The sequence below is a fragment of the Rhea pennata genome, chromosome 3 (assembly GCF_028389875.1).
Source record: "Rhea pennata isolate bPtePen1 chromosome 3, bPtePen1.pri, whole genome shotgun sequence".
Classification (NCBI taxonomy): domain Eukaryota; kingdom Metazoa; phylum Chordata; class Aves; order Rheiformes; family Rheidae; genus Rhea; species Rhea pennata.
This window is the reverse complement of record NC_084665.1, coordinates 46,819,577-47,023,648: the sequence shown is the minus strand read 5'-3', so window position 1 is coordinate 47,023,648 and position 204,072 is coordinate 46,819,577. Positions and strand designations below refer to the sequence as shown.

General features: G+C 41.5%; 3 protein-coding genes across 9 annotated transcripts; 2 read left to right on the top strand and 1 right to left on the bottom strand.

Moving 5' to 3' along the window:
* Positions 1-39,480: 39,480 nt before the first annotated feature.
* FAM120B (family with sequence similarity 120 member B) lies at positions 39,481-124,915 on the bottom strand. 5 transcript variants are annotated; one of them, XM_062572222.1, is made up of 11 exons: positions 124,500-124,915; positions 114,210-115,255; positions 111,106-111,286; positions 103,288-103,383; positions 96,354-96,526; positions 92,995-93,087; positions 74,175-74,381; positions 70,154-70,262; positions 68,285-68,398; positions 65,405-65,462; positions 39,481-39,670 (listed from the first exon to the last, which is right to left on the bottom strand). In XM_062572222.1, the coding sequence occupies exons 2-11, from the start codon at positions 115,227-115,229 to the stop codon at positions 39,640-39,642; spliced, it is 2,082 nt and encodes a 693-aa protein (XP_062428206.1). In that variant the 5' UTR covers positions 115,230-115,255; positions 124,500-124,915; the 3' UTR covers positions 39,481-39,639. The 5 variants fall into 5 exon arrangements, with proteins under 5 accessions (XP_062428206.1, XP_062428208.1, XP_062428205.1 ...); XM_062572224.1 differs by lacking the exon at positions 124,500-124,915 and adding an exon at positions 124,055-124,113; XM_062572221.1 differs by lacking the exon at positions 124,500-124,915 and adding an exon at positions 117,729-117,760.
* Positions 119,905-132,909, top strand: DLL1 (delta like canonical Notch ligand 1). Of its 3 annotated transcripts, none has more exons than XM_062572217.1 (12): positions 119,905-120,156; positions 124,828-125,115; positions 125,370-125,684; positions 125,803-125,863; positions 126,149-126,406; positions 128,953-129,013; positions 129,487-129,617; positions 129,758-129,927; positions 130,085-130,301; positions 131,050-131,842; positions 131,959-132,073; positions 132,479-132,909. In XM_062572217.1, the coding sequence occupies exons 2-12, from the start codon at positions 125,056-125,058 to the stop codon at positions 132,482-132,484; spliced, it is 2,187 nt and encodes a 728-aa protein (XP_062428201.1). In that variant the 5' UTR covers positions 119,905-120,156; positions 124,828-125,055; the 3' UTR covers positions 132,485-132,909. The 3 variants fall into 3 exon arrangements, with proteins under 3 accessions (XP_062428201.1, XP_062428204.1, XP_062428203.1); XM_062572220.1 differs by lacking the exon at positions 119,905-120,156 and adding an exon at positions 123,770-123,842; XM_062572219.1 differs by lacking the exon at positions 119,905-120,156 and adding an exon at positions 123,996-124,375.
* Positions 132,910-160,394: 27,485 nt separating this feature from the next.
* Positions 160,395-162,989, top strand: LOC134138847 (uncharacterized). The gene is made up of 3 exons (XM_062573047.1): positions 160,395-160,430; positions 161,070-162,052; positions 162,977-162,989. Exons 1-3 carry the CDS (start codon positions 160,395-160,397, stop codon positions 162,987-162,989), a joined length of 1,032 nt encoding a protein of 343 aa, XP_062429031.1.
* The last annotated feature ends 41,083 nt before the right edge of the window (positions 162,990-204,072 follow it).

Sequence of the window (204,072 nt, the reverse complement as noted above, 5' to 3'; positions counted from 1 at the left end):
ATATTTGATACCAAGTTTATATTGAAGTGTTCAAGTGTTTTCACAGTAGATCATTATAGCTTTGTGCAAAGTTAGTGAATACTAGTGAAACAGTAGTGTTAAAGTTCACAGGGAGAAAAAAAGAACAGTGGATAGTAACAAGCTGCTGTGCCTAGCTTTAGGATGGGCCTGTTTATAATACGCATGGTCTAAATATTGATCAAGGAAGGGCAACAGGAAAGGGGAACTGTCTAATTTGTACCTGAATGGATTTAGTGTTCTTAAAAGATACAAACAGTGTGGAAGAGTTGCAGGGATTTGATTGGAAAAAAAGTTCAGATGCCTATTTAAGGGTAAAGTTTATATCCAAAATAAATGCTTGTTCAGATTTGTTTTAGGTTCAAGTGTCCCGGGCTGTGTCTGTAAGTTTTTTTCAGAAGAAATATAAGATGATTAGAGTGTTTTTAGCTCTCATTATTGAGCTCCGAGGAGATAGATACTGCAGCAGCTAGTGGGAATACAAGTTTTTCAGCTACTGTGTATTGAGGCTGTCATGTTGGAGCACTTCTCGAATGAGATGGCCATTTTGTATCCTTTTCAGTCCTTAGTTTGCTTGCAGAGTACATCCTCTTACTTGCTAGCAAGCAGAAAAATGTTTACAGGCTGCTCAGCCAGAATTTGCTTGCTCATTAGTATTAAAACTCATTCAGAAGTCGCAGATGTCAAATGTTACTTAATCCACCCACCTAGGGCTGGAAGATAGGAATAATTTGACTTTCTGCAGCTCTACTTAATTCTTTGCCTGTAGTTCCTGTATATGAATCATGCCAGTACTCATCTCATAGCATGTCTGCAATGTGTATTATTTTTTATGAGCACTCTGAACAATATCTAGAGATACAGATCTGTCTAGATTGCTACAATATAGAGAAATAACTAGGTAAAGCAAATATAATAATATCACTCATGCTTGCTAGAAGCAAAGATCTGGGTTTGATAGCTCTATTTGGTCAGGGATTAGATATTTTTAATATAATTTTATGTAAGAAAAAGGAGGGAGAGGGAAAGTGCTTATCTTGCAAAACTCCTTTCTTATATTAAACAAGTTACAAACATGTGTTTTAACAGTGTACTGCAAATTTGCTTGCTCTTGTTGGCCACTGTGTTCAAGTACTTGCAGGTTACAAGGTGCAACTAGAGCAAGTGCATGCTACTGTAACAGCTCGCTCACCTTCATCCGGAGCAATACTAAAGGCCACCGTGAGATGGCAATAGTTAGTTGCTATCACAGGTTTCAGCATAGTTACACACTATGTGGGTAAAAATAGTCATACATACTTTACCAGTTTCCCACTATAACATGCTTTGCGGGACTGTTTATTGAGGAGATGGGAGGCTTATTTTGAGCTCATACAGCATACTGGTGCTTATAGAAGGGACTGTACAAGGTCAGAATCAGCCTTAGAGACTAGGTTTGTAATAAAGTAGACCTTGCTTTATTTTAGGCACATGTTTTCAGCAGTATAGTTCACATGGCAAATGCATTTTGTGTGCAGGGCGGTGGTGGGTGTTGATATCATGCGAAGTGGCAGTGCTTGGCAGTGCTTATATTCTGCAAATATGCTTCTAAAAATCAGATTCACTGTATCATCCTTGTAAGTACGTATCAAAATGAGTTTGATTTTGCTTCAACTAAGAACAAGATTTTCTTAAGGCTGAATCATAAAAATGTTGGTTTTATAAACCCAGTACTGAGCTCTCTCTCACTTCAGTATGACATATTTCCTTTTTACAGCAAGACAAGCCTGTAACACTATATGCCTCAGTGAGGTGGGAGACAGGATTGGGTTGCTTCTGTTTTCTTGAAATTTCCTAGGGAAAGTAGCTATAGGGGAATTAAAATACTATTTGAAGTATAGCAGTTTGAAATGATCCTGCTGTAATGCACTCCTTCACATTAAAGTTGTAATTCTCCGTATTTACAAAAGTTTTTCTTTCAGTATTGGATACCAAGAGAAAGGCATTGCAAATGATCTTAATTTAGGAGTTCAAGGTTTTACAAACCTGAAGCTTGGGGAGAAGTGGCAGGCACAAACAGGGAATGATTAAAGAAACATTCACAAGAATCTGAGGAAAATAAAATAGTCACATAGCAGAAAATAGTTTTAGAAGCTGAAATTAATTGCTTTCTTGTTTAGGATTCCTAATGCTGAGTGAGGAACCAACTTTAAAGTAAAAGGGGTTTTGGAGGTGACAACTTTCAAATTCCTCTTCCTTTTCCTTTCAGTTTTTGCTTTTGTCTAGTGCAAATGTCCTTTGCTTTTAGGCCATTTGGGGCAGTTGTAAACTTCAAGGCAATATGACACATGGGGCCTAAGTTAACTAAGATTTGTATCCAGAACTGCCTTCTCAAGCCAAAGTCCTCCTGAGTAGGGGTTTTGTCTGCATGAGGGCAGCAGGGTGAGACTGCTCTATACTCTTTCCACTGTTATATGTAGTTAGTTTAAGTGTATGAACCATTTTATGTGCACTTCCTTTTCTAAGCAACTTCAACAAAGTATTCATAATTACAAAAACATGGTTTAACAGAAAAACAAACAAAAAATCCTCAGTATCTTTCCTGTTAGACTGTTTTTGGCCCTTTTCCTAACAGTTGCTGGCAAAGTTCGACTTCACTGTTCTTCTCAGAGGATCAGGCTGGGGGTAGGGATGGACTCTGTCAAGCAGCTCAACCTCACTGTAGCCTACAATAATTACATTGCTTGGCACAGGACACAAAGGAGCACCAACCAGAGAATAATGATGGTACCAACAATAAGTTGAACCAGTGCTCAGCATTCTAGATCAAAGACATGTAAAAGAGAGGTTAAAACCAGGATTTGTATTTCCCTTTTGGCTGAGGAAGAAAAACAAAATGTGGAAGATGGGAAGTTTTACTGCAATGTTATAGATGCTTCACTACTGAGATAAAGAGCTTTTGGCTTACCCAAGCGCTGACTCCTTGGAAATGTAGATATTTCCGCTGCTTAACCTTCTCCAGCCATAGAAGTGCCTGTGGGCTACGCAGGGTAAGCACTGCTAGCCCACAGTGCTACAGGTGTGGGTAGTTGACATCTACAGTATCTGACCCACTAAGGTGGCCTAGCCTAACAATTCATCTGGATTGATGTTCTGTTTAATCAGGCTTTATTTTTTAAAAAACCCAGAAAACTAAAAACAACCTCCTCCACCCCAGCCTCAACGAGCTCAGCAGTCAGGAGTGGTAGATGATCAATCCACTTATTCTCTGCTCACTGCACTCTTGTATTTCAGGCCTGGGAAGTCTCACCTGGCTGCCACTTCTCTTGTTGTCCGCAATTTCCCAGGCCACCGGGAAGATGGGGATGCCGTGGTGCTTTGGAGTGGCTTGGGAGTGAGTCCCCTACCACGAGCCCACGCTCATTATCCCATTTCCATTGCAGTCTTCTTACACGGCCTTTGCAAAGAAGAACCTCCTGCACCAGGACAGGAGAAAGTTAAAAGGTCTGGTGGTGGGGGGGGGGGGAAGAGGAATGGATTTCGCTGAGTTTTTATAGAAGTAACCATTTCAGCAAAAGCTGCATACCAGTGTCACTGCCTTATATTTGATCTGAACTTCTCTTGACGTGTACCCTTGAATGCAGAATGGTTAACACAATCTCCATTAAGTCTCATGGCAAACAGACATTTTGGTGCGGCTGGTATTTGTTTGCTAGTTGCAGACAAGTCAATCTCATTAGAACTTTTTTTTTTTTTTTTTTTTTAATACACCTTTTGCCAAGAGTTTTGAAACTGGTTGACATTCTCAACAGCTGCCTGAGCTGAAATGACATTCCATTCCCCGCCTCCATCTTATTAGCAGAGGGGATGGCTCGATTAATGAGAATTAGATGGCATTTTTAAAAATGAAAGATAATTTGTTTTTGGAAGAGCTGCATGGTGTGTTTTCATTCTCCGATTTAAAATAAACCACAAGGTCTGGCTTTTTATGGCCTTTCACAAAAGCCAAGAGATGCACTCACCCTGAACTCACAAAATTTGAAGGAAAAACATTTTAAAGGGTGATGCAAAATGTTTTCAGCTGGTATTTAGTGGGGCTTTTACATTAAGCTGCTCTTCAAAAAGTACAACCAAACAAGAAGATTTCAATGGCAACACTTAGATTTTTCTCATACAACTCCAACCTCAGGAGCAGTGTGTGAGGATATGGATAGGAAAACCTTGCTATCCTCAAGCTAACCACTGCATTTGAAGTGAGGCTGGACAGCATTCACGTGAGTTTACATAAAAGCCCCGTGTGAAACGTGACTCAAGGTACCTAGCATTTGTTCGACTGGTGCATGATGTAGCTCACCTGTGCCCCTTAACTCTCAGGAGACGTCACCTGGGCAGCCCGTGTGTCCTGACCAGCAGTCCCGGTTCAGCCTGAGCACTTACTCGTGTCACAGCTGAAAGTGTCTCCCCAGGTGCGAGGACCTGTTTTCCCCTCCTCATTTCTCCAGACCCTCAGTGCAGAACCTTTGGGCTTATGGCTTTGAACAGACAGGCTATTGACTCAGAGTGGTTTGTTATATCTAAATTATCAAATATATTTTGTTTGGCTGTACAGCTTTTGAAGTCAGAGGCTATAGTACCCTCCACCTCTGTTAAGACCTTTCTCTGTCAAAAGGAAATTACTTACTAAACTTAGCTAAGCCCCAGAAAGCCAAGACACTATTCTCTGAGCAGCACAGAAATCACAGCAACTAAAGCAGCATCTATATGCAGGCATTTGCATGCCTAATTCAAACAATAAAAACTCCTGCACAAACATTTAAGAGAGGTTTCCAGTAGTTTAGTTTAAACTCCATGTTTAGTTTAAGCCCAAGGTTGGCAAGTAAATTGCCCAGTTTTGCTTTGTGCTCAGACATGGAGATCTGAGTTCTAATTCATGCTCCCAGTTTAACTGTGGTGCTAGAAGTTATCACTACAGCTAAAATGAGCCAAGGACAGTGAATCAGAGTCCTGGAATAAGTGAAGGAATGGCCTCTTGCAGCACTTGGCTGAAAATGAAAAGTTAGACTTCTCGTAAGAGAACGTGTTTGCAGTGATTTAACTAGTATTTTGCTCTGCACAGGTAGCGATTTATTTTTTGGATGGCAACAAAGCCAAAATGCAAGAATTTAGTTTCTATTAAATGAAACAGTTCTGCTCGTTTCTTGTAGCACTTCTTCCTCACTCATGCTACCAAATAAATAAATAAATAAATAAAAATAAAAATCCAGGCCAGGATATTCAACAGTGGTCTGGGGATAGTTTGTTCTTGAGTGTCCAGTGTGAGATCCCAGAAGGACCCCTGACTCCAAAATAGGGATTAAAACCTACCTATTTGTTTATTTTAACTGCATTGCTCCAGTTAGTCTCACTAGGGAGAAAGTGAAGTAAGAGATGTTTGGATACGTTCAACCTTCCTCTTGGAAGCAGAGGGGTGAGCATGTGGGCAAGCAGGGTCTTGTTGCCCGTGTGTACCCAAGGCACGTGTAGGCACCTGGTCAACCAGCATGGAGCTAGCTAGTGTTGGACTACAGGATTGCTGCCTTGGAAGTGTCTACTGTAAGTTTTAATGAAACACCCCAATTAGATGGTTTGACAGACCACCACAACAGTGACGCAGCTGAGCTCTCATCCCCCTTCCAGAAGAGGAAGAATTTCAAAGGACTGCTGTAAAAGAAAAGCCACAGAATAGCTCGCACACAGCCACCGAGCCGCCCTGCAAACAACATCACCCAGAGGCTGTACAGTGCAAGGAGAGGGGATATGAGAGAAAAGGCAGAAACAAAACAAGTCAAAGGAATTAATTCAAATAACAATTTCTTTTTCTGACACTCAGCATGGGTACACCTTAGGTTTCAGGCACTGTCTACAGCATAAAACTGCTTTATATAAAACCCACATGTGGTCTCATGGTGCTTCCAGAGAGTTAGAAATGGCCTTTGTAAAACAGGCGTGAACAAATTCACTGTCACCACACAGTGCGTTATTTCTTCTGACAGGTACCTCCTGGTACACAGGACTGTACTCACACGAACAAACCTACAACACATCTCCTGCCTGAAAGCCAGAGAAAATATCTATCATCCCCCCTGAATTGCAACTTTAGAAGATCAATAGATTTGGATTTGGGAATTTTCTCTCCTTTTCATCCTTCTGTTGGGACTGGTTCAGGCATCATCTGCTGTCCTTCCTGGCTTGGACTGAGTCCGGGCATCCCCACAGCTTGCTGCAGGTAACCCCCATGAATGCTTCATCCCAAACCGCTTGCTCTTGGCAGGTTAAACCCAGTATCTTAAACTTTACCCAACCTCCAAGTAGCTTGCAGCATTTGGGTGACAGTCCAAGGATGAAATTCGCTTTGCACAGTGCGCATCGAGCAGTTCACACCAGAGGGGAGGTCAAGTACAAGGTCCAGCAGGCTCAGCAAGGCCTCACTTGTCAAACCAGAGACCTGTTTACATAGCTCCTCTCCTTTCCAGATGAGCCTCTCTTGCTCATTTTTAAATCTATATGTCAAGGAGGATTCTAAACTACTGAAGAGATGAATGAAAGTTGCTGGCTACTGATACCGCAGAGGCTTGGTTCTGCGAGCAGCACGTGTTCACCTTGCCCGCAAAAGTGCGGAAGAGCCGTTCTGATACTTTCATACCTGGAGAAGTTCAGGAAGAGGCAGCTTGCAAGAACATCTGCTCCGATCTGCATATGCCATCCAAGTTTCTGCTCCTACCCTACTGCCAGAGGTTATTCAAGGTAGTGTTACGCCTTGGCATTTCCTTTGCCATCACCTCCTACACCATCAACTACAGCCACAGGCCCGGTGAGATGTCAGGGGAAGCATGCGCTGAGGCACCACGTCTCAGCTCCCGCAGCCCCGAGGCTCTGGAGCTGCAACACTGGGCACCTCGGGCTGCGGGCTCAGTTTCAACCTCTGCCTGCTGTTCTCCTCCATACAAATCTGTTCATGCCACTGGAGGTACTGCTGCCAGCTTGGGTGATCGCTCAGGAAAATAAGACTACTACCTGTCAACGGGAGTTTTGCTCTAACAAGTCTGAACTGAGTCAGCCCAACCCTTGCATCCCTGACAACTTCAGGAAGGGAACAGATGAACTCTATAGCACTGTAAACTTGTCTGCATTTGTTTCTACACGGTAAAATATCCTGTCAAGCAACAGGCCATTAGCACGTGGCTAGCTAAGTTTTCAATAAACTGGTGCTGAACTGCTGTAGTATTAGATGACAATTCAGTGCCTGACAGCATCAGTGAAATCAGAGGAAGCCCCTCTCCTTGCCACAGCGTCATCACCGCCCCGGGGGCACGGATACCTACACACTTCAGAGCCGAGATAAGGCAGGGGAAGACGACACGGAGCGGACCAGAGGCTGGCCCGCAGGCACGGATCTTGGGGGCTTGCTGTAGGTGGCAAGCGGGCTGAGGGCTTGGCGAGGTGGAAGAAGCGCACCCCGGAGCCGCACAGAAACGCTCCTCGCCTCTGCCGCTCGGGAACGGGGCAGCGGAGCGAGTAGGGCCGGGCGCGGTACGATCCTTACGCCAGGATGCCCCTCCGTACCTGGAGCGCGCGTGTGCCCCCTGAACGTGTACGTTAGGCACCAGTTACCTGTTACAGGTATCTAGGAAGGGTGGCAACCAGCAGCTGCTTCCTGGGTAGCCTGGGCTTGCCCAAGGGAAGCAGGCGAGCGCGGCACGGCAAACGCCGGGTTTTCCCCAGCTCGTCCAGAGCGCTGGGTCCAGCGGCAGCTCAGAGCCCTGCAGACACACGTCCGGGAAGGGCAGGCGAGCTGCCCTCCGCAGGAAAGCGAGCCTGCGGCTGCGTCCCCAGCGCGGCTCACAGCGCACCTTCACCCCTTCCCGGGGGCAGACTCCTTGTGCCGCCGCTCGGGGGGGGGAAGAGCAATCCGAAACAAGAAATGCCAGCGGAAGGAAAGCACCGTAAGCGGGTTGCAAGCAATTACGGTAAGAGACGAGTCGTCTCGCCCGTCGCGACTGTGTCACTGGACGGGTCAACGGTACTCAGAGGAGCAGAGAGAAACGCCGCCGGGGAGGAGCCGGGCAGGGAGAAGTGCTGCGGGTTACAAGGCTTTCCCTCGCTGCGGCGTCGGTCCTGGCAGCCGTCAGCCGGGCGCCCGAGACGTGAGCTCGAAATAACACGCAGGTACAGCGAGAAGCTCCGAGACCTTTACGCCTTCAGCCTTCGCCGTGCCGTTAACTCACGCGCCCGCAGCGCAGCCGGCGGCGACACGCCAGACGCAGCCCCCCGGGGAAAGCCGAGCAGGTTTTTTGGGGGGAAGGAGGGGGCGAAGGCTCGGCTTTGTCGAGGGGCTCGGGCCCCGGGGCCCTCGCATCTGCACGGGCCGGCGACGAGCAGCCCGGATACGCGGGAATCGATAAGCTGACGGATCACAGGGCCCGGCGGCTCGGCGGAGGAGCCGCTCTGCGCGCACGCACGGGGGCCGAACATCTGTCGGGCAAACAAAAAGCAACCCAAGCGGAACAAAAGAGAGGATTATTTTCACTCAAGTTCTTCTTCAGTCTCAGCAGGCAACGTTCAAGCCGTTCTAGCATTCAAACACCAAGGCCTTATGGAGGACGGGTTGTCCGGGAAATGCCAAACGCTGTTACCAGAAGACAAAAGAGGGGAAAAAGGAGGAGGGGGGAGCGGGAAAAAGAAGTAGATACGGAAAATTCAGAGCATCTTGTTGAGTCAGATGGAGCAGGGGGAAGGTAGCAGGGGGCATCGATAAGGAGCCGGAGGGCAAGGACAGAGGAGGGAGGAACGACGGCGCGGATGGCAAATCCCCGCAGCTCTCCTTGGACCCGACGCGGGCGATATCGGACGTGCTGCGGGAGCAAGAAAGACCGGAGCGCCGCTTCGGACACGCAGGCCCTGAGGTCCGGCCGGGGACACCCTGCCTTGCACCAAAGGGCAGGCCGGCCGCAAACCTCGGGCTCGCCCGAGCACACTTGGGATTATAACTTCAGACACCTTCATCCTTTCCAAAACAGAACGTTTTTGTACTCTGAAACATTGCACTGTTTAAGAGCTCCCTTTATACGCATCCCCACGCTGCTCTTCTAACACCTTTATATTGCTGGTGGCTAGACATGTTTTTGAGCCTAGCTTTATTCAGAAAGAAGAAACCTCTAGATTTTGGGTTTTGTTCAATATGGTGACAGTTTCACAGTGTGTAAGCTGCCTTCATTGCTGGAAATAGGAGTTTTTCTGACTAAAGGTGAACTTGTTTAATCAAAGATTCGCATTTTGATATTGTGGCTTTGTGCTCACGGATCAATTCACCCATCAAATACCAGCTCACAGCATCCCACCGAACAGATCCACGTCTCACCCTTGGGAGTGACTTGCCATATACAACACTGGGCCTAAATGGCATTTTGGGGAATATCATGTGGTTATTCCAAGCCCGGCTTCATTTTATTAAAAAGTCCGAGGGCAGGTGGGAGGAGGGCAGGATGTGCATGTGAAGTGGAAGAGGGGAGTGAAAGGTTTCCGCTTAGGAAAAAAGAGGCACCCAAACAGAAAACCAAAAATAGCAACTGAAAAAAAAAAAAGTCATGCTTAGCTGCTGCCTAAACTTAGAAGCTCCCAGGTTTCCTTTGCCTAATCTACAGGCCCAGACCAAGTGGGTCTGCTGCCTCAGTGAATGCACCAGACCGACCCTTAAGAAGAGTAAAGCCCTGGTTTTGTTCTGTTTGAGAAGTGAGGGAGAAGGAAGGACTGGCTTCCCTGCCCTTGGGAAGGGGCTGGACTCTGAATCCCAGCTGGCTACACGCAGCTTCTCAGACCTCTTAAACTCAGCCTCTACCTGCCAAGGAAAGGCACAGTTTCTCCCTCTTTCCTCACTTCTCCCCACCTCTCAGATTGCCCAACTGTGATTCAGCTAAACATTTTCACTGTGCCTTAGAGAAACACAAACTCCTCAACGCTGTTCTGAGTGGTGTCCCTGAACCCCAACGACTGGGTGTTAGACACCCAACACCCAAGTCCTCTGCTTGCCAACAGTCTACTCTAATGTACAACATCCATCACCCACTAGAGGCTCCTACCCTACATACAAACTTTCTGCCTGGGTTTTTGTTGCATATTGCTTTCTACTTCTTTTCACTCTTACTTTGTAGGACTTACTACAACCATACATTTTGCTCACACGAGAAATCAGAGGCAGCAGCTCTGTCAGCAGCCTGGGTCAGGCACAGCAGCCTGGAGCTAGCGGCACATTCCTCTGTCCCCAACAAACCAAGGGTTCTGTTGTAGACAGATCACCTCTTTTTCCCAGGGGCTTTGCTCAGGCAGGATGTGAGAGTTTCATACATTTGCTGGGATCTGCAGATGGTCAGCACTGTAACCTCTGCCAGGCAGCCACATACGCTGATGCATTCCCTCCATGTGCCACAGCAGACTCCCCAGTGCTCACGGGGAAGAAGCTTCGAGCAGCAACAGCCACATTGCTCACATGCTGCAAAGCTGGTCTGTGCCCATACAGCTTATCCAGCCTCTCTGCTCACGTCCTGCGCCAACTATGCATACATACCCAGTCTGTCTCACTCCTCTCTGGAGACTGAAAGGGCTCAAAAGAGGCCAGCAAGATCAAACCCTCTTCTTAAAGTAATCCATAAGCCAGCCTTAGTCTCTGCTTTATCTGAGCTTCACTGAGCCTTCACCTTTCCTATTCTTCAGGAATTGCCACCTCTTTCAGAGGCTACAAGGGATCTAATATAGCCTGCCTCTTGGGAAGAGACCCTTCACCAAGGTGCAGAGATCTGCTTCTTGCTGATGCTCTCAACTCACCTGGGTTGCTGCTAACTTTCTCTGATCAGCAGTTATTCAACTCATCTGCAGCGTTTTCTGGATGTTTCTGCCCTGCCGGAGCTGCAGTCTTTCCTAAGAACTGCTTCTGACTGACTGCTTGGTCACATTTCAGGAATTTCAGGACTTTCCTATTTACCTTTTCCAAGTACTTCTCATACTGGCAGTCAATAGCAAATCAATACCTTCTTATCTCATGATGGAATATTATTAATGTTTGTCCACAGTCAATATTTTTCCTTAAAACCAAAGCACTGAAGTTTCTTTCTCTCCTTTTGCTCATCCTTTGCAAGCCTTCAACCATGTGCAAGCGCTATTCTAAGCCATACAAGCAACACACATCTCTAGAGCTCTCATGGTTTTGATGATATTTTGATAAATATTAACAAAAAGAATAATTTGAAGTTGGTCATTTAAAGGAGAGAAAACTGTCTGCCATGAGGAACAGTATCATCATAACAAAAAGAAGTTCTGTGGTAAAGGAACAGTATAGTAAAATGTGCAACGAAACATGGGAGATTTTGTCCTTTACTTCCTACCACAGAAATCTGTTCTTGATGCTCCCTGCATAATGGCTCCTACAAAAGTTGGCTATGGACCAAAGGAACAGACATGAAAGGAACGTAGTAAAAGTAATGGATGTATGTGCAACTTTTGCATGACATTTTGCAACTTCCACTTTGGAGACCAAGCACGTTTGGTATGTTTAATTTTGTCCTTGTCTACCAGCAATGAAAGAAAAGGCATCTCATCAATAGCATCTTTTCTGAGGGGATTGTTTTGAATCAGTCTTGCTGGGAGAGGTTCTTTAATCAGGAATCTTTGGAGTTACTTTGGGTACAAAGTCTAACATGGATGGTTCCTTAGAAAAACAGTTTTCTGTGTTTCTTTGATGCCTGTGAAGTTGCTTCACAAAGAATGGATCTGTAAGACACAAGCCAAGGACCAGTAGCATGGTCAACAGGATGCATGAGCGCACCTGAGTTGAGTTTGGCAGAGATGCCCTCTGAGAGCAAATGTGACCTGGCAATTTGATAATCCCATTTTTTCTGCAGCTTCAAAACACCTTGGTGCTTCCTGTAGTCTATCACACTCCTTTCCAAAGCACTTTTAATCAAAACAGTATAAAGGCACTGCAAATGCTATAATGTTAATATGGCCCTGTAGACTATTGCCTCTTAGACTGCAACTAGGGAACTCCTGTTCCAACTGCCTAAAAGAGAGAAGGGACTAACCAGTGACAAACTCTCAAACAAACAGCTGTGACATGTGCTGTCACAGTAAATTCACAGTGGTCACAGTTTTGACAGTTTAAGTCAAAACAGAACTGAGCAATCAGAGCAAACTTGTGTCTTGTGGCTTCAATGAATTCCCTGGTGGCTGCATGCAGCCACAATTATTGTCTTTGAGAGTCACTGCCCTAACAGATGAGTTCTTTAACAAGTGAACAAATAACTCAATTAGAAATGAAAACAGTACATAACTGAGAGGCACTCGGCAGCCTCTTCTCCAGTTGGCAACAGAGGAAGTTCCCATAGTCTGCCTCACCTATCTGGCCTCAGGTCCCAAGTAATAGGTATTTTCTCTTCAGCCAACAACACTGCTGTATCTTTGAGAACGTGCAACTGGTTGCTTTACAGTATAATTTCAGTTTGCCTCTTTTGGGCACCATTCTTTGATATGTGGGAATGCATTTTTTTGTCAAGTTTCATCCAACAACAACAACAAAAAGTTACACAAAACAAAATGGAAAAGACAGGGAAGAAAAGACCAGATTTATGGGTTGATGAGTGAGCTTTTTGTTGAAAAATAATTATTGAGTATTCAACTTTGTGGGTGAGCTCAACCATCAAAGAGAGAAGAATATCAGAAGTCTTAAGCCCTATAAACAGACAAGAAATCAGACTCAGGCAGATGACAGATCAGCCAATCTGAATTATGTGATAAGGACAAATTCAATAACTTTCCTGCAAAGTAGAAAGGCAGAGAAGAGTACTTTTACTAAATATTCTTGATGGGCACAGGAAGCAGGGGCTTCCTGTAAGAAAGAAAATGTCCTCTGAATGTACGACATGGTAGTGGGATACTGAAAAACAGAAGGGGTGAAGGAATCGTGAACAGCTGGTAAGTGAGAGCCCCATGCCAAAAGAAGAATAAAGTGTGGAGGAGGGGAGAGGGCAGTTAAAAAAAAAGAGCTAAAATGGAAACTCCTAACTTTATCAGTAAAATAAGTACCAAAACAGAAAAGCAAAGCAGAAGTGTTGGGTACGTATTGTCAAACGCCAGCTTCCCATGGACTATAACAGCTACAGAAGCATCATCCTCTGTTGGGGATGGGAACCATAAAACCCAACAAGCTGGGCCAGGAACATAAACGCTGTGTGCTCTCACTCACATTTCTGCAGTGAAAACCGGCACAGCTCGCTCTCCACTGAACACGAGGGGTCATTCACAGAGAACGGGTGCACCCCCGTCTCGCTGCGGCTGCTGTTCTCGGGAAGGGGCCTGTGAGCACCTACCTTCTTCTAACACAGTCCCAACAGTTAGAACTTCATCACTTCACAAAGGCTCTCGGGTAAGGAATAAATATCAGCCATGTAGCAGCGTGGTGGGCTTGTGGGACAAGGACCCACAGCCAAACGTATGGTGCAGCCTGCTGCCAATTCTGATGCAGGTGTTTGGGCTGGGACTGTTGCAGTTTGCAGCATGCAGCATCCAGCCATGCAGCTGACACAGAGCTACACATCTGGGGACTTACAGTCTCTCAAAGCTGCACTTCTACCAGGAGGCTCATAAGAGATGTTTGCGCTCTGCCTCAGGCAAGGCGCGCTGGCTTTCCTGGAAAGCTGGCCATATGGCACACAGTTATACAAAGTTTGGCCCTGCCCTCCTTTTCCTGAAACGAAAATATTTTAGAAGTCTGGGCACTTGCGCATTAGTGGCTGAGACAAGCTACTGGCCAGCTCAGGATGGCAGTTTTGTGAACCGCTGACTACTAGGGACCTGCTCATGGGTGAAGCAAGTTTAGCACGTGCCAAAGGACGAAGGCACAGCACAGTGATTGCTCCACGCTTACTCCCTGAGCCATGGGGAAGTCAAGTGAAATACTGTGCACTCAGGAGAGCATGAGCCTCTTAGTCACTTGCTCAGGTGCTTTCAATTCCCTGGTGAAAATGTTTCTCTCACTGCTGATTACACAACAGCAGCTTTCCATCCTTCTCCGTATGCAGGTCCCAACAGCCTTCCAGTGAGGGTACCAGTGCTGGATACTGAACTGAAGACTACTGATGGCACACTTTTCTAAATTGCCTTTTGTAGACTTCTCATGAGTTATCTATGGCCTCTAGATACCCACAGGCCTCCACTTGAAGGCCACTTCTCTTCAATGAGCCTGCATAGGATCCTGAAAGCAATCCAACAGGCAGTAGCCAGCACACTGTAAATTTGGGCCCGGTTTACCAAACACCAGCTTTTCACTGCAGACCAGCTCCAGATCAAAAATGCCCAAGGACACCTCACTGAGCAGTCCAGCCCAGGCAGCAGGAGGGATCCTTTCCAGGCTCTCGTGTGGGTGACAGAGGACCTGGTGATGGCTTTGCCTCCTGCTCTGCCGCGTGCAGTCTCAGGCAGGGTAGAAGGCTGAGCGGGTGGCTCATAAGACCAAGCTGTGCTGCTGCAGACCAAGGTGCAGTACTCATTCTAGTTTGCATTGTCATTGCAGAAGGGATACACCAGAAAAACAAAGGATACACAGAAGAGAAAGAACATACTCAGAGGCACCTGTCTGAGCAAGTGGAGGAGGACTCAAGACCAGGACCATAACCAAGGAAAGTTAGAACATGATATGTTACATTCTGACTGATACAGAGAGGCGAAGAGGGAACAGTTACTCACCGTTTCTCACAACACAAATATTAACAGGCTTCAAATGAAACCATCCAACCATGATACTTACTGCAGAAGGATGTTGTGAATACCACATATTTGGATGGACTAAGGAAAAAAGACACAAATTTAGAGAAAAAAAGTCCATAAACATAATTCAAAATACAGATATGACTAAACTTTCTAGCTCAAAGTCCCCAAACCACAGACTGCCAGATACAAAGAGGATATACAAAGAGAATTGTCCCTGTTTGCTCACCTTATTCTTATACATCGCCATTGACCACATTTGCTGGATACCAAGCTAGAAAGAGCTTTATTGGACTCCTAAGTATATTATTGTTTTATTGTATTTTTTATTTGTCCTTTGAAACTCAGTATACTCAGTGATTAAAAACTAACTTGCTTTTGAAACAAATACATTAAAATCACAGGGATTCAAATCTCTATGCTAATTCAACTGCTACATATTTTGACATTCAGAATATTTAAACTTCTAAAACATCTAAAAAAATTCTGCTCATCGATGGCCTCATCATTCTCAGGGCATGACTGACAGTGGTCTATGTCAAAATACTTATCATGGGGAAAAAAAAGAAAGAAAAAAAAAAGAAAGAAAGAAAACTACCTTACTGGTGAAGTAGGGAATGACAGCAACAGACAGAGCGTTACTGTTTTGTTTCTCAGATCTGAAGAAAATACACAAAACTCCAATGTATGACTTTTCCGAGCACATTTTCTCTCCCAGTGCCATGCACATCTGCAGTCTGAAGTTCTCTGTTATCTGGATAGCAGCTGTTTCATCGCAGATTATTCTTCAGCTCCAGTTTAGTCTGCCTAAGGTGCTGTGAAAAGCCCCTGGGTTGCTTAGTTTACTAACATGAATTCAAGATAAAGCCTGAAGTTGTTGAAACAATAGGATAAATAATGGTCAAGTCCTATTTGATGTTTGCCTTAGTTATCTCTAGCAAACGTATCTTTACTTTGAAAGTATTGGAATTGCAGGATCTTTACATAATCTCACAGAATCCCCCAGTTCTCTCATCTGATTCCTTTATGTTTGTTATTTGGCTTTGGACAGCAAAACATGAGGGTAAGAAACATGCAGTCAACAGTGGAGAAATAAGTATGGCCTTCAGATATATGATGTGCATGAGCTGAATTTGCAGAACAGTTAATTAGCAAGGATTTCAAGTTAAAAGAAAGTGAATGAAGAAATGAGATATGTGCAAAATCCAACCTCTTTGAATGCAAACGCAGCTTGATCTCTGTTTGGGGCAGAGGAAGTCATTTCTCTTCTGTCTTCACACACTTGCTGTGGAGACCACAATTCAGTATGCACCTCCTCCCCAGGTAATTCATCTTTTGGGCTATCTTAATCCCCAACCCCCATTTTCCACCCCTGCTACTCCCTAGTTACCAATGCTCATATTCCCACATGGGTGCTAAATCCCATCAGTCTCTGTCAGGAGGATAAGGATGGAGGAGGATTTCTTTGATCTCCAAGCCTCTTTCATGGGTCGTTTGAGAGGTGAGGATGGAAGAAGGTGAAGATTTCCAGTTTATCAGCAAGGTGTTGATAGCCACCAGATTGCTGGCAGCATAATAGAGGACATTCCTGAAAAAAAAGGTGCTTTGCAGCCCAGCACTAAGTTGTTAATGAGCTCCTGGTGTAAATACATAGGGGGTGCAAGTGCTGTACCTAAACAGGTGGCTCTGCAGTGACAAGCAGGGCACTGGTTGTCTGTTCATGAGACAGTTGTACAACTCCTCTCTCTGGAATATCTGGATGCTCAGTATGTGAGTTTAGATTGGCATTAGAGTGCTCAATGTTCTAGGCATTTTCCAGAAATATGAGCCCACCTTACAGACCATAAAACAGAGAGAGCAGAGTTTCTGTAGGTGCAACGGAGGAGGCACAGACTCTTCTGCAGAGTAGCCCTGAGCCCTGGTACAGGAGGTTCATTTGCCTTGTGGCCATCCGTAAAACAGGCTGCTCAGAAGTAACTGCCCTTTGATCTCTCCAAATATAAAGGTGCTACACATGCGCAAATGCTGAAGCTAGCCGCAGTTTGCTTGTCATAGGAAAGAGTACTGTATCTCTAATACAGGATACGGATGTGTAAGTCTACTGAAATGATCACAGAGGGGCAGTTAAAGGTACATATTCAACCTTTGTTCTGTATTTCCTGATTTAGTTGCAAAATCGACTTTTTCTTCACGCTCACAACTCGTCTTTTATCTTTTCCTGTCTATCTATATCACACCCCCTTGCAATTATATCACACTCCCTTTGTCTGTCTGCCAAGAATTTGTCTAGAACTTGCAAAATCCTCCTGCTCGATTGTTTACCTGTTTTGTACAGCATTTCTGTCTTTCTTCAGAAAGCAATTCTATTAGCCTCCTTCTGTTAGACAAAATTATGCAAATTGCATAGATTAAATTGCTGTATAATGGTTGATCAGCTTTTCCTTATTGTTTGCCATTTGTTACACAGGATTTGCGTGCATTTAAGAGTTTTATGTGTTTAATAGTTATTTAAGAGGCTTAGCATAGCTAATACCTTCAAGCAGTTCTGTCCCTGCAGACTACAGAGGAGTAAAGGGTACCTCGGCTCCCACTGGTTTTGCTTGTGGGAGTTTAAAAGTTATTTTAAAAGCCTGTGTGACAAAGGATGTGGGGAGAAGAAGTAATGACTGCCCAAGTTTTTGCAGAACGTGCTGCTGTTTACTAAAGCAATACTTGTCTCTCTGCTGCTAAAAGGAGCTACAAAGCAGACCCTTGCTCCAACTGGAGGAATGGTCCCTGAAAAACTGCTTGCCATCCAGCCTGTCTCCAAATCCCAAGTTATTCAATTATACACAGCTTCCATTTGCATACATGCAAAAGCTTGGATTCACTTTCGCATGAGCATAGGCTCAAATTCCAGCTTGAGGCTCATTGTAAGCGAACACACAGGCATTTCCTCCAAGTTCCCAGATCCTGTTCTTGTTAACATGCTGCCAAAGCATTAATCATATCTCAAATCTTGTGTGCCCGTCCCCTCCCAGATGCCTCATCCCCATTCCTTGATAGACAGACTTTCCTCTCTCCCCCACTCCTTACGCATCCTTGATCTTTTCCCAAGTGCCGAGGCCCAGGCAGAGCGAGCAGGCCAGGAACAACGCGCAGCGCGCTGCAATCGAGCTGCCTTTCCTGCTCCCTCGCCGGCAGCCTCGCCGAGGCCACTCCAGTACGCTCAGCAAAGCACACAGACTACGTGCAATACCTACAGCTTTTCTAGAAGCAATTAACTGAAGAAGTCAGGTTTAGTTTTCTTAAACAAATTAGCCTTTTAGTATTGAGTTATACACACCGTTGAGAAAACAGAGAGTAAAGTAAATATGTTCTTGAAAAGCAACCCTTCTCCCATGCAGCCCCAGAGAGTAGCACTCACACATTTGCCCACTGCAAACAGATGGGCCATTTTCTTGTGTCTCTATTAGGTAATAGGCTCAAGCTGTGAACAAATAAAGCAGAAAACACCCAATATGCCAATGTGTTAATTTTGTCTTCCTGTAGGTGTCCCTGTCGATTGCAAAAACAAGTCAGGCCCAACTTTTTCATTTCTTATATTTTGTTAACAAAGAAAAAGGCAAGTTATAACCTTTTCCCTGAGCAAGATAAACTGTGATAATTTTTCAAAGTAATGTACTAGTATATAAGGTGTTGATTAAACCACAGGTAAGAAACAAAGAAACTAGCCCTAACTACTTGATATGGCAGTTTGCATAGGTATTATCTGTTAGATAGTTGGATGATCCTTTAAAACCTGCATTTGGGTTACTAACGATATGGCCAGAACCAGTCTCCCTAATGAACATATGGATATGCATGCTATAGATAATGAAGGGTGATTTGCATGGCCTCTATTGAATGTAGCATGAAATAATGACCCCACTGAAACCATTTTCTTTTTCTGACTGACTTCTGCAGGGCCAAAATTTCATGTGTGTTGTCAATTCCAACTTTCACTTCTGTAACTTCACATATTTCACTGGGATATAGCTCAGGACAGAATCTGGCTCAGGCTGCATCAACCTCGTGAACTAGTAACACATGCGAATTGTTCTTCAACACTTCCATACACAACGTTGCTTCCAACCTTGCACTGGAACTGTCGGGACATTTCCACAGAGAACAGAATGGAAGATAACCAATACCTAATTCAACACTTCTAAACGGGTCTAGAAGTCTACAGAAACTTTGTTGCCAGGAGAACAAAGATTCAGTATTATTTTGCCAAGCTATTTGGTCCAAATCTGCAGGAGAAAGTCTTTGTTCTTGCAAGGCTGAATTCTTCAATCCAAAGAGGAGCAAGTGCTGTCACACGGATTAGTGTACTTTCTAACACAAATCAAACAGTTCTTGACGTAGTCAGGCCACCAGACCTTTGAGAGAGAAATAAAGGTGCTTCTCTTTCTCCAAAGTCTAACCTGATTAGGGTCACTCCTATGACTCTCAATCTACCACTACCAAACTACCTCTCCTATTGTTATAATCTTTCTTTCTTTCAGGAAGGCTCTCTGGAAGCTTTTCACATACTTGTTAAATGCTTTCAGCCACAAAGCCTGCTCAAAGTTCCCTTGATCATGTCATTGCTCTGGTGTAAAATTGAATTACTTTTACAATGAATGCTGTACCCTGGCAAAGTGAAGCTTTTTCCCACAGTTAACAGAGGTGGAAGGCCTCAGAAACAAATGAATAAAAGAACAAGGAAAAAAAAGTGAATTTTCATTAAAGTGAGAAAAAAACCTTAGGATTTTGCTTACTTATTCTTGAAATGTGGGGAAGGCAAGCTCAAAGCATTCACTAGAGTACATCAGCTAGCCAAATTATCTCACTATTTCAAGACAGAAATGGACGGACTTTTTGAGGATGTGTTAAAAACAGTGAAAAATAAAGCATTTGCAGAAGAAACACAGAAATCTTGTCTCCCTCAGTGTATCCAGAACATGAGCAAACTCCTAGAACCTTTTCATTGTTGAAAATGGCTGTGGGATGTTGTAGGGCTGCAGATCACTACTTTTCATGCTTACTTGTGTCCTTTTCATAGAATTGGATATTGAACGACGGAGGTTATCTAAACTGGAAATAAGTAGCACAGAGTCAGAGTATGATCTGGGTCCAGCATGAAGCAATTAGCTCCTGAAAAATATACTCCTGAAAAACAAGTATATTGCTTAGATTATGTTATTTTCTATGGTTTTAACTGTGTGTAGACTTCCCCCAGACCTCCAAAGCATCCCACATCCCCCTGCCTGGAAGATAAGCTTTGTTCTCCTATTGTTTTACTGAAATGAAGGACCTTGATTAGCCCTGCTTCTTCCAGGTTTTCTTTATATACTTGTAACACAGCACAATAAAAAGCCTACATGCATTGGCAATCATTTGCTTCATGCTGCAGATAGCAGAACATCCCTTTGAAACCAGGGCCTCTCTTTGGGAGAGCTCAGTGGTGTTACAACTTCTGCAAAGCAAGAAACTCAAGCAGCAAAGTACATGGACATGTCTAACATCTTTCTCGAGTTCAGTACGCTCCTCCAGTGCATATCACACCAATGACCAACTATTCTACCTGGTGTCAAAAACTGACTAATATCTCTCTGGTCAGCCTCTGGTGCACAACCTGTTCATTGCTATTATGCTCTTCTGGGAAGCTCCTACTCCTTTGTAGAATCTCTACAATGGCTTCCTTCAGCTTCAGGTCTTCATCCCGTGCTTGACAGCATGCTCAGCCCTCAAGCCATTGAGCAGGGACCAGTGGGAGCTAAAGGCTGTGGGTGCAGGGGCCAGCCCCGAGGTCCTGGCTGGTGGAGGTGGAGCGTCTGGACAACTGAACAGCTTAGCTGCACAGTGAAACTGCACCGGTCTTGTCTTTGACAACTCAGGCCCAGTCTTAAGTGCCCATGATACCCTAGTACAGTTCAAGACAGACTCAAGTAGCTTCTGTCCTGTCTATTCTGTAAAAGGGGCCATGCTGCCATGGCACAAGGGCGTCATATTTGACTGTTGAGAGTTGTGTCAGCAGGTGTATATTCTACTAAAATCATGCTTTCATGGTGCGAGCTTGTTTCTTGCCTAGCAGGGTGATTTCACTGTACATTTACAAGGCATGAAAGGCAGTTGTGGGGAGCTGCTTCCACGGGGGCAGCGCTGCCCTGCTCTAGGACGCTGAGAGAGCACGCATGGGGAGACGTGACCTTTCTGCTGCTCAGAGGGATTTCTAGTTAACCAAGCAGCAGAGAGAACAACGGCAGTAGCAGCCTTTTGACTTGCACGGTTTTCATGTTTCTTTTTTTTTTCTTTTGGATTTTCTAAGGCAGGCTGTGAATATTGAAGTGTCACCACTTGCACTTAAAGACTTTGCAGGTGATAGTGCGATGCTTGTTCACACCAATACGACAGGAACCCCCAGCAGGAAATCAGCTTCTTTCAGCCCTCTTTAGAAATGTGTGATAATGTTATAATGCACCAACACTTTCTCCTTCCCTTCTCTCCCAACCTCTAATTTCACTTAACAAGGTCATGTTAGTCTCTATGTATGGATGATGGGGCTGCAGCAAGGCTGCCCTTATGATACTGGCATAGCTCTGCTTTCTCTAATTTGCTCTATTTCACACTTCACTATTCAATACCACTGCACTTTTCAGTGTTTTGAGGATAGTTTTATGTATCCACCCTGCACCCAGCCTGCTGTGTTGCACCCTTCACAGCACTTCTTGCCACATGCTTTGGAAAAGCAGTTTGGTGATAGATATGCATGCATTTTTATATTCTTCATTTTTCTTCTCTTCCTCCCTTTCCTGCTCTGCCTTCTCTATAAGGATCCATATTTAAATTTTGCAGTTATGCACTTAAATTTCTCCTGTTCTCACTACCTGTGTTCAGAGACGGCCCTTCCTCCTTTTTTATTTTTTTTTAAAATACAAACAGCTTTTTAGCCAAACACCTGAATTCTGACCACAGTTTTTCAGGAAAGGAAAGCCCCAGGTTCAAGTCTCTCTATGAAATGAGTTGATGAGAATCTGAATGCAAATCCACATCCTGTATTAGCATACTTACCATCAAAGTTATGTCTATTCTATGTATGTATTTGTTTCAATTACCAGTCTACCAAGCAACCTTTGAAAGATCATTTTATCTTGACATGCAATAAAGTTGAAGGATCTGAGAAAAGTTTCCTGCCCAGCTCTATTCATATCACTGTAGTATCTGAGTGCCATTCAGATGTTGATTAATTTGCTCATGCAATCCTGCAAGCAAGGCAGTAACATATCAGCCTGAGTTTAGAGTTAAGCAATCTGCCCAAGGCTGCACACAAAATATGATCACGCTCCCCCACAGGACAAGACTCCCTCGTGTCAGGCTGATCCTTCCCCCCCGCCAAGCATCCTTGTTAGTTAAGTGCCCAGCAATATTTATGCTAGGACCTGGTATCAGAGCACTGAGACTTACTGAACTTACTGAACAGTGCCTGTCTGTTGTAGCAGTCACTATTTTCTCTCCTCTGTTGGTTGTGACACTGAAGGATGGAAATACTTCTGTGTATCTTGTTAATCCTGGTGAAGAGAAGCATTTCCCTCTTTGATGCAACTGAGGTGCATTAAAACTCATCAGAATTTGCCCACCACATGTGGGCCTCTCCTAAGAAGCTCAGCTGTAAAAATAATTCTCATCACACATTACAAAGCTGACTGTGATGTTAAATGCAGCAGACATTTGGTGAACTGTGCTCCTGGACAGGACCAAGTAGTTGTAAAGCATGCTAAAAAACTTGTTCTCTCATTTGAATAGGAGCCACCAAAATGTTTTTTGAATAAGAACTCACTGGGTTTTCCTCACCCTTTCATCTTATCAGGAAATCTCTGTGAACTTCCCTCCTCTCCATTTGCTTTCCTTCCCCTTTCTCTGCTGTCATTTACCAGCTGGGCTATTTTCTTCAAAGTACCCTCTAAATGTCACAACCACCAAAGAACCACAGCAAGTAATGGAAATGCCCTAGTAACCCTTCCCAAAGCACTGATATACCAACACCAAATAATTTGACCTACTCTCATTCTTGGGAGTATATTTCACTATAGTGGCAGAGGAATGGGAACAGTTTTAAGATTTTGTTCCCTTTTCTCTTGGTTCTCTTTTCAGTGTAAGAGTGCTACAAACACGAACAAGGAAAACCCTGCAACCCAAACCAGATGCCCCTCGGAATGAGTGTGCCAGCTAATACAGAATGACGAATGTTCTCATTTCAAGTGCTGTTGCACATGTGTCAAAATGGGTCCCCTAGATTAGAAGAAAATTACTCAGACGTCCTCCGGGATCCCTAGAACAAGTAATTTGTAATAATAAAAGGTGAGGGTGTAGAGAAGGTGTGCGCATACTTATCTTTGAATATAGAGTTTCACCTGTGAAACAGTTCATAGTGCAGGATTTCCAGCAGAATTCCAACCTTTACTTTGGTTTTAAAAACCAGAAGTTTTGCAAAGAGCTGTGAGAACTTTTTTTTTTTTTTTTTTTTTTTCTGCCGATTCTTTCCAAGGTACCAAAAGACATTTAGTCTAAAGACCCACAATAATAGGCAATTAATGGTGTTAACATATGTTAAGACCCCTCCTGGACTAGTCCAGGATTTCTGCATAATTTTATTCAGTGTTGGTTAAAATTCTCATTTTCCAAACAATTCACTTCTACCTGTCTCCTGGATCACTGATAAATATGAATTTCACGCTATTTTGGATACAAGATGTGCTTGAAGTGTTATCCCCAAACAAGCTCATCTTCAAGATCAGAAAACAAATATTTAAGTCAGAAGTTAAGCTTTGAAGATGATCCTACCACAGTTCAAATAAGACCTCTGGATCTAATCTAGATCTGGGCTTTGGTCTCTTCCCCCTTTCTGTTTAAGACCCAGAAAATACTGAATGTGGTCTTTATCACAATAGTCTTCCCTCCTTCCCCGCAGGCCTTTCACTGTACTTAATTTGCCTCATCCTAAATAAGCAATACTGACCTTATCTACTGTCACTAAATGGATACTTCAAATCTAATCCAAGGTACTTTGTCTTGCTGGTCAGGAGCGAACAGAAGTGTTCAATTAAGCTTTAAGAGATGCGGATTTAGTGGTATACTCATCTGTTCACCTATAAGCTCCTTCTGACCTGCTTCGCATCTGTGAACAACAAAACAGTGGCACTGAGAGTCCAACCAAACCAAATTCCAGGAGCCTCCCCTGACGCTACTGGAACAGGCAAGTGAGGGAAATTCAAGTGAAAGAAACAAGCAGGAACCCCTCTGCAAATTAACCTACCTGGGCAATTAGGTAATGGCAGGAAAAACTGTTTCTGGATCTCAACCATGAAACTTGTGGATTAATACAGCCCTCCAGTCTGAGGTGGCTGTTTGACGTTAGTCTCCCACAAGGTCTGCTCTGGAAGCTCTTCTCAGAAGTCGGCGGCAGCCGACTCAAAGAATATGAGATTATTCTTTCCCTTACTGCCACAGTTTTGCCAGGTAAAACCCTTGTTGTACCCAGTTTGGGTACTACTGTACTAGCAACAGGATTCATAGCAATTTCTGCTCAGAGAACTTGCAGGATCAATACTGGACAGAGGACGCAATGGCTGGTTGCTGGAAGGTTTGTCAACACAATTTGGTGGATAACTACACGAACATCCCCTTTTAAGCACAGAAAAAGTCCTGATCTTCTAACTGTGCAGTCATTGCAATTATTTGTCTCCCGGATACCACACAGCACTAAGTTCCTCTGGTTAATGAGAAGAGACGTTTGCACCCCCAGTCAGCCTCTGTCTTTCACAACATACTAGGGAGACGAGTTGGTCTTGTGGTTGATGGTACTGGCCTGGCTTGCTGGAAATATGTTGCTGCAATACCCACGCTACTTATATGCTGTATCCCTCTGTCTCTTGTCTGTAAGTCTGTGGCAAGGACGATCTGGGCATGTGTGGTGCCCAGTACAACATGGCTCCCATATCAGCTGTGGTTTCTAAACTCTTACACAAACTAATGATAAGAGAGCCTTCTTTCTTAGGATAGAAAAATAAGCAAGCAGTTAAAAGTTTTAAGTGGTGAGCTCTGGCTTTCGCTGGCACAACAGCAAACGGTCAGTGGAGTTCAAAAGACGCAGGCCCAAGCCCTTTTCCAGTGCCTTGACCCATCTACCAGCTGCGTCTCCTCAGCTTCTACTCCAGCTTCTTTGGCTGTAGAGCTCTTCAGTCAACTGCTGATACACCGAAGGCCATAATTTCCTAACCTGCCCTGCCAGCTTCTCCATGGGATTTACAAGCTCTCTCCTTCTCCTTCTGATGATCTGATTTCCATGTGTATGAGATGAGGTGAGAGCATGAGCATTTCAAAGCCTCGGAAATGGACCTCCAGCACTGGGATGCTGAAGGAGGGCAGAGGAATCAGCATGAGAATGTTATCCTAACACCTCGGTAAGAATGGGCGCCCTCGGCACAAATGTTTTTTCAGAAACAGAGGGATGGCCTAGCTAGGCACCATTTTATTTTTCACTCCTAAGAGTGTGAAAAGAGGCCACGTAAAGATATTTACAGCTTGAAGTTCCTCTCCTGGGACCTAAAAGATCTCACAGACTAGTGGAAAAACAAAAGGCTTTTAAGATGAAGGCGGGCATTTGCTGCCCACAGTGAGCGTAAACCTGCAGTTTGTTCTTTTAGCCATGTTCAGACAAAATCTTAGATGATGTCAGTATCAGAAAAGAGCAATGGGGTTTTATCCAAGCTGCAGCTACCAAAATCAAATGGGATTCTTCATTTTTTTTATTATTTTCTTGTGACTGAGAACGCCCGGCAGCATGGCAGCAGAGCTGTGCAAGGGGTGAGATATCTAACAGCAGATCAGCAAATCCGGTCAAGTAATGAAAGTTACCATCTGCCTAGCAAAAGCTGCGAGTACGTCTCGTGCGCTCTTGGAAGAGCACACGCCATATTAATTAATGCCAGACAAAAATGAAAGGGCAGCACGGTGATTACTGCTGAAGCGAAGCACTGGCTGCCACGGCTCCTGTCCTGCGTGCGGTGCAGAAGAACGCAGGGACCTTTTGTTCGGGCCCAGCCTGAGCTGGCCTCGGCCACAACCCGGAGCGCTGGCCCCAGCTGGGTGCAGCCAGGCTGCTTTGCCTTCTACATCAGCCTCACTGCCTGCAGCTTCCGATAGCCCCTGTCTCTCATGGCTCCCCTCTGGCTGGAGCAGGGAACACTGTTTTTCACATTGATTTATCACAACTTTTTCCTGGGGGAATACGCACGTAGGATATTCCTAAATATTTTGCCCCACTTCAGGAGAATTTTGCAAACAGCAGGCCTCTCCTGCCCCCCAATATTTCTTAGGAGACCATCTCATTAGTGTAGAGACCTATGCAGAACCACAACAAATATAATTGGAACAAATTGTGTCTAGACAGACATATTTCAAAGTCAGAAAGCCCATTAGATTTTTCTGGCCTAAAACTTGTTTATCCTAGGACATGGGATTTTAGCCCATTTCTCTGTATTGAGCAGGGCCTCCACTTCGAAAGGTTGATAAATTGCCAGGCCCTGGTGGAGATTAAAAGCAGGTAAACAGACAGTATGGCCTTGACTAATTTTTCATACATTTCAAACAGGTGAGTTCACCCAGTTTCTAAAGTTTACCTGTCTGTCAATGATAAGCAGTTTACATTAGTTTCCTATTTGACCACAAGCCAGTGGCTACCCTGTGTTGCAGGGTCACACTTCTGTACTCCAGATCAGTGAGTCTGTTCCTTACTTATGGGTCTGATCAAAGACAGACCAGCTGAGGAAGAACTGAAGTAACAGGCTGTTTATCCTAGTACAGCACAAGCTGTTTATCCTAGTATAGCAGACCATGTTATTGCCCAATATTTTAGGAGACTAACACATTCATCTGTACATCAGAAAATTGCTTTTAGAGAGCAATATGTTGGGAAGTGACAATTTATTATGACTCATTTTTAGTTTTCAAAATACAAGCAGTCCACTTTGTTAATTGTATATGCATGTGTGTCCATGTTCAGATGTCACAGTAGACATCTTCCAGCAATATAGCATTTATTTTCTTAGCAGCGTGCTCTAGGTGACCTTGCTTGAGTAGAGGGGCTGGACTAGATGATCTCGAAAGGTCCCTCCCAACCTCAACCATTCTGTGATTTTGTGTGGTATCCTCACTCTATCAAGAAAATGACCTGACAAGTCAAAGGCTTCTGTGTCCTATAGATCGTAGAGCTTATAGACTTCCTACTAGACCTCCTACTTAGACTACTCAGAAGAACAACAGCTCCAAGAAAGAGATTTCCAGTGGACTGATAGCACCCTTGGGGGCAACAAGTTCTTTCTGCCTCTTCTCCAGAATAACATTGCAGGAAGATGATCTGGTTTCATACTAATATTAGCTCTCTGAGGTGCCTAAAATGAGAGTGAGTTTCCCTAAGCATTTGTAAGAAAGGAAAATAGGCACTTCCCAAAGGCAGATCAGATCTCAAGTGGACTGAATAACCCTCTGGAAGAGGTCTTTCTTCCGTCTCAACTAGAAGCAAAGAGTACTATGAGCCAAACTGGGGCAGGACTCAACCTCAGACAACCCAAGCTACCAAAAATCAAACTTCTAGGTTGTGCTAGCACTTTAGGCTCCCTTTACAGTCTGAAATGAGACAGGCATCTTTGGGAGACAATTTTCCCACCTATTTTAGGATAGGCTGAACTGCCATCTGAAAATTGGTCACTTCATCACTTGTCTTTCTACTGGCAAGACAAGGAATATAAATTATTAGCTTGGATCTGCAGCAGTCCAACTGTCAGACGGTTAATGCTGGGTGAGAGAGTGACCGCTCTCAGGTACCATAGAATAGATGCCTCCAGTTAGTTGAGGGTGATCTGGGCCAAAATACCTTTGTCAGCTTCATGGAGGAGTTTCACATTTTCAATATTTCAACCCTTCTAAAACTAATTAGAGCAAAATAGCAGGAGAAATTATATCATATTAGAGCCTATTTATTTGGGCAATTATATTTTTAAATTGAATCATCTTCAGCTATGTGAGAGCAAAACAAGAGCAATCAGAAACAGCTGCAATGATTTTGGTTGAAGGACTAAACCTTCCATTCTAGGCTAAGATCTTGCATATGCTGGTCACTCTAGCTAGTGCTATACTTCACCAACATTTTGGAAGACCAGATGCTAAGCTCGCACACCCACATGGAATTTTCCACAACAGCCACAGGCAAAGCCTATTTCAGTGACCCAACCTCAAACTTCCTATGAGGGCACTTCAATTCTCATACTACTGAAGACAGAGAACAATTGGCTACTGCAGTAAAATTGCACTAAAAAACTCAGGTTGCAGATTTAAAATACCCAAGTAAGTATAATTAGGAGCTCCCAAAGCCCTCAAAGCTTGATGTCTGAGTCAAAAGAATCACATGCATACAACTGATAGGATAACAGAACCTCAGAAGTTCATCTTCCCTCGTCATGCCATAGAGAAATATCCTTGATTTCTTCTGAAATTATCAGGCCAGCCCATGCCTGAAATCAGTGTCAGACGACATGAACGGATAGTCTGATCTGGTGTGGCAAATCCCACTTTCTTTTAATTTCACCCCCCTTTTTTCTACTACCAACAGTTAGCATTTGATATGCAGGGCACTGGGATAATTATCACTGCATCTGTTTTCTCTATTACAGATTGCGTTTTTAGCCACGTAATTATTTACAATTGGATGGAGGATTCTCAGAATGTGTTTACCAAAGAATTGTATTGAGAGGCATCTGTTTCATTTAGTTGGGAATTAAAAAAATAAAAAGTCAAAATGGAATACTTACCCTGGGGCAATGCTGAAATTATGCTACGTACTGAAGTCCAGGCTACTACTCTATTAGATCCATTTTTAATGCATCCTTGTTAAATCTGCAAACCTTTCCTGAACCAGACATACCAGATTTCATGAACATCCTTGTTAACACTAAGAAGCAACTGAGGCTAACGAAAAACAAAATGCAGCAAAATTTAATTCCCAGAGTAAAACCAGCTTGTATTTTGCGCTATTATAATGAACAAACTCTAATTAAGTGTCCTACGCAAAGCCCTGGCTTCCAGAAGCTCTGTATAGACTGCAAAAAACTCTGAAGGGCCGGAGATGCTTTATCTGACAGCTTCTGCTAAAGAAAATAAAAACAAATACTTATACAGAACATTCACATAACCCTTTGCTCATTTCAGAGTCTGTGGTTTGCAGATCACTGCAGAAGAACTAAAATTGCAATACTTGGCTAAGTGAATTCCCACATATCTGTCTCAAAGTCTTGTTGTTCTTTGAAGACGGAGAAAGTTTCAAGTATTAAAACCACCTTTAAAATCTTTATGAGACAGTATGACAAGGTACTTAATGTTTGTGAGGACATGGAAAACCAAAGATTTATCATTTTTTCCAGCTTCTCTTATGCTACCAGTAAAACACACTTGTACATGGAGATGTTGTCCTCTGACCCCCTTGCAGAGTAGGATTTTGGGCTGCAGAGCGGAGACATCCACTATTCGAGAGATGACACTTCACAAGCCTTGGGCATTTCTCAGCTGTGCTCCTTGCCACACCATTTAGCCTGCTCATAGAAGTACGGACAACTGGTGTGCCTGTGCATTCACAGTTACTAGGACCAAACAGACACCTGTCTGATGAAGTTTTGTGCAGCCAAGACCAGAGGTGGCTACAGCTCTGTCCTACCAGGGAACGGCATAGCTCTGCAGAGACACAGGGGCATGCACCACACCATCTGGTTCTAAGAAATCTCTGTCTTCATTCCCTAGTAAATCGCTGACTGCTGGTTATAGTCTCTGTTTCAACAGAGTTCTCTAGCAGCAAACATCGAGGTGTTATGGAGCTTGGGACAGGATTATATGGAGAGTAACTCCACTGGCTACAGCCCCTCAGGAGCTTGTGTCTAGTGCTGTACACAGACTAGGTAGCCTTTGGCATGAAGACTTGCAATGGAGTGAGGAGGACTCTCACATACTGCTTTTTTCTTTCATGGAGGTCTTTATGATCATTTGACTGGACAAGCCCCTGAAAAACGTGATTTAACTGGACCTGCTTTGAGCAGAAGTTTGCACTAGATGACCTTCAGAGGTCTCTACCAACTTGAATTATTCTACAGTTCTATGACCCTCCTTTGGTTCCTTGGACTTCCTTAATCTAAGAAAAAGTCCCTCAGGTTAAATGCTACTATTTTGCGCTCAGGAGGACAAATTTTGTAAGTGGCTCTAAGAGCAAAGATACTGCACCCCAGATCCAAGCCTCTAAAGACCAACCTGACTGCATTAAAAATATTTGTTCCACTGAGGACACTCAGCCCATATGCATATGTATGTCTGTTTGACACTGTGATAAACTACTTCCATAGCTGCCTCCCAAAAGCAACCTACCAAACTGGTTCCTGATCGATAATATTTAATTATCCAATCCAGAGGTTGGTTTAGATGGGTAACTTCCATTAAAGCTCTGGAATCTGTGGTCACTTCTGAGAGGATTTGAAAATATCCATATCTACCTAGGGCGAACAGTTAAAAAACCCCACTGTATAATATTTCAAGCACAGCTTCAGGCTCATTTAATACTATTTAAAAAACCTAACAGCATGAGGTGAGATTCAAATAAAAGCACGTTTCAAAGTCACAGAAATGACCATCAGAGATTGACTTCTTATTACTCTCTCAGCTGGCTGCTGTCAGTGCAAAGAAGTAAGCAATTCCATTTTTAATGCCATGTAAATTATGCTGCTGTGTTGTGATACATCAATTAAGTTCTTTGAATAAATTAATCAGAAAATTCTGTAAAGATGTTTCTTTGCTTTTTAAAGGGAAAAAGATAATAAGCCCAAACACAAACCCAGGCTTTGTGTTTATCTGGTGGTTTGTTTTCCTCTGGAGTTAATTCATGGGTTGAAATCTTCCATGCATATACATTCACACATGTAAATAAGGAATGAAAAGCTTCACATTCTGTGTGAAAAGCCTCAAAACACTTCTCATAATATAACTTAATAGATGTTAGCAACATGCCAACTAAATAAAGTGCCTCACACACATTTAGATGAAGCATCAGTTTTGCAGCTGACTGACTACTGCTCCATTATTTCTACTAATTACATATTTATCTGCCTTAAGGAGCAGTTTTACTACTGATTTAACTAGAAACTGCTTGCACAAAGCCAAAAATAAAGCAGCATTATCAAGCCAGACTTTTACATGCAAATACAGGACCTGGTTTAGCCATGGTGTAAAGCAGTTGAGTCATGTAGCTTCACTGAACTGTACCTCCTCACCACACAACCAAAATTGTCTCATCTCAAGTTTTAACATGAGAGCAGACAGGTTGGTTAAAATCAAATAAACTTATGAATAATATGGTACATGTGAACATCTTCTCATTAATGTAAACACATCAGCACTATACAAAAGAACAAGAGCCAAAAGCAGAACTGCAGCATATATCAGCAAAGCTCTCATGACAGCAATAACAGCTTGGCTCATTTGTATTGTCAGGGAGTAATGCAGAATTTTGAAAGGAAAAAAATTCACAAAAAATAATAGACTCCCTTCTCTGCTTTAGTATGTACATACTGAGCTGAAAGCAACTCTTGGCTTTGTCTGAATTCTGCAGTAGCATGGCTTAGGTTAAAATATAGTAAGAGCCAACATCCTTCTTATCTAATCCTCGATTGCTGCATCAGTCTTAAATCCTGCTGATTTTTAATGCTTACTTGTCCTCAGGAGCAGCTCTGGCTATTTGGGGAATTTGAGGTGCAGTTTTCATATGTTGCACTGAACTCTAAAATGCCAGTTTTGCAGAGCCATTTCCAGGTAAAATTTGCTTCCATTAACTACATGAAAAGTGTATCCTCCTCCTACTTTCCTGTATGTAAAAAAAAAAAAAAAAAAAAGAAAAAAAAAAGAGAGAGAGAAAGAAAAAAAAGAAAAAAAAAGAAAAAAAAGAAAAAACCCCACATCATCATATATTGTGGATCTAAATCTCATTTGGCATGGTCCAAAACACTGACGCTGAAAAGTCTATGATTTCTGCAAACAAAGAACCTAGATGTTGGACTACTGCAATGGTGTGTCTACTCTCAAAAAGTGGTCTCTAGAACACTCCCCAAAGCTCAGAGCCTACAAGGGAACATCACAGCCAGGTCAAGCTGAGGTCTTGCTGGTGACAAGATATTCCAGTGTCTCAGTGGGAGGCTACTTTATAGCGTGACTTCTTTGTTTTTTAATCTATGTGCATAGGGATTTTGACATCTAGCATATGAATGGTAAGCACATGATTGCTGTATGCAGAAAGGGTATATATATTGTATACATCTACTATGGCTGCTGAAAATATATATGTGTATGTGTGAGGAAGTGCACAATACATGTTATATATTTTCAAGGAGATAAATGCTCATTTCCTCTGGAATAATGAACAAACACCAGTTGCCAAAATAACATATAGGAAAAGTGCCCCCATTCCCATGCAAAACCAAGCATCGTCTGTACTGCGTTCTGGCAAATAATAAGCATTAATGTTCTTAAACAATGTGTGCTTGAAGAAAAAGGACGGATGGATTGAGGGAGGGGAGGTTTGTAAATATTGCCCACAAATCATTCAGGACTTCTTTCACAGCGCAGTATCAAAGTCAGACTAAATTAGCAGTCCACTTCCCCCGCTCTCCTTCCCACTCAAGTCATGTCTGTTTACCCTCAGCAATGACAAAACGTAGACAACTGTCTGCTAGGACTGTGGTGACATTGGCACACACATACCAGACAAGCAGAATGTTGTGGGAAACAGAGATTGAAGCATCTTGATATACGAGAAACAATTATCATGGGAATTGTTGTTTCTCAGTGCAACAGCTATAATAAATAGTTGCCATATGCTAAGCACAGATGCCTCCTTGAAAAGCAGCCTTGTGATGGCACAGCCCATGTTCTTCAGAGTCTGTGGCTTTGATGCAGCGATTGGCTTTTTGCAATCAGAACTGCTGCCCCAAGGAAAGGTATCTCAGGCCACTGAGGGGCTTAGAAAAGAGAAGGGGCTCAATAACAGCTTTGTGTTTTGTTGGTGGGTTTTAGAGGGGAATCTGAAACTGATCCCTGCAATCAGGTGAGAAAAACAGGGATGCCTCTTGGTAAAATGGATCTCAGCTCTGACTGCTTCTCAAAAACCACATAAATGGAGAGGCAGATAAAACTTTCCTGAGGAAGAAGTGCTGGATTGCCTGGTTTATGCACATATCGGGACTGCAAGATGATTTAGTGCATTGCAGGGGGTTCAGGCTTCATTTAATCTGAACACTTATGAGTGGAATGTTTTATATATATTTATGTGTACAAACGCGCATGCACACCCATGCACACCTGCACACACACCCACACCGCAACCTATATATCACAAGATTGTTTTGTTAATCTTGACAGGAAAAAATATGTTTGTAGGAGAGGATGGCAAAGAAGCAAATGGAAGTGTGTGAGGTTCTTCCACCTATTTTGCTAACATATCAGAGGACAGCTGCGGTGTTCAACAAAAAAAGCAAAACAAAACAGAAAGCTAACATGTCAAAACAAACCAGGCAGACCAGCTTACACTGTTTCCCACTCAGATTTGCAGGACTGATGCTACCTCACCAGCACTCCTGTTTTTGCATGCTGCTCATCTGCCTAGATCCTAAACTCTTTAAAACCATATCTTCCTTACATTTGCGTAACCCTACAGGCACATCTCCAACCCTGCCTCTTGCACAATATAAGAACCAGATTGTCATTTAAGTGCTGAAAAAGGCAGGGAGAACTCAGACCTGAATAATTAGGTGCTCAAATACTTTGAAAAAAAAGATGTCTCTGCACTCTCCAAGGCAGTGGCTGGGCTTTTACAGCACTCAGCCCACTGAAGCCCTGGGCTATGTGGGCTTCAGGCAACTGCTAATAACATGTACTTCTTCCCCTGTACTACAAGGGGACCACCGTCTCAGTCGGGGCACCTAGGTATTACTGCGGCACAAACAGCTGCTTGCCAGTCAAGATTTCACTGCCGGCACACGCACACAAACGGATATTCGAAGAGAGTATTGCCAAGTGAGAAAACCGTGGATGAAAATCTGAAGGGAAACAATCTGCACGTGTGTCACTTTAAGAACGCGGAAGGGCACATTTTTGGAAAGCCCGCTGTAAAACCCTTACATGGGAGATCGAAAAAGCCAGCCCACCGTGCACAGCAGATGCTGGCTTCATAAATGTCGCAGAAGGTTATGATGTAACCTGCTGTACCGTTTGGCTGACATAATTTGTGTGTGCTATCATACACAACACTAATAGTTTTTAAAGTACATTTTTAAAAAGTTGTTAACCATATTAATAAAACTTGCTAAAAAATCTTGGCTAACTTTTCATTTCTCATATGATTAACGCATGGCAGGGATTAAGAACTAAAAGAAATTTCCAATAACTTTACAAATCTTCCATTCATGCAGTCCCTTTTAACTAGAACTTTTATTTTATCTGAATTGTCGTATCCTTTGTCGAGAACTGTAAAATCCACAATACCAGGGACTTCCTTATGATTATCCTATTTATGCCAAAGATTCTGATTACTACCCCCACTCCCACCCCAAATTTAAAGGAAAATGGAAAACTGTTACGGAAAATGAAACCCTGCTGAGTGGTTGCCATACATTTTGAATAGCCTTTTTGTGCATGTATTATATGTATGTACATACTATATGATCTTTTTATTAGTTAAATTTGTATTTCATGTATGTTTACTAAACAACCAAGAAAAACCAGTCAAGAGGCTGCCTGTTTTCAGCTCTTGTTCCATTTGCAGCCACACTTACAAGACAACTGAATAAAAGACAAATGCTCAACTGCTAAACTTTCTTTTTTAGCATACAAAGACTTTACAGGCTTGATGCTTAAGAGCTCTCAGAAGTTTCACTCTTTCCAGGATCTTTTCGGACACTCATTGAGACCTTCGAAACATTTTTTTTTTACACCCAACTCATTGGTCATAAGTAATAAACAGGATTTTTTTCTCAGCAGCCTTGTTCTTAGCCTATTAAATATACTGGATGAGGATGACAGTACCAGTGTACAAGCTGTTTTGACTCCGTGAATTACACCGTCCATTTGATCTGAAAGACTTAGGGACTCAGACCCCACTGCTGCACCTGGCCCCACACAGAGAAGCCTCTTCGGTCTCGCAGAGCTGAGGAGAAGCCAAGGAGAAGGAATGAAATTCTATCCTGGCAGCAGTCCGCTTTAATTTGCTACAGGCCTGGAGCCGCTTTGCAGCCCTTACGCAAGCCTCCTTCACACAACACTTGCACTGAATTCAAGGGGAGCCCTGGCGTGCAGGAGGACTGAAGGATTCAGGCTGTACTTTCACTGTACGAACTAAACGCACCGCTGGCGTGGGGCTGCCCTTGGCTAGAGTGGCGCAAGGAAGCAGTTTAACCCAACAGGCACTACCCAGCAGTACAGGGCAACACATGAAGGAGAGCAATGAAACTACTTGAGGAATACAGAGAAGTAAAGTCCAGTCATTCAGAGCTGGCGCTTAGCTGCAAAGCACAGGCTGGCACCCTGACAGCTGTAAAAAGTACCAAGAGATATTTAATAAGAACAAGCAGTCAGGACCGTGGCATTACAGTTTATTTGAAGGAGAAGTCTGAAAGGCACATTGATGAACAGTATCTGTGATGGAGCCAACCTGTGTTCACAAAGAACAGGCAGTTTTCCTGCTCTTTTAGGAGAAGTTATTAAGGGCAGCAGTGTCTTTCTGCTTCCTCTGCATGAGCGGGCTTATTCTGGAGATGTTTGCAAGTGAAAATTCTGACACTCAGCTGAAGGGAAGGGGTAGAAAAGCAGCAGCTGATGGAGTTCATGGATAGAGGTGCACGTTCATGAATGTTAAAGCATGGTGTACATGAATCACTCTATGAAATACATCAGGTTGAACAGAATGGCATTTTATCTTGACTTACAAGTTTGGCTAACCCTTTCTATCGGGGACCTCACTCTAGCCTCCCGATATACAACCTGCTGGCTGAATACACTGCTGCACTATCAATAAAGTAGAATATGCTTCAGGGGATAAGAACTAACAATTAAAAAAAATGCAGCTCCAAATGAGTTCCTCATTTCCTCTCCCAGGCTATGATTGAGACACTTTGACAAGCTCTTTTATCATATATTGCCTGCAAGGATTTCTCCAGGAATGCCTTGAACTGGGACTCTAAATGTAAGACAGCATCTTCAGCATTCCTCAACATCAGCTACGACAAATGTGCTTGGAGCACACCCTGCTCCTTGATGGTGACTCCAAACATCCTCAGAGCTGCAGCAACAGTGAAGAAAGGTGGCCATCAAGCCCATGTATCACCAGCTTGTTGTTGCCACAAAAGGGACATACATGTGTGGCATCAATGTGTCTTCCTATGGCTCCAAATGCCACCATAATGGAAATACTGAGGAAGTACAGGTTCAGAAGATAGAATTTGGTTTGGCTATATAACATCACTGGGACTTTGCCCTCATCTTTGTTGCTCTCCGCTGTTACCATAGTGCTCTACAGTCAAATGATTTGGACGTTTATTTCCTCATTTGCAAGCAGCCTAGATAATTTGTTTCAGGTATTACATCTGTATTTCTCTCTGACAGACAAAATCTTAAGTGCTGTTGCACAATTTATTGGTAGTAGATATCCTACAGTATTTTTCTGGATGGGGGACATTGCAGCTATCCACAAGCAATACCTCCTGCTCACATCACTCACTGGGCTTGCTAGGTCTGAGGAAGAGGATGGTGGTTGTTTCTCACTCTCCCTTTCTTTCAACTCTGCTGTCTCCAGTAACTAATCTCTGGTAGACAGTGCAGTCTCCTGCGAACGCAACTCTGTCTGCTGCACCCAGCAGCTATTGTTAGCTCTGCTTTCTGACAAGTCTAATTCTGGACAGTCTCTTAAATTATGCCTGTAGTGTCAAGAGTTCCTGTATAGGGATCTTCATCTAATCTCTTCTGGGATATTCTTAAGTAAGCGTCTTGTTTTCCCTTTTCCTCCTGCTTGGGCTTTGTCTCGTCAAGTTTGCATGCCAGCTAAATTTTCAAGTTGACAGCAGTTACTAAGAATCTGGAGATAACTTCAGGTGTCTCATTCACAGGAAGAAATTTCTCCTATTTTCCTCAGCTCCACTCCACACAGACTGAGTAGTTGCCTTGGCTAATTACCTTAACTGTTTTGCTCAAAGACAAATATGCTGTCTGTGTTTGACTCTTAATTTTTTCAAGGCAATTGAAAAAAAAATGCAAGAATAACCGATGTTCAAGCACATAGTGGTTAAAATGGTTAAAACAGGATCAAAAGTCACATTTTGAGAGCTATGTCCATGTTCATAACAGCTTGTTATCCTCTGCTCTGGGTTTTCACTACTACTAGTAGGGATGGACACAGGTACGTTGTAGCTCACTAGATATTCAGAGGAGACAAGTTGTTACAAGAAGATTCCTGAGTGCACACAAAAGCAGATAAGAAACTGCCCAAAGCATCCATGACTCAGAACCGCGATGAAGTCACTAGGAGTTGATGGAAGATAGACCTCTCTGCTCAGAGATAAGAGCCTAATTTTAGACGACCATTTTAAGCCTAGTTTCCTAGGGAAAAAGGTTTATTCACTAACTTTCTGTATGTTTGCCTGTCTCCCTATATGCTTAGCTCTCTTAATGAACTTTGAATTAACTAGCCAGTTTCCACTGAATTTGATGGAAGCCAAAATTGCTCTCTTAAGAAATTTCTACAGCTCTCATGAAAATGGATATCTGGGCACAGGTGCCACTTGTTTGTGACATTATTGAGGAAAAGACTTTTGCAGAAAGCTGAAGCTTTTTAGCAGGTAATCCATATGGGAGACATAATGAATGTTTCAGTTATGGGGAAACTGTAGATCAGGGCCAATACTTCGTTAAACACCAGAGAACGCAAGCATGAAATGGAAGTCCTGCTGAGACCACGCTCCGTTATTTTCTCTGCTCGTGTCACAGAACTTTTTGTCTTAAATTTTAAACAATTTTTCTTATGTTGTTGATTTCTTGCTTAGATTCCCCCTTCCTAGTCGTTATGCATCACTTCAGAACATCCAAATCAAAGAAAAAATACAAAGTATGATACAGGCATTCAATTTACCTCGTCCATCAGATTAGGTGGTCTGTTACCACTTGTGTCTGATTACTTGCTTTCAGACAGTAAGGGAAAGGAGCAAAGAAAGATGAGTGGGAGAAGAGCTGTGCTAACAGTGCTGTGGATGGGCAATTGCTTTCTGAAGAAAATATCTATTTAATTTAAGGTATAGCAAATACTGCTGGTCAGGGCTGGTGGGGGCATTTGCAACTACATGAAATTTAGTCAAATATGCTGATTTGCTGAGAATGACATGCTTCCCAAAACATATATATTTTAACAGTCTTCTGGTCCAGATCCCTCTCTTACTAGAGAGAAAGTAGAGAACGAACAGAAAAGCTTGAGTTTTTAGTAGTAACAACAGAGTTATCCATCTGGGTCTGAAAGGAAGCCAGAAAAATACTAGTAAACTCAGAATTGTATATGTGTCTAATATATGTGCTAACAAATAAAGCGTTGACTGGGTTCAATTTGCTCTGAGAGCAATGCCTCTTTGCATTATTTTGCTAATTGCTGCACCTTAGTGAGTTGCTGAATTCTGCTCTTTCGCTAAAATTTCACACCCTCTACATGGCTAACGAAGGGCAGGGTTAGCATAAGGAACATTTGTCCTCCCATCGCTGTTTGAGTGCTCACAGAAGTGGAGATACTTTTCCTCTTAATCAATGATTCAGGGTAGTAACCCTATAATATAATTTGAAGGGGCAGATTTTGAGTTAGGAGGACTTCTGTATGAATCAGCAGTTTTTTCATTATCTGTATAGCTTGGCTGTTGTTACAGAATTTATCTACATGGTCTGATGATATATCACAGCTGTCAAGCTGATTAGCTTTTCCAAAGTGGTCACCAAACAATAACTGCATGCCACAGTATCAGTTTCTTTATACATATGCTGCTTCTGCTCATGTTTACATGACGATGAACTTTGCTGACGCTTCTAATACATGCATCTTTTTATTGTACATTTGAAATATTAGAGTCATATCAATGTAGGCAAGCAGTAAAAAGGGAGGAGCCAGTGAACACCTTTGAAAAGGCACAGAAAACACACACAGTCACACAACTTCAGAAGACCAAGCCCTAACCTAAAGCCACATCTGAGCATGCATTTGCAAATACTCTTCTGAGAGCTGCCTAGATCTGCAATCAGATACTATTTCAGGATGTTACCAAATGCTTGAACAAAAATGAAACATCACACATTCAATATTATGAGCAGTATAAATGTTCATGGCCAAAGAAAGGTCTTTTGGGATGTCATAAGGTCAAGGGAGTAATGCACAAATGGCTGAGAATGGAGAAATTTCTAGGAAAGCAGAGAAACAGGATCCACGGAAGAGGAATGTGTCTTCCATAATGAAAAGAAAATCAAAAAAATCCAAACCCTAAACAAAGTTCTACAAGTACTTGAAAAGACAAAGGACTAGAAACTGCTTGTTCAAAGTAAGACCCTATGTGCTGATGCATGGTTACGGAATATTGCAGCAAAGAACCAGGTTCCTTGTCATTTCCAACAGAGAAATGGAGTTCATTCATTACTACTGTTGTCAGCATTTGTACTTCAAATCAAAAGCAGTCAAAATAACACCACTGAAGACTATCTCGATGGATAATCCAAACCGAGTATTCTGCAGAAAAAAAAAAAAAAAAACTTGCTATGTATACCAAGTACTCTTTGCATTTATCATAAAATGTCTTTGCTAATCCAGATATGATAACAACCTTTATCTCAAAGCAAGAGTGGTTCTATCTGAAAAGAAAAATGTAAACCAATAAATAATGTTTCAACTGAGAAACAAATCCTTTGAAACCTGAAAGACCAGATTTGAGAGAGACACTAGGTACGTATCAGCCAGGGTGACAAAGGGAAACAGATCATGTAACCAGACAACTTGTTGATGGATATGCTTGCCAAAGATAATTTAGTGCTGAACACAGAGCTGAAAGCAACCAAGTAAAAATCAATAGGCATCCAAGTGGTGCTGTGTAGAGCAGTTTTACAGAGGACAGCAGACATCAAAGCGTGCAGTGAGAGTGAGTTGTGGCCTTGTCAGGCCACAGCGCCGAATTAAGTCAAACGCTTCAGGCACATGGTTTCTTCATACAATGTTAACAGGATAGAAGGAAGACTTAAGCCCATCAGCAAGAACAGAGCAATGGATAAACCTCTGTGGCTGAGACTTAGCTTATTCAGTCAGATGGGGGACAAAAAAGTCCACCAAATCCCCCCTGAAACCATCACTGTCCCATCTGTCTGTGTTATTAACAAAGACTTGTCCAAAGGCTGAGTGTTGTTAACAAGGCATCTCTGCTCAACGAAGGTGCACAAAGTCACAGAGTTAATACACTGTTAAACATTTACCAGACAATAACAACAAAAGGTGGCGGGTGAGAAATTCAACAGAAGACTGCAGACCAAAATATCCAAATAGTAGACGTATTTTTGTCTCATCTCCCTCAATAAGTTAAACTTCATTCAATTCCTATTTGAAAGATGGGAGGAGGATACATTACAAAGGCAAGGTACATGATGGAGTTCTCTATACAGCTGTGACGCTCTGTTTCTGACTAATCAAACACCACCTTCAGAAAACAGAACTTCTCAAAGCACCATAAAAGAAGCAAGGCGTACAATAAAGTGCACGCTCAAACGATGGGTGAAATCCAGCAGTAATATAGGTCTTGGCTAAGGCACGAGAAAGTTGGAAAACGGACACAAAACATCATTCACTGACAGTAATATAATAGCATGCTCCCTCGGGACTGATGCATGCAGAGCAATGACTGGCCTGCATGTCTTTTTGTTAGTGTGTTTTCAGACAAAGGAAAACTGGGAGTCCTAGAACTCAGGCAAAGAAAATACCATTATCAATGTAAGTTTTCAGCGTTTGGACAACTCTGGGAGCTCTCATCAGGTTTCTTTCAGAAATTACAAAAATTCACATGCCATCTGTTTGTCCCTAAAAGCGCAACAACTGATGCCATTATCGACTCTTCTCTGCCAAAAGGGATGAAATTGACTCCAGCCAGCTTCCCCCATGCAAAGACTACTTATTCCAGGGTGAACTGCATGCAAACTATTAAGCAGGAATTTGGAGATGATTCCTGCAACGCGAACCCACTCTGCTGGATCCAACAAGTTATGGCCGGACAACTGATGCCAAAGGGAATTTGGACATTCAGTGGATGCCTGAATCATCATCACCCAAAACTGTCTTGAAGCTTATGAATTACAGATGTGTAATGTCCACTCCTGCCAAACTGATGAATGCTTATGTATTAGTAATGGATTAAAATGCACAAAGACATGCAAGTTCCAAGCCATACCAACTAAGTGACTGATGGTAGAAAGAACAGAGTGTGCAGATCACGTCAGTGAAGATTTGGCAGAGAAACATGAAAGGAGGAATAATCACATTATCTGAAATGCCACGTTCAAACAGTGTGGTATTATACAAGACCTGTGCAATAAATATCTACAAAGCTTCCACAGCAGGGAAATAGTGTTGTTTATTGATGGTATATTTAAACATTTCAGATTCCTACTTGTATTCAGAATCTGTATTTTACCCACAAAATATGCAATAAGATAAAGGGAGGATCATTATCAAAAACATGCTTAGCAGCACCAAGATACCCAACTGCAAAAGTTACCACATCTAAACAAAGTCTACAGGTAGCAACATCTGCAAAGAGCATCGTCAGAATTTGCCACCACAGTACTTCCAACAACGGAAATGTCTGTCCTTGGCCCACTGGCTGCTGGCTGGGCAATGACGCTCACTTGTATTTCGTAAGCTCTGTCCAAGTGGCTTCTTGTAGTAAGTGATCCAGCTGTTCAAAATGGGCAAATTGTCCTTACTTAAATGGAATATGGACTGTAATGGATATAATAAGCTGGAGCTAACACAGGGAAAAAGTGGACCTCTCGCTGCCCTGGCTGCTCAATTCCATCCTTGTGGTACCGTGTATCATACACATACCCTCTCTCCGACACACACACACATAATTCTCCCTCACAAACTCAGAAGTAATCTGAAATCTTATTTCCAGCTGAATCTGCTCCAGTTCACCAACAGACTGCAAAAAGAACAGTATGGGGAAAAGCCGAGAATAGTACAGGAGAACAAGCAGTCAGTAGCAGAGGAAGTGTGGAACTACTTCTTTTATCAACACTTACAACTTATGCCAACTTAAAGTATTTGTCTGACCACAACCTTGAGATCTTCCAAAGAGCATCTCATTCCAGCTTATATATTACTACTCCATAATCCTTTCATCACTGCCTGGTCAAAACACTGTACGGGGAAAAAGAGAGTTTTTCTTTCCAAATCTAGACTCAAGCTTTTCTTCGGGTGCTGTTCGATATGAAAAGGATTGAGTACTTAAAGACTGTTCCTAAACATTTGGTCCCAACTTGATCCCTCACCCCCAAATATGGGATAAGATAATGTCAGCCTTCATTGCCTTGACAAGCGCTATTTCCCTATTACCATATGGGAGGATGACTGAAGAGACTCCAAAGGAAAATACAGAATGAACTTGGGAAAGCCAAAACTGAATAAATTGATCACACCTATTCACTGAGCATTTCACCCTCATGGCTTTTGGTGATTCAGCTTCAGCACTCTTCTCACAAGCGAGAGGAGCTGCAGCCGTTACCCAGGCCCCTCTTTTCTTGCACGTCACACAGAGTTTGTTGTCCAGGCCTGATAGTATCAAAACCCATGCAGCTGTCTCACTCACCTCCAGCTGGAAAGGTAAGTAGCATTCACACAGCTCTTGGTCCCTTATTTCTGCTCACCAGTAGTGTTAGCAAAAAGTGCCTGCTTGAAAGCGTTAGGCCAGGATTTTAAAATAAATGTTTTCTTGTCTATCAGTTCCCACCCCTTGAATGCTTCAATTTTCACACTGCTATGATAAAAAAAATTGAAACAGTTATCTTGACTTTTTCATTTTGTTTTGATAAAGGACCTTATTTTGGCTCAAATTTTTAACTTCAATTCACTTGTTTCTGACTTTTACATCATTTAAGTATTTTAAACACATTATATTAGAAATTTTATTTTAAAAATTTGCCATAATTTTCCCATATTTTACCACGATTTCATATGCATTTTAATGTACTTCAATATAAAAGGCAAAATCAAGCAGATTGACATCAATGAAACCTTACTGAAATAAAAATATTCAATCAATCTGAAGGAATAAAAAGCAGCATGCCTATTCTGTGACAAATATAAACATTTCTGCTTTCCACACTGATTCTGAAGATAAGCATCCGTAATATTTATTTTCTGTGAATACCCACGTCCTAAAAACATTGACTTTGGAGCAGCTCTGGGCAGTACCTCAGACCTGTGCTTGCTGAGTCAATGATAAAGTTGATAATTATTCTTTGGACCCACTAAGCAGGCCGCAAAGCTCCCCCTGAGCTACAGCACACAAGTTACAATTTTACTTTGCGCTTCTTTGTAAAATCTGTTGTTGGACCAAAACTTTTTCATTATCTCTTGTAAATCAGCACTAGTCCTCTGACATCCGTATACAGCTATTTACTTCACCTGAATCCAAAGTTTCTTTGAGATCAGGGGTATTTACATGTGAAGCAAACTCAAGCCAATTCAGATGTTGATTTTAAACTTCTCTGTTCAAGTGATGAGAGAAGTCTCATTTCAATGTAATGAGTCAAACTCACTTTTACTGTAAAAGTCTAGCCCCAGTGGCCTATAAGAATGGCTGAAAAACTTCTGGAGCACCAAGAATCGTTCTCTTCCCCTTGCACTCCTCTTTAAGCGCTTGCACCAACACTGACACTACCACCAGAAACAACAACAAATCCCTACTCAAGTCACATTCACAAGGAAAGCAGGTAAGGCAATTCCCCTTCTCTCCAGCAGAACCCTCCCTCAATGGGAGCACACACGAAACATTTTACTGAAGTGACATATGTCTAATTGGCTGAAAGGTAATATTCAGAGAGACACACAGGCCCGCTGCTCCTCTCTGAGCTCAGGGACTGCAGCTGGCAGAGTGTTAAATCAGTTAACAGTTGGGCCCATTACTGTGCTGCACCACTGCTGCTGCTGCTGCTGTTATCGGGGCTCTCGCCGAGTTTGGCTCATTGAGCTCCACAGTCAATGGAGAAGGCATCTCTATTGTGCACCTCAAAGCCTGCTCACAGCCCCTGAAAGAGAAACAGGCCCCAAACTACTGGGGCAGATCGTGTGACAGGATTACTTGCTTGTTGTTCCTCTTTCTCTCTTTTTTTTCTTCTTTAGAGGACTTCTATTGGACTACAGGAAGGAATTACGTGAGGGGGAGACCGTGTTACATAGTGACAGCTGGAAAACTGGGGATTGCAGACCAGTAACAGAGAGCTGGGTTCCTTCTGTGCCTGTTGGACACCTACCTAAGGCATCTTTTAATTAATTTGTGTGGAGAATGATCTCCAGAACTCAAATCCTCACACAACTGATGTTAGCGGCAGACAGCCCCCTGGCTGCACTGAGGCCAGGATTTTTCTACAAAAGCATACACAACAGCCCCACTTTGCAAACCTTGCAGCATTTATTGTTCTTCACAGGGTTCGACCATCCAAATTCAGCAAATCGTGTTTAAACAGAGCCCTGAATGGCTAACACACCAGCCACAGCAGAGATGGGATCCTTGCCTGGTAAAAGTCAGCATCTCTCCAATGAAGTCAATAGATGTCAACCAGCCGAGGAGCTTTCCTGGCAGCACAGCTGTGCCTTTGCAACCAGTTTTGATATCTGTCCAAGCAACATCAAACAGGCAATCTATATCCACTCCACTGGCTTTTCACAAGCATTAGCCGAGGCTATGTGTACCTCGGATGCCTGTACACAAGCTTTCAAAAGAATACCTAAAGTTTACTTTCCAGTGTTGCAGATAGGCTGCAGTACCACAGATCTTCACCGCTGTACAGTGAAGACAGTAACTGTTCCAAAGCTATCCACTAAAGCAGCAGTAATATTATCATAGGGAATTTCAACATGAGCCTTAGCGCTACACCTTCCTAGAAATGCCCAGTCATTACAAATTCTTGGTAAAGCACCAATATATGCCTCATCTCGACCTTCTTAGCAGTATCTCCAAGATTTGAAAGTCTTTATCACGCTTGCCATTCAAACACCGCTCATTAAGTCCACGCTGTAATTTATCTTCTCTGCCACATGTACAGATCAGTACAACTGTTGGAGTCCAATAACTCCACAGAACATACAGCCCTGTCCGGTGTAAAGCACTTTCTGTTCTAAACTACAAATCTTGCTACAGGTTGGATACATAGTGGCTTATACTACCAGTTTTGCTTCATGTTTTTTGATTAAGAGAAATTCAAGTTGTAAAATTTTAAAGCAAATTGTTAAATTCTGCATTGTTTTGATTCAAAAAGCATAGTAGCCTAGGTCTGTAAAACCAGCAAAAAACCCCAGGCTCTGAGAGGTTCTTAGAAGGGAAAAAATTTGGCCCAATTTTCATTTATGTATAGGCACATTTCTACCATTCTGGCAACAAAAAACGACACTGAAATGGATTTAAACAGAAAGTGCCACCGAACGAGTTGCCACAAGATAGTGTATAAATGTAGAGTGCTTAAGCGCCATTGTGGTAACTGATAAATTAAAGATAAAATGCTTTTATCATAACAACAATAAACGCAGGGCAAGAGCCTCAGCTTGCCACCCAACAAAAGTGGAGCACAGCTCACACTTGCAACGAACACCAACCAACACCACAGAGCAGACGATGCAATGTAAATCCCCACCTGTGCTGCCCTTCTGGTAATTTGTTCATTTGATTGTCCCCAGGGTGAATAAAACCAGTCTGCTGTGCCAGAACAACCTGAAATAGTAACATTTGCTGAAGATATACACTATTATTGCTATTAACGCTTAGGATTATGTCAGTATGTATAATATCTTACTCGGTTCTACCACACACGTCATGTAGTTTCTCAGCACAGAGAATTTTTGTTTCAGTCATTTAATTAAAGCCATAACTGATGCATACAGTGAAAAAAAGAATAACGCTCTTTCTGAAGAGTTTAGCATTTGAAAGCCACATGAAAAGAAGGCACTGGTATCTGACAGGATGACTTCAAAACCGAAAGAGGATTTTTGTGCTAGGAACAGAAGACAGGAGGATTTCAAAACCATGAGAAGAGAGAGGAGCTGGCAGAAAGGCTAGCCAGAGTGAAGGCCACGGCTTAAGACTACTGAGCATGCAGACGTCTTGCATCCTGAAGGCCATCAAGCTTCCCCCAGTTACCCCAGCACTGAGCCTAGCTATCACAGTCATTTTCACCCAAAAAGTTTATTTAGCAGATACTGCTCTTTTCCTTTCACATATAATACTAAAAGAACTAAAGGACATAGCTACTTGGCCCTCATGTCTGGTATGCAGCTCTGTTGGCATCACGGCTAAGCCGGGGCTCTCGGCGAATAATGAAGGTCAGCATGGTCTAGTGATCTCAGCAGGCAAGGGTTGGGATGTAGGCATGCCTTGGTTCTCGTGCCAGCTCTCACACTTTGCTTCTCTCTTTCCTTAAAACAGGAATACCACCTGCCAGCCCCATAGGCTTGTCAGAAGGATTGATTAATGTCTGCAGACATTTTTAAGAGAGAGAGAAGGCTCAGCAGACAGAGCTGCAAAAAGGGTGCATGGGGCGAACAGTTAAATTATCGTTACTATGGCTTAACATCTCTTTCACTGTACAAACTGAGGCCTACATGGTGAAGGAATGATTACATGTGGTAGTATTCAGTTGTGCCTGGAAGATTTGTGGTTGTCAGACACAAACATAAAACACAGTAATTATAGAGCTAATTACTTTCATCCATGGGAAAAGCTGCCCATCTCTAGCCCTTTGCCTGGCTCCCAAAACACCTCTGTAGCACATCTTCATAGCTACAAACGTTTGAGCCGTGAGCCCTGGATGCTCCCCCGACTGACAGCGGGCTCCCACTGGAAAGTGTGCCTGCCCTTAGATCTCAGCCTGTAATGCAAAGTTTATCACGAGCATCGTGTACGCACTAGCACGCAGCCTTTTACGTTTGCCCTAAAACTTGTAACCTGAATTCTGAGTGCAATCGCTTGGCCCCCGCAAGCCGAAGGAAAAGGCAGGCACGGGGTAACCCATCCGAACCCGGGGCTGCCATTCCAGAGCACAGATAACAGTGAAACCCGAGCGGAAAATGTTTGCGGTGCCAGTGACAATCAAGGGCTCCGTTGTCCCAGCAACGGGAACACTTCATCAGCTCAGCTAACAGATGGTCAGTGAGCAACAGGCAGCATATGTTCCAATAAGCACTGACATCAGCACAGATGGAGGGTGGGCAGGAGGCTGGCCCTGAAACATAACCTGACATTTCCTTCTCATTTGGTGCTGCATTGTTATAACTCACACAGGAAGATTAGCAGGGAAAAGTGAATAGCATTAGGGAATCTGCTCAGGAACCGATTACTAACACTTCACTGCAGTTTTAGATTTTTACTTAACCAGAGTGCAACACTGTTAACAACATTCAGCGGCAGAAAAGGAAAATGCAGTGGGTTTTAACGATGGGGCTTTATTTTCATCACAAGCAGGTTTTCCCAAGAACACTAATTAAAGAGTGCCACCTTCTAGGACTCTAGATCTCCAGTTCCACTGATTTCCACAGCTTTTTCTTTTTCTCTCTCCATCCCTCCCCCAATAGAATGCAACCAAACGCCCCACAGGATTAAATAAACCCTTACAACACATTGTCAGATAGGGTATAACTTTCCTCAGCCCCAAAGTAAACTTTAAAGATTGCTACAAAAGACAAAAAATCTTATAGCCACAGGGGAAAAAAAATCAGGCATGTATCCCTGCAGATGAGCATTCAGTAAAAAAATGGGACTGAAAGGGGACTACAGTCCTTGGAAATCAACAATAGATTGAGTTGGGACATAGGGAATCAGTATGCAAACAGGTTACAAGCAAGTTTTATATTCATAGTCTTGCACTGAAGATTATGGGAAAGCATGTTGGACGGCTTCAGAATGCCTCTTTGTGACAGATAGCAAGATGTCAAGTAGATATGTCTAAATGGTGGAAGCATAGAGCTTTATTACAGGCAAATAATGAAGAAAGGGAACATGTGCAGCAACAACCTTCTGTTACCTCCTAATACCTTTAGAAGTCTTTTCGTCGACTAATGCGTGGGAAAGTTTAGCAGGCACCTCCCTTTAACGCTAATGGGACTCACAACTCTTCTGTTAATGGAAGAATAGACCCTCCAGTGAAGCCAGTCTTTGCTCCTGGGGGACTGCCAAGCTGTTTTGGGCATGGCAAACTCTTGTGTCTCTGTTCCTTGTGTCTTTCTTTGGAGAGCATGAATTTGTTCAGAGGTTTGCAGTCTGGATGACCCCAGAATGCCCCCGCACCAATTCATACATTTTCTCCTCTTTTTCCTAAGATTTTAGGGAAAAAAAATTATATATACACATACACACATATTGTGGTTCTATAGCTCAATCACATAATCTTACAGATTAACTCCCACAGTACTTCTGAGAAGCAAACATTGTCAGACTTGTTTTAGCAATTAACAAACAGTAGTGTGGAGAGTCCAGTGCCTGTATTGTCAAGCAGCTTCTGGTTTTGTGCACCTCTGTATTTAGCCTCAGCACTACAGTTATTGTGAGCAATATTCCAGTGGCATTAGTGGCCATCCACTACCATGATCGGTGCCCAATGGATCTAAGCTTCATAGAGACTTTTAGAGAAAGACAGGCTCTACTCTAGCAGATGACAACAGGTGGCAAAAGAAGTTGAGGTGACTTGACCAAGGTCATTGAGTAAGTTGATGTTAGGCTTTCCTAACTCTGTCCCATATCCTAGTGATTAGACAATATCATCTTACAGCAGGCCAAATTAGGTACTCATCAACTCCAAAAACAAGCATTCAGTAATAACTCCCTAATAAATGATGTACCTAAATGGCTGGATATGTAATCACATTTAAAATGCAGATTTCTGCATGAGCAGTAAGGAATCCCAAGTACATGTTCTTGTTGCTGACTTCCAGCGACAAGCACTATTAAGTCTAGTAAAGTCTTTTAAGGACACTTTTAAGCTGAAAAGACCGAGTAGTTGAACCATTTGTGATTCATTTCAAGGATAAGGATGCCAGTTGCCTGAGGGGTGCCAATCTTATGTTCTAGGCTGCTTATGCCATCCATGGCTTTTAGCCATCAAAAAGGCAATCTGTAAGTCTGGGATTGTGTGGTCAGAAGCCCATCTCTTTCAGTGTTATTTGGGGGTTCTCTTCCAGTCATATGGAATGTTTTTTTCCTTTCTCCCATCATACACAAGCAAAGCCTGTACATACATACTAATTCAGTGCAGCCCCTCTGCCTCAAAGACTATTTATTTCAGACAGTACCATTTGGTGCTTTGGCGAATCTTCACTTAGGTTAAATCAGCACATCTCCTTTATAATCAACATGCTTCTTACATTGCAGCTGAGGATGGGCAAAGATAAATAAATTCAAAAAGGAAAATTCAAAGTATGTGTTTAAGTTGCAGGGATAATGCAGACCATTTACAAAACTGTTGCAAGGAGAGTACGTACAGACAGTATCTTCTAGTTCACGACATTTGTAATGACATTTAACATATGAAGCCTTTTATGACACAGGAAGATTGGTCTGATTCAGTATAACATGTTCTTTACTAGAGAAAACATCTTCTGAATTTGTACTATTTATGAACCTATGCAGGGTAAGTAGGGAATATATTTGCAAGGGATGAGTTATTCAGTAAGACAAGTACTAGGCATGCGGTTTCTCCTGTCTGCATTTGTGTGAGACAGAGAATCTCAACAGAGGTAACTTCTCTAGTAAAGCTGGCAGTCAGAGGCCACATGGCTAATTCTCCAGAAGATCCCTGCCTCCAGGCAGGACCATTAACGAATTGACTTGGCTGAAGTAACTGAGCACCCACTTCCAGTGATCCCTTCAGTTCTCTGAAGTGGTGCAGATAGTGGCTTGGGCAGATGGCTAGTCTGAGGGAGGAAGAGAAAGAAAGAAGAGATTGCTTCCACCTCTCCTCACTCTTCAGCTTCCTGATCCTCAGAACAACAAGCACATTCACATTTATCAAAATAAAAGATTATTTCTCTCTCTTGTTCACTGCCTTTGTTTTGCTTCGCTACAGTCACCACTTTCCAAAGGCAACCACTTTCCAAAGGTTAATCTCTATCTCCCACTCATTTCAGGAAACATTTCTCAGGAGACTGAGCAGGAAGGAAAAAAACATCTTTGTAAGATGCTGCTATTGTTTTTTTATCATTCTTTATCATTCTCTACAGCAAAGAGTAGCAAGAAGGTTTGTAGCTGGGCTGGTATATTTTTATGGCAATTTTGGAAGCTCTGTCTAGAGGTGATTTAGAAGGCTTTACAAAACATATAATTTTTCTGTTCAGCCAGATACCATCTTTTGGTAATCCTGTGCAGTTTTGTAGCATTCTCCTTTTCTCTTGCCTTCCATTTCTTGGTTTTGCAGGCTTTTTTACTCTGCAATACCAGACTCAGAGGTTCCCCTGAGGTTAGGTTAATTGTTACTGTTGATTAGAGATGCAGCCAGTAATGTAATCTCAACAGCTTTGAAATGTTTACCCCCACCATATGTTATCTTTGTAACATGCTATGGAACAGTCAGCAAAATTATAGTTTCTACATGTAATGGCTTATCATTGCTATAAATATATTCCAGGTGTGACCAAGACATGCAGCCAACTGACTGACTGAGACTCTCCCTAAAAAGCACTTGGTTGTTACAGCTTGTTCCCTGACATAGCAAATCACTTTGGTCAATCAGGTCTGGGATTAATGCCATAGTACTGATGAAACACATATTAACATCTTTGTGGACAAAAAAATACTTTAGACTCCAGATGGCTGACATTCTTCATGTGTTTGTAAAGACTAATCCAATGTTTCCAAATAATCTAATTAGATTATTAATGCTTTTATATCAAAACTGTAGGTATTGCAAAAGTTTCACGAGGATGTACATTACCTACTAACTGAACTCAAACTGAGACAGCAGAACCAATGCACCAGCCATACTAGTTCTGCAGGGTAGCCACAATCCATGCATTCCTGTGACTGCGGGTTGTGGCAGGTTAGCACAGAACTGCGGCACCCGGTCAACACTCTCTAACAAATACTGCTTCTCGGAGCGGACCCCACAGGAAACTCTTGGGCACAATGCATCGGGATAGTGAGCCAGTCTCTCTCTCAAGACTGTATGAACATCCCAGAACCTCCAAGGAATTTCTGCCAATTTATCACTGTGAATTACCCTTAACAAAGCAATTTCCTTCTCTATAAGACACACTATGTAAGAGCTAACTACTAATTATGCTTCTTTAGCATGGACACAAACATGATGCACAACCCACCAAATGAAGTATCTGACTGAATTTCTGGCTTTTGAGGAACGACTGGAAAGTGGCTGACAGTCCAGGGAAAGGAACCACATAGCTGGAATTGAACACACACGTTAATGTAGTACCTGCCCTAGGAAAAGACTGGAAAAGGCAGCATTGCCCTCACCTGCCTCAGTGGCCTGCTTCCACAGCCCTAATGATGGCAATCATCATAACTACCAGCCAAGGAACTAATTGAGGATTGAATATGCCTGAACCAAACTGGAGGAAGGAGAATGACCCAAAGAGAAACTGTTCTCTACATCACTGATTTTCAATGCATGGTCTCAGGGTCCTCAGGAATGACTTTTGGCCTTTGGGAAGAGACGGTGGGGTCACTTTAAAATGGAGCAAGTCCCCACTAAAGGTTAGGTCCTGTGTTCCCTCATCTTCCCCCAGCTACTTACTTTTGCTTCTCTTTTGTGCTGGCACTAGTGTTTGTGCAGTCGCACAGCAGACAGATCTGGTAACTGATCAGATCAAAAACTAATAATTATTTTTAGTTCCTTGATCAGGTTAGTTTTCAGTCAAGCTAACTCCCCGACTTTGCAAACAAAACATAAGCAAAGCAGGCCTGCTGTCTAAAAAGTGGCCCACTGGACATTTTTGTGAAGCCACAAATCAAAGGAGGTTCAAGATTTCTGTTCTGTTTATCCAGCACACTATACTGTGCACAAGCAGAGTAGGAAACATTTCTCAGGAGACTGAGCAGACCAACTAGGCAGAAAAGGGTGTGCAGTGGCTAACCCCTGGGAACCAGTGCAAATACTGATTTTTTTTTTTTTTTTAACTTGAAGGTAACTAATGTATCTAAATGACTGAGACTGGTGTCTACAAGGCAGGATAGCCTTGAACTACCCAAAGTGAAGAAAAAGCATTTTCATTTTACTATGAGGTAAATTCACTTAGGCATGCCTCCCCCCCACAAACACCTGGGACTGACCTTGGCCTGTTTACCTGGCAATAAAACTAGAGAGCCTTGTCCTAAGCCTCTTTCCACATCAGCTGCATATGGTGACTGCCCCAGGGATGAACACCTGGCTGCCAGGCCTGGAAATGCCAACTGAAGGAGTGTCACTAGCTGCCTATCAGTCAAACACGCATGGTGCAGACATACGTAGGTATCTCAGCCAGCAGGAGCTCACTTACACTGGCACTGTACTTCTGTCTTCAGCTACGAGATCCCAAACTTGCCCTTGCAAACAGACACTTGTGTCACCACAGAGCAAATCAGTTCAGTGCATTAAATCAGCAGAAAAATTAAACCAGCTTCAAAAAAATTCTATTGGCTTTGCATCTGGATTCAGCTTAGGATGTCAGAGGAATGACAGTGCCAGCACAAGAAAGCAGACAGAAGGAGGGACAGACATCAATAGTATCAGCTGACTTAAACCATTGTGGAAATATAGCCCCAGCTATGTAACTAAGAAGTGGCAGCTACTGGGCAATATGGGATTTGTCTTGAATTTTAACCTGTGAAGCTGCAGAGCCCTAGCACAGACGGTTAAAATCCCTGACAGGGCAGACAAAGCCTGTTACCAGAAATGAAGATCATGGCATTCAAAATCAGTTCACTGGGGGCTTCCTGAACATTTGCTTGTGGTGCACTGATGGCAGGAGGGCACAACATCCCAAAAATTCCTTAGTGAGAGCAGTTCCTGAAGTCTATGCCAGATCACAGCACCCGGTGTAGTTGCTTTGCCTAACGTCCCCATCAATTTGATAGTGATACATTAACGCACTGCAAATAGAGGGACCACAGCAAGATTTGCTCAGAGGAAGCATAAACAGAACAGTCCTGACGAGGCTCATGTAATGTTAGGAGCATATTTCTGCAGGGACTGGCAGCGTTTTACAAGCAATTGCAGGTGCCTAATCTTAATGCTAGCAACTGCTTCTTTTTGTCTGTTCTGTAGCCAGGACTTGTGAGAGAGAGAGAAATTGAATGCTTTGTAATGAAGGTATATTGTAACATTTCTCTCCAGGTGGCACTTTGTTAACAACAATTAGATCCTGATTGATCTTTGAAGGGCTAATTCTTATGTGGTTTGCAAGGGTCCTACATGGAGCAAGTGTTGAGTGGGGGCACTTTAAAAGTATTAGTGAGGAAAAAAAAGAAGAATAGTGCCATAAGAAATTTGCAATACAATGCCCAAGCCTCCTTTGCACCCCACAGTAATTTGTTCTTATTCCTGTTATTATCCCCTCGGGCACTAATGGTCACTTTATTAATTAGTTGAAAATTGCATTCTAGGTCAAATGGCAGCTTTTTTTCCCTCTCATTGTTGCAAATTGCTAGTGGTATGGCCCAGTAAATGGCAGTGTTACTGCAAAATGGGAAAGATCCTTTGCTTTTCAAGATAAAGTGCATGGACCAGCTGCACTTTCCAGGGCATTTCTAAGCACAGCATTTCCCCAGGCCTGCTTTTAAGCAGTTAGAAATTAAACTGAACTCACTGTCATTGTTAAGATTTCTAATCATAGGCTGTTACTGTATTTGTTCTCACTCTCCTCACCCTTCCCCCTACCCCATATTTTAATTCTAACCAAGCCTGTTTTGTAAGGTGCATCTCTGCAGCGCTAGCCTCATTTTTCAGGAGAGGAGGCAATGTGTTTAGGTACCTTCATTTCTGTTGCTCTAATGGAAAAACTTCAAGGACGTCTGCTTTAGCAAAAGACGGCACACACTCAGCAACTTCTGAGAAATAAGGCCCTGTCTGAGACATCTGAAGTTAAGAGACTCAAAAATCACAAATCACTCTTGAAAATATTTGTTGGCTAGTGAATGTAGAAATTAAGCAAACCACAGTCTCAGAAAACAAATCTGGAAACTAGAGATTTTGCGAAAGCTTTTAGTAAAGCAGACTCCTACAGAGGACAATAGGTGTTTAGCCTTTAAACCAGAGGAACAGCCCACCAGAACTGAACATCAAAGCAGTCTATTTTCCATTAACTACTTTCTGCATCCTACTGTGCTGGATGCAATCTGTCATACAAGTCTGTGTTCCAGCAGTCAGGAAACCGATCAGAAGTCAGAAGGTCTGGGCTAATTTCCCAGCACTGTCAGGCTAACACATCCAAAAGGAAGCAGTTAATATGAAGTCAGTTGTGCAAACTGTCCAAGAAAAAACAGCCCTTAATTTCTGTTTTTTTAAGCAATTCTGGCCTAACAGCCTCTCAATCCTCTACACTCAAACTGCCTTATCTCCTTGCTTGGTGGACTCAATTTAAAACCAAGAGAAATCAGAGAAGGCCCTCTGGCCTTTCAGAGCTTTGATTAAAAAAAAAAAAAAAAAAAAAAAAAGTAAGGAAACTTCAGTATGGGAGGAAAAAAGCTACAGAGTCTCTTACAGAAGTGCTTCATACCCTCTGCCCTCACATACCTAGAAGTACTTCCTTTTCATGGTTGAAATCTTTTCATCCCCTTTGGCAGACTCATATCCACCATGTGGAAGGGCAAATGCATTTCAGTCTGTAGCAGCCTGGACACTCATCCTCCCAACAACTAAATGCTGCAGGCTGGCTCCAGCTGTAGCCCCTAGTGAGCACTACTGGAGGCAATTAACTAGCTCTTGGATCACTGCACTTCTGGAGCACAAGCATCAGGAGGTGATCACTTTTTTCTCTCAGATCCTCATTTCTAAAACAAGCCATCAGCCTTGGTAGCTTGGGCCAATACACTAGGGAGAGGAGGGGATGTTCAATGGGGAGAGGGAGGGACTGTGGACTGATCAAGCAAAAAAATGTTAGTGTAAATAAATGCATAATCACAATTTTAGAATTTCTTTTCTACTCACAACAAGCAAGTGCTAGGACACAGAAGCTGGCTTCTATTAGCACTTAATATTTTTTTTCTTTGATGCTATTTTTTAACTTGCTTAGAGCAAGAGTTTCTTACAGCATTACTTGCTGCCAGGAATTAATGTAATACACACTGATGCAAAGGAGTAAAGCAAGTCTGTCCTCAGAGTAACAGGCTGATGAAGTTAGAGATTATTAATTGCTTCTTTTGTTCAGTGACTTCAGAAAATCATTCAAAATGTAATTTTCATGTAAAGCATAAACCAAAATACCTGACTAGACTCATGGAGGGGATCGCACTGAGTTGCAAAATCAGCCTGCATATGCAGAGACTCACAAAAAAATCTAACTGATAGCATATTGCAATCATGATGGAAGTCCAGTAAGTTTTAGAAAATTTTTGAGTTGTTTCTAATACATGGCACTTTCGTTCTGGATGCACAGCCCAACTTTTTAATACTCTGTGCTGTTTTTGTGCCTCACCTGTGCAGCTGCTCTCCTGCTTCTGAACCTTGGCTCTTTGTTCCTTTATGGGGTCTGTCCTCTGCATAGGAAAGGTGGAGAAGAAAGCCCTTCCCTTGTGGGTGTTGTTAGTAACACGGGAATAGCAAGGAAAAAGCTTTCTCAAAAAGTTTTCTAATTTGCCCTGAGATGGTTAAGATTCTGAGTCAGCCTCTACACCACATTTTGTAAGCAACACATTTAAACATGTGATCTTTCTTATGCACATTACAGAAGTCTAGCTTTATCACCAGAAAGCCTCAAACCTGAATAAATGTTACTCAAATTGAAAACCCTCCAGCAGAATGCAGACTGAAGGATCTTGTGGGTAATTAAACCAGAGGGCAAAGATGACTATCAAAAGGCAGTACATTATACATTTACATACTTTTAGATGAGCTGCATCTTCATTGCAAATGAAAATTAAAGTATTCTCAGAAAGTAAATACAGAGCCTGCTGTGCCTCCTATTATTATCAAACAAATGAACCATTGACTCAAATTAAGCTGGATCTGACAACTTCTGAATGGTTGAGTTCAAACTTCCAAATGTGAAAAACAATGTGCAAGTTGCGTATCACAGTTCTAAAAATTATGACTGCTTTCACTAAAAGTGACTTTTTGAGTAATCCATGGCATATTCAGAAACCACATTTGAGAACAGGGCTGTTCTTACAGTGTATTTTGCTCAGAGTCCAAAGCCCAGTTTCATAGTTGGCTAACTAAATACAGGGGACAACATCCTCTACCAAAAAACTTTCAGTTATCAAGCACTGTCAGATTGTTTATATCCAGAATTTTTTTTATATCTAGTATTTCTTATGTCTTCTAGCATAGAAAACATATACATACAATTAAAATGTTAGCTTTTATTACAGTTGCTTGGAAATGCAAAGCCAATGTATTTGTATTTCACCTCAAAAGTCATGCCTATATTAAGTATATTAACTTGATTACCTCCCTTTTTATACATTCAACCACTAACAATAGTAGGTCATTCAATATGTGATCTAATGACTAACTGTGGGAGAATAAAAAGAATCAAAACAAAAATAAAAGCCTAAATTCATTAAATCTCATATACATCCCTCCTACCTTATGTCTCTTCCTGGTTGCCCTAGATTGTCATTTTCAGGTTCAGAAATGTATCAGACAAGCGCATCAAGTTCTTCATCTTTGCAGGCCTAGTGAGCAGTAGGCGCAAGTATAATCAAAGAGAAGAGTCTTATGATGCTTACACCAGCAACATCTTGCCTACTAATGAAACACAACTTTGATATCCAATATGACTACTTAGTGCAGAAGGTAACACAGGGTGGCTGAAAATTTGCAGTCAAAGCAGTTCCCTGACCCCAATTAAACGTCTGTCTTCCTATTTGTAGTATACTAGAGATACATGAGAGAGAAAAGAGAAACTGAAATTACTACAGCTGAAATCCTGTGTGCACTCTGGTTTCAAGTGCATTACAGAGTTTTCAGCTGTGCGCTAGCCTAACTCCTACTCCACGCAAAAATTGGCGCTCGTTAAAAGATCAGGGCCAGTATTTGGTTTTGATTCCTAGGCTGAACAGACAAGTTCTTATGACTCTAGTTTTTTTTAAACAATAAAGATATATTTGCAAAGTTGACACAGGCAAAGACAAACATCGGTCCTCACCTCTGTAGTGAGCTTAAACGCCATGTTTAGGCTGATGAGTATTCAAACATAATACCCTTACAGCTCCCTTTATGCCTTTTACAGACAAAACTGCAACTCATCATGTGTTGTCTCAAGTATAGAACTCTAGGAGAAAGATGGACATCCAGGTAAGATGTTCTAGCCTTTGAAGGTGCTGTAGATTAAACCTAACATCTTATGTTACGACTAGGACTTCAAAGGCTACTGCCAGCAGAGCTGGCATCAGTTGCAAGAATGTACTCTGTAACAAATGAATTTCCAAGCTCTGAACCAATTTCACATTTGTGTTGTGTAACTTCCAAGCACAGTCTACTCAGTAGCCTAATTATGGGTGAGAAATTTCGAGATGTCACTCTCAAGATCTAGGAAAGCAAGCTCCTAACCATATAGAAAAATATACAGACACCTTGCTGGTTGCGGCTGTCTTCATTTTTTTTCGCAGTAGCAACTAGTCCCATAAGCCAAATTTGTTGTGCTTTCACTGTTCAATTACTATTGTACACAGAGCCAAACTCCCTGACCATCTGTGCTGCCTGGACTTTAAAATTCACATTCAGGGAGCAGCAAGGGTGAGCTGCTCCACGAGGGAAGACAAGCCAGGAGTGGATAGTGACAGTGCAGGCAGGGCAGTGACCTTGCTGACAACGGTGCAATCTCACGGTACCTGAACAAGAAAAATAGAGCAGGTCTGGTGATGGTAACCAGATTCAGAGAACAACCCAGTGACTCTCAGAGAAGTGGTGACAAGGCACATCCAAGGTCAAGCCAAGAAGTCAGCAAGGCATAGGCAGGATCAGCAAGGTACCAGGCTGGACACAAGCATATCTGCAAGATCAGGGAAGGACCAAGGGCAAGGACCTGGGCTTAAGTGAAGCCCTTGAGAGCAGCAGCCTCCCGTAAGACATCACAACTCTCTCACACAGCTATTTCTTACACACCAGTTGAATCCAAGGTCACCCAGCTGCAGAGTCAAACACCTGGGAGCTGGTGGCAGAGCCTGGTAACACTCTCAGTGTGAAGCCACCCACGTGGCTCTCAGGCATGTCTGTACCCAGAACACTACGACACACTGTGGCTTGTACACCCACCACAACCAAGCCCTGCCTCGAGTGGTCTCAGCAAGTCTGAATGACTAGATTCAGAAGTAACATTACCGGATCACTAAAATTTATCTAAAAGGGCACCCTCACCTGAGTCTCACACATTGTCATGGTACCCCTATATTCTCCAGTATGATATGCCTATGTGGCATATCCTCTTATTTACTAAGCTACCCATGCTCTTATACCACTAGAAGAGGCTTTCTCAGGAGGAGGGAGGCTCTCTGCAACACAATAAGATCTTCTATCAACCTTTCTATGGAAGGAGTATATACTAGTCTCCCTCCTTTCTTAACTGACAAAAAGGGAGTCAATGTTGAAATATGAGCAAGTAAACTTTTGATCTTATTCCTCAACATTTAACTTCTTCAGAATAATAGCATGTTTGCTTATCCTTACAGCTTTGCCCAGAAAACATGGTACAGAACAATTTGCAGAGCTTTAGCACTGCTGTTCCCTTCTGCTTGAGGGCAATGTTTATTAATGTAGCAAAGCAATTGAAACTGCAGTTCTCCATTTTATAAAACAGGCAAAATTCATACTTTTTGCTGCTTACAGTGTCACAGGCATCATAAGATTAACTCAGTGTTTTCTGTAGCCCTCAGATCCCCAAAACAATGGTGTCACAGATGAGCAAGGTAACGTAAGATATGAAGCATATAGATAAAGGAGGAGTCATCAAATGTCTTCCCATTCTCTTCTCTCACAATGATCAGGTCACTATTTCTGTTAGTCACAGTTGATTAAGTTATTGATGTTAAAGAAAGTTCTCTTAACTCCTTTCCTGAAGAACAGCTAACAAATCAACAGCAAAATTTCAGTGAACATCTGCTGAAAGGCAGCTACACATTGCACAGGCTAGAGGAGACAGTCAGTAGTAAAGACAAACAAGGAATAAGAATGCTTTTCTTGCATTTTTCCCCTTACCAAGGTAAGTTTCTTCACTTCAAATCCATGTGTGTCTTTTTTCTCCTTCCTGTACAGATTTAAAGTATCCCAGTAGCCCAAATACTAAGGAAATCCTATCAGATCAGTATCATTAAGGCCATTTTCTTGTATGTAATCTACTTCCATAAGTTATGTGGTACTTTAATTAACTTAAAGTCCATCAGGACAGTAAAGTAGCACCTCCATGTTTCAACTTCACGCTTCTGCATTGACCCTCTGATTCCTGGTGGTGGAAAAAAAACCACCCAAAACAAAAAACTTTGGCTTGGAAATCATAATAATAGCTGCTTCTGCTTATGGTCTAGCATAATTATTACTGATAATTCATAACACACCACAACTAGCACAGCAAAACTCCCACTCTAACTGTATTTAATTTTGGTTGTTCAAGCCAACAGAAATCTCTCCCCATATCAGAACCTACAGTGGGAATTACTAACAGACCTTGGCACACAATTACATTCTTTCTAAATGCACTATTATACATAATGAGATTCCTGAAACTAGAGAACTTTTCATAAAACTCAGGCCACATTTTTCCAAAAGAGCTTGAAGAAATAAGAGGCAGTACAATTACGATCAGTGACAAATCTGTAGAAAAAGGAAGCAGGAATGCCCCTATCATCAGAGAGTCCCTAGAATACAAGTCAGATTCTGTTACAGTTGTGTCTATTCAAATTTTTAATAGAATTAGAAATGCTACGCTGTTGCCAATTTATTTGTTTATCTGGACTATTGTTATAGGCAGGGTATGACAGAATATATTTACTGAGTTATAGGCAAAAAAATACATATGAGGGAATTATAGTATCATGTTATGTGTCTGACAATACTATTCACATTGAGACAACATGTATACTAAATAGGAAAAGTTCTACTGACAGTTGACTTAAAACAGTTACCTGCACAAGACCCCAAAACCAACATTAACTAAATGGACTAAATAACAAATGGACTAAATCCAACAATTTTTAAATTAGTAATCATTGTACCTTGAGGATTAATCTAAATTGTATAGTAGCTGTAGTATTCCTTTTGAAAACAGATTTCCAAATTAGATCTATACTTTCGAGACATAAAAATAACATGTATTTTCTTCATGCTAAACACTTTTAAAGACAGATTTATTTTTGAGTGTACATATGCACTATTCTAAAAATATACATCTCTCCAAAGCAGTGATTAAGATTGTGTGATAAGTAATAGACTAGTGAAAATTAACACAAGAGATACCTCACTGCCTTACCTGTACACTGCTCATTTACTTATATCCTTAAGACTATCTTATAAGTACAGAGCAACATTATTGCCCCACGAACATCTACAAATAATTCACCACTGATATCAATGGAGAAAAAAATTTACCCTCTGTGCTTCAAACAACTGCTATTAAAAAAAATGAATGCACTCAAAATGCCTGCTAGCTTCCCCTTGATTTACAACTTTCTCCAAAAACATACTGGTTAGAGACTCATGCTGAAGCCTTTAGTTTGAGGTTAAAGATTTAAGATCTGACATACGGAGGACAATTCTAGATGTTCAAATAGAGGACACTGCATTTGACCTAGCTTTGAATGGCCCCTAACTAATTAGACATTAAAGCTGTAGCAGTTTTGTACACACAAAAAAATTAATTCCAAACATTTCTTGAACGTTTTAGCTACACTTTTCTCATTTTCTGAGACTTATGATGGAGGAATTAGCAAGCCATAGGCCATAAGAAAAAAAGATTTTTAAATTCTGAAATGAATGTGAAAAACACTTTGCATTACAGAAAAGTATCCTTTTGTGTACAGGACGGAAGCACATACATTCTTTCATAGCACAGGAAGACCTTAAAGTTTATCAAAAGTGTTTTTTTTTTTTTTTTTTTTTTTTTTTTTTTTTTTTTTACTATCATTCAGTAATAGAACCAGATGAATTAATTAAATTCCTTCAGTCTTCTTTGACACATGATTACCCTTTACTTTTTGGTCCCTATTTCTATTATGTATTTCTACTACGACTGATTTTCCTAACTGCGTCAACAAGATTTCTGTAAAGGGCTCAAAACAAGATTTTAGATTATATAGTAACTGCTTCATAGAATTGTATATATTTATTTCTTAAGCAATAGGCTAGAAACAAAAAGGATACAAAATAAAATGTAACTGAAAATAAACAGTCAGGATAAATTTCTGATCAGAGTCTTCCCACCACTGCTTTTGAAATACTGATTACATTTTTATGATCTTCAGCATACTGTACTTCATAAAAATATATCTTGTTTTCTTATCCATTTTCATCCACTTTCAGTAATGAGTAGTCATCTGGGCCATCTAAAACACAAACAACTGTGAGCAGCCAAATATGATACATAAACATCAACACCAAAATAATTCTAGTAACAAAAAACCCTGTGAAAAGCTGAAGTACTCAAACTGCTCATGAAGCCAAAGAAAATGTAATGTGCTTGACAAGTACCAAGTATTTATGGTAAATTTTTTAGTCTAATTTCCAGAGTATTTTCAAAGGTGCGTCTTCAGATTTATAGGTATCTCTGAAAATCTGCTCTAATCACTGGACATTTCAGAGCCTATGTTTTTACTGTGGGCATAAGATTCCTGGCACCACACTTTTTCATGTCTTTGTATAGCTGAAGATGCAGCTGAAGAGGCAGCTACCAATGTTCTAAAAAATCTGGAGTATATAGTTCTTCTTATAGAAAGAAGAACATTGTAGGAAAAAAAAGATATAGATATACTTGATTTTTTTGTCTATTTTTCTGTTCGGATTTCTTTTCCGATTTCCTTGAATACATCAAGAGAATTCAGAGACAAAAATATGTGGATACCAAATTTAGACAAATTTAAGCTACATGTAAGGCACAGAATATCTTTTGTAGTAACAGAAATGTAATCCTCAGATACAAACATGATGAATTTTGCAATACCTGAAGTCTTGATATCATGACCAGGTACTCTTTTCTGGTGGAGTCTAACTTAATCAGAAGTTACGCCCTGATGCAAGGTGAGATATTGTGGTCTGTATTTTGCAGATGGTTAAACTACCATAATGATGCATACCAGGTTTCTTGATCTATGCATTAGTTTTGCAGATCAGCACTTGTGCTTTAGACCTTAAACAGGGAAAAATTCTATAAATCTTAATGCAAGCATAAATCCTTTAGCATCTGCTATTCTCTTTCGGTAAGGGTCATGAGATAGTTTTCATATAAGGATCTATATTTATTTTTATAAGCACTTGAAAATATCTATTTAATGCAATAAGAAACACAAGACTTATGTAGTTGTTTTATCAATAAAATCTAGTATGATTATCATGAGAACTATATGAACAAGATACTGATCAACATTATTCAGAACAAAAAGGAAAAATAATCCAAAACAGCTGACTTCCTAAGATAATAAACATTAAGGCCATGGTGCAGCTTCATTGATTTGGGTGAGAGTTCTAAAACCAAAGTGATTTCCAGGGCTAGAATACAAGATAACTCATAGAAGTATTCTTATTACTCTGACAAAAAGCTAAAATACCAAAACCAGAAAAAAAAATCTGTCACAATTCCAGATAAGTTATTTTCAGGTATTTCATAGAGTTGGGATGTAGCAGTATTAAATGATTTGTGAAAAGTACTTCTTTCCTGAATGCTAGATTGAGACTTTGGACAAGACAAAACTCTCAAATCTGTAGTCTCTGACTCAATGACTGTTAAGCAAGAATCTGGTCAAAAACATCCTTGTCACTCACTATATAGTAAAAAATTTGCTGATTCTTACTAAATATTGAAAATAAGAAAGTGAAAAACTTCTAAAAGCTATTTGGAATAGTTATTTTTTTCAATAATTAAAGATGCTTTTATGAAAATCCACAAACTTTATCAGACTTAAAAACTGCATCTTAACATTTTCCCCTTATTTTTGGATATCCACTCATTCTTCTCTTCACTTTTTTTTTTTAAATGAGTAGGAACAAGGATATCATGCTTTGATTTTTCTTCATCGCGTACTTCCCATATGAAGAAGAGGGTTTATTATATAATTTGATGTACCAAAAACATTCAAGTACAAAACTAAAGATAGGGTAATTCCAAAGCACATAAACAGAGAAAAACCCATCTGCTTTGTAAACATCCACTTGAGTCAATCCAATTCAAAGATTTCTAGAAAGCTAAGAAAAGCATGAAATGGCTTAAGACTACATAAATAGAAACAATTTTCAATTAGTCTGTTGAGATACAGACCAGTAACGAGATAAGCACAGCTCTAAGTGCGTCATCCATCTTCTAGGTGACCAAAGTGTTGTTACTTGATTTTTCTTCCCTAGATACAATTTATATACTACATAATTTAAAATGGGACTTTTACATAATTGTCTAATTTTCTGTCTGAATACAGCAATTAAGCAAAGTCCTCTGATTATTTTTAACTGAATGGATATGCAAACAAAAAACATTAAGAAAGATGTTATAACCTCTAAAACAAAAATTCTTACCCCCCCCAACAAGTATTGTCTTGAGGATGGGCTCTTTTTAGCACCACTTTACAAATACATGATCTTACGGTGCTGTTAAAAATTTTGTGTGTTCTGTTACTATGCATTTCTTTCGTGCTGCGTGTATTAATTCTGTCCCAAATTAATTTAAAATTAAAGAAACAAGACATGTATCACTGAAATTGAAACACAAAGTAAAATATATCCATATATATTAAAAGCCAATTCTAAAGATAATGCTCAAATTAGAGTTCTAGAGTTCTCATAATTATTATTCACTGCAGGAGTAACACATGATAAGACTCAGACGTAGCCTCAACGAGCAGAATTCATTCTCTCCTGAGCAGTGATGTGGTTCATCCCACTACATTCAACTGAGGTAGAAAAATTTGCTTAACTAGAAGGGCCAAAAACAATAGCAGTTTAAGGCTCCTGTAAGCAAGCACTGCACTTTACAGGATGTTTTGATGGCAAGTGATAGCTACATCAGTGATACAATGTTTTTATCTTTTCACCAGGTTTCAGTAACAGGAGGAGCAAGGTTTAACTCTTAAGATACCATCTGCTAACACAGTCCAGGATTCAGCATGGCTATTCCACATTACTCATGGTAGAAAAAAATTCTTGTTAATACACAAAACTACATGCAAAATGTATAATACTACAAACTGAAGACTACCTAATGATACGGTAAAAATACTTCAGACTTTCCAATATCAATGGGACAAAATAACTTTGTAGATAGATACTATGCCTCATCCGGTTCCCTTTAGTTTTAGTGATTTTGGTCTCATATCAAGCATAGTCCTAAAATGACAAGGGATTAACAGGTTAAATATGTGGCTCCATTACTCTGCAAGGTTCCTGAGAAGTGGATGCTATAGACAAAAAATTATCTACCCCATGAAGAACGGCTGTCAGAGCTGGGCCTGTTTAGCCTGGAGAAGAGAAGACTGAGGGGGGATCTTATCATGTACCTGAAGGGAGGGTGTCAAGGGGATGGGGACAAACTCTTTTCAGTTGTCCCATGTGACAGGACAAGAGGCAACAGGCACAAACTGAACCACAGGAAGTTCCGCCTGACCATGAGGGGGAATTTCTTCACTGTGAGAGTGACGAAGCACTTGCACAGGTTGCCCAGAGAGGCTGTGGAGTCTCCTTCCCTGGAGATATTAAAAGCCCACCTGGATGCAACCCTGTCTAATATGCCCTAGGTGACCCTGGTTGAGCAGGAGTTTGGACTAGATGTTCTCCAGAGGTCCCTTCCAACCTCAACCATTCTGTGATTCTATGAAAATGATGTCAACGGAAACTACCCCATCATTTCAGTTTGCTAGCTCTACAGATACACTCTTACCGAGCAGGAAGCTCGGATCTTCTTCTGCGGTCTGGACGTCCTGATCTATATTCTCTACCTGGAGGGGGCAGAATAGGAATTAAATATTTTCAATTAACATTAAAATGAAAACATGACCTTATTCATAATAATATACAAGAAAAAATCATTTATACAAAGTAGCACCCAAGCTGTAAAAAAGCTCTTATTTCAGTACTGAAATTCTACCAGGTCCCACCTACATTGCAGTTGTATCCAAAACCTATTAAATCAGAAGCATGCTCCAACACAGAGCATGCAACACTAGTGTAGTAGCCTTTCCTGAATACCTAGCAAGTGAAAACTTGCAAGAAACTCAGGTCCTTCGGTAAGGTTGTATTATGTTCTGCTATGTGGTTTAGGGTGTGCTACAGCTGCAGAAAATATACTCTTCTGATACAATTACACCCCATGAAGAAATGGGTTCTAGATAATCCTTTCTGTCTTGGACAGAATAGTTTCTCTTGAGTGAGAGATACATCTCCAACAATTTAGTTTCTTCTACATATTTCCTTGACACTCATCTTTCATTTTTTTCCCCTGAACAACTGGATTCAATTTTCCATAAATCTTTACTCCAAGACCTCTTTTAAAGAAAAACAAATCACTTTTGAGAAAGTAGTATTTTCTAAGATGAATTTTTCAAAAAAAACCCCAAAGCTGTCCATTTTCTTAATTCGCTCTGTTGTCTGATGGAGAGAAGGAAGAAAAACAAGGGAAAGGTGAACAGGCACAAAGAAAATAAAGACATTATTTTGGAGAGAACATAATTTTCTTAGATAGAATATAATTTTTAACACTCTTGACCCCAAATCCAACAGCTTTTACGTGAAAGTATAAAACTGTCAAACACTTTACTGCTTCCCCCATCTCACTGTTTAAGACCCTACTGGTAGATGACTGGTAGCTGAAGTACTTCTAGCTCTCTGATAGCTCTTATTCATTATGTCCGCACCCTTACCATCTCTCTATCTCCTTCCTTTATCTTCAGCTCACTTTGTGCTTTCAGACAGGTTTTCCAATGCCAGTTTAATAATTATTGCCCAAATTATTGAAATTTTTATATGAAGCTATAGAAGTAGGACAAGGAATAGGTTAGGTTAGAGTTAGATCTTTTTATTTTCATTTCAGCTATCTTTTGTACATTGATTTAGATATAGGTAGTTATTTATATGATAACAAAAATAGTCTCAAAGTTTATCAGTTATTCTTAGTGCTCTGTTTATTTTTTGCTATTTGTGGAATGAAGTAAGAATGTGATTCAAAACAATGTGTCTGTGGTGTTAACTGCTAATTAATGAAGTACTTTCTTCATTCATTTCTAGGTACTTTCTTGAGAGTAATGATACATGTCCTTTGGTTATTGTTCCATTTATTTGTAATGCATTTTATCTGATGATTTATATACAACATGCTACGCTTTTCACAGTCAAATCTATACCACAAGAAGATAAGGGATGGGATAGCTGGATATCAGTAATATTACTAGGAAGTTTTATGTCATAAGTTATTATGGAACACAATTTTTGTTCTTTTGTTTTTTTGTTCTTTTTTCTCTCTCTTTGGTGAGACATACATAGCTGAGACAGCAGCTACAAATGAAGCAAACTAAACAGTTGTCTTAATATTAGCAAACTTATAAAAAGAAACTTCATAAAAATGAGTCATCTTGGCAGATCAGTTTAAAGGGAGCTCTAAAACATTGTAGGACTCTTTTGTAAGGGTACACATACTTTTCTAGTACATCGATTTTATTTTACTTGTAACAGAAGCAATTTAATTGAACTTATGGGATCATGTTCGAAGAGTCTCCTGAGAGTGGTATAATAGGGCTTCATACTGCCTGTGTAGAAAAAGCTAAGCTCTATTTTAATAATGCTACTGAATCCTGTTTACAACTTGTTTCAATACAGTTACTGCAGAACATACTTTGTGAAATACATCTTGTCACAAGATCCCTGGAGGTGATCAGACAGCCTACGAAAGTGATCCCTGAAGAGCAGGCTACTTGAGATAATCACATGAACAATGATCAGTTTTGGTTCTGCACCCAGTCAGCATTAACACTCTATGTTTTAGCTTTAGCTACACAGGTGGTCGAACAATCTTACCTGTGAATCAAATGTCAGCTATCTCATTCTCAAGCACACAACAGAAGCTAAAACACATTCAAAATTATACTGCATATATTTATTAACATTCTTCCCCAATTATATCATCAATCTTCTTTCAAAACCTAACCTGGAAACATAAAAGAAATTTGAGCTCTGCAGACTTACGAAAATAATGTGTAAATTTATTTAACACAAATAAATCTGTGTTAAATGCTTTTTTTTTGTCAGCTCAAGTGTTATCCACAGTGACGTTTCACTGAAATGCCTATTCCGTTCAAGAAGTGAGGCTGCTGAATGACTTAACCCTTACTTCTATCAAGACAGAAGAGAACTTCTACTCTTATTACTTAGGCAAGGATCTGGAAGATGAGACTGATGTAGAAAGCCACTTAAAATACGTTTAACTTTATTCACATGCTTAAGTGTTTTGTTGAAGTACGAGTTAACATTTGCAGCTAAAGCTTTCAGACAGATATTTCTGTGTAGCTGTGACAATTCATTTTAGAACTACTACAATTTAAAAAAAAAACATTCAGCTGAGATCAAAGTTTCTGGTAATAGTAGCACACAACTGTATCTGATACAAACAAGTTTTGCTACTGACTGCTATTGCCATAGGATAACCTCATACGTCTCATACGTACAAATGCAAACTGCATAAAAAACAGTGTTGTTATAGTGTTGATGGAGACAATTCCAAATATACACATGCACATATTCTTCTCCTTTTTTTTTTTTTTTTTTTTACCTTGCAGTTGAGGGCCTCTCCATGGGAACTCCCTCATCTGATTATGATACGGAGGAATAAAAGAAGTTCTGTGTGTTTGCTGGAATCTGGGATTGAGTTCTCTTTGTCGTGCTCCTGAAAAACAGTATTTACCGACTCTGACTGCATATAAGAGTAAATGAAGAAAAAGAGAGAACATTCTTCCTCGGGACACAAAATTTCTTAGATTTATGCCAAAATACTTACGTGAAATTATGACTTTTCCAAACTACAGTTAGCCTAATAAGTATAGTTCTTGTACTCATTTCCACCCATGCTCATCACAATTACAAGTGTATTTAGAAACCAGAATGAAATTTTACCAGATTTAACACAGATTTGGAGACAGCAGTCATTTAAAAGAAACAGAAATCTTTGTCCAGATTGGAGCCACAAATTATAATGAAAAAGGTTAAGTATGACTCTAAAGCAACAGCAGATGCTAAGAAGGTTTGGTACCATAAATCACCATCAGATACTTCAAGTTCAGAATGTTCATCACCCGTACGGCCTAGTACCGCATCAGAAGTATTGCTGCCACATAATGCACAGCACTGAATCAGGAGAAAATCATTCTGTCTGTTGTAATTTGCTCAAGGAATTTTGAATGGGTACTTTTTATCCTTGAAGAGTTAATACCAGATCAAGTATTAAGCAGGTAATAAACATAAAGTCAGTGTGAACACTCTATCACATGACATTCAGCTAATTCAACCATAATGTAATCATCTGCCCATGCCTAAACCAGATCAAATTTGTAACGTTAGGTGATCCTGTTGTACATAGATCTGTAATTAATGAATGCAGAACCAGAGGTCTGCTAATGGTAGAGGATGAAACTATAGAACAACAATATAAATAAAAAGGCCTACAGACAGGCCATCTAATAGTCTTTCCTTTAAAAGTTATCAAAAACCCTCTCTACTCTTACATAAAAACAAACAACACTCAAGTTTAAAAAGGCAGCTTCTTACAGTTCTCTGCAAATATGAGCAAAAGCTGAGGGCATAATTAAACTTTTGCTTAATAAAGAAAGACTAGCAGACTACCCCTCCATGCTTTATAAATATTTCAATAATAAACAGGCAGGAAGCAGAAACAACCTTTTAAATAGTAATGATAGCATTTTAAAACCTGTCCTTGTAATTAAAATGATGCCAATTCACAGCCTTTGAACTGAGATTCGGTGTGAATGACTGAAGCTGCAAGAGCCTCCATATTCAGGCTGATCTGTAAACAATGCTGAAAATCTTTTCCATGTTTCTTCCCTCAAAATCAGGCAGAACACGTGGGAAAACTAGTTATCTTTAGTATACCAATTGATATAGTTGGAAAAAATAAGAAAGGTCTTGGGCAAGAAGCCCTTCCCCAAGTTACCCAAAAGCTTGCCTATATTTTCAGCTATATCAAACAGTCCTATAAAGAATATTCTCTCTTCAGTGCCTCACTCAGGCCTTAAACTATCATGGCTAAAATAGCTCCCCTGAGGGAAAGGAAGAAAAAAAACCTCTGAGTCATCTATATGTCTGAGTCTGCTATAAAAATAAATTCAGTCACTAAATAAATAACAGCAATGTTCCTGTCAGTGGACAATACTTCATTTATTACAAACATCTCAGTAGCTATGTAGCTAGATGAAAAAAACATTTTATCCAAACTTCGGTAATCAAATTCACAAAAATTCCTAAAAAATAGGAAATATTTTCTTAGATCTCTCCTTCGGTTTCTTGGAGAAAGATCTTATTATTTACTCAGCTTGACAAGCTGCCTGGGGAAATGCTGCTGCAGTTGAAGGATAATTGAACTCATCAATACACTGGCTTTACAGAGGAAAATTAACATGATGCCAACCTGTGATAATTCCATTCCCTCTCTGTCTGCTCTGGATTGTTCTGTTCTTCGCCATGCAAGCCTTGCAAATCAATGACTTCAGATTCTGGAAGGGTGTATACAATGACTCCTGCAGACAATAAAATTAGAATCAATGACTGTTTTGCCTTTCTCTCTTCAGGTGTAGCACAAATCAATCACATTTACAACAATTAAATGAATTTTCTTAGCCCAGACTCATATATGCTTAAAAATGCCAGATCTTCTGGTTTCCATTTTTTCAGAAAACAATGTTAAAACATTTCATATCAAAAGAGTATTCTTGAAGAGGTGAATAGGGGTGCAGAGGGAATGTATTTTGTGTCTCCCTCTCAGGAAAGTTTGCTTTTCTGCTCTGTTCACATCCCATAAATCACTTGCTTCCCTATTGTATCACCTTGGATTTGCAGATATACCTAACTAGACTTTTGTCAGTAATACCTCAGGCAAAGGTGATTACAGCCTCCAGACAAGAAGTGATGAACTGATGGAAAAAACAACAGTGAAAATCAAAGTATCTTAATCTCATATATCACAAATGAACCTTAACACACAGTGGTAATACATCAGCCATAATTCCAGATATTTGTTGAATGATAAAGCATAACCTAATTTAAAAATAGATAGAAGAATTAAATAAAAATGTTCCTCATGTGATCAGAAGTTCTACTGTCAAAAATGACAAGCTGAAGCCATTTAAAAACCCCACTATTAAGAGAGGTAATACATCCTCAACTTAGATGGATTTCAAGGAGCTTTGAAGATCTTGAAACTTTTTATTTATTGATTTGTATTGAGCATTTGCGCAGTAGTTCGTATTAAAAAGAATTAGCAAAAAGGGATTTTTTGAGCAATGCCATAACACGCGATTTTCATAAAGCTGAACTGACTATTACCAGGATGATAATACCTTTTTATAATCAAGATTTGGCAGAGAGGGTGAGAAGATTACATTGTAAGGTAAAAGACCAATAGGTGGCAAGATTGCAGTAAATAGAGAGGTTTCTTCAATAAAGGTTGAGTTTGAATCCCTGAAACGTTCATTATACTTTCTAGTACAATTTTTGAGTTAATGAACTTCCATCGAGATCAAACTTTATGTACAACACATGGATGATTTCTTCTTTTCACATAAACTAAGTACAGTCTGTGACAAACTCCCACAAACACTAATGGGAAAATCCTTTCATTATATTCTTGAGAGAATAAATTCAGAATGTGTTTATGAAGACTGGATGAAAAGCATGATCAAAAAAGGACAAAACATATCACCTATGCTTAGCCCATTAGGTAATTTGTTTTTAATTTAAAAAATGGATCATGAACATACTCCATTAGTGAGAAGCACAATAAAAGACTAATTAAGTGATAATATCATTGCCTCACTGCCTCGTGAGACTATTATATCCAATTTTCTGTTTGGATAAACAAACTAATGTGATTACTCTTATGGAAAACAGAGAACTAGCGTAATACGAGCTTAATATACTAAAAGAAAAAAAGGCGAGATGCCTCTATTTTTGATTCTTATCAAAGGCCTTCCATTTTTTATCTTTAGAAACTGCTAGGGCTACACAGAGCTGAGTCACACAAAAACTTGGTGACAAATACATCAACAGCATGTAATTCATATATTTTATTCTTTTAGAACAAAGATCTGTGTGAAACAAACCTTAAAATGTTCAAAAATTGTTGGAATACATGCAAATACCTAACCAGAACTATATCTCTACTGTACTTTTCATATAGCTATTTACTGTATCTATCCCAGAATCAGTATTGTTTTGATTATGAGAATGGTTTCTCTTGAACTCATTGAAACGATCCTATGCATATAGAGAAGGGACCATAGGAGACAGCAGGATACAGCAAAAGGAGTACCTTTTTCCTACTGCTTTTCAATAGCAAAACATCCCATGCAGAATAATCTTTTTCTGAATACAATACTGTAGCTATCAACAGATTAGATTTATGATGCTCAAGGGTAGATTGTTAACAAACAAGTGCTGAAAGATCTTGGCTTCCAGTGCTACATTTAAGCTCTGCCAGGAACTAAGTACTGACTGAATTTATTAAAGTTGAACTTATAAGAGCAGGAACAACAAATTGCATATGCCTGTTGCTTTGCCAGGGTCCCCAGCTAAACTGGCATCTCTTGGCAATTTTCCCAAGAACAGATTCTTGCCTTTCAAACTGATAAGCTGGAAAGCTGTTTTATTAGTCTGAGAGCTATCTCTGCCATATATGTACCATAAAACTGTAACTAAAAAAGAAAAAATATTCAAACTACTCTAAAAATTCACAAGACTAGACTGAATATTTTTTCTACAGCAGAACAGTTTGTCTTGGGTTTGTTTAGACTGGAATATCAGGCTTTTTAAAACCCTAACTTAGATATGTTAGCTGACCAAGTAAATCTTCAGTTGTGTTCTAGGGATCTAAGCATCTTCCTTCATCTCCCTTCTAAGACATGTTAAAATATAACTTTAACTTGACCACATCAGGATTTTCAATTGTTAGCTAAAAAATGCTAGCTAGCATTTAAGAATACCTCTCAGTCAATATCAATTTTATTCAGACTTAGATACATATTTTAAAGGTTATTCATTAACCTGAATTCTACCCAAATGGAAAAGAAGTAGCAGTTTCATGCAGACTTCTATAGTTTTCTGTATTTCTATTTATGCTTTACAATGTCCATTATTATGCATGAAAAACTAGATGAACCAATGGTCCAATCCAAAATCTAATGAAATCAACATCAATGATCAGTGAGAACCTGAGGATCTGGGTAGAAGCTACGGTCCTAATCACGTGGATTGATTCAATATGGAAAGGATTATTCTCTTCTTCTGTCTGGCAACACATACATTCCACCCACCCACATGCATTCCCCTCATCACTCTGATTCAGGGTGGAATCTAACTGGACACAAAATCAGAAAAGGAAATTAATTACAGGAAGACTGATATTAAATGCATGAGATCAAAATCATTCTAAAACAGAAACATTCTTCTCTGTAATGACTTTATTTGAATTTGAGGTGATACGTGTAACAAGTTAAAACATTTCTAAGGTAAAATTTTCAGTAACTAAGTGGTGCAGGATTTCAGTTCCACCTTCAAGAGGTGTATGAATCTAAGGACTCACATGCTTTCCACACAAATGAGTCTAGCACTTCCCAAGCTCCTGTCCACATGTTCTGTGCTGGTGGGGCAGAAGCCAGGTCTAGTCTGGGGGCTTCAGAGGTACATTAGTCCAGTCTTTGCACCCTGTCTCTGAGCCTGGACATGATGCTACCCTAACACAGCTGCCTGGCGTCCAGGCCAGACCTGGCTCATGTCTAGCAAGACTCTGCTGATATCTGCCTGCCTTTGCCTGTGCAGGCGTGCTTTAAGTCATATTGTTTTAAGATAGGATGCAAACTGTATAAATCACCAACTTCCGAAAACTTTGAGATAAGTAAGTATTTAAGGACAGGGGAAAGTTCTCAGTGAGATTCTAAAATATACCTAGATATACACTTTACTCTGATTTCTAGTTTCTCTTGGAATTCACCTCTCTCAAACTTTAGATTCCTTAATACTTTTAAAAATGTCACTCTTAAGCACTTCAAAATTTTGATCAATGTTTGTTTAAAGAAATTCTTAAGATTTTGCCTAAAATCTTGTGGCAAAGTATTTCATTAATATCTTAATATTAGAAATCTGTTACAGTCACTTTCATGTTTTGAAATGGACCACCAGTTTGGTACTTCCTTGTATTATTATTTTCTGAGTAGTGGAAACCAAAATAAAAGTAAAAATTTTACTTCCTTCATAGTCTCAAGACTCCTACTTTCTTGTGTTTCTTTGTCAGGAAAGATGAAGTAGGATAAGAAGGTGAGGAAAAACAGGAAGAAAGGACCAAGGTAAATACTAATCTTAAAATGAAACAAAGTCTGTAATGGACAGGTACATTTTTCCAAGAATACAAAAATATTTAAGGAGATGTGATTACTCACGTTGCCTTCCAAAAGCTCTTCCAAAGAGCACCCTCGGTGTGACTGCTGATATTTTTCTTGAAAAAGTTTCCCATCAAACACTTTCCATGGCATCAAATCATCCATTCTGAATGGAAAGCCACAGGCACTATTGGCCATAAGCAAAGTTGTAAGGCCACGAATAAAGACAGCGCCAAGATGCACAGCCCTGGAGTCCACTTGCGCAAGCTGTCAACACACAAAAAAAGAAATATACATCACAAATTAAGGAATGTAAGTGACCTTACCATGTCACAGAATCATGCAAATAGCAGAACAAATGCTAAACAGACCCAAAACAGTGAGAATGATGGTCATAGGGCATCTTGTATAATGTTCTCCATTCCATAGCACTAAAGGGCTTTGTAGAATTCAGTGATGGATTCTGTATCAAATTCTATTCATTAAAGTAAAGGAGGTAGAAGTTTATTTTAACAAATATAGCTTCACATTCAAATTTTTAAGACAGATACACTCAAAATGAAAACTCAAAAAAAAAAATGTATTCACTATAGTATTTCTCAGATGTTAGCAGTTCACCTCAAGGAATTCTGTTAGTGGAAGGTAAAACATTAACTGTGAGTATAAAGTGTGAGTATATATACATATATGTATATAAAGTTATCCATTGACCTTCCACAGTTTCATCAACCGGGAAATGCTACAGCACTTAAAAGACAAATTAAATTATAACAGAATAAATTTCATTGTGCCCAAGCTTCAGAAATACTTTAAACACTCTAAAATTTCCTCTGACTGCAACCTAAAGGCCAAATTATTTCTCTTCAACACGGATTTCTTCAGAAGAAATACTGAAATAGTATGACAACATCCAGAAAAAACAAAATGAGAAACTCAACAAGACAATTAAAACTCGCAGCCAAAATAAACTTGATGGGTGATTTTAAAATCATGCTGTGGCAGAAGATAGCCAACTATAAAAGCCTTGAATCCAATAAGGGAAAAACCCTGCAAGTAAGTGTAAACAGTACAAAGCTCCTCATGGGGGAATGCCTCTTCCACAGCCTGTATTGCTGCAGTCTGTCAGGACCAGGAGAACTCCTAATGGCACTAAATTTGCTGTATAGTTTTGCTTACAGTGTAAGTTATACTAGGAATGGAACAGCATCCAAAATAGTCCACAACAGAAAGGGCAAAAAAAGTGGCTCAAATCTGCTTTAGGCCTGTCTCCTGGAGAGCTGTGAACTATTTATGTGAAACGCAATAGAAAAGGTTGGCCTATTATTAGTAACAATAACAACATCTTACATTCTGAAAGGATCCCCTACAAAACCTTACAGGTATGCACACACAGCATCACTGCTCTATTTAAAGAATGACAGGCAAAAGCATACAACATGAAATGTTATACTAATGGATCAGAACTTCTTTCTTCCCTAAGGTCCACATAACAAAACTAAAAAAACTTTACTAGCAACATGGAGCTAGGAAACTTCCTGTGAAAGATACAAACAGAGTAAACCACATGGAAGAGAATATAGCTACCCTATGGTAGGGTATAGAATCCTATGGTCAAGGACTTTAGTTTTATTTTTTATTATACAGTGAGCTGCAGACCGTTGTATAATCCGATTATGTGAAACTGGTTCCTGTGATAGAGCTCCAAAACCACAGACAAGGGACAACAGGGTTCTATTAAACTGACTTGAAGGAATTAGGTATACATTTACTGTTTTTGTCTGCAGTGCAGAGGCAAAAAAAAGACCTAGAGATGCCATTGCTGGCAGAAGATACCAGGGAGAGTAGCCCAGAGCCCTGATGGAAGAACTTCTCTAGTGATTCCTGGAGAGGCACTGAGCTGACCACCAGGGCACTGAACCAAAATGACACTCAGTCAATGAAACTCTCCCAACACAGACAACTGAGACAACCATAGATATCCAAATAAAGATACAACTCCAGCTAATTTGAGTGATTACTTGAAAAATGGAAGTCCCATCCTTCACTGTCTGTGACACTTCATACTTGAGAAAGGGGAAAGCTTCTTGCCTCTCCACCATTTAAAATAACAGTATTTGCAGTATGGGATCAGGCTGTGAGTTTTAGGAAGTTACTGCTTCCTTTTGATGCAACTTAGCATTTTCCCAGCTGTGATTAGTAACTACATGCACATTCAAAAATCTATCGCTCTGGCAAGTCAAGCAGGTTTTGGCAAACTGCCACTGAATGACGCTGAAAGGTACTTAACCAAGGAATGCAGTTTATGTGAATCACTATTATTTGTACTAAGGAGAATATAAGAATGCACACAACCAGTTATAATGTTGCAGCCAAGAAATAATAGACTCTTACACCGTATTAACTAGATTGCTTCTGATCACCTGATCAAATCTCATGACCGGATAACAAAACTTGCTCATGTCATAACAAGCTTTAAAATGGAATCTGCTTGCTTTGTCATCTCAGAGTAAAGCTTTACAAGAGCAAGTAAAAACAGTAAGAATTGACAAGAATATTCAGAACTCCCACTTTTGTAAACTAATTCAACTAGGGATTTTTTTTTTTTTCAGAATTTATGCACTCCGGGTCTCCTTTTCAATCAACAACAAATTGAACTTTAAGTAACTTCAATAAAATACTTTCTTGCACTCTGACAAGTACTAAATCAAGCTAAAATTTTGCTCATAAGCTATAAGCAAAACAAATACTGAACTAAAATTAGCAGAAAAGCCCAAGAGTGGTAGTCACATACTAACCAGCTGAAGCAAGCTTGCCAAAATTTGTATCGAAATGACTTGTACTACCAATATTCTCTTACAGATCAGTCCATAACAAGACTGAAATTCCCTGAAGTACAAATTAGTATTTTCTCTCACTGAATTATCAGTTTGTACTGATATTGTACTGACGCAGTTATTTTAAGTTGCTGAAAACAAAACAGTAAACCCTGTTATGTGCAGCAAGCATTCTACCATCTTCTAATTTAACTAATCTGTTTGGTATGACTACTGATTCATATCTTTCTGTCATGTACTGATAAAAATATAGTTACCCCTTTTTGTTTGTTTGTTTGTTTTGTTTAATACCACCGGCACCAGTGATGTAAAACAGCTGTTAAAATAGATTACCAATACTAGATGTGGATGCTGGATGCCATTTGGGCTGTAAATCTTTAGAGTTCTATTCTGAAAACTCTGTGCCTATACCCAACATTGTGATTAATTCAATTTATTTCAATGATGTTACTTGAATTACTGCAAAACAAATGCATATATATTTGCAGAACAAGGTTGTAAATAATTCTGGTTTTAATGGTGATGAACAAAATAGGAAAACACACAAGATAACCTTGAGGTCACAATTTGAACGTTGTTCAAGCTGGAGATCAGTGTAGTACCTTCACTATTGATGCTAATTTCTACTGGCAACTACGTGAGATGAAGACTGAGTTACCAGCACAACTCAAGTGCTACTCTTTCAACTGTGGCTGAGACATACTAGTTTAAAAGGTAAAAGGATGTTTTACAGCTAGAAGGCTTCATTTTTCAGGAATATCAATCCAGAACTTTTGTTGAGCACTAAAGTAATGGGGTGGAAGGCATGTTTTTTTTTTTTTTTTTTTTTTTTTAAATGAGAATCAATAAAAGAGTGAGACAAGAGCTACTAACAGTGATTTCCTTATTTTAATAAGACAGGAAATACATTCACTAAAGAATAGTTTCTATTTTCCATGTCCGGCAATGATAAACAAGGAAAATGAAGGACTGAGTCTGTAACAATGAGCCAGTGCACACAGCAAACCACAGACTTGCTTTGCCATGGGAATGCTCACAACTGCTTGGTATCTGCAACACAAAGACGTCATGATGAGGATAAGTGGAAAATTCCAAAAGAAAAGCAGGCTTGCCTTCCAGGGCATTACACCCGAGAGATTACTCCTTGTTGGAAATTGTATCTGCTCTTTTTACTATTTTTATAAATTTGGGACCCAATGAATCATGTGAGATACACTTCTGTGATCCTGCTGCTGCTACTCCTATCACTAGCTGATGACATTTGTGTGAGAGCGCCAGGGAGTGCGTGAGAACTGTTTCTCCTGCACCAGCTGCTGGTACTGTGCTCCTGCTGCTGCTCCTACCAACAGCAGCTTCCCACCCTCTCAGAGTTTTGGGAAAAAGATTACTTTTCCTATTTGACAACATTAACTGAAGACTGAGAAGAGAACTCAAATTCACAGTCCAGTTCACCATTGCAAGGGAAGTTGCTGGTATGGTGCTTAGAAGGCCTGAGTTGAACTGGGTGACCATACACGAGACAGCACAGTTACAATATCCACACTGCTAACGTGGAACATTTTGTGAGAACAATTTGAGAAATAACTTTGCTAGAAGAGCCATCATCATAGGTTATCTCATATTACGTCTTTTTCTGTTCTACAAACACAGAGCTTTAGCTTGTAGACTACAAGTTCAGGTTGATCTTTGTGTTCATGTTCACTGATCTCAGAAAGAGGCTCTGCAAGACAGAAAGTGCCCCCAGGGAGCAGTTTGCAAATCTGAACCCACAGACTGTTCATCTTGCTGAAGAGCTCTTACTTACAGGAAAAAAATACATGCATCTTGAATATGAAATGCAAATCTCTAGTTCCAATTATGTCTAATAAAATACTTAAAAAAAAATCAGAATGAAAACACACTTTTATATTTTAAAGAAATATTTTTTAGTTCTCTGACTTCTCTTTATAGATTCACAACTTATTTTGTGATAGAAATGCACCCTCTATCCTATGCTCTTGGAAAGCAGTGCAAGTTATTTACTCTGTGGAGTTTTGATTGTTCAAATTCTGTTAAAATGCTTTACCATACTTAAAGTGTGCAGGCAAGCAGCTCACATTCTGCACTTCTACAAACCAAGAAGTACAGGTATGATGATAATTTTATATTCCTTTACCTAGACTGCTTTATACCTCATCTATATCTTGATGTACTAAACATTTAATTTAAGAACTTGTTCTTCTAGTAGGATTTATAATTATATTCTGGGAACATACTATAACAGCCATTAATATATTTTTTTACATTGCAACTTAGGCTAGAAATTGTTCTTGTACATCCATTTTTTCCTAGTCTGTTACCTTCTTCCTGTGGCTGAGTTGAATATAGAACATATGAGTATGGTTAACATTTTATAAAATACAAATTTAAAAATAAATAGCTTAAAAATGATAACAGGTTTTTTTCAAAAGTTTCTATTTCTTTCTATTATACAAAGGAAAACACAACGGTCAAGGGCAGGTTAGCACTTGCTAAATCCTGGTTAAGATTAATCAATTGAAGAACAATAATTAAAACCAATGAAATTTGATCTAAACAGTAAACTGCTGGAATTCAAATGATGGTAACCAAAATCTGAGTATTTTCCTAGTTAAACCGGTTCTTTTCAGACAGTATATTATTAGTATACTACTTCACATAACACCTCCCTCAAACCCACCTCTATCTTAAATGATCGAATATTTAACTATGGGCAATATATGCTTGAGCAATAAACGCAGTGGGTAGATCCTATCTTAGGAAACTGTCAATAAAGCAACAAATTTTAGCTTTGCCCTTAATGAAGATTGCTGGGACAGGTAAGGCATACTGTGTTTCAAATACAGACTGTTGAACTGTCAACTAACGAAAACTTCACTAAAGTTGAAGTCTCTACAGTTTACAGTGGAAAGAATCACAAAACAGGTTTTCTCAACCAAAAGACAGAGTCCCTTCCTGAATTCTAGATCTCCCTGCTTTCAGCCATTAGTATAAATTCCCAATGTAAGCTGTCAAAAGCTGCTATAAACCATGTGCACTAGAACTATATACTTTGTTCTCGCGTGAAGACAAGCTAAAATGATGCAGATATGTGTCTACACTAGAGATTTACACCACTGCAATCACTACAATGGATGACCATGTTTAGCCACTTCATCTCAAATAACTACTGCAAACTATAAATCACCCTGCCAATGAAAATAAAAGCTGCTCTAGAGAACTTACAATCTAAATATCTGTGAAAATTTGTCATCAGTGAACCTATTAGGAAAAAACAACAATTCAATACACACATGCTGAATTTTGTTAAAACTCCTAAGCAGAGGCACTCTTTCAGAAGTGAACTGACCTCAGGCTGCTAAGAGTACTTTTCATAACATCAAACTAATCCCAGAGTAGCCACACCAGTTCTTTAAGTTCACTTCATAATTGATCTACCTAAGCTGTCCTGACTGTCTCCCTAAATAAATGCAAGTTGTTTACATAATGGCTTGAGTTTGTCGGGATTTTTTGAGCTAAGGCTTCCTACATTTATCATCAAACGGAAGCACATAAGGACTGGAGACTCACATGCGTTTTAAACAACTAGTGATGCAAAACTAGTCCTTTACAACACCAGCTCCTCACTTGTTGAAAGCTAGTATTATGTATGGAATTATGCTATTCAACATCTTTTCCAACCCAGAGTATTTGAAACACCAATGGCTGTTTGGAATCCTGTCTGGTCGATGGCTGCATCAGGGGAATGGAAATTGTGGCAGCAACAGGAGCAAGTTTAAAAAATATTATCCTACAAAGATAGGCTGGTAAAACAGTAACTTTAGTCAGCATCAATCAGCTTTATGCAATAGCTTGCTGGATGTGCAGCACTTCAGCTGCTTCCTTGACCTGTCAGAGTGAGGGAGGAGAGAAAAGCCAGTATTTTGAAAACATGATTAAGGTTTATTCTGATAGAAGACTACAGCTTAAGTTAAGCTCTTCCTGCTTAAACAAGGTGAGTGTAAAGGAAATGAGGACTGAAAAAAGGAGGAGATCCTGTAAGGCCATCTGCAGCAACAGAAACTAGAAAAACCAGTTCTTAAACGTTTCTAATACTTTATAGTAAATATTTAACAATAAACAGCTCAACAGTTTGGTGTTTATATCTTGAGGAAGGTTTATTTACTGCATTTTATCAGAGTTTGATGTAAAATGATACTTCTGTGGAACAACACTGTTGTTTACATTAAACCATAAACTGCAATAAAGTGAACCTAAACAAAGCTTCAAACATCGCTTTCTCCTTTAAGCATCCTATAAAATAATAACAAAAAGTAGTACTGCTAATTAATCCACAAGGTAAACATTTTTCAGCTAAAAAAATTGCTTTTGGTTTCTTGTTTCATTCTCAAAAATATCTATCTTTATCAGAGCTCTTAATTATATCTAAACCAAAACTTAGCATGTATAGGATTTCTGTGATGATGAGTATCAGCAGATACAGAGTTCAGTTCTCAAAACTCAGGTGTCTGTGTACAGTTATGCAAGGGACAGCACAGTAGCACTTGCAGAAAAGATCAAACTATCATTATTTTTCTTATTTTAACTGTAATTGTACAATTGTTCAACTCTGATATAAAATGATTACTGGACTAATGACTATCCACAATACATTTGCATAAATCTGGAGTTGTATTAATCAGGCTAACCATCTGATTAACTGCGACCTACCCAATCCATATATTTCCTACAAAAGTGAATCAATACATTAAGTTTTTTATTTTTATTATCTTTATATGCACACTTGTGTTTTTTGGTGACACACTTACCTTTGAACCTTCTCACTCTTCTCTCATATGGATAATGTTGAATTTACTTGGTAGCAAAATATAATAGTTACTCATTTGGGACTATGAAAGCTCTCCTTTCTTTTTCCTATTTTCCATACATTAGTTAAAAGTAATGGAATTACTGAAGGGTATACAAGGCTTTCTAAGTCTCACTATATACTTCAATATTCTACTATATACTGACTAGGTCCTTAAACAAAACCATTAAAATCAGAGATTTCATTTGCCTTTATCTGCATGTTGACCAGAACTGAAATCCTTATCCACATCTTACCCTAGCCCTTTTCCCTGTGTTTAATCAGAGACCTGGTCTTCAGAAGGTTTTAGGAGTTAAAATTCTGTCACCAGTACAGTTGCTCAGCAGTGTCCTGGCCTATTTTTGCCAATGCAGCATGTTCATTTGTAGCAGAAGACTATACTGACAAATGATAACTGCTCAGGCATACAACTGTTCAGGGTGCTACTGTCTGGTGTCCCATCTTAGGGGCATTTCTTTGCGGTGTACTGTGAAACCTTTGCTATGCATTAAGATACCATCACAACTATCTGGAAATCTTGATTCAGTGTTAAAACTGCCTAGAGCTTAATTAACCAAGCTTAAAATTATGTTCCCCATCCCAGTCAGTCTAGATGTTTATGATCTAATTAACTGTCTCAATGTGTAACTATTCCTTCCCCAAGCTGTTTTAAGTACAACTTTCTAAAGGCCCGATCTACTTCTCAATGAAATCAACAGAAAGACCAGGAAACTTCAGCAGAATTTAGATTAGGCATAATTTGATTCGTCTGAAGCTCTGTAGCTTCACGAAACCTTATGACAACTGTTGCTACTGTTATGTCTGTTACACAAGGTCTTCAAATGAAACTGTCACTGAACCAGGAGAGTTACTGAAGGTCACTCCACAAGATCAAAAGCTGTTTGCCAGAGGAATCAAGGTTTTTCAGTGTTTCCTTTTTTTTTTTGTATTGCAAAACAGCAGCACAATAAGACTTTTTACTAAAGTTCATCTTTTAAGTCATATAGTCCAAGGTAAACAATTCTGGCTAAGGGATTTCCAAGTGTTAAGTTTAGGAGTTCAGGAAAAAAAGGGAAGCAGAGTGCTCTGCTTCTATTTCAGGACAATCCTGGGGTCCAACACAAGTAGAGCTATGAATCAACCGAACGGTATCTCAGATGATCTGTAAGAGAAACTGACTGCCTGCCACTCATGTTGATATGTTCAAGATACTAGGAATCACACACATTTTGTAATTAAGCTGCAATAAAGTATCCACTTCCAAACCATCAAATTCTTTCAGAATAGAATACTGCCACATACAGCTTGAAAATTGCTACCTTTTGATACAAGAACATCAACATAAACCCTATGCTAGAGTCAGATGAACACAAATAATTAAACTAGAGAATCTTCAGTACTTTGGTGTACACAGATGTTGAGCAAAGAGTCTTCTGCGCTATTCAAGAAACCACTACAAAATAAAAGATTTAAGGAAACCAATGCTATTTACCTGTGATATTCTACATTTCCTTGTATCAGCACTTCAATTTGTCAGAGCAAATTGAAAGGGAAACAGTTAAAGTGAGAGAAACTTGGTCATTTTAAAGGTACTCTCTACTTAACAAGGAGAAGAATGTCGTTTAAAAGCAAATGCATGCTCTGAAATTAGTAAAACCTTGAGATCTTAGTACTTCAGCCAGCATTGGACTCTGCAGGAGCTTTGCAGATGAAATAAATATTTCACTTATGTTCCAGCTTCAGGAACTGATCCACTGCCATTTTAAAACAAAAGGCACCTATTTCTTTGGCACAAGGGGCAGTACTAAAATAAACTTCTTGTAAAACCACTACACTTTCAGCTGTGTTATTGAAATATTGCTTGCTGTTGTTGGTAGTCTGAAGTATGCCTTTGTTGTACTGAAGTTTTATTGCACAAAGGCAGCATATATAATTTTGCTAAAAAGTAAAAAATACTGAGCAGATTGAAGAATGTTTTTTTCAAAAGTGTATTGGCGTAGTTCTGCTTTTATTAAACTGAGTAGTAAAGCTCTCACTGACTTCAATGGGAACTTATATTCCCATTCTATGCTAAGACTGAAGTCTTAGCATAGAAATGTTTTCTGCCAAGATGTATTTCTGTATCCTATATACATGAAATAAATAAAAACCTATTGCTAAATAGGAAAAGATGCTTAGGTATGCATTAATTGCTCTAGCAAAAACAGCTGTATCATTTGTCACTGAGTAAGGAATTGAATGATGCTTATGTTAAATATATCAGGTGAATGCATAACAACCTAGTGGAATTTAACATACCTTTTTACTTAATGTGCATATGTTTCTTATTAGCAGCCCTCTTCCTTGTTCAAGCACGGAGTTCTGGTGTCACTCTAGAGATGTTGTATAGATTCCTAAACAACTCAACAAATTTGCCAATAACTCATATTCAGGTTGCTCTTTCCAAGTATTTTTTTTTTCCTGAGGTAACACATAAATACCTTTACAGATCTGGCTTTTATTGTCCCTGGGGTTTTGTTTCCTCACTTATAAAACAGGGATGAACTGTCTTAAAGAGTGATGATGTCTTGGGTTGCTAGGATATAAAGCTGGTAAAGGCTATATAAAATAGTTACAGATATTATAATGTATATGTATCATTTTTCTCCGAATACAGCTCCATTTCATAAAAAGATGCTTTAATCATATCTCAACTATTGTTCTGTAAATGTCAAATAAAATCATCACAAAATAAAGGTGAAGGAGAAGAGAGAATATATGTACAATAAAACTTCTATTTTAATGCTAAGAATGTATTACAAAATCACATTTATAGAGCACTTTTGATTTAAGAACTTCCATTATTAATTAAAACTACTGGGTTGCAAGAGTACTACAAACGAGAATTAGAACAGAAGAAACAAGTGAACAATTTGCCCAGAGTAATAGAGGAAGTAACAGATAGGAACAAGTCACTCATTTGACTCTTAACTCCTGGACAGTGGTGATGCCCTTCAAGGATACACTTGAAGGGAAAGGGAACAAATCAGTTCCTAGTCAGCCTCACTGTTTCTGAAACCTCAAGACGAGCACTTTCACTGAAGTCAACTGAAAAATATCAGTGTATGTTGTACTATAACTATACAGCACCGTAACTATATGCCTACAAAGTTTATCTTCTTTCTCCATCCACCTACAAATGGCTCATTAGGTCATTTCAGAAAACATTTTTGCTTCTCCCAAGTTACACATAGCCATTTGCTTCTGCAGGGAAAGACAAGACAGATGTGCAGCGTGCATTCCTGCTCAGGTGTGACAGGCCCATGCGGGCAGGTGCAGGCAACCCTGAGCAGATGATAGGCAGGTGCTCGCGTGCTGCTGCTTCCTGATGGCACAGCAGCTCCCTTCTCTCCCCAGGCACCCGCCACTGTGCACCACCTGCCCATGGGGACACAGGTCAGCCCGTACAGGCAGCAGGGAGCAGCCCTACCCATGCCAGGCAAACACTACCTCCAGCCTCAGGTACTGCTTGCTCCTTTTAATACACAATGTAATGCAAGGAAATGACAGCTGTTTGTCTTATGAGTAAATGTATACTGTGATCAATGCAAAACCCGACAGGAAAATGTCAGTTGATGCCAGAAATTAATAATTTCCTTCCTGTAAAAAGCTGTCCCTGACTTTTCAAAGTTGTCAGTTTTGGGAGGAGTTTATTACTCTTGCTAGCAAGAGCTACATTTCCCCTTCTGCAATATTACTGAGCATGGATTAAAAAGTAACAGTAACTGTTATCTAAAATTTCAGAGTGTCTTTTACCCTAAACACCCTAAAAATTCTTTAAGCTATTTAACAGCTAAAAGCAGTTTACAACTGAAACACTGCCACTATTTGCTTGCTGTTGTACACCTGGCTAACAGTAAGCTACAGAGAAGTAAAGAGAAAAACTCCCAGGAAAGCAGAATAAACTCATACAGTTAAGAAAAAATGTAAGATCATCTTTCACAAAAAGGAAGATAAATCCCCCATTTTAACAAGCTTGCTCAAAAATATTTTCTCCATAAGCAAATTGCATACAACAAAATAAACATATTTTTCTCAGAAGGTAGATAGTTTTTACCTCAGGATGACTATGTGAATTCTCATACTCACGCTTCTGTCAAATGTAAAAAATGTCCAGGAAAATGGTCTCTATTAATACTAATAAACATACCCAAATAGATAAAGAAGAAAATAAGAGAGAAAAAAACAACAGTCTTGTCTGAAAGTTGGATATGCTGGCCTAAGGATATTTCACATGTTTATGAACCAACAGCAGAAAGGAAAATTAGAGTCAGTTGGCCATGTAACATGAAAAAGAGAACTTGAAATTCTTTAGAATTCCAAAAAATAATGCTGAAAATAGTAACAGATCTAGAGATCTGGACTGGACTTTTAACAAATACTGTAAACAGTAAGTAACTTAAGCTCCTGCGATACAATCATATTTGCACAGTTATTTGATCTGTGCAAGTGAGTGCAAGACAATTCTCAGTAACAGAATGGGAGACCCACATCCACTGCTTCAAAGTCACTAAAGAAAAATAAATAGACAGGTTCTGCAGTACAAAGGCAGCACACTGAAGTAGGCATGTAGGCCCAAGAGACCGAAACACAGTCATTAAAAGAAAAGTACAGCATGGAAAGCTGAATACATTCAATCTTAATATTTAATATAAGCAGGGTTCCTAAAGTGAAACTATCTATTCTCTGAATTTCTTTGGGGAATGTCAAAGGTTTTGAACTACTTTAGCAAGATAAATGGACTCTTGGTCTTACTGTCTTCATTTGATGCAACGTACCCTTCATTAATCATTTAATCTTTTTTTGAATGTTTAAAAACAAAGCTAATATAGCTACTTTAAAACTTAACTGCTTCTATTCGGACTAATTCACTTAAGGCTATCTTGAAGAGATGAAAAGAAAGCTTGATTTCTGAGGCTAAAGAGGGCCTGAACCAATCTCAGCTTGAAATCACAGCTCGTACTATTGCATTTCTGTTCCAGATTAGCCTAAAGCACCACAAAAATCTAAAGACCACGGATGAGAGAATGGGCTGGCAAGTAATGCCAAAATCAGTAAATCACTGCAACTCTCTCCCCACTTACAATCTCACCTATCATTTTAAAAATGCTTTTGACAGATCCAAAGTTTATGAGGATATAAAGCCCTGATTCAGGAAAGCATTTGGAAGTGCATTAAGATTCCACTTCAGTTAATACTGAATTGCATCACAGAAGCAGGTCCTAAATAAGTAAGAGGGGTTTATCCAGCAGATCTTTACAGTATTCGTACTTGTATTTTATGTTTTCCTCAATTCAGTTAGACTCTAGGCAAGTATTTCTGAGGAAGAAGGCACACAGACATAATAAAGAAACACAGAACTGGCTTGATTTTTCCTGGGTAGATTTTTTCTTTTTTTTTTTTTCTTTTTTTAACAATTACACTTTGAAAAATGTTTATCTCTATTTGGAGTTTGTCTGAAAAGTATCACATCTAATGGTGTTGACAAATGTGGTTTGGCTTGCCAAATAGGTCGAAAGACTGAAAATCTGGTATGTTCGGATCAGGGTGGGGTTTGTACTTTTCTGTTTGGGTGGCAATGGAAAAAATTTTGAGCTTAGAAGTACAAAATATACCTAGCAATACTCTTCTGAAATTTGAGGGACTCTAAGAGGGACTACAGACTACTGTAAAACATACTGCTTTTTTGCATGAATGAGGCTAAATATCCCTTAGAAAAATATTCACAGAAAAATATCTTATGTAATATTGATATAATAGCATTAGCAAGTTAACTTTGATTCCATGGCACTGCACAACAGAAAATATTAGGAGCTCACATAGCATTGCAATTCTTGCTAAAGCTATTTCTGCCTGTCAAAGCAGTTCGCTGGGTGTTTTTTAGTTATTTCAAAAGCTGATTAAGTAATATTTGCTAATATTTTCTGTGGAAGCTTATTTACAGTGGAGCTGTGAAGACTCTCTGGGACTTATCTTTTAAGATCTAAAATGACTGTAATAATTTCAAATCAGTCATCTTTTCTAAATAAATGATTTAATAATAGCATTTGAAGAACTAAAGGAGCACATTTTCAATGTCTGACATTCTTATACCTCATACACAGCCAAACTGATCCTTTTATAAGTAGCACAAAAGATGTAATTATCCCAAAGTAGATATTTTGGTATAACCAGCTATTTTATAGCAGAGCTTTAAAGAGCTTACAAATAGTTCCAGTGCCATAAATTCCAGTAGAAAGTACCATATATGTCCACCCATGCATCTGCTGCTTCTGTGAAATATCATTTTGACAGTAGTATGTTATCAAGGGAAATCATTCACTACAATAAAACAGAACTCTGAAAGCTAAAAGAATATACATAGAAAAAAAGGATTCAGATTTTAACAAGTTTTGATTCGTATTTTCTCACTGGCATTTCACTTTTAAAAGCACTTAAAATACACAGAAGAGGATGCAAATTTCACCTGACAATTTCCATGTGTATTTCTTTTTTAACCAAATTTTCTCAGCTCACTTTTGGCCACAACTTTCAGAAAATATGTGATTCACAGCTTTCTATCTCCAAAATAATTTTTTCATACATTCATGTATCTGGAAAAATCTTAAAAGAAATTTATTTCTTTTTATAATTCATTGCAACCCCTCTTGTTTGGACAGTATTTCATGTGCGTTACAGGTGGAAGATGACCTACAACTGCACTTGTAAACAACTACAGCCAGCACAATATAGAAACAACACAACAAGCATGACTGCTGGTGCCTCTTTTTCTCTACAATGGCTGCAAAGTTAGACTGATGGCGCTCTGGGCTTTTTGCCAAAACCACTCACCAGATTAAAATAGAAAGAAGGGAAATAGGCAACCTGGGGTCCAAAATTTAATTCTGACCTTATGTACAAGCTCGATGGGAGGCTTGTGCAAAGCAGAATGTTTATATACCATATAAGGGGGGCACAAAGACACTAGAAAAAAAACTTAAGAATAATGTATAAAAGCTCTTGCCTATCATGTGCACTTTTTGTATTCTGAAACCACTGATCTTGAAAAATAATCAAATCTGCATGTACAAACACTGTTATTCTCAGAAAATAAATATTTAATTTGCATTTTAGCTCTACATCCACAGCCTGCTTGCTTTCAGCCTGAGACAAACCATAGTTTTTATGGCTTTAACCCATTTTATTCAAACCATGGATATTTCCATTTCATGAATTTGTGGGTTTATGGATCTCACTGACTACAGAATATGGATCAGAAAGCAGATTTGGAAGTAAAGAACAGAACGATCTCTTCACCATATGAGAAGAACAAACTCTGTTTGCTTTTTCTCTCATACTTCACAGTAGAAGTTAAATTTTCTTCTGCTAAAGCACATTTGCTAATGGACTGTTCTGCAGAATTGGAGCCACATTATTTTGGTCAAATCACAGCACTCTTCACAGAATTGTTTATAAGAAGTAAAACTTTTTTCTACATTTAAAATAATACAGCGTTAAGTCCAAAACTGCAAATGATCTAACAGCTCCATAACATTTAGCAGATTCTAAATAGGTTTAATCTAACTTCCTTGAAAGCTTTGTTACTAAGCTGTTTCTAGGCATCACATTTAACTTCTTAGTGGAGAAGAAATATTACAGAAAACAGATTAAACTTTTTTTTCCTATTATAAAGCCCATAAATTAAACTTATCTCTGTATTAGTCTAATTCATTTGCACTTGGATCTACTATTGATTTTAAAAATAAATATCTAGAAAAGTAAGCTATTAAATACCTACTCATAATCTATTTAATATCTATTAAAATAACATGAGTTAGTAGGGTAACATTAAATTTTGTTAAAACTATTAAATAAGCATAGTAATGAGTAAAATCAGCTTTAGCTGTTCAGGGATGGAATCCTGAAAATGAAAGTTGCTTGAAATACAGTTCTCAGAATACTTACATTATTGATCAATGATTATTGTTAGAGTATTTGTATAAGATATTCTATCAGTTTAGTCTCCTGCCCTTCCTTGAAGAATCTCACAGGACAATGCTACACATCATAATTTCAGAAGCACAGATAGGAGAAACAATCCACCTTTTACCCTTCTTATTGTGAGACTAACCTCATACGGATCTTCTAATTGCCACTTCCACTACTGTAAAATTACAGGTGACTTACATACGAAGAAAAAAAAAGCAGCTGTATGGCAACTAATATACCTATCATCATCCTTTGATGTAGATTGCCAAGTCAGAGATATATACAAACCAGAGACAGTAACTGTTTTCCACTGGGAGATCCAAGGCATCAAAATATGTGATTTTAAGGTAATAAGGGAAGTTCTGAAATTGTTATTCACCTGTTCACAACCTCAGAAGGGAAAGAGGCCAAAATCCTTCTTCACTATTCTGTGCAGAGAATCAACTGATTCTGGCTCTAACTACTACTAAAGGTATTACTATGAGTTTTAATAGAAAAAGTCAAGAAAGTGCTCTGTTAAATGACAAGAAATACAGAAATTTCAACTGCATTATGTGAGCCTTTTCTTGGTATTTTGCACCGCAGAAGGGATTATACGTCAGTGCATGAAGTGCTTATACGAGCAGTGGGGTGATGTAACTTTGGAAAGTACCTGCCCAAATACCCATAACTGAACTCCAACATCCTACTCTCCACTTTGGCAGAGTGCGTGATAGTGTTAATATGAACCTCATGCTTCATGTTGTTCTGTGTCAGTTATGAAAGAGGAGACAATACCTGACCTACAATAGCTGGTCTGCAGGAAAAAGCTTCAAAATTCTGCAAATAACTCTGAATTAGCAGTGACTGCTGTTAAGACATTATGCATCAATCTCATGTGTTTTGATGCAATGTTAGGTATCCTAAACTCCGTTTTATAACCCCATAGAACCACAACCGAAATGAAGCACTCAAAGACATTTAATTCAAACAGAATTAACTTCTAAGCACTTTAGAAACCTACATAAAAGTACCTGTAAGCACACTTTTAAACAAAATATGTCAAAACTTCATGCTTATGCTTGGCTTTCTTTGTGCTTTTACTGAATGACTGCCACAGCAAACTTGATAAAATAATGATACTCTCCATGTTCTGCACACCATTATGTGCAATGTCCTCTACATATGAATAAATCTTATATTTTGGGGTTTTTTTTCATATTACCTTCATCTCATCACTTTCTTTTTGTTACAAACACCTAACATTTGATTGGCAATAGAACAAATCTGTGATGAATTCTGAAGAAATTAACATGCATTTGGATTTAATGTGTTAGAATAAGTCAAATAATGAAATTAGAACCACACCACCTTGGGAAATTTGGTCATTTTGGTCAAAACAATGAACAATGACAGATGTGGCTAATTTACCTTTCTATCAATAAAAAAGACTTTTAAAACTGTAACATGGCCTATTCAAAGTTACAGAGAATTCCCTGGAAATATAAACAAGATTTTCAGAATGAGGATAGAATAAAGTTCCACCCATTTCTCACCCCCCTCCCCTTACTTTTAAATAAGCTCAAATAGCCAAACACAAAAAACACCCTATTCACCACTAAATAGGAACTTGAATTTGGAGTGATTAGTCAGTAACTAAGACATGAAATCTATCTGTGCTGTTCACTGCCAACACTACAAATACTATCTGATGTTACTAGTTTGGAAGTACTTTTGCATATTAGATATGCAAGAGGAACCATTTAGGTGATCCCATTGCAATAATCATCTAAGAAACTTTTTTTTCCATGTGTGGTTTTAAGAAGAAAGGAAAGAGAAAAACACATATTTGCTTTAATAAAAAATGTAACCCCTGCCAAATAACTGGGAGTCAGGAAATCTGAATCTTAACAATTAAGTTAGAAGAGTCATCAAAATAATTTACTCGCAAAAAAGACCATAAAACAAAATGGAATAAAACTCCTATGTGCTATTTATGCAAGGAGTCCAAAGCAGTTTAAAAATATTTATTAAAAAAAAATCTCACAGGCCCCCTTGGTTACATGGTAAGAACTGTGACAGTCATTTTGCAAATGAAAATACTGAAAGTATTGAAATGATAATAATTTGCCCAAACCATACTGAAAGCCAATGGCACAACTATGTAAGCAGACTCAAGAATTCTTCCATCTTTCAGTCTCTTTAATACTCAGCATATTGAAGTGAATGTGATTTTCCTCTGCAATTATCAGTCCACAGTACAGAAGACCAATGGCACAATACACAATTCTTAATCACTGTCAGTATCTTTAAATATTTTTTTCAAAATCTACAATCTGGTCCCAGATCTAACTGAAGATTCTAGAAAACCATATAAATGTTAGATAATCTTTACTGATACACTACTGTAATTCGTATTTCACAAGATGATCTTTACTTAATTTAACTGATCGCTCATATAGGCAGTCTACCCCTTTACATGATTCCATGAACATCCGTGATTACATAATTCATAGAGCTTCTACTGTCTTAAGTTTTCACTCCCTCCTACTCCTCTATAATAAAAACAAATAAATATTATACCCTACTTGTAACACTGCTAGAAGTTTGATCCACAAATCACAAAATCCAAGTAAACTAGTTAACACCAACATGGAAAAAAATCAAAACAATTTTGTTATTCAATATCACAGGACAGAATGATCTAAAAGAAGGTCTTCACAATAGTGGGCAATATTAGGCAACAACCATTTTTTTTCATAAAGGGTTATATTTTCATACAAGTAATAATATCAAACTTTATTCATTGAAGTGATTTTCACGCAGCTTATGTTCTGAAACACTATCCCTCTTCAGGAAAAAAGAATGAAGAAATGTTGCAAGACAGGATTCAGCATCAAAATTTTCTATCAGCTAGAAGTCAGGAAGCTAAGTAAGGAAGAAAACTGAGACTGTAATTCCCTAACCCTAGGACTCCAACCATTAGAGAAAATGTCCTTTTCATTTTAATTTTTTACATAATTAACATATGTAAAATTCATACAAGGTGTAGCACATTAAGAGCCTATACATTTTACCCTCAGTTCCCGTATCTGAAAAAACTTAATGCAGAAGAATCCCCCAAAATAAAATTGTATTTCATTTATCCCAAAGTTATCATGAATATTTTATATTACTAAATTATTCCAGTCAATACCTGCAAACCTGCCAGCTGAGCAGCTACCTTCCCTTTGAGGCAGAGTACGAGTGCCACAAATGCATTTAAGTCCTCCAGAGAGAGGCTGTTGACCTAAAATTGAGATGAAAAAAATAAAACATTATCTGCAAGCTCTGAGAAGAAACTCTCTGAAAATTGGCCCCTCTTTAGGAATACCACACTTGATTTGACTGCCAGGATATGATGACAATTACGATTTCTTTCAAATGTTTACATGGATATCTTTTGAAAACCTAAAAAATAATCTGAAACATTTCAATTACTTATCTTTGTATTTCAAACTAAATTTCAGGATTAAAAAAACATATCTGGATTATTTTAGTTACTTTAGCTTACATACTGAATGTAACCTAATTCAAAACTACACAGAAAACAAAACCTAAAGTGCTCAAGTGAGAAAATACGGAGGAAAATTCTAAATCAATTTAATAAGATTCAAATACTGTCACAAAAGGGAGAACAGAGGTACTTACTCTTGTGAAATAGTATTCCAAGATCCTACATATCCAAATGGTTACCTCAGGAAAAAGATAATGTCTCTAGAACAGCTGGGCTGATTCCCCAACAGTATCAGTCCAGTTCTGATCATTTGCTTCTATAAGAGCACAATAACCATAAACTATACATGTGCCTCAAGACTGAATATCTGTTACAATTGTTGAGGCTGTACAGAGGACTCTAAGTGAAATCCATATTGGCATTATAATTCAGCATCACTTGAAAGTTGAGGGTAGGTAGTTGAGGGTATGGAAATGAGCACTGTGGGATTGCAGTACACTGTGATTAGAGTACAGTTAAACGGATACCTAAAACTCTGTACTGTCTTCCTTTCAACCGTTTGAGTTTCAGGAAATATTATGCATATCCCATTACAATCTCTTACATTTTTTTCCTGAAGCATATTATAAATTACAAAGTGACAGAAAAAAAGGAGAGTAAAAGTAATAAAAAAATCAATAAAAAATGAAGAAATGCCTACAACAGAGCAGAACAGCCAAAAATGTGAAAAAAGCAGCATGTCAAAAAACTTCTTTCAAATACTTTATTTAGTATCCTAACAAGGTGAATTATCACACTCCCATTGTCAGCTCTCTTCCAAAACTGTAACAGCTCAAAATAAATGTTTCAATTTCCCCTTCCTTTGGTGACTCCACAGTTTGCTCTCTGATCTCATTCACTCCTTCATCCCATTTTTAAAGACAGAACTATTATTTTATTATTTTCTCAATATTTTTATTTGAGCAGTACCCTCGCTGAAAAGATTACTTTTCAAATTGCCACTTTTTGTTTATGCGGCTAAGCATTGCTTGATGGGATTTTTTTTCTCTTTAAAAAATTTATCTGAATTTTTACATTAAATAAACAAACACAAATTTTGATGAAGCCAGACAGGTTGATCAATATGCTATAGTCCTTGCAAAAACTTATGTTTTAGGTTACATTAGATGATAAGTAACAGAACTGTTAATAGGTTTATTTTGCCATCAGATTATGATCTAAATGACTTTAGCCTGCTCAAGGAAATCTAAAATTGCTAAACTTCAATCACCTTTGGGGGCTACTATCCATCTTTACTCTCTAACACAAACGCAAGGTTAAAGTATAACATATGGACAAGAATTAAGCAACAGTTAGACAAGCATTGCTTTTTCAGCTATAGAATAGCTATAGGAAGCAGTACTGCCAGCTCACTGGCAGTTGCTGACACTTACTCTTGCTCTCATGTTTTCCTCTCAAGTGTACCAAGAAAACAAACGGACAAGATTAGAGACCTTATCAAATTTAAACACAATCCAGCAGTGAGAAACATTTTTAATCCAAATCAGTTACCTAGTCTGGTTCACAGGGTATATTGTATCAATGCAACTCAGACAGTAAAAGAGAATCAGAAAAATAAAATAGATGCTGCTGAAACTGGCTCTGTCATGGAAAAACTTCTAGCAAACTGAGTCTTTTGCATGATCTCTCTGCTATTCTTCTTACTGAAGACATGAGCTCCCAAACTATTTCTTTTTTACATTAGCCATCGGATATTAACTTCTGAAGATTATATCTCTACGAGGTTTTCTCTTTTTCATTTTACCAATGTGCTGTGACTGAGGCTCAGTAAATCCCCATTTCTGTAGGTGTCCTATCTTGCCATCCCTCTTCTTAATCCTACTAAACAAATCCTTCTCAGATAATTTGGTAACCATGGTATAAAAGGGTGTAGAGGATACCATGATAAATAAATGAAATAGTCAAAATACATCCAAATACAATGTTTAAAACTAAGTATGTGATATGTATCCTGTGGAATTGAAACCACAGGGCATGAAATTATGTTTAATGAGTTTCATCTTTAAAAATTTTTCCATTAATATTCTGCTATACAAATACTACAAAAAAAAAGGAGCTATTGATCAGCTATTGATCTATAATGTAGAATTCACATATAAACTTCCACAGTGCACCATCTGAGTAAACATATATGAAAGGAAAGGAAAGAAAAAATTAGAGAGAATTTGTGTTCCTGTGTCACGCATCAGTATAAATCTGTTATTGGGAAACAGGAGGTCTGAACAAAAATTATGGAAGATAAAATGCTATTCAGTGTAAAAAAAGTGCAACAAGAGCTCACCAAATTAGATAAAAGCATTGTAATTTTCTTATCCTGACAGAGGAAAATCTACTTGTGCAATCACCATTTGAAAGGTAGCAAGTATACACAAGGTATTAAATACCTTAGAAACATAAATAGTGAATGAATATTGTATTTAATTTTGCATTCCTTTTGAGTACAACTGAAGTAGTCTGTAGGTTGCCAAATGTTTGGAATTATAACAGAACTACTACCTAATGATTCCTTATTACTCAGAACTTAATGATCACAGACGTATCCTCAATTCTGGCTTGAAACCAAGTAGCTTCACAAGGTGGTGTGAAAAAGTAGTGAGAGCTGACTAAATATTTATATTGTCTGTTTGCACAGCCTGCATAGTCACCTGTGGGGTTTGAGAGGAGGAGAGGAGTCTTCTTTTGATGACATGAAGGAAACACTTTAATTTGCAGACAGGTCCCAAAAGGGGCAAGGGGGCAATTGACACTGACTGTTAAACTGCCAAGGGGCAGTTTGTCATGAGCACATGAAAGTTATGATGTACTATTAAATAATAGAAATATTTTCTTATACAGGATGATTCATGTTAAATGGAGTAATTAAAAATCCTGTAATTTAGTACTATTATATTTGATCAATTATGCCTACAGCAAAGATTAAGAGAAAAATCATGAACAGGCTAGTAAGAAACAGTTGACTAGAGGCAGAGAGCTACAGAACATGTAACCATTCAAGTTACCTGCAGGACAAGATACGTCAGCAAGCAGCAGAATCCTGCAACAGGTGCTTCCAGAGCTTGGAGCTCTTCCATCATGTCCTGAATGTGAAAGCATGCTAAAAATGTACTATACCGTTGCTTTTCCACATCAGGTCCTTTGGCAAACCACAGTGTTTTCAAGCTAGGTGCTCCACCTATAAAAGAAATCCATTATTTTATCTTGGCAGCAGCAAGATAAAACATGCCTTCCTCATTAAAATCTGAAAGGAAACAATGGATCTGCTCATGGAACTTGCAAAGATCACGAAGTGAAAATGAAATGAATTTGACAAAAACTGGCATGCAAGAAAAAATTAACAACAAAAGGCCTGTAACCTAAACAAGTTGTACACAGTGGGCTGAATTCATTTATTACAACAGCATAGACAACTTTGAGACAGGAGACATTAACCCCTTGCAAGAACAAAGTTTATCTAAAATTGTGTCCTTCCCTTTGAGGACTCAGAGCATTATTAAACTGAGATTAGAGTGATCAAAATAGTAATTTAAAAGTAAAAAAAAAAAAAAAAAAAAAAAAAAAAAAGAGTATCTGTATCTTTGCCCTTCCTCCTACAGCTGACATATTGACATATCCAGGCTTGTGGAAAGATCCTGGCATTGGCTCCCTCATCACTGCCTACTTTAAGGAACAAACTGGCCACTTAGGGCATTTGATGGCAAAGCCAGGGGTTGCAGTCACTCTCCACAGAGCACTCTGCAAGTATTACTCCTCTGCAGGAGGTCCACTAGCAAATCTGGGAACAAAAATCAAGGCTATCTAGTATTTTGTATTCCCTAGGCTACAGTATGAAACATTATTGCAAACACTTGCAAAAGAACTGTCATCAGTTACACATAATACATCTTTTGGGGCTTTTCCACAGTACTATTCACCAATGTGTCTAAATTTAAGTCTTAATACTTACTCCATGTTGCCATCTCCCAACTTGCAACATGTGTGAACAAATATAAGATTTGCTCCTCATCTAAATTACATTAAATCCTTTATCAAAATAAACACTAATGAGAGTGAAATAACAGAACAGCTAGCCAGTTAGGCTTAAAAATCCCAATTAAAGATAGATTCCTACTATAAAACACTGCTGCTTCTGTAGCTAAATAAAAAGAGGTGTGAATTTTAAATGTGGACTAATTAAGCTACATTTGTTAACACCTTTTCTTGTTTTGTGACATGCAGCAGCTGTAGTCCACAGTTAGGACCACTTGGTGATAATAAATGGTTAAAGTGACAAGGTGCTGAGATCTATATAGATGATGTTTATTTAGCACAGAAAGCCCATTAACCAAATGGTACTAATTCTACAGAGAGGGAGAAACTAAAAAGCAAGTCCTCTAGCATTTTCTTTCTTCACTTCCCTGGTAGATGCTTGTTTTACTATTTTTACAGCTAACTTTCCCACCAAAAGTTGCAGTTATGTAAAGACCTACTTGCAGTTCTACCAAAGAATCTGGAAGTTTCTAGTCTTATTTTATAGGGAAATATATATATATTTTAAAAAATACTGGTAGATTGATTTGGGTTAGAAATGCAGGTTAGTAATATCACTGACACTGTCAGTGAGAGAGTCAGTACTGACAGCACTATAAAACTCAGATTACTGTTTTTGGTACTAGTAATTACTGCATTAGAGAGAGAGAGAGAGAGAGAAAGACTGTCTTCCAAGGGGCAAAACAAAGCAAATATATATAAAACTAAAACAAAGACAACTTTTCTTATCAAAGCTAAGTAACTTAAAAGTGTGAGACAGTTTTCACAAGTGTAAAAAAAACTAGTTTTGATGTCTACTGCTTTCCAGAAGGTTTTCCATCAGCTGCATATGAAGAGATACTCTTAAGAATCAGATAAAGAATAGTATTCTCGTCCATCTGTACAATTTTTTCTTTGAAGGAACTGCATCCAGGGGTAAATCTAATAATAGAAAATTTTCTTTCTTCAGAGTAATACTACTAACTGCAGCAATAATGGAGACAATCTTGCTGGACAAAAAATAAATATTTTTTAAAACATGAAGCGTCACTTTCACTAGCTCTTCTTACAATTAACATTCAAAGAAGCACAATGAAAATGTGCATATCTATATTGAGAGAGCTCAAGAAAAAATTCAAACGATCTCTTCTATAAACAGTTTCTTATACTTTCAGAAACAACATCTACTTGTGCCTGGGAAAAAGAGGTACTAAAGAGTTATGAGTTATTTGCTCTGGGGAAGGAAATTTAACACTATCTCCTTTTGGTTGGTATGTTCCAAAAGCAGTATTTTCAGGCAAGGATCTCAATACATTCTACAGTAATTAAATTCCATGTCATACCCAAGAGCTAGCTGTTACATTAACCCTTAAATGAAAAATACAATGAAGAAAAAAATTCACTTAAGTTTAATGACCCTCCTAAGACCATACGTTCAGTCAACAACAGAGCTAAGATTTGTATACAGTAGACCTAAAAACCAATTCTCTGCTCCAGTTACATGCTCTGGTTATATCTGTACTATGTACTTTAACAGCAATTAGAAAACATTCCTGAAATAGAGTTTATTTGGATAGGGAGGAGAAATAATTTACTTTCTGGATACATCTGAATATTTACTAGCTTCACTTCAGAAAAACAAAACTAAGTAACAGAATGGACAGACACAGAACAAAACACTTCATCTCTAATCTACATTTCTGCTCTAAAGAGTTGTAACAAATAGGAGTTCCTATTTATTACAGAGAGAGCACTAAATACTACATACACTTATGGTTATCCTCAATATGCACAGAACTGTGTGAGAAACTGTGTTCAGGAATATGTACATAATCCTTATGTCCTCCTAGAAGGACAGTATCACAAGAATCTCTAAGGATATGTCAAGAGATAATGCTTTTCTAAGCTCCCGAATGGATAGCCAACAAGTGAAAGAAAAATTATTGATCCATTTATTTTTTTCTATTAATGCATACATTTAAATACATGATCATGTGGAAAACACCCTGAAAAACAAAAGTACTTCAAGTGAATATATAGATACTGATTTAACTTGGTCAACTTCATTAGCTGACTTATCAATATGCAATGTATGCAAAAGCTGTGGAATGCATTAATACTGTGATAACATTAAATTCTATGTTTATACAAAGGTGATCTTCACATTCATACCAATCTAAGTCAGATAATCATACTGCACATAGATATTCATTTATAATATTGACTGTTCATATCTGTTTGAAGTAATAATGACTACTGAATTTTCATTTTCTAACAGCTGTAATAGAACATTTCACTGCTCAACATTAACTTGTCAACAGTTTTGGCCAATTTAAAGATGCCATGAACTCTTAACACCAATTAAAACTGAACATTACAGGATCACAGAATGGTAGAGGTTGGAAGTGACCTCTGGAGATCATCTAGTCCAACCCCCTGCCCCGGTTAAACAGGGTCACCTACAGCATGTTAGACAGGATCATGTCCAGGCAAGACATCAAAGAAACTTTCAGAAGACAGTTGAAAATGAGTATACTCATGACATGTCCCTGTAAGATACAATCGTTAGAAGACTGAAAGTATATCCAGACTCCTACAGTATGTGGAGACTGGCGTGCACTTTCAGCTACAATATCATACACATTTTCAGAAATAAAATGAAAAGCAAAATCCATACATTTCCAGTATAGACTATAAGACTTCCTCCTGCTCCATAATAAACCACATGCTTGCTAAACATATCATATCAAACAGATCAGTTATGCTCACAACATAAGGATGTTAAATAGCATTTTCTTAGATCACAGATCTTCTAACAGATTTAATTTCTCAGAGATGTTTTATCAACTTTTTAAATGGTGTTCTGTCAATATGTGGGAAACATCAAGATCACACTCATTCTAACAAAAGGGAACGTTCCAGAAAGGAGAGACGGAGCGGGGGAGAAAGACAGAGAAAGTTCCTGCAAGTGCTAAATCAGAAGATTCTGTCTTGAGAAAAATGTGTATGTGTAATACACACTATATTTTAAATATATTTTAAGCTACCACCTTGTAGCCTTTAGGATTTGATGTTCCTTAAAAAAAACAAAACAAAACAAAAAAAAAAACTAATGTTCAATCTATCACCTGCAAGCTTTTCAGATGCAAGACAGTTCTACTGTTTTATACACAGAAAAGATTTGCACATTTCAGTGGGAATTTTTTTTAAGATCAATAAGAAATTTCTAGTATTTATAGTAATGTAGATTACAGTTCAAAATTCACATCACATACTCTTTCTTCAGATGTTTCAATCCAAATCAACTTCAACAGTCAAGATTTCCCACATATTCTCAGTACATTTCTAAAATAGTATGATGATGGAGTTACCATTTTCCCCCCAAAGATAAAAAATGACTCTCCCAGATTAAATGTACCTGTGATTTTTCAAATAATCGTTATTAAGATTTCTTTTCATTTTTTGAGTAACTTGACCCTGATTCATGGTTTTGAACTCTAACTTCCTAACAATTTCTTTAAATTTAGCTCTAAGTAAGATTCCTGTCTGAAAAATGTGATGTGCTGCTGAGAACCTTATTTGGTGAATTACAAAGTCAGGCAGTGGAAAATAAAAGATGCATGAGCGAATGTAAGGCATACAAATATGGACTGCAAAAATTTTAGAAAAATATTTGTTCGCTGAAGGAATGACAACAGAGCACTAAAAATACATGCTAGGAGTTCTCCTCCCCTTTTTTAATAGCCTGCTAGAACAGCCTTTCATTATTGAGTTAGTAAAGATTATGGCTCAGAAGATGCTGTTTTTATAAACTCTTATTTTGTAGTTGCTATAAACAAACAAACTCACAGTGATTTTAAATCCTGTTTATTGTCAATATGAAGGTGGGTTCTGTGTGCGTATCTGTAGAGCAGAACCAGAGAGGATGGCATTAAGTATTTCCTATTCAGCAAAGGAAGAATGTAGTATATTACCTGGGAAGGAAAATTTCACAAACATAAGTATAGTATATCTGCCATGCAAACTGAAATATAACTGCGTCTGAAGCAAACTTAGCTGAGGGACCATGAGGAGTGAGGATTCAAAAATATGGCCCCAGTATAGGGTTCTCACATCTAGCCAGGACTTTGAGTTCCTACTCAGGTGATGATTCCATGCTCCTACTGCTCTCTTGCTGTCTGGAGGCAAGCTGAGTTAACTTAAAACTAGATTACATATGTTTATACCTACTGTAATCAAACCCCTGCTCTTTAAGTGGATCACCTCAGCAGGAGTGCTTCGAACAGAATTTGAGGCTACATTTGGCGTAGTTTTGCATTTTCTTGTAACACACATAGCTACGGTTTATGTTTAGTTTCTCTTTTGCTTTTGTTTGTTTGTTTGATAAATGCATGCTCCCATATACTGGAGCACTGCATGCTGAAATAAAACAGTTCTACAACAGAGACCAATCTATTTCTGCTCCATGTATTCATATCCATTTGGAAAATTAATAGTTAATAATAATCCGTCTCAATAACATCAGGTGAAATGGACAGTGGACAGTGAAACTACTGTGTATGATATGAAAGCAAGTTTGTACATTGTTTACATAACTCAACTCTTCCCAGATACAGCTACTTTCAAAAGGAGTTTGAAAAAGGTTGCTATTGAAGACCAATAACTTTTCCTTCGTCCTTGAATTTGAAGACTCTCATTAAACAGGTAAGTTTCAAACATTAGGATAAACATATAATCTTAGAATACATTAACAAATGCAATTTCCTATAATCTTAGATAATTAGAATCAAATAGGTATTAAATCAATCTCTAGCAAAGAAGAAGGGAAAGTGGGAAACGGAAAGCATCAACTTCATATATTGTTCACAACAAAGAAGTGAAGAGATTTAGACTAGACCAGAACAAGGACTGCTACCAAAACCTCTATGTACTGCATGAAAAACTGCTAGTGAATTCTCTCAAATTCAGTTAGATAACCATTTTTCCTAATAAGATATCAATGGTAGTGTATATCAACAAAACTAATACATTTCATATGAAAGAGTAAAAACATTTGAACTCCTAATCCACCTGTTAATGAATAGGTAGAGAGATGACAATGCGAGTAAAGACAGAGGGGTTAAGAATACAACAGCACAGACAAATCAGCACAGTAACTGCTTTTATGAATTCCCTCTGAAATACAAAACCAACGTGGAATCTTTTACTTCCTATCATAAAACTGGTATAGCATGATACAATTTAGTGATCAAAAGATGACTGACACATACAAGGACCAATCTTTTAACTAAAGTGTAAAGTATTTGCTTACAAATGAAATGCATTCCTCACAATACTGAATCCTGTAAGATGTGCATGAATGTGTCCTTTACCAAGGGAAAAGAGAACTAATAGAAGACGGAAGTAAATACAGTAAAAATATTCAAAACAGGTGATGCTTAAGACAGTAGAAGAGAGTTTACTTACAGACACAGATAGCCTAATTATTTTTTCACTGAAAGTTAGATTCTTTTTTGCAGGTGTTACAGGTGATCTAAAAATGACCTTTTTTTTTTTATTTTCTCCTTCAATCCTGTTGACAGATTTTCTCAAACAGCACAACAGAAGAATTTTAATATGGCTCTTCACACCACTTAGCCTGGCCTTGGTACAGTGTTTAGAACCCTTAAATAATTGTTTGCTTTTTAGAACTGATGTTTGAATTAGCATTGGGTTTAATGAGACACAGTAATAACATAGTTCAAAGTTGAATCCTACTGCATCTAATTGCCCTGTGTATTTGTAAGACATGTAGAAATTCCAACTTTAATTCCTTGCTCTTCACAATCATTTCAGATTCCAGATCAAATACCTAATGACGGATTTTATAACCTGGTTTTAGGGACATCATTGTGTCAGTTCAGGTTTCAATGAATATTTTATTTCTACCTGGAACAGGAGGCTGTATAGGTTGTACCAGCTCCAGCTGCTGTAGAGGATTTCCAAAATAGACAAACCACTCTTTTACCAAAGGAGAGGCTCCATCTAAAAAAAAAGAGAGGATTGGGTCAATAAATCAAACATATGTATTGACATTAGCATAAAAGTTGGAAGCACTGGTGGTCAGGATTCTAAAGTAATAGAAAGCACTTCATAATGACTGTTTTCTTAGCTTCTTTAAAAACAAACCAAGAAAAATTAGTTTTAGTATCTTTACGACATATCATCAGAACAAATGAATAGAGTTTGTATTATGTACTATAAACACAAGTTCAGAGTTCGGAATTACAGCCAAAAATATAAGCAAAAGAAACTTTGGAAAGCATTCTAGAATGGCTTTCAGCCAATTTTACACCCTCACATTTTGAGGCAGTTCAGGCAGCTGCAGAGGCATCTGGTGTAGCTTAGGGTCCTGCATGAGCTACCTCAGCTTCCTGCGGGTGTCCCACTGTAATATGTGCAGCCAGTCTTTAATATAATCCTCCTCCCAACTTGCCTTGATACTTCCTGGGTCAGAGTTTGAGACAAAATCTTTATTGTAGATCTTGATGGCTATCTATTTGAAAGCTGACAGCAATGGAGTCATCCCACAGTCAGATGCAGAAATTTTTAGAGCCCTTTTACGTTGTTCCAGACCTTTTATCTGGTATAAAGGGACTGTGTATGCATAATAGCTCAAGTGGCTTCCTACCCTTCCAACCTGCCTCCTTTAAGTAAACATTAAGGTATCTATTAACCTAGAAGTTTCACTACCTGAGCCACACTCTCCCTATTCCATAGTAACTTTAAAGCTCAGCTCCCAGTAATATCTAAATGAAGCTGGCTACTTTACTTCTCTGAATGTTCCACTTAAAGAATCTATCTGTAGCAAGGGGGCACACAGAGGACAAGAGTAGGAGAGTGTAGCCAATTATCAAATTTGATTTACATTGCATGAAGAAGGCTATCTATGTTCTCATTCTCTCCAAATAAAACATCCATATTTGATATAGGTTTCTTCCTTTCTTTGCATAGCATTCATTCCAGCATATTGATATATATCATCCACTTATCTTGATAGGTTGGATTGTTTTTCTAGATATTACAAATACATTCAGGGCAGAAATGGTTACATGTTCTCTTTGTTACTGCACCTATACTTGACGCTTTAAAAATTCCAAAAGGGAATACACTCAAAAACACCTCAAAAAGTTAAGGATTTTTGAAATGAAGTCTATCCAATTTGAAGTATTTAGACCATAACCAGATGCCTTCCCTAATATAATGCAGAAACTGTGAGTTACCATTGCTATAAATGATGTGTCTGTATTGAGCAGATTTTGCTTTTTATCATAACCATGTCACAGTACCTTAAATTTCCACTCCTTTGATAAATAGTATGAAGTAAACAGACTCAGATACTCCTGGACACTTGGAATAGTGGTTTCAAATCTTTTCTAGGCAAATCTCAAAGCTGATTTTTTTTTCCCTTTCTTCCCTTATCCCTTTCCAAATTCACAAAACTGCATCTCTATTTCCTTGCAGCCAAGACTCACAGTGCTGAAGTCGCTGGTTTTAAGACACTGGTGCTTCAGTTGTACTAACATTACCATCAATTCTCATCACCCTACACTATGATGCACAAGTATTTCTGACACCACAGTGGGAACCCTGGCCAAAAACCTTATCCAGCTAAAACAAACAAACAAAATCAATCCCTCCAACACCCTCCCTCTCCACAATCAAACCTTTGGTTATATCAATTTCCTGATCCATTCATAGTTCAACTCTTGAAATGACTCTTGGCATAAATGAGCGACTGTGGTTCAGTGGCAGAAATTCCTCAGATGAAGCACTAATATCAGGGATATGAGCAGGGGAAAAATAACAGAACATCATCTATTTTATAACCCTACCTCTCTCTCCTTCGTTACCCATGGACCTGCAACACAAACTCCTAATAAAGGCAAGGCACTGAAGAGCCACCAGTTGGACTTTGAGGGACAGCACTGCACCTGGCTTTCCATGCTTCACTGCTTGGGAATTGCTGACATGAAGAATAAAATGAAAAATGTCTTCACTGAGGAAAAAAAATCAAAAAAAAAATCCCTAAAATGGCACATTCCAATAGCTGAAATGTCTCACATCTTGATTATAAATCATTGTCTAGGATAATGTAATTTCATTAACAAGAACTTCCAATTTAATAGCCCAAAGTCACTTTCAGAAAGATTTCTGATGTTTTAGCATTCTGTTTTAAGATTCATTAAGTGAATTACTCTGCATTGCTCAGCCTAGTTAGCTCACTCGGCCTCCCACACTATCTTGGCTTCTTAAGGAAGCAAAGCTTATACAATTAGGAGGTCTGTCCTTTACTCAACTCATGAACCCACTGCTCTGTTTCAACTAAATTGGACTGAGAAAATGTTTCAAATGCTTTAAGTTACAAAACATTTTAAGAAACTGGTGGCTCAGCTGAGAGAAGAAGCCTATTAATGCTCAAACTGAAGGAAATGCAGGGAAATCAAGCTGCCTGTTTTATCTGGTAGCACTGGGTGGCCAATGAATACATAAACAGCAGTGGAAAAGCTAGGGCTGAAAAAAAGAGGGAGATCGGATTTGGGGAGAGCAGGGGGCAATAGAGAAGCATGACTGGGAACTCAATATATTGCAACTCAATATACTGCTGGAAGAAGGTTCTGTGGACAAGGGGAAAAGTTAGGAGGATACTAGGAAGGGGCATGGGAATAAAAGTTTTGCTGTGAAGAAACTGGTGAGGAGGAAGTCATTCTTAATTGGTTCCATAGCTCACACAACTTATTAAAATGTCACTTGATTCCAAATGCCAGTGAAATACTATTTTTACATTGTCCACTGAACTCAAGTAGACTAAAAAGTTAACAGAAAACTTCTAGCATTGTGGTTTTAATCTATGTAAATGTTGGTACAGGATGCAGCACCTACATCAGCTGAGCACTTTTCACAATCAGACTCCATTACTTACAAAAGCAGGACTATTCATATAAAAAGTCGCAAAAAATATAGCTGAGAGGAAGGTCTTGCAAACTGATAGCACATTGAGATAGCAAGAACAAAATGTAGACATGATTACTAAATGTTAACTCTCCCTACACAGAAACATCTCTTAAAAAAATCCCAGGCTCCTTTCTCAAACGTTTTTCCATGATGTACATTCCGAATATCACCACTGAAACTTAACGGCAGCATTTCCTTTGTTTAAATAGATTCTGAATAATCTGTGAATGAGCACTGCCCATCAGTCTGAGCAAATTCTAACACTAAACTCAGACCGCTGGAAACTACCTTATGGATGCTCCTCTACAAAAACACCAAAGCCAGCCCTACTGAGTGGTCACTGGTGACATCTGGCAAAAATTCTGCTAATGGATTGGTTTTGACAGTATCAAAGCAAGGGTCAGTCTGGCCTGCTAATCGTAGAACTAGGCGTGATTCCAGGACTTCCAGGAGTTCACCCCATGTTTATGCTACATTACATAACCTCCTAATTGGCAACAGTAATGCAGGTGCAGGTACTTCCATGGACTGAGCTAGTTCCAAAAACTGTTGGCTTTGTTCTGAACTCTTCACTACACACACAAAAAACGCGAGCTTGGCAGGCCTATCAAGATGCTACACAGGACCATTATTCACCATTATTTTTCGCTCCTTCTTAAATTTTTCCAGCAGTACTGTTATTCTGGGAAAGATCCTTAAAGATGAGAGCTTATATATCACTCCATGCAATATTCTACTCAACAAACAGAGCTATCTCAAATAATTATAAAGATATTTTAAAAGTACATAAACATGTTATTCAAGATCACCATCAAAGCTGTATTTATTTCTTTAAGAGTCAAATTAAGGCTTTGATTCTAGTAACACATCACTGAGTAAAGGTATGCACATGCTTAATATATCCCACATCACAGCTAAAGGTATAGCTCCCTGAACAATTCTCTCGGCAGCATTGTTAACTACCCAACCACTGATTTGCTCATTGCCACTCTGTGCCATTCCCTCAGTTATCTCAACAACTTTGTGGCGGGCCAAAGAACCAGACTCACAGAATCACAGAGTGGTTGAGGTTGGAAGGGACCTCTGGAGACCATCTAGTCCAACCCCCATGCTCAAACAGGGTCACCTAGAGCATGTTAGACAGGGTTGCATAGGGTTGCATCCAGGCGGGCCTTGAACAGCTCCAGAGAAGGAGACTCCACAACCTTGCTGGGCAACCCGTTCCAGTGCTCTGTCACTCTCACAAGAACGAAGTTCTTCCTCATTCGGATGTGGAACTCCCCGTATTTCAGTTTGTGCCCATTGCCTCTTGTCCTGTTGCTTGGTACCGCTAAGAAGAGTTTGGCCCCATCTTCTTGACACCCTCCCTTCAGGTATTTATAGGCATTGATAAGATCTCCTCTCAGACTTCTCTTCTCCTGGCTACACAGGCCCAGCTCTCGCAGCTTCTCCTTGTAAGACAGATGCTCCAGTCCTCTAATCATCTTTGTAGCCCTACGCTGGACTCTCCAGTAGCTCCATGTTTCTCTTGTACTGGGGAGCCCAGAACTGGACACAGGTACTGCAGCTGTGGCCTCATCAGGGCTTAGTAGAGGGGCCGGATCACCTCCCTCGACCTGCTGGCAACACTCCTCCCAGTGCATCCTAGGATACCACCAGCCTTCTTGGCTACAAGGGCACATTGCTGGCTCATGCTCAACCTATTGTCTACCAGCACTCCCAGGTCCTTCTCCACAGAGCTGCTTTCCAACAGGTCAGCTGCCAGCTTGTACTGGTGCAGACCCCTTCACTTGCCATTGTTGAATTTCATGAAGTTCTTCTCCACCCCACTCTCCAGTTTGTCCAGGTCTCTCTGAATGGCAGCTCAGCCCTCTGGTGTATCAGCCCCTTCTCCCAGTTTGGTATCATCAGCAAACTTGCTGAGGAGTCCCTTCATCCAGATCAACGATGAATAAGTTGAACAAGACTGCACCCAGTACTGAGCCCTGGGGAACACCACTAGCTAGAGGCCTCCAACTAGACTCTGCACCATTGATCACGACCCTCTCAGCTCTGCCTTTCAGCCAGTGCTCAGACCACCTCATTGTCCACTCATCTAGCCCATGCTTCCTCAGCTTACCTGTGAGGATCTTATGGGAGACAGTGTCAAAAGCCTTGCTGAAGTAAAGGTAGACAACATCTCCTGCTCTCCCTTCTTCCATCCAGCAGCAAGGGTAACTGATTCAGTTTAAACCTAACTTAATGACAGAAAAGCCAGGAAGGACAGAGAGGGCTATTTTAACTGAGATCAGTTTCTCCATCTAGGTCACCATGTAGCTGCACCAGCACAAGAGGTAGCACAGGGGATGAAATGAGTGGCTGTGCAAGAGAAGTGCTTACACCAGCACTGCCAAAAAAACAAATACTTACCAAACTATGGCTTCAGACAAAGTGTCATGGTCTAGGCAGGTGATTTCAAGGAGTGTGAAGACATCCTGCTCCTATTGATTCTCAGTTCCCTTTGGTATCTTTGAAAATCTCAACCTAAATATTCAAATCTAACAACTTCTTGTTTCAGGGTAGAGGAAGCAGTTCATACTAGTTTTTAACTTGTTCTTAATAAAAATTGTTATTATTAGTTTTACAAAATGTTGGCTGCTTTGGTATCCCTATCAACAGTAAATAAACAGGTTTACAAACTGTAAAATGTTTGTGAAGAGGTCAGTCTCCAAGACAGGAATCTTGCAACTGAAGGATCTTAAGGAATTAAAAAGTTGAGTGTGATATATTCAGTGCAGTCTGATTCCATGCATACATCTGCACTGCAAAATGGAACACTGTGTACAGTTAGCCAAGTTAGCTGTAAATGAGCTATACTGGCAATTGTTTCACAGTGACAGTAGATTCCACAAGGACTAATTTAATTGGTTGACTCCTTCCAGTAAGTTCTTTTTTAATGCTAACCTAAAGTAATTCTACATTATACTAGAGTATGCAGTGTAGACATATCCTTAGGCAAGTTCTTCCCACACTACCCCTTACTAAATTATAAAAACCAGTCTACTCCATCTGAAGGAAACTGGTAAAGGACACTACCTCCTTGTAGCTCTACGAGCAAATTCATGAGAAGTAATGCTGATGTTTACTTATGAATTTCCATACAGAGTCTGAATAATGGTCCACTTTCTTCACCTAGTAGCAACTGGGTTAAAACATCAACCTATGCACTAATAAGAAGTGATGTGGTTAAAACACTTAGTGGTAGATATATCCACTAAAAATGCAGATTTATTACGGGTGGCCACACAGACATACTCTACCTACCATTTTAGAGGGGTAATGGATTGGGGGTGTTCACCATGATTTACTTTAGAAAATTATTTGTAGCCATCTGCACCTGGAATTTGAAGTATGAATTGAGAACCAATACTATGTGTTATCTGTGGATTTATGCAACATCACTTTCTTAAAAGACATCTTTCATGTCCAGATATCATTTTATTTAAGATTCTAAATTAATGTTTCTGCAATTCAAACCTAATCTTCATCCGACTACTACAAATGCTGTAACAAAAATGCAAATCTGTGCTACCACCCTGCCCAGTGACAATGGTTAATTAGAAGTTTTGGTTCTGGGTGTTCCTGAGAACATCAATGAATATCCTGCTGCTTAGAGGAATAAACAAAACCCAACTAAGTTATAATTGTCCCCAAACTTTAGAGGCAGTGGGCTGAAAAATGAAAAATGACAGATGTGCATGATTACTGCTGAGCTTTTCATTATTCTTTCCAAATGACTATTTAAACTCTTATTCACTTTTTCCTATTTTCTTTCCTATTATAGTACAACTTCAGTCTGCAGTGGCTGAAGGAAGTCAGGTACTTAAGTTATATGGCCTTTCTAAAGACACAATTAAAATATTATGTTTGATGGTGGTGTACTTTCATCATGAAAATGTGAAATGATTAACAAGGAGAAAATAACATATTAAAAGGAATAAAGGTGCAGTAATTTTTTAATTTTCAAGTCACTGCTTAAAAGCTATTGAGAAATAAAAATCACTGTAGCTAAAAATAACATTTAACGAGTGAAAGTATTAAGAACATAAAATCTGTCCATGTATTTGCGTAAAGAATTCTCTCTCTTTAAACAGAAGAATATAATATCACAAATATCTATCCTGTTACATATCAGTTTACATCACTGGATAAAGTAATTGCATATTTTAGCAACTTGATGAAAGAACTAAAAATCGTTGATATGACCACATGTGTTCGTACTAGTGCAACAACCGGCTTCACCTATCAACTGTTCCTAAAGTTGCAGATTTAAACTCAAGAGAAGGTAAAATGCTAATAGTGCATTACTGTTTTACAAAAGGGTATTACATCTGACAATAACTTCTAAAGAGAAGTTATCAAATCAAAATAAGCTTGCATAGCCTCTCAGACTCTTAAAATACTCTAAACGTCAGTGGTTTTGCTCAGTCTTTTGATTATTAGCAATTTTCACATCTTCTCATTCAACAAGAAAGACAAAAATTTAGTTTTTTTCTTTAATCTCTTAAAGAACACTAAAATTCAACAGCATGTAGAAAGACTACATTTTCATTGCTGTGTTTTCCATTGATTTCTTAATAAGTACACTTAGACTGTCCACAGCATTTATCCGAAGTGTCATGCAGATGTAGCCACTGAAACGTGAAATTCAAGATTTCACATTTCCAGATTTAAAGTATGCTTGAATAATAGTGCAAGTTGTCTAATCCTTACCTTTTCCAGATTCCAGCAAGACAGAATAGATATGCTGACGAACAGGGCGGTAGATAAGTGCCTGTCCAGGAATCTCTGTATCACATTCATCTTCCAAAGAGTTGCTGCATTCAATCTCTCCATTACTCAGGATATTGAAGATTGCATAATTTTCAGATTGGATGTGCTGTTCTTTAGCTAACTTCAAAAAAGGAAAAAGCTGTTGATCTTCAAAATTAAGAACAATCAAAAAGTAAGACAATTAATTTATAGTTAGAGGAAACTAACTCCTCTGTCAGTAAAAATATTGAGGAAATGGTCAGGGAGGAGAGAAGAAGTGTTTTTTCAAAAAATGGGAATCTAGGATATTTTCAGACACCTATCTTTTTATGGATAGGAATCATCAGAAAATTCATCATTACCTTTCTCCTATTCCCTCCTTGAATTCTTAAATTTGTTTAGTGGTGACACCTTTTTTGAGAATAAGAATGCTTGCTTTGAATTTCAAAGTCAGTCACAGAAAAATGAGCTAGCCTCCTTTACCCTCATTTGAAAACTTGCCTTTTCTCCTTTAAGTGTATACATACACCTCTTTGTTTTAAACATGCGAGTGAAGGCATGACAAAACCAAAACTTTTCATTTTATTGAAGGATAAACTACACAGGATATCACTATTTATTTCCTGACACTAGCTGACTTTGTGTAGTTTACATTGTGGTGACACTAAAATACTTTACCTTCATTACATTTTTACTTTGCAAAAGCTTTTCCCCAAGAAAAAAAATACAAGATAGACTATTTCTGCTCAACAATCCCAGACCAAAGCTACCAGAGTGTTCAAAGAGCTGACTGGAGTCAGTCCCGATTCCATGGGAGGGGCACTAATAAATTCTCCTTGACCCATGACGCATCGTGAGGAAACACTCAGGTTTCTCTGCTCCATATTCCCTGTAAGAGTCACACCATCTGTATTATCTGGGTTGTGCCACCTACATAGCTATCTCAAATTCTTTCATGAGGGATTACTGCACTATTGCCCAGAGCCAAATTCACTCTATCTGCAGCATTCCTAATATCTGCAAGCCTGGGAACTCAGGGATCCATATTTGAAAGCTCCAGTCAATCGCTGGGTCATTATTGATCAAAACTAATTCTACTGAAATGTCACGTGAACATAACATGAGAAAACATCTCACATGAGCACAAAATTAACAACAGGCCTCTGCATGTAGTGCTCATCAACACAGTATTCTCTTACAGGAGGAAGATAACTACTGTGGAAGAAATACTTCAGGATTCTTAATTTATTTAAACAATGTAATATCCCAATCCACTTTTGTATAATACAAAAATAAACAGTTCATTACTTCTGAGCATGACTGGAGCAAATTATGGAAATATTTCAGCCAAATCACTTTCATAGATATTAATTCATTCGAAAATGCTAGTTTCTCACAATTTACCAGTAATCTACACATACTAACGCAATAAAAATGTTAGTTTCAAAATGATAGCTGTATTCAATGCTCTATCTTGAAATCTATTTCTGATTTACATATAGAGCAGCTAGAAAGCTATGCTTTATTTTCCCTGAGAGAAGCAGCAACATGAGGCAACATCCTCAAGACTGGAACTAAGCTATGTCACTTATGTGCATTTTAGATAATGTGTAAGGTAAGAAGAATTAGGTACTGGGGTTTCAAAATATGAGATGCTGCATAGAAATTACCAATATTTAAATACTTAAAAAATCAAAAGTCAAGTTAACAAATCTACAAATTAGATGGTAATTTCTTTGGCCAAGGAACTGACTTAATCATAGAATGGTAAGGTTGGAAGGGACCTCTGGGGATCATCTAGTCCAACCCTCAGAATAGCCTCGTATGGGGATTGAACCCATGACCTTGGCATTAGCAGCATACAGCAATGGTGAGGCCATAGTCTTCCCTGAAACTTCTAGACCATAATGAGCTATCTAAACTATAATAAAATTACAGTAATTTTAGTACTTTCTCAGCATGATGCTAGAGAAATACAACTTTTCAAATGAAAGACAAAACCAAGAAATAATAACTACTTGTCATAAAGATCATATGGCATGTTCTCTTAAGAGTAAGGATGCTAACACTATTGTTCTGGCCATAATACAACCTAGCTAATTATATTCTGCCTATTTTTTCCTTGCACCTAAATCACAAATAGTGTTTTTCAACCCTTTATTAAAACGTAAGGTTTGGGGGTTTTTAATAATGTCTTCTATGTAAGTAGTATCATCAAAAATTTTATGTGTCTATGTGTGGTTAATATCAACCCAAAGATGTCTGCAGTTTAGCTGAAAGGAGCACCGCATAGTTTGAAAAGTATTCTTTTAAACATTTCAGAGTCTTCTTAGAAAGGAAAATATAAAATATAGGATTACATTAGTGTAATGTAATGAGGAAACAGGAAAATAATTTTAGAGAAAAGATTCAAGGTAACTGAGAGGCAGACAAAAAAAACACTCCATTTGAAGCTTCTATGTACCTAACAAAATAGGAATGAATAGATGACTAACATAGGGGTCAAAACACACTACCTCCTAAGATTTTTTTAAAGTAAATTTCAACATATTTTCTTAACTTCCACGAATTTGCAATATTATACTCTTAGCACTGCTATAAAGACCAACTCTGACACAAGGTAGCTCAACTGGTATAAATATTACTCCATTTCCTATAAGCAGGGTTTTCTATTAGCCAGGTAGTCTACCCTTTGATACCTAGAGTACATGGGCCAGGCAGAGAAGCAGACCATGAATCAGTTGTATCTGATTTGCAGGTTCAAAAAGCAAAATGGAAGCTATTACACCGTGCAATACACGGGAAGTACATCTTTGTGCCCAGTGGGTCCCACACTTCAGTTACTGCCCCATTATTTGACCTGCCTCATGTTTCAAAAACAGAGGAACCATTAAAAATGAAATGGCCTCCATTTGCCCTGATCACATGCATATCATGGCGGTACTTAACACACAAAAGATTTTACCCAAGCAAATTTAAATAAATAGGTTCAGTGTATTCATTACCAATTTTCATTAAACAGTCATTGCAATAAAGTGATCATTAAGCTTTAAGAGGCAAAGTACCTGAAATATTTCCTTATCTTGACACATGGCTGTTTCCTGTTGAGTGGAGAACATCTGGATATTTGTTACATTGGGAGGAATCCACGGACACTCCTGCCCAGGCAAAAGATAGGACTCCATTCCTCTGTAGAGTAATGTTTTGTCTGATCCCAAAGGCAGCATCTTTTCCAAGTCTTTCAGGCTGCCATATGAGCATGGAACTTTTGAGATGTAATTTGCTACTGCTAGCAGTATGTTCGTTCTTCTGCTGTAGCTCTTATTCTTGGGAGGACAGATGACTAAACATTTATGCCAAAAGCCTTCCAACAAGCTTTCTGGGACAATATCATTGCCAAGCAAGCAAGCAAACAGAGGGAGGTGTGTCATACTAAGACCCAACGCATGACAAAGGTCTTCTCTAGAGTACATAACAGTGACCAGTCTGTCCAAACACAGCTTCTCAATTGAAAAGTAGGGAGATGTATTATAGATGAGGTAGTCACTGTCTTGACCAAGAATTCCCATGCAATTATGTTGCAATCCATAAGCAGCCACCTCAAAGTCTGCCTCTTGCAATGAGCATACTGTTTTTTGACCAAGCGACTTTAGGGCAAAACGTGTAAAAGTAGGTAAAGCAGAAGGAATAACAAACATTTCTCTCCCTGGTTGTCTCCTGTGAGTCTTGATAAACTGAAATATTCTGGCTATTTCCTTGTTATTCTGCAACCTCCTTTTGATCCACTCATCTCTCTTTTTTTCTTCTACCACACCATCAAAGTAGAACACCAACTTGATACCAGCTGCCATAAAAGCTTCAATAAAATTCTCTAAATTGGCGAGATACTCCCGCCACTGGCCACCACACACCCAAGATTCTGGTGTGTACCAGTATCTAACACAACTCATGGCATCTACTACGATAACAGGAGGGAAATCAGGATGATTGATGCAGTGTCTTTCTGCCATATCTTTCAGATTTACCATTCTGCACGCATCAGGGCAAACCTTTGTCACAAATCCCTGCAAACCTTTAATGCCCATGGCTGATCTCTGAAACTCTCAGCAGCCTGAAAGAAGAAAAATAAAAATCATTCTAAAATGTAATACTGAGAAAAGCAATGACATTCTACGATTTTAAAAAAAGTTTGGAAATGGAACCAGTTAATTTTTCATGTATAGCTTCATGTTAAATGTGCTTTTTCTTCTACTGCAGCATTAATTTCCTCTCCTACAACACTATTTTATTTTAAAGGACCTGCCAATCAAAACTGGAGATAACAACATTGATTTTCTCATGCGATAAGAAAAACTTTATTTTGGCTTTACACAAACATCAAATCCTTCCTCACTTAAACAGTTAAGAAATTCACTATGTTTTAATCAAATGGGTACAATTTTTTCCGTTTTTCACAGTGCTAGTTTCTGACACTTCAATTACAGAATGTCTCAGGAGTGTTACATTACAGCATACATGCCTGAGGTATAAAAAAAGGAAGTCAAATTCACAATAGCATTGTGAATTGACAACTCTTAAAGGTATTTCTGAGTTCTCCCTCCTCCTAATTTTCAATATCTAACACCCTTCACAGACTGTTTTTGAATATCTGCTTTAGTTGAAAGCAGTATGAAATACGTGAATATAAATACAAAATAAACGTGGGAGCACACAGTAGGTATTATTATAATAAAACCAGAAATAAATGAATATGAATCTGCTTCAGTGCTACACAGATATTGTACATTACTGTATTATATTGTACTGCATTTTATGTTACTGTACATTACTACTACAGGTACTGTGTAGTAATGGATGCTGCTTCTATGGAAGGCTACTTCCAGTGTTGCGTTGAATGCCTGTAAGATTCCAGCCATCTGCTGTATCGGGAGAGCTGCACCTCTGATACCACTTTGAGCACTGGTTTATTATTACTTTTTAATCACCTTCTATGGACAAACAGCAATGGGTGTGAAGATCTTTACCTTCTGCAAACACACTGAACGATATGAGGTCACTGCACAGATACAGAATGCCACAGCTGGCATTGTTTCTGCAGAAAAGTGCTGACAGTCCAAGTGAGTTTTAGCTATGATTCAGTACAGATTCAGTCCTCAGTAGCTACACATCCAGAGGAAGAAGTGTAGTAAATTATTTACCAGCTATACTACAGGGTGACAGAAACATTCTCCTCACCCCCTGACACCTGTATCTTAAGAATTCCTCCTACCTAATGATCTAAGCATGTCTATGATACAGACAGTATCAGAAGAATTTCCATTACCAGTACTTGTTTAGCTTAATTGATATAAAGTTGCAGGACTTAACATGTAAGCAAACAGCTTGGCCACCACAAGTATTTTAATACTACTATCATAACCATATTCTATATGAACATAACAAAATCAGATTTGATATTCTGCCATCCATCTTGTTTCACTATAAAACCATAACCCCTGCGTTATGGTTGGCTGTCCAATCAGCCATAGTAGAATAGAAAACGAGCCAAATCTGCTGGCTTAAAAAGCACTTTCATCCTTAATTCAGATTAAATATCCGAATAAAGTTAGCAAAATAAGGACTTAAATGCTTTGCACTGGAGTAATATGTTTCTAATGAAAACGTCCATTTCTTTACAGTCAAAAGCAGAATTGCAGAATGGTTGAGGTTGGAAGGGACCTCTGGAGATCATCTAGTCCAAACCCCCTGCTCAAGCAGGGTCACCAAGAACATGTTAGACAGGGTTGCATCCAGGCGGGCTTTGAGTATCTCCAGAGGGAGACTCCACAACCTCTCTGGGCATGTACATTTTGTATAACATATAAGCATGTATATTTTGCACAGTAGGTGAATAATTTAAGACTGGACACTTATTTCTAATATTCTTTGTGTAAAACAGAGATCCTGGGTTACCAGGAGATCCCAACTGTGTAACTACCAAGTGTGTGACTCTGCAGAAGAAACAACAACAACAAACTCCTCAAACTGAAATAGTTATTTTTCCTCTGATTTTTACGTATCACAAAAGTTCAGACAGATGGTCCTACTACGGCTAGCGAGAAAACGTCACTAACTTTATCTTGTCAACAAACAACTGCCACAACGCAGATTATTCAGAGAACTGTTACACTGGGGGCAGAAACGTTTAAAATTGCTCTTGCAGCCCCCGCCAGAGCCCTCCAGCCGAGGAGCACAGCACGAAGGAGCCCGCCAGCCCCTCGAAACGCGCCACGAGGGCTGAGCGCGCGCCGCCCCCCACCGCAGGCGGGTGGGGGGACCTGCGGCACCTGCCCGCCGCCGCCGCGGCTGCCCCGGCCAGAGGCGCGAGGGCCGCCGCGTCCGGCCCCGGGAGGGCACAGCCCCTTCCTCAGGGCACCTGGCGGCGGCGCGGCGTCCTGGCCGCGCTACGAGCGGCGGCCGGAGCTGCAGGTCCCCCTCTGCCTCGAGGACCCTTCCCCCCCCCCCCGTCCACACGCACGTGCGCGCGCGCCACACGGCCGTTAAACCGCCGCCCGCCCCCGCCTAACGGCACCCCCGCCACTAACCCGAGCCGGCGCTTCCGCTTCCCTGGGGCGGGGCTGCGCGTGCGCACGGCGCCCGCCGCCCGAGGCGTGGAGGGCGGGAGGGTGGCCGGCCGGCCGGCCGGGCGCTGCCCCGAGGGGCCGTTGTGCCCTCGGACGGTGCCTAGCAGCCGCCCTCTGCGCCCTACTGTAATGGGAATAGCGCCTGGTTCGTAACGCTGCCCCTGCCTCGGCCTCTCGGGGTAGGGGGTCAGCGTTACACACGAGGTGTAGCTTGGGGGGGGAGGGGCTGCTCGGGATCTGAGAGTTGCTATAAATAAATAAATAAATAAATAAATAAATGACACAACCCCAAACGGCCGCTCAGGTACGCCCCCTCCCCGTAACGCGTTACATTTGACGGGGGGGGGGGGGGGCGTTTTTTCTCCCCGTTTTGGGCTTTAAAGGGAGCGTTTCCTAGCAGCCGATTGCAGCAGGCCCATTCATATTACAATAGGGAGAGAGGAAAGAAAGGGCCTGGCTTGTTTAAACTGCTTCTGTCTTCATTCACAGCCTGGTGTCCCCGCGCATTGTGCCGGCCACAATGGGACCAAAGGGCTCATTGTGCCCGAAAACAAATCAAAACAGAATAAGAGACGATCAGATGAAAGAGTCGCGCACCAAAATTGTTTGGAGAAATCTCAGTCTTACATCTGAGATTTATGTTACCTTTTGGCTGCGTGGCCTATTGACCGATGTTTATAATAACCACTAGAGCTTGATAAACAAAGCGACCCGTGGGGAACCTTATATGCAGTTTTGACGGGAACGGGGCAGGAATGGGCGGGGGGGGGGGGCAGATTTGCGTGGTCTCGTTGGTAGTTAAGACCGAGGGGGCGCCCCGCGTTTCGCCGCGGTGCTCTGCGCGCTACCGCTGAGCGCTCGCAGCGGCGGACCGGGATAAACTCGTTACAGGCGCTGCGGTGCCTCTCCGGGTGTGCGACCCGCTTCCACCCTGCAGGCAACAGGTGGAGACCTGAGTAACTTCACATACTTTCGGGAGGGGGGTGGGGGGGAGAGAAAAGAGGCGCTTTGGGGAGCCGATGGAAGGATTAGATCAGATGTTATTGCCGGTGAAAAATTAAACAGAGCAGTGCTCTGGGGAGCACAGATTAATATATTTGGTGACTCCGCGTACACAAAGCCTCACCATTGTAGCCATGTCTGAATGCCTGTGAATAGGACGGAGCATATGTGGCCTGTCACCGCAGGTGCCCACATCTGTTCGTCTCCGGGCAGATGCTCTCAGAAAAGAGGAGAGCATTTCCAAAAGCACAGGCCCGCCCCATCCATACCCATCCTCTTTTTCATAATCACCTTCTGCAAAGTAGTTTCTGCCCCCTTCTTCTCCCTTCCCCCCCACCTCCGCACATCTGAGGCACAGAGAGATGCAGAAAGAAAAACAAGGCAAATTGGAGGTGGCTCGGAAAGCCCTGGAAAAGTACTATCAAACAACACCCCCCACCAAAGTTAATTTCCAGCAGGTTTTGCATTGCAGTGAGCACACAATACACAAGATGTGCACACCGCGCAAACGGGGCTGCAGGCCACAGGGGAGCAGGAGCAGTCTTTATGCATGAAGTGCAGTACAGTACAGCAGCACGCTGCGTTGGCAGCCACAGGGAAAGAGTGGTCTGTGCAGATACCATTAGGAGTTCATTCTGGGTTAAGACTGATTAATTAACCCGGGGAACAGGCAACAGGAGTTTTCCCTATAGAAACTGGTGAACACAGGCAGTGTTGTTACTGAAATTGGATGTCAATGAAGGGAATATTTCCGACCATCCGGCAAAATCTCCTTGCTGGAGTGCAAAACGTTTTTCTGAGCGATGCCGTAACAGATCTTTTTTCCCCATGTACGCAAATTTAGCCACGGCCTCCTCTCTGTGCTCTGTGACACCGGCACGGAGGCAAACCGTGGGGTTATGCCAGGCGCCTGGCGGGACAGATGGAGTGCTGGAGCACAGGATAATTCTTAGGATGACAAGTTGTTTCAGGTTGGAAACGATCTCAGAAGGTCACTTAGTGCAAACGCAACCAGTGGTTTCTAGCCGAGGTAAGATGGTGAGTGTGCAGGGAAACGAGTTTGGAGCTAAAAGGGGAGGAAAGAGGCCGAGAGCACACACACGCACACACATCCACGCACACGCACACACACAAGTAGCCAATTTTATCCACTGCAGCTCCTCACAAGCAAAATCACGTCGGAAACAAGCCGGGGAACAAACCCAAACAAACAAGTAGCGCAGGGGAGAAGGAAGGGGAGGGAGTTGCGAGCCTTCCCCTCGTGTGCAACCAGTAAAACACGTATAGGGGCCACTTTCAGATTTGCCCAGGGAAGGCTTGGAGAGCAGCTGGCTGCGGTAATCTCATCGGGAGACAAAGGAATGCCCCGTCGGTTCCAGGATCACAGGTAAACACCCAGCCATTGTTATGGAAATGAGGGGCTAGGATAGGGCCGGAGCAGATGATTTGCGATTTGAAAAAAGGCGATGGGGCGGGGGGGAGGCCCAGAGCTGCTTATCTATCATCTGGCCTCTCTGTGTGCCAGCTGAGCCACGCGACTGCCCTTTCTTATTCTAATCAGCACATGCCTTTGCAACTTGGGGCTAACCTACATGCTAAACTTCTTAATCCCCCTGCTCCTCCTCCTCCCCGCACACGGAAAGCACATGGGAGCCCCCCTCGGGGCTGCGCCCCCCGCGCCCTCCCGTCCCTGCCCACCCACCGGCGTGGGGGCAGCGGGGCGCCGTGCGGCCCCCCCCAGCCCCGCAGCAGCGCCCGGTGCAGCGCCCCGCACCCGCCGCGGCGCCCGGCAGCTCCGGGGCGGCGGGCCGCAGCGCCCCGCTGCCCCGGTGCCCGCCGTGCTGCCCCGGCCGGGTGGTGCCGGGGGGCAGCGGCGCACACATACCTCCGTGGGGACTGCAGGCCTAATTAAAATATTAGGCACACTCGGCTACACATAGCTGCACACGCACAGCGCCGCCCGCCGCCCCACTCGCCATATGCCCGCGGAAAAACCCGGGTCGCAGGCCGGGGACCGCAGCGCGCTGCCCTCGCTAGCGGCCCCGCTTTGCACGGACCCCTTCCCCCTCCCGCATAATCTGCCTTCTTCGGAAAGACGAGCTGCGGCGCGCTGGGGGCTTTCGGCTCCCGGGCGGCGGGGCGGCAAGTGCTCGCCCGGGGCCGAGGGCGCCCGTCGTGGCGGCGACGGCATCAGCTCGGCGCAGCGGGGCCGCGCCAGCCGGGCAGCAGCGCGCCGCACCGGGCGGCGGGGGAACCCCGGCCCCGGCCCCGGCCCCGACGGGGCGGGCGCCTCGGCCCGGCCGCCTGGGCACGGCGGCGGTGCGCGGGCGCGGTTAGCAGCGCGGGGGCGGCGCGGGGGCCCGCGGGGGGCCGCGGGCGAGCGCGGTGCGGAGACACGCGGTTGGGAGCGAAAAAGCGCCATTTGGTTAGGAGCAGATGGCTGGCTAGGGGGCTGATCGCGTCTAAAGGCGTGTCATCCCCCTTCAGCGAGAATCCCTAAGGGCTCCCCTTGTCTTCAAAATCAATGAAAATTAAAGTGCAGAGAATGGATGAATAGTTAGACCTCGAGTCCCTCCTTTGTTCGCCTCAGCTACTGGTGGGCAGGAGTTAAACTACAACAGCCTCCTATAGAAACACTTAAGTTAAACAGTCTCCCCGTTAGCCCAGCATCTGAAAGAGAGAGGGAGAGGGGGGAAAAAAGCAGAAAAGGGAGCTTTCTGCTTGATTTCCCCAATACAGAATCGCGTGGCATAAATTAAGCCGGAGAAGAATGAGCGCCGTGGGCAGGATCCTGCCGGCTCTCACGGCGCCTTTCAGTCACGCTCAGCAGCGGTAATCGAGAAATCTGTGCCACGTCAATTTAACAAATACCCGGTACCGAAGGGGAGTTGTTAAGGATTTGGGGCAAGTTTTTTCGGGTCCTCCCCCCCCCAAGGTTAAAGCCCTCGCGCGTGTAACTTTTTATTTCCAGTTTTTTAAGCAAGGGGATGCTAATGGACCAACTTTCTCTCTCTCGTAGATTAAAAGATTCGTGGTGATATATCACTTCTCACCTCCACCGACGGGCGATCCCCAAATCTCAATACATACATTGCTCCCGCCCCACTTCCTTGGTAAACTCCATATGAAGTGATTCCCCTCCCCTCCAGCCCCCCCGCCCCGGGGATAACGCCACGGCAAAGTTTCCGAAGCAGCGGCAAGCCACTGGCAAAGATGTTGACGCTAGGTGGCAAGAGTAATTTACAGTTAAAGCCAGCGCTGCTGTTCGGTGCGCTGCTTGGCGCGCCCACAGGCTCCCCGGTTAAGAGGCACGGAAAGGCGGGGGCGGATTTTGGCCTCCGCCCGCCGGGCCAGGGCATCCCTCGGGGAGCCGAGGCGCAGTCCCAGCCCGGGCAGCCTTCCCAGCGACTTCGCACGGTGCCCCTGCACCGCTGCTCCCGTGGCTGCCCAGATACGACTCTGGGGTAAAACCAAACATTCCTGCACATTTAAGCTTTTGCTTAAATCGAGGTCAAGGCAGGGCCAGAGGAAGGAGGGGAAGAGAGGGATACCTGAATGTAGAGCTCCCATTGGACCAAAATTTTATTTAAGGCCATGCACGCAGAGCAGTGACATGTTGCAAAAGTCTGCCTACTTATTTAAGTGCCAAGGGTACCTGCCTGGGTTTGGGGTGGCTGCCCCAACCCCCCAGTAAACGAACGTGCACAGCTACAGTCCCGTAACAGTCAAGAGGAACTGGGCTGAATGAACTCATTAGTGATTTTCTTTTAATTGGTATTACTCAATGCTTTTACTTTAAGAAGTCTTTAAGATTTTTTTTTCAGTGCATTGTAAGATAATTTGTGATCAAGACATCTGCTTCAATGAAAGTCACATTTTGCCATGCAAATGCACGTTTCAACCCAATAAAGTCGCCATAATAAGGCTTTTAGTACGGCATACCTACAGTGAGGTTATTGTGGCCAAATCCTCTCCTTTCGCACACAAGCTTAATCTGTGCTGAAATGAGCTGTTACAATTAAAATGACATTTACAGAGACAGTTACACCTTGCATCCTAATGAATCCGCCTGCGCCTACCGAAGGTGTTTAACAGGGGGCCCGAACAAAGTGGAAAAACCCCGCTTCGAGGGACATGCCAGAGTCGCCCGCAAACTTTTATCCTCCACTTCCATCCATCATTAAGAAACTGCTCAAATGATAATCATCTCTCGCCCCTCTTTCACCACACCAGTAAACTCCTTCCTATGTTTTTAAGATCAAAACAAAAGTTCTAGTATCTGATGGATATGTAAAAAAATAATAAGGTGACGGTTGGTGTAAAGTTTTTTTTTTTTTTTTTTTTTTAATGGACGGGGTGTGTGTTGGGGGGGAGTGCTGGAAGGGATTTCTTTAAAAAATGTGCGGACATTGTTGTAGAGGCAGTAGCGTGCGCCGAGGGGAGCTCTTTCTCTCCCTCGCATTGTGCAGGGAGCAGGTGCTGTCTACATTACCATACAGCTGAGAGCACAAAGAGCTAACTGATTCAGCCCTCGCACAATAACAAACGGCCTTAATGACAGCCACGCGAACGACACACACCAAACTCACTTTTTACTAAGCTGGAGGAGGAAAAAAAAAGAAAAAAAAAAAAAAAAAAAAAAAAGAAGAAGAAGAAGGAGAGAGAGGGAGAGGTTGCTGGCGATGATGATAATAATCATACAGGGGTGCAGGAGGCGGGCGGAGCGGGCGGCTCGTCGCTGCGGGCAGAGGCGGCTGCGCGGGTGACCCCTCCGCGGGCGCGGCCGGCCGCGCTCCGCCCCGGCGGCCGCCCGCGCCCCGCCGCCGCCGCGGCCCCCCGCTTGCCGGAGCGGAGCCGGAGGAAGAGCGAGCGGCGGGCTCGGCTCGCGCAAACCCACCCGTGACAACCTCCCCCCGCCGCCGCCGCCGCCGCCGCCGCCATCCCGGTCCCGCCCGGGGAAGCGCGGTGTGCGTTTAAGGGGATCAGCTTTCCCTCGCCGTGGCGAGCCGGCTCGCCGCCGCCCCCGGCCCAGCGCCCCCGGAAGGGTCGCGGTGGGGGGCGCGGCGGCGCAGGGTGCGTCCCGGGAGGCAACCGCGGCTCGCGGCCGCCGCGGCGGGGCTGCCGGCGGAGCGCGCTGCGCGGCCGCTCCGCGGGGCGGAGGGGTGCTGCCGCGGGCCCGGGGCAGAAGGGGGATTCTTGCGGTTACCAACTTTGCAGGAATGTAAATGAGCGCGTTTTGTGAGCGCGGAGGGGAGGGAGGGTTGCACATTTTACAGCTCACTGACCATTTGGCGATCCATTGAGAGGAGGGTTTGGAAAAGTGGCTCCTTTGTGACAGCTCCAGGCAGATTGGGGGGCTGCTCATTTGCATCTCATTAGCAATGCGGGCGGCCGGCGGGATATAAGGGAGGCAGGCGCCCGGCGAGAGGCAGACCCTGAGCGCTTCACACTCGGAGAGAGCCGCCGAGGCGCGGCACGGCACGGCACGGCACGGCGCAGCGCGGCGCAACCCCCCCGCCCCGCCGGAGCACACCCGGACACGCTCGGTGCGCGGCTATTGAGACACGAGCTTATTTTTGTTGGCTGGGATTCCTCTGAAAACAAAAGTAAGCCCACAGCGACGACAGACAGCTGCGCTTCTTTTGAAAAAAAAAAAAAAAAGTAAAGAAAAGAAAAGGGGATCAAAGCTCCAGCGTGACCTGCAAGCCGCTGCTGCCGTTTGACACCTACCAGCCCCGACGTGCGCAGGCCGTGCGGAGCCGCGCGGAGCCGCGCAGAGCCGCTCCCCGCATCTCACCGCACCGGGAATTATCGCCGCCGCCACCGCCGCCTCGTCTGCCGCCTCGTCTGCAGGGATTTCCAGATCGCTGATTTTTAATCTTCCTTGGGAAGCCTTTTCTCTGCCTCTGTTGGGAATTAAGTTGTTTTTATTTTTATTTTATTTTTTTTTCTGGAGAAAAGGAGGATCGCCGTGGATTGGGAAAGAAAAAGAGTTTAGCAGATAATCCTAACTTTTTTCTTTTTCTTTTTTTTTTCTTTTTCTTTTGCCATCCAAAAGAGCTGTCAGTTGCCGAGAGGCTGCACCTAGAGACCTCGACAGGGGGAAAAAAAATCAGAGACACTCCTGAAAGAAGGAAACCGTGACACTAACTCTTCCAGCTCTGCTGGGACAAGCGGCTTTGGCCGCTTAATTTTTTCCTTCCCCCCAGAGAGACACTTTCCCCTTTCCCCTCGGAAGAGAGACAAGGGGGAGGCAAGCGAAGGCACCAGAGCCTGCCCCTCCAAAATGGGAGGCCGGTTCCTGCTGACGCTCGCCCTCCTCTCGGTGCTGCTGTGCCGCTGCCAGGTGAGTACCTGGGGGCTCCCGCCGGCCGCAACCCCCCCGCAGGGGTCCGTGAAGGGGTCCGCGCTGTGTATATGAGCATGCACCGGCCCTGTGGAGGTGCAGAGGGCCTATAGGTGGCTCGGGGAGTGGAGAGGAGCAGGGAGGGTGGCGGGGGGGGGGGGGGGGATGCATGCACGATGGGGCTGGGGGGCGACCGGGGGAGCAGGGCTGCTCCGCGGGGGCTGACGGCCTCCCCGACCGCTGCCCCCCTGCAGGTCGCCTGTTCCGGGGTCTTCGAGCTGAAGCTGCAGGAGTTTGTCAATAAGAAGGGGCTGCTGAGCAACCGCAACTGCTGCCGCGGGGGCGGCCCCGGCGGCGCCGGGCTGCAGCAGTGCGACTGCAAGACCTTCTTCCGCGTGTGCCTCAAGCACTACCAGGCCAGCGTGTCCCCCGAGCCGCCCTGCACCTACGGCAGCGCCATCACCCCCGTGCTCGGCGCCAACTCCTTCAGCGTCCCCGACGGCGCGGGCGGCGCCGACCCGGCCGCCTTCAGCAACCCCATCCGCTTCCCCTTCGGCTTCACCTGGCCCGTAAGTGGGGGCTCCGCGGGCTGGGCCGGGCTGGGGGCCGGCATCGCTGCTCCCCCCGCCCGCCCCCGCCGGCGCTCGCGGCCCGCTGACGGGCGGTCTCTGCTCCTTCTCTCCCCAGGGCACCTTCTCGCTCATCATCGAAGCGCTGCATACCGACTCGCCCGACGACCTCACCACGGGTAACTGTCCCGAAACAGAGCCTTTCCCGGAGTAACCCCCAGCCCTGCCGCTCTGCCAGCCTGCTTTGTCCCTCTGTCTGCCTTGTGCAGCACACTCCCTGTCCCCATCCCTGCTCCTTCTCAGGAGACCACGGGAAAAGGCCAACCTGTTGGCACACAGCCCTGGTGATCCTGCCTCTGCAGTTCCCCTCCCACCGCAGACCCCCCCCTCCCCCCGAGTGTCTTCCTCTTCCACTGCCTGCTGCGGGTCCCCTAACCATGCTTCTCCTCTCCATCTCCTCGCAGAAAACCCCGAGCGCCTCATCAGCCGCCTGGCCACGCAGAGGCACTTGGCTGTGGGCGAAGAGTGGTCCCAGGACCTGCACAGCAGCGGCCGCACCGACCTCAAGTACTCCTACCGCTTCGTGTGCGACGAGCACTATTACGGAGAGGGCTGCTCTGTCTTCTGCCGCCCCCGGGATGATGCCTTTGGTCACTTCACCTGTGGGGAGCGTGGCGAGAAAGTCTGCAACCCGGGCTGGAAGGGCCAGTACTGCACTGAGCGTGAGTGTTACCTTTTTATCTCCCTGGGCACTGTTTCAGCTGTGCCCATGGGGCTTGCTGGGAGGCATTGCTCTGACATGAGACCCCACAAGAGAGGGGGGACTGAGTTAGGGTGCATGGAGGTCTGGTGCTGCGTATGGGCCTTACTGCTGTGGGGGCCAGGAGGGCCTCAGTGTTACCATAGAAAGTTAACAGCTCCATCTCAAGCTAGTAAAATGACAGTGTCAATGTTACACTCTCACTTCTTTGCTGTAATCATCAAACTTGATAGCAAAATATTCAAGAGCTGATTGAGGATATATTAAAATATATCAAGTCTAATTCTTATCCCCTACCCCACCCCTCCCACCATGGTGCATCAACATCATGGACTGAGGGGTACGTGGCTTCAGGAAAGGAAGTTAGGCTTTGGCAGCCTCCATGGATCCGTCTGAATGGCAGGCTTATTACGGCCTGAAGTGTTGCTACCTTGTATTGAAATAAGTATTGGGAGATACAAGATATTCTCTCTGGGTAGTAGACTGTATGTTTCTAATTTGGGGTACTCCTAAACCTGCCACTGACAGATACTTTTGCACCTGGAACCCCGGGAACATTCACCTTCTTCCCTACCCCACTTCTATAACATTGCCTTGATGATTACTACTACTAATAAAGTAGAAAGCAACATGAATTTTAAAGTAAACCTGAGCTTGAAGTTGTTCAGGAACATGATGTGTTGACACAGCAGGAAAAGATGGAATAGTGAGCAGATAAAGGAAGTCTCAGATGTCAGATACATCCAGTTTTGTACAAGATCATCACCCTTTGCAGACACATGGCAATGCAAGTACAAACACACGCACAGAGATCCTACTGTAGCATGTGATGGCATTCTCTGATTGTGTGCGTATGCACATCTGATGTGGGCTGTCAGACGACTTACCTTCCTGGTGAGTGCTGCTCTCCCATCATCAAAGGGCCAGAGAGCTAGGGAGAAAACTGTTGCAATCTGAAAAGCAGCCTCTCTGTTTTGAGGTTTTTGTTTGTTTGTTTTGTTTTTCTTAAAATCCACCTATGCTTTGGTCACAGATGGCTGCTATCAAACAGGCCCAGACTGATTATTCACACTGTTGGTGACTGCTAAGATGCTTTTAACAGTTCGTGGTACAATGTTGCACAATAAACTGTAGGCAAAGAGGCTTGCATTTCCTTTGACAGTGCTTTAAATAGGAACTGCAACCTTTCCCAAGATCAAAAGTGCCTATCCCAATTGTGTCAAGGGATGGGGGAAAAGGAAGCATTTTGATAATGAGCTCTTTCGGGGCTGTCAGCACTTTTGGATGCCTGTGCATTGCTGTTCTTCCCATAGCTCAGTAGAACGTTTTCCATCTTTCCTGACTTGTTATGTATGCTGTTCACTCTTCCTCGTGTCTTAGAAAAACAGTTTACAACAACAGTGCAGACCTTCTGGGCAATAGAGATGTGTTTGTGTGTGCATGCATGCAAAAAGAATGTTTTCCTGTTAGCAAGCAGAGCTCCCAGTCCCAGATTGCTTCCCATCTACTTGCCCTCAGCTCCATTCTTTCCAGCTTTGCGGTGATCTGATTATCAGCGCTGATTCTTTCTTTTTTTCTTTTTTTCTTTTCTTCTTTTATTCTTTTTTCCTTTTTCTTTTTTTTCCCTTCCCCTTCCCCTCGCACGCCATTGTCTCCGGCTGGCTTTGTTGAATTAAAACTTTGCACTGCCTGCTTAATGAGTTCCATAACCAGGCAAAGTAATGAGCAGAAGTCCCCCCCCCCCTTTTTTTCCCCTTTCCCTCATCCTCCCTCCTGCTGGCCCGTTTACCTCTTTACCATGTCTGTGCCCACCCTCGCCTTTTCCGAGCGGGGCGGGGAAGTGGCGGGCAGAACCAAAAGGCGGGGGGGGGGGGGGGGGGGAAGAGAGAGAAGGAGGAGGGAGGAAGAACTTTAGACTTATTTATTTGAATAAGAAAAAAAGTTTTTGCAGCGAAATCACGCGCGTGCCATAGATTAGCCGTGGGCCGGGATAGGCTGCGCGGGAGCCGGCCGCGGCCCCATTGGCTCCGGCGCCGGCCGCATTGTTGCAGCGGGGCAGCTGCTGGGAGAGAATAGACAATAGAGCAGCTGTCTTGCACTGGCACCCTGCACACCAGCTGTCCACTCTTATCTGCACACACACTTTCGGGGGATATTAAGAGGTGGAGCTGTGTGCATAGAATTGGAAAAAAAAGGACTTCTGACCCTCACTGGGAAGGGAAGGCGGGGGTGAGGGGCTGCGGGGAAGGGAGCAATTGTGAGCCCTCTTTTGTCTGTGTGCAACTGTATTAAGAAGAATGCTCATCCCTGGTGATAAGTAAAGTGCCCAGTTACTAGGCAAGATCAATACTCCTGCAGACTTTGGAGATTAACTTAGCTGCTCTTAACTGCCTGGACCTAGTGAAAGAGGCTCGCTCCCTGCCCACGGGGTGCTCTCAGAATTGTGCTTTTAGAAGGGGGGTGCTTGGCCCTGGTGCTTATATGTCTCCCTGCTCGATCTGTTCACAGCGATTTGTTTGCCTGGATGTGATGAGCAACACGGCTTTTGCGACAAACCTGGGGAATGCAAGTAAGTTTTCTGCTCCCCTTCTGCTCCCTTCTTTAGTGTTGATGCTCTGGTGTTAAGTAAGCCATTGGTCATTCGAGGGTCAGTTTGAGTGCCTTTCTTCATATTAGATGGTAATTTGAGAAATCCAGGTAATGCCAGATCAAAGTATTAATCTACAAGTCAAACATCAGCACCATTAATATTTACCTAATGAGTTTACAGTACCATGTGTAAGGGTTAGCTGTTTGTTATCAGAGTAAACAAATTAACTACCTGGAACCATGGCTCTGTCTAAGGAAGGGGAAGAAATAGCTGGGGCTGGTGAAAGCTGATACTATAGCTGGACTTGGTGACTTTCTCACATGAAGGATCACTGAAGGCTTTTAGGAAACTTGATCCCTGGCATCAGTGTGTTTGCAGAGTTTGCGATAGGGTTTCCAACTGTGAGAAGTCTAAATCTGACGAGACTTTGTTGTTGGCTTTTTTTTTTTCAGATGCAGAGTGGGTTGGCAGGGGCGATATTGTGATGAGTGCATCCGATACCCAGGCTGCCTTCATGGTACCTGTCAGCAACCGTGGCAGTGCAACTGCCAGGAAGGCTGGGGTGGCCTTTTCTGTAACCAGGGTAAGTGCTCAGCCCCTGCCTCAGCGTGCATTTTAGACCACAGAAAACAAGCAGCTATTTCCAGCTCATCTGCACTATAGTAGCCTTGTAAAGCAGCAAGTGTCCTGATGGATCTCTCTTTTCAAAAATATCTTTTACAGACCTTAACTACTGCACCCACCACAAGCCATGCAAGAATGGTGCCACATGCACCAACACTGGCCAAGGGAGCTACACTTGTTCTTGCCGACCCGGGTACACAGGTTCAAGCTGTGAGATTGAAATCAATGAATGTGATGCCAACCCTTGCAAGAATGGTGGAAGCTGCACTGTAAGTCTGAGTTGCTTGTGCCACATGAAACCCCGAAGGAAGAGGAAATGTCAGTTTCACTGGTTTTCCAAAATCTTTTTTTGGGGTTTTGTGGCAACTTCAGTTAAACATTTGAAGCAAACAATCAAACAAACAAAAACTGGTTTCTTCCCAACAGGATCTTGAGAACAGCTATTCCTGTACCTGTCCCCCGGGCTTCTACGGTAAAAACTGTGAGCTGAGCGCAATGACTTGTGCTGACGGACCATGCTTCAATGGTGGGAGGTGTACTGACAACCCTGATGGGGGATACAGCTGCCGCTGCCCACTAGGATATTCTGGGTTCAACTGTGAAAAGAAAATTGATTACTGCAGTTCCAGCCCTTGTGCTAATGGTAAGGCCAAACATGCTAAGGTGACCTTTTAAAAGGAGACAGTCCAGTTACTTAGGCTTCTGATTTGGAGTTCATATTAAGACTCAGTTATAAATCACGGCTTGTGTCATGTCAATAGTTGACTTGGTGGAGCAATTGTGCTTAAAAAGTAATGGCACAATATGGTTCACTGCCACAAATAGCATTTTCTTAAGGGGTAGCTGTGGCCAGGTCACTTGGCCTGAAGCCTCATGCATAAACATGCGGAGGTTTCTTCCAAGTGGTTTATAAAAACTCTTTGAGGTCTGTGGATGGGAAATACCTTACAAATCCTAAATATTGTTACTTATAATCTAGTGGTAGTAATTATCCTGTTTTGATAAAACTAGTGAAGACTTTCCTTAGTACAATCTTCCACGTTCATTGCCACTCTAACTCTAAAGCATGAGACTGTGATGTGATACTGAGCTGGACTAGCTTTATTGTCCAAGCCAGATAAAATGTCAAAAAGCTAATAGGATAGGGAAAGAAAAGCAAATGTTACTAAGAAAAATTTCCCTTAAAAAAAAAAAAAAAAGGCATACTTTTTATGGTGGAACAGACCTAACAAAGATTGGAACCTTTCTCAAAAAGAAAAGTTTTCTCAAATGCTGATTGTCATGATCACCTGGAGAACATCACTCAGAGTGTGCTAGGCGTTCAAGAAGCTTTGAGGTTGGGCAGCCTGACTGTACACCACTCAGCGCTTGTCCCATTTAATGTGTTGCAGGAGCCCAGTGTGTTGATCTTGGGAACTCTTACATATGCCAGTGCCAGGCTGGCTTCACTGGAAGACACTGTGACGATAACGTGGATGACTGTGCCTCCTTTCCGTGTGTCAACGGAGGAACCTGCCAGGATGGAATTAATGACTATTCCTGTACGTGCCCCCCGGGATACAATGGGAAGAACTGCAGTACCCCAGTGAGCAGATGTGAACACAACCCTTGTCACAACGGGGCGACGTGCCACGAAAGAAACAACCGCTATGTGTGTGAGTGTGCCCGGGGGTATGGCGGACTCAACTGCCAGTTTTTGCTCCCCGAGCAGCCTCAGGGACCAGTAATTGTCGACTTCACTGAGAAGTACACAGAAGGCCAGAATGCCCAGTTCCCCTGGATCGCGGTGTGTGCCGGGATTATTCTGGTCCTGATGCTATTGCTGGGGTGCGCTGCTGTTGTTGTCTGCGTCAGACTCAAAATGCAAAAGAGGCACCACCAGCCTGATGCGTGTAGGAGTGAAACTGAGACCATGAACAACCTGGCAAACTGCCAGCGTGAGAAGGACATTTCCATAAGTGTCATTGGTGCCACTCAGATTAAAAACACAAACAAGAAAGTAGACTTTCACAGTGATAACTCCGATAAAAATGGCTACAAAGTTAGATACCCATCAGTGGATTACAATTTGGTGCATGAACTCAAGAATGAGGACTCTGTTAAAGAGGAGCACAGCAAATGTGAAGCCAAGTGTGAAACATATGATTCAGAGGCAGAGGAGAAAAGTGCAGTACAACTAAAGAGGTATCCTTCGTGTCCAAGTGCAGGGGGAACAGCTTTACTCTGAAAGGTGTATGTGTCTTGTGGGTAGTATTAGCAGCAGCCCTCTGATCTGTGTTGTCTGTTTTTGTCTTCAATAGTGATACTTCCGAAAGAAAACGACCTGATTCAGTATATTCCACTTCAAAGGACACAAAGTACCAGTCGGTGTATGTCATATCAGAAGAGAAAGATGAGTGCATCATAGCAACTGAGGTTAGTATATTGCCTGGTATTGTAAAAGCAGAGAAAAATCTTGGTGCTTGATCCCTATCTAAAACATGTAGGGGCAGCTAAGTTGTTCCTCATGATGCCACACTGATTCGTAGCTCTTGAAATCTGGTCCTCTTAAGTTTATTGTGATGTGAAGGTTGTAAAAACCTGACAAGCTTGGTCATGCAAGCCACTTGCTTCAGTGGATGTCACAGGCACAGTTATTCTTGCAGATGAGGAGACAGTTATGGTACAGTTGTGATCTATGGGCTTGCCCCTTATTATGCTTCACATAAAGTCTGTTCTTGCCTGGCATGAAGCTAGACTCCTGGCCCTCTCAACCCTGACAGTCATATTTTTACTTTCTATTAATCTCTTCTGGTCTCTGCTCTTGTTTTCTCTGAACAGGTGTAAAACGGAAGTGATATGGCAAAGTTGTTGTTCAGAACAATTTCAAAGGAGACGTGCCCCAATGAATGCTGCTGAAAGAGGAATGGGAGATAGATTCCTTCACTGACTGCTGCTGAGAAACTAAATTCAGGCTTGAGCTGGTTCTCTACTGAAGTTAGCAAAGTGACTGCAAAATAAAGAAACAAGATGGACACTAGGCAAGGGTCTGTGTTCTGTTGCACTGCCTTTTATGAATTTTATCATTGCACTATGGTCAGTTGCTTTTCTATATATATTTAAATGAATGGACTTACTTACTACATAAGAAGCATGCACTGCCTGAAGTGTGTATTTTGGATTCTTATGAGCCAGTCTTTTCTTGAATTAGAGACATAAACACTGCCTTTATTGTCTTTTTTGATACTAAAATGTGTTTTTACTAGGTGAGAAAAAGTGTGTTATTTTTTTGAATCTGTAAAAATATTTTCATGATAATTGTAAAGCTTGAGTATTTTGTGATGTTCTTTTTTTATAATTTAAATTTTTTGGTAAATATGTACAAAGGCACTTCGGGTCTATGTGACTATATTTTTTTGTATATAAATGTATTTATGGAATACTGTGCAAATGTTATTTGAGGTTTTTTTTTACTGTTTTGTTAATGAAAAAATTCATTTTTAAAATATTTTTCCAAAATAAATATTATTAATGATAACCAAAATACCATGTTTTTTTTCCATAACTGATGATGTATGGAGTAAACCTTGCAACCTGGCATCTGGCAGGCTTCTGTGGGCTGAATGGGAGATTGGGTGGGACTGAGATCTATCACAAAGAGCAGAGAATATGTTCTGTGTGGACCACTCCTTTCCTTTCCTAACTTTCTGAACTTTTGACAATGGTTGTGCTCACTCTTAACTCAAAGGTGAATTTCTGTCAAAACTTTGAGTAATGTCTGTTCAGTCATGTTGGACTGTGTATGTATAAACAGATATGGTTTCGCTTCCTGAGAAAGAGCAGTGCAAGTGTGCTCCATTTCAGTGCGGACATGGGGCCTGTTGTGACACAACTCTTCACTTCTTGCAACATCCAACACTTGCCAGGAGTTTGGGGCACCCCGGCTATGCCAGAGAGGGCAACTTGGCCTCAGCTGCTTTATGCCCAACCATGGGAAGGGAGCTACCTGCTCAGACCTCTCTGGAGGGGGCACTTCTCTCCCCAGGAAAGGTTTTGCTGAGCTCATTGAATGCCTCAACTCTCCTGACTGTGACACCTATTTAAAGTACTGGTTGTATCTTTGGTTTTATCTGCCTTAAGTGCCTGCTGCCATCGTGCTGGAGTGGTGTGTGGTCCCATCTCTTGGCTTGGCCCTGAAGGCTCAGGCAATTTCGCCTGTTTGGTTTGCCCTAACTAGCTCTCTGGCAAGTTGTCCTGTGCATTAGTTGACAGAGTCCCTTCAGAAACACACAAAGGGTTTTCCCACTGTAGGGAAAAAAAAAAAGAAAAAAAAGAAAGAAAATCTAAGAAAACATTTCCTTTCTGATCTATTAAAGCTGAACCCACCCTGCTCATTGTGGGCCACCTCCTGCAGCTTCTTGGAGCTGATGAAAATACTTTGCTCCTATTCACTTCGGTGGAGATGGATTCTACCCTAAAAGTGAAGAATAGTATACCAGAAAAAGATCAAGCAAATATTGTAATTAGTGATCTATAACTCTAATTTATACATGTATTTGTCTTATTTTAATGTGCACAAATATGTGAACAACATGGACTTTACTTCAAAGTGAGGTCAATAGAAAATTAACCCTGACTCCAGGGGCTTATCAGTCTATAAAGCCTTCTCACTAAGCCAGTCTTGGAAGAGATATACCAGATATACTTCGCAGGAATCCACCCCACAGTTATAATCCTTTGTATTCACTCCAAGGTGTGTTTTTAGGAAAGGCTTTTATGAGGAGAGTGACATGAGGTACTAGAAAGCAGATTGTCAATGATGATCTGAAGAGGATTTTCAATCTGAGTGATAACATAACACCCTGCCAAAAATCACAACCACTGCATTAAATATTATCCCAGGCATGACAGTGTGTATGGTGGAAGGGTATTCCGGCAGCATAACCTCATAGATCAGACACACAAATGAGCTTTGGCTGTTTTTCTTTGGTTGGTGCTTTACTGCTGCTTCTGGGGCAAATCACTTTACTTTTTTCTGTCTGTTTCCTCTTCTTTCTAAGCTTTTTGGAGTGAGATTGTTCACTTATTATGCACTGCACTTTGTACAGTCAGTGCCATGGTCTCAGCTGGGCCCTATCAGTGCTACTTCCATATGAAGAGCAATAAAAAATGAAAGCTCATGGATGACTTGAGCGCTTCTGTAATGACAACAGGTCTTCAGTGCTAGAGCAAGTGCTACTTTAATACACTGTAGGTAAAAGTCTGGCAAAATGTACAGCTTCTTTTTCTTGCAAATGGGCATAACACCAGTATCTGCCTGACTTAGGCAGATAATACACCTTGAGAAACCTCAGCTTGCTTACTGTGCTAATTACTGTGGTAAGTGAAAGAAAATGCGCCATGGGCAAAAAGAAGGAGGTCATGTCTTTCTGAAGTACCATCTCAAACGATAGCTACATAAATGAATTTAACTGCTTTTTCAGTTTCCATGATGAGCAGGGTTGGGGCTACTGCCACAAGCAGGATTTCTAAGTCCCCCAAATCTGAACATATGTGCAGGGGTCTTGCATGGTCAGACCGGGTCGTGTATGCAATGGGGAACAATGGATCAACATTCCTCATCATTAGCACCTGGTTCTTTCCAGGAAAAATAGATGATCCAAGTAGTGGGTTGAAGTCAGGCATGAATTTGCATGAGAAAGAGAAAGAGAGAGAGAGAGAGAGAGAGAGAGAGAGAGAGGCACATACAGGCAGGGCATACAGACAGTGCACGCAGTGGGTAAGAGACAGCAAAAGACACTTGTTGGCTCTTGCCTGTACTGGTCCCACGAGGGGCTGCCAGCCATGGCCACACTCGTGGGAGGAAGGGAAGATCCAGTGCCAAAAAGTGGTAGGAACCTCCCTGTCAGCAGGGTCTCCAAAAGGCCTCCTTGGTCTAAAATGAGAGGAGAGACAGCTTGAGGAGGCCATTTAGCCAGGACAGCTGGGAATTCAGAGCCCAGTCCAAAGCCCATTAAAATTAATGGAAAGACTCCAACGAGCTGCAGGGATATATGGCACCATGCCCTTCCTGACACAGCACATCTCTGCTCCTCTGGGGAAGCTGCATGTGTCCCCAGCGGGTGGGGGATGTGAAGGCTCATGGCAGCACCAGCTGAGTCTGCCCTTGCTCAGGTTGCTCTTCCCCCTGTCGAGTGCTGGGCAGCAGTGAGGGGTGGTTTAGGCACGTTTGGCCTCATTTGGTGTCCTCCTCCAGATGGTGGCACACTTCAGGCTATGCCCCTATCTATAAAGCTGCTCCTCTGTGGCAAGTGGTGGCACCAGGAGCCCTGCTTCTACCACCTAAATATTTTGCTGGGTTGGCATGAATAGGACGAGTTAGAAACTTAAAGGTGTTGAGTTAGAAGGAAAGAGTTTGCTACAGGGAACTATTAGCTGCCTTGTTTGAGAAAGTGACCTTTCTAAGTAAGGTGTGTCACAGCTTTCAAAACATAGGAAGTTTTGGGCTCAGACAGCATGACTGAGGTTTAATTGCAACACATATAGGTTTATAAATTGCTTTAAACTGATATTTATGCTTATTTTGTGCACAGGGAGGGAGGATGGCCTGGGCGTCAGGAAACTTGGGTACTATTCTTGGCTCCACCACAGATTTCATGTGTAACCTTGGGAGAGGAAGGATGGTCTTGTGGTCAAGGCACTGCAGTTGGGACTCTGGAGGGCCCCGCTCTATTTCCAGCACTCCTTCCAGACTTCCTGCACAACCTTGGACCTGTGTCACTTAATCTTTCCAGCGTCTTAGGAAAATGGGGGCCTCCTGCTTGCACTAACAGGGAGGAGGTCATTTGTGCTTATGAGAGGATACTGTGGTGATGGAGAATGTTAAAATACCCTCCGAGGCAAATACAGCTATTTCCTATCTCTGTATGTCAGATTGCTTGTCTGCGAGATGGCGAGCTATTTTTGTGGTGAGTTTGCATGGACTAAAGACTCCAATCACAATTGAAACATCCATCATTTCAGAGAGGATATGTAAACCCAACGCTGGTAAGCAAGGAGACAAACTGGTGGGGGGAGGGATGCAGCTGCAGTGGTTAAAATTCATGTGCTGTGGTGCGCTGGTGGTTCGGGATGTAGCTGAGTGGCCATGACCGAGAAAGGCTGCCAAAGAAGGTAGTATTACCGAATGAAGAAGGCTGAGAACCCCACTGCCGTCATTCTTCTCTCCTAAATCAGTACCTGCAAACAAAGTCTGAAGCAGACTCCCTTCCAGCAGTCCTGTTTTACAGGTAGAGGTAGAGATTGAATTTGGCTTGGGACTGTGGGGGTGAGGAAGAAGAGCGACAGAAATGATATAGATGTGAATTCTCCATTGAAAGACACTGGGAATCTTCTTTAGTGTTATGGCCTAACATCCAAAGTCACATATTTCAAAGAAAATCACTGGAGAATTACTTTTCCAGGCCAAATCCTCAAATGATTAGCAGACTGTCATGATGTCTGTGATCTGCTCGGGTCTTTTATGAATGAGGATCCTCCAAGTGCCTTTCCCTCCTTAGGAGCTTCTTTTTTTCTCCTAGCTGTTAAAACCTGGGTATCTAGCTTTGTGTCTTGTTATACACTGTGCAAATCAAAAAAAAAAAAAAAAAAAAAAAAAAAAAAAAAAAAAAAAATCAAAAGCCTAGTCTGAGAAGACCCAGTGTGCACTGTAGAACAAATTTTCAAAACAACATGGAGCCTCTGTTGCAAAGATATGGCCACTGATCCTGCTGCTTGAACTGAGACAGAGATGGAGACAGGCCCCTGCATGTAAAGCCTGTTGCCTGCTGAGTGGGGCAGGGAGACAAGGGGAAGATTGGAATGGAGGTTACAGCCACCTTATGCCTGGCTGGCTTTTTTTTTTAGGAAGTTATAGCCCAGGTCTTTTCTCCTGCTGCTTAGGTCTTGTCTTCTTCAACAAAACTCATAATTTTGAAGCTATGTCTGTATAAGCAATTAAATGTGCCCGGGACTGCTTTCTGGCCCTGCGGCCAACTGGCTTGGAGCAGCCAGCACCCATACTATTAAACTCCCTTGGCCCTCAACACAGAGTACTCACTTTAAACCTGCCTTTAGGAATGCTCCTGATTTGCACTCGGAAGGCTGCTAATTGCATTAGGCAAAAGCATGACAGAGACCATTCTTGCAATTTAACAATACAGGTGATTGGGCTCCAGAGAACAGGAGCTGTTTAATCTGCTAGCACAGATGTATCCAGAGTGTCTCAGCACCGTGTTCAAGAATGCCTTAATGCCAGCGTAGGCAAGGAACGCCGTGTGTCAGCTGTAAGGGTAACCGTGAGGGTCAGTGCAGTCTCACGTCAGCTGCGTAGGGTAACTATATCAGCATGGCATTATCTACACAAAAGCCTGCTCTATACACGGGTTATATATGACTGTGATGATTTTTTTTTTGCTGGTATAAAATACACCAATAGAATAGCCAGTGTGGATGCAGCTATGTTGAAATAAGGGTCACATATCAGTAAAAATAAATTCCTTTCCCTTTCTTACTCATCTAAGCTGTGCTGTTGAAAGCAATTTTATACCACTGTTTTCTTCAGAGCATGGTTGTGTGGCTACAAAAGATGCAGATATAATTCAAAAAATACAGGGCTGTCTGGGAGAGGCTTGAGCACTTTAAGTTTTGTGGGCTAACAACAGTTAGTTAACACATGTATCTATGCAGCGTAACTTCCCAGTGTGCTGAAGGCTGCACAGGAGAAAGGATGAGGAAGAGAGCGTCCTATGTTCTCATTCATAAAATGACACTTGAACTTTGTAAGGAGAGCATTTTCTGTGGGAAAGGGCAGAACATATTCTGGCAGAAAATGATGACCAGAGTTGTTGGTGGGAGGACACGCTCCATATAGCCATCTCTGCAATGAACTCCCAGCACCATCAGGATCAGTTAGCACTAGAGATAATTGGTCATTTCTCATCAGTATTTTTACCTGGCAGAAAATTACTTTTTTACTGGATATCAAAGTTACTATTTAGAAAAAAATACATCTTTTTTTTTTTTTTTTTTTTTTTTTCCAGCGGGGAGATGTTTTTTTAGCTAAGGAAAACTGAAATATCCTCTTGAAAAGCTCTTAAAAGTTTCACTTTCTTCCTGAAGATAGCAAAATGACAAGCAAATGCTTCCCGGCAGGCAGCAAGTTAGCAGAAAACTTCTATTCTTTTTTTTTCAAAATATCTTTCTGGGAATTTTATCTCATTAAAAAGTTGTATATTTTACTTTTGATTTAGAATGTGAATTTTAACTTTTTTTTCCTCCCCCCTCCCCTTCATTTTATGGATACTATCAAGTATCACTTCAGTGGCCTGAGGAAGGCTGTGTCAAACACAAGCACGTTGCAGCATTTTGCCAGATGACAGAAACTGTTTCTACTGGTAACCTGCACAAGGAAAACCTGGTATACTCAAGAACAACTGATTACATAAGGCACAAAGCATTATGAGATATAAGGTTTTAACATAAAAGTTTAATGCTTTAGCATTAACAACCTCTCCAGAACATTTTCAACAGGCACAGAGTCAAAATACCTCTTTGGCATTCAAAATAAAAGCTATGTGTATGAGAATCAGTACTTAAATACTCGGATGTGAGTTCCACATCCAAGACAATTGGGCTGCTCCTTGAGTCTGTTCCTTTTCAAGACACTAGGTGACTTTCCTTTACGGGATTTCCCATATATGCACGTGTGTGTGTGTTTACAAAGGCCACCTCTTGCAAAAATGTACCCCCCTTGCTCTGGTCTGGTTTTATCTTGTTTTCAATCAAAGGGAGTGAGGAATTCTCCGTTGTGCTGCAGCAGTGATGGCTTGGCACAGCTGCCGCCACCGCCGCTCCCGTCTCTCTGGAAACGCCAGATGCCCAGTGTGCTCACGCGAAGTGACCTGGGCTGCTCTGCACAGAAAAGGACAGTGCAGCGATGACACATCAGGCTTGCTGCAGCTTGGATCTTCCCTTTCATTCCTTCTATATTAGTTTAAAGAAAGGAAACATGACAATTGTATACTGTTGTGTAAGTTCTTCTAATTGCCTTTGGGAAGCATTGTGTGCAACAGCAGTTGGAAGCGCACAAACTCGGCAGACTCATCTGTGTTATCTAATTACCAGACTATAAAGTTCTGCTGACATTTCCTTTTGACAAATACAGTACGCTGCTTTCTTTATCTATCTGCCATAAAGAAACAATGTCCTCCTAAATCCAATCACATGCATGCATTTACCTAAAATAATGTTATAAAACCCAAGACTAACATTAATGTTGCCACAAACTTTAACAGTCATAACTGAAAACAGTGGCTTTCACATGAAAAATATTATCTAATGGTGGTAGGAAACCACTACAAATCTGAATGTTTCAACTGTAAATAAGCAAGCCAGACAGACTTGACTAATACTTATTAACTAGAAAGGGAGAGATGGAAAAAGAAAAAGGAAACAAAGAGCACAAATATTACTGGTCTGCTTGCATTTCTTTCACTGCTGATGATACACGCTTAACTATGTATGGAAACATACTGGTTTGTATCATAAGAGTTTTAAAATATGATTGCTAGAACCGCTGGATGTTTGGAGCTCATTTCTGCATGTGCATGGGAGCATTTTGGATGACTGCTGAAAGCAAAGTTTCGCTTCCCCAAGCTTTAGTGCAGAAGGCCTGCAGGTAAAGAACGCAAGGGATACTGGATGCACATGAGTGCTAGTTGCTCGGTGATCTGCATTGGTTTCTTCTCTTACCCTCGAAGAGCCTTGGCAGCCTCCTGCCCCAGGAAGAGAAGAATTAAGAGGCAGCTGGGCCTGATGTATGTTCTCTGCAGCTGGGGCCATGCAAGGGTAAGCCAGACCCACGAGGCTGCAGCAAAAGACACCATTGACATTTCACACCCAGCCTGCAAGTTATTTGAATTTCTATGCCCCAGTGAGAACTAGGCATTGGTTGTTGTTGTTGGTGGTGGTTGGGAATCTTTTGGCACCTATATACTTTAAGAACCTGGCACTAAATAACATGCACAAGGACCAGAGCAAAGTTGGAGCAGAGCTAAGAAATGAAGGTGGATCTCACAAATCTCCTGTGAGTGTCCGGCCCTGCTGGGCTGTCCTCTGAATCTGACAGGCTGCCTGGGATTAAATGGTCACTGATTTCCCCATACTCTGCATGTGCCTGCGCTCCTATGACCAATTAACCAGGGCACATTGAAAAACAGATGTCACACAAGTATTGAGTAAAAGATACGGGATGTTCTGTGCTTTTTAAACCTGCATTTAAAATAGAGAGAGGATCCACACGTGAGAAAGAAAAACTCCAGTACCAGTAATGTGCAAAAACGCACCTTGTAGATTAAATATAGTTACCAAATGCTGGGATGTTCCAGAGAGCTCAGTACATTCAGATAGGAAAGATACCCATTTCTGTCAGAAATACTAAAGGAAGTGTTAATGACGGGGAATAAATAACAGGTGCTGTGAGCAGCTGTTACTGATTAATGACTTGTCTTTTTTTTTAAATAGGTTTTCTGTTTTTTTTTTTCTGTTGGGGTAATCAAAAGTTTTCAGCAATGTTTCATTGTCAGACATTTGAGGAATGTTTTCCTTTTTTTCCTCTTTTTTAATAAAGAGCTTCCCCGTTATTTCTAACATGAATCAGATTTAAGAATTAGATTACATCTGAGTTTAAGGCCATCAGTAGTTGAGGAAAATTGAAACTATAATGCATTTGAATTGCACAACTAATTTTCTGTTTCTCTGTCAGCCCGTCTGCCTGTGTTGCTCTCTCTTGCTCTTTCGGTTTCTTTCTCTCACTCTCATTCTCTCTTTACTTCTCTATCTCTCTCTTGCTCTTTATATGAAATACTCCGAGATGGTGATTCCAATGTCATATATATTTGACCCTGAAGTTGTCTTTTTATAAGAGTATGGGGGATGACAAGATTAAAGGTTACAACAAAAGGCTGGCACTGCTGCCATTTTTCAATGATGAAGTAACTTAAAAGTCACTGAGGACAGCTCAGTGAAAACATCTGCTCTCTTCCTTGCGGCAATCAGAGAAACATACAAAATATTGTGATGGAAAACAATATGGAAAATACACTAATAATCATCATTAATTTCCATACATCAATTTAATTTTCGTATGCAACTAAAACCATTTCAGAGGCAATGGCTAGTATCATAATTCTCCTTTTTTCTGCTGCAAAAATGGAGGCAAAGCAGTAGATATCCCTGGCTCCACTGAAGTCACAGCAATGCTGGAACTTGAATGAAGGTAGAATTTTTGGCAGAAGTGTTTACTAACTCTAGGTCACTGAAGACTGCCTCTGCAGTAGTCTAGAGCCCCATTTGATCTTCTGCAGAGATCAGCAGTGGAGGTGACCAGCCACATGGAAAGGCTTTCATACTACGAGAAAATACTAGGCTTTCCTTTTTAAAGATGAAAAGATGGAACACGATAATATATAGAGCAAGGAGTAGGATTCAACTGCTTGTTTGTTGGAAAGGGCCAAAATAAGGGGACATACAATAAAATGAGAAAGCAATGTTTTTCAAGTAGAAACTACAACGTTATTATGCTGAAGCGTAATATAACCATTAACACATGACATTTCCCAGGTTGTTATGTCCTCTCCCAAGGCTAGTTGGTGTTCTTACTGTTCATTACAAAATGTTTGCATCTCTTTTCTAAAGTAACTAAGATTTGCCTCCCCACTGCCTGGAAGTTTTCTTCCACAGTAACTCTGTGTTACCTGTTCTTGTTTTTTCAATCATCTGAAGATGATTGCTCCTCAAAGCTCTTTGCTCATTTAAAGAAAACATCCTTCCTGTTGAAATGGAGCTGTACCTGGGGAAGAGCACAGTATTATTCTGTGCAGCAGTTGTTATCTACAACAGTTTTGAACAGGGGAAGAAGAAAAAACAACTATAACTGTAAATATGAGAGGGAGAGCAAAAGTTATTGATATGCAGAATGTAATGGCCCTCACTGACACTGGTGGCAAGCACTGTTGGCTGCAGCGCAGTTCCAGGTTGAGTGGTACTGCTCATTGCCATGCCAGTGGCATCTCCAAGGGCTGCGACACCATGCTGCACATGGTGCAGTCCCACTGCAAGCCTGGCACAGTCCTGCCCTCGATTTGTTTGTGCAACATGCAGCAATCATAGCCCAAGGTAGAGCAGAGACATGGCTCTGTTCCAAAGTGCTTCTAGAGCATCCGTGCACAGCAATCTCTTATCATCCGCCCACTCTATTTCCCATCTGTAACCACATCTAAGATTTTTTTTTCAGCTGACATGACCAAAATGAAAAGTGTCTCTACATTTAGATTTGCTGATTGATATGAACAAGCCACTTCCCAGTGGTTCCAAGAAAACATCCTTAGCTAGAACAGTTTCTGAGAATGAGAAATGCCAACTTTAATGGATTGGGTTTGTTTTGCATGCTGGTCATGACATTGCTGATTGGTTTTAAGGATCTTCAAGAAGATCCCTTTGCCCCCAAAAATCCATTCCACAGTTTTCAGCATTCCTTTCTGACAAGCAAGATTTCAAATCCCTTTATCTGGAGACAAACAGAAAGAGTGTGCTTGTGGTGAATAATTTGAGCTGATATTCTTGCCAGCTGTTAAGGGACACATGCAAAAAAAAAAAAAAAATCAGTGACATCTGGTCAGCACTGATATTTCCTAACAGCAGTATTTGTTTCGGGATGGGGAAGGGGTGGTGGGGGTAATGAGAAATACCATCTCTACACACTCCTTTGCCCTCTTTTGAAAAGTGAAAGTGATAACATTGACCACAGCAGCTGGAACAAAAATTGTTACTTACATCACAGGGAAACAGTGCCATTACATTAGCCCATATTACACAATGGTTGAGCAGTTGCTTTCACATACTAAGCTTTCAACTTTAACTTTTTTCCCCTCTTTAAGCTACACAATGGATTTTTTTGCTGAGTTGGAAAATATCAGGAGACAGGCAGAAAGCTTTCCTTTTGTTCCTTCATCCTGCCCAGTACCTCATCATAAAGATTTTTTCCCTTCTACTCTGTTTTGCTTTCCCAATTTCCTTTCCCCCTTCCACCCTCCCCACATTTTTATCAAATAAATGTGACTAATTAACAGCTTGACTTCTTTCCACCAAATTGTAAAATCACCTCCTTTAACTTCATAAAGGTGGTATCGCTGCATCCTGGTTTGTTCCTAGGAAATAGACTTTTAAAATACCTTCTAAGGGCTTTATTTCAAGTGATGGTTGTTTTGGAACTCAGACTGGAAGATAAGTTGACTTTAGTTCACAAGTAACTTTAGCTCTCTCTCCTTCTCTTTTTGGTCTTTTCACGGAAGTACACCCCGCTCAAGTCAGTAGATAATAGAAATCCCAGAATGGAAACACATAAAAAAGTTGTTTCCTGGGGTCAACAAAGGACAGGAAAAGAGCCAACAATTACTTAAATAAACAGTATTCAGAGAAACAAAACAAAAAAAAACGTATGCCTGTACAAACGGAGTTACAAATGAGGGAAGCAGTGGTTTAAAGCAACCCAGTGTTCATTCTGCTGATATTGCCAGGGAAAGAAAATCTACATCAAATCAAATCAAATCAATTTGTGAGGGCATTTACCCTCAGAAAAACATCTTTGGCTTTTTAAAATCCCTTTCTCACCTCATAATTATACTTTCCTCTTATACAATACTTCTCATCCTATGAGCAGTAAGGACTGCAGGGTGGACATTTTCTGGGGATTATGACTAGTTTGGGGTTAATGACCTTCTGCTGCACCTCAAAACAACAGCTCCTCCTGACTTGTCAGTAACTCTTCAAAAATAATCTCTACACCTCAGCCATTACAGCTTATTAAGATTAGAAATAGAATGGAGGTAGATGATTGTGAGTTATGTACTACACAGTTATCTTGGAACAAGCTTGGCTTGAAACAAAGTAAAGAGATGAATAATGTTGTTAAGGTGCATGAGAAAAATGCAACAATTTGAACAGAGGAATTCAGTATTTGCTTACAATTGACTAGTACTTATAGTCAACATGGCAAAACCCAACCGTACTAGCACCCACTTTAGAGATTTCTGGCTTCTCAGAGAAATCATAGGGTAACTGTAGGAAGTGGAATAGCCCTGTTGGAAGAAAATGCTTTACCTTGATATCCAGAATGCTGAAGGAAAAATACAGGCCCTCATATAGGTAGGTGCTGTGGGAATGAGAAATGTGGGGAGTCCTTTGATCCCTAGCACTGGCCCAGCTTGTAGAGGCAGCTGCCATGGAAGAATTTACTGGCAGGTAAAACTTAGCGACCTTTTGCAGAAACCATGGCGAAGGCAGGAGACAGGAACCAGGATTCTGAGAAATCCGTGAGAAGAGCAGATCTGGCCCTTCTCAAGTCTCTGAGCGAGGAAGGACATACAAGGACATGCTATTTATTTCCTTCATTCCTTTAGGCTGTGCCCCCTGCATTTCCCGCTGTGACTGGGTGTTAGGGACTGGCTCTCTGCCCACAAGGTGGGTGAGGTGCTCTGAGACAACACATCTCATACGCTAGACCAAAAGTCTCCATTAAAGGAAGGAGCCCTAACTTTCTTGAATTGCTATTTTCAGAAACACAAAACCTATCAGAATGCATATCAGGATCAGCTGAGCTGCTCAATTCTATCTAATCTGTTCCTTCCTAACTGTAATCTTTTCTAGGAAATGGGAGTCCAAATGAGTAAGACATTTAGGACCAAGTAAGAAGTAGAGATATCTTTACTTGTGTTTTCAGTTGCTGTGGTGTTACTTTTTACCTTGTAAAGCTTTATGGATGAAATTCATTTCTTGCTGAAGACTAGTAAAAAGTCTAAGGTCCTTATCACTTCAGCCCTCAAAATAAGAATTCACCGCTGTTTCAGTTTATTCTGGTTGTATGTGCCAAAATTATCTTTGCTCTATTAGCAAAGCCCAGTGTACTCTGAATCAACATCAAAAGGCCCCAGAAAACATCCCCTTGACTCTGGTGTTTACAGTGATCTCTCTTTTATAAAGCACCTAGTAATAAAGTACTGAAGCAGCAAAACTGATGTGAATACTTCAGTTAGGGAGAGAGCACATACGTATCTGCACACATGCACCACACACTGTCTCTCCCTATTCACTCCTCTCAGATAATTTTTTATTTAATGAAATTGAATTGTTCTCTTCAAATATTTTGGGGAACTGTCTTTTCCTCTAACAAGTTAATTCATAAGGCAGCTAGCAGCAGCCAGTATCTCCTCAGGGCTCTCGTGCCTGCTATTTATTTTCACAGAAGGGTGCTCTAACAGTCATGACAGAGGTCTGACACTTCTGTATCATAATCCTTACCCTGCTCAGAAATGAGAATGAGATTTTGGGCAAATCTCTCTGCTCCAATAGGAAACTGTGACACTTCTACTTCTTACTGCGTTGTGGCTGCATCCCTGAATGTTAGCACTTCAACTGTTGTCTCCAAGATGGAGCAGAAAATAACAATGGGATTACTCCTATTGGGAACCTTGGCAACCTCACAGAGACTGCAAACAGTCCTCCAGAGAGTATACAGCACTCCAAGTACAGTCTAATCAGCACTTCAGGTGCAACGGCTTGGGAAGAAAAGTGTTGCACAATTAGGTGAGGTTCAATGGTGAGGTTCAGCAGTGAGTGGCAGTGAAACCTATTTGGATTATGAATTCTTTGAGAGTGGCTAGAACTATTTATTTAAATTGTTGATCTTGTGTGGTTGAATTTTAATGTTATTGTCACTGACGCAGCATTGAATTATAGAGTGCCACAGGTAGACTGAACATGAGAGGAGAGTTAGCAGGTGATCTGAAGGACAAGAAACACTTTTGCAGGATAGTGCTGAAAATCAAGCTAGTCACTTCAGAAATGTTACTCTGAATTGAACTTCGCATTATGAGGATTAGCCTAAAAGGTGTGCCAACAACTGACTAAATATTGGTTAGAGCGTGGTGCTGCTAATGCCAAGGTCGCAGGTTCAATCCCCGTATGGGCTGTGCGAGGGTTGGACTAGATGATCTCCTGAGGTCCCTTCCAACCTTACCATTCTATGATTCTATGATTGATTTTATTTATGTTACTTGTTTGATAGTAGCATCTAAAGTCTCCAGTCAAAGACCAAGCTCACATTATGCTCAGGCTTGTATTAACAGACAATAAACACATAGGCGTGACATCTTTCAGCATCTTAAACAGGAGTTAGGCAAGACTGAGGTACAAAGAAAGTAATCCCGAAACCTAGTCCCCCATTGCCAGGGAGGCACCGAATTTCATTCCGTTTGAATTTTGGACAGCAAAGTTCCCTGGGCACCTGAACTTTCCCCATTGCCACCAGAACTGCACAGTATGGCAGTAGGCATTTGCATCCACGCTAAGCTCCAATGAACTTCAGAGACATCTACACTCTGCTTAAGTGCTCAAAGGGGATTAACCTGTTTGGTGTGCTCAGAGCCATGCTTAATGCACCTAAAAAGTTTTGAGACTCTTGTAAAGGACGATAGTCATGGTGAAGTAGATGCCAGATTACCTCAGAGGGTGTGCAAAGACTGCAAAAAACATGAGCATAGAAGGATGAAAGATATGATTTGCAACCCTGACGGTTTGCTGATCAACTGGCAGTTGCAAAGACAGTGCAACTAATTATCTTTTTTTTTACTAGGAAGTTAGGAAATTTTTGGTGGAGGGGAGTAAAACATACTCCCCTCCATACATAGTACATAGTAAAACATACATAGTAAAACATACATTTGGCATTATGACCCCAAAATAGGGGCCAGTTGAAAGTGATGCCCTTCATATAAGCAACATGGCAGATAGTGCACATTCACAAGTTGTGACAATCAAGCTGATGATAGTCAAAATTAAGTTGAAAAAGATACTTGATTAGGGAATGACAAAAAAAAAAAATCTACTCTGATGGAAGCATAGCCTGACCTATTCAATCTGGAAAAAAGAAACAAAATCATATGACTTCTGTGAAGTGTAGATTGCAAACTTTGAAGGATGAGTATATACTGAAAAAACCTGCTGGGGACAATTTGCCAGTAACCTGTCAGTATACTGTTCTCATGAAAGCTCAGGAACCAAACAGTTTTGCGTAATGAGCAAATTAAGCTTGTGTGGCTACTGACCTTTCAGAACCTCACAAGCAACTGAGGATTAGTACTAACAGAGGCTATTTTGGTTCACAGAGAGTCTTTAACTGGGAGCTATTTCCCATTTTTTTTCCCTCTTGCTCACGATGCTTCTGATTCTCAACTGCAGTACAGAGAGCCTGACATGCTAGTGAGGTCAGCTTCAGAAGGTAAGATCAAAGTTAGAAGGCAAATGCAGCCTCACACTGTGCTCTCCGGCCAACCCTTTTTCATTAAGGGAGGCGCAATCCAATGATTGCTACAATTCTTGGCGTATATGCAGTTGTGGCACTAAATCTTTATGCACCAATTTTTGCAGAAACGTAATGGGAACCTCAGCTCCTTGCTCTGGCCTGTCATTCTTTCAGTGATTGTACGTAACAAAAAAGAAAAGTGTGGGGGGAGAGAACACCATATCTTACAGTAGGTGGATGGGGTCACGGCGCGTGTGCATGGCCTGAGTAGCAGTGTGTGGTGTATGCCTGGAGCAATGTGCACTTACAATTAGTTGAATTTCACTGTGTTGGAGATGGAAGCTGACAAGCCACCACACAAAACCTCCCCGCAGCCAGACTCATGCTGAGATCCAGAGCGGAAAAGGATTTTAAGTGAAAGCCTTTGAAGGCTTTAAGTATGGAGGCACTGAATTCATGCACTGTTTACCTTTACAGTCCTGGGTTTGACTCTGGCTTTCATTTTGTTTTAATGATCTAGGTGGTCTCATACAATTCCTAATTATTGCAGAAAACCAATCCCTAAACCCTGTAACTTACAAGCTAAGAATATTCACTGTAGTTCATCCAAATATTGAAGAGGTCACAAGATTGCAGTATTTAGATAGAAACAGTTTAAAACAGGTATATCATCACAGAACTCTCTATTACAGGGGCATAACAGCTTCTGAGCAAGCACATGGTGGTGACTCCATTGGGGCACTGAACTAAATGGACCAGAGGTCTGAGCTACTATGGAAATTTCTCTATTCCTGACTGAAACAGGGTTCTTCTGTTTGTGGCCTATTTATTCCAGTATTGATCTAATCTCTGAAAAGACCAAATTCTTTAGAGGAAGGCCTGAAATCTCACAGGTAGAATTCACCGCTGAATGATGTTTCCACCTGCCATTGAACTTTTTGTTCTGGTTTGTGTTCAAAGACTGGAGGACTCACGTATGTTTTAGCTTGCCAGCTAATGTTATATGAATGACATTACTCTTAACAGAATTTATCTCCCTTCTGTGAATCACAGATCTTTTATTCCATAGCATACTGTGAAACGGGCTCATCCCACAGGCTCTCCATCCCAGTTCTGCCCTTTCTTTTCCTTGTGTGTGGCAGGACAGTCACCCCAGATCTTTATCCATTGCAGTAAAATTCAACTTACACCTACCCTGCTGGTAAAGATCTGGGCTCACTTTGCCAATTTCCCTAAGCAGAGGCTTAACTTAGATTAAATAGAGAAAGGATCCCAGGAAGCATGAGACTCCAGCCAAAGCCCAGCTAGTTTAGTTGTCACAACACCCAACTCTTGCCTACAGTCATGTGAGACAGTAACTTGTCTTTTTCTAACCTCTACTTTGAAAACTGAGATGTTGCTTTCCCTAGCACCCACACCGCCAAATGACAGTGATGCTTGGTATGCATGTCAGAAATGAGTTTTGAATCTATGTGAAGGAGGAGCCCATCTGGCAAAGACTTAGTGGCACAATGCAACTTGCAGAACCTAGATTCTTCCTAATCTTTTCATTTTTTTCTTCTGTATCCCTATCCTGTGCACCTCTGTCCCACGGCTGGTGGAATATCACAAAATCTTTTTGTGAAGTGCAATGTAGGTGTCAGGAAATGCACTCAGCACAGATCCTTCAACCTGGAGCGTGCTTGGTGGGACCTCACTATCTTCTGTTTCTATGTGTATCCCAGAAAGGGGAAATGGATCCTTGAAAGATAAACTTCTCACTTCGTAAGACATCATTTCACAGCTTACAAGGAAAAAATCACCAGTCTTATTCCCTTCAGCCACTGGTAACACTTGTCCTGTTGACTGCAGAGGCAGGACAAGCACAGATTTACATTGCAGAAAAGAGATAAAAAGAAGCCTTAGAAGTGAAGCCTTTTTCCTCCACATGGCCTCTACCAACACTGTAGCAGAGGAATAGGAGACAGGAGATAACGTAAGGGCAAGAAGCTCCTCTCAGATCTGCTGGGGAGCAGAGAATTGCAGAAGCAGTAATGCTGCCCTTTCTAGGACTGTTTTGGTGCCCTGGCACCAGGGCAGCTGTGCTTTGGCCAGTCACAGAGCCTGTGTCCTGGGTCAGAATTGTGGGGTGCGTGGGATGACACTCTCACCTGTCATGTGTGAGTCACTGGAGGGCAAGGGATGGGAAGGGTGGGATGACACTGATCTGCACCATACAGGCAGGTTTCGGAGTACCTGGTGGTGCTTCCAGTGTCCTGGAGCAGGTGGACAACTGTCTTTGATCTCCCATGGCCATGTCACTGTTTTCAGGGGCATGTGAGCCCCCCACTGCTTAAACTGTGATTGAAAGTCCCTCTCATAATATCCTCCTCATAATATATTAACTTTTCACAATAGGGGAGCTATTCGCTGCTCAAGCAAACACTCATAAAATTGACGATTAAAACTGTCCACTACAGGGCACCAGCTTTTGTTAACCTCTCGAAGTTCTTCTTTTATTTCTTCCTCTATTTTTTCAACATCTCAGACTCAGCTCTCTTTCTCATGTAGACTGGTCATTCTCCCCTCACATGAGCCTGTTTCATTAAAAACTGAAATTCTCTAAAATGTTATTAAACTCCATTTGATGTACCTGTATATGCATGAGAACAGAAATCTTCCACTGACACTAGTGGGAGTTGGACTTGGGCCTCCTTGCTTCTGTTTTGCAGGTAGAACTACAATTACCAGATCCCAGTCCCTGGGGACTGGACTTGGTCCTTTCAGAGTCCAGTGCTTGCACAGAAATCCTTTCATGCAGTTGCCAAAACCCACCTGTATTTACCTGTAATATATTGCAGGCCTGCAGGCCTGAGGCTTTACTATTCTACATCCTCCCTAATGTATCTGTGTTCATGAGAAGCCTTTACCACTTCAGAGGACTCCATCTTGCCCCAAAATCTTTTGTTTGTTTGAAGAGCAGATGTAGCACTGGGCAATAGTAGTGCAAGTTTCCCCTGGCACCCCTCAGCACTCACCTGCAGGCAGCAGCTTAACAAGACGAGTGAGGTGGTTCAGCCCTACTGCCTTTTCTATTCTTTAGCTTTTTAGCTGAGCTTGCCTCAAAAAAGTTCTAATTATTGCCACTTGTAGCAATGGCCTTGATGATGGGGAGAGCTGTCAGCTGGGAAGTGGACTAACACAACCAGTTCATTTCACATAGGTCAGCAAACAGCCATCAGATTAAAATGATTTTTGTTCGCTATCGACCTAGGCTCGATTGGGAGCAGTGACCCGGAGATGAAAGGCTCAGAAAGAAGGGTTTCTATTTTGTGTATGGCCACACATCACTTCTGTCTCCACCTCACTCATTTTCTTGTCCAAAACTCTTTCTTTTCTTTTTTGTTTCCACCCTAAAAATTATAAATCCATCCTCTACTCTTGATTGCAATGCACCATATGGGGATCTGTTGAGACTTTGTTAAGGCCTTAGTAATCTATTAGTCATTCCCTCTTTTGTGTTACAAAAGATCTATCCTTCAAGAGTCACATATTGGTTTCAGCATTTCTTCAGCCTGCTCAAGTTTGGAATGCATTTTGTGAAGTAAATCAGAGCATGGTTTGAAACCAGCAATGATAGCATAACTGCATCAAAAATGTCAGGAATGATCTTAAAGTGAATTTAGCATTCACATAGGACAAGGAAGACTTAAATGAATGGGAAAAGAGATATACTGGTAGCCCAGATTACTTCTTTTGGGGGCAAAGTAATGTTTTCTTGGGTCTGAAATGTCTCTGCCCATTTTTAAAACATGGGCTACTTTTCTATTCTATCTTATCACCTCCTTTTTTTCCTTTTTAGTTCCCTAGCCTATCCCTATGAAATTAAGCTTCCAACCTTTTTAAAGAAAAGGACGTGTTCTAGACAGTAAATACACTTATGAACAATTCTAGTGATAATATATGGTTCAAGGGCATATCTATTTATTCCTTTGTTTGAGAGAGCATCCATTTATGCTTGTGTTTAAGTCCTGCTGTAATCATAGGAGTTTAAGCATTCTCCAGAATTAGGTTTTCTGTTGCTTATGAATTTCACCAGATACTCACAAAACTCAGTTTCTTTTTAGCACAGGGGTAGTTTTTCTTTCTATTCCAGAAACAAAACAAATTGAAATAAGTAGGACTAAAGAGCAAAATGTTAGAACCTGTAAAAACTAGACTGATAAACATACAGGGCTCTGTAACATTCCTCTTTACCAGGACTACAGTCATGACATTAACACTCATTGTTTTTTAAAGATAGCAAAGAGTGTCTAACTAAAAGTGCTGCATTTTCCTTCTAAATGAATAGTGCAAATATGGTAGCCTGCCACTTAAATCAATGTAATTTTCAGGCATTCAGAACAAGACATTTTCCTAGGGACAGTGTTCCCCCATAAAATTCATTATCTGTGATAAATGATTCATTATGATTAAACCTGCAATCCATCCCCTGAAACACTTGTTATTATCATCCTTACTACAGTTAAGCAGTATCATCATCATCCTCACTGCCATCATTACCATATGAATCGCCTGTAATAAATGATTTTTCTAGGATAATTGCTTGTTTGTCATGTCTGCTGTTGCATTTCTGGTACGAGGGTGATGGCTGAAGACCAGCAATGGGCAGTTGGAGGAGTCAAACCTGCAAGCCTCCCTGGAAACACTATGTCTTAACTCCTCCAGGTACTTCTATTTAACCCACAGAAGTCTGCATGCACCTGCCCTTATCCTGAAGCTTTTACCACTGATAAGCTGAGCTGGCTAGCATGGGTGTTTGGGCCCTTAAAGGGAGAGTCTCATTTAAGAGATAGTGAGTCCTTTTCGTTTAGATTGTAATTCTAAAAACACAGACCCCAGAAAAATAGACCTGGAAAGTCTTTTGCATGTCATCAAGTCCATAGCCTTATGCCATGGCAGGATCAACTCTACCTTCCTAGAGATATTTGTCTAATTGCTTCTTAAAGATCTCCAATGACAAAGATTCTGCAACCACTCCCAGCAATCCAGTCTGGTGCTTCACTATCATAACTATCAGAAAGTTTTCCCTATGTTTAATATGAACCTTTCTTCATGTACTTTCAGTTCACGATTTCTTATGCTCACCACAGCAGTTGAGGAGGACAGATTATTCTTTTCTTCTTTCTGATGGCCTTTCATGTATTTGAAGACTCGCATCCTCAGACTTTTCTTAATGTGACTATCCCAAGCCATTCAGCCTTCTTGGGCTCCCTCCAATTGCCCACATCTTGCTTGAACAGTGATGCTCAAATTTGCACAGAGTACCAGTGGTGAGCTGAGTACAGAACTGCTTCTTCTGCCTTGCAAGTTAGACTCCTATTAATACATACCACTAGTGTACTTGAACGTTTCTTGACTGTCTGGCATCATTCAGTTTAGTCTGCACACTTTTTCCTGGAGGATTGCTATCCTACCAGTTGCTTCTCATCCTGCATTTGCACAGCCCATAATTCCAAGGCAGTAATCTTTCCTACATACAGTTTCTTGAACTTATCCTCGGTGAATTTCCTCCTAGTTTTTTCAGTCCATTTATCCAGTTTTTCAAAATAAGTTCAAACGCTAATCTGTCCTCCTAAAAATACTCAGCTCTATTCAATATAAATTCAATGCTCTATTTCTGCAATTTTGATAAATGTACTTTTTTTTTCCATTGGCTCAATTATCAGTGAAAATTAGCACAAATAGGGCAGATGAGATCTGCTTTCACACTGAAAGTATCCACTCATGTATTACTGAGTGGCAGTGCACAGAATCATCTAAACAACTTCCCTTCCAAACCCGCTGTTGAGCCTTGTGTTTCTCAGCAGTGAAACAAAGAGTCAGCATGCCAAGGAAGTCTTCTGTGAGCTTAGCCCCAAACAGTGAGCCTTCTGGATGCATTGCTGCTGTCCTCCTCCATATGCACTTAAAGAGAAACACTTCCTTCCTCTAATTAGTCATTACAACACTAATGTGAGGCACAGAGATTGAGGAAGGTTTTGACACCTTTGAGGTTAGGAGTACCTGTGCCTCACTCCTATTCTCTGACTGCTAGAGCATGTCTCTCTCATACACTGACTCCTACACTAACACCATCTGCTGTAAATTCAGCATATCTTTATATTTATATATGTTCTTATATTACATATACTTATGAAAATTGATAAAATGTACTTTTAGATTTATACAGGCCAAATTAAGACAGCATTGACATCATTCATTAACAGTATGCAGTAACTGCAGTCTGGCACAGTCTCAGGGTGGGGCTGGCACTTGTGGCTTTACTAGTTGTTTTTCTTAGGAAAAGCACTTTCCTTGAAGTCCTTGAAGAACTCCTAGTATAAATTCTGGAGAATTTACTTCCAAATTCAGGAGATTTTGACCTATTTTTCTCTAACTAGAATGAACTCTAGAAATAGTACTGATTCTGGAGAACTGTACAGTAATATTTTTTCAAGAGGGGTCTCTGATAAGGATTTTGGGTGTTTTTTGCCCATCTCTCCTGCTCACAGAGTATCCCCAAAAGATTACTTTATGATACTATGGCTGTGTGATAGTTTACAGACGTACAGCTCAGCCTGCTCATGCTATGAGCCAGCTGGGCATGATAGCTCCAGACTGGAAGTTGTGATGAGAAGGATGCTGAGCCTGGGCAAAGAAGTCCTGCTGAGAGAGGCAGGAGAAGCTGGGTGCGATCCATGCAGCACTAATACAGCTGCATGACCTCTAGAGCAGTTTGCTTGGTTTTGGCTGAGATGGAAAGAGTTTGGGTTTGCCTGGAGTGTGGGCAGAGTGAGCCTGTGTCAGCCTACAAAGTCTTTTGCAGCCAAACCCTAAGACAGTGATGCAGAGTCTAGATATTTCTTTAGTACTTTCTGATTCATTTCAAAAACTCTGGTCCCTAGAGCTTTTCCAAAATAGTATCTAACTCTGTTTCTCAGATTCTAACAGTCTCTGACACTGTTTCTCAGTCTGTGAGTGCAGTGGACCATCAGTAGTACACAAACCCGGTTTATAGAAGATCGTTGCCTTTACAGAGCTTTCAGTTAAAAAAAGATGACTGCTTAATTTACCTGATGACTGAAAGAAATGTGAATGATTATTAACAGCCTCTGATCCAGAAAGCCTCTGGACTCCCACTCGAGAAAATCTCCAGACTGTCTGTATTGCTCACTTCTCCAATAAGTAGCTGATCTGCAAGACCACAAAATCTGGTACTGTTCTGGTGCTGGTGGCTAAACAGAATGGGCCTACAAATCTCTTTAGTACTATAGAAATATGAACAACAACTGGAGAGGCAGTGCACAAAATGATGGAACAGTAAAAGCTTGAATAATATTTATCACTAGATGTTGTGTAACTTTTTAAAGATGTTACACATATCAGCAAAGTATCTTTATGGATATGTTTAGTTCCTCTCCTGGCTTATTTTCAGGCACAGTTTCTGCCTACCAGATATTTCTGTGTAAACCAAGGATTGCATGGTACGTGGAACAAAATAAATTGCGTGAATGTTGGTAAATGGAAACTACCAAGTTTTGCTCAGCTTGGAAGCCCCTTGTCTCTGGTGGCAGTATTAGGAATGGAAAATTATGTAATTATAATAATAATATTAATAATAACACTAACACCACCACCACCAATTTTACTCTCTCCTCATTGGTTTGCAAGAATAATTGGCTCCTGCTCTTTGTACAATACTATGTTACGTTGCAGTTACCACCTACAAGAGGCATTTGTGCTGAACAATGTGGTCACTCTCTTCCTAAAATCTAATAATTTCCTCTCTAAGGGCAGTTATTTAAAGTTTTGCATTGAGTGCTGTACAGCATCTTGGCTCCTATATCACCTAATCCTAATTTTGGCACTGTTTCTATGAAGTTCAGGATTAGGCAACAGAGCACAACATGTTTCTCTCTCGCTTTTTTCCTTCTGCTCCCCACTAGCTAAACTGCAACAAGAAATAACGGCATCCTACATGTTCCATGCTGGGGGGAAACGTGACCTACAGTGCTAACTGGCTGATTCTACTGATGCCTCAAAAACATCTGTTTCTGCATATGAGAGCAGAATCTAACCGACGGATTGAACTCCAGCTTGACAACACAGACCACAGCTGAAAATGTGAGTTGACTGGTTTCCAGTCAGAAAACTGAGGCTGGAAGCTTAGGTGAATGAACCTTTAGTATCAGTCATTGAGTGTGAGCCTCTGCTACTCCAGCTGCTCCCAGCATCTTCTTGCAGCAGAGATTGCAGCAGGTTAAAAAGTACCGGTAATGATGGTGTATTAAACTGAGACCCAGGGAAAAGGAGTGTCATTAAGTTGAGGAGAGGCCTACACTTCTGCTTATACAGTGTTGAAATATTAGCTGAGGTACCAGTACCACTGGCTGGGAACTAAGCTGAAGAAGGGTTGAATTTGCAGTTCCATTTATATAAGGATTTTTCACATTAAAGGGATGTTCCTGGGTAAAGGCAATATGGTCTCAGTTTCTATTCAATTATGCAGAAGGGAAAGCATTGACAAGGCTCTTTTTTCTTTCCTACTCAGCACTGACTCCAGCTCTCACACATAGGGATGGGCACTTTTGTGATGCCTTCTGCTGAAGACAAGGCATTAGGTGGGAAAACAGGGAGAAGGAAGTGAGAGTCCTAGTTGCCTGTTCCTAAGACAGAAGAGTAAGCAAGGTTCAAGTTCAAGTAACTGAGATCAGTTACTGCAATTTCCTTGTACAGAGAAGACCAAGAAGCAAGAGAAGAAGGATCCTAACTTTTTGGCTGTGTCTACATTAGCAGCCAGGGACTGTCCCCAAGTGTTAGAACACAACTGTCTGCACTGCTAAATTGTTAAACTAGTCCATGGTATGCTTCTGGCCCCAGGCAACCAGCAGGCTCCAGAAAGCTCCTAGGCATGGCGAGGAGTTAGCATAACTCAAAGAAGTTTCCTAACAGACATTTGTGTAAGTGGACCCTTGTTTTGAAGAATAAGGGAGTTTAATGGTATAGAGTCAGGCTCTTCTATGCCAACTGACATGTAAGAATCATAGAATTGGTAAGACTGGAAGGGACGTCTGGAGATCATCTAGTCCAATGCCCCTGCTCAAACAGGGACACCTAGAGCATGTTAGACAGGTTTGCATCCAGGTGGGCCCTGAAGATCTCCAGAGAAGGAGACTCTACAACCTCTCTGGGCAACCTGGTCCAGTGCTCTGTCACTCTCACAGTGAAGAAATTCCCTCTCACGCTCAGGCGGAACTTCCTGTGGTTCACTTTTTGCCCATTGCTTCTACTCCTTTCGCACGGGACAACTGAAAAGAGTTTGTCCCTATCCCCTTGACACCCTCACTTCAGGTACTTATAGACATTGATAAAATCCCTCCTCAGTCTTCTCCTCTTCAGGCTAAAGAGGCCCAGCTCTCACAGCCGTTCCTCATAGGGCAGATGCTCCAGCCCTCTGATCATCTTTGTAGCCCTACGCTGGACTCTCTCCAGTAGCTCCATATCCCTCTTGTACTGTGGAGCCCAGAACTGGATGCAGTACTCGAGATGAGGCCTCACCAGGGCCGGATCACCTCCCTCGACCTGCTGGCAACAGTCTTCCTAATGCACCCCAGGATACCATTGTCCTTCTTGGCCACAAGGGCACATTGCTGGCTCATGGTCAATTTATCATCCACCAGCACTCCCAAGTCCTTCTCCGCAGAGCTGCTCTCCAGCGGGTCAGCCGCCAGTTTGTACTGGTGTGTGGGGTTATTTTTCCCTAGGTGCAGGACTCTTCATTGTTGAACCATTGGTGAACCTCAGGAGGTTCCTCTCCGCCCAGCTCTCCAGCCTCTCCAGGTCTCTCTGAATGGCAGCACAGCCCTCAGGTGTGTCAGCCACTCCTCCTAGCTTGGTGTCATCAGCAAACGTGCTGAGGAGGCACTCTGTCCCCTCATCCTGGTCATTGATGAAAAAGTTGAACAGGATGAGACCCAGTATTGAGCCCTGGGGGACGTCACTAGCCACAGGCCTCCAGCTAGACTCCACGCCACTGATGACCACCCTTTGAGCTCTGCCTTTCAGTCAGTTCTCAATCCACCTCACTGTCCACTTGTCTAACCCACACTTCCTGAGCTTATCTAGGAGGATGTTATGAGAGACAAAAAAAGGTCAAAAACCTTGCTGAAGTCAATGTATACGATGTCCACTGCTCTCCTCTCACCTAGCCTCATGGTCACTGCAGCCAAGGCTGCCCCCAACCTTCACATCTCCAACCAGTCCCTCTCTGTTGGTAAGAACAAGGTCCAGCAGGACACCCTTCCTCATAGGCTCCTCCACCATATGGGACAAGAAGTTATCATCAATGCATTGCAGGAGCCTCCTGGACTGTTTGTGCCTAACTGTGTAGTCCTTCCAGCAGATGTCAGGGTGGTTGAAGTCTCCCATGAGAATCAGGGCCTGTGATCCTAAGGCTACTTCCAGCTGTCTGTAGAAGGCCTCATCGACTTCCTCTTCCTGGTCGGGTGGCCTACCAGAAAATGATTCAGCATGAATTTAATTTACGAGCATAGCTTCTGAGTCTTAATGAGCTTTTTTTTTTGTCTGCTCTGGAAGTTGTGCAGCCATGTATAAAATGGGACTCTATCACTGAAGTCGAAGTGAGTTAGTGGATGCAGAGTTTACCTAGATGCAAAGCACATCAAGCAAGTATACACGATCAACGTGAAGCAGCAGTTGTGAAGCAGGCTGTGGTCTTAAGTAAAGGTAATTTTAATTCCTAAAGCATGATTTTTGTTACAATCATGTGTCAGGGCAAACTAATTTTGTCCCATTAGTTCTCTGTATCATGTGTGGTTACAACGGATTTCCAAGCTCTGCATAGTTAGGGTAACTTATAGCACTTACCAGTCAAATTCTGCCTTATTTTAAAATGGTCAATGACTGCATCACACCAAGGCAGTCCTGCTGCACTGAGCCATCCATCTGCGCAGTTACAGTGAGCCCAGAAGTAGGTATGACTTGCCACACACCAACCACATGACATGTGCATGTGTATTTCTGCCTGTGATCTCCTGAGCTAGTTTGGATGCCTTCTCTGCATGCTCTTCCCTCATGTTATGCAGTCATGAGAATGCAATAGTGCAGTCTGCAGATTTGGACTTGGGATGCATGTGAAGTTACTGACATGTTGTTATGTATCTCCTTTGCCCTTGGAGAGAGGACTGAATTACACAGACTACCAAAGATTTTGTCCTTGATTTCTTAGATTTCTTTTAGGAAGTCTGTCACAGCTGATATGCTAAAAATGCAGTAAATTTTTATGTTTTCTCTGGATAGAAGTGATATCTTACTGTAACTGTGCACTTAGCATAAAAAGAAACAAAACACTGGCAAAATGTTGAAAGCAGAAGTCAAATAACAAACACAATGAAAAAGATAAAATAGAGAACAAAGAATATAATAAATAGAGAAATACAAAAATCAGTAAGGAAAATCTGAAGAACAGAAAATCCCTGTCTAGAGGAGCTGAAGACAATTAAAAGAGATTTCAACTATAGTAGGAACCCAACAAATCCTAGCTATGGAACAGAAACATTACCAGATGGAGATTACCAAAAAGGACTGCCAGAATGTGGAAAAATAGGTGTTCCATAGCTATTTCTCTTCTATTCTTGAGGCATTTACAACATCAAAATCCATGAAAGGATTCTCACTGATTTGAGCTGGCTTAGGATAAGGCAGAACCAGGGTCCTGACATTTCCACTTACTTACATAAAGAACAAGTCAAGTCCTGAAGAACTGGACTTGTAGTATCTACTACTTGTGTGAACGTTTGCTGCACAGGAAAGTTAATGATGCACTCATTCTCACTCAGTGGTTATAACCAGCTGAAAGCCTTTCTCCAAGATACCACACATATTGGGCTTTAAAATATTAAAACTTAAAATATTTATCATGCTATAATTTCGTAGGTTTAAATGTTAGCTTTGTAGCTATCAAGTCCCAGATTTGGATCACTAAAAAAGTGAGAGAAACATTAAATAGCATTTAGGGTCTGATCTAACCTAACCTGAGATACAAAACCCCAAGTCCAGGCACCCAGGGACCGATCCTCTCCCCTTGAGGCCAAAGAGCATATGGCCCTTTGGACTGTGCCAGCAATAGGATTGTCCCCTTCCACCCTGATGTTGCACGGGGACATGGTCTGATTTTGAGCTGTTGTGCAACTTGCCAGCAATGCTGCATTCTCTTCCATCAACAAAAGTATTAAAACTAATCAAAGCAGGTCTCTTTTAACAGGCACTTTGTGTCTATGCAGAATAAATGCATGAGTTAAAGGTAGGGCACTGGCCGCTATGTTGGATTTCCTGTCTTTTGTTGTCAGCCTGTGTGTAACAACATTCAGACATTATTTCAAGGTGGTAGCAATGACTGATATAGATTTGTATTTATTAATGATTTTAGTGTATGTGAGGGCTAGTCACTTTTGTGTGCAGTTTTGTTTTTTTCTTGCTGCTGCAAACACTTGTGCCTGGAGAAAAAATGAATTAAAACAAGGAGAAAAATAGATCAGCCTCTATCAATTGGCCTGTTCACCAAAGAAGGAATAGATTTTACTCTAATCTGTACCATTAGCATAACAAGAGAAATGCTGGAGCAGTTGTTAATAACAGCAAAGAGGTTGTTTAAGTCAAGCATGTGTTTCAGCTCCACGGGCTGATTAATCTTGTCACCATTTTTTTTTTTTTTGTTCAGAAAACTTTTCACTGGATGTGGGGAGAGGGAGGAGGGAAACTCCCCCCCCCCCAAAAAAAAAAAAAAAAAGAAGCAGCAGAATAGCTACGTCCCCGCCTTCAAACCTGTCCCTCTGTCTACCCTTACTTCTGCCTGGATTAGTCGACATAAAGCTGTTTTCTACAGCCCAGGCCCTCAATGGCGAGTTAAATTCAGACAGATTGTGAGGAGTGGAGAACATGGGCCTGAGAAAAGGGACGTGGCTCCCGCCCTGACCCCTCTTTGTTCGCCCGCAGTGGTCACCTGCCACCCCGCACAAAGGCCCGCGCCGCCCGGCACCGCCGCCCGGCCCCCGCCACCCGCCCGGCCCCACCACCCCGGCCCCATCACCGGTCCGGCCCCATCACCGGTCCGGCCCCACCGCCCTCCTGGCCTCCACTGTGCAGCCTCTGCGGCTCGCCCCACACCACCGCCTGCCGGCCCCATTGGCTGCCACCCTTGGGCGCCACTGCCTCGCCCCGCTGCCGCCCGGCCCCATTGGCTGCCGCCTGCAGGCGCAGCCGCCTCGCCCCGCTGCCGCCCGGCCCCATTGGCTGCCGCCTGCCGGCGCAGCCGCCTCGCCCCGCTGCCGCCCGGCCCCATTGGCTGCCGCCTGCAGGCGCAGCCGCCTCGCCCCGCTGCCGCCCGACCCCATTGGCTGCCGCCTACAGGCGCAGCAGCCTCGCCCCGCTGCCGCCCGGCCCCATTGGCTGCCGCCTGCCGGCGCAGCCGCCTCGCCCCGCTGCCGCCCGGCCCCATTGGCTGCCGCCTGCAGGCGCAGCCGCCTCGCCCCGCTGCCGCCCGGCCCCATTGGCTGCCGCCTGCAGGCGCAGCCGCCTCGCCCCGCTGCCGCCCGGCCCCATTGGCTGCCGCCTGCAGGCGCAGCCGCCTCGCCCCGCTGCCGCCCGGCCCCATTGGCTGCCGCCTGCCAGCGCAGCCGCCTCGCCCCGCTGCCGCCCGGCCCCATTGGCTGCCGCCTGCAGGCGCAGCCGCCTCGCCCCGCTGCCGCCCGGCCCCATTGGCTGCCGCCTGCAGGTGCAGCTGCCTCGCCCCGCTGCCGCCCGACCCCATTGGCTGCCGCCTGCAGGCGCAGCCGCCTCGCCCCGCTGCCGCCCGGCCCCATTGGCTGCTGCCCTTGGGCGCCGCTGCTGTTGCCAGCCCGGCCCGCCCGGCCCCCAGCCCGGCCGCCCTGCGTGGAGGCCGTGCCCGGCGGCGGCAGCGAGGCCCTAGCTTTGCTCGGGCGAGCGGCCCTCAGCCTCGCGCCCCGCCGTGCTAGTGGGGAGCGGCGAAAAGCAGCAGCCGCCATTTCCCTGTGGGGCGGGAGGGCGAGGGAGGGCAGGAGCCCGCTCAGAGGCGGTCGGCTGGGTGCTGCTGCTGCGGCGGCCGATCCCGCCTCGGGTGCGCGGGGGCTCCGCCGCCACTTTTCTCGTTTAAGCAAAACGACTTTCCTGCTTCTGCTGAGTTTCGGTCTCCATTTGGCATGGTTGGAGCTGTAAGTGCTTTGCTAGGTTGGAAACAGAGCGAGTGTGAGCGGCCTCCTGTTCACACGCGTTATCAAAAGTTACCTGCATATGGCAGACTTTTTCTGTTTTTTTTTTTTTTTTTTAATTTGCTGATGGATCTGTTCACAATGATGCCAGAAGGTGAAGAAGAGATAACATTCAGCCTAAATGCTGCACTTACACAAATATTCATCATAAAGAAATTTCGTCCGTGTATGTTCCTACTGCTGGAAAAGGTGAGGGAAAAAATTGCCACTTCGTGTGCACCATTTCCTGATTCCAGAAAATATTTATACACATGCTTATCTGAAAGCATGCCAGTGGTCCTTTTCACTCAGTGAAACTGCTGGCCTGCCTGATGGTAATGCTGCGTTAAAAAGCATGTTTGGCTTGGGCCTGTTGTCATCATCAGCGGGGCAAGATGCACCCACTACCTTTCACATGACCAAATCCACCGACTGAAGCCTGTCCATGAGCAAAGAGAAGAGTTATTCAAGATGAAGAGCCACAGAGTCCCTATTATTGGCCTGAAATAGGAAAAAACTGCCCAATGAGGCTCACTAAACCAATTTTGTGCCAGTAGGGTGCAAGTCTCTTTCTGCTGAAAGGAGTGCACCTGTGTTTCCTTACATCCCATGTGAGGTCTGGCTCTCCTGTTCTAGTGCGTCCTACTGAAGATCTCAGTGAAGCATACCATGCTTCATCATAGGTTTTACCTCGCTTTCCTCTGTTACAGAAAAGAATAAACACACAGGTAGTCCTGGAAAATGCTTCCAATAAAAGCTTTTGTATCCTTAGGGAAATAACAGAGTGCCTCAGGGAACAGCAGACTCAGAAATGGTGGTAGGTTTGCAGCAGCTGAGCCTACACAGCTAAGTCAGGAGGAATCTGTAGCTTGAAACCGGTAGTTCAGAGCATTTGTATATTGTGATCCAGCTCAATGATTCTGCCACAAGTCATCTTTTCCCTGCTGGGGCAATAAATTTTATCTCTTTCCATCTGTGGATATTAGTTCTATAAAAGTGGGTCTCACACTGTTTGTATCTATAGATTCCTTTACATGCATATGCCCTCTACATTTTTTTTTCCTTTAAAATATGAGTTGCTCCATACAAATCCCCTATACAGATTTTGCAGCTGCCCTGGAGTCCAAATGCCGTAAGTACAGAGAGGCCCAGGTCTAGGCACTGTCTTTGCTTCCCCAGGCTCATCTCGTCTTAATGGTAGAAAAGCTACAACTGAATTACCCAGCCATGGTTTCCTTTCTGCCATCTGCTGCCTCTGGAAAAAGGATTTCAAAGTGCAGAGAGGAACTCGCTCTTTGAGTTGGCAATGTATTTTAAGAACCTGAACTAACAGCAGTTCAGCAAAACAGCTATCTAACATCACCTGTGAGGTGACTTATTCTCCTTAGCCATTACCCATGCAGAGAGACTGTAAAATGGCTTCAGATCAGCCATCCACAGTAAAATTGATCACAGCAGTGTAAATGCACTTTAAATAACTAGGAAAGGCACAAAAGCAGGATGAACCGGAACCAAAGAGAGTAGTGTGTCAGTACAAGGCTTACTTTTTGCAGTGCCTCTGTGCCAGTACTACAGTGAGCAATATTACAGCAGCCATTGTGCAGATGAAGGTGACATGCTTTGCCTTATCTGCTCGGCATCCTCTCTGTCTTTTTCTGTTTTTCTCCAGGTCACACCTTCTGGTCCATCATACTTGCTTATTTAATGGGGATGTTGTGCCATCTTGCAAGACTGTCTCAGTTTTCCTTGGTAAGGAAGGGGAAGAGTAAAAACACAATAAAAAAAAAATAGAAGTTCCTAGGTAAAGCAAGAATTGCAAAGATATAAAGCAGCATACAGTTTATGGGGCCTTCTGCAGTGGAAAATGTAATATAGATGACAATATAATGCAGCTAAGATGGGGGAACTTTCATGTGTATACAGCAGCCAATTATATTCTTTTAAATGCTGTAATGGTATTTCCTTTTAACATCATGTGCTGTATTGCACCACCTGACAGTTCTTAAGGGAAAATCAGAACCGGATAGAAGAAGAGATGATAATTCTTGAGGCATTTAATTTTAAAAATGTTCTTCACAAGTTCCATATTTCTCCCTTCCTTCCTTCTCTTCTTCCTTCCTTCCTTCATTTTCCTTTCTTCTTCCTTCCATTTTCTTTCCTTTCTTTCTTTTTCCTTCCCTTCTCTTCCCTTCCCTTGCGCTTTGCTGTTCCAATCTACTCTAAGTTGAGTTCTTTTCAAGATATTTCAAAGACAAGAAAAACTCAGCTAATTATCACTATTATTTCTACTGTCAGCTTACTATAAATATTATGTAATTGTGAAAATACCTATAAGGCCATTTAGATATGATTCCGTGCATAAGAACTACCCCAAAATTCAGCCTTTTGTATTATTGATAGAGAGGAAAAAAAAGGATAAAAGAAGTATGAGTGCATTTGAAAAGATAAAACGTTGCTCATGTCCTATGTATTTTAGGTAGAGATAGTTACAATTCTTACAGAGATACTTATGCAGCTGTAAATAATTACTATATGATTCTACAGGTCAGACTATTGCAAATGATCTGGGGGGAATGGGAAGGGCACATACATGTGAGAGAGGTGATGTCTTTTTTAGTTGTACTGATTCTCTTCAGTAAGATTTATGTGAACAGAATTGACTTAAAAATCCAAGTGCCAGGAACCTGGTCCTCTTTTAAGCGGGTTTTGGTCAGAAGGTACATAGGGGCAATAACTTTGCAGAATTGTAAACATGGTTTTACTAGTAACATCTGTTGCTCTTTCTTTCTGCTTGCCCCATAGTGGGCTATTCTGAGCTGACACCAAGGATATTGTCGTGAGTTAAAAGTAGCTCTCTGGAGACCGAACTGTTCTGTGCTTACAGTCTCTTACTCTAAAAGTTCCCAGGAGAAGCGCTTGACACACTAACTGTTTGACAGAAGGACAAGGCAAGATGACAGCTTGGGACGCCTATGTCCATCAGAAGTCTCAGTCCGTATCCCACTAGCAGAGGGTATTTAAAGATCAGACACATAAATAATAGCATTCACACACATTTGGTTACAATGCTTAATAGCCGTATCAGGAATCAGGAGAAAAAACAATACATCCTTTATAGTATTTTTAAAAGGAATTAAAACAGCTAGTTATAACTTCTTTTACTTTTTGTCTTTTTGTTTGTTTGCTTTAAACCCTCAAATGTACTTGACACCAAACTATCATTATTTTAAAAGCAAAAACCCAAACCAAAACAAAACAAAAAAAAAAGAACCAAATCTATTTTACTTTCCTATCCATTGTAAGCCCAGAAGGTTTTCCTTCCCCAGAATGGTCCAGCCTATTTCTTTTTATTTTAATGGTTTGATGCATAGGAAAAGGGTTAACTGCATAACTCAATCACACAATATCTTAGATTACAGATAGCCTGCAAGAGAAGGTTTTGCAGTGTGGCAATAACTACCACTGCATCGTGGGAACAGGCTGTGGCAGACAATGATGGAATTGACAATGGTGCATACAAAGGCCACCTTTGGGAGAAACCATATCTCACAGCATGCTGGGAAAAGTGAGAAATAGTAGCAGATGCTGTCAGGACTATAAGCAACAGATGCCTCCTGGCCAGCGTTCAGCCAGTACAACCAGATCACACCATTCATAAGCAGGGAGCATTTTTTTTCTCCTTCTCTTTGTAGGAGGGAGGTAGCAAATACAAATATTGCAGAGGAATTAAAAACAGCAGATGGTGGCAGCAGGATTTGATGAGATCAGGGTCAGGTATGGGTATACATTTGGTAGTGGCATTAATCATCCTTTCCCTTTGGGAACTGAAAGTTCAGGCCACTAACACAGCATTAAATTGACCACCTTCAGGTTATGTTTTACTTACCCAGTCACCCTCAATACCCTCTTGTCATCCTCCCCCCGCTTCAACCGCGTGGCCACATAGCTCTCCCGTGCAAGGTTCTGGTAGATTTAAGAGAGTTTTAAAAGAACATATGTTCAATATTTGGTTAATTCATTTTGTGCTTAAATCATTAATAAGCCAGCCAATCCTGAACAGGAAATGTTAAAAGCCTCCTATTAAAATGACTGCATTATCTCTCTCACTCTTGTGCCAAGCTGGTTGTTTTCACCAGAAATGCTCTCTGTTTATTATCATCTTGAATATATTTACTCACCTTTCATCTTCCATCTATTGCTTAAGACATTTAGCTTATAGTTCCCATCTTAAGAGTTGCAAAGGAAATGAGGAAGTAAATAATACAACTCCCTTGGAAAAACAAAGTTGGAAAGTGTAAATGAGCTTTCTTACATATGTTACTCGGTGCATTTGGTTCAATATAGTGAGATCATTAAAGGAATATAAATGAATGGTTCATTTTAGAAAGTGACATAGATTCCTTTTCAGGAGCTTGTTTCAGAGTTTAGTTTTATGTTAAGAGTGGTTTGAACTCGCTTCAGATCTCTTTGTGCAAGGACTTGTCAAATCACTGGGGTCATTTTTTTCAAAAACATATATGCTCAATATATGCTCTATTACAAGACTGTTCAGCAAACAAAATGGTGCTCAAGATGCAATTATTCTTCTCCTAGGGTTGTGGGATTATTTGGCAATTAGGAAAACAGTCTGCTAATTAGAAGACCTGCATTCTAGCATTGTCTGTGCTGCTGATTTCCTCACCTTAGGTAGGTGATAGTTTTTCCATGTCTCAGCTTTCTCTGTTAACTCTGAAATAAATTTTCATTATACTTGCATGAAAGGAGCACTGTGGATGCTTAAACAAATTATTCTCCATTTGCCTAGTGACTTTGTGGAGTCTTTGAACAACATGTCCAGTGGGCATGCCCAGTGAGCATGTAGTGTCAGACACCAAAGCTTGATGGTTTGGTAGTTGTAAAGTGAACAGCTGACATATAAAATGTAGGTTCTGAAATTTAGGGTGTAAGATAGGTTGGAGTTTGCTTCCCTTTTTTAAATTTCTCTATTGACACTCAGGTCCTAGGCATTCTGGAGCGTTCTGAGATGACTAGCAGTGCTGCAGCACCCTGACTGCCCAGGGCCAGCTGCAGAAGACCTTTCTGGCCCCCAATAGCATTGATTGCCTAGAGACGTTACAAGGAACGTGACAACCAGTTGTGGGTCAAATCAGATTCTCCAGTCAAACCACTCCAGCTTTTATTTTAGATGACTATTGTAGATATTTGCTGTGAGGATGATGAACTTTTACATCCTCATTAAGAGTTTTTCTTTCAATTCTTACTCTAAAATTCACCCTTGTTATCACTGACTGAGGATTTGGAGCACATTATATCCATATGCTGGAATAAACTGGAGATTGGAGAGGTAATATATTAATGTCTTTTGCATAAATATCCCTGGATGAGCAGGAATGAAGAATATATTTTGTGGGCAGCAGAGAAAGAATTTCTAGTGCCTTTTGCATAAGTTTTCCTTCTTCCAATTTGCTGTCTTCTGCGTCATCAGATTCAGTTACCTGAGGATCTAAGGCTTGATCTTTCTCCTACTAAAGCCAGCTGACTCCACGCTCTTTGAATGATAAGAAGAATGAGACTCCAATTTTCAGTTTACTCTTGTGCTGTGATTATTTAATAAGAAATGAGGGAAATGTGTATGTTCAGCAGGCAACTATACTGGAGATAGATGTTACTACCAGCTCACTTTTGCACACAGAGTGCATGAAAAAGGAATCTTCTCAGTCAAAAGCAGCAAGTTTACAACAAATGAAAGGGCATGATTCTTTTTGCTACATTGTTTTACTAACCTCCAAGCCAGATGGGACCACTAGATCGTTTAATCTGACCTCCTCTTCATCAGAAAGGATTGCTTTTGTCCCAGTTACTCACTCTTAAACCTAGTTGAATACATACTTGTCTAAAGCATAGCTTGTTGCATGGCTGATGCACAGATGATTAGCCAATGAAATTCACAGCATTGGGATATTAATAAATAAAATAAAGAAAAAGAAGTAGACATCTGCATGGATAAAAATATTATCCACTGTGTACTGTCTAATCTCAAATTATGAATGATAGGGTCTTGTGGGACACTACAGCTGCAAAACTGAGGGCTTTGTAAGAGATTTTATTATTCTTCTGATGACTCTGGCATGTATTGCTGTATTTAGTGTATTGGCAAAGTTATGATGGAGAAATATTTATTCTGTTACTGCTGTGATATCCTGCTGGTCTGAAAAGGTCTGAGAATGTATGTCAGACCTCTGCTGGATCTTGTTGGATAAACTGTTTGCATAAAATCTGGGCAAACTTTCAGTTTACAACTACCAGCAGCTAAATGCCTACAAATTAGCATAATCAAAGAGAAGGCTTTTATTGGATAGATATAGTTCCTCTAACCAAAAGAAATCAAGCCACTATATTGGCTCTGACTTATTTTAAGTCTTGAAATATATGTGATTTTGTTGTTCAAAGTGATAGATTGAAGCTGAACTTTTGTGGAGTCCAAGTCAGACCTTTATTTCCCAAAGGTCTGGATAACAAACTAAACTGACCCCTGAACCAGACACTGCAGAGCCCTGTAAATATGAATTTGATGGATGAGATGATTTGGAATCCATGCTTAGTTATGGAGCCACCTATTCAGTAATGAAACTGAACAATCTTGAACTTCGAGGTACTGAAATCTTGCAAACAGGCTATAGATGTGTTCTCTTGAAATACTTTTTTCTAATAATAGAACAGCACACTTTTGTATATAGACTAAATGATCTGATTTGCATGTTCCTCTTTGACGTACTAAGAAAGATGTATTAAGTACATACTGCTTGACCCTTTAGCACACATGCTTCAAAGACTGGCAGCAAAGACATTTCCCAGCCCACAAGGCAGAGCCCTGAGGCTCCTGGGGGTTCCAGGGCAGAGAAAGTGAGCATGATAACCTGGGGCCAAAGCTGAGTGTGGGCACAGCGGTGTTCAAGGTGAGGTGTAGGCATGTTCCTGTGGGGATGGTGCTTCTAAAACCCTGTAGTGCTCTGTGGCTCTGATAGGGGACATGCCTGTCTGGTCCTGCAGCTCTGACCATGTTGAAATATGGGTGTCTAGAGTTTACACCTCAAAGACCTGACTTGATTTTAAGACTACTAATCCCTCTCAACTCCTATCTCCCCTGTTATCTAAGGGCTACGCAAAGCTTTTAGCATCTCTGCCAATCAAACTGTTGACTGAAATTCCAAAGAGGGATGGAGCTCCTACATTACACACCTACCTTGGAGGATTAACAAGATCTACTCTTTTCATTTCCAAATTGGTAAGAAAAAAGACTTATTTGGGAAAAGACTTATTTTTTTGTTGTTATGAGTAGACTTTCATATATAATCAGCACAGTTTTCTTCCACTGCTCTTTTGACAAAGTTTGGGAATGGTGATCACTAGTGAAAATTGAACTTAAAAAGGTGTCAGTCTTTTGAAGTCTAGTAAAGCTCATGCATTTTTTTTTCCTGCTAGGTTTGAGATAAACCTTTCCACCCAATAGGAAGTTCCTTTGTTTTAACTTTTTGTCTCAATGAGCCAATCAAGTAAAACTTCCCCTGGTGTCTGCAAGTTCAGCTGTCATTAGTCCTTTCTTCTGAAATGACTAATTTACATCACTCCATGTCATCCATGAATGAAATTAATCAGCACCATTAGGGAGAGAAACCACTTGAACTGCAGGATCCTTTTCTCTTTATTGACTGATTGTGATTTCATATCTTTTATGTAAAGCAGACTTACAGAGCTGCTACCTATTTAAGGAATTTTTCAATTAACATTTTTTTTCCTCAAGAATGATCAGGGCCTTTCGATCCCACCACAAAAGACTGGCTTACTTTTCACATAACACAGTGCTCAGCTCAGTTCCTTCATCTTTAAGGCCTTTTATTTGGCAGTGATAATTTAGTTTAAACCCTCACCGATCAATAGCTGATCAATGCACAGCAGGAGAGGATTTCTACTGAAAACCCATTACACTTCAAGGGACTAAAATTTTCTCATTTAAACAAAAAGTGCTCCAGCCTTATTCAAAATCCATCTAATTGGCTCTTGGTTAAAAACAAAAATAAGCCTAAAAAGGAAGAAAGTTCCACAGGGACATTAAGGAGAAACTGAGGTTAAGGGCTGGTCCTGAAAGGCAATGAGAACCTTTAGTTTTCAAAGAGCTTTCTGGATTTGACAAGATTGGGCGCTAATGTTAAAGTGCATTTTGTGGAAGAAGGTTATATTTATCTGTAAATATTTACATGAGAATTGATTTTTCTTGAGTGTGAAGTATACTATTTTCAAACAATAAATTCTTTAAAATACATAGTTCTCCTGCCTTGGTAAGACCGGATAAAATCAAACCTCAATCAACATATGTAATCCTGAACTTACCCATGGACTGCTTGTTTGCTTTCCTAACCAAGGAATATCATAATCACAGAGTGTAAATATTAGAGTGTAAATATTGCTGATTGGAAAAGCCTGACCTTAGCACTGATCATGATAGAGAGACTTGTGCTTTTCCTGCAGAATGATCCTCAGCTTTCATCTACACTGTGAGCCTGATCTTACACAACTGCTATCACAGGGAGCTTTATTATTGATTTCTGCATTGTTGCTTCTCTGTCTTGCCAAATAACGACGGGAGGACCATGTTAATATGGTCTCTCTAACAGTTCTAGATCTGCTCTCCAAAATGCTCATTGGAAACTCCTGTCATGATAGGTGCTGGATGGATCCTGGTCAAACTTGTTGCTGTTTTGTGACCATCTTCCTACTGCTCCTTCATCTGCTGCTTGTCTCTGCAGTCTGAGATGGATAGGATGAGGGAGATCTGTCTCCTCCACAGCTATAAGAGCCCAGGCTGCTGGCAGAGAGTAGCTGTAAGCATAACCCACCAGGGTGACTGGAGCCTTACATCAGTAGTTGGTTCCTGGTGGCCTCAGAAGGAGAAGTGCTGAGAGCACATCGGTGCTGCTGGCGCCCCCGAAAGCTTTCTGCTGAGCGTTACCATGATGAGCTGTATGGGAGGTCTCATAGCATCCTGTTGCAGGACAGGTGGTACACCGAGCTGTGCATGTGCCCTTCTACCATCTACAGGAAGAAGGGACGATCATGGCCTTTTCCGAAGGCAGAAGGAAAACTTCTCTCTTTAGGGAGAAGGAAAACCTCTTCCTTAACCCCCCCCCCCCCCCCCCCGAGCAGCAGATACCCAGGTTTTGGGTTCATTTTGTCCAGCCAGCTTAACCCAGAGTCCCAAAAGGACCCTGGTATTCTGTTTAGCTACTCCTGATGTGTGTCTGTGACACTCCATGTCACTCCCCTCCTGCCCATGACCATCATCATCCCTCTGTCCCACCTATTGCAGCCGCCCTTGGTCTTCACTCTGCTGCCTATTTCCATTAGGTGAAATCCAGCCCTGTACAGCGCTGTACACAAGGTCCTTGTGCTGTTTAGTTCCTCCTAAATGACTGTGTGTGGGGGTGGCACTCTTTTAGGGACAGCAGCCTTGTCTTGGCCTTCTGCACTGAGAATTCTCATTTTTTTCTGTCCCATCCCACTTAGACATCAATAAATGAAATCGCTTCCTGGGTTCCTGTGATGTAGCACACTGAGAATATAAGCAGGAGCACTGACACCTGATTTATAACTCATTTTCCTCCCACACAACATATTGTTTCCTGAGCTACGGCCAGACTGTGGAGAAAGAAGGCACAGCGTTATTGGAGGTGTTATATGTTCTTACCTGAAGATGAAGTTGAAGAAGTTACTTTATGTCTCTTAGAAAAATATTATTCCAACTTTTATGACAGATATTTTTATTTTCAAAATCTTTTTGAAATGATGAAAAAACAAAGTCATTGTCCAAATAGCCTGATTTTGCAAGATTGCAAGATTTTTTTTATTGGAACAATAATTGAATTTTTAAAAATCAATCTCAGTGGATTTTCTTATTGATAACTAACTTTTCTTCAAATGAAGTCTTTCAATGTAGCATTTAAAAACATCTTCAGCTGAAAACTTTGTTAAAACATTGGTAGAAAAAAAAATGTGAAAAATACCCTCAGAAATTGTACAAGAATGTGTCTACTGCAAATTCTGCAAAAAAATCCAGTTTTGATTGGCACACCTTTTTAGTGAAACAGCTTTCCAAGGTTTTAGTCAATTTTATTTGAAAAGTGTAAGAAAGATGGACTAAATCTTAGAAAATACAAATGGAAGGAGCTTTTATACCATTTTTTACTTCCTGTTGTAGAAGATGCAAGATTTTTCCTTTTCCTACAGCATGTTTTCCTATAAGTATGCTTGGTCCTAATCAGCACATTTTTTCACTGAAAAGAAAAAAGTCCTTCTGATTGCTACCAATTTCATTTTGGCTAATAAAAACTAAAGGGACTTAATGCACTTTTCATCAATAAATATACTCCAGGAAAGTTAAACCATTTGGATTGGTTTTAATCCAGTTAATTTCGGTTAGTTTCTGTCTCTCTGAAGTTTTTCATTTTTCTTGTCTATTGTACCACAGTCATCTTTGTGGTAACTCGCCTAATGTTTTTGTGATGCGGCTATCCCTGCAAAGGGACTCTAAAGCTAAGTGAATGATTATTTTGGAATTAATGTAATGGTCTGTACATTTCCTGTCGCTTTCTATTGGGTATTTTTTTTTCTCACCGAAATCTCTGTTTTCATAGATGGAACATCTTTTTAAAAATGGGTGCAATTAATTGTTAGTATCAAAAAGTGCTATACAACACGATTTCACCGCAATGCCCCAGATCCCCTGTACGATACAGCACACAGCTGTGCTCCGCATATGCAGGCAGGTTTCTTGCTGTCTTGGTGCCCCTCCTCTGTGTTGTTTGGGATTTGTCAGGCTGCTTTCATCCAAAGCCGTTTCCCTTGGGACGGGAGCTCTTGGCTCCTTTGACAGACGACCCATCCTGCCGTCTGCCCCAGCTCTGTAATCCTTCAGCATTCTCTTGCACAGTCTAGTGCCTGCTGGGGAAGGACAGTATCGCTGTTAAAGTCAGGGCAGTACTGCTTTTGGAAATTGATTTTTTTTTCCAGGAATAACAAGTAGAATGTAAAAAAACCAACCAACCCCTTCCCCCCAACTTCAATAAAGCAGAAGAACATTATCTCATTCGTTAAGGACTCACTCCTATATCACTCATCTAAGGGGAAATTACACAAGTAAGGATACTGACTTAAATGAATTTCTCTGGTGATTAGGAGTCATTTGTATGAGAGGATATGGAGGAACCAAACCTAAATTCTGGTCCCAATTATACTGGTTTGACTTCAGGATAACACTATGGCAGTCCTGTACTAGTTTTGGATATAATTGACAATGGCTAGTAAATATTTCTGCTGCTCTAAATTCAGTGAATCCTGTGGACATAGGCAGAGCTACCCCTACCCCACTCCCCAAAAGCTGGCAATAATTGATTTTTCTGAAGTGATTGCTCAGGGAGTTCTTTGCTTTGCTGTACTGACTTAAGTGAGAGTAAGTCCTGTTCCGTGTGGCAGAAGTTTACCTGTTGCTGACATGAAAGGTAAAGCCTCATAGATCCTGCTGTGGAAAGGCTCTTGTAATCCATAACATTTGAAGCTAGTGATAAGTCCTAGCTCTGAAATCCATTCCACATGCACCATGCAGTGGTGAACTTCCTCTATGGTGGATGGCAGTTCAGCTTGGCCCCCCTACTTTGACCTGGTCTGGAGATGGACTTAAGCTCCTAAAGTGTGGAGTCAATACACGGGTTTTTATACCAGAAGCAGCTCCTCAAAGAACAATCCTTAAATGTCAGCAGACAGGCTTTAGGTAAAATGAGAAAGTATGGGAGATCTCAGGAGGAATCCTGTTTTTGGACTTCAAGATCCATTTGCAGATCCTCTTTGAGGATATGGATCCAAAACCAATGCTATAATAATAATAATAATAATACAGAAAAAAGCAAAAACATATAATGTCTACTTTTCAGTAATGTACATAGGAAATCATGATATAATGCTAGTTCTTGAGCAACTGTTGCAGGAAGTGAGACTTCACAGGCTGTCATTTTAGTACTCCCTCTCAATTCCATGCCACTTCCTCACTCGTTAGCCAAGATTTATTTTATAGGTAAATGCTTGTTTTCCTTTACAGAAGAATTGGATGTCCTCATTTCTTCCTTTCAGTATTCTAATTTATCAGTGATCTTGCAAAGCTATAACATTTCTAGGAAGTGTGTTCTTCCATATTGATACAAAATGGTGACTATCAACTTTGCACTTTACACTGAAAAGGCTCCTGAGGGAGTATTCTAAGGATCTCTGATGACCATTAAAAAGTAGACAAGTAAGCATAAGGAAGAATATTTATTTTGACAAGGCAAAATTCTGGCAATTTTATTCATGCTCCCTTAGCTCTTATGCTGAGTATTGACTTCAGCAGGCTCCTGGGGCAAGGTACTGCTCAAGGATACTAACTGAGAGCCATCTTACATTAGCCCTAAGTCATTAAAAATCCAAAAAAGTGCTTTGTGCTAGTGGTCCTTTCATAATGCCTGCCTCTCCAGTATTTGCCATTTCTCCTTATTGAACCTTATTTAGTCCTTTTCTTCTCTGTTCCTCTCTCCTCATTTTAAGTCTCCTTGTTCCTTTGAGTCACGTGCTGTGTCTCTTGTTTGTCTTATTCTTTACTTGCTTCCTCCCTCTTATTTATTTAAACCATTCCCTTGTTCATCTGCTCTCATTTTCTTTCTGTCTCTTGCCTCCCTCCTCCCCCCCCCCAGTGTTATTCTCCCTTGTTTTTTCTGTGTGGGTGTGAGCACATTCTCCTGCCTTATCAGCTCTCTGGCCCTTTCTCTGTAACATCTGAGTGGATGTTGGAATGATCTTTAGCCAGAATCTCCCTAGGAGTCTTAGTCCCAGGCTCCAGAGCTTCTGAAATGAGATGGAAAAAGAGAGACACCCTAGCAGCAGCTTGTCCCTAATAGCCAGATGGCCAGCACTCACATTAATACAATATCAGGCATTGCTCTAGTTCTGCCTTGGAAACTGCTTGCCTGTGCTGGCATCTTCTCACACTCCTCTAACATCCATGCCAGTCTCAGCACCCTCTTGGGAAAAGAAATGGAAATGACCACATAAATACTTTGAATTCAAGTCACTGTGCAACAAGAATCATCTAATATTTTCATGCGTGAATGTTTACATTATCCCCTCCCCCTGCACACTCCCCCTCCACCCCCCTCCACTTCCATTATACATTGTCTTTTCCTGTATGTTTTGCTGATATTGAATTCAGCTCCCTTGCAGCCTGGGACTGATGTTTTTGAATTTACCCTAGCTTTCATGTGTACATCCTTTCACACTGTGCTTTGTCGGGTGGGAGACCAGAAAGCAATTGCATATGTCAGGACTGGAAGGAGCCAACTATCTACAAAGGAACAATCAGTTGTTAGTGTTTGGCTATGGTTAGATGGAGGAATAAGCAGGCAGTTAGTATTTTTTTTGTGTGTGTGCGTGCGTGTCTGTGTGTGTGTGTGTGTGACCTTGTAATACTGTGGGGCTTTGCTTTGTGTCATGCCATTCCCAGAAAAATACGGATGTGAAACAGAATGTTTTGTGGCTGATGGCAGGATCAGAGGAGGCAGAGATGGAAAAAAGGAGTTGAGAGCATCTCACACTTAGAAATACTCTTCTTTCAGCAGGAGTGAACTATTCAGCTTCTTACATTTGGATCTTACTCACATGAGTAGCTCCCATGAACTTGTGCTGAACACAGCGCAGGGGGAGCGAGGGGGAGTGAGGAGAAGAGCCCTTCTTTTTGGACTCATGCAATGTATGATGTGGCACAGCTCTGGCTGCTCTTAGCTCCAGCTTTGCCGACATGGTGGGTGTCACTTGAATGTTCAAGCTGCAGTTGCTCACCCAGGTGTGCTTGCTGAAGTGTCCCTTTGTGTACGAGAAACTGCAGCCCTTGTGCCAGAGGAGAGGAGTCATCTGCCCACGTGGGAAATGTCATCTCCTCCTCTGGATCCCAGAGCTTCCAGCATTCATATGTCAGGATGGATAGGCAAGCTGAGCACATAGGAGGACCTAACATGTTAGTTCAGTATCAGACAAAACAGAAACTGCTGAGCAGAGAGGTGAAATGTGAGACACGTCTTTATTCTTTCAGAGGAACTAGGTATGGAGTCCCTTACTCCCAGGGTAGGTGATGGCTCGCCAGAGCAGTCCTTTTGGAACTGCTCAGGTGGACGTTCCTTTGCTGTTGTGAAAAGGGACTCCACATACCGCTGTGCATGCAGCTTTGTTTGCTTTTTAACCTTCACCTGTCTGTTGCTTTTCTGTCTCCCTTATGGCTTTGTAATCTTTCTTGATTTTCTTTTACTTGGAGTGGAAAGCAGGGGGGAGGGGGAGAGGAAGAGACTTAATCCTATACTGCCTCCTTTTTTTGGTGTGCTAACCCTTGCTTGTTTAGGATCTGACCGTGTTCCAACTGAAGTAGATCCAAAAATGCCCATCAAGTTCAATGAAAACAGGAAGAGATCCTTAAATCATTATCATTATTGTTATTAGGATGATGATAACAATTGCTACTGCTATTGCTACTATGTCTACTACAACTATTACTATTACTAGTATTGCTATTACAATGAATACTACGATTTACTATGTATTTCTGTTTTCATTGGAGAACATTGCAAAAGCTAAGAACAACATATGCAGCTTAAAGGATTTCCAATGACTGACAAAACAGATCGAAAATATTTTGGTGGGAACCTTTAACCGGGAAATTACCTCTTCTGCTAAAATAGACACAGTATTTAGTTGAGTTTACATCTAGGAAGTGAACAACAGCTGAAGTTAAAAAAGGAGGAGACTGAAACAAATATAGCTTGGCAGATCTGGCTCAGCTCTGTCATAGATGTTGACAAGCCTTTCAAGAGGCCCAGGTGGTTTCGAAGTTGCAGGTCTACCCAGAAAGGGCTACCTTTAGACTTAGGGAAAAATAATGATAGGGGAGAACAGGTGGCCAGGCCTTTTATGCACAAGAGGGTTGGTAAATATTTGTTGGCAAACAGCATTGACATTTGTGCATAAGTCTGAGTGGGGCTTCATTAAACACAGTTTCTGCTTCAGATCATTAATTCATTTTAATTATGTGTCCACTGGTCAGCTTGGGTTGAGCAGAAGATGTGGGATGAATGGGATACTGAGAAGTGAGAGGATGATGGTGTTGGCCCATATGTGGGGAAACAATTCTGCAGGATGCCCCACATGGACCAGCTGGAAGTGCACTGTCCATGTGCCCAACACACATGCCCTTCTTCCTTTTCCTCTCACCAAAGCAGTAACAGAGTTTTGCACAGGACACTTCCTCTGGGATTAAGTGATGCCTGGCTGGGGTTAATAGCGCTTGGCTGTGCTTCATGTCAGCAACTCCACCTAGCTAGTCATTAAACCATGGCCTCAGGGGAAGTACTGTACTTCAATTATTGCTGGATTAATGAGATTAGATGCAGTCTGTACCACTCAACAGTTAATTTCCTCATTTGAATGTTTAAAATTGTGTGAGTGATGGGGAAAATTTTTATGCTCTTTTATATAAATTTATCCTCTCCTTTATGTAAACCGTGTCACAGACCTTCATTTGACTGTGGTAGTACTCCTATACAGATAGAAATTACTAGGGGAAGCAGTGAGTACAAAAAGATTAAGGTCCACTTTAGAAATAAAAATTACACTATGACTGTCATGTTAGAGTTAGTGCAATGTACCGAGAGAGAATCCCACTTAAACACCAATCAATATTAATGGCAAAAGAGAGAGCAGCAGAATAGCTTGAATGATGTATGAAGTAGATCTCATGTGCATATTTGTTAGGAAGTATACAGTATAGAATCTTCCTTTGCCAATCTAATCTGATTATTTTATCCAAGTCATCGAAATATATAAATAATAAAAATATCTGATGATATACCATTAACTCAAATGGTAAATATACAACTTAATTTAACCCTAAAGTGAGAGAGAATCTTGATTCATGTGTTATCATTTCTGTCTGTGGATTGCTGAATTTGGATATCTTCTGTTCATATCCTTTCTCTGGCAGTAAGGCATTTTTGTCTTAATCTCTCAGGCTGATAAATGTGCATCTTTACATATCTTTAAACCATTTGGATTGCTTTTCTTTTCATGCTCACCTCTGCATTCACCCCACATTTCATGTCTGACAGTGAAGAGTGTTAGAGCTGCCCACCTTTCTACTTCTGTGTGGTGGTGCCTTTCCCCATTGTCTTCCCCAAGGCACTCTCCAAGCTGGTGGAGAGCAGGGCCGAATTCTTTAGGACAGATGGAGGGACCAAGTCAGGTGTCCACCTTCTAGGAAAAGTCTCAATCCAAAGTCCACCATACCAAAGGACCAGCTGGGCTGCTGCCTCTTGCCCTCCAGCTTTGTTTGGAGGGAAAAAAGTGACCTGCTCAGTTCTTTGAAAGAAACTGTTGAGATGTCAGCCTCCAGAACAGTCAAGGTGGTGAGGCCAAATACATGGTCTGCAGAGTCCTCAGTTTGACAGTCAGAGATTTAAGATACGCTTAGTTTCCCCTCTTTTCTACTGGTTGCTATAATAGGCTTCTAGTGCCTAAACTGTTTTTTTGCAGCAGTGTACAAACTGTGTGCAAAGTACCCAGAGCACAGCGTTGAGCGAGACTGTGGAGCTGTGTGCTCCTCTTCCTTTGCAGGGAAATGGAAATCTTGCTGGGACTCAGATCAAAGAGGAAAGAATGAACAGATTGGAGGATGGGCTAACCGCTACCAATATTATAAACAGTTAAAAAATAGCAATAGATAACCACCAGGCATCACTGAGTCTCATCAGTGGTCCATCTCACCCAGTATCCTGTCTTTGATGATGCTGGTTTTGGGGACTTGTATTTGTTAGAGGAACGTGTGCTAGAAACCTCAAAATTATTATGAAGTAGTTAATTCAGGCAATGTCACTCCTTGTCTGAATTATATGGAAAGCACACAGGTTTGTATCTCACATATATACATACGTAAAATGATTCTGTCTGCTGTAACCAGATGTCCCCATTATCCATGTAAAGGATAGAGGGCATCGTGAATTTTTCATGCAGAGTGATTTCCATTTAAGTGCTGATCTGGATAACATTGATCTGTAGTCTCATGGTTGTGCTATTATTCTTTCATAGACATGAACAATTTTGATTCCTCTAAGGGGAAATATCATTTTTTTTGCCTCCATGTCGACGTAATGAATGGGAGACAAAAAAGAAAAAGAAAGACTGAATGGAGTAGGAAGTCTGAGTGTGACCTAACAAATAGAGAGTTTTATAGAGAGCTTTCTGAAAAATGCAAAACATTGACCAGAAGTATCCTTTAGAAAAATGATACATTTGATTATTATAGCCGTAACAATGAGCTTTAGTTACAGGAGTGGTAAATTGAGTATCTCACTGGGGACGAGGTGGCAGATTAGACTTCAACTTGGAAATGATATACATTCAAGTAAGCTGAATTTGATCCCAGTCTGACTTTGTAATGTGGTGTGGTGGGGAGGGGAAAGTGAGAAGAAAAAGAGAGAAAGGGAGAGAGATTATAGGATGTGCAGACCATATAATGCCTGTGTCACCTGATCCACCTGAGGAACCAGCAGGATGATATGGTGGGGGCCCATGTAATCTCTTTTGTCTTAATATTCAGAGAAGGGAACTGTCTGCATCAACAATTGTCCCCTAATTGAGATTTACTTTGTCATCATCCTGCTCACAGCCAGGCCAGGAGGGGCAAACATCCACCTACATGTAACTTACCTGTATATCCAAACATCTGGAAAACATCAGAAGAACTGCAAAAAGGTGGCAGAACCTGCCACAAAGGTGGCAGGACCCCATGAGGGAACTGAAAGGGAAGCACCTCTGCCATTCTGCTTCAAAATGCTGTGAGGCTGTGAAGGGTCTCAGGTGATGAGGTGAGGGGCAACAGTCTTGGCTCTGGGGTTTTCAAACTGTCCCAGCCCTATATTAGTCCTCCAGATGATGAGCTGCTACGGCAAACCGGATGATGTGAGGAGCTGTTGTGCAGAGGGTCATCTCCTTGCTGCATGTTGCACACTTCACCACATCCTTGCTACGACCACAAAATGCCACCTGGATGTTCATTAGCAAAGGATGAGCTCATGACCATTGGGCTGTGGCTTAAAATAAGTCCAGATGGGAAATGCTTCAATTTGCTTTTGGACAGTTACACCACCTCTTTAGTGAAGCTGTGGTGAGGGCAGCAAACACCATCAGTCAGCGTCCCGAGGCCATTTTTTCTGGGTAGAGATGACAAATGCCTTTCTCACCTTATGACTGTAGCCCATATCCTGTGAGATAAGAGGGTGCTGAAGAAGAGAGAGCCCTGACTCTGAGAAGCATCCTGCATCCTCAGCCTTTCTTGAGTGTTAGTCACTGTTCTTGGCACTGGGTCCCCCATGTCCAATCTGAGCACTTCCCTGAGCATATGGTGCAAGGCTTTGCCTGCTCTCTTGCCACAGCAGAGCCAAAAACAGGAGGTAGAGGGCTCTGCAGTAGGATTTAAGCCTGTAATATCCATCAGCAAAGAGAGAAAAGGGTACTCTGTTTTTAGTCTCTCACTCTTTTATACAAATGTGCCTTGAAATAAGCAGACTTGCTCACTTCCACAAATTTTTCACATTTGCATCCTGTACAGAGAATGCTATTTCAGCAGACCTCTTTAGTACCAGGTAGTGAGAGGGCCATGGTAGTAAGACATCCCTTTCTGTTCCCCATCCCCCCTTTCTTTTTTGGAAGCCACCAAATTTTACGCAATCTGTTCAACTCATCTACAGAGGTAAAAGACAGAAACAGTTGCCAGTTATTTGGGGCTCAGTGATCAGTGGTATCAATGCAGTCCCTTCATTTGCCTCCTGGCTCCAGCTTCCTGATCGGTATGGCCGTTAGCAGAGACAATGCCAGCAGAGCAGATGCAGAACTACAAACCAGTGAAGGATGAAAGGGAAAGAGAAAAGTCTGTTTATTGCAGCCAGCTCGAAAGGGGGGAAAAAATGACCCAAACTCCATCCAATTAAATTTTCTAATTAAACTGAGGACACACACATACTCTCTGTCTCTCATTCCTTTTTTGCACACATGTACACATACACATGCACGTACACATGTAAGCACATGCACGTGCATATCCCCATGCTTTTGGAGCACAGGGCCTGCCGTGAAGCTCATCCTCCCCGTTCCTAGCAGGGCATATTTTTAAAAAGAGAAAGGAATCTGGTCAGGCTGCAAAAATGATAATAATATTTTTTAATGCCATTCCTACAATGGCATTTAAGAGAAAAACAACTGATAGAAAAAATAGCAGTAAAGAAGAAACTGAAAGTGAAAAAGATCAACCCCCCGGATTTTATTCCCAGAATCATAAAATTAAACAAACTTCCTGGAAAACTTAAACATTCCTTATGCTGACACAGTAATTTGTTACTTCTCCAGCACTGACTAAAAATGTGTTTGGTTGTCGAAATTCCTAATGTGACAACCTGGAAGCCCTTGGCCATGCAGTTGCTCTCCACTTTGACCCTGCCTTTGCAGGGGGCCAGCTGGGGCAGTGCACTGGCAGAACCAGCTGGTGGTGTATGGGAAGAGTCTGCAGGATAACTTTGTTTGAAACAGGGTTTAGAGAGGACTAAGTCTTGGGAGACTATTAAAGAACTTCACTTACCCCCCCTCCCTGAATGGCTCTTTCAAAACAGAAAAATAGAGTTGGGTGTGATTATTAATCAAAGGAAATGCACAAGGTCAGAGAAATCAGAAAAAATGGGAGCTATAAGGATACATCTAACAGTAAATACATCCAAGCTAAGTGTGAGTCTCACTGGTGGTTCAGCTGTGCTTTGAAACTGGCAAAAACTATCTTTAATTGAGACTGAAAAAAAATCATAGCCCAAACACTGTATATGCTTTCAGACACCATTTTCCAACCTGAGCAATAAGCATCTGTCGGTATGAGTGGCTTGCGATTTATCACTATAAACATGCGGGACACTGCTCAGAACTTGAATTTTTTGGGGGGATACTGAGACACTAAGTATAAACAATAAACCGAGGAAAAATTTGTCCAGTATGGTGAGAATAACAGAGGCCAAGGCAAGGCACTGAAACAGCTCACAAAGAAGCATGAAATTACAGTTACGGTAATCTTCTGGTCACCTCTGGCTCTTTCTGTGGGAGGCCTTAGGAGCTTCAAGCAGTCCTGGCCTGGGTGAGCCCAGAGACACTGAGGGTGGTGTCTGCAGCATGGGGATGAAACCCGGTGGGATGTTTTCACCACAGTTGGTGTTGCTGATATGGTGGAAATGATGATCTAATGTTTAGAGGAAATTTGGGCTATAAAGAAGGTTAACTGGCAGGAGTTCACACGAGACAAAATAGAGGGAATGATAGATTATAGACAACAATCAAAGGGGTTGGAGAGAATTATATCACTCCCACCAATTATGGTGTATAGGAAGCTGTTATTTATGAATCAAGCTCAAAAGATGTCATAGAATCACAGAATCAGTAAGGTCGGAAGGGACCTCTGCAGACCATCTAGTCCAACCTCCCTGCTCAGCAGCGTCACCTACAGCATGTTAGACAGGGTTGCATCCAGGTGGGCCTTGAAGATCTCCAGAGAAGGAGACTCCACAACCTCTCTGGGCAACCTGGTCCAGTGCTCTGTCACTCTCACAGGGAAGAAATTCCCCCTCACGGTCAGGTGGAACTTCCTGTACTTCAATTTCTGCCCATTGCCTCTTGTCCTGTCACACACCATGCTGCCTTTGAATTCCCGGGTAGCTTCTATGGTGAAGAGCCCATTTGGGCTTGGTAAGGAGATTTTTGCTTTAGTTACTGTGCCTGTGTGTTCCTCCAGGACTTTGCCATCTTCAGGTGAGATAGGTTTGCCTGGGGATTAGGCTTTGCAATCTCTCTGAAGCCAAGGTTAGTCTGGAGCAGCAAATCTCTGGCACTGAGATTTGCTTTCATGCCTTAGTCATCACTTCTCACAGGCACTGTGGAGAGGGTTGGATTTCAGTATTGATATATTCTAATAAAACACTGAGCGCAGTCTGAAGACAATTTTTCTGGGCAGCTGATCCAAGCAAGTGAATGTGATTTTGCTGACTTTTGATTTTGTTCTGGGTATCAAATATTTTCTGGTCACAAGTTCTCAGGTTAGCAATTTAAAAATCAAAATAGATAAAAAAACTCAACCTTGCAGAGCACGGGCAGCTTGGCCTGCAGGAGTGACATAACAAAAACATAAAACTGAGCAATCATCATCAACAAGCCTTCCTGAGTATGACTTAAAATGGACAACCAGGAGTGCAAATGATATAAAATCCACGTCCACTCAATCTATGGCATTTGAGCATTTTCCACAAATATTCCTCCATTCAATCTTCCTAGTTGCCCTTCATATAGTCTTTTAGCTGAGCATGTTCAGTGGAAGCTGCAAGGGTTGCTGGACCTAACTCTTAACTCTTTATCCAATACGCACCAAGTTATACGTCTTTATGCTGCTCACACCATCATCCAGCCACTGGCATGAAAATTGTTTGAGGAAGGAAGACACATCAGAACTCTCCTCTTTGTTGGAAAAATAATCCTATCACTCAGGACACAGTCCTGTACAGGCTGCTGAGATCCTAATAGATAGACTTTTCAATAAGGCACCATATACATTCGCAATCCAAGATATTAATTCTCTGATAATCTGTGGGAGCCTGTCTCAGATTATAAGAGTAGCTATTTCTGACTGCCACTGATAAAATTAGAGATTAGAGGATAAACGAACAGTTGGCATGGTTTTCAAACCAGGGTCAATCCTAGGTGCCAAATAGCTTTGCCTGAAAGTCCAAATGAGTACAATGGTACCAAAATACCTATTTTACTAATCTAAAAGATTCTTTGAGGAACCTGCAGCAAGCTAAGATGCTGAGCTTCATTGTCTGGATTTGAAAACTAGGTTTTTATCTAAGGAAAGAAGCTCTGGTTGTCATCTGCTCCAATCCAGAGCATCAAACACAGCAGTGAGTTACTTTCCCCAAGAAGAACCTGAAGTGGAGAGCTGTGACTCCATTTTGGAGGAGGCAGGGCTGGATGAAGGTGGTGCAGGAGGGATCAGGCTAGGTTTGAGTGGCAAGGTTGCCTGCCTAGGGAGAGGGCAGAGGCAGCAGTGGTCAAATTTATGGAAGAAATGTTTAACAGCTGTTGTGGAAATGGGCTGCAGCTTAACATTCAGTTCAGGGGACTTGATCAAGCCACTTCCAGCACCCCTTTGGTCCTGAAAATCTGCTGCTTGTAGTCCCATTAATTCAGCTTTCTATAACCTAGTTGGGTTGGTGGAGAGGTCTTTGGTCAGGGAAGGCTTGCAAACAGGGTTCCATTCTGCCCCCACAGAGATAGCAGTAGTCTGATTTTAAAGGGGCTTCAGGAAAACAGCTTGATAAGTCCCCTGGGACCTTCTGGGGTCTCCCTGGGTTTTCTGGGGCCTCAACCCACTCTCATGAAACACCATGCGAAGGTGTTCATCCAATTCCTTGGGCTTGATCAGATCCAAGTAAGAGCTTGCTGCTGGCACCCATGTGAACACACTACTTGCACAACAATTTGATAAGTGAGCTATATTATGAACAAATGATGCTTGTGATTGTGTCTCTATTTATGAATGGATTATTTCTACTTGTGGTGACCAAATGATTATTGACTATTTGAGTTTATGCAGGTTCTGTCTGGTCCAGTAGACAGCCTCCGGTCTTTTTGTTTTCTACATTCTTTTTGGAGAAACATGAAAAAATAAAATTATTCTATTTAATTTAACTCACTACTGATTCACACTGACAGTGGAACCTCTGGATGTGTCTGTTCACTGCTCCACCTGGCAATAACTTTATCTACAGAGAGGAACTGATGTTGCTAACCAATGAAAGGCATGTGTTGCTCTGATCTTATTGAAGAGTTTCAAATTACTTATATCTGAGACAGTTGTAGGTGTCTTAGTGGTGAGACAATTAGTTCTATATGACTAGTACCACATTGATCAACAGATAGATAAAAGATATGCAGAAGGATAATCTATGGCCAGATTTTTTTAAAAAAGGTTGGCATCCACTATTCTCAGAAAAATAACTTTGTCTTGCAAAAAGGAGCAATGCTTTGATACTGCAGAATATGTATCTTCCTTAGGATTTGAAGCTTTATAGCATGTAGTAGGACTTGATCGTATGTGAGTTTTCCTTGACCCAGTCTTAACTTTTTTGCTGCCGTGGGAGTAAGGCAGTGTTTGTTATATTGGTACGGATCTAAACTAGTATGTCACATATGTACTTTCTGTGCAAAACTGGCACCATTAGTTTTAAGAGGAAGATAATTACCTCCTGATGTGCCTTGCTATATTCAAAGATCATAGGAAAAGAAATTTTGCTTCATGAGAAGTATTTTTACTTCAAATCTCTCTGTGGAAGGTAAAGGGTGCTGATGTATTCCTCACTCCTACTTTTTTCTGTGCCAGAGCCTTTAACTGGATGAATGACATGTGGTGTTTTTAATTCAGAATGAGAGAGTACACTACACTACACTACACTACACTACACTACTTGCACTAAAAATAATTTACTTGTCTCCAGCAGAAGATACATTTAAAAAGCCAATCACCCAGCAATGAAACACTCAGCAACCACTAAAATTTGCTGCAGTGAAGCCCCACAGAAGATACAAATGTGCAGCCACCTCTGCACGCAGTAGCATCCCTGGAAGAGGTGAGGAAGAAACATCTGCCTGACAAAGATTAGACCCAGATTAGAGCACTAGCACTAACCCTGATTAAAGGCCGCGATGGCCATGACTATCTTTTTCTATAAAGCGGGTCCTTCCTTCCAACCACTGGTGCCAAGACAACTTAGCACGCTGGAGTGAGAGTGCGTGAAGGATGTGATGGCAAAGGTGGGCTCCGTCTCTGGGAAACATCAGAGAGGTCTCCCTTCTGGTTCCACATCTCATGCTGTGGCAGGCTTTGCAGGCTGCTGAGGAAACATCACAGCACTGTAACTTTTCCTATGGCAAGGACAGAACAAACATACAAAGTGCCCATCTTTCCGCCAGGCAGAACCTTTAAGTGATGGGATGTAAACTGATATGCAGACAGATTGTAGGCATCTTTATGTCCTCCACCACCTTCCTAAGTCCAGTCAAGGACTCATGTACTGAAAAGCAGTCTCCTAATCTCTAGCTTTGCTAGGTGGGAAACTGAGAGAGCATGTTGGACTATATGAATTTTTTTTGCAACTTTTTAAACCCTCCAGCTCCAATAGATGGGATCTTCAAAGCTTCTGAAAGGAAATGAGGTGTTGATTTTCTACCTTAATCTCCTTTGAAAGTTCCCACCTGGATTCATTTAAATGTTGTAAAAATGTGTAAAACAATTTATTAGAGAAGTGTCTTTTAGTGGTGGGGTTGGGGGGATGAGAGGAGGGAAGAACATCTGAAAGGAAAGTCAACCTATTGGTGCCTTTGAGGCAGACTGTACTTGTTTGAAATAAATCAAAAAATTCCGGATGATAATACATACATCATAGCCATGCAATACCTTTCCTGTGTCTTTGACTGAGGGTTCCTAGCAAAAACTCTGCCTTTGCTGTCTAAAGTGAATCTAATTCTAAGCTAATCAAAAGATAATGACATTTAGTTACACAGAATCACACAGAATGGGTAAGGTTGGAAGGGACCTCTGGAGATCATCTAGTCCAATGCCCCTGCTCAAACAGGGTCCCCTAGAGCATGTTAGACAGGGTTGTATCCAGGCAGGCCTTGAACAGCTCCAGAGAAGGAGACTCCACAACCTCTCTGGGCAACCTGGTCCAGTGCTCTGTCACTCTCACAGGGAAGAAATTCCCTCTCACGTTCAGGCAGAACTTCCTGTGGTTCACTTTTTGCCAATTTCCTCTAGTCCTTTTGCATGGGACAACTGAAAAGAGTTTGTCCCTATCTCCTTGACACCCTCCCTTCAGATACTTATAGACATTGATAAGATCTCCCCTCAGTCTTCTCCTTTTCAGGCTAAACAGACCCAGCTCTCACAGCCATTCCTCATAGGCAGATGCTCCAGCCCTTTGATCATCTTTGTAGCCCTACGCTGGACTCTCTCCAGTAGCTCCATATCTCTCTTGTACTGTGGAGCCCAGAACTGGATGCAGTACTTAAAATTTCTGGATTTTTGTTTTTTTGGATTGTTTTTTTTTTCTAATGAAATGTCTTTGCTTGCTCTCTGTTGCTGTTGCCTTCTGAGAAGTCTTTTTGTAAGAGGCTGAAGGAAACTGTAGACACCTGCATACCCACTCTTTTGGCGTGGAGTGCAGCTCAATCCAATACAGACCAGACAACTCTGGAAGAGAAAGACTGAAGATTTTATAGACTTCTTAGGCTTGGAGCTAAGAAATATGACATTCTGGTATCACAGGTTCACTTGTGAGTCTGGAAAATCTCCACCTGTAAAATGTGCTGGCTTTTTATTTATGCAAATCAAAAGTATTTCACACTAGACATCATTTCTACTATAAGTTTACGCAGCAGCTGACACTTTGGGTTTTTTCTCTTAGGTAAAGTTTCTTGACAGTACTGCAGTGCAAGTATGTAGTAAAATAGACCGAGCAGCTCTATGAGCAGTGAAAGCACACAGACCTCAGTTCCTAAGGGTTGTATCTGGAGACTGAATGCCTGTTTGGATTCTTTGATATATAATAATGACTGAGAGACTCTATAGAGCAGGATTTTTCTTTAGTGGGCCCTAATGAGGACTTTTTCCTCATGAAGCCTTTCATAAATCTTGTGAGAAGTTAGTATGTAAAAGACCTCTACTCCTCTGCCAAAACTGGTTGAAACTGGCCTATGGATTCAAAATTTCTTAGACAGAAAGTTGTCACACAGGCACAAACAGACAACAGCTAAACTAAAAAGTAACTTTAGATATGAGCCTGGCAGTGCAGTATTTGCTTTTTCTGTAGCTGTTAATGCTACACACTCACTTCACAACACTGTTCACATGACTGAATCTCCTTTCTCATGACATATTGGCTGCAGAAATGATATGCAAGATGGTATTTGAAGAAGCAAAGTACTAAGAAAGAAAAGTGAAAAGTATTTTCACACAAGGAGCGGCCCTCACATGCGTGTCTGTGTCCTATACCATGATGGAGATTGCTAGTAAATAGAGCTATTCATTCATGAACCAAAGTTTGATCTGCCTCTGGATCCCAATTGGTGACTCGGCCTCACCAAGTCCCCAAAACACTGTCTGCATTGTTTACTATATGTGGTACTAGGAAAAGCTGGTGTTACTGTTATTTAGCACCAGCACTCTCTAGGCTGCCAAAGTCCTTGTGCCAAAAAGGAAAGGTCATTTGAACTTCAATGTCTGATGAAACAAGTTCAAACTGTCTACTGTGGGAACATGCTTTTCTTGGGCTGATCCCATTTTGCAGCCAGAATGGGTAACTGCAAGCTCTTTCCCTCCTGCTGTGTTCAGAGGTGAGTCCTAAAATCCCAATGAATCATTTTGTTTGTTTTGTGGTGCCTTTTATTTTTTAATAGACACTTTGCCTTTTGTTAATGACAAAGAAATGTCTCATTCCATCTCTCAGAATAGAAATTACTTTTGCAGGAAGCACGTGAATGTCATGGCTGATGTAGTGGCTGGGTGTGCATCAGGGCTGCATTGGCTCAGCATGGTGAGCAGAGGATGATGATTTTGAGCTGCTCTCTTTTTCTTTAAATGTCTGCATCAGTTCTGCATACTCTGCATTGCTGATGAGATATTTACATGCCACACAGTAGGAGGCACAACCCACCAAACTCTGCTCTTTACTAGCTATATGCCACTCCTTCTCTTTCACTGAACACCAGGGCTGGATTAAAATGCTTGATCATGAATAACAAAAGTTAGACCCTCAACTATTTTTCAGGCGTTGTGCGCCTGCAGCTTCCATTACTTGGTGCGGGCACTTGGGCTGTGCAGTGGTGTTGAAAAATCAGTCCTTCTTAGCTACCTTTGTGATCACTTAGCTATGGGTAAGAAGCTTAGGAGCTCACTAGATTTCTGCCTGCAGTTGAGGGCCCAAGCAGTTTAGAGAAGGAAGGCAGCTCTCTCATAAGGACATCCATGTAAAACAGCCAGTTCGTAACTTGCTATCACAATGCTGGTAATGCGTTGGATTTCAAACCTAGCTGAAGGTATGTGTAAGTGACATATCATCTAACAGTTAGTTACTGTCTCCTCTTGGGCCAGCAAGACAGCTGGGGCTGGTGTTGGGAAGCACTAACTGGTGATCTGACATGCGCCAAAGAGTTAGGAGCTCTCACATGCCCCAGCTGTGTGGCCTTGGGCAGCTGACAAGGGCATCTAAGCTTGTTCCACACTCAACCTGAAAAGCAGTGGAGATAGTGAGAGGTAGATCATCAAATCTCTGTCTGGCTGGGATATGAAACAGACTTAGGATGAAAGAGGAAGCTGTGCTCTAGACCAAAGGGAATGCTCATGGTAAGACTGTGCCATGAAAATGAAGGTTTTGGCTTTAGGGGTGCTGCAGGCCACCAGCAGAGCCAAAGAAACTGAAGGTGTGCTGTAGGTGGGGGCTGTCCCCAGAAAAAAGGAGTGCACAGGGAAAAGTGGCCAGGCTCAATCGCTCTGTGTCTCTATTTTCATTTCTGTCAGCTCAGATGTTCCTTGGACTTCTGGATAAGGTTGAACAGCTATACAGATACCCAGCTCTCAGATGCAGACTACATCTTATATATTTTTTTTTTACTTTTGAGCTCATGTTTAGTCTTGTACTCGTGTGTCTGACTTTGTATCTTGCTAAATATTTCTTCCATCTATTATACCTTTTAGCCTCCCTGGTGTCTTGGAGCAACCTTGCTTGACAGATCCCTGTGGTGAGATTCTTCTCACCAAATTTTCACTTTCTGAGAGTGAGACATCCAAGGTAGTCATGGTTGTTAGTAGGGGAGTGACCTCCTGAAAGTGATTCATTTTGCCCTGTGGTGGGTATCTAAAATGGAGGTGATGGTTGTCTGTCTCTGAGGATGCTAGTTGCCTCCACAGATTAGAGATGAAGCCCAGATGATCAGTCTAGATGAGGTGTCTAGTTATCCAACAGTCAGAAGTCAGGTGAATTCCATCTATAGGACCCTCTGTCTCCGAGGAAGCAAGAAATTCAAGCTAATTAGTATGTGTAGACACTTCTGAAGGGGAATTGTACTTCAGAGGGGTAATTTGGGATAATTCCTAAAGCTAGGAAATATTTTCCAGTGAGCAACAAATATCTGGCTGGGAGTGAATGTTGCCAAATGCCAAGATTTAGGAAGGTTTTCACTGCCAGATGCAAACTCACTCTTTCTCCAAGAACAGGTGGCTGTGAAAGATGTTATATCACTAGGCAAGCCTTAAAGCATCACAGTGTCCCTTTGGTGTGAGCAAGTAATCCATAACAACTGTTTAAGTGATGACATTGATCACTAATTTGCATTTTAATAGTCTCTGAACTGGAGTCAGTTTATTTCTTTCATGCAGTGTCTAAATGGTAAAAGACCCAATAATCCAAATAAGTGGGTAAGGGTATTGACCTAGTGATCTAAACACAAGTTTGTTTTATCTCTGTACTCTGGGACTGGAGATACGAATGTAGGCAAAAATGATAAAGGCTTCCACCACTCTGAAGCTGATATGAAGTGGCTGATGCATGCAGTGCATGGTGCTTTTTGTAAAAGTAGAGGTTTACTTGGAATAGTGCTGTTTAAGTTTCCTTTTTCTATGAATCAGTCTTGTCTGCTGTGTGCAATTTGACTTTTGTTCTTCAGCTTTCTGGATATGCAATGCACAATCCTGTGCACCAATTTTAAAGCCTCCTGAGACACTTACACTGTATAAAAGTAAATATGATCATTTCTGTACAAACCAAAGGGAGCTTACAAACCAAAGAACTGCAGTTCTTTTAAACACATGAACAGGTCCAGCTCTTTTCTTATCTGTCTGGATCTTTATTCCTGGATCTGAAAAGTAACCCCTCTCCCTGCCTAGTATGGTGCTAGCAGGCTCCCTTCTGACACTGCATACCCCCTTTTCTTTAAAAAAACCTCTTTCCATAATAAATGAGTCTCAGAAGAAATAGTTGTGTGGCCTCAAAGAGGGTATATTCCCTGGTGTCAGGAGAGGCAGAAAATCAGTTGCTCATTTGCAGAGAACTACCTTCAGCCTAGTGCCAAAAGCTGCACCATACCGTGCAGCCACTGCAATTTCTCAGCACTGTAGTTATATATATATATACATATATATATATAACTGGAAGGATCAACGGAGTTGATTTTTCTAAAACAGACGTTGAGAAGAAGTCCTTGTTCATGCCCATCAATGTCCTGTAGAAATGGATTTTCTTTGTTTCACAGAAGCAGAGAAACTTTCACTGTCCTTGGGGAAAATAGCCTCTTGCCATGGCTGTGGAGCTCCTCTGTTGTCCTGACAGAGACATACCTTTATGTATCTGTACTAACCTTCATGTGAAGATTACAAACCATGTTGTCAGCCTTGATGACTGACTTCTGATCCCTTACTCTGGGATGGGTCAGTATCATTTACCTTGTTCTCGCAGTTTTTGTGGGGTTAACAAGGGAATTATTTAACATTTAAGTAGAAATCTTTGTCAGAGTCAGCGATAGTGTCTGCAGATGTCTTCACCTTCAAGTTGAGGATTAACTAGGAGGCCTAGAGACCTTTTTCAGTAAGGCAATTGTGTAGGGGCTTACCCTGCACTATTAGCCAATAACCAAAGTGTTAAGGCCACAGTAGCTAATCTGCGATGTACCACAGCTGAGCATGGTCACCTTTTTTGGTGACCTCAAGGGAAGTTTTGGTTGTAAATGAAGGATTAGAAATGGTGTCTTGCTTTGATCTGAAGCAAAATAGCAAATCATTCTGGTCTTAGTAACAACAGATCCCTACTGTGATGAATCCTCACATGAGATGTGTTCCTGAAGACCAACTGAACATTGACCAAAAGGAAACTCCCATCATGAAGTGTACGAAACAGTTCTACTTCCTAGTTCTATTTCTTTCATGCACTGCAGTGACCAGAGTTTTCAAAGCAAAGAACATGAGTGGAGAAAATCTCATCTTGTGCGCCTGGCTGTTTTCTGTACCTATTCTCAAAAAAACAAAGGCTCTTTCACAGTGCAAGGGTAAAGAATAAAAGAACAAACAAGATGGTGATTGTATGTCAAAAGGGTCTCCTTGCAAATGCCACTGATGCAGTGAAGGCTAATATTTTCATCCTCTGCTTTCCTTTCCAGGAGGAATGTAATGACTCTTGTAAGGAAATGTACCTGCAGCTTACAAAAAAAAAGAGCTTACAGAAGACTATCAGCCTAAAGTTCTCTGTGAGTGAAGCCTAATTTGTAACCATTGCCAAGTGCTAGTGTGGCACTTTCCATGCCTGTTGGGGAGTGTGTGTGGTGTGCTCAGATTTGGCTTAGTGCGCACAGCAGGTTTTGGGTTTTGTTTCTCTTTTGCATGAACATGGAGAAGATTTTCTAATAGCATGGATGGTTTAGTGGATAATGCATTGTTTTTTCACATATAGGGGCATAGTTTAGGTTCAACTTGAGAACTAAGCAAAATGACATTAAGGTCTAGGTAATCCCCAGTTTTCCAGGGACAATATTTTGTAGGCTGTACATTTCTCTTCCATTTGTGTACATGTATATTGGCTGTACTGAAGAGCACAAAGCTAGCAAGGGCATGGTGTTTTGTCAGCCCCTGCTACCTCTAGTTAACACAGCAATTCTGCCACAAGATCTAGAGCCACTTCACTGGCCTGCTGTGCCCAGTTGTTATGGAAAGGAGAAACACCTATTGTACTGTAGAACAGGCACAGTTTGCCAGCTCAAATATTTCTTCAACAAATTGGTCTGACTCTGCTCCCACTGTTTCACTGGGAGTTTTGCTATCAGCTGCAGTAGAAATAAGATTGTATCCTGCCAGTTGAGCTGTAGTGCACTATTTCACCAGGACATGACATGATTTATGAATCCCAGGGCAATCTGAGCAGTGTTCTTGGAGCATTAGAGCTCATGGCTGTAAACTTGCACTGAACTCAGCATGGGCACTGCTAGAGGCTCCTATTGCTGATGTCACTACTGGATCCCCATGGATCAGGCTGCAGTGATAACCCTTTGTCATGATGGCTCCTGAATCTCACCTAGGAGAAAAAAACCTCTGGCCTCACTGCATGTGCAGTGAGCAAGCACTGCAATGAATATCCACTGCAAGAGGTCCTGGAGGCACTGGCAAGTGTGCCTCTTCCAGCCAGTACAGCCTTCATCATGATACATGGCTGAACTTACACAAGATAAGCTCAGCTAAGAAGGGTCACTATTAGCACACCGCACTGCTTCATTACTGCACTCCATTGCTATGAATGGCAATTCTTCACACCCCCAGAAAAGGTTTTTAAAGCTCGTTGTGGCAGCCTTTTGCTTGTGTTATGGTTCCTATCTAACACAAGCAGTCTGTGTGAAGTCCCACAGGGTGAGTACTCAATAGTGGAGTTGTGCCTGCTCTCCCTGTACTAGTACTTAGAGCTGATGGGACACAGACCAGCCTAGATTTGGAAATCATGGCTGTGTTAACCATGGCTCTGAGCTGGAGATAGCATGTACTGAGTGCTGTTCCTGTGGACTCACCTACAAGACCTTCCTTCCTCTCTGGCAGATACTGACTCTGAGTATACCGAAAGAAAAAACTCAAACCCAACTCAGCTGATTAGTTTTTGTCATCAGACAGCATTGTATCCAATACTCAGCTATGTCAGGGCACATTGCTAAAGCAGGCCAAGGGTATGGACATGACTAAAGGTTTAATCTAATCATAAAACATAGTTAATGTCTCATGTGCTACTGTGTTATCTCCTTGGTTGCTGGGTTCTGGGATAATTCCTCTTTGGTTTAGTCCTGTTGGTTCACTTGTAATTAAGGTATGAATGGATGGCAGGGATTGCCAGCTAAATAGTCCTTTTCACCTTGACCATCACAAAACAGAGTCAAGTGGAGGGAAAAAAAAAGCAGGATTCAGGCTGCCCACCGTTAAAGATCTGACAAAAAACAACCAAGCAGCGAACCAAAAAGGAAATTTAAAACCTCCTTGGTTCATCAGAGTTTGTAAGACTAACTCCCACAGGGCTTACCAAGAACATTAAAATATCTCGATGTGCAGCTGGGCATTTCCCTTCTCTTCCTGTCTGTCCTGTGCCCCATGAGGAAGAGGAGAGGATGGGATGCCCCTTCCAGGTACCATGGACTGAGAAGGCAGCAGGCTCTGCCTCTCCTCAGGGGTAGCTCTCTCATGTTTCCTTCTCTCTGCTTTGTCCTTTTCATGGAGGTTTTTCAGACGGGTTAATCCTTCTCTTCCATCTCAGGGCTTTAATACTCATTTGCAAACATTTGCCCATGTTCTTTGTTCTTGAAAATCATTGTTACTAGTCACAGATGCCCGACATTGATCTGCTGATGTCAGCTGATTTATAGTGTTTATGCCAGTTAAGGACTGTTCCCTTCTTTCCATAAAGGTCCAGTTTAAACCACCTTATAATAAACTTCTTGGAAACTTCCCTCCTTTTCTGGCTGACCATGTCACTGTGTTCTTATGCATCCATCCATTGGTTTGTTGTACTCCATGACATAAAACATATGGGATTCATACATGCCATTTGGGTCTTCACAATCTGTCTCTGTCCTTCACCTCACTTAGATGTGACCACATCTCACCTATGTCACTTGGTGAAGCTCGTCTTTACTGATTATTTCTTAATCCTCCAAATAAAGAGTATTGTACTTTCCACTGCTCATTACCCTTTCTTGTTAGACTGTGTTCTTGTGCGTCCCTGTCTGTCTGTTGATATCTCCCTGTTGTTTCTAATCTAAGTGTAAATCCTGGTGTGCATGCATCATCCTTCCTTACTGTCTTTGTACAACACCTCATCCATTAGCTAGGCAGTCCAATATTAAAAACATTAGTCCAATATTAAAATCACCAACAACACTCACATATTTCATAAAGAGGAAGTATAGAATTTTCCAGTACTCCATTCTTTTTCCAATAAATTGCTAACATATTGCATCTAATGTATGTGTATCTAATATACGTGCAAAAGTCTCAGCAGTTTCAGTCAGGTCCCTTTCATATAGGCTTTCAGGATAAGGAGCCATTCAAACAAAAATGCTCTTAGAAAGTATGAATGCCTTTTCTTGCCCAGCAGGTAACGTGAGAATTGAGCAGCGCCATAAAACTGTGGACAAGTGCGGTCCTGCAAATGTTGAAGATGTTTTGTAGGGCTCTTTTATTTCATTTCCCCTCTGCAGTAGGGACTAGTGTCCCTCTGTGAAGTGCTGATACAGAACACCTAACTAACCATGGCTTTGCCGAGTCAGGACAAGAAACACAGGAGAAATCATGAGGCCAGAGAACCTCCAACCTTGTTAGGTCTGTTCCTATAATATCTGGATTGGCACTTTCACCCTACACTCTCCCCTATGTGGCAGTTCACATTAGTGTTTGGGCTCTGTAGCTGTCTTTTATGTGCAAAACTCAACAGCTCTAGGATCTTCAACTTTTCATCTATTTTTGGCTTCCTCTTTTATTGTTCAGGTCTGTTAACTGGCTGATGTTGTCCTTCTCAAGTCCTAGCAATAATTTTTCTTCCTCCTTGTTTTTTTTTCCACAGGAAAGTCAGGAAGAAAGTTGTTTTCAGTGGGGCCTCGCTCCTTGCTGGGTTTTGTGCACAGACTTTAATCACCACCTTGCCTGGAAAAGGGAAAGAGCTTTTCTTAAAGCGTCCTACAGTGGTGCACAAGGACTTCCCCCTGGCTCCCTTCCTACTCATTAAAGCACAATTGTTGACTGCTCTGGAGTCCCTGTGGGTAAAGCTTGTTTGTAATGTCAATTACCTTGAGTTTATGAGTTAAAAGCTTTTGCCAGTCCTCTGGAAAAAGGAATCCTTCATTTAGCTGTCACTGGCATATACTACAGTTCATTCGGCCAAGAGGAAATGGGGATTAAAGGCCTGCTCCTGCTCCTGCTGAAGTGTCGAAGCCGCTGGCGAGAACAATGGGAGCAGACTCACGCGCCTCGGAGGAGAGCGGTGGCCAGGCATAGGGTGCTCCCTCGCTCCTCCTCTCCCCCAAGCGAATGATGATAATTACTGCAGGAGCGTCTGCTTGGTGCGCTTCCTTCAATTGTTCCCAAGGCCTTATTTTACTTGGTGCTCAGAAAAGGTCATTTTTTTTAGCTGGACAGCAAAGCTTGCCTAGAACACTTAATGTGTTCCTGAAACACTTGAAAAGATGGGTGATTGTGCCGGGCTGCGGAGAGGTGAAAAGAGCAGCTGGAAAGAGGCTGTTCGCATGTTCTGGCCCATCCTGGTTGAGGCCATAAGGACAGTTGACAATGTTGGTGACAAAGGGCCACATTTTTGATGTGTAAAGCAGCTGTGACTCCACTGTCAGCCAGACATCTTTACTGGGTGCAGATATCCCGTGACACCTGTCACAGGCCCTCTTCGAAGAGGCAAGGTGGTTCATCTTGCCACTAGCCTGGCTTTAGGGCAGAGTGTTTTGGAAGCTAGTTGGATAAAAGAACATTTTGTCCCTTGGCATCTTGGACAACTGGTCCCAGCAGAGTGCTTGGCTCAGGACACTATGGGATGGTACCTTGGGTAGTGTGAACGGCAAGCGCTTGGCCCACAGCACAGCCCACTGGCTGTGCTCCTTCCCTGTTGCTCTGAGGGCATTTATTTGGTGTGGTATCACTCTGATAGGAGAGTGACAGGCTGCCAGAACATAAAAAACCAGGGAGTTCTGTCAGCAAACCAAAGCTAAAGAAAGCTCAGTTATGACATTTTTCACCTCAAGTACCTTCCTTGCCACTGAAACATGCAACTTTAATAGGAAGAAAAAACCCCGTTGCTTCAGCTTTTGAACACCCAACTCTCTTTATCGCAACAGAATGTGCTAGTGTAATGGAGTAGATTTTCAGGCTGATGTGCAAAGTCTTGCTTGCAAGTGCAGCCTCTGCTGCTGGTAACGTTTTTTTTTTTCTTTGTACTGGTCTCCTACGATGGGAATGTAATACCTTCAATAATACATGAGATTTAAATGCTGAAAAAGCCAGCAGTTCCACACTCCATCATAAGTTCAAGTAAGAACAGCTGGAAAGTGTAATTTTTCAATAGTCTCACTCCCGGGGACTTTTTTTTTTTTTAATATTGACAATCTATTGCTTTTCTTTTCACTTTCCCTCTGAAGACCTTAAGTTAATGAGTTGACAAGCAAGAAACTTCTGAATGCATCCAGTTAGGAAAACTAGGATTTCTGCTCTTTTCCTTAGAGAAAAGGGCACAAAAAGAAAAATGAATGCTTAAAGTTGTGCTCTAAAGCTGTGATTTCAGTAAGCCTATATGGGACATGAAAGCTAAAGCTCCTTCCACTTCTGAGTCTTCTAGGTGATTTGTTTTGGAAATGTGGAATGATCTCATTCCAGCTTTCAGCTCACTTGTCCTCAAACAGTGTGATATTTCTATTAAACTTCTCTGGGCTGAGTGATGAGCTTTTCTGGAGCTTTGAATTGCCCTGAATACTCCTCATTTGCAGGAAGTCACTGATGCATTGGATGCATTACAGCTCTTATCAAGATTGAGCATTTTTAAAGATCTTGAAAAATTCATAAACATCATGACATCAGCTGTTTTCCTGAGTGTCTCATGCGCACTCAGATCCCGTGGACCCCAAAGCTCAATGTCTTTAGGTTAGTGCTTTCTTTTAAAGGGTCATCTGTTACGTCATTAAAGTCATAGATTCTGCAAAGAGTGGCTTGTTTTAAGGTCAGGGAATACCTCACTACTCATTTACAGCTCTTAGGTTGCTTTAGGTCCAGGCAGCAAAACTGGAGAGAGTTCACACTAAAAATGTATTTCAGTAGCATTTGCTTAACAAACAAACCCCAGGATTTGACTCCCACTTTGGAAGTTCTCTGCCTTACAGAATCTGTCTGATCATCTCAAATTCCAGAAAGAAAATGTTGAAGGATCACTCTAGCTCTTACCCACCACTCTTCATTTTCTCCTGATTGTGACAGTCTCCTAAATTTAGTGCTCATGAATACAAGCAAGTAACGGTGGCACAACAAATGCCTGCCTGTCAGCTGAGCCATGGTAACCTCAGGAGCTGTTTGTTGTGTGTGCTCTTAGCCTGCCCTAGTTGCGAGGTAATGCTGTTTAGCTGAAAACTTGATGAAAGAAGCTTAAACTGAAACAGATTAAAAACACAGGCATGGACAGTTACAGAGGTTCAGCTGACATACACTCATTCCTTAAGCCCCATACACGGTCTGTGTGTCTGAATCCTTAAGTTCCTTGCTCACAAATCTTGACCTGTTCACAACAGAAATGTTCATGTTGTGAGACACAGACAGAACTTTTAAAAGACTCTAAATCCATTATTCTAGTATGCTGTGTGTTTTGTCCTGCTTTCTCAAGCAAATGGTGATCTTTCCGTATAAAACTGAAAGGATTGATTGAGCCGATCTTACCAAAAAGTAAGATTTGTGTCAATCGTAAGATGAGGTGTGTTTATGTAAATATATGCTGATCTTGCATGTCTTCATTACCACTGATATTGGCTAGCAGTTTAGCTGTGTAATTTTGCCAGTAACAGCATATTAGAGGTAACATAGGCAGGATGGAAAACCTGTGCTGCTCATGGAGGAAAAACAACATCAGGCTGCAGTTATTTTGTATACTAGTTGGTCCAGAGTAAAAGAGTAATGGATATTTTTATATTAGCAGGTCATATTTTGATGAAGAGCCATAGGATCTAGGGTTTGGAGGATAAGACTAGGAACTGCAAAGGATCTTGCCATGCTATAATCCTTCTTGAGCTTGCAGAGTGACCTTGGACGTGACACTTGATCAGTCTATTCAACTTTAGGCAAGACGCAGCAAAACCCTCTCTGCCAGCCCAGTTAGTATACAAGTAGAGCTTTTTAAGTGATGTTTTCACTCCTTTCCTTAGCAAAAGTAGTTGTTCATAATTACTATGTAATGATCAATACCTGATTTCTGGTGCATTGCTAATTAATAATCATCATTATTATGAGTATTGTGAATTTTAAAGATTTGCCAGAGGAAGGTCAATTTTTAATAACAGTGGGTCAGTGTATCAGAATTAAAGTTTGGATTCCATAGCCAGATTCTGGAGTTTTATCTTAGGACTTACTTTCTGTTGCTGTTTACTGTTTCCCCACAGCAGTAGAGCAGGGAAAATGCTTAATTGTGGCTTGTCAAGGTTTATAAGGTAAGATTATTCTGAATTATAACAGATTCTTTTTCTTTAAAGACAACTTCAGTGTTTTCATACTAAGAAAACAAGTTTGGCTTTTTTGAGGCTGAAGTCTCAGTCCAGAGAAAGGGAGCAATTGGTGCCTACACACAGGCACTCAGTGCCTGTCCCCACGCTCTAAGGTATCCCCTGACCTTAAAGGTGAAGGGTGCTGAAGGGTGCAGGTCTCCCCTAGATGTTGTAGATACCCTAAGACATAAAATGGCAATTGGCAGCTGTGTGTGAGACCCTTTAGTGACTTAAAACTAATTGACCTGATTTTAAGAGGTACAAAAAAATCACAGCACTCGTGAAGCTGGGATTGAAGAGTTTCTAACCTGTTTGTTAGTGAAGAATAGCCAAGGAAAGTGGGTCAGTGGAAGCACTCTTTGACCATTTGCAGATAGGAAGGTTGCCAAAACTACTAGTAATGACTGAGATTCCTTTGGAGGAAAAAATGACTCTAGATGTTGTCTAGCTCTGCAGTTGAGGGGACCCTCCTTCCTGCTTGGTAAGATGCATATTTGTGACGAGAACTAGCTAGAACTTGTGGTAGTAGGTCACACTACCCTTTGGAGTAGGTTAATGGGTCTCAAAGTTTGCTATGGGTAGCTGACACAATAATTAACTTGAGCTGCCCTTATCTATAGCAACCCATCAGTGATAGAATTTTGTTGCCTAATTTAACTCCTCACAAGCATGGCAAGCAGGATGAGGTTTAATCACAGAAGTCCTCTCCTTATGGAGCTTCCATATTTCATCTTCTTGCTCCTACTTCCTTGATTTCTGGAAATTATCTTTTTTTTTTTTCAGTATAACTCTCAGTACAACCAATCAACTTTTCTGTAGCTCTATTTACCACATTTCTGAAACCTCCCAAATGTTATCTTAAAACTCTAGATAATGATCTTCTTTCTCTTCCCTTCCTCTTCCTCCAAAGATTTTTATGTTTCTTACAATTTCTAATCTTAAGTTTAGTAAAGATATTCTTAGAATAAAAATCATACCAAAATCTGTTGGGATGGACTAATCTGAATTGACTCACAAAGTCTAGGAACTGGTATACGCTCAAAAAAATGAGTCAAAATGCTCTTCTCATTCTAAAAAAGCTTGGTGTGTGCCAAGAGACTAAAATAGTATTTTCAAACGGGTAAGTTTCAGCTATGTGGCTGCTGCTGGTAGAGGATGTTACATGAATGCTCTGTTTAAAAAGAGTAGTTTGCATTTCTATTGGATCTCTACTGAAACATCTCCCCTCCTGCATGGAAGGACAGCGTGTGTGTTTGTGTAAAGCATGTAGGTGGCCTATTGTGGTTGTGAGGTCTGAGCAGCATCCACCGAGGCAGGCAGGTCTCTACTGTAGAAGATATATCACAAAGAAGCTTCAGCACTGGAGAACTGTGGCTTACTTTAAGTGCTAGTTTATGTGGACTTTGGTGCTTGATTAAGAATATAATAATTATTACATGCAGCTGGAGAAGGAGTGAGAAGTGGAGAGTTGGGCCACAGAAACATTCATCATCTCCTAGCACCTGGAAGCAAATCTGCTGGAGACCGAGTACAACGGTGGCCTGTCAGAGTGGTGCAGGGCCTGCCCTACAACTGCAGGTCAGGCTGTCTTCAACTTAACCGTCGGTGAGGGCCAATTGAGGCTGCTGAGTCAGCCCTATTCCTTAGCAGAGCCCTGCTGTGTTTTGCAATGGTTCTTGTTTTCACTGCTGCTCTGAGCTCTCATCTCTTCTCCTCTCTACACTTTTGTTGTCCTTGTTCACATTTATCTCATGTGGATCAAGACGTACTTGAACTTTAGAAATGAAAACGGAAATTTGAACAGGAAACGTAGTAGATTGACGTGTTCCTCATTATCACAGTTACATTTGTTAGACATGTATTTTAAAAACCAAAACACTCCAGTATTCAAAGCACTGGGGTGGAGGTGAAGGGAAACACCCATCCATGCCCATCTAGGGCTTTTTTCTTGAGGGCAATTCATCTGCAGTGGAGCCATCTTTAGCCAATGCTGAAAGAGTTTAGTTACTGTTCGGAGATTTCCTGACTGAAATCCCAGCCCCTCCTCAAACACGGTGTGAATTTAGCACACAGGGAAAACACTATAGACTGGATTATGGTCTCTAGGAAATCCCCACCCGGAAAATGCAGGCTTGCTATCCATACCAGTTTTGCAGGTGGACCACTGTATTATGGCAGTCTGATAGCCTTTGTTTTAAAGTGGTCTCTAGCTGGAGTCCTAGGTATCAGGAAACTGAGGCTGAACTGCCTCTACCCATGAACACAACATCTCTCTTGAGTTTGTGTAGCACATGTGCACGTGTGCGCATGGTGTTTGCTGGGCAGTAGGGCTGGGCAGCAGGGCTGACCTGCCTGTGCATATAGGAACTCTCACATGTCTTGTGGAGGAACACCCTTATGCATGCAGCTCAGTGACTCATGACTGCAATTCTGATGCAGGGCACATCAGACTACTTTGGGCATCCCCAGTGTTGGTGGGATTGAGTAAGAACTAAAAAAAGAGCAGAAGGGACCTAGGAAACTGCAGCTATTTCTCATGTTTCTTGAAGCAAAAGGAGAGATGGATGGCTTATACCTCAGAGCTTCTCTGGAACTCTCTTCTCAGCAGCTTATCTCCTGAGAGAGTTGGGCTCTGCTAGTGATCTGCCTTCAGACAGAGCAATATGGAATGACTTACCCGTGACATCTTGGTCCCTGTAGGCTTTTTGGTCAACTTTAACTTCAACATAAGTCAGAGGAAAGAAGTATCTCAGAGAACAATTATGCTTCTAACCCATTCATCCCCAAACCTGGAGGATGCATTTTCACAGCATCTAAAGAAAATTCAAGAAGGCTCTTTGGAGAAGGATGGCAATGTCATCTGTGGAGGATGTCATCAGTAAGGGACTCCCCATGACATTTTACTCTACCTAATTAAATTTATCTCTCCACAAGACCTTTTTGGGTCACAAATGATAATTGGAGAGAAGTTGCAAAAAACTGTGTTTATTACTGGTCAGTGAATTGACTTAAAGTTCATTTCTTGCTTGATTTTTGAGAAAAAAAAGGTCTTACAGATGAAACTAACTGGATGCTTGTTAAAGAAACACAATTTTTTCTTGTGTTCAATGAATAAGAGAAGTGATTCTATTGTCAGCACGTAGCTATGTCCTTGTCTGTGTATCTGTGCTCTTATCACTGCTGTAGCAGTGTACCATAGCTGAAATGAATCTGAATGAGGTTTTGGCTGACACAAGTCAGATCCTGGATTAACTGGCTAGTATGAGTGTGACACAAAAAGAATACAGCAAAAATGTGTCAAGGCCAGCATGGGCAAACTTTTGAGGTGGATTTGGAGCTGCTGCACTGAAAAACCTCCTGGTCCCAAGCTTGTAAGAGTATGTAATCAAAGTTGCTTTTAGGAGCCATAGTCTGCTTACTTTGTACTTTGTGGATGGTAGGACTCTTGTAATAGTGTGGGCATCGTTCTCCAGAAACAAATACCAAGGCTTCTAGAAACAGCGACGCAAAATCACTTCTGGCAGGTAACTTTTAGGAGCAATGAATCTGACCTTCAAAAGTTGGGAGAGATGAATTCACACATTTCTGATCCTTTACCTGTCCTACTCATACAAGCTTGAGCTAAGCCTAAAGAGTGTGATGTCCTGTTTGCTAAGCTTCTGTGGAATAACACTTTTCCTGTGAGTTTCCAGTGAAAGGTTCTCCAATACATGTACCAGTTGATCACAGAATAAACACAGGATGTAGGTAGTTCCCCAAATTCTCCACTTTTAAAAACTTTTATTGCTTATCCCTGGTAAATTTGGCACCTTCCACTGTAATTACATCATACCTAAGCCATTGAGGGCTGTATTGTGACAGGCTTTACAGGGGAACATGGTGTGATTGAGAAGGCTTAAATAACCCTTATTTTCACATTTGTTCTTCAGCAGGAAGAAGCAGTTTGTCTTTCCAATGTGATATGAGGCCAGAGAGCTGTGGAAGATGACAAAATCATAAGTGTGTTCCTTTATGCATCAGCTGCTGGCAGGATCCAGGCTGTAGTGTGGAGGACACCTCTAAAAAGCAGGTATCAAAGCTTCTGTGTTTGAATATGTTCCCTCTGTGATAGGTAGTGGGTTTTTTCCCATCTCCATTTAGTACCAGACCATGTGCAGGCTACCTTCTAGGTCTGCTGAAGTCCAGGGACTAATTCTCTCTGCTGAGTGCTGGCAGCCTTGCAA

Coding starts and splice junctions, on each gene's coding strand:
- FAM120B (XM_062572222.1), bottom strand. CDS start 115,229: ATGGGCATTAAAGGTTTGCAGGGATTTGTGACAAAGGTTTGCCCTGAT. Junction 103,384..111,105: donor CTTGCTGGAATCTGGAAAAG/GTAAGGATTAGA, acceptor CTTTTTTTTTAG/ATGGAGCCTCTCCTTTGGTA. Junction 74,382..92,994: donor CTCAGCTGGCAGGTTTGCAG/GTATTGACTGGA, acceptor GTGTGTTGACAG/CTTGCGCAAGTGGACTCCAG.
- DLL1 (XM_062572217.1), top strand. CDS start 125,056: ATGGGAGGCCGGTTCCTGCTGACGCTCGCCCTCCTCTCGGTGCTGCTG. Junction 125,864..126,148: donor GCCCGACGACCTCACCACGG/GTAACTGTCCCG, acceptor ATCTCCTCGCAG/AAAACCCCGAGCGCCTCATC. Junction 126,407..128,952: donor GGGCCAGTACTGCACTGAGC/GTGAGTGTTACC, acceptor ATCTGTTCACAG/CGATTTGTTTGCCTGGATGT.
- LOC134138847 (XM_062573047.1), top strand. CDS start 160,395: ATGTTGGATTTCCTGTCTTTTGTTGTCAGCCTGTGT. Junction 160,431..161,069: donor CTTTTGTTGTCAGCCTGTGT/GTAACAACATTC, acceptor GTTCGCCCGCAG/TGGTCACCTGCCACCCCGCA.